Source organism: Chelon labrosus (genome assembly GCF_963514085.1).
Source record: "Chelon labrosus genome assembly, chromosome: 7".
Lineage (NCBI taxonomy): Eukaryota > Metazoa > Chordata > Actinopteri > Mugiliformes > Mugilidae > Chelon > Chelon labrosus.
In genome coordinates, this window is record NC_140343.1 from 16365411 (window position 1) to 16617276 (window position 251866).

General features: G+C 43.5%; 3 protein-coding genes across 3 annotated transcripts; 1 reads left to right on the forward strand and 2 right to left on the reverse strand.

The window, feature by feature from the left end:
• Positions 1 to 10274: 10274 nt before the first annotated feature.
• creb3l3a (cAMP responsive element binding protein 3-like 3a) lies at positions 10275 to 16624 on the reverse strand (the record flags this gene model as incomplete). Its single annotated transcript, XM_084547492.1, has 10 exons — positions 10275 to 11207; positions 11849 to 11942; positions 12384 to 12468; positions 12685 to 12753; positions 13931 to 14037; positions 14133 to 14243; positions 15024 to 15148; positions 15705 to 15942; positions 16113 to 16229; positions 16604 to 16624. The coding sequence occupies 10 exons, from the start codon at positions 16622 to 16624 to the stop codon at positions 10891 to 10893; spliced, it is 1284 nt and encodes a 427-aa protein (XP_084403618.1). The 3' UTR covers positions 10275 to 10890.
• An 18625-nt stretch (positions 16625 to 35249) lies between these two features.
• Positions 35250 to 204973, forward strand: celf5a (cugbp, Elav-like family member 5a). The gene is made up of 11 exons (XM_084548114.1): positions 35250 to 35629; positions 49834 to 49916; positions 129058 to 129106; positions 172470 to 172598; positions 174918 to 174997; positions 182817 to 182963; positions 191130 to 191295; positions 198494 to 198709; positions 200129 to 200218; positions 201271 to 201414; positions 204232 to 204973. Exons 1-11 carry the CDS (start codon positions 35272 to 35274, stop codon positions 204357 to 204359), a joined length of 1590 nt encoding a protein of 529 aa, XP_084404240.1. The 5' UTR covers positions 35250 to 35271; the 3' UTR covers positions 204360 to 204973.
• A 9776-nt stretch (positions 204974 to 214749) lies between these two features.
• On the reverse strand, positions 214750 to 221858 carry rgmd (RGM domain family, member D). The gene is made up of 3 exons (XM_084547719.1): positions 221592 to 221858; positions 218175 to 218686; positions 214750 to 216416 (listed from the first exon to the last, which is right to left on the reverse strand). The coding sequence occupies exons 1-3, from the start codon at positions 221683 to 221685 to the stop codon at positions 215712 to 215714; spliced, it is 1311 nt and encodes a 436-aa protein (XP_084403845.1). The 5' UTR covers positions 221686 to 221858; the 3' UTR covers positions 214750 to 215711.
• Positions 221859 to 251866: the final 30008 nt, after the last annotated feature.

The following is a 251866-nucleotide window of genomic DNA, read 5'->3' on the forward strand; positions in this document are numbered from 1 at the left end:
GTAAAAATATGATAGCTAAAACATGCCCTGTGGTAACAGTGATGCAATGAAAATAATAATAATAATAGTAATAATGAAAGACCACATGTGCAAATGTTCAAGGGACATGCATGCTGAATTTCATAAAAGTAATCAATGATGGAAGCACGGATCACTTGATTTGATCACAAGATTTCTCAGTCCAGTAGGGATCAGCTGATGTGGCAGAACCTTAGCAGCAAGAGCACAAATGTCTTTCTTGCACGGCACTACGAGCAGAAATGAGTCAAATAATAAAAAGTACAATTTAGGGCAAATGCCTCCACCAAGAGAATGTGAGTTGTTTTTTGTTTTTTTAAAACTAAAATTCGTGATTTTCTTGTTCGGTGTTGCAATTAAATGCAATAGTGAACAGTGAAGAACAAGTCAAATATTTATGTCAGTAAACTCTTTTGCTGATTTTTAGACATCTAAATAATTTAGTAATTGAAGAATGATTAAGTGCACTTTGGATCTAATGTTATGAGAAAAATATTCTGCTGTAAAAACCACATAAAAGTGAAAAGGAATTTCGTCCATGTGATATAGAGAGAAATGGAAAAGAAGAAGAAATGGAAGAGCAAATATACAAGGCAATGTACATATAAAAGCAGAACTGTATTTTTATACGTACTTAAACACGTCTAGAGCCGCCACCGGCCTGAATGACACAGCTTTTCTACTTATCATATGACTGATAATTCTGCAGTGACCTCCGTCGAACCGACCCATGGGAATATCGCTCGATGTTCGTTCATCTCGCGTTACAGAGTCATTAAGAAAATGAAAGGATGACTAGGTGGACGCTTTGACGTTGGACTTCTAAGTGTCTCCTTTAATGCATGAACAGTTTAGCTTGTTCCCCCCAGTGGATCAATAGATAATACATTGTACAGATGACATAAAAATCTCATGTTGTAGTGTGGGGCAGTTCACTGAGCTTGCCTCGGGCTAACTGTCAGGATCACCTTGAGAATGATTAGTATGCCAGGGTGGGAAAAGAACAGTTTCAGATTGTTATCCTCTGGGCTAATATTTGATGCAATTCTACTGTCAAACATTCATCTGTGACCCGGCGCTACAATACATTGCTTAAAGGACAATTTATATTCATGCTTTAAATAAATAAATAAAAGAATAATTTACTCCCTAATTCTCCCAAACTTTGTTCCTGTCCTCCATACGGAATACGCAAGTTTACTTTTATTCAGGTTCTTCAGAAATGCACAAAGCTACTTTAATAATTTAAACTCCATTTTAACCAGACGTACTTTTCAGTCTTGCTTTTGAAGTCTGCTGCTGTCTCTCCGTAGACATTACACTCATACTTTCAGCTGAAGAGACTAAAGGTAAACAGTGTGACACTATTTATAGAGGTTTTCTTTCAGTTTTCCTTTTGAGTGCAGTCATCAACACTGGGATGACGCAGTGCCTGGTCAATGAAACCTTCATCTGTTTGCACTGTGTGTGTGTGTGTGTGTGTGTTTGTGTATAGGTCTGTGTTGACTCTCCTTCTCCAGCACCCATCCAAAAGCGCCATTTGTTTTTAGATTGAATCTGGGCTGAGTGAAGTGAAGTGTTATCCGTTCTGTTTGCAGTGATTCATTTGCCCACTAGAAAACTAAAATCTTTAGTGGGTTCTTTAATGAACAAATAACCTCAGAATGGGTAATGAGACAAATAGAAGAATAAACCCACAGAGAAAGGTGCCTTGGACTTTAAAATAAATGAACATTTAATTTAGAAGATTGGGTCCATGCCAAGTAAAAGCAAAACAGCAGAAGAAAGAGATTTCTGCATGGATTTGCATTTCATTAAGTCCCCCACATCCTGTGAGACGCTGCAAATTTAACAAGATGCAGACAGGCTTCAAATGTCTTAGGGGTCCAGGGGTGTCAAACATACAGCCTGCGGGCCAAAACCGGCCCGCCAGATGATGTATTCTGGCCCGCGGTATGAATTTGCAAAGGGCAAAATGCAGATTACTGGTATTTGGGAAGGTTCATTAAGTATATGGAATGATGTATGTTCAACATGGTTCCTTGAACGCACAGGTGTCAGTCTGTTTGATTAGCCAATTAGTGATGTTCAAGTTAACCTACCGGGGTTCCTGGTGGGTGGGGCCGACAGGAAAGAGACGCAGCGAGAAAGAAAGTCACAACTAAAACTTGATTTAGTTGCGTGTCTGCCTGCACGTATTTGTTTGCTGGAGAGACTGGACGCTTAGTGTGAGCCTTTTCCGTCGGTAATTCTGCTTAATCGATGCTAAACCGTGACCACACTGCGGATTGTTGCTAGTTAGCTGCTCGTGCTAGCAGTATGAGAGAATATTTCTGGTCTGGCCTACTTGAGATCAAATTGGGCTGTATGCAGCAACTGAACTAAAATGAGTTTGACACCCCTGCCTTAGACATTTTGATGTAAATAAGCCTTCACCAACTCAATACTTTAATTTGTCAATGAGAATCCCATTTATATAATTTGGCTATATTGCATCTCAGTAAGGTGACTTAATCCAAAGCTTATTTTTAAAATGCTTCCTCCTCACATTGAGGAGTCTGCTCTGTTAACATTTTACAGTGCTTGTCCTACCTGCACTTCTGACATACTGATCACAGGCCAGAGTAATTGCACTGACTTCTCCACGTCGTCAGAACGTCTGTGCCTTCCTAGTTTATTATGATTTCTCTCTCTCTCTTTTTTTTTTTTTTTTCGGGCTTCTTTGAGCTTTACAATAATAATTTAGGCAAGAATCCATGCCTTGGTGCAAATGAGCTGTCAGAGGTTATATTATCTTTTTCAAACAAACGTGGAAACAGGAAAAAAAAAAAAATCAAAAAAAATCCAGCTCCTCACACAGTTTATGAGCGCAGTCATTTTAAGCGTGACTAATGAGAACTGGATGGATGAACGCAGAAACCGTTTGTCTGCAGCGGTCTGCCACATACTGTGAGATGCTGTAATAATTAAGCTGAGCACAACAGCCTCTAAATGCCGCTAATCTGCAGGGATTTTGTGAGTGTTACAAAGTGGATCTTTGCAGGCATGTAAAACGTGAAGATAACACAAAACCGCTGTGCCGTGCCTTCGGCTATTTCTTTCCATTAATTGCTTTTTATTCCAGGAACATGTTATTTCATTACAGGATAATCCAAGATAAGGGAAGGTTATCTCAATCAAATATAATCCGACCTAATGTACACTTACAGCATATTTTAAAATGCTTCCAACACCTCTCTTTTTCTCCCATCATTTAGTTCTTACTTCAGTTTAATTTTCTTTTTTATTTAATTAATACTAAACCAAATGAGTGCAAAGATATTAAATCTCTATTAATTTAATAGTTTCTGTACAGCTCTGCCAATGTCTTAAGCGTGCATTACCCTATTAAGTTGAATGAATTCATCGTGATTCTCAAATGAGTCACTCCATTTGACCAGTTGAACAGGTCAGCACTTTCAAATATCTTGGCCTCAACATGGACAATAAGCTTAACTTCAATGAACATGTCACCATCACACAGAAACGTGCACAACAGAGACTGTATGTAATACGAAAACTAAGATCACTGTCTGTTGCCCCCCAACTCCTTCTGCTACTCTACAAAAGCATCATCCAACCCCTTCTACTCTACTGTTCCCCCTGTTTCTTCACCATACTAACTGTTGCCAGTAAGAACAAACTCATTAAAATCTCACACTTAGCATCCAAGATAATACAGCTTCCCACCCCCAGCCTCACTGATGCAAACGACACAGCCACCACACGCCTTGCCCGCACCATAACAAGTAGCCCTGACCATCCCCTGAACTGGTTTTTCACCCTACTCCCATCTGGCCGCAGATACAGAGCCCTGGACTGGAAAAAAGCGCACTTTAAGAAGAGTTTTGTACCCTCAGCCACCCTCAGGGGGGGGGGGGGGGGGGGGATATGGTGTGTCATATTATATGTTATAATAATAATAATAATAATAATAATAATAATACATTTTATTTAAAAGCGCTTTTCAAGATACTCAAAGACACTTTACATAAAAAGGACATCAAATTATATGTTATATGTGATGTGTGATTTTTTTGTATGAGACTGTGATGTTAACATCAAATGCTGCTGTCTTTCTTTTATGGAATGAATTGATGTGTGAAGAAGAATATCCTTTATAGGACAATAAAGACTCTATCTATCTTGCCCTATAATGTATAATATAAATATTATATATTTGACAGTGTTGTGGAAACTCTTCAGCTTCCTTCTGTACGGAGATAGATTCTCTTGAGAAACACAGAGGCTAGATGCATTCACTTTCTTTTACGGTTTTATTGCAGGAAGAGGAGGTGAGAGATGGTGAGAGACTCAGAGCCTGTTGTGAGAATTACCAATACTCATTTAAACAGAGAAAGTGTACGGTTCAACAGGGCCATACGTGGAGTTGTTTTTTACTGGAGTTATTAGGTGTTAATCAAGTCCTCTTATCTATCCTGACAGCTATGGCACCTTCCAAGTGTACCCTTCTCTGCAGGTTCCCACAGAACTATACTTATCTGAAACAATAGTTTCTAACAGATTGTGTTTACCACACGTATAAGTAATGTGTATTAGAAGCACATTTTCTAGGAATTCGCCTTGATTAATTACATTTAACCTTCAAGTTTCCTCCATTATCACACAGTTTATGCCAGTGATAATTTCCTCTGCTGATGTGTGCCTTGGGTCAGGAGTCAGAGAAGCTGATATTTGGACAGCTTACAATGTAAGATGGAAATGAGTGGCGCTAAGAGACAGGAAAATGGATGGCAGGCAATATGAGCTCTACAGTAATGTGACTAGAAAGGTTAATCTAATTCATTATAAGAAAGGGAAGGATTTGCTGTATTTAACACAGTATCTTATCTTCGGTATAATGACGTTTCATATCAGGGATCAACGCTGCGACCACATCCTTGCATTTTGCCACAATCTTTTGTGACTATGCGGACACTTCAATATTATGTTAGGGTATTTGCTTTATGTGATAAGGATTGGCAAGCTATAAAACTTGGTTCATTTTGAGTGTATATTTATTGTAACGCTAGAGTGAAGACTAAGGTTTGGAAAGTCTTCAAAGCTTTAAAAGTCAGTTGTTGCTGTGTGTGTAGCAAGGAAGGTGGAACAAAAGTGCAAGACGTCAAATCAGGAGAGGCAGGATGGGAAACTGAAACTCAATTTAATGATTTCAAAGGTAAAGAACAGAAGACTCAGCGGAGGTTGCAGGTAACACCCAATCTATACAGGAACAGGGTGATCCAAGGTGAAAGCAAAACACAAGACAAAACAAAAGATACACACAGAATCGCAGACAACTTGACCAGGGACAAGGGAAAAGACAATATAAATATATATATATATATATATATACACATAATCACAGAGAAGGGCTGATGGGTTAACTGACTAGGCACATGTGAAACCAATAAGTGGAGGATCACGCAGGCAAAAGACACAAGGCAAGTCAGGTGAGCGTAATCATAGGCGCAGATAAAAAAAAGTACCAAAAAACAATTTCATGACAGTTGTACAACAAAAACAAGACGAGATAACATTATAAGTTGAACTTGGTGGTAAATTATGCTAGGGGCAATTTATGTCAAGGATTTTCAAGGTGAGGTAGGACCCAAATGCTGGACACTGACACTGCAATGAGGCAGGAGTAGGCAAAACCTAAATTTAATTACACAAAAGGAAACTGCTGAGATGACAGGAGTACCAAAAACAAAAATCAAAACTTTCAAAAAGACAAAAACGTAACATCACAAGACTAGAGATCGAAAAACACTGGGAACACAGAGAAACGGTAGAAAACAGTATGATGCGACAAAGGGAAAAGCAGGACTACATATACACACACAAGGGCAGAGGAGACACAGGTGAAAACAATCAGGGCGGGGCAGACAATTACACAGGTGGGAAATCAGAGGACAGGAAGGTGACGAGAAACAGGTGAAACCAATCAAGACGGAGAAGACAATCACGAAGGTGGGAAGGGACACAAGACAGGAAGCCAAGAACTTAACAAAATAAAACAGGAAACTGAAAAACATGAAACATGAACGAAACTCAAAACATGAACACAGGAATCAAAAAACCAGAACCATGACAATTTAGATATAGTAAGGGACTAGTTAAGCACAACAGCAGCTTGAAGAATAAAGTTGTTTATTGTACTGAGGACATACTTTGTTTGAATGTCAAAGTGTACGTTTGGTTACGCTGTGGTTCTGGTACAGTAATGACAGTAATGCTACTAACTGCATCATACTAAACTTTAAATAAAATGGCACATTTTAATTTCTATCTATTCTAAGTCTATGTATTAAACAAAGTATTTCTCAATAATATAGTTGAAATGGGTTAAAATGTAATTTTACTAAAGGTTGATTTAAGGCGCGCCACTTAATTTTCTGCTTGCGCTCCAAACATTTTCAGTAAAGGGCCACAGTGCTTCCGGTAAATTAAACAACAAAGTTAGTCTGGAGCCCTGCACATCCCACATTGCTTGATGTTAAAGATTAAAGTCAAGTACTGTGGGCTGGGAGCTTTATCAGCTGAACACATTTTGCAAATTGTGCCGCAGCAGAAAAGTACACGTCACTAATGATGAAGTCTGATTCTCGACAACCGTTCGTCTGATCTACCTACTCAAAACTCTGAAGGCATATCAGAGGGCGATCGGAGGAGGCGCGGTGTGGAATTCGTTTCGGAGGAGAAGTCCTAATTCTTTGGGTTTGCTCCAGCTCAGTGACCTCTCAGTGCTAACGTGCCTGTGATAGCGGGCATGGCGCATAAACCAAGGCTAAAGAAGAAAAACCTGAATACCTCTCACATGTCTCTCTCTTTTAATATCTATTAAACTCTGAGTTCTCAAGCCTTAATATGTGGTTAGTTGTTTCATTCCCCCCCCCCCCCCCCCTGCTCTCCCTGGAATTGGAAAAACAATTTTGCTAATAAGAAAGTTAGAAGGTGCACCGAAATCTTCCACCAGACACACTTATCTTATCTGGGTCAACATAGCACCTTGAAAGAAAAAAACCCATTTGCAGATTAAAAAAGAAGATGAGGAGTCTCTTTGATTGACACTCCGCCTTCCCAACACTCCCTCATGACTGACCAAACTCCGTGGGGGCTGACGCTGTAAAGCCATAGAGATCTGGTTAATCAAAGCGCTGAGTTAAAGCACTGATTACAGGCACTGATGGTCAAGAGACTTTCACCCTGATTAAAGACAAAGTACGACAGAGTGAAATAAAAGAGGGAGCTGGCACAGGTGGAAATCAAAGACACGGGGGACGAGTCTTGAGTTTATGCTGATACATGCTGTGTGTTTGCAGGCATTTAAAATTAGCTTATCACCTCTTATCACGGTGATCCAAAACTAAGGTATTACTAGGTAGTTTTAAAGAATGCAAAGCTCTCCTTTGCCGACAGCTGAAACTAATTAGAATGAAAATCAAAAAGTTTAGACAAGCCCAGAGCAAAGCCAGCCATAAAATGAATAAATTTTGCACGATTGGAAGAAAGAAAGCCTCTGCCCGCACGGATTAATAATAGATCGCAAATGTAAAAGATGAGAAAGCAACTCTTTGATGTTGGGGAATCTGATTCTATATATTTTTTTTAGTACTATCCGTAAAACCACAAATCTTCTAACAGTTAAAAATCAACAACTGTGATGACGAGTCCACTTAAGGCCTATGTCAGCTAACCATGCCTGAATGCAGAGGTGTCTTATAGGCGCTCTGAAATCTGATAGTCGAAGGCAGAAGGAAAAAATTGCTGTCAAAATAAAAGGCAAGACTTCAGACAGTCATTCAGATACATAGATAACAGTTACAATTTTATACAATCTGTCATCACAGGCTTTTATACTGTTGCTCTCCTTTACTCTGGTCCAGACTAAAATATCTCTAAAACTTTTTCATTGATTGTCTTGAAATTAATTTTCCCCTCACGTTGAATCTGGTCTGCAGAGATACATGCTGGTGATTTTCAGTTTCACAAAGTTAAACCTTTGTGCTTCATGTCACATTCTTAAAGTTTCACTTGAACCAGCTGTAGTTTCTCCAGATAACTGCCAGCTCACAGCAGATTTAGTTTGCCCCTGATTTCGAAAATATGTAAGCTGTGGAATGAACTTCAAGTAAGCAAATGTATGTTGAGGAGGCTGTACAATTCTCTTGCATTTGTAACATATGTTATTTAATATAACATATTTAATTTTTCCCCTCCGATAATCAAAATTAAGTTAAAGGACCAGTGTGTGGGATTAGTGCCATCTAGTGGTAATGTTGTAGATTGCAACCACTCCCTTTCCAAGTGTGTAAGAGAAGCTATTGTAGACAACATCTCAACATAAAAAATGTAAAGGCCTTCTCTAGAGTCAATGTTTGAACTGTCCGTTCAGCTACGGTAAAAACATAGCAGTGCAACGTTGTGGGCTCCGTGGAAAAGGAGCTGCTTCCTATGTAGAAATGAAGGTCTCATTCTAAGATAACAAAAATCTGATTCATGAGGTACGTTCAAATGGATTTCATGAGCTTGTGGTTACAACATGGGAACGTAAAATGCTTTGCATTCCTGTAAGTCGTGAAAACACTGCGACTAGCCATCTGTTGGTATCTATAAGCCAACGTGGTTAACAGTTTAGCAAGCTAACAGCTGGGTAATCTTACATACCGAAATGAAAATCGACATGCTTTTCGTCGAATAAATTATAAAATATGAAGAACATTCCTTACAATATATTGACCTACCATCTAAATCTGCTGTTTCTGGAAAACTCGTGAATTTGTACCTTTTGAAAATTTTCCACTTACGAGGTTATGAATACCACAAAAGGGGTTCTTGTGAACACAATTAACATGATCCCATTTGAATCCAGGAGTTACAGATGATTCCTCACTCGTGAAAATTTCATTTGCTGCTTTCAGATCCTCCCCCAAATCCTACACACTTTTTAATTTGCAGAACTTTTGTTTTTCCAAGAAAAAAAGATAATATATATATTTTTGTCATGATGCACCGATGTGTAAGAGATGTTGCCTTATTTATCTGCTTATTTTGGGATGAAAACTGTTTCAGTGTGAACCACATCAGCTTAGTTTGGACAGATAGCTGCTACAGTGGATCTTTTAAACCTTAAATTTAATCTCCAGTTCTCCCTTGAAGCTAAGTCGGTCGGTTGCAGAAAATGTCACCGTGAACGAGCCAGACCTAAATGTAAAATGAAATTTTAGCCCAAGTGCCAACAAGGTTAAGAACACTTTCATCCCATCATTGTGAAGACTGCAATGACGATCCAGATGGTGAGTCAGTGCTGTGGACACAAGCTACAGCCTGCCTTTACCAAGTAAATATATCAATTTGTCAATTGTTGAGTAATGTCTGACTCATGAGATAAGAGGTTATCTGTCTCACCTTTAGCCCACTTTCGTATCTCCTTCTCTATAAGCCATGTCTCCACCAAACCTACTGTATATACTCTTTGAGTGATGGCTTGTCTAGATCATCGACCGTATAGACACTGGATTTTTGCAGGCATTAGTGTCGAAGGGGATGTTGCACCGCACGCTTGTTGTCTTCACGTTTACTGCGCACTGTTTGTCCTCCCAGGTCAATTTGACCCAGGCTGTTTTAACTGGTTAGAATGTGTAAAATGATCACACCATTCTGTTACATATGTTTAGCCAACTTCATTACAAGTCATGTTTTAAAATGACTTGTAATTTTAAACTACTTTTACACCTGTATTTATGAAAATAAAGCTAATTTACACGGAATTATACGTAAGTTGTTTGGGACAACTACAGATTAGTATATGTCAAACATTAGCCAGGATACCCACCGGTCAAAATTCACTGATGCAGTTGTTTTCATAAATAAGAGAGCAAACAAATATAATTTGCAAAGTGCAGCATTTATTTTAAAAACTCTTGTTTTGACCTTCTTTATAAAATAATGAACACAGAAAAAGTGTGAGCGTGTGTGTGTGTGAGGGACAGCCCGTTGGCCCTGGGCTGTAATCCGTTTACAGCTGTACACACTGGTGACCTGTGTGTGTGTGTTCATTGTGCTGCAAAGCACAATAGTGTGACCCATTACACCACTAAGTATAACCGGGTCAAATTGGCCCAGGAAGACAACAGGTGCTATAACTTTTGATAAAACATTCATAATTTAACAAATATAGTCAGAATTACTTTGACTTGTGAAGAACACAGTAGGGGACCATCTATGTCATTTCCAGGCAATTATATGGAAGAAAACCAAAGTTATGACAGTTTACATATTTAAATCGGGTCAAATGGACCTGAAGACAACAGGAGGGTTAATTATTAATGCTTCATATAAAAAATAAATCCACGGCATTTCAAAACCCTGATCGTGTTTTGACATCTTTTATTTGAGGTACTTTGATCCATGAATGAATCTAAACAGTTGCAATCAGTTCTTCAGAGAAAACACACTTTCAAAATCCTTTTTAACATTTTAAAAATTATCCTTTTGGATCAAAATTGTACACCCCATTACAGCTCTATTTACACACACTTTATTTATTTTTTTGACAGTCTCAAACGCTAATTTACAGTGGCATTTAATCAAAGCCAGATGGCAAGGCGTACACGGTTCATGCTGACAGGCAATTTCAGTGTAAGATTCAAATCCATATATTGATATAAAACGGTATCACAAATAAGGCACACAGATGGCACACGTATTTAAAAGCAGGAATGATTAAAATGCTAATTTCCTGTCTGTAAACACTGGTCCCTGATAATTCCCTGCTGTACCATTAGGACGATTTGGGATATTTATGTGAGGCTAATTTTTACATTTCTCTTACATGTCATCGGCATGTGGTCGGAGCCTGTCAGAGCGATGGGGATTCAAGGTCACAGTGGCTATGTGACCAGTAATTGGGTCTACATGGTAATGACCGATTCTATCCTCCTCACTGCTGTTGAGAGACAGGGACTCCAAACTGGACTGTTCTTGGTTTACTCCCAACTTCCCCATCAGTGCGGTAATATCTTTCAGTCCTCCGTCGCCTGGGAAATGCTGGTGCAGAGGCTCCAATTCATCCTCGGTGGAGAATGGTGAGTCAATGACATGCAGCACACGGGAAGCCTGTAGGTTCTGCAGGGACCGTGACTGGACTGTGGATGAATAAGACACAGAGAAAAACGTAAATAAGGTCATAAAGCCTCTGTAGGTATATGTCAGCGCTTGTTATTGTGTTTTTCTGAGCTGGCACTGTGGAAGTGCGTCTCTGTCTGAGTTCAGCCATTAGTGAATTCCAACCAAAGTACAATGAAAACTTCTAAAAACTTCTAATAACACAGTCTTTAGCAGTCAGGGAGTGCAGTCAGTGCAGCATTGATTGGTTTTTCAAGGCTGTGAAACTACTTCTATGCTAATAAATTACACCTTGCTGCTGCACAAATGCAAATTTTGTCTCATAATTAAAAATGGACCCTTTGGGGGAGGGGGCATGCCAATAAATTTAACAATAAAGTGATAATTGACAGTAATTTATCAAAAGCTGTTGACGGAGCAATAGCTTAATAACCTTAATGATAATGCACGACCTTAGTTGTCTGTGCATTGACTCTAATCTTTAATGTTTTAAGTCGACTGTAAATCCTCAGACAGGCAGAACAGGCTGCGAGGCTCTGCAGCTCAAAACCTCTCCAGCAGCAGCAGCGGGTGATACTGGAGCTCTGCAGCTGTGACAGAGAGGTGCTGGATTAGCCGACAGCCGGCCGCGTAAGGCTATTTGGTGCTGAAGGTTACTCACTTCTGACTGGAGTGAAGTCTCCTTGGCTGACCTTGGTGTCAGAAAAGGGCCTGAGACTGGGGAACAGGATTAGGGAGAAGGACAGCAGAAGCACCTGAGAAAAAAAATGCAACACAGAAAAAGAGGGTTGGGTGAAATGATGGATGTTCTGAATGGCTAGTGCCATGAATGGAGCGTGTGAGTGAATGTGAGCCAGGCAATTTTGTGAATGGGTGCTGAGATGAGAGTTATTTTATTTTTTAAATTATTCTCCATTTTGACCCAGGCTTTCACTTTCCACTGCAGCGATAAAAGGCAAAAACAAAAAAAACTAAATCACTTCTCTTCAAATCGTGTACTGGTCTTTATCAGGATGTCTCCTTTTTGTGCCTATTGTGCTTCTTCTCTATTGTGTTCATCTAGCTTGACCTTTCTCAGTGGCTATTCCGGCTGAACACATTTGGCTTGTCATGAAGGTGATGTAATGTAGAGTCTTATGGTGTGTCTGTGGGTAGTTTGTTTATCTGCCTGGCACCAGTGCAGAGGTTGTCCATACCAGTACACATGTCCCAGTTTGGGCTGGCTTGTTAGATGTATTCATGACTAGCGCCTGCAGCCTGCGCAGCTGTTCAATTAGCGACCTGTGGAGAGCAATGGGAAAAGGGAAAGACAAAGAACAGAGAAAGACACAAATAATTGGATTAGCAGGGGTTTGAGGGAACAGAACGCGAGGCAAAATGCCAAAGGCAGCTTCTGAGTTGGAGACATCTCGTAATAAAAAGTACAAAAAGAGATTACATAGGAAGGGACGGTTGGAAATGGAAGTCCTGTTTTTTTTTTAAAAAAAAACCACTCACATGTTGAATTTCTCCAGCTGGGACACTTTTCTCTGCAGCTCTTGGTTATGTGCGTTGCAAGCAGCCATCCTGGTGGGTACAAATTGCAAAGGAGGAGCAGAAGAAGGTAAGATCCCTCAGAGATAATAACATAATAGTTTTGCTTCATATAAGTAAAGGATTATCTTATCTTATCTTATTATGAATGATTAAACCAAGTCAACACTATGTGCTCCCAAAGGGCTATAAAGCTGCCTCCGTCATTCAGAAAGTGGATTAGTTTAACACACATTTTCAATGCATTGCCTTTATTTGTCGTGTATGTTGATGTCGGTTGCATTTTTAAAAAAAACGCCAATGTCTCTTTCCAGAAATCATGACCCACTTAGTCAACATAAATACACAGACCATGTTCATGGTGAAGCTATTTTATGTGTACCCGCCAACCTCATCTTGTATTGCACTGAAATGTGTCCATCTACCCATGACAAGAGCTTTGTGCTCACGACGGCGTGACGGGAGGTAAACAACGTCTCCCTTGGCTGAGCTGCAACATTAGCTAACCCTGCGGTGTTTACTGAGTGAGCAGTATTGGTTATAGGTATCAACTTATTTCCTGCTCAGCCGTTATTATTTGAACCAGAGCATAAGCAACAGGTAAAAACAACAGGGAGCACCGAGACGGCAGAATTGGGCGCTACTGCCGCAGCTTACCAGCAATGACCGCCTCTCGTCATTGATCAGTAGTTGCAGGCTTCTCTCTGCACAATGATATGATTGTCTGTTAGGTAAACATAATGTAGTACCTATATAAACAAGGTTTGTGGATTTTCTTGACAAACAAGTCATGATTTCTAGTTTTACTATTACTTTTAAGTTTTCCAAATGTATTATTTTAGTTGCTTTGACCAGAATACTCCAATATCTCCCAAAATCTGCAACTCACATCAAAATAATTGAAATAAATAAAATGCACTACAGGCCACATCTTAACAGATTACATATTGTATATGAGGCAATCTTAAAATATTTTCTGACATTTAGTAAAACACGGAGACAGTTAACACGGTGGCACGCGGTGACATTTGTAGTTTACTGAAATGAACTGACCAAGGGCTGCCTTGAGGGTGCGGCAGGAAAATAATGAAGGAATTGCTCTGTGCTTTGGAAAACGATTTCCACCGATGGAATTTGTAATTAGCATGCGAAAAACGCCACAGAACCATCTTCATTTTCCTTGTTAGCCTCCTATAAATCCGACCCATACCTGCTCTCCAGCCCATCAATGTACTCCTTCTTCTTCTTCCGGCTCTCCTGGGCAGACTGCTTATTGCGAATCTTTCTGCGTATTTTCTTCAGGATCCTTTCTTCATACTGATTGACAGAGGATAGAACATTTGCATTTCGGAAAAGACTGAATGAATAAACAGATAGCTCCTTTTATCGTTTAGGTACTGATAGCAATTTACCTTAGTCAGAGGTAGCTGGCTGGGCAGAGTGACCCCCTCCTTTGCTAAGAGCTTCTTCTCATCTTCATTGAGAATCAGTTCTTGAATGGACTTTTGGGACGGCTGTGGGGGCTGGAAGCGAGATATGAATACTAATATATAAATCATCAACAGTGGTGTTTGATTAAATTCTTCTCTGCCCTCCTCCTCTGCCACCGCTCTTTCTCCCTACAGCCTTTCAGGAAGTAGTTAAATGAGTTCAGACTATCAGACCACCTTCATCACTCTTCATTTCATGGCTACCTCAGAGCAATTACTGCTAGCACTTAAGTTGCATTCTGCCACTCTCTCCTCCGTCTTATTAAAATGGGCTGAGAAGATGAGATCAATACCGGGGGTGAGATGAAATCCACTGTTCTACATCCTTTAGTTTCAGAAGCACTAGCTCTTATTTCTGAATGTGGTGATCTTGACCCGATGACAGAACTATGAGGGTAATTAAGACGTTGGTGCGAGAAAAATTTTCCACACATTCACGAGGCCACATCCAAAAAATCAAAAAGGAGGGAGCACAAGCTGAGGAGAATAACGTCAGCTTCCACAAAACACTAGCTCAAATCATCTGTGTATTCCTCCTCCCTGGTTCCCAAAACAAACCTGACTGGCTGCGTACTCAGCAAATCTCAAAAATGGGAAATTTAATTTGCAATTCCCTGCCCCTAGGTAAAATCCAGGATTTCAGGCAGTGTGTGCAACCACTTTTTTTTTGTTTTCACCACTCGACAACAAACTCTGTGCATGAGTCAGGCAGAAAAAGAAATGCTCACAAACACCCATGAGGCATTATCTTTCTCGCCCTCACCGCTACTTCCCACCATCCCCACCAACTCCGTCGCACCGAGACACACTTACTGGTTCTGGCGTGCCAGATAGTAGCAGGTCTTTGACAGTCAGCGGGAAGCCAGAGGACAGCTGTGGTCTATGTACATCACTGGGATATTGTGCAATCCTCGTTTTTCCCGTTGGGTCCCAGCCATCTGCACCCACACAGAGACACATGCACCCACACGACACATAAGGAGAACACGCAAACAAAGATGGATGAGACATGCTAGCGTCACGGTTTGGAGTCATTAATCCAGGCAGCAGTTAAAAATATGTTTAGGAAATGACATTTGGAGCCTGAAAATAGTGCATCTAGTCTTAACACATGCACTCCAATAATGTCCGTGTCTTCGATAACTGGAATACTCCCGTAACGGAAAATGTATGACAGCCTGCTTTATCTTCGGTGACAGTGAAATTTGTGTGCAGGGATGTAGCACAAGAAACTGTGTGACTGATTATTATATTGTCATCAAAATGAAATGGTGGTCATTAAAACTACTCATCTTGTGAAGAGAAATCTGGGTTTTAATTTTGGGATGCCAATAAATTAAGTAATATTACAAGCAAATGTGAATAGTTTTTGATTTTTGTACTCCTGTGTGACGCAACATTTGAAGACATTACTTAGGATATGTTGCAGTGCTATGTTTTATAATGGTCTTGCCTTGTGAAATATTTTTTTTGGTGTTGATATTTGTGACTTACTGAGGTCAGTTGGGGCTTCCAGGGCTGCCTTGGTTTGTGGCCTTGCACCAAAGCACTGAATGTCTCCAGCGGGGCTCTCAGGGCGCTGAGGACTGTCCATCTGGTCGGACGGGGGGTCCTCACTGATCCCACTGTCACTCGGAGATGGGGACCACAGTGGCGAGGCTGACAGGGATTCACTTCCACTCAGGAGGGCGTTGAGGAAGTCATTATCTGCCTGTTCGGCCGGCTGCGGCATCTGCTGGGTGAGAATCCTAAATGCTATCATTACTCTGTCTGGGTGAGATGAGGCTGTCTCTTAAAAACAAACAAAAACCTAGAGGGCACGACTGAAAAGAAATGTACAGTAGATAGAAAGCTTTCTGTAGCACATCGGAGCTGTATTAGAAATCCCGCAGTCTCACACACATTTGTGTCCTGTGTTGGCCAAGTGTGATGGTTGCCATGGTGTCCGGTTTCCATGTGACGCAGAATCCCGTCGTTTTGATCAAACAGCCAGTCGAGAAGCTCAATGCCATCGCAAACCTGAAATGAGATCATGACACGTAATGACAGCACTACAACACTCTGTGACCAGTATGAAAAGCTTTGCACCCTGCCACAGCTGGGGACCGCACTCCCACTACCAGTAATTCTCCGCGATCCTCCCCTGAACACATTGTACTGTACCATATGCTGCCTTGTTCTGAGCAGATATCACCCACTCACTTCCAACTTCCAAACAATAGCTACGTCCTTTCAGTGCTGTTATAAAAATACATTTGCGTACATATTGAAATCTAAGTTTTCATTTTACTTTCAAGCTTGAACTTCGGTCTACTGGACTTACTGTTTTTTTTCTGCCACAATAAACTATATCAGGTAAACTGAAATGCAATGACAGTGTTTAATCCTTTTACCTGATCTGGGTAAGGCTCCATAGTTTCCTTTCTTGGGCTGCACACCAAAGAAGTCCCCAAAATTTCTTAAATCCAGTCAAAATATCAGATTTACTGGAACAGCTTTGTCTCCCTTCCCAAAGGCTCTCCGCTGTATCTTTCAGCTCTTCTTCTCAGGTCCAAAGTTTAAACTCCAACACAGCACACCCAGCCGGCTGGCCTGCTTAGTCCTCATTGGCTGTAAGACATGCGGGCAATCTGAGTGGTAGCCAAGAGTACACGACTAACTCACTTCACAAGTGGCTCTATCTGGAGACTGAAGACACGAAGTCTCCAGACAGATGCGAAACATCAGACAGGTCAAAGTCTGTTGCTTTCTTTTGTCATATTTTTTTGATAGCGTATTGACACAGGGATAGTTCTGACCTTTGGCATATATTCATAACACAATGAAGATACAACGGCCAGGTTCTTTTTAAAATACTGGCTTTAACAATATTACAAAATAAGAGCGCATCCCAAACCATACCGTATATACTCAGTTTACAATTTACACATTGATGTTATGGTTGTGTTTCAAATCCGATTGGTTTGCCAAAAAAAAGTCACATTTCGTTCCCAGAGGAAGAAAATTGACATTTATTTTGTAGAAAGTAAGTGAAACATGTTAATAATGACAAAATTAGCACAAAATACTCAGTGTTTTTGTAATTTACTGAAATTGGATTGCATGATATGTAAGACAGATTTTTATTTTTAATTAATTTCCTGTTTATACCGTCTTACCATAGCGCACTGTAGCTTCTCAGGTTAGTCACAACAGTAATCATTAATCTCATTTACTTGCCTGAGGTCATTGCTTAATGGTTATTACCCTCCCAAGTCGGGAACTTCACCAGGAATACTACTTGTATTGTTTAGATCAGCAAGGCTGAGGCTGTATGAGGTAACCGTAAGAAGGCTTGGGACGGTATTTTGAACATTACGCCATTCAGGGTTCACGTGTACCAGTCTTTATCATGTGAAGTCGTGAAGCAATGCTTTTGCTTTTGCTTGTTTGCTTTTACATCATGTGATTCATGACAGCCACACGAACTAATTCCTTGCGATCATAGTAGTGAAAGGGGAAAACGCTGCTAGGTGTTTTCATAAGTTTTTTCTGTATTTATTCATTGTTACAGAAAGACGACGGAGGTCAAATTCTGAAAGAATAACTGTGCTATACTGTATGCGTATATTTAACTAACTTTTTTACATTTTACACCATAATATTATATAAAAAAAAAACACACATCATTGCTTGCATTGCTTAATGAATTAGACAGGTTGTAATATACCCCAGGCCTGAAACATGACTGCGCTGCAAAATTATGGATGAAAACATAATTACACAGAAACAAATTGCACACTCTCTTTATTAAGTTTATTATCTACATGATTTGTTTAAGGGTCCAATTATTGTTTCCACTAAAACCCTGAGTGTTTGTGTGATGGCCATCTTGGGGAGGCTTGCTCAAAGGTATTTTATATATATAGCGTCAATAACAATCCATTCGATATCCATATCCATGTTATCCATTATTCATTCATTCATCTTCTATACCCGCTTGGTCCTGTTAAGGGTCGCGGGGGTCTGCTGGAGCCTATCCCAGCTGTCATCGGGCAAGAGGCAGGGATACACCCTGGACAGGTCGTCAGTCCATCGCAGGGTGTTATCCATTATAAAAATCTTTTTTACAGACAGATGGAGAGTGCCATGAATTTTCATGTTGGATTCAAAGGAAAAAAGACAAAACAGAGCAGAAACAGGAGCAGTAATTGGAAGACAGGCTGTTTGATGTATTTCCATAAAAAGCACTTTAAATTGCAAAGCCTCTTATGACTGTGAAACTCTGTCCAGCAGTGTCACCGACACAAACGAGTTCTTGCAGGGAAAGCTTTGTTCCGTTCCATCGAAATCTCATGCTCACATCCCACGTGCCACTACGATGAAGAATGGGATCATTTTCTCAGTTAGGCTGCTTTTCAGCTGGAGATGGCAATGGTTTAAGGACTCACTATGTGGCGGAGGCACACATGGGAACAGAAAAAAAAGCTTCTGGTTCTCCTCTGTTTGATTTATTTACCAGAAAAACTAAACAGCGACATAGAAATATAAAATCCTTATAGAATCACATACAACAATGTAAGATAGATTTACAGTATCACCAGTAGACAGCCAGACACATCTATTGAGCATTTTATCTTTTTAAACTTAAGCACTTCAGCACAAAAACTATATAAATTAATTCTAACTGATACTCCCATTGTTCTCTCTAAGAAACATTAACAACACAAGTCCCCACTCATGATCTTTGTATCGGTTTTCCGCAGTTTTTGGCACAACTCCTCAACTTTTCCAATTTCCCTAAGTGAGTTCTGTGTCATCTGAGAATTCATGAACTGTGGAGGCGCCAGAGAGACCTGCTGTATTCATGTGACTCTTGATGGGCAAGTATTACAAGCATTAGCTTCAGCCTCACAAAGAGGGATGTTGTGACACTGCTAACATGTTGCTCTCTGATTGGCAACTCAGTGAAACTTTGCAAATCCAGAGCTAATGCACACAAGGGGAGGAAACAAGATGACGTCCACCTAGAAGACAGACATTCATTTTAAACATCCATACCTTACTCAACTCGTTCATTCATGAACTGAATGTCACTGGTTTGTCCCTTCAAATGGTAGATTGAATGTGATTCTTTGTAACGAGATAAAATCTACCAAGAAAAACAATTTAAATGAATACATTTCTTTTAATATGTGGATCCAATACATACTGAGGAATATGTAATAACCAGAAATCAGGCTAAGTAGGTTAGGATGCTAAAACCTACAATGCTAACTTACGTTACAGGAAAAGTGAGAATGGTGCAACGGTAACTTCATAAAGCTACCCAACTAGTACAACTACAAGAACAAGTTTTGGTGGCTTTACGGAATAAAACATTAGAAAAAAGAACTAGCGTGTTGTGGCCGATGTGCAAGCTGCTCTCTGGGGGGCACGGGTTGTCACAGGTTTATTTGAACTGGTGACTTGGACTGTTGGGGAAGGCTCCATGCTGCCAGAGTATGAAATAAACAACACTTGATCAACATAGAGGGAGCATGGCCCGCGATTGTCTCATAACTAATTTAGCAAAGAAACCTCAGCTGTCAAAACACAGCCGAGCCCGTGTAAGCGAATGCTGCACCAGATAGGATTTTATGATGCAAAGTGTGTGAAGACCCGAGACCACTGCGTCAGTGTTCTGAGATTTCATGGATTTCACCAACTGGCTGTCAGCTGACAGGACTAGTCTGTTGAGTTTTCATAAATGGAGCATTACGTAATCATTATTGCTCTGCTATCTGATGGAGGATGTTCCAAAGGGCAAAAAACTGTCTAATTACTATACAAGCTGATTTTGAAAACTTGAGCGTCACCAGTTCTGCAAAAAGAAATTTCCAGCACAAATACTAGAGTTAGTGTACTGTAGGAAACTGCTAAGTTTAAGTCTCATGGGCCCAGTTTCATGTTGTTTTCAGCATCCTCAGAGATATTGCCACCAGAGTGTAATGGTCTTACCTCTCACGTGTGTGTGTGTTGGTCTCCATCCTCCAGTGTTGCTAAACGTATAACCTCAGTCTCTGACAGATTTGTCGTTTTTGCAAAATGGAAAAATGTGGCTTTAATTGTAAATTCTGTTTATCACTACTCTAGCTGCAGGTGGTAATGGCAGAGCTTGGCAGCTGGTCCACCGTTTGGCGCAGAGTGCAATATCCCAGCAACAACCAGATGGGCTTCTATGAAAATGTAACCAGACATTCATGTTTCCCGTGATGATGGTGATTTCATAGCCTTTCCACTATTGCCATCATCTGTGGTTTTGGATGAGATGTTCTTTCTAACAAAGCTGCTAATGTGGCTATAGATTATATGTCTTGTGGAATGTTATAATGAATGCAAAACTGCAAAACTGCACTGTGACGAATACAACCATTTTTCTCAAGGTTATGATGATAACAAATATCAATGGACTTGTTCAAGTACAGTATTTTGCCATGCTGTAGCACAGGTAAACACAAGAACCACACTGGGAGTCTTTGGGGAATAAAAAAAAAAGAAAAGAAAACTAAAGTGTACAGTTAAATTACTTGGCTGAATGTGCTTTCTGGCTCTGGCTCTGGCACCGTCTAGCAGTTTTTGAACAGCAGTACGTGGCGAGGGGAAAACAAATAATATGCAAACAACATCAGTAAAATTCCAGTTAACATTTTCACAACCTTTGAATCCAAATTGCAGATTTTTATATGTAAATGTAAGTACACTCACATTTCGTTGCGTGAGTCTCTCTCATGTGGGTGTGAAGTGGCTGTCGAGTTAAGACTCATAAATGCCAAGAGCACAGGGTATCACTGTGCATATGGCTTCACCTGTGCCTCAGGAGACGTTGTCTTCAAACTATAAGGTCAGCAGCATGGCAGAAATGTGAGATATGAATCTGAAGGTGCCTGGAGGGATATATTCAGGTATTTGGCTAAATGTAACTACACCACCTGTTTTTATTAATAATGTACTGTATGTTAAACCATTTAATTTCCTGAGAGATGATGTTAAGTGCTTTCAGTTTTCAGTCTTGTGCAGTAATGAGACCTGCATGGTAAATAAAGTGCATAATGAATTCAATACAATTCAATTTTACTTGTTTAGCATCAGTAACAATACAAATTGCCTCAAGATGCTTTACAGAACTCAGTTGCACACAAATGTATTAACAGCAAGAGAGAAGAAACTAGAAGATATGTCCTCAGTGCATCATGGTAAATCCAACAGCAGCCTAGACGTGCAGCAGCATCACTAATAGATGAGTCAGGGTCACCGGAGCCAGCCCTAACTAAAAGCTTTATCAAAAGCGTATAGTTTTAAGCCAAACCTTAAAAGTAGACAGGGTGTCTGCCTTTTGAATCCAAGCTGGCTGCTGGATCCAAGCTAGAGGGACCTGGTAGCTGAAGACTCTAATTTTTGAAACTCTAGGAACCACAAGTAAGTGAAGTGATCTATTGGGATAATATGGTATAATGAGGTCTTTAAGATACAATGGAGCTCGGCCTTTAAGGACCTTGTATATAAGAAGGATGATTTTAAAGGGGGTCAATGAAGAGAAGCTAATATTGGAGTAATGTGATCTGTCTTGCTAATTCCCATCAATGCTCTTGCTGCAGCATTTTGAATCAGTTGAAAGCTTTTTAGAGAGCTATTTGGACAACGTAATAATAATGAATTACTGCAATTCAGCCTGAAAGAAACAAATCCATGAACTAGTTTTACGCCATCACTTTAAGACAAAATGTTCCTAATTTTGACAATATTGCGCAGGTGAAAGAAAGCAGTCCTGGTCACTTATTTTATATGCAAATTAAAGGACATGTCCTGGTCAAATATAACACCACGTTTTCTCACAGTAGTACAAGTTAGTATAATTAGTTAGTAGATCACCAAAGCCTTTATGTCTTTAAGGCATAGCTGGAGATTAACTATCATCACATAACTGATTAGCGACAGCTTTTCCTAGAATTTTAGAAATAAAGGGGAGGTTTAATAGCAGTCTTTAGCTGGTTAAAAAAACTGGGTCTAGACTATAGTTTTTAAGTAAAGGCTAGACTAAAGCACATATACTGACAATAAATAAGTTTTTCTGGTTTGATACAGAGATGTTAACAAATATAAACTGGATAGCACCAGTTATAGATCAGGTGATATGACATTTGGCAGAGCAATATTAATTCCCCATTTGAATGCTCCCACTTTCTCATGTCTCATATTCTGTAAATATAAAATCAGGGTCAGATGACAACAAATTCCTAATTGAAAATGTGAGGGAAAAATATGCTAATGAGATTTGTAAACTCTTCACATCAAATGCCAATCATTACAGTAAATGTCAGTCTGACAAAAACTGTCACACTGTTAGACCTCCCAGGTGACTAGCATAATCTGAAATAAACAGTTTTCCTATAAATAAATAAATAGCTGAAAAACTAAAATTATGGAAAATGTCCATCTATGATGTAACTGCTTCTCTGACAGCTTTGACATTTGGTGGAAGTGTTAACGTAAATTTGGTGCACACATAAATATTGTAATTAGTCTAGTGGCCTTTTCAAATAAAACCCTTTTACTTTTGTTCTTGTACATTGTAATGTTTCGCACAATTTTCACTGGTGCATGTTTTGATGTGCAACGTTCCCTGTTCCCAAGGTGCATCCCTGCATTATCACTGTACAACCATTTATTTTAATCATCAAGTATAACGTTGTACTGTATATCTTCATGGTTCCTTTTGAGCCGGGGGGTTAAATAACTGAGGAGATGTAAGCGGAAAGCAATTGTGTGGAACTAGAGACAACTGAGGGTGCTAATGTTGCATCTACCAAGCATACAAAACACCACTCAAGGTCTGACTCTGAGAGACAATTAGCATATCAGACCAACAGTGTGACAATAGGCTCATTTGCATTGACTCCCTCGTGTGACTGAAGGTCGCCATCAAGGCTGTATGAATAACTGATCTGAGCTCTGTGGGATGTCAGGTTTTTAGGGAGTCTAACACCACTGTGAACCTTTTCTAATATAGCAGCAAAAAACTAAACGTAAATACTACTGAAACAATGAGTTCCTATAACTTCAGTATTTGCCAATAGCACTGAATAGATTAGTCAGTCAATCAAAATGAGTTAAATTGCTGTTGAAGTACTGTAAAGTACATTTCTCTATTCTATATCATACATCTCAGTTTTATTCCCATATTACAATAAATGTAAAGCCTTCAGTGATGTTTAGCCACAAAAGCACTGTCCGAGTGTCATGGGAGCAGGCATGGCATACTGTGTAACTTGAAACTTACCATATAAGGTACGTTAAGTAGCAAAAACATGAGCAATATATTTTATTGATCTACTGTAGACCAAGTGTCCAATTCATTCCAACAAACAGCTATGTCAAGAAATCCACCATACATATCAACTCACTTAGGCTACTGAGATTGTGGCATTAAAAAAGTGTCAGCACATCAGAAACATTAGTGGTAGTAATGAACTGGGGCTGCTTCATAACAATGATTTGAGCGTGTTGTCTTTGTACCGACTAATTAAACTAACACACCACAAAACCTGTCACACTTAGCAGATCCATTAAGTTTCAGTTCACCACTGAGATGCATCAGCATGTGGCACAATAAAATAACATTTACTTGAGTGAAAACAGCTCCAGCACATTAATCAAATGGGAACAAATGATCTGAGATGTTGTTTTTTTAAATAATTTGCTTATTAAATTTCATTTCAAGCACAAAGCTGCAGTCAGGCTCCACCGACATGTCAGAAAAAATCATTCGGATTCCTCTGTTCTTTTAGTGCATAGAGGAAACTCTTACAACAGAATAAGTAGGATGCTTTCAACACAGTTACAGTACCTCAGGGCATGTTCTACCTTTGTCTGCATTTCCTCTGGGTGCGCAACTTGCCTCCCAAAGATATAAGAGATGCAAGTCAGGTGAATCTGAAGCACAAAATTATCCATGGGTGTGAGTATGTGTGTGTGAGTGGGACTGTTTGTGTTTGTCTAGCCTTGTTTAGCCAGTTTGTTATGGTGGATAATGCTGTCCACATGGGTAGAAGGCTGCCCCAGTGCAGTTGTGTCTGATTAGACACACAGCACGATATCACCGGAATACTGAATATATGATTATGCATACCAACAACATATACCACACAAGTTATGACCAGAAACCTGTGAGTAGCAGATAGTACGGCCTGATCTGAATAAACTTCATAATATAATAATAGCTGCCCTACAGGCATTTACCATTGTACATGCAATACTGCCCTCTGCCATACTCTGACGTTAGGAAACGATCTATGCCCTTTTCAGAAGGTCCAGAGGATCCTGGTAGGTGTGAGGAAGGTAGTAAGGAATTCAAATGGGATGCCCTCCTCTTTGTATTGCTTTGACCCATTCTGATGATGTGAAGGCTGAAGCAGCCCACACGTGTTGAATAAAAGAAGGCCTCTTACGGCAGAGTCTGTTGGATGAGCAGTACCTACAATACACTATCCAGGGTTCATCTCTATGAGACCTAGTATCTCAGGAAGGGTGGCTGACGATGGAGGGCTGGTTACTTGCCCACTGTCCTAGCTCACAGTGTTCTTCATCCATAAACTTTCTATTCAAATTTTGGTTCCTTGGCCGTCCAAGTTTAGATTACCAAATCACTTCAATAAACCAACTCCAGCTCTGCAGATGTTGGATATATAACTTTCATGCTCTGATAACCAGAGTTGCATCATTCTGTCTGCATGCACCACGACGTGTCAGCTACCTTACCTAAAGTGTAACACTTATTATGTTTTGACTTCAGTGCATGCCAGCTTGATAACTATGGGAAGCTCACGTTAGTGTCATTAACACAACCGGAGCCTCTCTCAAAGGCTAACCTAAGGCTAAATTATTAGCTGGCTCATTAGCTAGTTAACCACTTCAGCTACCAGGCAAGCTATGTTGGGCGCAGACACCCAGCAAATAAATTATAATTAAACCTCACTTAGCAAAATGACTGGAGCGCATATTTCTTAGTAATTGCAGCAAATGCAGCAAGCTATTCTTTGTATTTATACCAAAACCACAAACTTAGCTGAGAGGTTGTCATTAAGACTGGGCACCAAGTGTGTAACCAAAACCAAAGAAGTTCAGGCTCACAGAAACATTTTAGTAAACTTTTATTCCTTAACCACTGAATGACAAGAAATCCTGACAATGTTACAGTTCCATGAGTCTCTTGTTGCTTTTGTATTGTGGTTCACTAGATTGACATGCTCAGACAATCAGCAATCAGACAACTCCCTCATAAAATGCCACAATAGTTCCTTACTGCAACCCAGGCATTATTTATGGAAAATATGGCCTTGAATTTGATTTGAAATTTGATTGTTCACTTCACTGGCTTGCTTTGTTGAATCAGTTTTGGGGAACTCTCCTCACATGCATTCATATTTGGTTGGGGTTCACATTGTCTCCAGGAACTCATTTGGGTTGTTAAAGCTCAGTATCTATTCTTCTCCTCTCTCCCCTGCCAACATATCTTCAACCATTTGCAAGTGTTTATTTTTATTTTTTTTGAGGATCATGTTATTTGCACATAAAATAAATGTCCATCAGTTTCTTTGTTGTTTTTTTAGCAACTCATTTGACGAACCTTTCTTAATTAGTCGTTTAACTCATTTGATTGCACAAAGTATTTATTATTTAAGTATCATTATTTAGTAATATCCACAGGCACATTTTATTTAAGGATGATTTGCATTGCTTTCAACGATGATGATAAAACCTCCATAAAACACTGCATGATGTGAAAATAAATAAATAAAACGTAGCGGTGTGAACACAACTTTTTTCAGATGACAAAAGGTTATACATAATAACAGAACTGTGAAAATCACAAGGGATGTCTGACAAAATAACTTTCAATTCATATGGTAATTTTCTTCCCTTTTAGCAAGGACAAATGCATTTCACATTTCCAACAAAAAAAAAATAATAATTCACACCGCTCGCCACAGTTCGAGGGCACAAGGGCCAGACACTGGAGTTGCATTATTACAAGGAAACTGATTTGTTTTGAAATTAACTCAAAGTTTTGAATCGTTCACTTTCAGTGTTAATTTGCAATACAAGGCTGCGGTCATGTTAAAATTAAAATTGTATTTCTTATTTTGCAACATGTAAAGTTTACTAATTCTTAACCAGCATTAGCAGTAACACACTGCATGAATATCCCTCTGCAAGTCCCACTGGCCCCACAAAAAGTGTGCTACGCTATTCAATGTTAACAAACAACTGTGAGTAGCAATTTTCTTATGCTAATTTGGATTATGTGCTTTGTATTATATTTTAAAACCAATTAACTAAAAAGGTAAAATAGTACAATGATTTCATGTAAGTTTTTCTTATTTGCATTTGGGAACAGGGAACGTTGCACATCAAAGCAGGACTGTTGTTTTGAATGACCCACAAGTCGAAAAAAAATGGAAGCTTAACAAAGAAATAATAAAATAATATGTGTGTGAATCTGTGTGAATTAATTAGTCGACTTTACTGCTGTGCCATGACACTTCGACTGATCACGTGACAATAACAACATGGACCCCTCCAAGTAGACAGGTGAGGAGCCCAGCGGGTCGTTGCAGCAAACTAGCAGCGGCTCATCAAGTGTGTGGAAATACTTCACTGAAGATGAAACCCATTCTGCCGTGACATGCAGAATATGTGAGTCAGTCTTGAAATACAACAAATGTACTGCACACTCACCTGGAAAGGCATCCGCTAACGCTAGCAGAGGAACGGTCCAAATCCTCTGGACTTCAGTCAGTTCCCAACTTCACAACAACAACTTTAACGACGTGACAGAGAGAAAAGGCTGCGAATCAACAGTTTGTTGGTGAATTTCATTGTCAAAATAAAAAAATGTGTGTGAATCTGTATGAATTAACTAGTCGACTTTACTGCTGTGCCATGACGCTTAAGCTATTGACAGTGCCGATTTATAGCCTAAATATATGCAACGCACAGGATTGATAAGCTCATGTGTTCATATTCAGTTATGCCTCTAACTCACAGGTGTCAAACTGATCCGTGAAAGGGCCACTGTGGCTGCAGCTTTTCATTCCAACCATGCAGCAGCACACCTGACTTGGCTCAATCAATCAACTGAACTGCCTTCACGCAGTCATTTCAGGTGTCCTCTTGCTTGATTGGAACAAAAACTTGCCAGCCACACCCACTGCATGGGTGCTGCATGGTTGGAATGAAAACCTGCAGCCACAGCGGCCCTTTCACGGATCAGTTTGACACCCCTGCTCTAACTAATTCTATTAGTTGCCGTGGTTGTAGAGCGTGCTTTTTTTGTCCTTGATGTCAGTTAATGCACCATGCAAGAGGTGGAAGTTGACTGTGTTTTTGGTGCTGACGTGGGCTACAGCCTACAGTAGCCCGTGTTCAAGCTTCAGTAAACTTGCAGAAAAGCCTCCATAGTGTCACGGGGCAGAAGTGTGGGTTTTAGCATGATTTGAATTGTTTGTTTTATTGAATTTTAACATTGCATGCTTTTACTTGTGTTGTTTTAACCATTTTATTTATTATGTTTTTAATGCATGCGTGTGGTTTTTTACTAATTTCTGCCCGTGAACACATCACCGCACCTGGGAGGCTCCGCCCTCTCCCCGAACCACTGAACCAATCGGCAGCGGGGGAGAGTGGCGGAGGGATATAAAGAGAGCACGACCCGGAAAAGATGGCAGGAGGCATGATGGGAAAGAGACGCCAGAGGACTGGTGATAACATGTAGGAACAGGAGGAGAACGTGATGGACGGACGGACGGATGGACGGACGGACGGATGGACGGACGGACGGATGGACTGACTGGGGACTGAAAGAGGACACAGAGTCATCATGCGAGAAGAACGCCAGAGGGACGTCGTGGCGGCGTGAGGGGAGGAGAACGAGGAGGAGGCCGCGAACGAGGCGAAGGCAGCGGGTGTCCCAGCAGCGGTTGTGCCGGCCGCACGGATGAAGAGACCGCGGAGCGTTACTACATGAAGTTCTCGTAGCGGCAGGGCAGTGCGCCCTGCCTGGCGGGTAAGTTTCGCCCTATGGGCCGTCAGTAACGCTCTCGTGTGTGGTTGTGCGGCGGCACCGGAATCCGTGCGATGTGTGGACACCCGTACTGGCCATGTGCTTTTTTTTATCTTCCAGGTGTCAGCCGGGTAGCCCACTGCTAAGGGCCAGAAGAGGCGCCTGCGGCACCTGGAGCGGTGGAAGGCCTCATCTCCCCTCTGAGCCGCCTCGTCCCCGGTCTGGCGGCCATGATTGACTCTTTTTATTTTATTTTAGTAACGGACACTTTTTAATGTTTATTTGTATCTTTTTAACTTTTGGTTTTAAAACCTTTTTAAGGTTTTACTGTTAAGTTCTTTTAATAAACCTTTTGTTTTTAGTACACCGGCTCTCGTTGGTTTGCCGTCCTCTCTCTCCTCTGGTCGCTGTCAGCGTGCTCTCCCCCGATAAATCACCAGTACCTGTGCTTCCCCCCTTTCTCTTCAATAATAATAACCTTTTCTTCATTCATCATCATCCACTTCTCATCTCCCCCTCTTTCCCCTCGTGACAATAGCTTCCTTTGTGTGAGACGCTAGTATTCGGATAGATTTCATTGTTTCGTTACTTTCTACTGTGTTTTTATGTGTGACGTCATCGGCAAGCAGCTGACGTAGACTGACTTTTATTAGCCGTTCAACCCCTAGTGTGAATCAGAGGCTCACTGATCCTGGGGAGGGATACTCTTTTGTAACTGTTGCTCAGATTGCGAGACGTTATAACATTAAATGAAAATAATGAAATAATTTAAGAACTAGGACTGATAGCTCTGTGCGACCTCAGGAGGACAAACCTACTGTGATGTTCAATGTAGCGTTCAGTCATCATTAGTTTCTGCCTGAACGTGCTCGTCTGGCTAACCCGAGCACCGAGTGGAGTTCTGTCCCGTATTTGACAAATGTGTGGGAGTGTTTGAGACACTGCTCACCAAAGTATCCTTGAGGCTTCGCAGCTGTTCAGTGGCCCTTAAACAGCCTCATCTCAATTTGGCCAAACTCACCGGAGCCAAACACGCGTCACAACTGCAAATGCCACCAAATACTTTGACACCACTGTCCTTATGAGCCTTCCTACACATGTACTTAGTAGATGTTTCCCGTAACATCTGCTAGTTTTAGCATAATGTAAAAGTTGTTCAAAAGCCTCCTCTGCATGCGCTTTGCCAAAGCAGAGAGATAACCAGCCATCAAAGGAGGCCAAAAATCCCAGGCTAATTACTATGCCTTGATTATAGGCTGGCAGGTTTTTTTTTTGAGTAGGATGGCTATAGATATGGATTATTAGCAACAAATGTGACATTTAAGACACAGCTTTAGGGGAACTGGAAATAATTTATCATAGATTACTCATTATTTAGACACGGGTGTCCTTACATGACTAGTGGGATCAGAGGGGAAATCACTGTGAAGCATGGCCTCCACCCGGTGGATGGGAAATGTAAGTACAGACTCAGACTCAGACTTTCTGTTATGCTCAAGTGGTGAGTATAAAGCCTAGAATGCAATGTTCATGTAATCTATATAAGATAGAATCTAAAGATCAGTTGTAAACAAATCTTTATAGGGATTTGTAAAATGTTATTTACATTGCCTCGGATCTCCACTGTTATTTTTTCTGGTTATTCTCATATATCAACCGAGAGACATCGTCTCACTCTTCTGCGTCACCTGTTTCAGTAATGCAAAGATTTACTTGCTGCATTACAGTTCCTATGTTTTTCAGACATATATATATATATATATATTGTATGTATCATAAGACAGAAAGACAGATATCTCTCTATAGAGTCCAGCATCTGAACAACATGTTGTCTGTTGATATGAGGATTTTATTTTTCATGGCAATAAATGTATTAACACTAACACCTGCAGTCCGGACAGTTGTGAAATTGAAGTAGGCTTAGATGCTACTCAGATCACAGCAGTGACTCAGGTTAGACGGGACTGCTCTGCAGGCTGACTATTTTTTTTTGCAGTCACAGTGGGTGATGGCGTCGTTTAGAGGTGACTGATGAAAATTAATGTGTCAAAATTATTACCACTGATTGGCACCTCTCTTATCCTAATCTGAGTCAGGCTGAGCCCTGATACAGGTGAACATTGTCAGCTTTGCTCCCTCTGCAGAGAAAACCAGCCACCTCAGATGAAAGGAAGCCATGCACTGGATCGGGGGCCTGTTTAGAGATAGAATGAGCTTGAATCAAATCAGCCTGCCCAAAACCAACCACAATCAAATAACATCTAAAGTAGGCAGGGCCTATTAGAAAGAAAGATCTCAATCAGGAAGAATTTACACGGAGTGGCTACGTTTGGGTAAAATTGAATTAAGAGACAGTTTTTTTCCTAATTTAGACTGGCTGATTAAAATCTAATGTTTCCCTAAAAAAATATTTTTGTTTAGTTCTTAGAGGGTGAAGGAAGGTTGGTGTAATCATTGTTTAGCAAATAATTATTAAGACAGCTATTGCAGTTAGAGAAAGACCCTTCTCTTCCCTCTTTCTCCTAATGACTACACTCATGCTCTACTAACAGGATTTTATAATAGGAGACGTGCTCAAATGCGCGTACAGTTTGATTGTTGACAATCAGCTCTGTCTGCCGAGTATTTGCACAGAGTGAGAATGTAGAATTTAAAGAAGCAGCAATGATTTCAATGTGCAACTGCATTGCTATTTAACAAAGCACATTCCTTTAACGGCTGCAGCCAGCCTGCCATCAGAAAAGACATGGTGAAGTGTGTTTCCTCAGAGGGAAAGGCTTTGATCAATAAAGAGTTCTGTGCTACTTTTAGTCCGAGGACTTAGGTCTGGAATGGGAAGGCGCTGCACTCCGGCACTACAGTTCAGCCTGTTCTTATCACATCTCATCATCCTGTTAAGTCACTGGTCCATGAAACCTTCTCGAGTGTGATGTGCCATCATCGCATCACACCCTAATTTTCTCAAACAACACCTTACACTTGAACAAGCATGCTTTGCAATGCATAACCACAGCGCAATGGTGAATTAGGCACCAGGGGACACCTCGAACTCTTAGTGCTTATTAAACTACACTTTGAGAGCTTTGCCATGCCAGCCCAAGCACAGAAGAGTTTTCCCTTAATGGAGCACATTTAGTCATGTCAAGTTCCCAAGTCACTCTGTGATTTCAACTTGGAGCTAGATGGCATGCCCTTACATGTCCTTACATGCCGAATGTTGAATTTGGATAATTAGGTCCATGTCTGTCTGTCTTAACTGTTTGTCTATAAGAGTACACAGAATTCAAAATGACTCCCATAGATGTCTTTGTCTCCCTCTGGGCCCAACAGCCTCCCCAAGCTGAACAGATCAAGCCAGGCTGCTTCCTTCTCAAGGTCCAGACTGGTTAACAAGCAGCAAAATAAATGCCAGCAAGTTAAATTGTATGTAACTTTTTAGTTCGCACTAATAGTGTGACCTTTATTGATTTTTTGTCTCTGCCTTCGGCTTGGCGAAACACTAATGGCACTGGTCAATAAAAAACCATGAAGTGGAAGTTCTCAATACCCCTCCCCCTGAGCTGACCACATCCCTAAAAATAGCCACTCAACCTCCCTCGGAGGCCGCTGAGCCAGTGCCATGACAGCTCTCTGCTCTTATTCAATATGAGCTGCACCGCGTCCCTGTTTGTTTCCCCACCACAGATGTAAGCAGGCCAACATGCTGAGCCATCCACCAAACATATCTACTTCGACCCCTGTTCCTGCCAACTCCCATTCAGATGGCCGGCCACATTCAGTGAGTACCCTGCCTCTCCCAATCAATACATTTATAACACGATGAACGGAGCATAAAATAACACTTTGACTTGGGCGCGCAAATCGACAACAAACAGCAGTTTCAGCAACTATAACTTACATGGCGCTCTGGGACCCACTGCTTCAAAGAATTACATTCACATTTCAAAAGAACAAGTTTACAATAATAATAAAAAAAAGCCTTGTGTCTGTGCAACTACCTCCCACTGTTTCATTGACTGGTAATGTCAATGTGTACCCCTGCCTGCTCGTGTCTTTCCCCCTGCACTTATTGAACTTTGCAAAAAGAAATCTTATGAGCGGAGTTCAATAAAGCTGAAATTATCTCCACTTCCCTTCCAAAGAAAACAGACATCTCTTCTTCTCTTCAGCCAGTGTCTTATTATAAACTTTTCAACGCTAAACTTTCTTGACCAGTTTGTTTCTAGTACACACCAGGCCCTTTGGAAGTGAGGCTTCCCATGCTCTCTTTGTGCACTGCTGAATTCAGATCGGCAGAGGCAGCTGAAGGCAGTTTGTTCACACAGAGATGTAGATTCTGAAGAGTCTGAAGACAAAGTTTTTGTAGGGTACCCCTGTGGTGCCGTTCCTCCCCAGTAAGAGAAGCAGCAGCAGCAGCCGGCAGCGGGATTGATTCACCTTTCAGCCTTGAGCCTGCTGTCACAGACAGTATATCACTTCATTAAATCCAATGTTAAATGAGCTGTAATTAGAAATCTGTCCTTAAGTTGTGTTTTATTCAAAGTGTGGTTTGTGGTTAAGTTGGCTGTCAAACCGCACTGATGGGCGCTAGTCTTGTCGGCGCTCTTATTTCAGCGTTTTATTTTCATGAAGGATTTGGATCAGACTGCTGTTGACACAGTCTGCAAAGAGAAGGCCAATGATGCAAATAAACGCTCTCTTGGGGGATTAGCCTGTGCGCTATTTGACAAGTATTTACAGTAAGTCTCTTAATTGTGGTTAATGCTTGTGGGTCCCTCGACTCGATCTGATGACCGACAAACTTTTTTTTCTTTTTTTTTTCTTTTTTTTCACGGCAGCCATCTGAGAAGTGGATTTTGACTTGTCACTGCAGGGAAAGCATGGATGAGTCAACATCTGTTAATGATGGGTCAGCGTCACGATGAGCATGCGATCTATAACTGCCTCAGACTAAAATAGACGTGCATATTTTCAATGCTGACCCATTTTCAAAACTTCTTCTGTAACCGCTTGTTCCTGTGAAGGGTCGCAGGGTCTGCTGGAGCCTATCCCAGCTGTCATCGGACGAGAGGCGGGGTACACCCTGGACAGGTCGCCAGTCTATCGCAGGGCTATTTTCAATACTTTAAATCATAAAATACTACCATGGGCACTTTTTAAATATTAATTGTGTGCCCCAAACTTAAGAATGGACAGTTGATATCATATTACTGTTTTATTGTCTGTTGATCCAATAATCTTGGTAGCAGAGCTAAAATAATAATTTCAGAAGGCTCTAAATTCTAAATTGGCCGAAAGTGCAAATGGTGTAAATATCTCTCAGTGCTGGAGGGTGTACCCTGCCTCTCACCCACTGCCAATCCAGACTGGGAAATGCTCCAGCCTCCTACAGGATAACTGGTCATAGATAATGGGTGGATAAATTAGCTGATCTGAGATTGTCAAGAATTACAATATAAACTATTTATTTTGCTGAAAAGTGGATATTGAAGGATAGAAGCTGTTTTTTTTCCCCCACACTGCCTATACTCATTAAAACTGTACAGGTGCTGAAAGAGTTATTGATCTCTGTAATCAGTCCTCCTCTCAATACCAGCTGTCCAGTCACCCGCTTATTAGTGCAACCACATGGAGGGAAAAAAAACCCCACAGTGCTGGTTCTATGCAAAAACATGGTATGAAATTCAAAGCCTCATTTGAGATTCAGAAGACACAGGATCGGCCAAATGAAATGGATCTCTTCCAAACTGACTTTTCTGTCTGTCTGTCTTTTTTAGTGCAAATTTTTCCTCTCTGGGTTTTGCCTCATCATGTTTTCCTGCTGAGCTGTATTGGAGGCGCAGACACATGAAGAAGGGATTTCATATTAAAATGACTAAGACTGAAGACATCCAGCTGCTTTGGGTGGCTTACTGCTGAAGCCTGACTTTAGCTGGATTTTTCTTCTGTGAGTTTTTACACAGCGCTAATGTGCCATCTCTTCCACCTTGTAGCGTACTCAGAGGAAAAACAATTCACTGAAACCTACACCGTTATAGAAGACGTTTAGATTTATAGTTGTCATCCATTTATTTTTTACACCATTATGAGTCAAGAATTGATGAAATGCTTTGGGCTTGGCAGCAGAAGGAGTAACCATGAACATTTACTCAAGTATTGCACCAAAAATTCAGAGCAATTTAGAATTTTTAACATTTTGGAGGAGATATCGTACCAACTGACTTCATTTATCTAGTGTTTCTGCAGTTTTAAATGCACTGCCTCTGCAATCATTTTACAACACATTAGCATTTTAGTCTGCGAGTCAGATTCGTAATGTCCCAGAAATATAGTTAGCACTACCTACGCCCGCATCACATGCATACAAGTAGTTTTATTTAAATAAAGGGCCCTTATTTGTAATGAGCCTTTTCATGGAAGACATTCAGATATTTCACAGTGGGAAATGTGCAGGTGTAAATAATAAAATAAAATAATATATATATATATATATTCCTGTCATACCTTACTGGGACAGTTGAACAGAAAGTAGCCACCGCTGATGTAATTACAAACACATGCTCTTTTTCTATAATGCCACATCAAATCGTCTGCTGTGAAAAAACAAAGTAAATAGTCTGTATTGGCTCTTCCACAGCTATTATTACTATTATTATTTTTAAAGATAGATTGTCTGATCATATTTAGTTAATGGTTTGAAAAAAAGAAAAGAAAAATCCTCTTTATCTGAGATGCAGTTCTCCATAAACGCCACTGGGTGTCGCTCAAGAGCGTCTGATATCGCCTCTGTGCGCTTTTATTCCGCCCCCCTCCCAACACACCCCCATTCGCCCCCCCGCCCGCCCGCCTTACCGCGTGTGTGCGCGTGTGCGTGTGTTGTGTGTCGGATAGAAAGTCAGCCTGGTTTCCAGCTGAGTGCTTGCTCTCTCACAGTGTGTGTGTGCGTGTTGTCATTATTATCCACTCTGCTCCCAGCTCAGAATGGCCAGATTCACTCAGACTGAAACAAGAAGGCAGCACCATCCACAGCAGCCCCAGCCCGCTCACTCCAGCCTGGTTTTCACTGGACCGGGGGCACCACCGACCCAACAACCACTACTACTTATCCCACATCAGCACCAGTACTCTCAGCTCACATTCCCGAAACCCATGAACGGGTCAGAACCCATTTCAATTCATCCGGAGAGCGGCAACATGAAAGACCAAGATGCCATTAAGCTGTTTATCGGGCAGATACCGCGGAACTTGGAAGAAAAAGACCTGAAACCCCTGTTTGAACAGTTTGGGAAAATCCACGAACTGACAGTTCTCAAGGACCGATACACCGGCATGCACAAAGGTAACGTGTCGCCCCTCAAATGGCCGCGAGGCCCATATGAAGCTTAATAACTGCTTATTATTATCTGCACCTTTTGAACTGATTTGTACTGAAATGCGGGTATTTTCCACTTTTATTCTCACATTTTTTTTTTAATTTTTTTTTTTTAAATCACGGGTAAACCAGAAATTATCACTCTAAACATCTGACCAGTGTCACCATGTTTACCACTGCTTATATATTTTCATCTACCATTCATAAACGTTTGCTTGTTCCCCCCAATTAGCCAATTATTGCTTTGCGTAAAGAGCAAGTTCTGATGGTGCGTAAGGATTTTTCTTTTTCTATTTCCATAATCGAAATTCCATATTTAAGATAATTCCATATAGATAAAACGTCACATCTACTATCAGTAGCAACCAAGAATGATTCTTTATTTTATTGCAATAGAGGAGTGTTTTCTTAACGCGCTCCTAAGTGGGGCAGAGGCGCTCGGAAAGAATGCATTTTTAAAGAGCCCTTCGCTGCCAGTCCCATCTTTTTTGCGCGCGGGGTGAAGAGGGAGGGGGGGGGGGGGGGGGGGGGGGGGGCGGGAGTGGGCATCATTTATTCATCCATATGCTTTCTTTAACATCTCTCCATGTGCGAACGGAGTGGGCTGGGTGCAAGCCCGACACGGCGAAATCAGTTCAATACTACAGTGTCTCCAAAGGGCGCAAGAGCTGTCACAAGATGACGAACGTCGCCACGGAGAGTGGGCAGTGATGCTGCTGCGCTGCCTCTGCTGAAATGGAAGGCTGGGGGGGGGGGAAGCGGAGGGTGTAAATCCACTCGGCTCGCCGGGCCACCATATACACTGACAACTTCCATCTTCCATAATGAAGTTGGTTAGCAAGGATATACGGTGTGGAGATCAGCGCTTGGGTGGGAAAAACCATTTCAGAGAACGTGCCCCCCCTCCCTCCCCCTCCTCTCCGCTGATCCACGCAGTGTAGACGTCATCATCATGACCCATCAACACTTTTCACCCAACTTTATTTGTTTTTTTATTTTCTCAGTCGGGTTTCTACAAAACACTGAACTAAATGCAATCTGTGACATTTAGAGTTTCATGATAATGACTGTGGACGCTGGTGATGATTAGATTCACTGTTATCATTATTTAAACTCTAGGCAAAGGCAATATAGTGCAGGTATAACACGATGTTTATGTTATTTTATGTAATTTCTACTTCCCCCTTTGCATTCGTCATCTTGCAGCCCTTCAGAGCCAGCAGATGTTGATATGTGACGGCTAGTACAAGATATAATCCTTTTATTGCAGTGACATTTAGGAAAGACAAATGGCAGTCTGTGACGGTAATGTAAACACACTGCAACGCCTGTCACGTCTTGTATATGAAGTCGCCGTGTGAGAAGATGTGAAATTTGCTAATAATGCCACAAACCACTTTTCACCGAGTCTCTGTTTTGGTCACATAATGTTTGCAAAGGGGACATTTGCTGATTGCAGCTACAGTTTAAGATAGCTTCAGTCACCCAGACACGTCAAGAAGCTACTGCAGTCTGAAAGGAAGGATAGAGAGGAAGACTTTATTCTCGCCACAGCACTCAATTGGCATTCATCTCTATGTTTTTTTGTTTTTTTTTTCTTTCCCCCTCTGTGTGTGTGCATGCATACACTAAAGTGTCATTTCCCTGTGTTGCATAACAATTGCAGCATTTGTCTCCTGAGTGATTTTCACCACATCATGGTGTCCAGGAAAAACCTGTTTGAGCTCTTAGACATGTAACATAAACATGTTCCCATTATTTGAGCAATGATTTTTTTTTTTTTTTGTATATATAATTCAAGTGAGACAAATGGCACTGTTACAACAATTCAGTTAATACAGTGAATTAAATTTCTCAAATTTGGAAAGTTTCTTCACATTATCCTACTATCATAAGTTTGTTACATCATTCTTCTGCAAAGAGGTGGGAAAAAGAAGGAAAAAGCACTATTTTTTTTTTTTAAATCCATAATTGAGATGTACTGCTTTCTTTCAGTGTATGATCATCTCCTCTGTCCCCCTGTCAGTTTGAAATGCAAAAACTCAAAGAGATTCGCAACAAAGAGAAATTCCCTTTTAAAGTCTCTATGAAATACAGGGATTTTTTCTAATATCCACTCAATGTCAGTCACGGGTTACAATTTATTCCTTCTGATAAATAAATTTATAAAACAAATGCTAAGCATTAAACGCAGATTGATGGGCCATCTCTCAGATCTGGTAAAACTGACAAAAAAATTAATAAAAAAAAATTCAATCCAAATGTACTTCTCCAAGGGAATGTTTACCCTTTTCATTAACTTAACAAACAACTAATTAATTATAGATAAGCATAGTTCTGTCAAATTAAATGACTTGGATTGTAATGAAGCCTGGCTGCACAATTAACAAATCCGCAATCAAACTCTGATATGTCAGCGATCTCTGATGAGGTTATTTTATAGTTAATCATGTTATTAAGCAGACAAGGATTATGGCGTATGTGTCCTGATGGAGACACTGGGACAGCACCCTCAAAGAGACACATCCACACTGACACTGATGGAAAGAGGGATATATACAGCATACACACACTGTTTTCGCCATGCTAAGTCTTGTGCATTTGTAGTTATTGCACTTATTCTGTCATTTTGTTTTCCATTTCATCGGCGCAGTTCTCTTTGTGTTTATTATTTCCTCTTTTCTTATGCAACTGTTTTTTCCCCCCTTGGTAATCCATGAGGGAAAACATGGAATTAGTTTGTAAAGCGTGATAATAATGCATGGCCATAATAACTTGACTCAAGAGGATTAGTAAATGTGCATTGTCTGAAGCAGCAGTCTCTTGGGTGATCAGCTGGTTGCCTCCCTAAACAGTGGCTGCCTCTGCCAATTAAAAATTCAGTCTAGTCTGCCTCTTCAAATGATTAATTCTGCCCACGCTGTCGATGGCCTGCCAATTACTGTCGCCCAGTTGGTATTAATAGGTAGAGGATTTCCTGATGTTGAATTCATCGCAGACTGTGAAAACTTCTTCTCTTGGCTATAATTAGCGCCTCTTGCAGCACACGCTAAGCACATGCTTGGACATTTACATACGTGCATACACGCAGAACCATCACTCTTTTTTTTTTTTATGTGTGGTGGGTGCTCCACTTCTTCTTGTGTGTGTTCTCCAAGTTAACAGTAATAGCTTGAAAAAGGGGACGTAAATGTGAAAAAAACTCCAGTTTCCGTCAGATAATAGCCTGAAACTTAAATCAGAGAGACGGAGAATATGTGATTCAGCACAGCACAGACAGACAGAGAGACAGACAGACAGGCAGAGAAAACAATCCCTATTCTGCTCCAATCTGCAGGCCAAGGCAGCCCGGGTATCAATATTAAGCTTGTGTCGGATATCATTGAGTTAATGCATTTATAAATGGGGATATTGCCGTAGACTCCAGCCAAGCAGAAGCACATTAAATCACAGAATAATCTACTGAAATATTTATTCAAGTTTTTATTTTTTCCCCCCTCTGAGCCAGTCTGACGGATAGGGTTTCTCTGTGAGTTGTCCTCGCGCTGAAGAGGAGAGATGGAGGGAAACTGTAATAGTTGAGACGTAGCACATGCGCCTCATAATACCAAATTGATATGGTATGAGACTACGGTGTTCCTATATGAAGTGGTGGCTTAAAGGCAGTCACACTGATTAAACTAATTTCTGGTTTGTTAAAGCCTCTCCCGCTCATATTTGATATTAGGCAAGTGCGAGTACATCTACACATCTCCATATTGCGCATGCCTTATGGAACGTGTCAAAGATCACAGCAGTGCTGTAGGACAGCATCCCCCCTGAGGGAACAGATGGGAGAAATTCACTTACAGACCATAAACAGAGCTGTAGATGTAACATTGATAGCACATATACGCAACATGCTGAGGTAATATTACAAATTGAATAGGCATCAGTGCAATTTAGGACTTTTGATTACACCGCTGGTAATGAAATTAAACAATTTCATAAGGGTTTTAAGGAGAAATAAATTGCACTGCATCTGAGTGTGCGAGCGTCGAGTCACAGGAAAAACAGCTCTCAGTCTCCTAGCTGTTTTTGTGCAGTGATTCGATTTAACAAATCTAGAATAAAATCTTCTGTCAGGGCTAGTGAGCGAAGGCCACCGAGCCAAGCTAATGCCGTAACAACACTCGCTTCGCAATCTTTAAACGTCTGTAAATATTGTAATAAGCAACAGGGCTTTCCTCATAAAAGATGCAGCAGCTCAACTGGTACTGACAGGCGCTATGGGCCTTGACTTCAGGATGAGGAGTGCTGCTGCCTCGCTCGCTTCTGCTCTTTTCCGTTGGCTTCCCAAGGAGATTGTCAATCTTGGATGCCGACAAGGCCGCGCTCTGCTGGACATTAGTGTCCACACATGAGACTCACCTGACTTTTATTCTGTCTCCGCTTCTTTCTCCCTTGATCTCTGTCTAAGGGAGCTTTTCAGATGGATTGATTTCCCGCACCAATGCAACATTCATTATGGCTTCCAGTATATTATACTTTCAATACGTTGGAAGTGCTGCGATTCCATGACCTTTGTGGAATATGTTTGCTTTAATGGCCGTCTGGGGCAGGTGCAGACTTGGGAAGATGTACTGCGATGTCTAAGGGAAAACGTGGACTAACTTTATCGGAGAGACTCGTTTCTGTGCCTGTGTGTTTTGTTTACGTGAGTAAATAAAGCTCTTTGGTGCTTGGCTTTGCATTGGAGGTTTCTCTGACAGTGTGAATTTGGAGGCATGATGGTAAGAGCACGGGTTTTTGTTTTAAAAGACAGTTCAACAGCTTGTCATCTTTGCGTCTGAAAAGATTATTGGATGGCCACCTGTATTGGCTGTTTTTCAAGAAAGATGATACGATATGCATGATGCGATACGATACGATACGATACGATACGATATCATATGATACGATAAATAGTATTTCCAGTATTTTAAGGAGAACATTTTTGAGTTGAATTATTTTTGGTGTGTTGCAGGCCACATTTGTTTTCCAAAGGTCGATTCGGCATAAGCGTACCGCCTTCTTGTTCATGCTCAAAGGTCATAGCTATTTCCTTAGTCTAAATAGAGGGATAGAAGCCTGTCTGTTTTGTATGGGTAGCTTAGCAGAGAGAGCCATTGCCTACAGAGCAGAGTGTACTCTTATGGGGAGGGTTATAAAGACACAGAGGGAAAAAAAGAGGGAGCGAGGCAGGAGGGGGCTGGTGGATTCTGTTAGAATAGCATGAGCTCTTTAATGTTGTGTTTGAGCCTGGCTGGGCACAGATTCATTTTAGAAGGAAAATGAAATAACAAGGGAGAGGGGAGAGAGGAGATTTTAATGCAATGTTTTGTGATAATCCCTCTCCATTTTGGAATGGTTCAGGAGAACTCATGCGATAAAGCCTTGTACAAGCCTGGAAAATAATAAGTTATTTGTCTTGCCTTATAGTACTGTGCCCTTGGAGGGCTCGCTAACCCCCATGTTTTGGCCGAAAAACAATCACAGATTAGTCAAGCTGTCACATCTCTCTGATTGCCAAATGGTTGAGCCCTTGATGTTGGTGTGAATGAACAATGCATAAATGTCGCAAATGTATCTGTCTGCGGCTGCATGCAAAGGCAAAGCTTTGTTTAATATGACTTAGCACCGTCGCCCACTCCCTCTCTGTCATGCAGCCCAATGTGACGGGGGAGAGGAATGGGACAGGGACGATGGCACATGTATGCAGCGGGGCCCACGAGGCAAATGACAGACAGACAGACACATGGCACCGAACAATGGACGTATGGACAGATGGATAAGTGGAGGGGAAAAGATGAAGTGCTTGTCAGAGATGCACAAACAAATGGCAGCTTTTATCCCAGGGCAGCGGGGGAGTAGAGTGACGGTTCAGCTTGGGACATGGTGGATGTCTCTGACAGGCGTTGAGCCGTCTGGGCACCGGAGGGTGGGGTGGATGAAAGGTGGAAGAGGAGGAGCGGAGGCCAAGTTCGGCAGATAAAATAATCACCTGAAAGCTGTTGACATGAGAAAATCCCTCTGGTAACACTAGTAATACGCATCAAAATACTGCTGCTAGCGCTAATACTATGCTTTCTACCACTAGCTTTAGAGTCGATACTGTTGTATGACAAAAAAATAATAAATCTCTTATCAGTTTATGAGAAAATAAGTGACCAAAATATCACTAGTCTTATATAAATAAGGCTGCACTTTTCTACCTAAAATGGCAGCTATGAGTATAGTAAGCAGGGCATTGTTTTCTGCAGATATTTAGCAGTCCCCCAAAATGTGAGTGAGTCACATTTTAAATTGCAAAATGTCTACGAATGCTCAGGTCCGTGAGGGATGTGTGAAGATACATGCTGCTCAGCACGGTTATAAATAGAAATTCTGTGGTATTTCCGAAAATAGGTTAAGCTGCCATCGCTGCACTGCTGGCATGACATCACTGACTGCCTGCCAGCCTCCCCCAAAAGACGGCTCCCATACTGCGCCCAAAAAAACGGGGGGAGAGAACGAGGGAGAGACAGAGAGGAGCATCTGTGGGCGACTGCGGGGGCCATGTCCCCCTCATTTCCTGCCCCCTTTTCCCCCCGCCTCCCATCACAACCCCCCTTCCCTTCCATCACCCAGCCCCCACCCCCCCCCCAATTTCTTCCATCTATCTGTCTCACTGAAGGAGCGACGACGCTGCAGCCAAGAGTCTCCGTGCTTTATTGCCAGTGACACTAACTGGTCAGAGGCTTTGTACTGGAGATGTGTTGCATATTTTCTTTTTTCGGTCTTTGTTGTGATGCAAGCAAATACTTACTGCCAGATAATGCCGAGAAAGATGAAACATGGAATTTGTGTTTCTTTTTTTGATGATCAAATGCTAATTTGGGTGAATAAACAGGGTATATAGACTATATCAGTTCCAACATGGCACCCGATCTGTGGTTCACTGTTCAATAGTAGATCTGGCTTAATTAAAAAAGACTGTTCAAGTTAATTAATGGCTGATGGGTACTCATATCCATTTTATCTCTTATTTGGGATCAATTCAAAGAACTTTATTTCCTCTATCTATCTATCTATCTATCTATCTATCTATCTATCTGTCTGGCTGGTTATTAGCAGAGCCTTATTTCTGGAATCCTCTCGGCTGAATGTGGTTACTAGGAAATGTACGTCAATGCAATTAACACCCTGGTGCCTGCTTGTTAGTCACACCATTAATGTTAATTATTAGTCTTCTCCGGCTCCAGTGGTGACACGATTTAAATAAATAAAGAAAGAAAGAAAGCCACTAGGAAACGAAATAATATTTTTTGCCATGCAGCCTATTATCATAAATATGTGTTTGGAATGTAGCCTGTTACACACAGGGAATGCACGGTATTGAAAGGACAGCTATAAGAAGCAGGACTTTGTTTATAAAGGCATGTGTAATTAGTGTTGTTCTGTTGAGGCGTTGCGTGCGTATCAGTGTACCGACGAAGAACGCGCGCGTGTGTGTACGGTTCACCCGGGTGGTGTTTTTTTCTTTCCCTCGCATGTCTTTCTTCCTCATCCTCCTTTCAGTCAGTCCATCCAAGGAACCTCTGGGCCTTTGAAGCGATGTCTTTAAAGGTAACTTTCAATTTGTAAAATCAAAGTGACTGAGAACCTGATCCGTCTCTTACCCTGCTCTCGGTTTGCAGCTGCCAGTCATCTATGATTGTGGCTTTGCTATGATCAATCGATGTGTCCCAAAGGTTTATACGCCTTTCACCTTTTGAAAGAGGACCAGCGTTGTTAGGAGTGTCGCATGAATTTGTACAAGTCATATGCATTAAATGAAGACTTCGCATCAGGGTCGGTGTTAGGCGAAGTGAAACAAGTGAAAGGAATTTTATTATTTCCTTTCTTCTGATCTGGTTTGTTTATCCAACTGGATTTTATCGTACATGAAGAGAGGGCGATGCTGTTGTCTGACTTGTGCAACGGTGGAAGGCGGGGGCTAAGAGGAACTTATATTGATTTCTGTAAATCTCTTGGCCGGAGCAAGCTTGGCTCGGGGAGGGAAAGAGGGACGGCAAGCTGGAGAGATGGGGACTTGGCAGGTAAACTGTTGTTGCCCTCCCAGAAGTAACACAGCAGGAGGCAGTAAGTGTGAACCTACACATTATTTACAGCTCCGTGAAACTCCATCCATTAAGGGTGTCAATTAGCTTGCTCATCAGGGATGCAGGGCACTAGATTTATTTACAAACTGGACCATAAAGGAGGGATGAGGTATCCAATCGAAGCTTACTTTAAAGCTATAGAATGGAGGAAAATGACGAAGCGCTGGATCAGGAGTAACTAGGGGATAAGCGTGTCATGTCACTCTCTAAATCTGCTTCTGCTGCCAAATTATTTTAGGGATTTTTTTTAAGAAACTATTTGGACGTGGAGTCCCACTTGTGCCCTGAGAGGACCCTCAGAGCCACACGATAAACTGTGAATGTGAATGTGTCAAAGTCTATCTCCCTGCGTTGTTGTGATGTCTTCTTTGCCCCGTATTGATCCTGAAACATATACGCAGCTTTTCAGAAGGAATTTATTGCATTTCTCACACTCATTAGACATGGCACGCCACACCACAACACAACACATACATATAAATATATACGTGCTGTAAATACGCAGTCACGTTCACACACACACACACACACGCTCAGGCAGTCCTTTGGGACGTGTTGCCTATGGATCTGTTTGACTGCATCTTGGAGGCTAGTGTAGTCTATGTGAGTGAGTAGCAACAAATCAATGGCTGAGGTCTCCTACTCAGGGGTCAGAAAGGATACCAGGGAGGGTGAGGGGACTATTCCTTGCCTTCGTGATAGACGCCGATGCTCGTCAGTGCTTTGCAGAGTTCATCCTCCCCCAGCTCATTGCTCAAGGTGAAGGGATGATTGGAGGGGTAGTGAAAGGAGAAAAGAAGGAGGATTTGGAGCTGGATGCAGCCGAGATGAAGGGATGAAATGATTCATGTAGGAGTAATGGAAAACTGTAGCCAGATTCGAGATCAGGAGATGTTGACTGAGCACAGATGCTGGCGCTCTTTAAGGTGACTGTCTGACTTAATTAAGGTTTACAGGTTACGCTAGGCTACTGCTTATATTATACACCATCATTACGAGCCCATTAGGCCTGGGCAGGGAAAATATTGTTGTGAGGAAAATGACTGAGAGCATTTTAGAAAGTCTGTGCCAACTCCAACTGTTCATCTTTATTAAAATTCTCAGTCTGTTGTCCTTCACTTGAACAATAGCTTGATTGTGTAAGTGTGAGAGCAGATCAAGGATCTTTTTTCCCCCCCACAAAGATGAGAGAATGGTTATATGAGTTAAAAGGATTCTCTAGACCTGATTACCCCCCTCATGACCAATCTGTGTCTCTGAGGCCTCCTGCCTCCCTGACTGGCAATGACTCAGGTCATAATCACATTGTATCAGTGCTAGTGATGTGTGTTTCAGCTTCCGACCCCTCTGAAAGGCTGTCTGTTCCCCCGGAGCCCCACATGGCAGTAAATGAAGAAAGCAAGTAATCTACCCACAGTGATAGCATTTTCCAAAGAGTGCAAATGATGTGTGAGGGAGCAGGCGAGACCGGTGCCAGGACTGGCTCGGTTTCTGCTACCTTCACACTTTCTGGCCAAGCAAATGCCACAGTGAGAGCAAGTTCACACTTTTTCATTACACTGGGGCAGCTCTGCTCCTCAGGGGCAAGGAGATGGAGAAAAGGGAGCAAAGAGGGTATGAAACGCGGAGTGAAAAGAGAGGAGGTTTAAACCAGCCCAGTCTACTAGGAATTGCATTCATATTTGTTGATTCTGCAGTACGCAGTTTATGCCCAGTGCCAGTGTAGAAGTAGGACATTCATATTGAGCTCTTGCAGTTGACAAATTAATCTCTTCATGTTCCTGCTGGGGTTTATAGTATAAATGATCACCTTATTACCATCATTATTAACTGCTGGTAGTTGGTGTTATCTGAAAGAAAGTCTCCATCATGCTTAATGGACACTACAAAGCAGCAAAAACAAAGTGCCAAACTTTGGTTAAATTCTGTTGTATTGATGCCAAAATTTGCAAGCTCACAGACTGCGGGCTGCACAGGGTTTTTAAAAACAGAGTCTTTGAGAAATACCACATGGGTTTCTATACATAGCAAATACAACTAAATGATTTAACACTAGATGACCGGTTAAGCGACAGCAACGGATAATCCAGACTGCATAATTTTAAATTGTATTTGCTTTGCTTTTGATTGTACAGTAAATATCCAACTGTGCATTATTTAGTTTTAACTTTGACATGTATGTCAATAAAATGACTGAACTTGAAATTAGCCAATCAGATGACAGGTACACTAGTAAAAAATGAATGCGCTCTGATATAACCGTCTTGCAATAAATTCCTAAATTCCCCTACTTTTGTAATGTCCAGCTTATGTTAATACGGTGTAAGAAAGGTGGTTGAAGGATGTGAGAGTGGTGAATGCCTAGATCATGATGACGGTCTTCAGATGCACAGCAACCTTTAGTAAACATGGTGACGTTTTTGTTGTGGGCGGGGCTTATCTGGAGGCAAAACAATTCACAGGAATGGTTAGTTAACATATGGACAAGCATCTGACATTATAATCTGAATAATATATCTGAATACTGAATATGTAGGGTCACTGCCTTTCCAGGACCTCAAGTGTTAATAGTCCTGGATTGGCCGACCGGTACTCAGTAAGACATTGAAAGGAGGATCTGCCAGGATTACCTGCTGTGCAACAGTTGGACACTTGATAGAGAAACCAAGCGTGTACACTACAGAGAAAATGAGGACATATAAATCCTTAGATGCCTACAACTATGTCCTGAAAGGTCATGAACAAGACTTAACGTACAAATACTTAACAGATAAGTTTTGTGTTGTGCGACCTGAAGTTCTGCCTAGCTAGGGGCAAGGCTCGAAAACAAACATGCATCAGGCTTGGGTTGTTGTGAACCGAACCAACGGCTACGCCCTGACAGCTAACCGCACTAGCACCTAGCACGAGTGGGTAAGTAACCTATATCTCGTATTTGGCAGGCATAAAGCTGCGAAACGTTGTTAGCTGTGTTATGTTTAGCAACATGTGAGGTAGATAGCTATCAAGGTGTCAGCGCAGCTCATCATTCTAACGTTAGCTAACTTTGTAGTCGGAGCAAGCAAATGTTATTTTGTGACGGCACACACAATTCATTTTATCGCATTCAACCACAGGTTTCTACGACATTTTTGACTCAAGAGTGGCAGCTGGTATGCGATAAATGTTCATTTTGGAGCTTTTAACCGTTTGACATTCTCATAACGGTAGCCTCCAGCTAACCGCCGTGACGTAGCCGTGACGTAGGCCGTAAAAGGGTCTATTAGAATGCATTTATTGTGACTAGTGTACCTAATGAAGTGGCCGGTGAGTGTATGTCCAATAAAGCAGGGGAACTTTGTCTCAGGTTAATTATTTTATATGCTCATTTCGGTCATAATAAGTTGTGCTCGGAGTCTCAGTGTTTAGTTTTAGTAACTTTAGGTAAGACATTGACAGCTGCCTTTTTATACTGTGTAGTTACTTTAAATACTAGAACCTCAATATTCTTTACACTCCATGTGACAGAATGTGACTGTCTTCAGGCCACCGTAGGCTCACAGTGTAAAGAAAGCAGAGCAAGAAGTGGCTCACGTGTGGCTCACAGACCCGGTGGACACACACTGAGCAGGAACCCACTTCTTACTTACTCTCTTTCCCGTTCTCCCTCTGCCTCTCTCTCTCTCTCTCCCATGTAAGACTCTTTAATTACATGCAGATTCAACACTGCGTGGATGGAGAGACTCCATAGATTTCCCAGACACACACACACTTAAAAATATATCATTAGGAAACAGGAGCGCAGACACGTGGAGTCGGGGTTAGTGATGAGAGGGGAAGTTGGGGACGAAGAGGAGAAAGAAAGAAAAGGATGGCAAAGAGGAATGGCGTTTCCTCTCTGTGGAGCTGAAATCAATGTGTGAGATAAAGCTGTTTTAGGTTTCTGTCAGATGATGCAGAGGATCATCTCTTCACAGTGGGAAGGTTTCCCCCATTGCTGTGTCAGCAGGCTCTGATTACAGTGGCTTTTTGTTGTGTTTCAAACAATTTCATCATGCCCCCCCCCACCCCCCCACTCACACATTTGCACTTGGTATGCAGTGCAGCACTTGCAATTTGTACGTGTTTGGATTCCAATTATGGAGTTGTTAAAGCTTTTTTTGCCTGTGGCCTGCAAATTCTTATTAAGCCATACATTAAAGAGCAGAGAATCACATTTAAATGGAGTTCATGTTTCTCTTTTGTTTGCCAGTGTTGTGGTTGTTATTAATTTATTCTCAATGCCCTATGCATTACACATTAACAAACAAAATCGTGTTTGTGATTGTAATGCAAAATACTTGTTTCTTATTCAGAGATGGGGCCGGCATTTGTCAAGTAAACCAACAACAACAACAAGCCCAGAGAGAGCGAAAAAGAAAAAAAAAAAAACAACCACCGAAATGGAGCCATTCCCTCCGTTTGCCCTCGCCCGTTGAAGAAACAAACAAACCCTAAACAATGACATTCTACAGTCTTAGTATTTCATTAGAAGTTGACGCAGAAGAAATACTGTTAATTAGGTAGAGTGAGTGATTGAATGATTTACTTGGTGGTGGCCATTGGAAATCATTAGGTTAGGGGTGTTGGGACAAGAGGAGCTGAGGGGAGGGCTCCACCGTGACACCAGTGCTACAGTCAGCGACCTCAAAGGTCACGACCCGGGACACACTCCATCACCATCCGTCTGTCATGTACTGAAATGCATGGCAGTGCGCAAACAAGCTGTCTCAAACTAAAATCTTCATGAAATAAAAAAAAAAGCAACTGAATGCGATTACAATAATAGTGGCGTACCGTTTGCTGACACACGAGGCTTTGGGCTGCGAGGCAAAACTGGTTCCAATCAATAGATCGATGACTTACGTGACATTTTAACCCATCTCTTTGAAGCAGGTTACAGCAGAGGCATGGGTAAAGTGCAAGGCTCAGTGAAACGGCAAAAAAAGTGCTTTGTATTTGTTCCGAAGCACAAAAAACGTTGCGCTAAAGCGGGGATGGCAAAAAGGGATCTCATATGGAGCAAGAAAAATGGATGGTCCGTGTAAAGACGACTTAATACATCGCCACCCACTCAACACATTTATCTGTTGAAATGAGATCCAAAATGCAGTGGCTGCTAATAAACCATCTTCAGAGTGGCAGAAATATGACGCATGCTAACCCATGTAAACCTCATTAATAGAACACAAGGAAATCTATTTATTCAGATAGTCAGGGGGAAATGATTGCCTCGATACTTTCTTCTCTTCTCTTCTCTTCTCTTCTCTTCTCTTGTGTTGTGTGCAGTGATTTTGATAGATGTAGCGTGTATTTGTATGCTTCTCTTTGGTGGATGTTTGGGTGGATGTATGCGTGTGTGTGAACACACTGTATACCTGAAGTCTTGCAGTTAGGCAATGAAGCTACGGAGTTTTAACACTACATCCTGACCTCCCTTCTTCTCTGTCGGTATCTCCCTCCGTCCTCCATCTCAAAACGGATCTTGCCTCTTTTTTTTTTACCCCCTTCAATACTCTCCCGCAATCCTGTTTCTTTTGTCTCCGCTGCTGTCACAACCATTCAGGGTGAGGACACTGACCAGGCTGGAGCTTTGGACAAGACACGGCACTGGGGATGGGGAGGCCGGACAGGCCTGCCAATTCATCCAAATTATCCTCTGCTCATCTCCAATGATTTTTGTTGTTCTTGCGATTTCCTCTCTGCCCTCGTGCCCATGTAGCCCAGTGTCTTGTACGGTTGCCTGTTTTTATTAGCTCCATCTGTCTATTTTAAGAAATATTTGGGAGGCTTTTTTGTGAAATCGGAAAGCCACGAGACCTTCTGTACACTTTGGCTGTACAATGTGTGGTAATTGTCCAGTTGTTTTGCTTCATTAATGTCCAAGTTGTTAATATTTCTCTTAAATTGCCGTGGCATCATGTTAGTGTGACATTATGTGTGTTATTTCTGATCTTAATCAGGTCTGTATGTGCTGTACATCTATTGCAGGTTGTGCTTTCCTCACCTACTGCGCCCGAGAGTCGGCCATCAAGGCACAGAACGCCCTCCATGAACAGAAAACACTGCCAGGGGTGAGTGTCTGCCTCTCTCTCCTCCCTTCTCTCTTTTCTCTCTCTATAGTGGTCAGCCATGCCATCTGCACCCGGCTGCACACCAGCCGGCATTCTCCTTGTATAGTCCCAGAGATGAAAAACACTTTGGAGAGCAATTCAATCAATAGCTCAGCCTTTTGAAGGCCCGGTTTTAACTTTTCTGTGTGTCTGCTCTCAAGGGGGTATTGCCAGCATTGATCAGACCCACTCTGCCTCTTACTTTTGAAGCAACAGCATAGAATGGCATAGAAAACAGAAAGCTCGGCATTTCTGGAAAGTTGAACAGAAAAAAAAAAAAAAAAACGTCAAACGGAGTGTCGATTGTGATTGAATTAGCGAGGTAGCGTTCACATGTATTTCTATCTGTGTAACTGGTTTAGTGTTCATGCATGTGTGCGAGCGTGCGTTTGGCTCCGTGCGAAGCTGAATCTGCGCAAGATCCCGTTAGTGTTAAGACAAAGAGAGCGTGTGACGACTCCTCACAGAGGCAGTGCGGCTCAACATGGTCACATCAAGCCCGCACTGGGGAGAAACATCACTAAAGATTCCTTCTCCCCTCCAACCCAAACACCCTCCGTGATAGAAGACAAACAGCCTGTGAAAAACATCAGCCAAAAGGCACATGTTGGAGATTAAGCATGCACATACAACTCAAGCAATTCTGAACATTTCTCTGGTGGCTTCCTTGAAAAAACAAGTTGTTTCGTTTATCCTGCAAATTAGCCAAGCGTGAGGCTAGAGGGCTTTATTCTCCTCCTTTTTTTATTTTTTTTGCTCTGCATGTGAATAATACAGACGGGAAGGCAGAGAGAAGACACAAACTTACTCCCCGCAATGCCAGAGGATGTGTTCGTGAGGCGTTTTGACTGTGTTCAGCAATGTCGTAGAAAATGAAGGAGCGACTCTTTCTTGGTTTTTGTCTATGGTTTGGCTTTCCAGTAAGTTTCCTCCTCTCCCGTCGCACTTCATAGTCATTACTAACATCTCCCACTGCCAGCCTGGCGGGGCATCCATTAAGGTTGACCTACCACTGGGATTAAATAGTGGCTCAATGTATAAATGAGAGGGCACGAGGGATCAGACATATACACTGACAAGTCTGAGGCTCTCTCCTGCTCTCCGTTCCAGACTTGGCTTGTTCAAATCTCCATCTGGTCTTTGAAAGGTTTAACTACCATTTGAATGGAGTGCTATAAACACCATTACTATAAAATCATTGCTCATATTAATAAAAGAGATAACATTTTATGATTGCCAGTATGCACGGAATCAGCAGACACAGCCTTGCACGTTGTATTTTTTGCACACAAGCTCTGAAATGTTTTCTTCTGTTTGTGCAAAAGCACACACGCATTGAGTAACTGAGAAAGTTATGCCGTGTATCACTTCTGAGAAATACAAAGCTTTCCTTGTACCTTTCAGTCCTGCTTTAGCCCTCCTGCTGATTTCCCCTTTACCCCACCCAGTCCTGTCCACCCTGCATCCTCTCGTCTCCCCACACTCCCACAGCTCCACTGCCGCTGCTCTTCCTGAGACAGGGCGTGTCATAGAAATGTAACAGGCAGACGTTGATGGGTGTCAGGCCGAGGCTGCTCTCCTGTTCCCATCCCTTCAACTTCACTCACACACAAAGACCAGTGGCCCAATGAAACAAAGGCAGCGTGTGCTGTAATACTGCAGCTATACCACACGACTTTGGTTGCATGCCAGTGTCGCAAAGTTTTCTATAGAGCCTTTTGACATGCCAATGGAGCGACATCTGAGGAAGGATTTATAATCTCAGGATGGATAATATTAGCAATATTACACAAAACCAAAACACATGCTGCTCTGTGTTTGGGTGTTCACCTGCCTCCCATACCTTCTCCTGTCTTCTCCTCTCAAGCGTCCCTGCTCTTATGTCTTTTGCAATATCACCCTGTTGCTTCTCTGCTTGATGGTAAGTAGATATGCCAGTTGTTTGTTTGGAAAATCCTGCTTGATATGCAGTTTGCCGGGGGCTATGGTGTAATTAATGTAAACTAGGAACTCTCCAGAGATGGCTTATGAGTTATTAACGTCTACATTTTGTCATTAACTCCTGCATCTCTGCTCTCTTGCAGGGGGTTTTGACCCGAGTGGTTACTCACCCATTTATTTTAATTGTCTGAATCTGAATTCATGCCAATCCACCAAATTCCTGCCCAACTTTACAAATGACTAGAACGTTGCATTAAAGTTTTACTTTTCTGAGTCTCATGCACCGAATAAACAAGCGCTCCCATACACACACACACGGCAGCATAGACATGGACACCAGCACGCACACACTTAAATGTAATCAGATGGACTGTGTCATATATTCCAGTTAAGTCTCTGATTGGAGGGCCTGAGTTGGAACTTTGCGTCTGTTGAATCTCGCTCTGTTGCAACAGTAAACAACTTCACATTTTGACCCAATCATGGCTGATTTGGCATCGCCCGTGCTTGCTGGTGATAACAGTGTTTTAGTTCTCAGAAACAACCACTCGGGCAAAGCGTCTGAGCAGCTTGGCAGGAGACAAGTGCACTGAAACAAACTGTAGCGTTGACTCACGGTGGGCACTGCAGAAAGTGCATCTTTGTTGTCGTGGTACTGAACTCGTGATCTGATTTATTTCTTTGGCACTGAGTAGAACATTGAAATGCTCCAGCTTCTGTCTCCACTTCCAATTTGAGGTTTTTTGATTCCATTGTGTGTGTGTGTGTGTGTGTGTGTGTACATATTTATAATCCTATCTGTGCAAAACTAAAACTATAAAAGGGGGCAAGTACAGCATATTATCACATTTGTGACATTATTAATTGTATGCAGAAAAAGGGAAGTTTTAGTCATAGAATTACAGCATGCATTATTGTGCGTATTGTATGTCTATGCACACGCTATTGTCACACACACAGACGCGCACTCATTCCGGTATTATTAGGAAGAAGTGCTGTGTTCTTGGATGTTATTACCCATGTCCCCCTGTTACACATTAGCCGCTGAAAGGAACAATATGGCCTAATGGAAGTGTACTGGACTGGAATATAGATTCCTGCAGTGAAGTGTGATGGGAACCTCGGGGACACGAGTGCCTGACATAAGTTTGGCCAGAGAATAGGAGAAGCTCTGACAGTTTACCAGGTGTGTGCCGCTTGGCTCCATTAGTGTGTTTGTGTATGTGTGTTAAGCTGGCTTTGCATTGCAGCCAGCTCTATGTAGACACAGATAGCGATGTATAAAGGTGGGACGAAAAACATGTGCACATGGCAGCTTGCCGTGATCACAGGCCGCCCACGACAGGGAGCCTTGAATATATTATCTGCGTGCTGTTTCGTACTTGTTTGCTGCTGATGGAGATGCACCACTTTTTACGTTACATAACCACGCGAGTGCTTTTTGTGTATGCGACTGTGCGCCCCTGTGTTCGCTTTAAAGCCTAAATATCAATCTTTTCCTCAGACCTAATAAAATATAAAGGTCCCCCGATGACCTGGACACTAAAATCTTTTCTTTAAGATCCCTTTATGTCAGTTAAGGCCCTCAGTGGCTCTTTCTCCAGTAGTTGGTGAGTGTGCTTGTGAGTGTCACAGCTCTCTACACAAGTCCGCAGGAGATTTACTCCACCCGGCTTAGCATCATGACAAAATCCTGCATCCTTCACACTATCCACCCACCATCCCCCTGCCTCTCTCTCTCTCTCTCTCTCTCAATCCCCCACCTCCCCCCACGCTCTCCTCAAACTCTCTGTCCTCTCACTGCCACTCCTCAAATCCAGCAGATCCAAGAAATAATCTCAGTCGCCGCGGCAAGTCTATTTGCTGTAGCACAGAAAAACACGCCGTCCTCCCTCGTTTTTTTTTAATGCTAGCATTGTGTACAACAGTGATTGTCTTGGAGAGGCATTGGTGGAAACGTGTTTGCTGCATGCATTTACTCCTAGTATTAGTACAGCTCGACCTGGGGGGAGTGTAAGCGCCTGGCAGTGATTCAGGAGGCAGGTTTATGGAAATAGCACCCGCATTAAAAACCCAATGAGAGCAGAGAGAAGATTATGCTCCGGCACACACATGTGGGCTCCTGCAATGTCAACACTCTAAGTAGATACCCTCCCTCTCAATTGCCTCCATCTCCCTCGGTCTCCATTTGTGTCTCTCCTGCTCCTCTCGCTGTTGCGTTCTGCCCTTTGCTGCGTACATGCCTGCACTGTCTTCTGAGAGCAGGCGGGTGCCCGTATCTTTCTATATATGTGAATTTGTGAGCTTGCATTCATTTGTATATGTAATCATGTGTGTGTGTCATTGCTGAGGAGCAGAGCAAGGATGTGTTGCGGAGAGTGGTCGAGCTTGTGCGGTGGAAATAAAGCTAGTGTTCAACGGAGCCATCCCTCGACAGGCCGTAAACCGCCTAGCGGTCCTACGTCGGGCTTCGTGCGTACACACAAACGCAGTCACCTATACCTCTGAGTGCCATCCACCTGTTTATTATCTCCAGCCAAGCTTCCTTGTGTGCTAGCCTGGCTGCTGCAAAGGCTGAATAATTCAATGCTACACTCCGTGAAGGTTGGTGGTGTATGAATGTAGTGTACTGTGTGTGTGTGTGTGTGTGTTTGTCTGTGCATGTGCGTTGACTGGGCAGGGGTGGGGGCCGGAGCAGAGCGGACCGGTCAGCATGAAGCCAATCGGTGCTGGCAGGATCGGAGGCCTTGTAGTCAGGGAGAGGGGACTCGTTTGAATTTAGCCTTTGGGTAACAGGAATGTGTTTGTATGTATGCATGGTCAAGGTCTTCTTACTTTTTTTTCAGCTGTGTGCTTTGAATATACAGTATGTTGTGTATATTTTGGAGAACACATGTATGTTGAAATTAGAACAATTAGGATTTTGTGAATATTGGAATGTCATTGAACTTATTTTCCAAGTCCAACCACAGACAACGACAAAATAGAAGTGGTAGCATAAAATATCTGCTGGGGTCTGTTGTGCATGAGCTACCGAAACTTTTGTTTGTGATATGTGCTGCACAGTAATTTTACAGTAATATTACTACACTGTCAGGGCCAGTATGTAAGTGCAACCAAACTACACCGATCGGGCATAACATTATGACCACCTTCCTAATATTGTGTAGGTCTCCCTTGTGACTCCAAAACAGTGGCTCATCAGAGACTGGACATGGTCCTTCTGAGGGTGTCCTGTCCTGTGGTGTCTGGCAACAGAATGTTGTTAGTGGGGGCCTTTGGGTCCTATGGGTTGAGGGGAGGGGCCTCTGTGGATCAGGCTTGTTCTAGTGCCCCACAGATCAGTGTGCACTGTTTGGGACTGTTTAGTCAGTTTGGGATCTAGGGAATTTGGAAGCCAGGTCGACACCTTGTGCTGTTTTTCATGTTTTTCGAGTTGTTCCTAAACCGTTTTTGTGTGTGTGTCAGGCTGCATCCTGCTGGGGATGGCTGCTGCCATCAAGGAGTGTCATTGCTATGGGGTGGGGGTGCCTGGTCTGGTCTAGGTGGGTGGTACATGTCTAAGTAACATCCACAGGAATGCCAGGTCCAAAGGTTTCCCAGCAGAACAATGAAGATGGTCAATGTTATTCACTTCTCCTGTCAGTGGTTTTAATGCTGTGGCTGATCGGTGTGTGTGTGTCTGGTGTAATAGCATATTGGTGTAATGTACAGCAAAGAGCTGTTGGTCTAAAATGCTCCTAAGGGAACTGAATCCCCACATCCTTGAAACATGCACACGCGCGCGCACACACACAACGCTTCAGCGTACACCCTTATAGAGGTGTGCTAGAGATACACACACAGGCTAAGAGTCACAGTGTTTCTTTCTTCCTCCTTCTCTCTCTCTCCTTTCTTTCCCATTGTTGCTCCTCTGTGCCCTTAAACACACACGTGCGCTCACACGCGCACACCTCTCCTTTGTTCGACTCGGTTTTCTGTGTGGTAGATTAGCCACATATTTAGAGAATCCTTCCTCTCCTCAGGGGATTGGCTTCCGAAGGCATTTTCAAAAAAAGAGCAAGATGTGCACTCTGCACCTGCCTTTGGAGAATAAACAACACCCAGTGAAACACTGAAAATGTGTTTCATCATGAAATTCCATTTCATTTTGGTTGCAGCGTTTATGTACAGAACTCATATGTGATGGCCTCCGTTAGGTTGCAATAAAGTCTTGTCATAAACCTATAAAACCGCCGCATATTTGTTGCATTTATTTGTGTGAAAATGATGCCCAAGAGTGACTGTGATATAATTGTAAACTGACAGAACAGCTAAGCATTACAATTGTCGTCATTGCGTTTCGAAAGTTCATGAACTTGCTTTGAGTTACACATGACCGTATTCTGACCCTGCCTTTGACGTTAGCGCTGATGACTTTACAATGCCCCCTCTCCCACTGCTTCGGGTATATCTCGCTAACCGGCTCTTCGGGGGAGTCGTTGCTTATAAAAACCAAAATAATCCACTGCACACCCCGTCCATTAAGCCACTTCACATTGAGAAGTGTGCTATTTCTTTTTTCGAAGGTACAGGTTAGCAAAAAAGCTGAATTATTAATGTTTTTGATATTTTTAGCCTGTTTAACCTATTTCTGGTTGTGGCTGGAGACTGCTCGCCCGCCTGTCTGTGAGATGCAATCATGTGGCACAGCTGTGATCTGGGTTATAGAGCTGGGTTTTGTGTGTAATGGGGGAAACGGTGTATGTTTACGGGAGGGTTTGAACTTGACTTTAAATGTCACCGCTTGTACTAACGTGCTGGTTTGGTCCATTTTAATGCAGTGTAGTTCGGATGATCTATTGTCAGTTTGGCACGGTGAAGCATCACCTGTACCGCTGGGGCCGAAACCAGATGAGTCTGGTTTTATTCCAGGCCGGCGGGCATGGCTGTGCGGAGTCGTGCAAAGAGGCAAGGCCCAGATACTGAGTGACAATCCATCTGTGGGTCCCTCTACAAGCTTGTACAGGTGTGCCACTGCCCGCAGACACGGAGAAAAAAAAGTGGAAAACGAGCGCAGGGCGTGCACACGCGGATGATAAACTATGGCCCTGAATAGCGGGGGTGGGTGTGTGTGTGTGTGTGTCTCTGTGCGGGTGTGTGCCCTTGCGTGTATGTTGAAAAAGAGAAAGCGAGAAAAGATTCGCGTACAAAATCGTGATATCCAAATAGACAAGAAGGGAGTTTAGGAGGAAAAGGCAAGTGTGGCTGAGAACATGTCACATTACTCAATAATGAAGGACACACTTAAAACGCATCACTCGATGTGGCTAATCGGAGTTGACATCTCACTGGCTGGACCGTGTGCCTTTGGGAGAGAGAGGGGGATGAGTAAGGAGTGTGTGAGAGATTAGAGGGGGATGAAGTGACAGAATAGCTGAAATATTGAGAAAAGAGGAGAGGAGGGAGAAGGAGGCACGGGGTCATGTTGACAGCTCGAAGTCATACCGTCAGAGTTAAAACATTCATTCGCCTGTGCGCGCCTGCGTGTGTGTGTGTGTGTGTGTGTGTGTGTACCATAAATTACGACGCACACATGTCTGCGCTTCAATGAAATGGCAAACATTCATGTGATGGAACCAGAGGGAGCTCATTTGTAAGGCAAATCTAGCTTTGGTGTAGTGTCCACAGAGAGGGTAAGGGGGCTGAACAGCACGACAGCCAGCGTTTGTCAGCAAAAATCAGGACTAATGAAATACAGTACACATGGCTGGAGGGCAAGAAGAGGCGTGTGACTGACAGGAGGTATGAGTGGAAGCAGCCCGTGGCAGCCCTCCATCATGGCTATGAACACATCAGCCAGCCAAACTGATTTGTTTTAAGCACCCCCCCCCCTCCACCCTTTCGCGTCCCCAGATGAGGGCAGCAGCACGAGGCATAGGGTAGAGGAGGGGAGCAGCGTGTGTGCGAGGGTCCCCAGGGGTAATGACACGGAATACAAGTGTATGGGGAGTGCTAGTGATGGGTCTGCTCATGTGGAAGTGTATTTGCATTGCAGAGGAGGGCTGTCAGCAGAGCTCGCTCAGGGAGCCAGTGTCAGGGTGAGCGTTGCTGGTGAAGGCTTCTGTCGTCTGCCCCGCAGAATACCCAGACAGTGGATTTAGCTGAGCTAGCATCGGGCGAGATCAAGCACGTCGGCACATTGTACATTTCTTTCGGTTGGGATTCTGCAAGCGTTCGTGGAGTTTTTTTTTTTTTTTTTCTTCTTCTCCACTTTCATCAAACTTAGATTTGACCCTTCTTTTAAGTGCTTCTGTTTTGTCCGTCACCTCAGCCTTAAAGCCTTTCATATAGAAAATAACAATAAGCTAGATGGCTGCAGAATAGCTGGGAATATAAATTATATAGTTTTGTGCCAACAGCTATAGTCTGTGGCTTCTAAACTATTTCAGTCCCGGCTGCAATAAGAGGCAGCTTTTAATAATTCAGGGTAAAACAGTATACTTGATGTCTTCTAGGCAGCAAGCTCACATTTAGGTGAAACACTAAATTCTCCTCTGCCCCTCACTCCAACCCTAAAACCATAGCAGGGCTGTATCAGATACCCGCAAAGGGCTTGTAGGAACACACACATCACTGGGTTGTTGTTGTTGTTTGCAGAGTTTGTTGGCTCAGTAAAGATCTTTGCATTTGTGTGTGAGAGGAAGTGAGTTTGTGTACGTCTTTCTGCTCTTGTCAGGGCATGTAGTTCCCCGCACAGCAGTGGCACACATGCACGAGGCATGTGTTAGAGGTATGCAGTTTAGGGTCATGCTACTCTGCAGGTTTAGCCAGTGTGCATCCTTTAATGTGCTTTCTGCAAGTTGTCAGAGAGGAGAGAGCTCTGTGAAGCCAGGAAGGGGGTAGAAAAGAGAAAATTGAATAAAAAAAAAAAAAAAAGATGTGTGTGAGAAAGTGAAAAAGAGAGGGAGAGAGGAGAAGAAGAAGAAGTAGAGATGGGTCAAAGAGAAGACAGGGAGACTGTGAAATGAGAGGCAGGTGGAAAGATATTTGAATCAGTGAGTTGTAAAGATTACGGAATGAAATGGAGGGCGTGAGATAGAGTGAAATGGAGAGAGGGAGGTATTGATGGAGGGCCTCCCTGCCTGATCAGGACTCCTGGTTTTAACCTATATTGCATCAATCAGGAAAAAGGCAGCACAGCTGTGTTCCTTCTTTTGTTGAATCCCATGGTGAAGTCCAAAGGCATCCCAGAGGCAATCATTAGGTTGACAGTGTGGGGCTCAAAGGCTGAATACGTGCTACCTCTCAAATTTCCATAATATAATATGAGGTTGTAAGAAAAAAAAATAAAAAATTGGAAAAGCAGGCAGGAGAATAAAGGCGAACAAAAGACTTAAGTGCCAAAGCAATCACGCAGCACTGAACCCTGTATACCCCGTGGATAATCCATGTGATGGCCCGCTCTTTGCTCTGTTTTCTCAGTATATTTATATATGATATTGACAGGACCCATCAAACTCTTATAGCAGTTCTGGCAGCGAAATGCTGACTACAAGCGGTGCACGTTTTTCATGTGCCTCTGTGCTGTCACTGTGTATAGAATTCATTACAAAGCACGTTCACTCACAAGTTATTGTCGCAATTTAGGTAGCTGTCTTATATCACCACCAAAGCCTTCAGTTGCTGGTATACTGGTTACGTAAATAGAAGAAGCAACATGACATAGAGTTAGATGTAATAATTTTCCAGTGATGTTAATTCATTTTCAACCAAGCACAACCAATAAAGTGTGAGAACTTCCTACTTGGTGACAAGTTTGATTCTGAAGTACGCACCTTGGAGGACATAAAGTATGCTGCTCTTCTGGAACTGGAAACAGCAGCATACTTTATGACACAAGCGAAATGCATTCTGGGATATCTGGCTGTACAAAGTCCGCACAAGCTACCTCCCCATGCATCCAAGTGCACATCTGGGTACTGGGACTGTATTGGGGTATTAGGATCTTCTTCTTCTTCTTCTTCTGCGCTGCTGCCACCAACTGCTTGTGCCATTTTTAGGAATCCACATTAAAAAGGCTTGGGAAAAATGTTCTTAAACAGTCTATTAAATGGAAAATATGTTTGTTGTAACATTTTTAATTAGCTGAACATATATTTTTGTGGTTGTAGTTTTTTTTTTTTTTCCCATTAGCGAAACTGGAGCAGAACTGGAGTAGGTATTGAAATGTTGACTGATTTGGATCCAGGGCGAAAATGTGCAATTTTAAAACAGAACAGCTGCCAACTGTATTTGTAATGTGAGGAAATGGGTAATTCATTTTCTGATTTAGTTAGCTTTAATAAGAGAGTGCCAGGCTCTCTTATTACCTACTGGGAAATAATAACCTCTTCAGTTTGATTGTTTGATTGTGCACAGCTGCTGCAGGTGACGGAGCTTGGTTCGTATATAATATATCTGTGGAGAGGCTTCATCTTGAATTTTATAGGAAAATGATCTTGAGCTTGGCCTGCTTGTGGAATTTATTCAGCCTCATTGTATGCTGTGGTTTTGTGAAAGTATACACAATGTCCTTCTCAACCTGCTTGTACATTTGAATGGTCTTAGAAGATGAACGTGAGACAGGCAGGCGTGGGGACGTGTCGGTGTGTGTCTCTCTGAGGCGTGAATGCCGTCTGTCATCATCGTCACACAGCATCAGTAATGGCATATGATCGCAGTGGCAGCTTAGGTGGACGGACACGATGTTTAAGTGAGCGCACACGCACGGAAACACTTGCAACATAAATGCGGACCGGAGCACAGCCCATTAGGCGCTGGGGCAGAGGACGCGGCCGCACATTTATTTACAGGCTTTAGTTTTAACCCGTTTTCCCCCCGATTCATTATTTATGAATCTATCAATCTGTATGACGCTACAGCCGCATATAGAGTGTGACTGGCTGCTTTCCTGCCTATTACCGCATCTGCCAGGTTCTACGGCTCTGTCTGCCTATCTGGCCTTACAAGGCCTCTTCTTTGTCTGTCAAAATATGTCTGCTATGCAACCCCTCTCCTCTTTCTCACTCTCTTCCTCCTCTTTTTCTGCCTTTCACCCCTTTCTCATCGCACATCTCTGTCGGACTAGTTCCTTTTATTATTTCATCATTTAGCCCGTCCCTAAAACATTTTAAATTATGATGATGACTTGCAAATTTATCTCAGATTAATTTGATGGGTTCAGCTTGTGCCCACTCGCCTCATGGGCGTGCTTTCACTGCAGTGTTATTAATATATTCCTGAAAGTCTGCTCTCCAGTGCCTCGCTTTCAAGCCTAGGAGAGGGCAGAGCTGTTGTCCAGCCCACATCTTTGTCCAGGCTTTTTTTATTTTTTATTTTTTTCCCTCTTCTTTTTCTGCTGAGCATCCCTGTCTTTGTATTCACAAATATTTGTGGAGCGGTCTTCCCGCTGCTAAGGGCGCAGGCTTGGGGTAGATAATGTTAAAATAATGAAGGTTTTGAAAATACACAAAAGCTTTGGATGTTTCATAAAGTGGCAAAAGCATTCAGTGTGTTAGGCCTCAAGGACACACAGCGTGTTTCTGTGAAAAATGCTGCATATAAACAAAACCATAATTGTGACCATTTAAAGCTCTGTAGGGAACGGTTAAGTAACTTTACACAGGATGAATAGGAAGTCATCAGTGGAGCAGTGGAAATCTGTCATGTCCTCTGACACATCTAAAAGCACTTAGTCCGCTGAATGACCGGGATCTGATAATGCCAGATTTATTGTAGTGTCCGTACACAGTGCGAGCCCTGTGGGTATAGGCTGGTCAGCTATAGTTGCACTGTCTGAGTATATTTCAGTTTGTGGCGAAGAGGAGAAAATGAAAGCCTTTTCTTTCTCTCTCTTTCAGCCTCCTTCACTCTTTCTCTCACATGCACACACACTCCCTCTCGCACTTTCTCTGTCAAGACTGCTATCTTTTGCAGCCCAACCCCCCCCCCCCCCCCCCCCTTGTATAGAGGGTGCTTGATAGTGGCCTGGCTACAGCTCACAGAAATAGGACATGCAGTAATAAAGGCAGACGAGATGGCAGGTTATCTACAGATCAACAAGGAGTGCAACTAAAAAGAAGAAAAAGAAATTGCAAATATCTACAAATCTAGGCCCTACCCTATCAAAACACAGGATCACTGAGCTGTAAATCCAGGCTTATTTTTTCCTGCAAACCAAACAGGCAGAAAGAGCTATTTCCTCTACCAATAAACAAGAACATATTGCCTTTGAATGAATGAAATGTGTTTGACGGCTGGATTTGGCTCTGCCAGTCAGATCCATTGGTATCTGGGTGTGTTAAAGGTGGATGCTGGCAGAGCCATTCAGCGTTTGTTTGAAATTAGGGAATAAGGAGTATTTTGAAGCGAAGGAACCACAGCAGAATGGCATATCTATTGTTTTTCTCTTTTTATTTATTATTTCTTTAGAGTGTCAACAAACAGAGCTTGTAAGACAAATCCTTTCTAATAGGAAGCCTCTGGGGCCGCAGAGGAGCATGGTCGATACACAGGGACACAGAGGGCTTTGAAGATGGCCTATCTCGCTGCCTCTGACCAAATGAAAAGGCAAGAGAGGGCCCCACGGGAACAGGGCCGGGCTAAGTTTCTATTAACACTATCTACATAACACCTAAGATGTCCCTGTGTTTGATGTGGCAGTGTCCAGATTAACTCACATTAGACAGAACAGCGAAGTTCGCTGGGCTGCATCCTCTCTTATTGCCTGGAAGAAACTAACCAACAAGGACATTCAAAAACAACAACTCAAACCCCTCAGTAGAGATACATTAATAGTTTTCATGTATTCCACATTTTGTCAAATCATTTTGGTGGTCGTCCTGAAGATTCGCTTTTACACAAAATGACGATTGGGCATTGTCGATGCAGTCTTAAGGACACACACAACACATAGCGAGTGATGCACACAGTCGTCATCACCGAAGGCGCAAGCTGTTCCCTAAGATTTAAAACCACGCAAACATTTAAATATGCCCCCTCCGGTGATTTCAAATTGTGCGTTTTTCTATAGTCGGCAGGCATTATTCACAAGCCACCGTTTAGAGCTATCACACTGTTGTGAAACAAATTATGTGCTACGTGTGTGTGTTTGACATTCTGAGTGTCAGTGTTTGGTTTAACTAATGGATTTCTTCTGACAGAGAAGTGGATGGGATCTCTTGGTGTCACCATGTGAATTGCAAACGCAGTGAACAAAATGGATGTCCTTGTGCTTTTTAAATGTCTGTTATTCTCTTGCCGTGGCCTCCGCGACGGACGGACGCAGGTTAATAGGAGCTTTTTAGGTTCGTGAGAATGTTGTTGCGACGTCCTGTTCTGACATAATGGAGGCAAAAATCATTCAGATCGAAAAGGCTCACTGAGATAAGCACGCGAATGGATGCTTGTTGTTGGATTGAACTGATCACTTTTAATGGCCATTCTTCTTTCGTTTCATTAAATCGTTGTAGACGAGTCTAAAAGAATTACTGTGGATTTTAGATTTTTAAATTAAACTACGATTAGTTGATTATTTCATTCATGTGTATGCCTTGTAATTAAGTTTTGCTTATTTAGATATGGTCGAGTAAAATGTAGTAATTAAGTGATTTATATATTTAGTGAGCAAACCTTAAAAGTGAAGTGAGCATGCTTTAACTTCATACACAGTGCAGGGAAGAGGACAGAAACTACATTCAAAGAACATTTTATGTGAAATCGGCACCAGGTCAACGTAGGTAGCTAGCAGGTAGGTAGGTTGTTTCTGAATATCTAGGAGAGGTTATCAAAGTTCTGTGGTTTTGGACTGTATGAATTGCTGCCGTATGGTTTTTGTCGATGAAGATAGTTTTTTGACTCAGAGTCTGGGCACTGTCAAGCAGCTGACTGAATTTTGGATGCCTCCCTGATTGTACTGTGTGATGGATGAGAATCTAAACATCTAAAGTACGTAAGTCTTTCCCGCAGCTCTGTAACCTACAGCAGTATTGAATATATGTATATATTATTGTAAAGTCCTATGAAGTACGCAATTCATCTTTTTAAGGGTTTTACATTTATTTAACAGACATTGACATAAACTGCACACTAAAGGAAGTTTAAAGGGGAATTACCGTTTTTTTACAACCCGGACCTTATTTCTGGCGTAAAATACGACCGTTTACTCACCCATATAACTTTGGCGTCATTTGGAGTCGTTCGGACGATATTTAGATCCAGTGGAGCGTCGCGTATATCCATATAGTGGGAGTGATTGGGGCACCGAAACGCAGCCTCTAAATAACGCATTATCTGCCGCAAAACTCGTTCATTTCACCAATTTTTTGTTATGATACGCTAGTGCTATTCCCCGTTTAGTCCGGAGTTACCTTTTGTCTATTCGTGGACGTGTTTGTTGTTCTTTGGCCAGCTGTTCCTCTCTCTGCCTCCGCATCCTCCTTTCAAGGAGCTCCTGATCCATATACTCTGGCTCAAATCGGTAAGGACGTCCATCATAAACAAAGTCGTCGTCCACAACCTCAGAATCGAAAAATATTCAGCCATGTAGCAAAAAAATAGCAGTAGCAAATTACAGGTAAACAAGTCGACCGTTGCGGGTGCGTGTGGCGCTAAGAGATGACATCATCCAGGTCAGAGGTTAGTAGGTCAATCTACAGACCACAGATGATGATAACAGGTAACTCCGGACTCAACAGGGAATAGCACTAGCGTATCATAACAAAATATTGGTGAAATGAACGAGTTTCCCGTCAGATAATGCGTTATTTAGAGGCTGCGTTTTGGTGCCCCATTCACTCCCACTATATGGATATACGCGGTGCTCCACTGGATCTACTAAATATCGTCCAAACAACTCCAAATGACACCAAAGTTATATGGGTGAGTAAACGATCGTATTTTATGCCAGAAATAAGGTCCAGGTTGTAAAAAACGGTAATTCCTCTTTAACCACATAGCACGTGCTTGTGTTGTTAAATTCATACATATTCAAACATACTGTATATGTGTGGCTTGTGTTTTGGGGGATTTGTGTGCCTTGTGTCTCTGCAGAGTAAATCCTTAAGGCCACTGGGTCCTCTGATTGAGCATCATTAGCCCCGACAGAGTCAAATTAGCATCAAAGCCACAAATAAAATGCCCCTGTTTGACTGTTGACGATAGTGTGAGGGTTATTTAGGACTGCCCTGGGTTCTATGATGACTGTGGTTTAACTCTGCCGTTGAGTAACTGTGGAAATGGCTTCTCCCCTTGAGCCAAAAGTGGCTCTAATGCATTGCCTCTTCCCTTTGATGTTGACTATAAATATGAATGGACTGGGGGTTGTGGTTATTATTGTAAAGAAATCTTTTTTTGGAGTTGTTTGTGAATGTTTACGGAGAGGAGCGCTGACAGCAGGGGAACACGGGGCACCAAGAGATTTAAGTGCACAGAAATACAGATTACAGTGTAAATCTATTAGAGAATTAATGACATAATTCATAGCAGCTCATTGTTCAGTCATTCATTGTTCCTCTCAAAACATTGTGATGAGATACATGCATCCTGCTAAAGTAGGCTACGTGTTGTGGGAATGTGTGCACGGTTCAGAGTGAGGAAAAATTATGAGAGGCACGGCTGTCTTAATTTTGCAGAGCCGTGTTGAAGTAAAGCATCGCATCTTGAGCTCTCACCAGCCCACACGCTCCCACGTCAAGCCCGTATATTTAGCAAGTGTGGGGAGGGGGGGCTTTTTTTTTCTTTTTCTCCGTCGTCTTCTTCTTCTCCATGTGCTGTGGTGCGAGAGGTGCGCTGGGGTTCTGAAATGTTTGTCTTTGTTCTCCTGGCAGAGTTTTCTGCATGTGGGCGTTCACAGTTTCTAGAAGCACCTCGGGAATGCGTTTCAACAGATGGAGGTTTTAACTGGAGCGTCGGCTTCCAAAAATCGAGGCTATAGGCTTTTGTAGCCTCCTGTTTTAATTTGTTTGCATGTTTGTTTGTTTGCTTATGCGTTGTTTTCCAGCAGGATAATCACAGGGTGTGCAGACAATATTGGAGCTGCGATTATGTTGTCGTGTAGCTATAGGTTTAAAGTGCTTATCAAATGTCTGTGGCGTCTGACACAGTGTGGTATGTTTGGTGCTGTCGCGGCCAATCAGGGATGGCAGTTTTAATAGCTTAAAGTGTATGGCACAAACAATGAATCCCACTTAACCGTAATGCAACTTTGGAAAATTCACTGTAAGATTGAAGGAGTGAGCTCTGCCGCCTGTGGTGCTGTCCGTGGTGCTGAAATGGCTACTAGCACAAGCATCATGTCTCCTCAGTGTAAACTTGCCATCTTTTCTCCAATTACAATTATGAATACATAATTTTTTGTATGACGTGAATTGTAGTAGGTGCAGAGAGTGGGAGTAAAGAGAAAGACAACGTGGAGTAGCAGCAGAGTGGTCCTCAATTTACTACACGTGACCTGAATGAAGCGTGTGCGGTGCGAGCTGTAGACCGCTTGCTGTGAAAAATGCACATTAAAGAAAATACTTTTTGCAAGGCAAAACAATTCTTGCCACCTCAGGGCAAAGCGGCAGCGTGTTATGACACCCATCTAGCAGACTGCTTTCCGTCTTTTGTCTAAAACACATTCCTTATTCGATTTGACAGCCTCAGAAAAGAGTAATTGCTTTTCTGACCTGTAATTTTAGCTCAGCCTTTGTGTAAACCAAAATGCATACCTTTTGATTTATGTCGTTTGTCATGCTGCCGAACTCCTGTGAATTACCTGAAGCCACGTGGGCCTGGGTCGAACGTCGTTCCGCTCTCCCCGAGCTGTTGACGGATTAAACATTTTTAGCCCACATTGTGTTTTTCCTGTTTAGCTGTGCTAATTAATGTGTGTTATAACTGTGGGTTCATTATATTGCCCTTCTATGAACCGTAAATCACAGCGGATATGCCATTGTCTGTCCTCACGCTTGATGGAAAGGACCCACCTGAATGCACATTCCTTTCCTCTATTTATTTTCTTTGTCTCTCTCTAGCTCTCAATCTTTCCTCGCTGTTTTTTTTCTCTCGCTCCGTGTCTTCTTCTCTTCGCAACTCTTTTCTACACATTTCCATCCCTGTGTCTCAAAGCCATTTTTCTCCTCTCTCAGCGGTGGTGGCACTCCTCTCGGGACCGCTGGTGCTAGAGCGCCGCAGGGTTCCCTGGAGCCAAAACGTAGCCTACAAACACTCTGTCTAAGACCAGACAGGACTCCTTTATATTAGTCCTCCTTAAATAAAGTACAGTCACCCAGTATCTGGATTCTGTATCAATGGCCTGTTGTTAATGTAGGCCATGCTAGCAGTCTGTAATATAGCAACAGCCTTATAAAGCGGAGTCAGAACTGACATGCCCCTCCTAATATAGTGTCTACTCCGTCTTTAATGTTCAGCGCTTCGTGTGCACTGTGTAAAATGTGTAGCCCAGACAGTTTAGAAGCAAACAAATAGGTCACTGTTATGGTAATGTGCTATAAATAGTTGTGTGTGTGTGTCGGTGTGCACGCAGGCCAGTGTGTTGCTGTGTGTCTGTGTGTGTGTGTTTCAGGGATGTTCTGTCTAATTTTAGGCTCTCGGGAGAAGAGAGCAGTGAGGAGATCAGAAGAGTGAAGGAGGACTGAGCCCCAGCTTCACCAGCTAATGGTTTAGTGTTTTTAATAACTTGCTTGGGAGGTATCTTCTGCTGTGATATATCTCTTCAGCAGCTGATAGCCCTTCCATACATTACCCCAGTGTGAGAGCATTATAAACAGCTGAATACAGGGTTGGCTTTCCAATAAACCGATATTATTAAAACGTCCGTGTCCAATAAATAAAAAGGGATTTAATCTGCTGCACCGTCTTGCTTAGGCTTTATTTCAAGTGGGAATGATAGCACAGATTTAGTGGGAATAAAGTAGATCCTGACATGAATGAATACGGACAGGAAGGGTAATTTATTAATGCACTTTTCCCATCCTATTCTCCATCAGACTGGCTTGCCCTTTGTGCTCAATTTTTAAGAGAGGCTCATTAAAATCTAGAGCTGAATAAATAGCGCAGATAGAGGAAAAAAAATGCATCCACTGGATATAAAATAACTGTTTTGGTTTCCAATTAAGCTTACGCTTTATAATTAGCCAGTCAGGTCCCATGCCTTTGAATGAGTCGAGCTTTTTCTCTTGTCATTCGCCTCCTGTACCCTTTTTTTTCCCCTCGAACCGCTAGACTGCATGGGAAATTAAATCACTTTTTGCCCACTCGTTCACGTGGAAAGTCCCTGTACCCCGTGTCTTTGTTCTAATGATGAAGAGAGACAGCTCTGTCCTTTACATTCTTGCCTGATTCCTGACAAACTGACCTCGAGCCCTCCACAGCCAGTTGCTACATGCACAGTCCGTGCGGTCACTACCTTCAGTAAGTTCAGATTCCTCTAATGCCACTAAGGAATGACTCTGATATGGATTCAGACTGAGGAGGCAATGCATAACGCTGACACTGGTGATATACTGTAAGATGATTCAACGCGCAGTAATACAAAATCTTAAGATTCAATTGATTTTATTACTTATCTTATTAATATTCTGCCTTGTCAGCATCACGCACTGCTTTGCTTGAGCGTTTTGATACTCGCTAAGCATTGCTCTAAGCCTTATCATCTCATATAGTGTCAGTGCTCATTCAGGGCTCCACGCGGCTCAGTCGCAATTCAAAAGTAAAGCCGAGGCCGTGAGCAGACTCGCTCGCCGTGGAAAACCATCGCTCTCGTGACCCAGCAGAGACAAACAGCACACACGGTGGTCATATTTTACGCTCCTTTGATATACCTGCTAAGCTGCCTTGAGAAGAAAGAGCAGATTGTTTGTTTTGCCGAGGCCTCCTTCATTTCGCACGGGGAGAAAGAGACTATTAATATTGTCTTGCCATACGTCTTATATACTGATAATGCAGGCACTGCTTGTAGATGAAAAGAAATAGTGCATTACAGTCACCCTGGCAGATGACACATGAAGCTCTCACTGTGGGCCTGCTTTGAATTGCCTTGATGCTATAGGGGAAGCAGAGGCATGAAAGAAAGAGAGAGAGAGAGAGAGAGAGAGAGAGAGAGAGAGAGAGACAGAGGACGAGTCATGGCCAGGAGGGCAGGCAGTGTGGTAAGACAGGAAGAATTAGGTGTTATTAAAGGACCAATTAGGAAGGAAAAACAAATGAAAGGAATTCAAGAAGGGGAAGAATAATTTAGTGGAGAAAACAAGAATGCCATGAAGTAGATACGGGAGACTCGTATAATTACTTTTATCTGATAAGGCTTGTCAGCGTCTTCTAAAGACAGTTGAGTCAAATATAGCGAAGTGTCACTCTTATTGATCATAATAGTAAATGCAAAATTGTGCTGTTATACCAAGATTGTTTGCAAACACTTTCCAACGATAGTAGTTGAAGTAAATAAGTACCCTCATTTGAATTTGAATTTTTTAGACCTGTGAGCCAAATAATTGCAGCTATTAAATATTGAATTGCAGCCGCTTGCATGTGCGACAGACTTCCAGAAGAGGTTCTGCTTGAAAGAATAGAGCCTCTGAATAATTTCATTTCTTGTCCAAACCTGTACATTCCTCTTTCTTTCACAGCAATACCGTTTATTAGTGTGATGTTATGATGTTCCCTTTCATGAAATACAATTGAATTAGTTCCTTCTTTTTGTAAACATTGTAGTTCCTTATGTGTATATGAAGAAAATGAAAGACATACACCATACTGTGTAGGTCTCCCTTGTGCCTCCAAAACAGTTGTAACTCATCATAGAATGGACATGGGCCTTCTGAGGGTGTCCTGTGGTGTCTGGCAACAGGATGTTGTTATGGGTTGAGGGAAGGGGCCTCTGGGGATCATCCCACAGATGCTTGATCAGTTTGGGATCTAGCGAATTTGGAGGCCAGGTCAACAGTTGTTCCTAAAGAATTTTAGTGTGTGTGTCTGCATCAGGCTGCATCCTGCTGGGGATGGCTGCTGCCATCAAGGAGGGTCATTGCTATAGGGTGGGGGTGACTGGTCTGGTCTAGGTGGGTGGTACATGTCTAAGTAACATCCACATGAATGCCAAGTCCAAAGTTTTCCCAGCAGAACATTGGATTGACACAAGATGGTCAATGTTAGTTACTTCTCCTGTTGGTGGTCATAATGTTATGCCTTTGATTTATTTGAACACAAATAATAAAAAAAGATACTGTGGTTATAAGTGACTTTTGTTTTGGTACAATACCATATAGTGAAATACAGTCCTAAAAACAAATTACGCCAAATGTGTGGATAGCCATGTCTGACACACGTCTGAATGTGCTAGACTCAGGGTAGTTATGTAAATAAGTGTGTGGAAATACTCAAGATCAATGTCTATCCCCGTTTCACAGCCTTAAAATATGTTGCAAGTTATCATTGTCCTCCATTTTTGTTCTGAGTCGCTGCCGGCTCGCTCTGATTTCACTCTCCAGCTGTCTCTCTCGGGCTCTCTGTGGGCATGTGACCCAGCAGCAGACTTGTGGGAACTGTAGTGATGCTGTCAAGCTGAAAGCCTCCCCGGAGCCCCAGAGGAAACAACAGAAGGAAACATTAGAACAACCCCCAAATGTCGACACAAACCAGTGTATTTGTCAGGCTGACCTGGATGTACTTAAAACAGCACTCAGTCTTACCATAGAAAACTGTCACCACACAACATATTGCTTTTTGAGAGATAGGAAAGCAGATGGCTTTGACATTGTTAAGTGCACTTCCCCTCTTCAGATTTGTGCCTGTATGTGCTCACGTATCTGCTGGAAGACCCTTGTCAAGGCTAGACATCATTAAGAACAGCTCGCAACAACAAACAAGTCTGCTGTTTAAAGGGAAGGGGAGGTGCTACTTGAATTTAAAGTGGGACTAGGAGTCGGTCTCAATCATAAAGCGCCAGAGTGCATCTAAGCACACAAATGCACACGGGCGTGCGCGTGCACTCTTGTGCATAGACCTGCTCATATGCACTCAATCAACCTTTCATTTCTGTTACAAACCTAAAGTAAGAGCAGAAAACACAAAGAGTGCAGCGGGGACAATTTCCCTCGGATGCCCCCTGCAGTTCTTTACCATTTCCCTTTCTACCCTCATTCGCCCTGCACCCACCCATACTCCCACCCCCTACCCCCGTTCTCACTTTTGCCTCAGTGGCAAACCAAGGTTTATTTCCCTGGTGGAAATATTGGACTGTCAGTCAGATCAATTGCCAGTGTCCAGGGCACTTCATGGTTCCTCTAATTATAATCCTGTGCAGCTGGCGCGAGCCCACGTAGCTGTGGGGCAACCATTGTAATAGAGGCATCACTGGGCTATAGATGGATGGAGCGAAGCGTCGGCCAAAGCCTTGCAGTCATTGCTCGCGTTGGTGGAGAGGCTTTACTCCAGCAGTCAGAGCAGGGGCCAGGGTGTCTTATCTGGCTCCTCCATGCGGCTCGCTGTATGCTGGGGGAGAGCATTACCAATTCTGTACCCCTCTCTCTCTCTCTCTCTCTCTCTCTCTTCCTCCCCCCTGCGCCTCTGCTCACTCTTCACTTCCTTATGAGAAGTCTAGGCATTTTGCCATGTTCGTGTGTAGGCACCGAGGTGCTGTCTTCTCAGCAATACTGCATCCTGGATGGCACCAAATTATGGCTTCTGTTTCTTTGTAGAGTATTTAGAGTGTGTTTATGAGAGTGAAACTTTGGATTATAGAATGCAGAATAGTTTGTCAATAGCAGTTTACATTGTCCTGATAAATATTCTGGAGTTTGTACCCACGGCGCTAAGTTGTGCGTCGGTATATATGCTTCTTCTCCCTCCAAACATTGCTCATGTCCTAGTCTAACGTCCTCACCGCAAGAAGTGTGAATACTATGTAAAAATGCCCCCCGCCCCTCCACACACACACCCACCTTACTGGCATTGTGCGATTCCCATCTCAACATGCTGAAAGAGGTGTGAGAGAGGAGAGCATGCGAGCGAGGGAGGGAGGGGTGAAAAAGACAGAAAGGAAAGAAAGGGGAGAAGGGGTGAGTGTGACAAGGAATGGAGAAAGAGGGGAGATGAACAAGAGCGAACGAAAATGAGTGCAGACAGCAAGTGGGTGGGGGCGGACGGCGAGGGAGTGAAGCAAAGGGACGTGGTGGAGGGAGGGAGAAAGAGACAATTGTAATACAAAATGACACTAAAACGAGAAAGTGTGCGAAAGGAACACTGGCGTTCAAGTGTACAGCGGATGGGAACAACTGAGACGGAGAGATATGAGACAAAGAACAACAAAGGAGAGAAATGAGGGATACCAGGAGCAAAGCGGCATCTGAAATACACCAGCTAACCGAGTTACATAAGCAGATGCCGCTGCTGGGGAGACAAGGAAGGCTTTCTGTCGCCAGAGGAGGAAAAAGGAGAACGGAGAGAGGGGAGATAAACAAGACATAAAAACTGACATCGAAATATTAAAAAGGGGGCGTAAAGAAATGTAGAGGAGAAAAAAAAAAACAGGAGAGTGTCAAGGTTGCGAGGTGGTCTGGAGGGACGGACTGAAAATCCCTGCGCGGCTCGCGAAAGAGTAAAGACGGAGGTAGATGTTTACTTCTTGTCTGGAAAAAAAAAGTAGAGCAACTATTAGGACACGAACAGAGAACCCCCTAAATGGAAGAGGGATTAAATGTCTTAGAAGTAAAATCGGGAATGCGTGCGCACATGATTTGTGCACCGCATGTAGATGTTACGCCTCGCGTGAAAGCGTGTTCCAGACCACTCAGGACATGCTACTCAATCCTCCTTATTAATAATTTAGATGTCTTGTAATGCTGTAAATCGGTAAATGCGCGTGCACGGGCGTGTGTTTACATACGTGCGCAAAACTGTACCTACTGTATATGCGGGGAGGGGTGTGTGTGTGCGTCTTTTTGGCCTCAAACATACATTTGCGCTGCTGCTGCTGCTGGTTGGGGAGGGGGGGTATTTAAGCTGCATGGTCTGGCAAACCAAATAGACCATGAAAAGGAAAAATAACAAAATCTGACCCCCCCTCGTCTCCCCTCCATTCCCCACTCCCCAATTCCCAGCGGATCACAGACTGCAGCTCCAGCCCTCTCTTCACTTCATTCCTTTGTGTTTCAAACCACTGACTCCCTTTGCTTCCCTTTATCTTTTATTTCGTTTCATATATTTTCGGGGGATTCTAGCCGTGGTAATGTTTTCCTTCACTGCCTTCACCGGCCGCCATCCTCCCCTCCTTCTTTCCGTCCCCCCGCTCTCCCTCGCCCGTCCTCGCGCCCCCCTCCGTCTTGACTCCCGGTCTGTCAGAGGTGTGACAGGTGTGTCACGGCTCTCTCCATCACTCTCTCAACTTCTTGACCTTTGTCTTAGAAATTACTCCGCTCACAGTTCTCCCCTTGCCAGCTGGGATTGACAAGATTGCCCGGCAACAAAAGCTCCGGCTGATGCGCTGTGACCATGCCACCCTGTCGACTTCCAGTCAGCTGCCCCTATATCGCAACCTGCCACCGAGATGAGATCGGGCTGCTGGTGTGCGCGCGCGTGGGCAAGTTTATATTTATATGTGTGGACGTGTGCACCCAAATATCCTTTGACACGTCTCTGTATTGGTCGTCTACGCGGATGAGGCAGGGAGGGGTTGAAAGCGAAAAGTAAAAGATCTCAAGATGCGCCACAAACAAAATAAGATGATAAAGCAAAACAAAGCAAAAGTGAGAAAAGCTTGGAGACAAGTGTGAAAGAGAAGGGGGGAGTGTGTGTCAGGAAAGATGCCTATAGAATTCTCAACCATTGTTTCTCCCAGTGTGAGCGGTGTATAATCACTCAGCCTTACCACAGTAATGACACCATCTGGGCTCGGGGAAGACGGCAGCTTCTCTCCAGCTGAAAAATGGATCGCATAGATCCGGGGCGATTAGAGCGTCAGCTGTACGGGACCTCGTCTCAGAATGAATCCTAGCTGCTAATAACTCCTGTAGTTACTGGTGGGGAGTCTGTGTCTTCAACCGGTAACAAAGTATTTTTGTTTATTTGTTTCTCTGTTGACACGGTTTTTTTGTGTGGTTGAGGAGTGAGCGCTTCATTTGTGTTTGTATATGGTGTAGCTGTCTGAGGCGTGATTACCACATACAGATATTTCCATTTAAGCCAGCAGCCGAGGCCTCTTTAGTCTGATTGGACATTGTTCACCTTAATCCATCCACCTTTTCATTTGCCAACAGCAATCTCAGTTTAAGCCTACGCGCATTGTTGCAGAAAATGGCTTCTAGTCCGACAATCAAACAAATAAAGGTCTGTGATGTTACTTCAGGCCGGCAGACTTTGAGCATTTATGGTGTCTGTATTACAGCATCCATTTTAGTTTTTGAAATGACACATCTCATTTATATTATTTTTTTTTTTGTGTGTGTGTGAAGATGGTGCCGAAAAAGGAGGGGGAAAGAAAAAAAAAACATGACAATGATGGCTTGCAATGACCTGTTGCCATGGCAACACTTCTCTATTGATCTAGCCAGCCCTCATCTCCTTTTACATTCGCCTTCACTCTCACTTCGCTCTCACTTTCTCCCCCTCAATCAGTCTCTCTTTAGTTACTCTCTCCTCCATCCCGGGCCTCACTTGCTTTCCGTCTGTCTGCCGTCTTCCGTCTTGGAGATTGATGCCTCGCGCCTATGCTAACCTTCACCTGGTTCGAGCATACGTTCTGCTCTTCTGCAGCAATCTGTCAGATTAAAACCGCAGCTACCTGCCTCATCCATAAACACATTTATTCAGAATTTAAATCCTAACCCCAGGCGATGATTCAGTAAATACTTTGAAGTGCGACTGCATAACGTGATTGCATTATTAAATGTTCTCATGCCCAAATATAGACAAACTGCAGGCTAGGAACAAAAATGTACTTCATGCTCATTTCAGCTCATTTTCATTCATTCCGTAATCTGTGCTGCATTTGCCCCCTGACATGCCGCTGATAACGTGCCGTACACATTTTTTTTTTTCCCCTTTTGTCTGTAGAACAGCGCTTGCGTCAACTTTCACACCGAGAGCGATGAAATTAATAGGCTGTTTAAAGTTTGCAACCCTTCAACGTCTTCCAAGTCTTCTACCATATCGTTAGTAAGCTACATGTCACGATTGAAAGTAAAATAAGGGCCTATATGTTTTCCTTTTTCATTTATACTTACATGTACGGTGCAATGACAATAAAGGAATCTTAATCTTATCTGTAATGTGACATGATATACCTGTTTATTGTTGTCTCATGTTAGGTTAATTCAGAAGTTAACAATCACATGCACAGTGAAATCGATTTAATTCGTAGTTGAAGCACGCACATTTACGCCGACTTCTGCAATAAGCCGAATTACGATCATGTTGGCGGCGGATCCGTACGTCGTTATTACTACACATCTGAGAGCACAGTGTTTCTTCAAGGCCAGTTTAATTGTGTTTTGTATTTCTTTTGCACAAATTAACCTTAAAATTCAAATCCATCTGTGTGCCCCGGGCTCCTCCCTCACTCGAATATTTATCAGTGTGTGTTTATTTAATTTTCCTATTCAAATTTATTTATTTATTTATTTTAAATTTCGCTCAGATTAATTATTTTACCAAACAATGAGAGCAGAATTGCTCCATGTTCTCCCTGGCGAATACAGTAGCAAAGTGACACACATACTGTATATGCACATGAGCATTTCCCACACGTCTTTGTGATCGTCACAGACATACACAGTCATGCAGTACACGCAGCACTTACACTGCCACCCTATGCGGTTTCCTCATCCCTTTCTCTTTGACGGGACCATGACTAATGCTGGGAAAATGGCAGGGAATATTCTGAGCTTCGAGGAGACAATTTTTATGGTCCAAGGAAGAATACATTTTAAAGTGGAAACTGCGCGGGCTGCTCGCGGACCTCCTACACAGTAGTTGTATCGCACGTGCGTGCGCGCGCGTGCGCATGTGTTGCGTGGGTGCATGGCTATGTGCTGCTCTAGCCCCCTAGTAGGTGGCTGATACATCATATTAGGATTCTTAATGGACAACATGTCATCACTGCAGCCGAATACAGCTGATCTTTACTCTCAACCCACTGAAATAAAATGACATACTGCACTAAATTCTGGTGTTATTTGCCCTGGGCCCTGTCAGCAGTAGTAACATTAGCATTAACAGACATCAAATGAGTGAAGAAACAGGAGAAGTCAAACAATCAAGGGGACAGATAAGCTGAATGAAGGTGAATATCAAAGCTATTTTCCAAACAGTCGGGTGTTAACAGCCAATATAGTTTGCACAGCTGACTCCCTTGTTCGAGTCTGACCATGGTACACTTGCTACAGTTGTGTGGACACAGATTTCTTGTTGTTTTCACTACATCTTTGGAGGCTTATTGTTTTACAGCCAAATAATGCGGGCGTTTCTTGCTCCCGGAGCAGTGTTGCCACGCTCCCAGATCTCAGCAGTTATTTTCCTTGTTATCACTGAAAATAGAAATGATGGCCCAGCTGGTGAAAATAAAACCTACATAGGAATAAATTGGAGTTTATCTCTACAGAGGTGCAAAGCTGTAAAATGTCTGTAGGTTTATCTTATATCAGCCCTATCATTCACTTTTTGAGTCATTCTTGACACCTTGCTGCTGAGTTCGTTTTAGGTCCGACTTCATCCCGTCCGTAGTCCTGTGTCTCAATTTCTAGTCCCATATCTGTCTGTCTGCCTCTCTCTTCCCCTTCCTGTCGGCCCTCCTTTTCTTACCTGTGTGATTCCCTTCGACTCTAACAGCCTGTCTGCCTGTTTCGCTCTCCCCTGCCTGCCTGCGCTACTGCCTTACTCTGTGGCTGCCTTCACAGTATGACAGCCCACTAATGAAAGCAAGATAAGCATGCCAAGCAAACTGTTCATTTAAAAAAATAAAAATAAAAAAAATGTAAAAATCCCCTCACACGTTAAAAAAAAATAAAAAAAAAATAAATACATGCCGCACCCCCTTCAACCCCCTTATCATTGCTGTATTCCTCCCTCCTCTGCCTGTCCCTACCTAGCCGGAGCAAATTTGATTGGGTCCGGATAGGGAGAGAATGGCAGCAGATAAGGCGCACGAAACTGTCGCCAAACGGGGCCTGATGCAGCCGTGGATAAGGGCCGAGACGCAATTATGCCGGCAGAATTCTCATATTAAACCCCAAACACCGGTGTAACGCCGCTCCCACCTCCATCGCCGTTCCTCCACCCCTCAGCTCTCCATCCATCCATTCCCACCTCACTGTGAATGACGAGTGTCTAATCTCTGCGGGTACAGATCTCTCTCTCAGGTCTTAACATGGCTGTAATCACTCCCCTCATCCCCCTTCTCTCCCCCACCCTCCCCAGTCAGATGGACTGTGGCTGATAACAGCACCGCTGAAAAAAAAGAAAAAAACATTTTTTTTTTTTTCCCCCCTCCACGGAATAAGCCAACAGTCCTGTCAGCTTGGAGATAGTTACAGCTGTTTTCTTCTTTCTCCCTTAATGCGTTTCACACTTACTCTGAGCATCTTTGAGGCTGTAATGGGGGGGATACATGTCACAGTTAACAGCCATGATTTCGTTTCTTCTGTTTCCCAGCTCACCGAACGTATAGAGTGTGGCGCCACATGCCCATTTTTCTCCCATTATATTATAATGACCTTCTGCCTTATTCCTTAGAAAAGGCAGAAAGTACGGAATACTATGGAAATGCAGGACAGTCGTTCTCCCGCAGTCACTTAGTCACGACCCGTTCAGGAGGCAGTTACTAGGGCTGGAACATTTTCCGCTAATGACAGAGGGGCATTCCCCTTTCCCAAAGCTCTCTGTCAAGGAAAATGGACTCTAATTATAATGGTGACTAGTCCTGACAGACAATAGAAAGGCCTGCCATTATCACAAACACGGTGATAAAATTGTTATATTTTGTTTTTGCTTGTGTAGTTGTCAAAGAATCTTTGAATAAACAACATTTATGAAGAAAAATTCCAATCCTCAAATTGCTAATTAATTATACAGTTATACTTCTGTTTCACCATAACCAAACAAAGCTGGACTAGCATTCCGATGACACTGATGACATGATTATGCAGGAAGAAGATGTCTTTGGTTGCTGGGATTGCATCAGCGTGAATAGGGCTGATGATGGGGTGTATAGGAGGCGCGTAGGGGGCTGTAGTTTGGACGAATTGCGGGGTGGTGGTGGTGGCTGCGGCGAGCGGGCGGGCAGGCGGGCGGGCTGGCCATCATGCAGTATTCTGCTGTTTCCTGTCCTCCAGCTGTGAGGGCCGCGGCTGCCACAGCACTATTAGGGGGTCCGGGTCACCGCCTGCCGAGTGCTCCATTGTCAGCTGCCCGCTTAACAGACAGAGCCGGGAGAGAGAGGTCCAACCTCTATTGTGGCACGGTTGCAAAACAGCAGAGGAGACAAAAAAAACATCTGATGACTGTATAATTACACAGTGAATGCAGTCCCTCCCCCCCACCAGCATTTTCCCTTTTTTTTTCTATTCATTCCTTTTCTTCCCCCCTGTCTCTTTCTTTTTTTCTGGTAGAGTGTCTGCTAATTAAGCGCTTCCATTAGGCAGCCCGTAATTGGTTTGAAAAGTAATGACAAGGAAGTTTATTTACAAGGTAATTAGAATAAAGGCAGGCTTTGTTCTGATAATAATCATTTACAACTGCAGTAAAGGAGAGAAAAAGAGCCAGAATCTCTCTTGTTTGACAGACAGCCCACTGTGTGTAGTTATCATTGCTTTATCCTATCTGTAAACACTCTGCACTTTGCACATGGGCGGACTTTATTCTTTTCGCTGCTGTTTTGTTCTGTGTGCACATACATGCCTTTCTTCGATAAATGGATGAGATTGAGTTAAATCAAAGAAGACATGCTGGGCAGCTTCCTTCATCTCTTCCCTCCCCGCCATCATTATGCTAAATGTACAGATCTGGTCCGTCAGCCGAAAGCGAGATTCTCTGCTTAGTTGGTGTGATGGCTTGAAAGGAAGAGTCAGACATTGCGTTATTCCAATAATGTGCAATTTTCCTCTCGCAGCGAAATGGTAGGTGGATTCAACAGAGATGGCATGTTTAGAGAGGGAGGGTTGACACAGAAAGAGTGCGAGAGTGATACAGAGGGAGGGAGGGAGGGGGGGGACTGCCCATACACTTGGACATCTCTGCCCTTCACTTTCCAGGCAACAGATGGAAACAGTGTATTAAGGCACCCAGGGGCAACCCTGGGCACCCTGGCATAGCCGAGGCATGGCCAGGTTCAGGGGGAGCAGGTGGGCATCTGTTCCATGCCCTTAATCGCTTGCCGCACCCGCCATCCCTGTGGTGAGCTTGGCTTTTTGTAAAAGTGTGTGTGTGTGTGTCTGTGTGTGTTTGAATGTGTGGATGGGAGTATTTATATCTGTGTACAGTCTTGGTGTGTCACCTCTCTGCTGCCTTCAGTCGGGGGCAAGGAGGATTTACTCGCCGGTTGCAGATTAGGGGCAGCAATGCAGGAGGCTCACTGGTTACCTCTTTTTCTTCACACGCAACGAAGTTAAAAACATCTTTAACCCCAACCGAAGGAACATGTAAGACTGTGCCAGGCAGCGTCAACAAAATCAGGAATCAGGAAGATCTTCTACTTATCTACTATACTGTTGAAAATGGTGCTAGGATAAAGACATCAGTATGGAAAATAAATGCAGACTATGGACTGCATTTAATTTTAATCTCTTTGTTGGCGCAGCAGACAAGACATGAAAGGGATCCCAAACATCTAACGGGTTTGCACATGTTGCAGAATTAATGTGGCCTTTGCGTCTTACTGCTGTTCCTTCTTAGCTAAACGACTGCAGACAGCTACAGCTACGTCAAAGCACAAATGATTATTTGGCTCCTCCCGTTGTCACCTCCGTTTCCGTAGCTTTTAAATAGCGAGTCGGTCCGCACAGCACACATAAACAGCCTTCCATAAATATGATTGGCAGTCGTGTTTCAAAGCCAGGCTAAGTCCATTAAACTATTGATCTCCCTGCCTCGGCTTTGGCCCTGTGCTGGCTATGAATACCTCTTTACTTTGCCCTGGCCCTGGGCTCTAGCTCAGTTTCATGCTGCCTGTCCGTCTGCCCATCCACCCACCCATTCTTACAGCAGGACAATAACTTCTCAGACATCTCTCAACGTGAAGCTGGAGCATAGAGGAGAAACAAAGAGGGGCAGCATGCTCACCGCACAACAAAGATGCTGACAGCTGGTTACTGCTAAATAGGTAGCTGCAGTTCTGATTCAGCTGGAATATATTGTCTTTCACTGAATCAGAATGATGATTGTTTATTACCTCTAGTCAAGACTACTATTCATGCTTATAATAATGCTGTCTTGAAGGATTTCATGTTGTTGTTGTTGTGTAAGTCCCTTGCTGTCCATCTATCTCTGTCTCTCCCTCTAGTTTGTGCCTCGTTCCTTACCATCGTTTTGTACACTATATTCCTCTTCTGCCTTCTGGCTATATATCAGTCCAAAATGATCTGTATGAAAAAGGTATATTACTAGCTCTCCCTGCCCGAGCAACACACTTTATTGCTGTCAAACCAAGCTTGAGATTTGGTAGGAATCGGGAGCAAAGGGGGAGGAGGGGCGAGGGAGGGTGACGAGAGAGATGAGGGGGAAGAGAGAGGGAGAGATGATGGCTCAGGCTCGACTGGAGAGTTAGCTGTTGTTCCACTTGAGTTTTACTTTACTGAGCAAATCATTTGGTTGACTGGCATGGTACCCCCATCGCCACCACCACCACACACACACACACACCCCTTCTTTTTCTCATCTACTGTCCCACTCTGCCCTCTGCCGCTGTCTTCCAGATTGGGGAGAAAAGGGTTTGTGTGTGCGTGGGTTCGGGTGGTGCGTGCGAGTACATACACTGCTGATCACGAGCAGGGTTATAAGCGACGAGGACTCACCACAGCTCTCGGATCATGGAGCTGTGTGGTTGCAAATGATGCAAATGTGTGGCCTCGCTCCAGCAGCACCATCCAAATGAAGTGCGGTTTGTGAGTGGAAATTGTCCTATTTTACTGTCAACGAGGAGCTTATGAAATTTTAAAGTTGTTCCCAATAAGTTTTATTCTCTCTCCTTTTAGCTCACAGACCACACACACACACTCTGCACACACAGAAATGTGCACTACGAGTCTAGAGTTTATTGTCTTTGCCCCTAGGTGAGCTCTGTGAGCTACTTCACAGCACTGCCTGACATATTGTGGACTGAGGAATGAAGTCCTACTTAGAAAAGCGAGACCACGTCCCGATCTTGTTCCTCGTCCAAACGCATAAGCGCCCTTAACTACACAAAAGGCACACAAACAAATACGAGAGAGCGCACGCACACACGCGCAGACACGCCGTGGCTTAGCTCTGAGGAGTAACGAAGCAAACAATGAGTTTCCCCAGTGCATTGTGGCTCGGCTGCCCTGCTTTAAATGTGAGCCGAGTCATCAGCACTTAAACGCTTGATTGATGGCACAGAAGTGAGGATGATTGTGGGATATGCCAGCTCCAAATGACAAGCAATTACTCATTTTGTGTAATGAAAACCTTAACACCAATCATTGAAGCTTTACACCGTGCTAACGCTTTATGTAATATTATATGTTCCCTTCACCCGCCCCCACTCCCACCCCCGCTGCCATCCCTCGGGTGCCGCGGCAGACATTTACTAAATAACATAATTTGTAATGGCTGAAGTGATGGCACAACAGGCCTGCTAAGTGAGTGAGCAGAGGCAAGTGTTTTATGGCTGAGGGTTGTTTTTTTTTATTAACGCAGATCTATGGAGGAGAGTCCTGGCAGGTCTACTTACAGCCGCAGACATCAGTGCCATTAGGCCTTCTGATTACCATTCTAAATATTTGCACCGCTGTAGCCTAACACAATCATTGGGGCCAGCAAGGTGTTGCTATGGCAACCGAGGCTTAATTATGATTTTATATGTGCGGGCGTGTTTGTATGTCAGCGTGTCCTCGTCTTCGGTCCGTACCGTGCCAGTTCGTGCGTGTGCGCGAGCGTGCACGCGAGCGGGCGTGTTCTCGTCGGCGGCTCTGCGGCGCGAGATAGTGGAAGCGGCTGTCCTCCTTTCTCTCCTCTCCCTTTGCTCTGCCAAAACTACAATTACCCCTGCACTCCTCTCCTCCACGAAATCACTGTAATTATCTGTAGCCTGCATGGGCACACTGGCTGGCAACAGGTGCCATGTGAATGCTAATCCCCTCCCCCTGGCCACATGCTATTCTTCTGCCTGGCCTCTGACAAACCAACTGTCACGGGCAGACGGAAAGACACTCGAAAGCTGCACAGTCCTTTTTGGAGCCGCATGCATGTGGACAGTAATTAGCGTGCCCGTGGATGTAAAGTTGTGGGATGTCAAGTGTAGTTAAAATGTCGAGCCATTGTGGAGCGTGTAACGTTTGGTTGCGTGTGTGTGCGGGAATCACGTCACGGCTGCCCATCCTTCTTGATCGTAAAGCGTGTGCGTCAGCCTGGTCCGCATGCACAGATGCAAAAGTGCAGAAACACACATAGACTTGACATCAATCCATGGCATTAAATGAAGTGTGAAAAACAGGTCAGAGAGGACTTCCTGTCTTTATAAACAGCCTAAATGCCATCCAGATGTTCCATGCCTCTCCTGTCCCCGCGAAATCTGCTCACGTCAGCTCTAAATGGCAAAATATAGCCTCTTTAAAGTGATATACACTAACTGAGGCAAGGACATCAGTATGTACTACCTCGGCTGCTGCACAGTGACTATATGCCGGAGTAAAAATGTCAGCTCCTTTACTTGTATTTATAGTGCGTTTCACTGTCTTTGCTTGAGGGCCATCCCAATGAAAATGAGCAATATCTCTTTATTTCTACTTTTGCCCGGCCGTCTGTGCCAAGGATCAACTTGGCAACGTGCTTTTTATAGACCTCAACTGACATGACAGGGATACACAAGAGGATACGGACTGGTCCGCTCGCTGTTATGCAAGTATGGATTGAAGAAGGTGAGCGCAAGATGGGAAGACGACTGAGAATAACCTGGAAAGCCCCAGGCGTCGATACTACGCGGCCGATATAGTATGCATGCAGATTCAAGGCAATTCAAGAGCACGCAGACAAGACGGTAGTACACAGAGTCACTGTGGTGTAGCCTGAAGTTGCGGATCAGGTGTCCCTTGTCTCCAATGCGGTTGAGTGTATCCTGGCCATTTGAGACAGAGTGTCCCGTCTGGCTCCTCTCTCGCTCTGCCTGGCATGTGAAATTACTGCTTGGTAATGCCAGGACGGAGCATATTGAACGTAAACCATTTTGCTGGCGCGCAGTACATTAAGAGGAACAACACAACTGGTGGGGACAGATCGGATCGATAAATGAATAAATGATGGCGGCTCTTAACTTTCGAGGAACCCCCCCCCCCCCCCCCCCCCCCGAATACTCGCGGTCCAGCATGCTGCTCCGCGGGCCGCTCCTCTCTAATGGTCGTTAGGCACGCCGGCTTGACCTTTCCATCTCGCCAAAGAAGCAGAAATATGCATGACAACTGGTTGTCGTCTGCCTTTTCTTTCCGCCTCCTCTGCCCTGTTAACTCACCCATTATTCTGGACCCGATGCGTTTGACATGGGGGCCGCGTTCAATGTTTAATGCTGTTTGTTTTATATTCCTGCCTCATTTCCTTAAATAAAAATTTATGATGACATTCTCTACCTTCCATTAAATATTCATAAATGTCATTACTAATAACTTTCATAGATCATCTAAATTGATCCTTCTGTCTTCTTTTATCTACGCTGCCCAGCATGGATCCATTTGCGCGCGGGGGGGGGAGAGAGACGAGCTCTTTATACGTCGGGTTACGTATGGAAGAGAAAGAACAGATGTATTTGCGCGCGTGTGTACTCGTGCATTCGACAGTGTGCGCGTTTGTTATGAATCTATTCCATATTTGGTTTTCCAGAAGTATAATGCAGAATTTTAGCTCCGCTTCATGCATCACTGATAATCTATATTTACTTCACACCACTGACAAGTCATCAATTCATTTCCTTCCAACAAGGCAGCGGAGAGCTTCATTCCATGCTTCCCCTTGCTGCGGTTCAATCAAATTAAACATGAATTCAGAATTTTAATGCATGATTTTCCTAATTGGGGAAGTTTTCAGATATTAATCAAGCTAATTCACCGTGAGTGAATATTTACCTTATGTGGTAATAGCTGTATATCCAGGCGTGAATCCTCATCTAGCTTGGCCATAATGGATTCCTCTGTCTCTGGGCATTGTGTTCCCTATGAAAATTTCAAATTTCCCATTAATTATTCACAGGCTCATTTCGCTTACATGACATATGCATTTTGCTACATCTAAACCATATGGATAATTTTGCCACAAGATAACAGAAGTCACGAACCCTTGTTCACGATCACTCTCATCCTCCTTTCTTTCCCTTCTTCCTTGGTTTCCTCCTTATCTTTCTCTTTCTCGTCCTTTATTGCATTGGGACCTGTTAGCTTATTAAATTGAATTCATTTCCTTGGCATCTTTATACGTGTAATTTTGGAATCAAAGACTTTGATTTGACAGATCACAGCGTGGTTTCTTTTCTGTTTTCACTCATGCGTTCAACTCCTAATACACCGCAGATGAAGAGCTGCTAGGACGTAGCTCTTCTAATCTAAAGTCTGCCTGTGTAGACCAACTATTACTTTTTGTAATTCTTATGGTTTTTATCTTTGTATTTGTCAAAAAATAAAAATAAAACAAAAACAAGACACAAACAATAGACAAAGACGTTTTTTTTTAAAAGTGAAATGCAAGGGCTTGAGTGAGCCTTATTGAAATGACAAGAATTTGTTGTATTGTTCTCCTTGTCTGTTCCCCTGGATTTGCTGGTTGTCTGTTTTAATGATAGGTCTGAGCCTCGGAGTGTCCTTCTGTCTCCTGTCCGCCACCCTGACACAGAGATGAAAGATGAAATGGAGATTGTGACTGATGCAATTACGTAGCCGCTGATTGAAGGAGAGGCCAAATTATCACCGCCCTGATTGGGCTTTGTCTGGACTGAGAGCATGCCACGCTCTGATTAAAGTGTCACTGAAATGCGTGTGGGTGTGTGTGTGTGTGTCTGCGTCTGCATGGCGTGTGTGTGTGTGTTGGACAGTAGAAAGGCATGAGATGGAAGAAAGGAAAAGGGGTACTTTGTCATCTTTGACCTTCCCACTTGAGGATCCTCCTTAACAAGAACAGAATCAATGCACAGTCTACTCAGTCTGATTGAGAACGTGTATATATGGCCTCCATAAATATTTATATTTATATATAACTCAGATATTCTTATTTAGCCGCGTTTTTTCATTTTTTTCATTCTCATTCATCGAATTTTGAACGAGCTGTTCAATGAATTTCTGCTGCACCATCTATTTTGAACCACTGGAGGCCTCCTTTCTGTTTACCCGGTGCCTCTTTCTTCCTTCTTGTCTCGCAATATAACTCCATGTTCTTTCCGTACATTTCTCTCACTGTGTTTGTGAATGTTTTATTTTCTCATGGATCCTTTTCTCTCTTCCCTTAGCCCCCTTTGCCTCTCCCTCCCTCTCTCTCTCTCTGCCCTGTCTCTCATCTCCTGCTTCGCTCTTGCGTCAGTCTTTTTCAAACAGCTTGTGTTCAGCCTAACCCCAACTTCAAACATACATTTAAAAGAACCGAAACTATCTCATGTTAGAAAAAAAAAGCCCCTGAGTCTTATTTGCCCAGCGCTGCCACTCTCTCTCTCTCTCTCTCTCTCGTTTCAGCCCTCCGTCCGTCCCTCCCCATCCAAAATGTTGTTTGTTTATCATCATTGGAGCATTCTTGCTCCAGGTTGTTGCATCAGAATTAGCGCAAGACGTGTTCGTGTGTGTGCGCATGTCTGATTTCACAGGGAGTTGGTTCATCCCTGTGGCTAATCCCAGGAGCCAGCTGTTGGCTGTAAACTATTGCAGCCTCACAGCATGGCGACATGGAGGTAACACACATATTAGAACTCACCCCGCCCTGTTTCTGCATAGGACCAACTTGAAAGGCTTTACTCTCTCAGCAGGAGCTTGAGCCATCCATCCATACATACATACTGTATATCCTTCTATCCTTTCTTCCATCTCCCCCTCCCACTTTCTTCTTGCTCCTTTTGTGGACTATAATACAAGGTCTTTGAATAATTACACACAGAATTCCTCCAGAGCGGCTGAATGGGAAGCCAGGGCTCATTGAAATTTAACCCCTTCGCGGCGCAGCGGTTTATACCTCCTCAACGCAACGCTTCTGATAGGCGAAGCTGTGATCATCTCGTGTGCACATCTCCCCGTGTCTGTTTGCCTTGCTGTTTAAAACCAAGCCTGATGTAATCTGTGGGAAAAACAGCTTTCCAGTGACAGAGTATCTGGCTGGAGATCCCCAGGCTTTATCTGTAAAGGGAATCTGTCAGCTAAGAGCTATCTGAGTGACAAGGTCTGAAAAAAAAGAGGATGATCCTTACTTAAGAGTTTAGGCAGATCAGAGGTGAGGTTTCTCCGTGGCTGGCTGTTACTTCAAAAAATGCATAATTTCTACATTTTTATACACCTTTTTTGGTGAAGCAGAGCTTTTTTTTACCCAGTTTCTTCTACTGCTTTCTTATGCAATGTTTACCGAGGTGTTGAAAACGCTGACTATTACACCGGATCCGGTTGTCAAAGATATATTATGAGTATAGTTACAGAGACTTCTTTGTTTACACAGTATAAGATGAATCAAGCGGAGAAAGCGAACACAGGAAGTTATACATAATAAGTGCGTCTGCCTCTTTTTATAACGCCAACAAGCAGCAAACAAACTGAACCAAAACACTGTATTCCTAAAACTCGACTTTGTGTGGAGGCATTTCAAAAACTTTACATAGAAGTAACACTCGCCCACTAAACACTCCAAACTAAGATCACGAGGAACAGCTATATACGGCAGAGGGCTACTGTAGCGTCAGTAGTCGAGCTGCACTTCTCAACATCTCACCTGCCAAGTGTAGGTTGCTTTGGAGTTGGGTCCTGGGATTTGGCTTCGCCCCGGCTCCCACTGATGTATGTACGTATGAAGAATGTTGGTGGATGGAGCCGAGCTCACAGCTTGAGCCTTGTTAATGCAGATGGCTGCTTCTGCTGGCGTATGGCTAAGGTTTATGTGCAAAGCCAATGAATATTTATGTGTTTAAAGCATATTTGTGGTGGGAGGCCCCTGTGGATACGAGAACAAGGCTTTGACTCAGAGCCTTAGTGAGTGTCAGGGGGTTGTAAGGGGCACTGGAGTGTGGCTTAGGGGGATGGCAATTCCTACTCACCTGGCTTTATGGTTTAACATGTATTTGTCTATATTACTGGGACCTGATGTACAATACATGTTAGACTTTCAGTATTATTTATATTGTAGTAACGAATATATAGAGGTATAGGAAGAAAGTAATACCTCAAGTCACAGTATTGTTACTAGAACATATTGTCACATATTAATAAAGGTACAATTCAGCTAAAAAGTCACCCTTGCAAACACGTATACCCATAGTTAAACTACAAAAACATGTCTTTTGAGGTTTTAGTTCATGTTGTAGAGAAGGTTAAATAACTGTTTAGGATCTTATAATAAATATGTCACATTGCACTCAAGGGTTTTTAATCACTTAAGGTGGTGAAGCCACAGAGGAAACGGTGAATTGATTTTCAGGGTGGAGTTTACAGACTTTGATTGCAACAGTGTAATAATGGAGTGTACTCAGCTCCCTTAGTACTTCTGTACTGAGAATATACTGTATACAGTACAAGGCCGCCACTAATCAAATTCTCTCTCTTTCTCTCCCCCATGCCATCGCCTCTGGTGCATCTCCAACATCAGGTAAGAAATTGTTTTATCATTCCACCAATCAATAGTAATATGGCCCATAGCTAGCTGCACACCAACACCATCTGCACTCAGAGATTTAGATGTGTGCAAATCGCAGCGGCGATATTTTACAACAGACACCAACAATATTATCAGAGCCCGGCTGGAGAGGCACAGTAAATCCACCTCTCGTTCTTTGTTTGGATCTTTTATCAAGACTGATACTTCCCGTGTAATGAAAGCTATTTGGCATGAGCTGTCGCTGTGTGGTGTTCCGGGAGGGAACTAAAGGGGCTCTGGCTCACGGAGGAAACAGCTCAGTACCTGGACTCAGGCTGCTATACTGCTGCTGCAGTTGTGTGGTGCGTATCCTTGGTCCCCAGCACTCGTGTGACAGCTCCCCCCCAGTTTATGACAAATGGTGGGGCACAGAGTGGGCTAACAGGGAGGTAATGCCTCTTGGTTCATTAGTAGGCCGGGTCACTGCGGGCTCAGGACCAGAGCCGATGGACAGATACACATTGTGTTTTACATATGGACAAACAAACGCACATAATGTCACCCATCCAACATGTGTACCTGTTATATCCTTTCTAAGATCAAGTCATGAAGGTTTTCCCGAATAATTCTTGACTTTCGGTCCATGACCTTTGCCCAAGGAACTGAGGTATCCAAAAAAACGTTTAAAAAAGGCAACTGGACTTGTAGAGGAGCTGAGGTCTTTCTGGTGATTAGCTGGCCTCACAGAGGTGATTATATTTTACAATGTTTGTTCTTTACTGACAGTTAGGAACAGTGTAACACTCCTTACAGCTCATTCTTGCCATCAGGAGGTAAATTCAAGTTCATCTGCATGCTTTCTGTTATTCATTTGCTCAGTTGCAGTCCCCCAACCTAAACTGTGTCCTTTTTATCATAGTCACACATGCTTTCTCTCTTTCTCTCTCTCTCTCTCTCCATCCTTACTAAGGACTCTCAGAGGGCCACAGCCCAAACTGCTGGCCCTGTCTGTCTATTAATAAATGGCATTAACCACCTGGCCCTTCAGGGACTATTCATTTTAAAGATGAACTACCTTAAAGTACAACACAATGCCATCTCATTTTTACTGCTTCCTCATTACTGCTCAGGGCAGCTCAAGACTCATCACTGACCCTCCTTCTCAGCCCCTTCATCCCACCACGTCCTTATCTTTTCATCCTGATTTAACCACTGCTGTCCATGAGCAAGAGAGCGACCCGAGGATCCTTAGCTAAATCAATAGCAGAACAAGAAAAATGATTATGATCACAATGGTAAGAAAGTTGCCTTTTCTCTGCATGGATTTCTAATTTTGCTAAACTCCCATCAACTCAGTGGCTTGGCCTTTGAATCGTCGGTCCCAATTCCCAGCTCTGTAAATGCACTCACAGCGATTGTGATGATAAATCTCGGCACTCATGTTAAATGTTTTATACTTCTATAATTACCATAATAATCAAGTTTGTTGTAGAGTGGCGTGCTATGCAGTACCATGGGCGTTTCATTCGCCGCAATTACTGTTATAAACGCGCCGCGGTGACTGTGAATCTGCACAATAAGCTGCCCAGGCCAATTTACTGTGATCCATGACAATGTGGTACACTGCTGGCCTGCTAAATCATTTACAGCATAACATATAGAGCCGGTTCTTGGCTTTAATTACTCTCACTCTAAATAAGCTCCAATATCTCGGAGCAGTGCTTGCTAACTCCACAGTGGACAGCTAATATCATTCATTCATTCATTCATCTTCCGTAACCGATTGTCCTGTGAAGGGTTGCGGGGGGCTTTACCATATCCCAGCTGTTATCGGGCGAGAGGCGGGGTACATCCTGGACAAGTCGCCACTCTATCGCGGGGCTAACACAGAGAGACAGACAACCATTCACACGAGCACACGTAGGGCCAATTTAGAATCACCAATTAACCCAAGGAGCATGTCTTTGGACGGTGGGAGGAAGCCAGTGTACCCGGAGAGAACCCACGCAGACACAGGGAGAACATGGAGACTCCACACATAAAAGACCCCAGATACCTTCCTGCTGTGAGGCGTCAGTGCTAACCACCACGCCACTGTGCCGCCACCAGCTAATATCAGGATCAAAGAAATTACTACAGTTAAAAGGGCGAAAAAAAAAAAAAAGAAACCAGCATTTGATTGGCTCCTCTTTCTCATTTACGGTACAGTATCTATAAAGGGATTGTCTCCCCATTACTTTTTTTTTGGTTTTGTTTTTGGAGAAGATGAATTAGATCGCTTGGAATTGTTGCGCACGCGTCTTCCCTTGTGTCTGAATGTCAAAATATTTGTTCCGGGTTTGTTTTAGAACCCTGGGAAACGGGTGAAGGGAAGGTTTGAAGTTGTAGAGGAACAGCCTCATTATACTCACCAAGCCAAGCAGTTATTCTGTATGAAGTGGAGATAAAAGCAAGAGAAAAGCTGAGAGCGAGAGGAAATAAAGAACATGGGAAGAAAGAATGTGGAGGAAAAAAAGAGGAAGCTTGAAGGAAGAGAAGTGTGGAAAGAAAGGGAGGCTGGATCAAACGGATAAGGGGGAGGAAGGAAGGATGGAAATAAAGTACCATGTGTTTCTAAAAAAAAAAAAGCAAAATACAAAGAGATCAAATTATAGCAAGAGATAGTGACTCCAGCGGTATGACTGGTTTATCAGCTGGGCTTAATGTTTTAAAGTCTATGTCTCTCACTCTTTCTCTCTGAAGTCCTAAAGACAATTTCAAATTACCCCGTGCTGATAATTGTGCCCAATGTTAATTAAAAGCTGAATGCTTCAGCCCTTATTGTGTGCTTATGTTTGAAGCATCAGACCCATTTTCTTTATTCTTTTCTTTCTCATTTAATAAGCCCCCCAACACATTAGCATACACAGTTCATATAATGCATATACTCACAAATAGCAAGATGGGGGCACTGATTTTATTTTTTCATATAATATATTTGGGGATGGGATATCAGTGTGGACAGTGTTTGTACTGTCAACTGACTTCGTCGACTCATATGGGTTGGCAAGACAATGAGAGAACTTCATTACGATTTCCTCCTACGCATATGAATAAGGTACTTCCTTTGTATTCCATCACATTTTCTGTCTCTGCGTACTGTATATGTCTGTGTACCTGCATTTATTGCCGGTAAAGGACTGCCTTTCTCACACCTCTGGCTTCCAATCATTGCCCAGAGTTCAGCACAGTGCCGGAGCTGCCTAACGCGCCTTTGAAGACGAGTTCAGATGCAGCAGCGTATACATGTTTCAAGCTCACTCACGTGAATGCCCCCGCCTGAAACACCCACACGCTCATGCCTCCGCGCCGCAATTCATGCAAAGCAAAGCATAAAGAGCGTGGAGACACTAATTCACAAGCTCGGTAGCATGTGGATAGACACACGCGGAAACACACTTGCGGGCGTTCCCCAAGTCGCTGGGGTTCAATCTAGACACAGCCCCGACATTCTTCAAAGACTAGGCTCCACGGGCTCTGTTTCATTCTTGTCTTGTCTGCCTGTTCTTGGAGACAGATGCACTGTATGGTTCTGTTGAACCACTGAGTCGAACTGAATCACTCTGTTGTTGTACTGAGATGTGTCAATCACAAAAATTCAATAAGCCACCTGGCACGCGTTTTGGTTATGGTCACTATTTATGGAAGTTATCACGTTATATGACTGATGATATGCCACAAAAATGTTATGCTGTTTTATTTATGCATTTCAGACATTCGCCTTAGAAGAAAGCAACTGTAACATAGGCTCCATTTGCATAGGCGCAACCAAACGCCAACAAAGGATGTCATTTTTGAAAGTTTTGCTGCCCACTTTGTGTGGCATAAGCTTTGAGATACAGAACATGATCCCAAACTATGAAAAAGACCCCAACATATAGTATGAAGACCACTCATACCACACACACACAGGCGGTATCCCATGTTGTGTTACCTAGTTTCAACCACATGAAATGAATCATGAGTCAAACAGGAAATCAAAGTTCTGCTGCAACGTTATAATGGTATGTGTTCACACATAAGACTATGTAATTGTGGCCGCCAGAAAACCATCATTGATGATTTCCACCAGATAAGAAGGGATCATTTGACACCTCCGAAAGCTTTTCCGACACACTGCTATAGCCTCCCGTCTTGACATTCTATCATGTTTGCATCCTCCCACATTGAATTGAAATGGCATCCAGTTGTCTCTCATATCGTCCACATGCATGGTGTGAAGGTTCCTCATACTGAGTGTGTGTGTGTGTGTGTGTGATGAGGGGGTTTGTACCAACCCCTGGGATCTGGTCTGTGATGAAACATTCAAGAGGAGTTGCCAGAGGAGTGTATTCAACACAAGGCTGTAAAATGAAGCTCTGGAAAAGCAATCTCCACTCACAGAGACCTATTGCTTTCATTACCACTGAAGCTCTGTGCATCAAAGGCTATATTTTACCAAGATAAATGTTACGTCGTGATTCCTCGACGGTGGGAGGGTCTAAATGGTCATTTGCATACCTTATGCATGCAAGCTGCGTGCACAAAGCGCTGGAAGAAAATATTACTGTGTTCTTTGTATTTCGTTCTTAGCCCATCATGCATTATAAAGCAGGGAGCTCGTACAGTATGCTCATCCCACACATATCAAATGAAGATAAATAGATTGCATTAATTGTACAGTATCTGTGCTAAAGCCACTGATTAATGCCACAGCTTGCTGATTCAGACCCTGCCGTGATTTATGAGCACTTTTACAGCTGATAATTTTCAGCATGCACATTGTTCATTGTGAGGCGCTCCGCACAGAAATAATGTGTTTGTGCAGTCGCTGCTGCGCACACACCGAACGCACGGGGAGAGACGAACAGAGATTGAAGGCCGAGCATGTGTGTTTTTTAGAAGTGAGTGAGGGGGCATTCAGCATTTGTTTAGCTAATCATGCAAATGAGTGACATAAAGCAAGCCAGAGGCGAGAGCACAGCAGAGTACTGTGCAGAGAAAACCCCACTGAGTAAAGAGTCTCACCCTTGGTGAACAGACAAATCCACCCAACCCAGGTCCCCAACATAACATTTCAGCAATTAAACATTGACTGATGTTGTGACTGATCAAGGTTACTGGGCCAAGGTGAGACCCAATGAACAGTGTCACATTGCTTTATGGTTCCTGTCCCATAGGTGCCCCCTCTTTATGGAGCCAACAGTGCACTAATGCACTTAGTACATTGAAACTCTCCTCAACAGAAAAAGGTCAACATTGTTTTGCCTTTAAACGGCGAGTGCTTAGGTTTTTTTTTTTGTTTTTTTTTTGTGGCAAGTGACATCTTGTGGTCATGGAGCAAGTGTAGCTGTCCTCTGTGTTGTTTTTGAAAAACAAATATAGCCATGTTCAGCTGTACAATGACAGAAAAACAACTCTTGTTTATGCCACTGCCATTGGGAGGAGAAGGGGTTGGATAGAAAGCTATATAAAGCAAAATTTAAAACATCCTATACATTATTTATGTTGGTCAGATATCAGTGGTTTTGAGCTGACGGGGCATTGATCTATAGAGTTAATAATTAAAAAGATCTTGCATCTTTTTTTTTCGCATTTCACTAACAAACGATGGAAAGTCTGTTTGTTCTTTGTGTTTGAAGTAATTTAAGTGAGCAATCGTCGTATTTTTGGGTCCTCTCCTGCTCGGTGACTGCAGGGGATGTGCTATATGATATGTTCTATGACTGATGTCACAGCTCTGTTTTAATTCATATCAATTTCAACACTTCAGGCTCGTGGGCGACAGATCAGAAAGGGTTCATATGACTGGCACGTTCTGGCACTGACAAATGACCTACTTTGGCGTTAAGGTAGTAGAGTACAAAGAGTTACAAAGTGGGAAGAGCTATTTCGGTTGCCCCCGGCTCTGCAAGTAAAAGACCCATTCATTTTCTCTGCAGACGGTGACAGTGAAAGGAAATTGATAATTTAGAGAGGTGGAAAAATACAGGAAACATTAGCTCCTCCCACTCTGTACTCTATTAGACCAAGGCAGAGAAAACTGTATTTGCATGGTGAGGTAGAGGAGTGATCTACACTCTGAGTGTTGGTACACGTTTGTGTATTTGAAGGTGAACATACAATACACACATCTGTCTGCCCGTTTTGGAGCATGTGTGTCTCTGTGATCTGTCGTCTGCCAGACACACACAGCCGATCCCAGAGGAGAAATGCAGGTTAATCAGACGTGTTGCTCCGAATTAGGGTTTCACAACCTGTCACCACCACCGGTCTCACTGCTTTCCTCGGCCTGCCGTCCTCCATTCCGTGCCTCGTGGAGACCAAGTTGCTCAGCAGTAATGGAGATAACTGCCATGTAATAGACTTTTTTGTCGTATCCACTGGTGTCAAAGCGGCGTGGGTTCCCTGTGACATGGCTATTGATTCCTGATTGGGCCGGTTCACTAGAGAGGTTAGAGAGATGGGGAGCGAGATGGAAGGCCAGCCCCAGGGCTAATGGGCCGAGAGGGGAAGGGCTGAAGGGTAGGGCCAGGCCAGGATGGAGTTCTTCAATAACAGTCCCTTGGAGCTATGCAGTCCTTTAGGTAAATGACTCATTTCATTAAAATGATTTATTGGAGACCCCTTCCTCTGTCCGCATGTCATTGCCACACTTTTTAGAAGTCTATTGCTCTCTCTTGTCCACTCCCATGCTGTTTTATTTCTCCTGTTCCCCCTCCCACGGTACTTCCATCTTTCTCTCCTCTCCATCAAGCCTATCAGAAAGAAGGTCATAACTCAGGTCAGGTCTATAAAAGCATCAGAATTGCAGCATGCATGGCCCTTGCATTATAGGGTCAGCCTGGACTTCATTACCACAATTAGACTTAGGTGCTGGTGGCCGGTTTAATGGGTGGCTGCTCAGCCCGTGCTCAGCCCATTTGCTGGCGTGTATTTCTTTTTACCGCCGAATGATTGGAAACCACAAAATCCTGCAAGCCTCCATTAGACAACCACTCTGTTAGTGCTGCCATGTTCACTGCCAAAAACTTGCACCAAAGAGTGATTGCAGTGGAGTACACAGGAGCCAAACTGGTATGTAAAAGCACGTCGGGAAAGAGAAACTAGCTGAAAATTGCAGTCAGCGTTTTTTATTTTGTTTTTTGTTTATGGGTGTGCGGAGGTGGAATTTGGGTTTGGCGAAAGTTTCCGAAACAATTGCCTTGACTGAAAAAATAACCGCAGCTAAGCCTAATCTAATACTGTATGTGAAGGCCTGTCAGAGGAATAGTGGTTCAGAGGGGGGAATTTTGTGCATGTGAAAGGCCACTGGGGGATTAGAGTGAAAGGCCAGACAGGGAGAGTGGGAGCACAACATAATAAAGGCAGTGCAGCTGTTCAAAAGGGGGGGGGGGGGGGGGGGGCAAGAAGGGAAGACAAAACAGAAGGGAGGAGAGATGGGAGCCAGAGAAAGTGACAGAGAGGTTGCGGGAAGACTAGGGGCTGTATTTTTAGGAATTAAAGATTTATTGAGTGGTGAAAGAGTAGAAGTGAAGAGAGAGAGAGAGAGCGAGTGTGTGGACTCGAGAGAATGGACATGGGTGCTCATTTTTAAAGGCCCAAGTGGAAGTCACGTTTGTCCTTGTCATTTTAATTTGCGATTGGGCCGCGCGTCTCGGCCCAAACGACGGGGAGAGAACGAGCTCACAAACACATCCCCCTACGCGGAGTTAAATATGTTCGCGAGGTTTCTCGTACCTGGTCTGAGCTCCGCGAACGAGTAGGCAGGGGCGGTTGACCTCCATGCCGCTAGGATCCCTCATTAATTCATGGAGCAGTGAGCCCGGGTGCTTTCAGTGCACCAGGTGTGGCCTTGAACGATGCCTGTTAAAAAAAAGACCTCATTTCCATTCTGGGGACTTTAAGCACTTAGGCTTGTTGTGCCCAGGAGGGCAGTATGGTCGCGTATGGAGTAATGCAAGCAAATCAGTGTGTGAACCGAGCCGCTTTAACTCACACTGCTTAAAACTGATCGGGAGCGTAGGAACTCTGGCCTCGCTCTGTCGCTGTGGTCTTTGTTGCCGACTAGCTTGGTGACTTTTAGAACTGATTTGTTGCACTCGTCAGGGCAGTCTGGCACAAAGAGCAGCCCGCTACTGACCCCCCTCTTTAAAATGGTAGCATTAATATGCACCAGCAGTATTTCCCCTATCCTCTTTAGCACCTAATCAGACTTTATTCAGATTTGCACAGCTGTACTTCATGTATTATGCAGCATTAATTGCTACTTCAGTAGTCATTAATAAAGAGTTGGCTGGCCTCTGAATAAGCGATGATGCAGGATGAAGATGATGTGTGTGAGAGACTGAGGGCAGGGAACATCAATTCATGCCCTTCAAATGGTTATTTATTTCCTTATCACGCGCCGTATTATGATGTCAACAAGGACAATGGCGTCAGATATAGTATAGCAGTGGCAGCTTCACAGAGCTGACTTTCACTTTAAAAAGTTTTCCGAGATTTGTAGGGGGCCCTGAGTGCCCTCTGTTGAAAATTCTATTGAAATATTTGTTTGCACGGCTCAGTGGCATTTAATCTCCTGTTGTTCATCAGTTTCCGCTTGATTTATTTCTTCACCTTCGCCTATTTATTGAATTTAATTACACCTCAAATCCCAATGCAAACCTGCTGCTGTTAAGGGCTGAGCGGGGCGGGCAAAGGAGGAGGAAAGGGAAAGAGGGATGGGGAGCGGTGTGGAGAATAAACCATGACTCAGACAAATCAACCAAATAACACCCTTTTCTTTCAAAAGCCGTACACTACGTGGCCTCTATTTATTTAAGCTCGCATGTAGGCTAAGACACAAATGGACACAAACACACACACAGTGGAGGTGAGTAAATCAGCCCGAGAACGGTCCAGTAAGACACTCATCCTCTAAAATCCTGGCAAATGATCTGCAGTCTGTCTGGGGCCTCACCGACCACATAAAATATCGGCCAGTTAATTAGGCAGTAATTGTGCAATGTGCTCTCCTTTTTATGTTCCATGCATTGGGCCATAAAGAGGCCAGAGCGAGGAAGGCTGGGAGAGAGGGATGCTGAGGCGTGTGCTGTAGCATCAGTCCTATTCAGGGCTACAGTATGGCCAGAGGTCACATATATTTCTTTTTTGAAGGAGAGTAGAAGGAGCCCAGCCCTTATGGTGTATTTCTTTCTCTGAAAGAAGCTACTACTACTTAAGAGGCTAGACATCTACTCTCACTGCTGCATCAGTCTAATAATATAAGTCATAGTTTACTGTGTTGTGTCATCTGTCTCTCTAATAAATGAAATAATCTCTATGTGTCTCTATATGTGTGTGCATCACTTTTCTCGACAATCATACGTCCAATCTGCTTCAGACTTGCCCAGCTCATTTCCAAGAAGTGCACCATCAGGTTTGAGGTCATTTGGACGAGCGGTCCTCAGTTTTTAAAAACACAGTTTTATCCTCAGCCGGCCTTGGGTGCACATGGGCAGAACCTAAATGGGTGGAGCCCTTGTTGCTATGCAGCAGCTTCCAAAGCAACTTTATGAAGTCTTGTGATCATTGCCGTCTTCAGATGATTACGACATCTCTAACTACTATTAGATGTTAGCGGTAGCATCGGCCGTACGTCATGAGGACACAGTTGGGAAAAGAAAATTGCAATACATTCACTTTCCATCCACCTGTGCTGTTTCTGAAAACGGCACCTTACATGTCGCAACTCGCGAACTTTCCACTTTCAATGTTGTGAATACCACAAGAGGCACCGTTTCGTACGGTCTCTTGTCGCAAAGGCGGTAAACGCAACCCCATTGGAAGGCATCCCATGTCACAAACCTCTAAACGGCAAGCGACTACAACGCTGTCGCACATCGCAGACATCAGAGTCTATCCACCGACTAATGCTAACATGCCTGCAGGTACTGCACTAGTACTATCATATTTACATCCAACGTCATGAATTTGTAAGTCAAGGAAGGTTCAAGGATTTCTTTTTTCCGTGAGCTGTTTGAACTGCCATACACCTAAGTCTGAAAACTTTTATTTTCAAAATCTATAAAGAAATAAAATACCCTGTAGTGATACCAAGCACAGACAGAGAATTGAAGATTGAGGTATCACGCTGAGCGGGTCGTGTTCACCTCCAAACCTTCACTCTGCCTGACTTTGTGCTTGTAGAAGCACAAAACTTCCAGACAAGATCCTTTGTACATATTTGCTGAATACAGCAGAGAGCAACGCTGAGACACTACAGCGGGGACTACAGCTGAGCAGACTGCTGGATTAATTGTGATCTCTCCGCCGGTGAATGAATAAATGTGGACAAAATCATCACGTTAACGTATTAGAGAGGGGACACACTTTGTATTTTCCATCTGGAATGCAAATGTTTGATGGGCGTGCGCGTGCTTGTTAGACGCTGCTGCTAAACCGGAGCGACCGTAGACGGAGCATGCGCGCTCTATGCTCACATGACATCTCACTCACTCACACACTATTTATGCGCCTATGCATCCTGAGGTTAGTTTTATGTGTTTCGTCTGTGAGTGTGTGTGTGTGTGTGTTGGTGTGTGTGAGCCGGAGGGCTTAGTGTGTATGTGTGAGTCAGTGCTGCGTGCTGCCGCGCTGCAGGGCCAGCAGCGAGCAAGCGAGACAGAGATGTGACAGTGATGGCTCCTTAGCCCCGGGCCACAGCTGGGAGGCCCGAGACACACCCACGCCACTGACCTTCACTGTCACCACTGCAGCAAACACACACACGCTCGCAAACACGTACACACCGCCGGGCTGCGCGCTTGACACGGGGTCCGTGTTCGCGCAGCCGTAGCGTCGCGTATGCATGTATCCAGCCCAAAATACATGTGGTGGACACATGTACACACGCGCGCACACAAACACGCACGCACATTCAGCTCGTTTTCCACCTACACTGTGTGCTCTTTCCTCCTCTGTTTTTTTCCCCTCTCTCTCTCTCTCTCTCTCTCAGTGAGTCAGAGCTTATCAGGCAGGGCACAATGATTCACCATCAGTGTGAGTAAGCTTCCTTCTGCATCCAGCTCCGTCTCTCAAACTAACTCCATATACTCATATTTCATTATCATCCGCGCTCTCCTCACTCACCCCCAACCATTTCATCTGACACGCCCACGCTCGCGGCCTTTCTTCTTTTTGCGTAGGTCACTCCTTCACACTTTTAACTAGATATTTCTCTCGACCATTGTTCCTCTTACATTCATAGCGTTACAAATGACGCCCGCAGCTGTAACTAAAGTGAGGACGAGGACGATGATGATGATGAGGAGGATTTCTGAGTCAAGGATGCTATACTTAGGTCTACACAAGGTTATAATGACTCTCCTTGGCCTCCTGGCTTCTCTATAAATATTTATGCCCGGGGTGGTGAGCCTACAGGACGTCATGTTCTGTGCTTGGTTCTTCTGTCAAATCAGTTGTCAGACTGAAGCATGATGTGCATAAGTATGCATCGGGCAGATGGGGGAAATTATAAATTTATCTCGGACAGCTTCACCCGTGCACTTTTGAACCCGCGCGCTTCTAAACCTCAGAAGCCTCACAGGTCTACCTTCTCTTTATCATTATTTCTCATAATGGCATCCATCGTATACCCGTCGTTTTCGTACGTTTTCCTCATTTGCGTGAGCCAGCGTAGCAGAAACATCGATCAGAGGGAGCGTTATTCACGCTGTGGAACCTTGATGTGAGCTTTACGCACGTGAAAATTGATCACGCTGCGATTAGCATTAAAATTCAGTCGATGTGTTTAATACTGCATCAAGCCACATCGCACCCGATAGTCAACAGATGTTTTGTTGACTACTCCAAGGTGCAGCAGTGCATCCTTCACAGCAGAGAATCCTCGTGTTGTTGTGTTTTAGTGGCACAGTATACTAAGAAGCATGCTAACAAGTGCTTTTTTTTTTTATGGTTAGTTAGTCTATTATGCACTTCAGGGAAATATCTTTGATGGTACACAAAAGAACAGAGGTGGATCAGCGATAATGGGGCACAGGAGAGAGGAGAGCAGGTTTTAATGGGGCAGAAAGGAGGAGATTTGTTTGTTTGTGTATCTTAACCACAGCAGTGGCATCGGTCCTCCTACGCGTTCCGTGATCCGCCCGTAACAAAACCGAACACGCCGACGTGTGTTTGCAGATGCTGCGGCATGTGTGCATACATGTGGGATGCTGCGATGAGGCATCTGTTTTAATAAGAGGTGAACTTGAGTGGCCTGTGAGTCCTTGAAGCTCGTTTTTTTTTTTAAATAAGAAAAAATACTGTGAAGTAATTGCGCTTCTTTGGCCTAACACGCTTGTTAGAGAGCGTTTCCATACAGCCTTTTTTTTTTTTTTTCCTGGCAGAAAATTGCTGCCTCTTGCTGACCTATGCTGTGATGGTTTCATCCCAGCGCTTCATCATTATTGTTGCTAAACCATTTCGTGTGTGTGTGCCTGTGTCAGGCTGCGTCCTGCTGGGGATGGCTGCTGTTGCGCCTGATCGGTGTGTGTCTGTGCTTGCGTATATGTGTTTGCGCCTTTGTGTGCCGTGACACACGCTCGCCGTACCGCTGAGCAAGGCATCCGTCATCCACGTTTATGCTACACGTTATGTTCAGCATTAGGGTGTAAATGTGGCTTGGGCTCGTGCGTGGATGCACGCGCGTCGCATGGGTTTTTGGACTGTGTGCACACAAGCTACATGCGGCTGTCGGCACACTACAGCGCTGTACATCATGTCCGTGCAGCACCTTTAGATCTTTCTATGACGTCTGATTTACACGAGCTGTCAAGGGCCCTGTGGGGTTGTCTTTTCTTCCTGGAATAACCTACACCTCTCCTGAACAAAAGCACTTAAACAGAGACCTAAGGGTGGCGTTGCGTCACGTGTGTGTGTGTCGTGTGCGCTGTGCTGGCACGGTGAAGGTGGAGCTCGGGCCGCGGAGTTCCTGCGACACTCGTGATTTACGCACACCCCAAGCCGATGCTGAAGGAATTAGATAATTAGCTACTGAAATATATGTGTGTGTGTGAGAGAGACATGTTTATTTATGTGCGTGTGTGTGTGCGCGCGCATGTGCGGTGGCGGGCGCGGTTTGTACACATAACTTAAAACGAATGCACGTGTCCAGCGCCGCTGTTGCGGCCGCTAGCGAGCTGAAAAGGCGAGTTCTACTCCACTTTTACTCTGGTGGATTAGGGGCACGCCGTGTTTGGAGTAAAGCTTCAGCCATTCACAGAGCGCTGAGCAATGAGGGTGGGGGTGAGCTTGTTGTTTGTGTATCCTTGCTGTAAGGATAATGATGTGATGAATGGAGAGAGAGGGAGCGAGTGGGAGAAAAGAGAGAGAGATTTCAAGGCTAATGCCTGGGGGGATGTCAGACAAACCTGTATATGTGTAATAACCACAGAGGTTAAAATGCTACACCGACACTAGAGATGGCTGCCAAATATTTTGACATCCACTCTACCTCCTCCGCACAGCTGCTGCTGAGGTTGAGGAAGAGAGGGGTGATTTACAGCGGAGAGAGAGAGAGATGGATTAATGTGAGTGAGAGGAGGGAGAGACTGGAATCTGAACGAGTGTGGGCAACGGAGGTGTTGATGTACAGTCGGTGAGAGGGATAGGGTGAGAAAGAAAAAAAGGAAGCTGCCTATTTGCCTGCCTGCGATGCCCGCCTGTCTGTTTCCCTTGATTTCTTTCTCCCAGCGCTCTGCGCCCGAGGATGCGTCCGTAGCGCTATTTGTTTCAAGGTTGTTCTAAATGTGACTGATGTGCACAGCCAACGCGCTGTTTGCTTTGCTTTCCTTCGCCACGGCTGCGTGCAAAAAAAGACTGTCGTACCGCATTAAATGTGGCAGACATATATGCGGCGCAGATGATGCAGATGGACGTTGCAGGCAGAGCTATCTCCGGCGTAACGTCACACAGGGGTGACTGTTTAATGGCACATTCGCATATTCTCATCCTTGCGAGCTGTTGAATGCTGCTGCTGCCGCCGCCGCCGCTGCTGCTGCTGCGAAACTCAGTTACGGGCTGCAAGATAGGTCACTTGATGCACAGTGTTTATTACAAATTGAAATAGGAGGGAAATTACTTTGCGGCAGATAGGGCGCTTTGTTTGGGTGTGTATGTGCGTGTGAGATGCCTCCATAACCCCCCCAGGGGCTGTATATATAGATTGTGTCTCTCATCTTCTTTTTTTTTTTTCTTTTTTTTTTACTCTGGTGTGTATGGATAAATAACTCCTGTTCCCTTTAGATTAGCCGTGACCTTTCCACCCCTCATATATGCACCTAGCAGGCCCTTACAACTCTTATCCCATGATTGCATTGTGAATCCTTCACAATAACAAATGTCAGCTTCATTGATTGGCCATCTTCGCCCAAAATAACAGACATCTAAAATGAGCGGAGGGGAGGAGGGGGGAGGGGGGGGCTGTCGCGCTGAGGCCGCGGGGTCCCCGGGCTGTGCTGAGAACGTACGTCGTGAGAGATTGCAGAGAAAATAGAAAACCTTACTCATTAACTTCAAGTCCACAGCCCCGAGATTTCATGGATTAATCAATGCTAACCTACTTTATCAAAGACACTTATCTTCCACATACAGAAATCTATGCATGTCCCTGGCCAAGAGGTCGATAGCAGGAAATATTTCACATTGCCCACCCTTTTTTTTTTTTTTTTATCACTAATTCCCCTTCTCTCTCTCTCTCCCCTCTCTCTCTCTCTCTCTCTCTCTGTCTTCTTCTGTCACTACGTCTGCGTCTCTTCTTTTGCCTAAATGTCCTTGGGATTGGAGCGTGTGCGCAGAAGGGAGACCCATATCAGATAACTTATTGGTTCATTTTGCCCATCTCTTTCCAATAATGTGTAACATTACCAGTGTTATTAGATAGGAGATTAATGGTGCTTGGCCCTACTCCTCCTCCTCCTCTTCAGGATGGGACGTAGAGGAGAAAAGATGAAGGAGAGCGAGAAAAGGGGGAGGGAGAGGTGAACGTGGAAGGAGAGGGGGAGGGGGGGTGGGCTGAGAACGAGCGAATCCTCCGTGGCTCTGGAGGCCTTAATGTCTGACTTAGCCCCGTAGTTAGGGGGTCATTTCGCGGAGCTGACAGACAGACAGCAGGGCCCTGAACTTCTGTATCTCTTCTCGCTTTGCCCCTCCATCCCCATCCCTCCTTCCCCCTCCGTTCTCCTCCCTCCCGTCGTATCTACCTCTCCATCTACCGTTCAGCAGGCTTTGATCTCCCTCCTTTACATCAATCAATGCAGATAGCAGGGAGAAGAGAAAGAGAGGGGAGAAGGATGACTTGTCTTCCAGTGCTTCAGGTGCTGTCTCTGCCATGTCAGTCTGATGCTCTGTTTATTCATGCACTTATTTATGTATTTATTAGGCAGCACAGGAGGGGATTCGGTGCCTCCCCCCTGCTCCCTCTGAGGCCCGAACAGTCAGCAGGCAGGGGGCTGTCAAGTTATTTGTTTTTACCACGGTCATAATGCCGTAAACACTGCTGATGTTAACCAAACTGTGGAGAGATGCCTCCTTATCTCTACTCCGTGGATTTTCCTTCTCGCCTCTCGCTCCGTATTTCAGCTCTCTTTATATTTGCTCACTTTATTTCTTTCCTCTTCCTCTTCCTCCCTCCTCCCCCCTTTTTCTCCCCCTGCTCTGCTCTCTGCTCCCACTCTCTGTTGTATGGGGTAATAACTTGCTCATTATTGGATGTAAAAAATATCTACTAAGAGATTATGCCAGATATAAAAAGCTCACAGGTGATGGGAGTCAGAACCCCTCTGCATCCGTAATGAGGCCTGGGGATTGCAAAGCCGGCTCTGCAGAGACCGGGCATCTTCCAGTAGACCCTGCACCGAGGCCTAACTCAGCTTAGCGGGAGGCAACTCGGCCCAGCTCAGTCCAGCGCCGCTCGAATCAGTTGAGCACTGCCAAACTCCGCCCCATTCTCTCCCTCTCAGATGCTGAAAAGCTGGTTCATGCTTTTGTCTCCTCCAGACTGGACTACTGTAACGCACTTCTCATCGGGATTCCTAGCAAGAGTCTGCAGAGGCTTCAGTACATCCAAAACTCTGCAGCTAGGATCCTGATGAGAGTGCGGAAACATGAGCACATTACCCCCATTCTCCACTCACTCCACTGGCTTCCCGTCTCCACCAGGATTGAGTACAAAGTTTCCCTCCTCACTCACCAATGCATCCATGGACACGCACCCCCCTATCTCAAAGAAATCATCAATCCACAAAACACAACACGCTCCCTCCGCTCCACTCAATCAAACCTCCTCCACATACCCAGAACCAGACGGAGGACCATGGGAGATAGGGCCTTCTGTGCTGCTGCCCCACGTCTGTGGAATGCCCTCCCTGACACCTTGAGGGCACCACAATCCACTGACTGTTTTAAAAAAGGTCTTAAGACATTTCTTTTTAGCAAAGCTTTTGGTCCCCTTTAGATGTTTTTTCTTTTTTAAAACCTTTTCTTCTTCTTTTTAACCTGTAGCACTTTGAGATATTTGATGTAAAGTGCTTTATAAATAAAATTTATTATTATTATTATTATTATTATTGACCTTGGTCCGTGTAATTAATGTATTTACTGCAAGCTCATCTCCTCTGGTCTGCCAGTTATCAGGGATTGTGAGTTTTTGTTGCACCCCTGGTTTCCCCCTCATCTGCTCACCTCTGCTGGAGATTGAGCTCTATGCTTCTTCTGGAGCTCTGTCAACCGAACGCAATCCACCAGTCTGAAGAAAAAACTAGCACGGGACCAGCTGTCTGTGGGTAAGCTCTAATTTCTGCGGTCTCGAATCTCGCCCGCTAGAGCCAAATGCGAACGATGTGACAGTCGGATCGGAATTTGAAGAGCGTGACATCCGAACTGTGACGACATCTGCGGTCCCAAAACGTGACCCTAAAATACTGGGCTGCTCGTCGAAATCACTTCAAACTTGACGTTCCCTCAGGTCCCACGCGATACTTATGCTTTGATGTTATGTGACGCTTTGATGTCGAGTAACACTGGGAAACCCTATTCCGGGTTTTAGCTTCAAGATGTGGGCTATTATTGTTTCAATTCCATTAGGCTTACTTTATTTGCTGAAATCTCTAGTCAGTATTCAGTACGCAGCTTCATTAAGCATTTAATAAGCTATTGCTGAAGGTTGGATAAATGTACATGTAACGTTTACTAGACCACATATCAACCCGTGGCTGATGGTTCATTTAATATTTCAAAAGAGGCTTCGGACCTTTAATACAGAAACAAAAAGCTTAACGTGTGACAAGATACGATAGGAGTACATTTTGAAAGACGTGTGCTACATGCACGAGGCAGCGGAATCCCCCCAAGTTGCAAGTACGATAACGTCAACTGGTGGAAGGCTGAAATGGATAAGTGGAAAAAAAAAGGAGGAAGAGTGGGAGGAGGAGAGGAGACAAGGAACATCTTTGCCCACCACAGGAACAGCGAAGGGCAAATGTTTGAATCATTTAAAACTCCAGAGACGGGGATCTCTTACAGTGGCCAATAGCAATAGGGTCTGTCTGTCGGAACACATGGCACACCTTGGGCCATCGCTTCTCCCTGTTACTCCTCTCTCTCTCCGTTCCTAACACTTAATTGAGCATGGACTGTACAAGAGGGGGAAAAAAAAAAAGAAAAGGTGGCAAAGTGGAGTAAAGAAAATGTATGGTGTAAAAGTAGCATTTAAATTGCCGGCTTGCGTTGCGGTATGTTAAAAAGCCCACACCAGCAAAGTCGTTCCACACACACAGACTGAGATTTGTCCTTTTTTTAGGCGTCCGACAGCCTTTATTTGGTGTTTGTTACCCTCTTTGACCTGTGGGGACTATTAAATGTCACTCCACTTTAAGTGTGGAAGCAAGACAACTTCACCTAACTTCAGAACACTGTTAAAGGTCAGGCATTGCTGTGGTGACAACTACCGCTTCCAACACACACACACATGCACGCACACAGTGCAGGAAAAACAACCAAGCAGGTACAAACTCAAACTAACATTTAGCTCTCACACGACCCCCTCCCTCTCTCTCTCTCTCTCTCTTTCTCTGCGTTTTGTTTTCTCTCCTTCCTGTGCAGTGCACCTATATTTTTTTTTTTGTGTCTTTCTGAAGTTTTCCTCTGTTTTCTCTGATGTGAGATTGGCTAAAGGTGGGAGGGGACGTTTGTTTCTTAAAAGGTTTCACTTGGGATCTCACATATCGACTGTGATGTTTTTATTAAAGGAGCTTGTTTTGTTGCGAGAGAAGCAGCCCCCGGAACAGGAGGCATTCACAGGACACACCGTCACAGCCGCACTCGCTCTCAACCTGATGAGAATTAATGCACTGTCTAGTATTCAATGAGCGTGTGTACCTGCGCATGTTTGTGTGTGTGTGTGTGCTAATAGATATCTTTGATGCGTGGACACTTGTCTGTATGTATTATGTGATTTCCTGTATTTGGGGTTGTGTGTGTTCGGTGAAACACCTACTTTTCAGTCACAGCACGGCAATTTATTACAATTTGTTTGCCTGGCCCTGAAGTCTTCATTACGCAGTCACAAAGCACACAGAGGCAGGGCTGCAAGGTCGCCACGCGGCAGGCCAAATGGAGATGCGACCCTCAATTTAGCAACTCTTGGGGGAACACCGGCGGCACGCATCAACACGCCGACGCGCGCGTGGACGTACGGGCGCGTACCGCAACGCTTTCCGGCCTAATTTGTGTGCCTGCCTTTCCCGATCAGCTCGCAGTTTCCACCTATAGACAGAAAAGCCGTGGGAATGGCGCGCAAAGCTAAATCAAAATGCCGAGCGACGGTAAGATCTCCCAAACAATTGTGCATTTCACAAAAGATAAATGATGAAGAATGAGTTTTCCAATTGATCTGTCTGTCACTGGAAGCCGCGCTGGCGGCGGAATGATGCTTCAATTTGGAGAAAATGAACGTGATTTCGTATTCCTCCATGCTTATCATTATAACTATTCATGCTAAGGATATCATTTCTGAGTGTATTTGATCACTTCACTACAAACAGTCCTCCCAGACGCCTTTGTTGTATCTTCCTTTGCCCATTAAGCTGTTCATTAAAGAACGGCCTTGTGTGGGCCTACAGGGTGTGTGTGTGTGTCTACAGTACGTGTGTGTGTGCTTGCAAGCGCTTGTGTGTGCGAGTGGAATTGTGTATGTACATTGGTATGCGTGTGTGTGTGTGTGTGTGTACAGCGTCACACTTACTGTATGTTTGCATACTCGCCCCATTATCCACGCTTTGTGGCACCGTGAGTGGGGATGCAGATTTGCTTCTGTCAAGGTTAATAAATGAAGAAATCAAGGTGAGTGTGTCTCAATCCAGACATGAGGACACTGTGAGGGGGGGGGGGGGGGATCAGACACCCAGCTGGTACCTCTGAAATTTTAATTAGGCCCTCTCTTTATTTCCCCTCCACAGCCAGACATTGTGGTTGAGCGTTCAGACAACCAGTGGAACTTCTTTCTCCCCCACTATAACCTAAGCCAGTGATAGGATACTGGGGAGCTGTGACTTTGAGTTTAAAGGGGGCGTGCTTTATCCCTCACTCCACCCATCCCCCCCCCCCCCCCCCCCCCCCCGATCAGTCCCTGTCCTCTTTGAAGCTCACATGGTTTATTGTTTTAATAGTTCCACTGTGCGGCGTCATTATGGAGCGTGTAACTGACTACCGAATTCATGGATTCGCACGTAAAAGTGTACACTTCAGCATCACCCGTTAAAAGTGGCAATGTAGGCGACGGGACAAGGGGAGAATTTCCCTGATGTATGTCACTCGATGAGACACTTCGGTCGCGCGACGCCTTCACAAAAGAAACGACTCCTTGGTTTGTGTTTGTTGTTTGTTGGTGTAGGAGCCACTGATGCTCCATCCTAACATTAACTTTCCAGCTTCACACATTCTGAAACGCTTTAACGTCACTTTGTGTGATAAAAGTGACACCCAAGAATGGCCTCGGAAAAAATAAATTATTAAATAAACTTCTGGACTTCTCGGAGGCTCTTGAAGCACAACTGCTTCGCCCGTAGTCCAGTTATGGAGGCAGACAGAGCACATATTGTGTGCTATAATTGCACCGTGGACCATGACAATATGTATTTTCCAAAATTCCCATAGAATTGCCCATTTCAGATGCTAACAGCTTGTCTAGATGTGCGCGTTTTTTTTCCCAGACAAATCAATTTTATGAGCCACTGTTCCAGTATGATGTGATTTTATTGCCTTGGCAGCTGGGAAGAGATTGGAGAGCAGAGTGAATGTGGCACAGAGGAAACTATAATAATGTTAATGCAGCGTTTGTGTGTATGTTTGTGAGCGTGTGTCTGTCCATAACACTCTTGGCGGTGTTTACGGATATTTTCACGAGCTGCAGAATGGTAATTTATGAGTTGGTCCACCACGGTGAGAAAATGGTACACCCTCCTAATAGTCGCCCTGAAAACTCTTTCGGTCTAAATCACAGACGTCGCACAAACGCACGTGCGCGCGCGCACACACACACACACAGGTGTTACAACACAGATCTGGCACAGACAGATAACATTTTTGAAATTTGTCTTTGAAACATCTTCTATGGGATTATCCTCACACTTTGAACAGATCTTGGTTCAGACCGTTAAGATCTCGAACTTGAAAGGGACACAAAGTAGTGGAAGAAGTAAGTTTATTAAAAAAGGTATTTCGTTTTCACAACAGAGACGTAAAACTCAGCCTCTCCACTCTCTATCTTTGCCGTACTCCATATGTATATAACAGATGGAGCTATTTGAACGCATGAATTATTTACTCAACGTTAATCCAAAACAGTTGAGTCCAGAGAACCAAATTAGATTTTCCCACATATCTGAGCTTTCAAGACGGCCCATAAATAAAAGACGCGCTCCAGATGAAAGATAACTTAAGGATTTTGATAATGAAATCAAAGCATCATCAAAGGCGTCTTGTTCATGAATTACTTATGACAAATAAACACGACTCACAGGCAGCGCAAACTATAACAGCAATGCAGCAATATACTACACATAAAAGCTCTCTTTAAGGCATCCAGGACTGTCAGTTAAAGAGTGAATAAGTAATGTTCAAGGTGTGGGCATGGGGGGTGGGGGGGTCTTTATTCATGAATGGTGAGCTACAGTCGAAAGAAACTTAGCTCCTGTTTTCTCATGTAGGCAAAAGAGAGCAATAGCACCGTCCCACATCTGTCATGTGAGAAAGGTGAGAATTATTCCCCACGTTCAAAACAAATCGCCTTGCATCTCGCGGCTCTCTATTTGGAAACAGAGTTGTCTCTGTATTATTTCTGAGCGTCAGTGGGAAGGTATTCTCCGTGCTTTCATTCTTGAGGTACTGACACAAAAACCTGCAGATATCCTCTGATGAAAGCCGGGAACTTTCCTCCGTCTGAACGCGACCGTATTTGCGCTGAAGAACGTTCCGGCGTGACGTTGACTCTGTCGCCAGTTGTCCAATTATTTTTTAAAAATAGATAAAAACCACACGCTCACAGTGGAATATAGGAGAATGAACAGATTTATGTCCCATTTCAACTTCCTGCTTTTGCAGCTTAAACTGTGACCTTACTGCTAACTGTATTTACTTAAATCTAAGTGTTTGTTAACCTTTTAATATGAAGAACATGTGGGGGGATGGTTTCTCCTCTTTGTGGTATTATCACATAATCCAATTTAAGGTAGAGGAAATTACACTGGAATTGCCTCAGGGGTTGCTAATACATTGCCATGTTGCTGTTTATAACATCTTTATTATTTATTTATTTTGATAGATTATTCCTTTAGTAGGAAAAAAAAAAAAGATTTAAGATTTACCTGCCAAGTGTTTTCAGCTGCTCTCTGTATATTAATCTCATTAGGAGAGTTCTACAGGAAGTGGGCAAGGCACACTCCATTATTTATGGAAGTGTAATTATCTATGGTGTCACAAGCAGGCAGGAATTTACAGGACCCCGGTTCTGCATCAGCACAATGGCTAGCTAGGTAATGAAGCAAACACACCTTCAGGCCCGACAATAGACTATCTGATCTGCTCCACTGTTTCCACTGTTGATTTTTGCTACACTAGTCTACTCCACTGCAGTATCTCAGCACTTGTACGGGTAGCAGATAAGGACTTGACAGTAATCATTTATGAAATGGATATGTGTATCGTGTGCGACATGTTATAGTTAAGATACAAAAATGAGAATTCGTGGAGATTTCTCATGGTTTTCGGAATAAAATGAATGATGAGCATCTTGACAATGATTTATAAGTCACTAAACTGTCAAGCAAAGCTTTCACACTTCAAATGTGACAATTGTTTTTCAATCTTTTTTTATTATTATTATAAAAAAATAGTAAACAGGATATCTTTGTGTTTTGGTTGATGTAACCTTGGGTTTCCGGTAGATCATGCTGAATGTGGCATCTTAAATCAAATGAATCAAATAATGACAATAAATTAGTGGATAATGAAAAAGTCTTTTCTTCCGCTGATTGCTGAATAAGACAATTTGCAAATGAAATTATTGTTAATTGATTTGCTTATTGCCACCTCGCAATTTTCAGTTGATGTTCGGGAAAGAACATGGTTTTCCATTAAGCATTCGTACATTATGGCACAACGACTGATGAGCATTCATATTATGTACTGGGAATGATGTACTTGTAAAATCATAAGCAAAAGCTGTCATTCTGTGTTTACAAAGTGTTTCCAGTTACACTATTGCTGTTGGATTTAAACACGCAACAGTTTTTTTTTTGCATCTGGTAATGAACTGTGTTTAAAAAAAGGTGAATTGTTGACAAGGAGGAACGAGAATAGTTAAGAACTCTTAGTGTATATGTGGATTCTTGTGAAAGCTCAGCATGCAGAAAGACAGGGAAATAAAGAGACAAATAAAGAGTGGGACAGAGAGGAGTAACTACATAGAGGTAAAAGAAGGTAGAAGAAGAGGCAGGAATCCGGCAGGCTGGCGAGCTTTCTCTCGCCGGTCCAACATTTGACTGTGTGTACAGACTTAGCAGCTTCCACAGCAGCTGCTGCAGCAACGATCCGGTCATTTACATATAAATGAAAGTTGCCGATCACACGCTGCTGACCCCATTTATTTCAGCGGACAGACAGACGGGCAGGCAAGGCAAGCGCCGGCGAGTTGCCGAATTACTCCAAATTACCGCATTTCCATCTCCGCATCGGGCTTGTCAGGCCTGCAACCATCGTCCCAGCAGTATTTTTTATTTTTTTACTTCCCCTCCTACTCCTCCTCCTCCTCCTCCTCCTCCTCCTCCGTACAGCCACCACCACCAGGTCTGGAGTGACTCTAATTGGCAGTGGTGAATTTAAAGGACCTGTCAGTGGCTGAGGCTGTCACCACCCAGGACAGCGCAGCAAAGAAACAACATAGCCAGTGTATCACAGCAATGAGCGGTATAGCACAGGAACAACACAGTAAGGTTAGCTTAGCACACAACGCTCTGTCACATATGTGCTCTGTCATAATCGGGCACACGTCTAGGTTGGAAGTATCACATCGTGTTCGTCTGTCGCCTCCTTCTTTTCATTATTAGGACAAAACTGTGCACATGTGTAATTATTTCCTTTACTTTCTATTCTGTCACTTTTCTAACCCCCAGTTTCTGTTCTTTCTTATATCATCTCACATTTCCACTCTCTTCCCATATTACATCCTCATGAATAGGTCGCGTGAGCATCTGGATTTGAATCCTGAACCATATGCCCTGCTGGCATCGTCATCTCACTCCATCGTTACACATGCGGCCGCTCGCATGTTTGCACGCACACACGCTCTAGCCCTAAGTACCGTAGTACTCTCGGTCTCGAGGTTTTTCCAAGACAGATTAATGCTACGGGCTCGCATGATCTTAAAGAGACAGCTGTGTCCTTTTCCAGGTGGCAACCCCCCTCGCACACGCATACGCTGGGTATCTCCACACAAACGACAGCGCCTATCTTCTTCCGCTCTGAAAAAGAGAGTGATGAACCCTCCTGGAGGAAGGCGGCAAAGCTAGTGCTTGTAGTGGCATTATTTAGCTGGTAAAGCAGCCTCTCTTCCTCCTTATTTGTCTCTTTCCTGTCTCATTCTTGGCTAACCAAGCACGCACCCTTATTAGTTCATTAAAAGCGGCCTGCCACCGCTGCCTGACTTTGGTATAAGCAAGGGAAAGGGAAAGAAAAGAGGAAAAGAAAAGGGATGAGAGTCAAAACACCGCACTCTAATTACTCAAGATTGATGCATCCAGTGAACATCCTGGTAATCAGTGTTGTTTTTATTTGTTTAATGGTAGGACAGGGATCACAGGCAGGCTGACCCTCTGTGATCATTAACGGAATTAATGCAGGCAGAAGCACACGCAACTCCTCTCTGCCTGTCTGGTCTGGAAACAAGTGTCAGTGCGTTGGTTTGTGGACGCACGCGTGTCTGTGTGAGTGTGTATTTGGGTGCGGGGCGGTCGACTAAGTTTATTTTTGAATTTGTTTAAATAATTGAGGGATGAAATTAGCTAACCCTCCACATCCATCTGGCTTCACATGCTAGTGAGATGGCGGATATTACTCTGTATGGGATCACCCCATTGCGGAGCTCCTGCGCTCGTTGTGTGCACTATGTGACTGTGCTCGTTATGGGTTAGAAAGGTATGTACATGCTCATGGTAATCATGATGCATTAGCATAACCAGAAAATAATACGTATAATTCAGACAGTGTGCTGTTTCTGTTAAGTTAGAGAAGGTCTGTATTGACCTCCCCCGGCCCACATCTTGACACAATGATTTCTAGATCAGAATAATAATAATCTGCCTCACAGCAAGAAGGCTGTGTGGAGTTTGCATGTTCTCCCTGTGTCTGCGTGCGTTCTCTCCGGGTACTCTGGCTTCCTCCTACCGTCCAAAGACATGCGCCTTAGGTTAACTGGTGATTCTAAATTGGCCGTAGTGTGAATATGAATGTGAATGGTTGTCTGTCTCTCTGTGTTAGCCCTGCGATAGACTGGAGACCTGTCCAGGGTGTACTTAATCGCAGCTGGGATAGGCTCCAGCCCCCCGCAACCCTCCAGAAGACAAGCGTTGACAGAAAATGAATGAATAAATGAATGAATGAATGAAATATATCAATCTTTGGTACAGTGTTACTAATGGTGTAAACTTGCTTGCAACTAGCTCAACTAGCTAACTGTGTGCTGCAGCAGTAGCAGTGTAGGGATTTTATGTTGGAAGAAGCAAGCAAGGACACTTAAACTGCCCGAAGCAGTCACTAAACCTAGATCTTTGATAGTTCTTTGATTTCATTATCAAAATCTTATCTGGGTCAGAAACTAATTTATAAGTACAAATTAAAAATAGAGATTTTTGAAGTCTAAAATTGTCAAGAAACCATTTTTAAGGCCACACTGGGATAAGATATGGCTGTTTTTAACCATTACTGTGCATAAATGTTTGGTTGCCGACGTATGCTAATACTGATGGATCTGTGATAAGCTTTTACTGGCCCAGCTGATTTATCTATTAGTTAGACTCCATTGTTGTCATGCCCAGTATCTGCTGAGGCTGCAGCATGTAGTCAGTTTTTCATCTTAATAGTGTGCAAGTGTGGCGATATCCTAATTGTCCATCTGTATTTATCCTGCACACATTCACATCGTATCTGCTGCACAGCGAGACTGCAGTGGCGTATGGGTTTTGGAGAAATCGTGGAAAAATGCGGGCCAGAGTGTAATGGATGCAACCACTCGAAAAGATGATCCTCTAATTTCATGGTAATTAATTAACATACAGTAGCTGTTTAGTGTGGCTCTCTAAGCTGCCCCCGGGGGCTGACATGCTATGTAACTGGCAAATGTCATGACTCCCACTGACAGGAGGAAGAGCGTGAGCCTAGACGGGTCAATGAGCAATTAAAGTCGGTAGAGAAAATGGACTGAGTGTTAACTGTTTATGCTGTTTGTTCGTCTAACGGATGCCAACGCGACGGAAGACGTGATATTGAGCTTCAGCCCCAGTGCATGGTTTCTAAAATTCGTGTCTTAAGCTGCAAAAGTTTCAGTGTGGGTGTTGGGGGAGTAAATCCAGTAAGAGACAAGCCGTAGAAGAGGCTCTAAAATCCTACGCTATATATGCTGGGTATGTGTGACACACAGCAGAACACCGAGAGAGGAAAGTGGGAGTAAAATATGCAAAGGTCTAAGTCCTCTCTTCATCTTCATCAGTAGCTCTTAAGACCCTCTCAGACATGTTTCCTCTGGTGACCAAGATTCCCCCCGCACTCATCGCTCACTCATACAACTGTGTGTGTATATAGGTGTTTATAGTGGCTTAACAGCCGCCGCCGTCTGTCTGTAAGTGGAACACATGAAATGATTTGTGCTATGAATCATGGGTTTCACTGCGCTGCACTGCGGTGGGATGTCTGGGATGTTAATGAAGGCCTAAAATTGCCACTGTAGCTTTGAACTGAGAGGGAGCAGTAGAGAATTTAAAAAATGCAAGAGGAGAGAGAAGGCAAGAGCTTGAGTCTCGTTTAAGAGGGGAGGATGAGACTGTAAGGGACCGAAGACTTTGAAGCAAGGTTAAGGAAGTTAAAGAAAGTTGCATAGCTCTTCCTTTTGTGCAGCACTGTATAATGAATTTGCACTTGCAAACTAACGTGGGTGATGTTCTTCTTAGTGAACACACTATAATCTGACTTCAGACGCAACATCCGCAAAACTAGCAAATTTACCACATACCCGTCTGTACGCCCCGAGACAGCCACATGCACACTCGTGGCAGAGGACTGGGAAACATGGATACCTCGAAGGCATTTTAAACTACAGCTGTCCTACTGTCCTACCTCAGGCTAACCTCCAGCAGCCCCGGCAATGTAGTGTCAGCAATGACATTGGGATTCTATTAGCAGGTTGTGCGAGGCGTTGGCCCCCTGCCCTGTGGTGAGACCTACCATTGATCTGTCATGGGAGATGGCTGCTCCCCACTCCTCACTCCCATAGGGCTCAATTTGAACCTTTCCAAAAAACCGGGACTGAACCGTCTGCTTGAAATCTACCTGGGGAGCGGAGGGAGATAGAAGAGCAGAGAGCTCAAGGTCAGGCGTGACATCGGTGCGCAGATAAAGACCACTGGGTATGGTCGACACCAACCATAATGGCCAGTGAAAAGTGAGGTTATTTGTTATCGATTCCCAATGAGGGAAATCACCAGGTCTATATAATGCTGTTTATGGCTGGGCGAGGGCCAGATACGTGTGTGTGTGTGTGTGTGTGTGTGTACCAGGCGGTCGATGCTCGGCTCAGAGAATCTTCTGAAGGGCAGAGAAAAGAAATGAAAGTCTCTCTCTCTTTCGCCGGCTGTCTCCGTCCTTCTATTTTCGATGAGTGCATAGTGATCTGTTTTCCCAGCCAGCCTCATTTGTATTTTTACCGAATTACCCCGGATGCGCAACCTGAACCCACTTAAGCATGTCACTTAGCGTTTGTTGAAGTTAGCCAAGACACGGCCCTCATCAGGTTTCAATGAGGGAGGCTGTGGCTAAGTGGCCACTTGTCATGTTTATTTATTTCATTTTTCCAGATTCCCACATGATGCCTATGTTTGCCGTCCAAACTGTTTAGAAAGAAACGCAGGACCGGAGGGAGAGCCTTGTGATGGATGTATAAGCACCACAGAGTATCATCTCATTACTTTTATATTTAAACTTGAACTTTTCTAAAAGGAGGTAGCTGTTTTAGGCTGCTAGAATAGAGCGTGATCCCTTTAAGTGTAGATTGAGGTTAAATACGCAGGAGCGGAGGTATTTGAATAATCCTGAATAAAATGTGTTTACATATAGTCATGCAGTCTTTTAATCCTTTTTGACTTACACAGTGTGAAGCGGTGCTAAGGAGCACAGGGGTGTATGTGAATTAACAGTATGAAAGTACAAACAGAACAGAATATTGAAATTGCCCCCACGGGCGATTCTCGGCTGTGCAGTGGCAGTGAGACACTTCCTGGTGCTGCTCCATTTTATATGTATGAAAATCTCTCACGGATCCATGATATACATTATAGATGAGGGCTCCCGTTCTGCGCTCCAGTCACTGGAGCAGAATTTTCCATGATATGCACCCCGCCGACACCACCCCTACTGCCGCCCACTCCTCTCCCTCTCCTTCCCTCATCCCTCTCTCCATTCATTTCTCCATCCATATGCCCTCCCACTGGAGCGTTGTTTCATCCCTCACCGGCTCCCTTTCATCCCTCTCCAGCCCTTTGGTCTCTTTATCATTTCATCCTTTCATAAGTGAAACCTTACATCTTTACTTCCACTCATTTGCCCTTCCTTCTTTCGCTTACCCCAACCCCTCCCCCACGCCACGGAACGAGCGAGCGAGCGAGTGAGGAACATGTGACCAGAGAGGTGGGAGCCTGCTGGGCCTCCCCCTGCAGTGCCACCATACGTTGATTTGTCTCCTCCGGTTCCATATTGATTTTGTTTTAAACAAGGGGAAAATACAAGAAGAATGAGGTGCCGGAGGTGACATGAAATAAAAAAAAAAAGGGATTGGGGCGGGGGAGGAAGGAGAAAAGAGGAAAAGTGCTTCTATGTATCAAGCCAGTTGGGTCCCAGGTGGTTCCAGGGCATTATCAGGAGGTTAGTGTACGGAGGGTGAACTCAAAAAGAAGAGAGCGGAAGGAGAGCGATGGAGCGGAGACGGAGCGAGAGTATGAGACCCTTTTATTTAAAAATCTCCTTTTTAATGCCGCCCTTTACTTTGTGCTTGCTAAATGAGTTCTGCGGAAGGCTATGTGGCAAATGCGTCTCATTCTACGTCATGGTACAGTTCCTGCCTTAAAATGATTCTCTGCTTAGTTCAATTTAAGTTGTGTGCAGAATAATCGATCCCCCCATTAATTCTACTTAGCTGAGCTTCACAGTACAAGCCTGGGCTTGACTGGTCCACCAAGGCCAGCGCTGCTGAATGGCTGACCTTTACACGGCTCGGACTGCCATTGATTTTCAGCAGGACTTATTTCATGAACTGGGGGTTGGGACAGGGCACCCAGATGAAGATGAACTATGAGGCAAAATCACTTTCTTTGGCTCTTTCCATTTTCTGCGCACTATTCTCTCCTACTTCTCTCTTTCTCTCTGTCCTCTTTAGTTTGGTATAAGTACTCTACACCATATTGGCTGAGGTCTGCGTGTGGTATCGTCTAAAAGCAAATAAAGTGTCCCCTGTGTGACCCTTGAGCTAAGAGCCCCCCCATGTCCTGTTAGTGAAGTCTCTCTGTGTGTGCTGTATGCTCATGTGTTATTGCACGCGCTTCTGTCCACGCTTGAGTGTATGTAGGTTACAACCAAGTCCCATGGTATTTGCAGTTATAGGAAATAATGCAAAGCAGGGAGTGTGAACTTGCCATTAGAGCTCCCAGGACTGTCCTCAGAGCCAAAGAATGGAGAAAAACAATCCTGACCTCGTGGAACGACAAACACAACATCCCCCTCACGACTGCAGGGAGAAGAGAATAGAATGAGAAGCTGCAACTCCAGTCCCATGTGTAGCTTCAGTAGGATTTAAGGTCCTTTGTTGGGCAATGCCATATCTTGCGTCCTAACGGTAGGGCGAATACGCCCAGATGAACGTCATCGAAATGAAAAAATGAATGAATAATAAAAGCCAAGACAACAGGGGGCAGAAGTGTAGGAGGTTGGTAAGTGTGATTTAGCTAGAGTTCATGCAGAGTGCACCAAATGTCTCCCCCCCTTTTTCACTCCCTCCCTCTCCCTGCCTCTTTCCCATCTTAGCCTGCCCTAGCTGTATATCAGTGACTGTTGACTGTAAAAAACATATTTAAATTTAATACCCACTCATGAATACATGCATGCATACAAATGTCCCTGGATGGTGGGAGGCATTAAGAGCAAGTGAGGTCACGGACTGTAAAAGAGTGCTGCTGTAAAAACGGAGGAGGACACATTATGAAGTTAGCGCGGGGGTGGCGGACAGGACGGGTGTGTCGCATTTCGACTGCACCTCAAGCTGGCACATCATAAGTGGATAAGAAAAGATGTCTCACTGTAGGTTAGCTCGGGAGCTCACTTCTGTTACACTTCAGTAGAGGTCTTGTGGAGCTGAGGCTGAATTACAGATACACTTAGATGGCATCTGACCACCGAGAACAGTCAGAACTACGCAAGAGGATGACGTCAACGTGAACGTAACCCAGAGAACACTGGCAGCTGACGGTATGCCTCCAGTTTGTACCTCTTATGCTCTGTTTCCTACAGGCTAGTAGCCAGGCATGCCCCGTTTTGTTCATTTTGAGAATGTGGGCGAAGTTGGATTGATTGGGTGAACTAGTTAATGTCGACAGACCTGTGTAATGTAAATGATCTCTATTGTGCAATGGTGGATTTTTGCCCTTTATATTATTATTGTTTGATTTACTCTTATCTTGCAATGTTGTGGTGTATTTACCACATCCAGCCATAAGAAATAACTGCTAACACTTCCTGTTAACGGTGCACCCACGGCTTGATGGACGATCTTACTGATCACTCTTCATTATTAACACTGTTTAACAAATTTGATGATTTTAAGGCAAATACATGACTTGAAGTGAATTATTTTGTTTCTAAAGAATATAGAATGTGGACATATTGATCTGCTGAAGTCCCGTTTAATCACAGAAATATCATGTGGGCTTGTGTTGACTCTGTTTATCAGCTTCACGGGCTTACGGAGCACCAGAGGTCAAAGAGAAAAAGCGATATATGCGCCCTATGACCTGCGATGAAGAGTTATTAACCGCATGTTCATGAGGCTTTCTTGTGTATCCTTTAGCTGTTTAGAGCTTTGGTTGTGTATGCCGTGTAAAATTAATTAGATGAAACATGCACATAAACTTTAATGTTAGCATAGAAGCAATGTAGGGATACGAATGGTGGATGGTTCTGAAGACAAACAAAATCCGGAATAACTTGCATCCGGACGATGCCAAGTATCAAATATGACTCTATGTCAAAATAGCTGTGAACCATTTTAGAAGTTGATGTCAAAACCTGCAGAAATGAATGGAAAAAAGTCTGAGTCTGAGTTAGTGCGCTGTAGAAAAACAAGAGTGGGGACGGTGCCAGTGGTGTGTGTTGTCTGGCCTTAGAATAAACATAATCTACTTAGCACTCAGACAGTTGTTAGAGTCTAGTCGAGTTTTTGTGTGTTTATCTGTGTGTTGGGACCGTGACAAACTGCTACTTATGGCCTCTGAAGAACAGAGGCTCTGGGTGCTATAAGACACAATTCCCTCCTTGTCTGTCCCAAACAGAGGTGTAAGAGCCCCCTGCAGCACCTGACTCTCCTTACCTTCAAACTTTTCCATATTTGCCTTCTTTCTGAAACCCGACAAACTTTGTTTTTTTTTTTTTTATTCCACAGTTACAACAGTGCCCCAAACCACGTTCAGTCACCCACTCCAAACCTTACCAGTGAAATAAACCACACAAGACCTTGGGAGGCAGTGAGGAGTGGGAGTTGGCAAAGACACTTCCAATGTGTTTTCCGCTCCGGTGCTTCTTGTTCTCACTTCGTCAGAGTGTGTTTGCTGTAGATTTGGAGAATTGGCGAGAGGTCAGGCCGGTGTGCTGCCTGTCTGGCCCTCAGGTTCTGTGCAGTTCAAGGTTGAACCTAACACAGTGAGAGGGTTTTTTTTTTTTTTTTTTTGTATTTATTTAGCAAACGAGTTCCCTGTGTTGCAGCATCAGACTTGAGAGGGGGAGGAGATGAGAGCGTCTAGAAAGCGGGCCTGTCCCTTTCGTGTGATGCTGAATGCACTTATAGACAAGCTAGGGATTTTCTCTAAGTGTCAGCATGAAACATAAGCAGGCTTTACAGCCAAGGGCTGGAGTGGTGGGAGAGTGATGAAACCGGGAGAAGTTGCAGGTGACAGAATGCTGTGTGTGTGTGTGTGTGTGTGTGTGGGTGTGTGTGTGTGTCAGACATGGGGTATTGATATGCTGGGAATGAAGCTTGGAGCAGATGGACAGAGCAGGCTGGTCCTATGTCGATCCTGTGAGTTCTGGCTCCTTCTCACAATCCCCCCTTTGATGGACACACAAAGACAAACATACACATGCACAGGGCAACTGCGCCGAGTCCACGTTTTGCCAACTTGATTATAGTCCTATAGGATAACAAATGGACAACCATCCTATCAATAATAACCAGTGTGTCATACTGATCCTTAGCTATGCCAGATGTGGCTGGAGGAAGCCATCCAGTGACGCACCAGAGTAGACAGCAGCATTTTAGCCACAGCACCTAAAATAATCCAGCAAAAGGAAGAAGCTGAGCTGACGGCAACAAATTATTATTTTTGTAATTAGCTTAGGGAGGAATAGTTGTACTCCACATTTCTCTACTCTACATTGATGTAGGCTTGTCTCTCTTTCAGCTTCCATTTTTCTCTCTGTCTCTCTGTTCCTGGCACCCCCGTGCACCTTTCTCCACACCAAAGCCAACACGCTTGGCTGCGTCCCTATCTTGCTCCGTCCCTCCATCTATCTCCATCCTCCTCCTCTGCTGGTCCTCTGTCCTTCCGTGAGGGGTGGCACAGGGAGTGAAGGGAAAAAATGCAAGTGCTGGTGAATTTCTAATAGGCAATCATAGTGCTCAGGAAAAAGATTCCTACTGGAGGTCCAGGGACCATTAAAGAAACGTCAACTCGGCATAGGTATGCCAAGACTTATGAGTCAGTGGGCAGGCAACACTTCTTGGCTCCAAATGGTCAGGGCAGCAGGCCGTAATCTGTCACAATCCTGGAGTTGCTGTGACAGCAGCAGGAGCATTCTGGGCTCAACACAGAGGGTAAAGGAAACATGCGGCTAAGGGTGTGTGTGTGTGTGTTTGTGTATCTGTGTGAGTCCATGTATGAATCTGGATGAGTGGGGAAGAGTGCATGTAAGGCTGCACAAAAAAGTGGACTATTTACCACTCTCTGAATCTCTCACGGCTTAATTTAAATCATGTTGGTGTGTTTGGTAAATTGATTCCATTAGGCAAGTTGTCAGCTGCAGCGCACCCTTTTAATGTATTTGTAAGTACAACAAGGAGTCACTCAGTGAATGAATCAACTAACCGTTGTGCTTGCAACGTTTCTTTCGAGTTTAATCAAAACTGGGTTTTATATTGTACCACCCGGCAATTTTCTGCAGTGTTGATAATCAATTCAGTCCCAGTTTAACTTGGTTAAAGAAGACAACTCAAATTGAGCGGGAGAGTTTGCCAACGTAACTTCATATCCTATAAAAAAGTCAAGGGGGTTTTTCGGACAGCATGGACTGCATTGAAGGGCTTGCAGTCTAGGTGTGAGGTCTGTTTTCTCCGTCGTATCTGGCAAGGAAACAACAATAATCCACTTTACATGATATTAATGATATCTGACAATGATCTGATAATGATAAAACCTAACATGCCTCTTGATGTTTTGGCCCTCTCAATGCTCTTCACCTTCTCAAGCGCTACGTGCACCAGAATTTCCAGTATTCCTTGTTGAGCGGCACGGAGAAATACGTGTCTAGTTAGAATGCAATAATTTATTATTTAGAATTATTTTATTTATTGTTATTGAGGTACATATCAGAGTTAATATCTTTGTGGATTTTATTTAGCCCCAAGTGCGTGTGCAAGAACTGCACTCATCACTGCACATCAATAAGTTGAATCCCACTGATGGTCAGGAAGGACGTTATCTTCAAAGCGATTATCAAAGCAGTAGTCAGATAGGAAACATGGCGTCGGAGCATGGGGGCACCTCTGAGCATTAAAGCCTCACACAACTCAGAATGTGTAACTCCGTCACGGAACATATCCTCTGTCATTTCGTTGCCTCCCGCTCACCGCGGACCGCCAGCTCGGCCGCACGCTGGGTTTGGCGTGATGCTGCCCTTCTGAAGCCACCGGGTCGGGCCCGTCGTCATGATCCTTATCTTTCTACGGACAGTTCCTCAAAATGAACTGAAGAGCGTAAACCGCATGAAACAGCGAGCGGAATAAGAAAGAGAGCGAGAGAGACAGCGCCTGTGTGTGGGAGAGATGTGAGCCCACCAAAAGCTTAAGCCTCCAGTGTGCTGTGCAGATAAGATTCATTAGATAGGTCGGTAAATGCAAGAGAGAGGCAAAGCGAGGCGCGCACGCACACACACCCACACACACACACACACACACTGAGAGATGGAGCTTGCTGCTGCTCCAGCATTTGTTGACACAGATTTACAATGAGTCTCCCACTGCTTCACGCATTACTGTAACACGCCATGTCAATAGCTCTCTGGGCTTGAAAAGCAGCCATGCCAAAGATGTCTGGGAGTGATGCCCTTCCCCTGATAACCAAAGCGTGGCTCATAAGTCAGGAAGTGGAGGCGAAGGAGGGGTAGGAGGCAGATATTTTTTTTTCTTTTTTGTTTCTCTTATTAATAAATCCCCTCCCACTTTTTTCTCTCTGTATCTCTTCAACTCTTGAATCTTTTCATTCGTTTTTTTCTCTTCTGTCACTTCTCTTAAGATCTCTTTCCTCCCCCCTTTCCTTCCATCGCTCTCTTACTTTTCTTCCCTTCTGTTTCTCTTTATCTCTTGGACGCCCCGCTACAGGCTCAGTAGGACAGGATTTGGGCATTAGCGCAATCCCCCTATCTACTCCCCCTCATGATTGCACACTGTTTCTATCGCCCACATACGCTAGTCCACTGCACAAGTCTTGTAGGACTCAGAGTCTCTTAGACAAATACCGGAAGAGAGCTTATACTCCTCAAGACGGGAAGGCATAATCAACTAGACGGACAGAGAGCGAGAGCTAGTGCCTGTTTCGGAGGGTCCGGATTGTCGCAAGCAACCTCAGAGGTGGACGGTGAGGTTTTCAGATGTGATTTTGAGCTAATCAGATTCTACACAGAAGCAATAAAGAGTCGGATGAGGACCAGCACGCTCGCGCGGCGCAACCGCGTCTGCTGAGTCATGGTGCGCCACAAATGAGATGGTTTTGATGTGTGACATTCACCTTCATGAAATCTTGATGAGAGCCGAGTTCTGCTGTCTGTGTAATGAGGGCTGTAGCAGTCAGACAGCTGGCCCGACCGCTTCAGCTAGTGTAGCCGCGATAATAGAGAGGGCTGGAAAGGCTTTTGGAAAGCGTTCGGTAGATGGACTTCAGGCTGTTTCTGGGAGGCAGTTAGTGTTTTGGGGAAAGAGATAAACAGGAACTTGGATGGCATCAGACAACAGAAGGTCTAATGGTCTTAATCAGAGATGTTGTAGTGGTGCTAGAAGTAATGGTACTACAGATCGCACATGTTTGTGTGTTAGCGGTGGCTTCATTGCTAATTGGTGTATTACAACAAGCAGCCCATGTAACAGATGGATATCAACAGTTTTGTTCCAGAAAGGGCTATTTAGCTTTTGTAAAAAAAAAAAAAAAAGAAAAAAAAAAAAAAAAGGAAAAAGTAACACTTGCTTTTACAAATTAACTACACAGCAAAACCAAACAGCACTTTTCACTTCAAATGACAAAACTCTTCACGCTGAGCTCTAGAAAGTAATAATCAAGTTTATTCTCTCTGCTCAAATCCGTACAGCATTATAGAGTGGGCATATTTTTTCATACTTGCAGATCTGATACCGGGGTAGCTGAGGTCTGCAGGTGTCTGTCCGTCCATGTCGGTGCCTCAAGCTCTAAATCCTGTTGCTCCTGATAGGAATCCCAAAGCTTATAGCGGCTGCCATCTCCCCAGCACTGACTGATGCCTTCTTATCAGGACCACCACAGTGCTGCCGCCAGCACATTTCCACATATGAGTAAATTATAAATCACTCGCACTAACATTCTCCCACATGCATTCAAGCACATATATGAAGCGAGTCATACACAGGCGGTATATGGCAACTCCCGCCTGAGTATGTCGGTCAAACTTCAGTGAAAAGTGCAGTAATTACTCAGATGTGCACATGCCCTCTCACACAAACATAAACATGTTAATAATTAATAAAACGGTTCTTTTATCTTTGAGTCAGTGCATTTCAGGATATGCTATTGGAAAAGGGAAATAAAGTATTGTTAGGGAGTCATGCTGATTATAGCCAGTTGATTTTTTTTGATGACGAAGATTTGATTTTCAATATCTCAACCCTTAATTAACAAAAAGGTCACCTAGGATCTGTTGTATGTATTTCTTTACACTTTAGAAAGCAATTAATTCAAACAAAACCCTGAGAATTTTCCTTGTCTTGAATATCCAGCAGATGATATCTCAAGTAAAGAGACGACTCGACTCTTTTGTACGCGAGGGAACAGCTTATGTTTTTTGCGTAGTGTACTTCCAGGCTGTGAATGAGGCGTGATTACTATATTGGTGTGTTATTAGCTGAATAAAAATGCGCCTGTGACCCTAAAACGCCATCACATATTCATGAAAAAGTGGCGTGATGTTTCTTCATATCCAGCTAATTTACAATATTAAGAAATGGTTCATTACCAAGCCTGAGTAAACCTTTTAAAAGTGATCCGCATTTGTAATTTTATTGTTAATGAAAAAAATGATTGTGATTGCGACGAGGCACTTCATAACTGCAGATCATTACTCTGAGCCCACCCCTCCCCCCCTCCCGGTGTCTCTCCGCTCTACTCCGTCTCCTTCCTACTGTATACAGTACAGATTTATTAGCTGAAGCTGGGGCCCCTGGACAGTCACCACTCAGCACTCCCTCAGATCAATAATTGGAAATATTAATTATATCAGCAGAGACGGCCCAGTCAGAAGGGGGCTGTTTATGCTCCTGTTACTGAGCAGTGCAGCAATATGAGCTTTGATGGCCCACTAATGCGTATTAATGATCCCAGGACAAACATTACTCTATATTAAACCTGAATGAAAGCCAGAAGACATCACACATATTGTATGGCTATTAGAGCTATTTTATTGCAGCACTGTAAGTAAGTGCTGTGGCACAGCTGTTTTTAAAGAACTTCTACTGAGGAATGAGATTCTTAAAAATAGGACAAGATTTGCTGCAGTTTTAATTCTATTTACTGCATTTTCCTGAAGTGAAGCTTTACCCTTCTGAGTACGATGAAAGTTAAAGAAGTTGGGGACTTGGAATTGCACCAGATTTTTGGGAGCAGTATTATTGCCTTGCCTCTGGTCCTCTCTGGGGTTTCAGCATGTATAGTCCGGGGCTCTGTACTGTTCATTCCCGCTAAACTCTACTAGTCATGAAGTCATTATTGTCGCAGATAGTGCCAACAGTAGACTGTAAATCCTCCACATAACTAACAGACCAAGTCCCCACTACACTTCCTTGACTTTGTCGCTGTAATTTGAAATCAGACAGTGGAATGCCTTTTGTGGCTGGAGTCCAGAGCCTTTGGTGCTCTTTGTAGCTTAGGATATAAAAATACTTTAAATAGAATGAGCTCCCTAGACGGGACTTTGCCAGGATACTGAAGTATAATCCAGTCAGTGTGATCAAGTCAGTAAAAAAAAAAGCAGTTCTAGATTGCACGCACACCCAAATCTGCCTCTGTGTAACATGTTGGTCGAAGACTGATCCACTTTGTGTGGATCACTGCTTTAAGTAAAGGAACAGCCAGCCTTCAGTCTTGAAGATGATGAAGAGAGACAAACCAGCTGGCTATGTGCGCATATTCCTTGCGCATTGCACACTACATTACATACCGAAGGCCCCGGAGTTTCTATCTGACCCTCCATTTAAAGCAGAAGCTTGCTAGTGCTGAAAGCTTTAATTCAACTGACTCAAGGCTTAACTGGGCAAATGAGGCGGCTCAATAAAAGCATATGGAAGTATAGATATGTTAAGGCTCTAAGAGCGGCACAGCTTGAGTGGCAAAGATCAGGGCTAGGGAAAACAAAACGCCGCTGGAGAAGACGAATCTGGAATAGTAGCTAATTTGAAGACTTTAAGAGAATTCAAAAGCTCCTCATGCAAAGCTGTGAATGCATCATAAGTCAGCGCAGACTTCACAAAAACATCTTTCCATTGCACGACCTCGCATTTTTCATTTTTATTTCCCTTTGCTATTTCGCTTCAGTTCCACGTGTTATTTCTTTTCACATGCACGTTTGTGAAACACAGAAATCAATAGAATAATGGAGTGTAATGGCCTTCTGGAAGAGACAAAAACATCCAACATCATATAACACTAATTAAATGTTCGACAGAGGTGTCTACAGTATGTTGTACGGATCCTGCAATGCTACATTATCAGTATTAATATTATTAAAAATAACCAATAACGGAGACAAATCATTTGCACGCCGCTGAATATCACATCTGGATTGGCAAAGGCTAGAAAGTCGCGCCTGTTTTAGCTAAAACCTTTGGAATAAATCCAAACATTTAAATCCTCAGTTAGATACATATGTCAAGGAAATGGAACATTAAGGCAACCAAAATAAAGTTTCTATACAATTTATAATGGACGTCTCGCAATATATAAACAGTACATTTTAGCAGAGGTTGCCACAGAGTTGTGTTGTAAATATCCAGCGTTTGTAGAGTGCAGGTGTTTCTGTTTGAAAGTGAAAGGGAGGAAGGCGCCACTCAGCAGACATGCAATCTTATCTAAGAGTTGCAGGCATCGTCGTCCTTCTCGCCGGTTTCCTCTTTTTATGAACTCTCTTTCTTACCTCTTTCTCCATCTGCTGTTGTCTTTTTCTACAATCTCTCCGTGTCCTCCCTCTCCATCCCTCCCCACCCACTCAACTGCTCCCCAACAGTTAAATGAAAAACAATGCAATTACAACATATTTGTAGGGTTCTTTGTTGGTGTGTCAAGAAGCTACGACCTCCAGACAGCGTACCCGAGTTCATGAATGGTTTCCTTGGCAACGCTAGTACATTTAATTCAAAGCGTCCCTGTCTGTGCATGTGCGGGCATGCACACAATACCAGTGTACAATGTGCACTTAATTTCCGTTGCAATTACAGGATTTTCATTATGTGCAAAAGGGAAATTTAACAAACTGAGAGCCTTCAGCGGTGACGGTTCGGGACCATAATGCATTGCTCTCGGGCAAATAAATAGACCATTAAGCTGGCATGTTGGAAGCTGAACAGTAACTAGCTTTAGCGGGAGCTGCCTCCCACACACAGGCACCCTGCAGAGACAGCTGAGATCATAGCATGGTGGAGGAGCCACAGCCGCGGATTTGGCCTCCTCCACCGCGCATTTGAACAAAAATCAACTGGCAGGATCGAGGCGTCTTTTGTCCGTTTGACATGTCAAAGGCAAATCCAAAGATTTCCAGTGTTGCTGCGAAGGAACCGAAGGTTGTAAAGTTATCTGTGAATTTGTCTCGCGGATGTTTTTCCCCCTCCTATTCGGAGGTTTTTCTGTCTCTGAGGTTGCTTTGAACACGCGATAGTTGATTCTGTAATCTATCCGTGCATGGTGTGGAGCGGTGTGCCCTGTGGCTTTGCATTAGCATACTGTAGGGTTACCTCGCTCATGTTGTACAAGGACAAGAAAGCACTTGTAGACGGGAAGGGAGAAGGAGGGAGAGCAACCCAAGAAACAAGGAGCTAAAACCTCAGCCTTCCCAAGCATAACATCCTCCCTGTTTTCCTACAAAGTCTTAGCCGGTGCTAGTTATTATTTACGATGGGTAAATTTATGGAATAATTTCAGCGAGGGAAGGTTACTCAGTTCCTCAAGGTGAAAATGGATACGTTTAGCACTTAATGAATCGGACCTAGGCCTCTCCCCCATATATCAGCATGTTATTAAGACATTTTAAAATCCCATTATGGTGTTTCTCCTTGAACATGTCATGCTTTTATTGGACTGCCCTGTCTTTAAATCTGACCTTTTCAGCCATGCTCTGGAACTGAAAAAAATAAAAATAAATAAATAAATAAATAAAACACAACACTAGGACGAGGGATCAAAATATACATATGTAGCTAAAAAAAATAAATATCAGAGCTGGGTGATTTTCGGTGAATTGACTGGAATGTCCAAAAATGGCAAATGGTTCCAAGCTTTAAAAAGATGTTTAAATGGGTTGCTCCAAATGGGTTTCCATAAAAGGATGAGTGCGGTAAGAGGTTGCTTTTATGTTCCAGTAATCGCATGTCAAATTTGGTCCACAATTTTATAAAAATGTGGCCACTTTTTATTGCTGTATCCGTCTGAGTCATGGAGGTGGTTTCTGGTATCAGGTCTATGAATCGAGATCATCTTGTGAGCTTTATTTTCTGCTACGTATACTTATTATATGCGTGCACAGGTGGGTGTAGAAGCAGTTTGTGAGTAGCAGAGATGTATAATCAATTTAAAAAAAAAAAAAAACAGCTGCAGCCCTAACCAACATATTGCAAATCAGAGCTACATCTTTCAAACTTTTCCTCCAAACAAATCGGGGCCCGAGTCTGCTAAAATTGTTCAGCTCGAACAACAATAATGGAAAAAAGAAGGAGGCAAAATTGGGGAAGGAGGAGAGCGTGACACAAAGACTGTGATGACAGAGGCATCTAATCCAGGCAATGCCATTCTTATCAGGGTCCAGTGGATTAGAGTGAGCCTCCTAACCAGAGAATCCTTCCCAGCCAGACACTCTCCACAGCCCAAGGGCCCGGATCAATAGGCCTGCATTGATCTCTCCTCCTGTGGCTAGATTCACTTTTATTAGGACTGCCTTGGCCTCTCTCACTTAGACACGCATATGCAGCCCTTCAACCTCTCCATGCTGCTGCCTAAAAAAAAGATGAAAAAACCTCAAATGCTAATGGAAGCACACGCACACACACATCCTGTTTTATGTGTGAACAAGAGCTCAGGTTGTTTTGTTTACACTGAATACCAGGCACCAGAAACACTACAGTGTCAAGTCAACCTAGCTGCATGATGGTGTTTTGGTTTTCCTCTCCACTCGAGCCACTTTGATCAGTATCGCGGCACGGCCATTAGTATGGGAGAGAGGGCTTCGGCACCTCTGGTTTGTGTCCTCTTGTTGTAGCAGCGACAGCCCCAGTCGCCGGCGCTAACCTCCCTGTTGCTCTTTCTCTTCTCTCCTCCAGATGACTCGCCCCATCCAGGTGAAACCGGCCGACAGCGAGAGTCGTGGAGGTAGTTGTCTTCTTTTCTTCATCATTTATTCATGTCCCTCTTCTCCTCCGCCTCATCTGGGCTAATTCTTTTCATCCCTCCCCTCTGATTTCATCTGTTCCAAATGCTCTCAATGCAATATTTCTTCGGCTGACGCCCCTTTTTCCTGCCCTATCCCGAACCCTGTTCACTCTTGTGCTGTTGCAATGACACCAACAAAGGAGAACATTAGATCATTTCAAACGTAGTTGGACAAGGACAAGGATGTCATCTTGATTTGGCTGCATGTCTCTCAGCTTGAGGCGGTTTGTAAAATTCCCCCATGTATGCTGTAGTTTCGCCTTTGTTACTGATTCAAATCCACGGGGTTTGTGAAGTAGTCTTGGCCTCCCTGTGCTTACATACTGGCTGTAATTGACTGGAGAACATGCCGTTGAAGGGATGTAAGGCTGAGCTTTCCTACTGCCTATTTAATTTCCTATTTCCTGTTCCAAATACATTATTGCTGCACTGTAAATTAGATGATTAGGCTCAGTACACAGCCCTGCAAAGGCCCTGTTAAAGCCCACACTGCTTGATCTGAAGAGTAAATGGTACAGAGGCAGAGAAAAGGGAGCAGGAGCATGTACGGCTTGCCAAACAATCAATAAATTTGCAGGGTTCTTGCCAAGATCCTCATTACTTGGCCTTAATTCTGTCTTCTTTGATCTCTTCTGTTTTTGGAGGCTTTCATTTACTCACGGCCTATCTGCATATATGTTAATGGGATGAGGAAGCATCCTTCAAGTCAGCAGCAGAGACAATGAACCTTGCTGTTATTTTTTATTTTATTTTTTTTGGTGTGCGTCTCGTGTGTCACCCTGTAACAAAGCAAGTGCCTTTTTGTTATTTAAAAAAGGGGATGCTGTTTTTAGTCTTTTTCATCCTGGAGCAAGGAGAGGCAAACTGAGGCAGAGGAAATGCAGAAGTGATGCCAAACGCATACAGCTGCTGGTGCTGCACATCTGAGGCTTTACCTAAAAAACCTCTGTCTGTTTTGGGTGAATTAGGATGGCTGGCCATTTGGCCGTCTATCAGAGGCGCACAATCTTCAAAGGACAGCATAACCCCTTGATATGAATGGAGGAAAGTCTGAGGAAGATCACTGTCTCTCCCCTATGTTTTCTTTCTGTCTTTCTTTCTGTCTTTTTCTTTCTTGCTTTCTTTAGTTCTACTTCTCCCTCCTCCCGTCTCTAAACCATTCATTCAGAGCTGTAGGGAAGTGGTGAGACAAGCAAAGGGGTCTTGTGCTGTCAAGATTGATGTCCCGTATAGCTGCATTGATTTTGCCATTGTGGTGCTGTGTGTCCACATTAACAATGACACTCAGCTGTCTCTTTACTTGGTTGTGAGTGGCTGCTTTTAGAGCTCCCAGGGCACTCTGGTCAGTATGGGGTCCTCTTATTGGCCAGCCGCGGGGACCCCACTGAGGAACAAATGAGTGTTGGAACAGACCTGAGAGTTGCACATCATCTTAAATGAACAGGTCAGAGTGTCGCCACAGGGGCAATCAAACACAAGCGTGACTTTAATGGCTTAGGAGGCAGAAGTGAAACAGTGAAGGGAAATGCATTTAAGTGTCATTTCAAAATCTCCTGCTCTCTTTCTGCTTCTGCTTCTAATCTGCTTGATAACATCATTTCGATTTTCATTTCTGGTTGGGTCTGTAGCGGTTCTTGCTGTTGTCGATGCTCCTCTATGGCCTACCAGATTCAGCATCTTCTTATTTCTCCTGTAATTATAGCTATATTCAACCACCAAAACTACCTAGATTTCATTTTAATGTTTTGATGCCTGCCAGTGCCAGAATCCAGATCAGTAGGTTTAGGACTGGTGTGCAGGAGCTGGAAGAGCGGATGCAAAAAAATATTAATTATCCTCTCAGTGCAGTGGAAGGAGGGACACCGGGGACAGGCTAAGTCTGGCCTGCTCTCTCAGGGGCCACGCTGCTAGTCATAGGGGGCATATATTCCTCAGTGCACACGGTCACACTACAACACACAGTCACACTAATTAGTCCCTTAATCTCATTATGGGGAGGACAGTTCAGATCACCTGCACCAGGTTGCTGTCCGTTAGGGAAAGACCTGTTACTGTAGTTTTATGCCTGCTGGACCACGTCTCATCCAGGAGGATCTCTCTGAAGTTATTAAGACCAGACAGGTCCATGCAAGGCCAGCGCACTTACCTGGTTATTGTTGCAGTAAAAACCGTCACGGTCTGCTAACTGGTAGGCAGTAGAACATATTCTTATAATTCGACTAAATATTTGATGACTCTTGGGCATCTGATCAAAACTGAGCAGTTCTCTAATGGTGTTGAACACGAAGAACAAACTGGTAGAAATGAAGGTACGTTCAGACACTCGATAGCTTCACAGATTCCATACGAAGAAACAAGCTTGACTATAGAAATTAGAAGGGAAATATACGGTAGAGTAAATCCATCCAAACACTCAGTCAGCCCCCGCTGCCGCCTAACAAAGACACACTGTGAAATGAATATTAATGGCCAATCACCTACCTAATCTAGCAGAACAGCAGCCGTTACACATTGAGCCACCAGCACTGTGAATGTCTCCGTCACTGATGACGCGCTCCATTCTCCGATGTTTCGTTTAAAGAGGCACAGCGAGGAGGCAGGAGGGACCTGTCTCTCTCATTTTCTTCCCACCGGTCTCTGATATGAAATAGATTGATTTTCCATCACACATGGCACTGATGACTGGCACTGACTGCTGCTGATATTTCATTTTTGAAGGGCTGTTCAGAGCCTCCTTAGAGAACTTGGCGTCCTTACACGGGATAAATCTGCTTTAACCACTTTGATTTCATCCTAACCCTTTCACCAGCAACCCCGCACTTACCATTCTGCTTTTAATATCCTCCACATTTTGCATCTTTCCTTTTCCAGCTCACCCCAAAGTGTGCCTCCTGCTCGGAGGCTAAATGGTTTTTCTGTGCAAGTGCTGCATTTTTATGTTCCTTCGTGGCTCTTCTCATTTCCCAGCTTAACCCATTGTTAAAGTTTTTAGCTCGGAGATTGTCCGGAAAGCAGAGAGAGAGAGAGAGAGGAGCAGGCTAGCTGTCAGCTGGGGCTCTGTTGGTGTTGCAGCACGCCTGCCTGGCACAGCTAGAGCTACAGCCCACTGAGGAGGCCTGGATTAGAAACAGGCTCTGGCATTTTCGAGGCAGGCCTGCCGCCCACGCACACACCCACACAGAGAAGACAAACAGGCAAACACATACATACCCATACGGCTCTGACACACGCGCCTTTTCTCTTTCTTTCTCTCTCTCTCTCACGCGAACACGCTCAGTGGGAATTTGGACGTTACATGATAACAGGAACACGTGTGCACACAAAGGGACGCGCCCCTTATAGGTTACATTCCACGCAGACACACACGGCGTACACATATGCCAAATGCCGTGGGTCGGTTTTCTTTTCGTGAGCTGCGTTTCGTGTTGTGGGCCGAGCAGCAGCAGCAGCGTTGCACCGTGTTTGTATGTTTACGCCAAGTGAAGGACAATGAAAAGGTTTGCTCCAGACCACTGAGATGTGACGGAACAAAGGCAGAGAGTACAAGAGGCAATAAGTTAAATGGAGAGTGAGGACAAAAAAAAAAGCGAGTGAAAGATTGGGAATTTAGATTGAGAGAGCAGGGATACACGCGGCGCTACTGTTCTGTGCTCAGTTTTTGATGATGAATTTATCTAGCGTAAAAGACAACAGAGTGGTCCATGTATTAAACATCAGTGGTGCTCTCCTTTTCTTTCTTTCTTTTTTTTTTTTTTACCAGAGAGACGAGCTCCCCATGTCAGAGCAGCTCAGTAATGAACCAAGCAGGAAGGCCTCTAAGCTCTACTGATCCCTGTTAGAAAAGTGGGTAGGAATGAAGGAGAGAGGGGTAGTTAGAGAGAGAGAGAGAGAGAGAGAGAGAGAGGAGTGAAGGGAGAAAAGACAAATGACAAGAGTGGAGATGTGAAAGAAGGGAATTTGTTCTGAGACGCTGGAACTGGGAACGAGTAAAAGAAAGAACAAGCGCAACATAAACAGAGAAAAGTGTGGATAAACCAGCGAGAAGGAGGGGCGGCGGGGGCAAAGCAACAAAAAAAAAAAAGAAAAGCTGAACAGTATATCTTCTCCCTTTGGAGAGAGGAAAACTATAGATTACTGGTTCCAATGTGCTTGGCTGGGCATAAATGGAGAGATCTTGAAAATGTAGGGAGCATGTTCAGAGGTTGTGGGGATCAGGGCAAGCTAATCCAATAGCAGGGCCAGCTCTGGGTCACACGTTCAGAGCTCGCACTCCTTGTCCAAATCCCCTCTGGTGCTCTTACACAAACAATACTGATACACAGGAGGCCTTTACTCGCCAAGAGTTCAGTCACTGCACGGAAAACTCCACTGAGCTGGCCCGGGATGTTCAGGTCACTCCGCCTGTAAGCCCCTGCATTTACCCTCACGTCAGCACGAACTGGTCAGTTCTGAAGAACCGTGTGTGAATAAGATTTAAGGATGACGGACAGACAAGAGGAGAGAGAGAGAGCAGGAGAGCGGCAGACAAACAGGATGAGGGAGAGATGATGAAATCATCTCTACTGGGATGCGATTTGCTCCTGAGGGTCAGATTGTGCTGAGGCTGTGTGAGTTATGCAGAGTCAGTGGAAGAAGTAGATCCCAACAATTCGCTAATACACCGGCTACGCGGAGATCAATTAGCCTTATCTAACAAACTACTGATGATAATACCAATGCAAAAACTTGCTGACGATGCAAAGAAGAAGAAGAAGAAGTGTGTGCAGAGTGATGATGTAATGATTTTAGCTAGTTGAAAGATGCGGTATTTCTGCAAACACAGTGTCTCATACTCTTTTTTTTTTTTTTTTTGCAAGCAACTTTTGTGGCACACTCACTCAGCACATACACAGATGGAAGCAGCGGCAGCTTACAGAATGTAGACAAAATAGCAGGAATGCATTTTCAATACAGCAACATCAGGATGTGAACACCGAACGGCTCACAAAGATCAAAGGTAGCACCTCCTGTGTGGCTGTTTGAATGTACAAATGTTTCAGTTATTTCTCCTACCCTTTGCTCCTGCCTATAAATATGTACGCATGCATAAATTCAGCTAAACACACATTCACCCTTACTATTTTTCTTTTTTTTTTGTAATAAAAAAACCCCGCGCATCCCTTCCTCTCTTGCTCGTTGCGGCGGTATCGTAGCGTGGGCGGATCAGCAAAGGTTACTGTTGAACACAGAAAGGAAAGGTCAGAAATCATGTTTAGTTTTCCTGGGGCCGGGAGGTAATTCCAGCCAGCAGATTGTGTTCAGACGAGCAAGCAGGCAGGGCAGGCCAGTGGTGGAGATGCTCATGCAGAAGGAAGCGAGGCGGGGATGGGGACAAGGTTATCCAGTCAGCCACTGCCTCTCAGCCCCTTCGCTGTCACCCTTAATAACACCCTCTCCCTTATCACAGCAACAATCACCTTGAGAAACAAACTTGTCTTCTTTGAGAGAGGGATGGAGATGGGGGAGAGACGTATCGTATGCATCTGGTATGCCATTTTCATTACAGCAACTCCACCTCTTTGGGGACAGACAGACTGCAGATCAATTTAGTGCTCAATTCTCCACACTTTATAATTCGTTCTCCCTCTTTTCTCTCTCTTGGCCCCCCCCTCCCCCCTTGTTCACCTGCCCTTTATCTCTGTAGCCTTTAACTGCACCAGTATGTGTGAATGTGCATTGGTTCAGTGTCCTTATTTATTTGAGCCACAGATGCTGTAATTTATGCCTCGGCGCGACTGATTGATACAAGATACTGTGACGCGAACTAATGATTATCACCACTGTCGACTACTTATCTTGATATTAGATTAATCAAAAGATGATACACATACAACAACAGTGTTTACAATCCGTTATGTGAGTTGTCTGGAAAATATGACACTAAATGTATTCATTTAAGAAACTGAACACACTGAGATGATGATGATGGTCATATGAAATGCATTACTTCTAACTAACTACTAGTTAGTTTATCAAACTCAACCTGCTTTGGTGCCTATTACATAGGTCTTAGGTCTTTGCAGGTGCTTAAGGAATTTGCACACTTCACTATACACTGATCAAGCATAACATTATGACCACCTTCCTAATATTGTGTAGGTCTCCCTTGTGCCTCCAAAACAGGCACTCATCAGAGAATGGACATGGGCCTTATGAGGGTGTCCTGTGGTGTTAGTGGGGGCCTTTTGGTCTTATGGGTTGAGGGGAGGGGCCTCTGTGGATCATCCCGCAGATACTTGATCAGTTTGGGATCTAGTGAATTTGGAGGCCAGGTCAACACCTTGTGCTGTTTTTGTGTGCGTGTCTGCGTCCTGCTGGGGATGGCTGCTGCCATCAAGGAGTATCATTGCTATGGGGTCGGGGTGCCTGGTCTGGTCTAGGTGGGTGGCACAAATAACGTCCACACGAACGCCAGGTCCAAAAGTTTCCCAGCAGAACACTGCGTTGTCACAAGACGGTCAATGTTATTCACTTCTCCCGTCAGTGGTTTAAATATTGCGACTGATCGAAAATGTCTTCTATTTTCGGTGCAAGGTGGGTTAACAAGGCTTGCAGCGCGAACCTACTTACATACACAGTTGCATGGAGACGGCTAAGAACGCTGACCTTTTTCAGGTTTGCCTTGTTTAGTGTGAAGTTCTGTGAACTTTTTCATTTTAATGGCCATTTTATTTCCATTCTCTCAAAACAGTCTGGGGAGGAAAGTGGCTTCTGTGGCAGCTTGTTTTGCCGCAGATCATTATTTTACTGTTTGTTTGTTTTTTCATTTAACCCTTAACTCGGCTATAACCTTAGGATTCCTACAGATTTTAAATTCAGATTCGAATCTAACAATGTTGTGTCAAAATGTAGTAAGTACGAACCTGTGCAACAAATGTCCTTATTAGCGGTGAACTGTGACCTGCTGAGGTGAGATCCCCTGGTATATGTACCCACATAGTCAGATAACAGCAATGCCAAGGCCAAACCTGAGGCTGATAAACTATTGTGTAGATTTGTGTGTGTGTGTGTGTGTGTGTGTCTGGGTAAGTGTGTGAAAGCTCTCTCTGGACTTGGTGCTCTGTGATTGCAGTGGAGCTGGAGGAGGCCCAGCAAGGGCTCTGATTGGAGGACAGCGTCTTTGCAACCTTTGCCAAATCACTGCAATCACCCGTTTGCTTCTTCTCTCTGCTTTAATGACACCACTTCATAAGGAACCGGGCTCATCAAGCAACCCACACACAGACGCACACACACACACCTGCACACACACACACACAGCGAGGTCAGGCTCAGCAGATCGGGCGGGGCACAGCGGGCCTCAGAACAGGGAGAGGTGGTCCACTAGCAGATGGGAGGAGATTAAAGCAGACTGGGAGGCATGCACACAGGCAAATTCACACACACACACACACACACACACATATATAGAAATGTAACACTCATACATCAGTTAGACAAGCTCCACTGTTGACTTTGGATTTGGTTAGCCGTGACTGGCTTCATTAAATTACTGATGCCTGCATTCAAGTTAACAACTGATTGCGCCTATAGCTGAAGATTAGTGAGATATTTTTAAAATGGTTTGATCATTTTTTTCAAGCCAGCAGTAGGTTTCAGACTTTTCCCTCCTCTCTCCACTGCCTGGCTGCTTCCCAGGCCTGAATTCTCTGTCCCAATTTTGCAAGACCTTTGCTCCCTCCACTCCATGTGGGAGGAAAATGTCCTGTTTGTTCAGTGAGAGAGGCCAAAGACTATTAGGAGCTTCAGTGTGAAGAAAAACTGACAAGACCCGAAACAATGTTTGGCCCATTTGAACAATAGCTGTACCTTTGGACTCATAAATACGTTTTCACTCATTGTATGACAATGACCTTGGATCTCCCGTGACTGCGGACATGAAAAGAGTAGGAGTTAGAAGGAAAACAACAAAGAAGACAAAGACGTGGAGAGGCACAAAAAGTGATGACAAAGAAAGAGACATGAAACACGAAAACAAGAACATTTTCTACCCCAGGACATGGACTGAAAGAGAAAGCCTTTCCATCCAGCATTAAGTCAAAATATATGCGGCCCTGTCACTCTAATTGCACATCACTGCGGTTTCGCTTTGAAGATGTTGAAAAATTGAATATAACAACATGCCATTTCCAGATGAATGAAAATGTCAGCTCGTGCATTTGAATATTTTTTAATTTAAACTCAAAACTCTACACATTAGGCGCATGCATGATGACAGTAATGGATTTTGGAGGACGTCTAGTTCTCTGCCGGTGAGAAGCAGGTGCAGCCGCAGAAAGTCGGAGAGGCAAGAAACAAAGTTACCGGGAAAACAATCAGCTGTAAAATCAGATCTGTATTCATTACAGTACCTGTAACTCCACTCACTCCAGATGTCTGTCCCTTCAATCACTCCTTTCCTCTATCTCTCCATCTCAGTATATTAACTCCATTAGCCTCTCATATCACCCTCTGTCTCTCTCGCTGTCAGTCTCTTCACTTAAATCACTGCACCAGGCTAGCACTGGACTGGAAAGGACACCTGCTCCAACCAAATGTTTCAGGCACAGATATGGAAGCGGTGGATTAAAGAGAGATTAGTGCTGCTGCAGGTAAAATAAATAAATAAATATATAGTATTTAGCGGAATATTCAATCTGCATGAAATTCGCCAGTGTTTTGTTATGCCTATATTGTCTGCGACTTAAGCTGCGGCAGCTATTAAAGCAATGACAACAGACAAGGGCACGGGACGTAGAGATAAGGAGGAATAGCCCGGGATGACGTGCTTGTGATGCACCATTAGGGAATGCCAACGTTGGTTCAGTGGGCACCGTAAAGAGGCTTTTAAATTAGGCCCAGCCGCGTCTCACCTGCCTTTTCCCGTCTCACCTGCTGAAACGACAAATACTGCTGTGAGCGTGCGCGCACTGTGTCGCACGGTCCCATGATTACCCGCCCGCCCACACTCTATCCGCCCTCTTTCCACCCATCTGCCAGTCAAAACGAGTGCAGAGGTAATGGAGAGAGAAGCAGTCATTCTGGAGCTGTAAAACTGCAGCAGCCAAAAAAGATGATTGGGGTAACCTTTGCTTTGGTGCATGAAGGAAGAAGGTGTTTTAACATCATTCACAAGTATTAACGTGTGTGTGTGTGTGTGTGTGGATTTCTGACTGCTCTGTTATTACGGCTGCCATCTGACTTACAATTGCTGATGTGGTCATGCTCTGACTGCCCTTGCCTTGCCTTGCCTTGCCGTGGTTCTCATGGTAACTCGCAAAAACCTCCTATATGCTCCTCTTCTCTCGGTGGATCCCTTAGATCTTACGCTGATATTTGTACCAGGTTTGAACCATCCCCAAATGTGTGCTTTATTCCCCCCTTCTTTTCTATATTTCTTCTTCTTCTCTCTTGACTTTTCCCCTGGCTCCGGCTCTCTGATGAGTCTATCAGGTGAACTGGCATTGTCGAGGATGACTGGCGAATGGGGCTCTGTGCAAAGATGTTCTTAAGCATTGCTCCAGACACTTCAGTTCTTAGGAGCCAGTGCCCAGGTCCAAAAACAGGCTAACCTGATTGCCTATTTTCAATAAACTCCCTGCAAGCCGAGGTAGCACTGGGGAATAAGTGGAGAGACGGACGAGCCTTAATATGAGTGCTGTACCTTTGACTGCGGAAACTCTGACCTGACACTCGAACCAATTTTACAGGACATGGACTTCAAAGAGCACTTTCACAGTGGAATGAAATGTTGGGCGAGATCTGAGGGCCGAGCTGTCTTTTCATTCCACATTAGCTACTGAGTTGGACTTAGACTAATGAGGGAGGAGGGGGAACGGTGTGGCGATAAGGAAGAGATCCCCATCTGGAACAGATGTTATTTGCCGTAGAATGACAACAGCTGATAGAGATCCGCAGATATGTGTCTCTTTTTTTTCCCCGTTGTTTTCATTATTACATCGCACATCCTCAACCGCACATGCTCAGCATCCCCTACAGCAATAAACTTGTCACAAAACCCAAAACATGACACATCATTGCTTGAAATATAAATAAGCCCATTCGTTACCTATTGATTTTTCTACCATTAGGGAAGGGAATGGCTTGGCTGTTGTTGATGTGGAAGATATTGCGAGTCAATATTGTGCTACTCTTAAAAGCCACAGGAGACGTTCAAGAGATTCGGTTGGGGCTGAGAAAAGAGGCCAGTCTACAACTTTAATATTAAGAAAATGTCTGGACTAGTTCAGGGACATCTGCCTGGCATTAATGTTATCAGGGAATCGGGGAGCAGCACAGGCACAATGTGCTTTAGGGAAAGGTACAGCCCTGGACAGCTGCCTGCCCGGACTGCTGGCACACATCAACCTAATATGCTAGACTGGAAGCCGAGACTGATTCCTGAATGTTAAAGTGAATCCTTGAAGCACTTTCTGTGACCACCTTACTTTGACTGTTGGAGGATGGAGGATGGGGATGGGGGGGGGGATTTTGCGATGCGATTTGGCATTCTGATCTGGAAGGGTTTCTTAATCTATGGCAGCTCAATTTGACATGACAGCAGGGGAAGCAGCCAATGACAGGAGGAACATGTTAAATCTGGGTGTAAGACAGGACGACAGCATCTTTGCATCTTTCGGGTGCATGGTGGGAGTGATGACGGCTAGCGTAGCCATGGTATTTAGAGATGCTCTCTTTCCCAGGTCAAGGTGGGCCTGGAGGGTTGTAGTGCTGAGGGATGCCGAAGTTCCCGGCTAGCTGGCTGTCAGCCCCTTCGGATAGTTGCCTCACCGTTTCCTACTACCCACCTTCCTCCGTCCCGCCTGCCTCCTGTTATTTTAGGAATCTATTCTCGGCTTGCCAGCATGTACAATATGAATTATTTATGTAGGGAAAAGGGATCCCTGCAAGACAGCGACACAGGAGTTTTTTTTTTTGGTACCATTTGATTTCATCAAAGTAAACAAAGAGACCCTGCTATTAAACCAGCAGTATTGCAGGACAGTATTGCTTTATTATCATCTACCTAGCTTAATCAAACCAATGATTTTTGATTTCATCATTATCTTTACAGTTCAAGTACAAACATCTTTTGTCTAAATGAATGAATCAGTGAACTGAAAAGCGTAGCTCCCTGCTTTAGAGCTACATTTGCCATATGCTCTATAAGATTGAATTTAACCTTCTTGTAGTCACACCTTCTATTATAATGTGTGTATGTGTGCGAGAAAGTGATTGGATTTATGTATGATTCTGCTTGGAACTCTAATATGCCCTTTCTGTCTTTATTGCACTTGATGGGGGCAAATTGCCCATTTCCATTCTTATCACACGTGGCCACAAACAGAACAGGAAAAGATGAAAACAATCAAACAGTGTGAAATGAATGTGACCTACAACTGCAGACAAGTAATGTACAGAGGAAACAAAGGGCTCTGTCAAGCTCCCGCACTATCTCAACAGTGTGTCTGTGAAATCCTCGTGTGTGCGCGCGTCAGGCTGCCTTGCCTTCTATCTGGATGACATTAATGAAAGGTGAAAAAGAGAATAATCAAAGATCACAATATTTTACCCTTGATACAGATGCATATTCGCGGCTGCTGGCAGGAGAGATCTCCTCGGCGTTCAGCTCGGCTCTGATCTGACATTAGGATTCAATGCAACATTTCGCTCTCCAGCTCACTCGTCTCGCTTTCCCTGTCATTCCCTCGGTGCCTCACGCTCCCCCCGCCGAGCTCTGTCCACTCAGCCTGCCTGGCTGGCTGCAGCTAAAGGGCAAATGTAGCTCAGGGGAAGTGCGTTACTTCCACCACAAGGTCCCGGTGCCCACCATGTGACCTGGACCTACCAACGTCTTCCTCTTGCTCTTCTCATCCTCCTCTTTGCCTGTTCTCCACAACACGTCCCTTTATTTCTATCCACCTCCGTGACCTCATCTGGACAGACTGATGGAAGGAACCTCTGAGAGCAAATGGCTTCTCCGCCAAACACAGCTCAGTTCAAGAGTTCACCCATTTCATAGAATAACACTGTTGACAATGCAAAGTACCGGTACTGCCTTTTTTCTGTCTCTCAGAATAAGTTGAATTATGCAACTGAGAGCATTTATAGTGACACAGAACAAAGGAAGGATGAAGGAGGTCAAAGGAAGAACAGCTACCACTATTTATTCTTGTATTTTTGTGAAGATAAAATACAATTTGGTTTATAAAAGTGGTTTATGTAGTGAAGCACGGTAGAACATCCGGATTATAATACCCAGATTATTATTACTTGCGACTGATTTATATTGTTTCATACATGTGTTTTGGTTTGTTATACTGGAATAATTGTGAATGGATGCCTCAGCCGAACAGGTTAGGCTGTTACGTGCAGACAGCAGAAGGTGTCTCTTGGAATATGTTTGCGCTAGGACTGTGTGTTGCTCTGGTCGCTCGGTGTGCATTTGTGTGTTTCTGCGTGAGGCTCGGTGGCACCTTTCAGAGTGGGGTGAGACCATGTGGTCTTCAATGACTGCTTTGGAGGGAGGCAGGAGGGCCCAGCTGGTTCGGGGAGAAGAGCTTTCTAACCAGCCAAGGCAGTCTTGCAGCCTGCCAACTAACCTGACACACACACACACACACACACACACGGAAACAAACATGAGCACATTGTGCATGGTTAGAGGAAGATTTTACACAGGAAATGCTGAGAATCGCACACTACCCTCCGTGCAATTAAAAAAGATTTATTTTACCGCCAGTGTGGTTTGGCCATGATGTCTGCAAGGTACAGTTTGTCAGCGCGTCTCAGCCGAGCTTGAGCGTGGATGTAAACATAACACGCAAAGGAGTGTGAAGAACACATTCGGGCCTCCTGTTCACGCGAGGACAGGGCTGTGCGCACCCACGGAGCTCGCCGAAATTCAATCATTTCGGCTGACCTGCAGCCAGGATTTGGTGAAAATAGCCGCCTACCTCCAACGAAATTGTCCAATATCCTTGAATGCAACGGGCAGGAAAAAAAAAATAAAAATCTTTATTGGTTGGCAGCCAGGTGCTGGCCCTGCAAATTATACATGACCACAGGTCCTATTGATTCTCTCTTGTTTTTCTCTGTCTGATAACACATTGTTAGAGGAAAGCTGGTTCAGTGGACTCTCACAAATTGTTTTGTAAACACAGAGGGAAAAGGACAGTCTAGAAGCTGTCACGTGTTATAAAATGAATTTCCCCACACCTGTGATTCCATATTTCTCCCTTGATGCGATGTGTAGGGTTACCGTGGTTTAGATGTGCCACACAAAGACACACGCATCCTTAGCATTAAATGAAAGGACTTAATTAGATGTAAGTTTTGCATGTTCTGTGGCAGAGCAAGGCCCTTTCCATTTATTTTATCGTATTTACCCGCAGCTGCTCCGAAACACTTGCAAGAACGGTGATGCTGATTGCTGCTTCAACAGCTTTGACAGAGAACAATGAATGCTAAAACAATACATATTTTAAATTCATTTCTCCTCGGTTGCACCGCCTTTATTTATTCTGACCTCCATCCCACCGCACGGCCCACTGGTTCTCTAGTGAAATCTGAAGTGTATCTCTAAATGGTGTGCAAGCGCTGCAAGACTCGCACAAATTAGCTGTGTTAAAGTATATGTATACTGTCGATGGAGGCAAGGCTCACTGGAGGCACTGTGCTGCTTATCTGAACAGTAGGAACGTGGACAGAATGATTAGTTAGTCTAACCACAGGCGTCCACCCCCTCTAGCCTGGCCGTTTTCACTACATTTCTATAAAGCAGTTACTCTCTTTGCAAATAGTCTAAAGGGTAAGCTTAACCAGGGGCTATGTGTGAGTGGATGGAAGACAGAAACAAGAGCTCTAAAAGGAATTTGTCATTTTAAACAAATTGCTTTGGAGAGAATCAAACTGAGCTTTTTTCCCCATTTAGTCTGAACTGTCAGAATGGACTGGGGAAAAAAAAAAAAAAAACCCTGACCTGAAGTGTTACTGCCTACCTGTAAAACCTGTAAACCTGTGAGAGGACCTAACAGCGTGCGGTCCCCAGTTTCTCCATTAGAGAGCTAGCTTGGCATTCGGAGGGAGTAATTGGCTGGATAGGGTTTCGGCAGGCTTAGCCACCCTGCTGGCACAACAAGCCTGTCTGTCCCCATCCCTGAGTTGCAGCTCTGCTTGGCAGCAGCGTAGACAGCTCAGCTACTGCCATGTTCCCTTCAAAGCCTGTGGAGAAGCTAGGGATGGCAGCAGCTGTTGTCCCAGGGGAGCTGAAGGAATTCAGGGCCTCTGGTCATTAGTGGGAACCAGTGTGCTGGTAAAAAAACCTAAGTCTTAGACAGCTGAGAGACCTCTATCAACCCTCATGCCTTCATTCCCCCCATCTATACATTAAACCCTCCGAGCCTGCCAAGAAGGATCATGTATTCCTGACCCCCTCGCTTTGCACAAAAGATTAAGTCTCCATGAAATAAAATGCGAGCTAAGAAAGGCTGTACTTTTTTGAAAATTACAGTTTTAATTCGCATTTTTTTATTATTTTGGAAATAGTGTAATGCTAGGGAGGTGTTTTAATCTAATTACTAATAAAACATAATCAGAAATCAACTCCATAATCAGTTGTTGCGTGACTGGTATAACACACAAATGATAATAAGTGTCGAGCTGGCATAAACTGTTGTTTTTTAAAAAAATATGTGGTTATTCCACCAATACCACCTCCTTTCTCTCTATCCAGAGCTTTGTCTTCCATCTAGTCTGAAAAAATAGAAAAAAAACTTGCCGTTAGCCAGTTCCCGTTGCTATAAAACATCACCTCTTTTAACCTTGATATTAACAAATGGAATGCAGCTTGGCAGATGCTGGCGTGTCGCTCTATTCTTTCCCCTTTTGTACATATGATTTGATACAATTTGTTTTCAGAGCAAGTGCGATCTCGGTGCAGCCAAAGTCGATATCGTGCAGATGTTTCCCGTCCGCCGTGTTTTAGAGTCAGATAAGATACGGACATGTTTGCTGAATGGATCCCTTGTAAAGAAACAAACATTGGTAGAAATGTGAATACAGTGCTGGCTGTCAGATAAGCTGACTTGAGGCTTGTGAAAATGTGTACATCCAGCGTTGGATTCTAAATAAGATATTTGCATTATCCTTCCTAGTTTTCTGGTGATCCTTTTTTGTGTGTGCAGTTCTGAGCATGTTGTGATGCCATCTGACTTAGGAGTCGCTGACATTTGGCGTGCGCTGCATAAGTCTCTGCTGAGCAGAGCGGAGCCGGTGTGCCCGTGTCTGTATCATACAGTATGTGAACATCTGGAGGAGCCTAGGCACCGCGGAGGTCTGGACTGCTGTCAGCACCCATCATTGTTGTTCCTGGTTTTTATTATTGCTTTATATCTGACTGGGAAAAAAAAAACATGAGCGATACACACTTATTCATCTCAGTTTCCAGATTAGGCAGAGAGTAGACTGACTGGTGAATACTCAGGACGTGGAAGGATTTATTGGAGATGAAACAGCACACCTACATCCAGCTTTCACAGAGGTCAGCTTGACTTCACGTCAGACACAATACTGACAAATGATGAGTCAAGCAAACAAATTGATGGACAGTGGCCAAGTGGATTATGCTGCTAGAGTGGTTTTTAAAAAATATCGTATTTTTTCTACTGTGTGTCATTATAACAGGGACTGGAATCGTACTTCATTGCACAAGTCCGGAGGTTCAAGAGTGCACACTGCTAGACCAGTCCAAAAGTGGGGTCATGATTAATGTCAAAGAGCATCTTTATCCTAATCATCACATTGCACTTGAGAATTGTTTATTCAGGCACAGTCTTTTCTGTTTTGTCAAAAATGTACAAGTAAACAAAGGAATCGTGGGAATGCAGTGATCTATGTGGGTGATGTTTAATGTATGTAATTTAACGGACAGGGCATAAGTGCAGTGTTCCTGTAGCATTAACACCAGGCCTCGTGTGATAAACTACTCCATGCAACTGTGCACACATGCCCAAGAGAGAATATTTGCTTTTTTTTTTTTTTTTTTTAATCCCTCCCTGCATTTTTCTCTGCTGGCTTTGCATGCATTGTTAAATGGGACTGATGGAAGCACCCTGGTCATTACTCACCGCATTGCCTGGCTAATTTCTGTGCTCTTACAAGTACAAAGATGTCAAGCAGGAGCAGCAGGCTTACCTTGGCTTCCCTCGAGACCATTAATCCTTTGGCTGGTGTCGTCCCTGCCTGCACCGGCTCACCTGGTTCACGGCGCTGCCAGCAAACTGCTGTTCCTAGCCGTTTTCCCCTCCTGGTTAAAGTGTTTTGGTTCCGAGTCGGCTCCCGTCATCAACAAAATCCGATCGCAGACAAAGAGCTGAATAACTTTTTAGGCGTGTGGACTCGCTCCTTAGATGTACATTTAAATAATCTTTGGAAGACTGTTGTCGTTGCGTGCGTGTGTGTGTGTGTGTGTGGAGAAGTTGTGGAGCATGGAGGATAAAAGCTACAAACTAGTAAAGATGAAAGAGAGTAAAACTTTAGCAAAGACCTGTCACCGCGACCTTCATACGATCCAGTTTTTGAATGACAAGCAAACCTTAAAAAGCGGCACTGAAGCATCTCTTCATTACTGCGGAGTGGTTTGAGGAAACACTTTTTCTTTTTCTTTTTTTCAAAGAGATACCCCACCAAGAATCCAATTATATTATGCATGTGATCTGGGAGAGATAAGTCGTGTTTTTAATAGCAATAAGAGAAAATGTCTCCCCCATCCCCGATTTAAAAAATAATTAAAAGATCACAGATTAAGGATCGGATAAGTTTGACTCATGACGCCATTTTGGGCGTACAGCCACTGAAAAGCACCTCTTTGAGTGAGCACAGTCCTACTGTTAATAACACCATGAACAACACCATACAACGAACGTTTCTTATGCTTCATTATCAGGATTTTTTGACAGACCTGTTGTATGTTGTGGTGTCTGTAAAAAAAAACTGCATACTTGGATTTATCTACATTTCATATACTGACATAATGTTACATGATGGTCCAACCGATTGATAACTTGATTGCTACAGGCCTTGGCAATCAAGCAAAGTCCTGTTTTATTTCATTGGTTCAGGTCTATTCAACCGCTGTATGAAAGGAGGTTCATCTTTGCAGCCGCCTTGATTAGCTGCTCCTCCAGTGACCACTCTTATTTTAATATTTTAATCTTTTCCAGAATGAGCTGGCTTTTTTTTATTTTTATTTTTTTGCATTAAAGTTGTTTAGAAAGCTATTACACAACGTATTTGCCATAATGTTAAACCGTGGTGTTTGTCATGATGACACTGCAGTGACACTAAAAATGCATTATGGCATTTTGGGTTATAATAAGACACTAAAGGGTCATAATGGCATGCAGGGATTGTGCATGTTTTAACTTTTAGTGCAGTGATACCATACAAAATATCCAAAATCTGAAGAATTCATTTTAGTCATTTTTTCTAATGTTTCCATGTCATGCAGAGAAAAAAAAAAAGTCATTACGTGCAAACCTAATATTAGGTTTATGATTAACATTGCTGTGTGCTGCTATGTTTCTATCATCTGTTTTTTTCTTTATTTGTATTTAATGTCTTCCTCTAAGTTCCCAAATCCTTTACTTAGCAATTTCTCCATCCATTTTGGGATGGAAGCACATCTTCATTCAGCAGTGAATCAGGCATGGTAGAGGGGGTAAAAGGCAAATGAGGAAGCTGGACTGTAGATTACCTTTGCAATTTCAAGAGAGAATTCAGCTTATAATGATCCAGGATGTTCCCGGGAAAGGTCAGCTGAAATTGCAACAAGCGTAATTAGTAGCTTATCAATAATGCATCCAAGGGTTCAGTGGGTGTGCAGACTCTGTCTGCGTGTGTGTGTTTGTGTGTGTGAGGGAGCATATGAGCGTGGCTTCGCTGGTGTGTGAGCTTGTGCGTGTACACACCTGTGTGTACCCAGGGATGGCCAACGAGAGTTCCTCTCCTGACATTCATTAACATAAAAAACACCTATTTGCTACTCAGGGGAGCTGCTATCAGCATTAACATGCAGATCCCCACTAGCAAACCATACACTGCCCTGCAACTGTGTGGACACAACTGGTGGCAGTACTGATGGAAAACTTCAAGAGACACATCGATCACTAAGTCAATTACCATTGATCACGGTGTCAAAATTAGGGGCCATAAGGGGGGAAGAATGTGAAATAAGGGTATATTTTGCATGAAACGTGCAGAAAATATTGGAGTATTATGCAGAATTACTATCAGCTTTCACGCAATCACCAGCTAATTATCTAGTAGTGGAATACATTCCCTCAAGCACCGTCCAAGTCCAGGCACACTCTGTATCATTGGCTACCGTAGAATGTCAAGTCCTCTCTTAGAAGAACTACATTATACTTTTTCTGACTTGTAAAACTTCCAGGAGAAAGTACAACTTATAGCTGAGGTGGAGCATTGATATGCTGTATGACTCACACAAGGGACTGGTCATAAATGTTTTTATTTTTATACAAGCAGTATTATAATTTTTACTTTGAAGTCCTCATATAGCAAATCCCTAAGGTTGGGTTATGTCCTATACACATATATGTATATACATGTAGTAAATAAACTCATTTAAAAGCTATCACTGATTTCATTTCATTTGATTGCATCAGAGGCACGATTAAAAAAAAAAAAAAAAAAGGCGTTCATCATGCTTGTTTAACTTCTTGATCAACACTATTTCCATTTTCTTCCGTCATGTTGCACATGCACACATGGGCTGATAATGTAGCTGGTAACTTCTGAGCCGAGCGCATCATTGGATGATTTCAGCCAGAGCGTAACTGAAATATTAAACTAGAAAAAAGGAAACTTGAGTATCTTGCATTATTCATTAGGAATGTTCTTAGTCAGACCCGGGCTCACTGATAAGGAGATCAAGATTGAGGTAGATATTACCTCGCCCACAAAACCCTTTACTTACATCCTTCTCTTCCTCCCACAGGTGAAGTAAGCTCTTAAGATCATTGCGCGGCATTGTGTGTGAAGGAAGAGACAAACATGACGGGCATGTCAGCAGTGGGTAACAGAGGGGAGGGAGGGAGCTTGAGTGGACCTCTGGGAGTTTGTTTATGCACATGTGCATATGTGAGTGTTTGCAGAATTGTTGTGTGTGTGATGTAATGATCCCAGGTTCCTTGGCTCCTGCCTGTTGATAAGTTGCTGCAGAACACGTGAACAGGGGGAACGGGAAGCGAGCGAGATGAATGTGATTGGATTGCCGGCCGAGTGCAGCCTCTCCCATCTGTCTCAGAGTCTGCCATCCCATCTCACAGGCGGCGGGAGGTAATTGGGTTCATTGTTCTCACCACAGGATCCCCCGGATTGAAAGCTTCATTATCTGGATAACCATGAATGTAAATGAACCACACGTATGCAGTAGGGTAATGGGAAAGAATAGATCATTGCTTGCTACAACACACAGCACATCTCCGAACACATACAATGCCCATGCGTTAATTTGGGCGATCACATTTAGAAATACCTGCACATGTGGAAACATGTTGACAGTCCCAAAAAATGGAAAGTGGTTGCACATCTGAAACGTCCCAAGAAAATAGAGGAAAATTACTCAAAAGTTTGCAGTCTTTTTATCTCTCTCTCTCTTTTTACTTCATACATACATCTATTTGTTTTTTTATTAGATGTAAAACCTCTTTTGGAAGTAGAGCTGTGTTGTTAGATTGCCTTTCAAAAGCCTTGCTGTGCTTGTCTGTGTCTTTCGGCAAATAAATGTCTTCGTACAAAACAAGAGAACAGTTGTGACCAGCGACTTACATGGCCTCTACAATCTTGAAGCCAAGAGCTAAAATTTCATAGATCCAGCTAACGCAGCTGTGTGGCAACGCTGCGATGAGCTAATAACCACAGTTTAGTTTTTTTGTTTTTTTCTGTAAGAATATTTGCATGGGTGGATGGCAGGCAAGCCTCACGCTGATGGAGCTACCGTGAACAGCGAGGCGAGGCCCGAAGAACAACAATGAGCCGTTTGTGCTTTGAATTATTCATGCAAAACCGATGTATAACAGTAACCAAGGCTCGTCTTTCTCTCTAATTAGGCAGAGTTTGTGGGCGAATGTTAGGTTTAGCCTTCAGACTGTTGTGTCACAGTTGATGACAGCGTGCTCCCAGCTTCCAGCTCCCAGCTCCACTGGCCTCCAGTCTTTCGCTGGCAGCACACAGCGAAGGGGTTAAAGCGTCCGCCTTCTGAAAATAAACAAGAGCTCACAGTCGAGCCTAACCACTCTCAGATCTCCTGGCAAATCCATCAATTAGTTGCAGATGTGATCTGCATTTGAAATTAGTGCAATTTAAGCACGTTGGGAAAACAGCCTAAGCCGGTCTCTGATGGGTGCTTCAGATTTCAATTTGCTTCCCATGAGGGACCTGGGATCTGGTCAGACCTGGGATGGTAGACTAGAGAGAGCTGCGCTAATATCTTTAAATGAATGATCACCTCATCCCTCTAGATTCATGCACTAAAATTTGAATTCAGACGGATAAACAAGCCTTGCATATTGCATCGACCGTATCTGCAGAGTGGTGCAAAATGATTGTACGAGAGGGTCCGTACTTCCGAACGAGATCTGATGTGTTGTGGGTCATTGTACAGATTATTGCTGGATGCAGGAGACGAGGGGAGTGCGGAGCAAAGTGCCGTCCTCGCTGACTGTGCCATGCTGTGCCTTTGAGTCTGTTGTAGGGCCCTGTCAGATTGTGTTTACTTTTCTGAAGGACGTTTCACCTCTGGAAGCCTGGGAATGAATGGAGAACTCATTTCTCCAACAGAGTCTAGTCAATCACTCCACATTTATTCTCCTCCCTTGCAGTGACCTCTCCCCAGCCAGGCGAACAATGGCACCCTCGAAAACTGCAGATGAGTATTACTCAAAGCAAGGTCTTATACTCCACGCACATCAATACGACTAAATAAACAGAAATCAGGGAAGTCAGCGAAAGACATTACTTTGCACAGAGGCAAGCGTTTTCCTTTGTTAGCGCACAATAGCTGCTGTATGTTTCACCGAGAGCCGTGTGTGAGGTATGCATCTGTTTATGCATCAGCACATTACGTGGAGCAGACGAGGGCTGCTTCATCTGAAAGAGGTTTGAAGCTTAGTATGGCTGCATAGTTAATGTCATGACTTGGGTCTGGCAGATGGCAGAAACAGTTAGGGATCTCATTAGATCAACCAAGCATCTATGCCCCGTTGCAAAACCTTTCATTAAAGTTCCATTGCTGGAATGCCACTATCTCACAATATTGGTCAAAGTCAAGAGAGTGTAGAGCAAAGTGTTGAAATTTTGCATATGTGTGTCGAGCCAAGAGATTTAAAATGTATGTGTCTAATCGGGGGAGACAGAAAACAGTGTATGCGCGCTGCGGAGAAGTGTATATAACTGGGGTATATCTATGTGTTTTCATTTGTCTGCGCATAGCGCTTGTGTGGGCGTGATGAGTGATACATCCTTGCTGAGCATAGCAAACAGGATTGTAATGGTCACAGAGCACATTTTGTACCATTTGCCTTTTAATTAACTGGAATTTGTTCAGCACAAATGCACTGCGAGCGTGGGAATCTAAAAAATCTTCCAGTGCAGATTATTGACAGTTGGTGAAGGAGGCGGGTTTTTTTTTTATTTTTTTATATATTTTATTTTTCCACAGGAAGGGTTCAAAATGCCCGCATTTTAACTGCGATTTTATTTGTATTATCTTTAATGACACAGAAGCTAAATGGACCATAGAGGGAACTGATTAGCAGCACCCTGCAGCTTGGCAGCCCCGAGTCAATATGGATGTTTTATAGGTTTATAAAGGACATTTGAAATGAATTTTCATATATGGTTTAAGGCGTGGGGCTAATCACAGCAAGAAGTCATTTTATGAGTGATGCTACTCACTCGGAGGCATCAGAAACGCCGGCTGACGGCAGTCATTACAAAGAAAAAGAGCATCACCGCGGAAGGGGCGATCTCAGACAAAGCAATAGACACGACAGACTGAAACAACTCTCTTTAAAAGGCACATTTCTACTACAAAGTGGAGATACCATTATCTTTAATGCTGATTGATGCTATTTGAAAGAGATACAGAAGGGAGAGTTTCTGACGTTCAGTTCTTGCCCTCTTTTTCTGTTCTTGCCAGTGATCTTACTGTTTCTCTCTCTCACTCACACACACATCAGCTGAATCCCACCAGTTTGCTGGAATACTCTCTCAGTTTTAAGCGGGGATAGAGACTGCATGTACTAAAATGCACATGACCTTATGGAGTTTAATCACTGGATTGAAGAAAAAATCCATGCTATGACCAGAAACTGAATGAAGTAAAAAAAAAAATAATTAAAAACCGTCTTTGCACAATCACTGCTCCCGTCCTTAACTATCAGAATAAAAGCATCAGAACCACACACTGCATGCAGAACTGCCTCTACAGGAGAAACTGGACTGTTTTCTTACCGGTGTCCATGTCTGTGCCGCTGGACTCTTTTCTTTTAGTACTTTTTTCCTCCGAGTCTGAACTCATGTTCACTTATTTTTTAAGCTTGCTGCGGCGCCAGTGCAGCTGCGCAAACAAACATGAGCTGAACGCTGAACGATGTGATTGGCAGCGAGAGAGCAGCCAGCCAGCAGCCAGGTATGAGCTGATCGGGCGTGAGGAGGCATCAGTTTCTGGTGATGTGTGGGTGTTTCATGTAAATCAGAAGAAAGTTTGTTTTGTTTTGGGTGCACGGAAATGCCAAAACTGTCATGTATTGGCCTTTTTTTAAAAGTATCGACCATGCATTGTATAGGCCCTAAAAGTATCGTATAAATACACTGCAGTGCAAGGCCAGTGGGGACGCAGGCGGACGTAACTATAGGCAGTATAAAAGCCACCCGTGGTAAAATTGTTCCTTTGAAATTGTTTGTTGTGTCTTCAAGATGGAGATGAACGCTGGATAAAAAAAAGGCAGAATGCTTAATACTTGTGGCGCATCACGGGGTGGCACCATCAAATGCACAACTACAAGTTTGATCTTTCAAAGGCGAGAAGCAGAACATACTCTGGGTGCCTTTGCCCGGGCCGACTTGGATTGAGTTTAGCTGTTGTCAACACCTTAGGAAAGCAATCTGCAGAACTATTATGCACACTGATTTTTCCCATCTTACTTCTGATAGGGGAGCGTGAAGGCCCGTGCCCACAGCTCTCTGGTAGATGGTGCTTTGCTGGGGTCTGTGCAACAGAAAACCAAGCTATTTACAGTGAATGCAGCGGCCTCAGAAGTATCTCCTAGCCTCGGGGTGCAAAATACTTGAAAATAAGCTCCTGGTCTCTTTGATGTGTGCGTGTGCACCAAATCTAAAGGCATTTCAAGCAGTGCTGCCTTTGAGCCAAGGACATGTCTAAATTGTCTCTTGGAGCTGGAGATGGGTGAGGTGGGGAAGAGGGTTAAGTAAAAATCAAGAAATGTAATATTTTTTCTGATGCTTGCATTACCATAATGTACACTTCACACGCTTGCTGACAGGCGTAATCCCAGTGGTGTTTTTTAAGATGGCTGTCAAGGATATCTGGAGCACCAGAGGTTTATTGTTCATCCACTGATGAGTGAAGACAATAGTCTTGGGAGGCTCCTCTGATGAGAAGATGAGTTTTTATATAGGGGAGACGCAACATCTCCGAGCAGCTCTCGTCCCCGTTTAACAGCTCTAATATGATGAAAGAAAACAGTTCTGGAGCAAATTAAGTGAGTGGTGTATAACATGATGCATCTACTCAGCTTTTTCATTTCGGATTGCTGTTCTGCATGACAATCTGTTGTTTCGTGTTTGCTCAACAGTTATTTGTGAGAGCAGATAAGGCATCTAACAGCACAAACACCGATTACATGTCTCAGGGCTTTTAAAATCACTGACCAAAGCAGCAAAGCACACTCAAGCGCGGAACGGTGAGACATAAAAACGTGCCCGCGAGATTTATCAAACTCAGAAGAATGACATCATGACGTCACAGCTAAAGTTATGGATGTAAACATGAAAAAGGAAGAAGAAGAAAAATGATGGAGGACTTATTCACAGGAACAGACGTCAAGCAGGGCTTAATAGCCACTCTGCATGGTTCCCGGTTAAGCTGCGGCTGGTAAAGAAGTGAAAACGTGATGGCATACTGTAAAAAAAGGCTTCCCACAATTTCATCCAGACCGTAGACTTGGTAGCACACATGCAGCACACTGCAGAGAATCCCAGGAGGTCTGAATGGCGCACAACATCTGAAAAGACCTCAATTTTGAAATAGGATGGTTACTAAACTGCTGTAACTGAGGCTTTTCAGGGGTTCCTTGTGCCTCAAAAAAAAAAAAAAAAAGAGGAGATGAAAAATAACATTTCACAATCTCTGGACCTTGAAAGCTTTCCTTTGCTCCAAGACGAAGAGGAAAAGAAAATTTTCAGACTTTCACGCTTCAACAGTTATTTGGCCTTTTTTTTTTCTGGCCAGTCACTCACCTTCCTCCGTTTTCTCTCAGACACAAGCAAAGGTCCCTCTCTCTTAGCTGCAAAGAGAAGTGCTGGTTCAAAGGCACATTTGAAGGCAAGTTTAGAAGAACAATATTTCATATTACAACAAGAGCCTTGTAGCACGGGATGAAAAAACTAAACAATCTAGACCTTGGTAGATTTACACCGTCAGGTCAGAGTTCGCACATAACAGCGGGGCAACTGTCTTTTATCTATGGTCAACTTAAATCAGGTACAAGGTACTCCATAAAATCTTTTCAAACCACCAGCCATATCATCTCTGCTCTTCACATTTGATCTAAACGCTCATGTGTTTCACATATTTTTGGTGTCTGCTTGTTGCTGCACTTGTGGCCACCGAGCTTCACTGACAGGTGCTCCTGTTTACACGGCCTGTGGGGTGTATGTTCTGTACAGTGTGTGTGCTGCACGGCTGCAGCTAACAACTGTTCATCGATCCACAAAGCGTCAAAGAACGGTGAAAAGTAGACGTAACAGTTTCCTACAAGCCAAAGTGATGCCCTCTAGTTCCTTTCTCTATCTGATTAAACAAAGCAAAACTCAATATTACCAAAATAGTTGTGCATTCACTTCCTAACATTCACTGACTAATCAGCTGTTTTTGCTCTAGCATGTAGCGCCCTATCGTCAAAGTCTTAATTCTGTGTCAAAGAAAACTTAACCTATTTTCTTGCGTTTTATTCATTTTTTTGTGCACTTTTCTTGACGCAATGCAACGAGGTCACAGATCACGAATCTATATCCAACCAGATCATTTGTTTGTCACGTGAGTTGTTTTTTTTCCCCCCACGTGAGACATGATTTCCCACATTCACTGTCTCTATATAAATAGACTGTAAAACTACAATAGTAGTGTTGCTGGAGACCTGCTCTCACGTTCAAGGTAGCAGATGTGATGTGATCGTTCTCCGAGGACGAGGCCTCCATCACCAGCTGCCATGGAGACAGCAGTTTCTCTCTCTTGTTTCCCTATTATCCCCACGCCTTTGATGCCTATAGAGCAACGCTGGGGCTGTAATAGTTCTGGGCTGGATTTCTTGTCTAAGCCTCGTGCCTTCAATGGAGGCACCTGAATTAATCCCAGGCAACACCTCTGATTAAGGATTTAATCTAGACCTGGAAAAGGTGCACGCACCACCATCCTACAGGCCACATTGTTGTGTTGACAGCACCATTGATGGATGTGTTCTGCCTTAGGCAAAGGGAAGGAGATCTCTCACTTTGCTCCTCTTTTCACTCGGGGTGTGACAGCAAATTAAAGGAAATCGCAGTCTGTTATCATTATTGACATTTGTGCAAATTTCCTGTGTTGCAGCGTTCGCCTGAGTCATTTGTTTTGTTCTACATCCACGGAGCATATGTATATTCGTGTGCCTAGTTTTTGTCGCCTTTCCTTCTAGAAAAACGGTTTAAAATCTGCACCACGGGGCATCAATACAGGGCAGAGGTGGAGGGAAAAAGCTGAGATAAACTAAGGCCACTTCTGTAAGACTTGAAAACTTTGCAGTACATACATCTGGGTCACTGCCTTTTTCTGCAGACTGCAAATGTGCCAGTATTTTACTCCTGAGTGATCTTCCAAGACAAAGATGGTTTCACTAGAAAAAAAAAAAAAAAAAGGAGGAGGCTGTTGCCATCCCTCAGTTCAAAATGTTTTACTCCCGGCTGCATTGATTTCTCTTGCAACTGCAGGTCAGCGAGAGGAAATTGAATTGGAAATTGTAGAAACACTCTATTATTTCATTTTCTGCCATTTGTAATTTTTTTTTCCTGTCCCCCTCCCTCTCCCTCTCCCTCTTCCTCCCTCCCCTGCACATTTTCAGAAGCCAGCTCTGAAACTAATGGGAGGAGCAGTTACTGTGAAGACAGTTAAATGACTGCTCTGACTTTGTCTTCTCTAATAACACTGTCCTCCAATCCGAAAGGTTACATTCACCCCTGTGGTTTTAGACCACATTGGTTTACATTTATGAAAGCCCTTCCTCTGCTATCTGCTCTCCCCCTGTGCACGCACGGTAGGCTCTGCTTTTACAAGAACACTGGGTCAAACTTTGTTGCGTTGCTTGCTGCGATATTTTATCTCAATGGAAGGGGCGAAGTATTAAAGTGAGGCGAATCACGGTGGTTTGAAGGGGAGACAGGGTCGACGTGAAACTGTATCTCCTGTGTTCTGTTAATTTCACACAAGCTTTGATTTCTAACTGGGCCGTTTTGCGGCGGTGAAAATCTTGCTCCTCGCCATCACTCCAGTGAATCAAACCCATGTAGCATACCTTAAGATCCATTTTCATTTCCCTTTAATGGCTCCAAGGGAAGCGTGTGCATTGAAGTGACTGGGGAAACACATTTAACACAATTTCTCTCTCTGGAACTCAAAAAAAAAAAAGTAGTACGGAAATAGAAAGGTAAAAAGCTCCATTAGAAATCAATCAAAAAGACCACACAAGAAGAATTTTACTCCTTGTTGTGTGTGCAATTATGAAAATCAGTGCTCGTTAAATATTATTCAGAACAGTCTGAGATGTTTGTCTTTAGATAAATAAATGTTCCATGCAGCATTTCTGTGTGCACTTTCACTGCACGTAATAATAAAACTGATTGACTTCAACAGTTTTTGGGTCTTGGTATTGTGCACGATAGCTTGCACTTGACCAGAAAGGAGCTCGTAACAGCAGTTCTCCTCGAAACACAAAGCCTACGGAGGGCACACTCAGTAAAACAACACTTTTTTTTTCTGAAAATGCTACACAAGCTAGCATGCCCTCCAGGTGTAGTGAGTTGACTGGCAGAGAGTCCGCAATTCCGGGCACGCTCCTGCGTAAGGCAGAGAGAGCTGATCATACAATGCACAGCAGCTGTTCCAATCAAACTACCCTGGCACTGCTCCCTGAACCAATCTGCCCCACCTCTCCCCCCTGCAGCTGAGGAAAAACCACCCCGTGCAACCACAGAACTTGTTAGTGTTATTAGCAACACCTGCGCTTTTCAGTGAAAACTTTTGCAGAGAGGTTTTACCACTGCGTTTAAAAGTGTGGAAACTTTTTTTGCACCATGGTTTACTGCTTTGTGTATAAGCGCAAGACCAAGCACTGCTGAGGATCAAGTCAGACAGCACAAAACAGTCATTATTATTCCCTCCTTTGAAACTTTTTCACTTGTTTTGTAAGAATGAGATAATATTTGCCAAGGTGCACGTCATTTCACACAAAACTGTATGGTACTCTTTTCCACAAACAGTTCTTTTAACTTGTAATAGGCCATGGTGACAGCCCAGACCATGCGCCATGTGCAGACCGTAACGCTGGATGTCCTGACGCAGACCACAAGAGCTTTGATTGGTCCGCTTAGTAGTAGCATATTTCTGCTTTAGTATTTCCAGCTGCTTCTCTAGCTCCGCAATTTTTGAAATTATTGTTTTGGATCAATAAAGATGGAACACAACGAGGAAAGGTTAACTGAGGAGGTTTGGAGATACAAACATTTGTATGAGTAGTCTTTGGCGAAATTTCGGTGAAAGTTTCACTCGCCATTGTTGAAAGTGAAGCAGGAAGTAGAAACAAAAATGGCAAAAAAAGACACAGCGCCGACTAGCGCTCGGGTGGCGTTGTTTCAGAACGAGCCAGACTGACGAGCTCACAAGTAGAGGCATGAACTCTGCTTAATTCGTGGCAGAATTTATCAAAAAGTTAACTTATGTCTCGCCATTTACTACCATTCATACATTTTCCAAAATAACATGGGTTTATCAGTGTGTGTTCTAGTCTGTAGTTGTGCTTTCTTTTGGATTTTGAATCGTCATCTCTCAAATTCAAAGTATGCACCTGACCAAGTATGGGCCCAATCTCCAGTTGTGTGCTTGCCCTGCTCGTTTTATTGAGAATGCACCGGGAGATGACGTGTGTGGACTTGGAAGAGGCAGGTATCCCAGGGTGCATTTTGCGGTTGTCATGAAGTGTGACGCTGATCTAAATATGCAAATGACCGTCCTCCACAGTCTGTGCTTCAGAGTCAAACTTATGAAGTCTGAAGTTTGCGTACTGGCAATAGGTCCCCTATGGTGTCACAAAAAGGGGTAGGGCTTTACCTCTCCACTGCTCACCTATGGCAGGACGAAGAGCTACTGCTGAAAGCAAAATCAGCACAACTTCAAACTCAGCACTCAGTCAGATTATTCTTATTAATATTATTTTTAACCTTGCTTCTGACAGACATTTTGAACTTACTCATATCATTAAGTTTGTCCTTCCCAGAGGAACTGTATTTTCCCTAAAAATGTTTTTCTAGAAACAAGCAGGTTTGAAAAGCCCATTTTTGTTCAATAAGAGCGTGTTTACAATGTATCTTAGATAAAATTGGCACATTGTCTCTCACGCTCCCCCATGGGCTGCTGGATTAACCAGAAAAGCACTTTATAAATTAATTATGGGCAACAGAGAAACGCTTGTTCAGTGCTGAATAAACTAAAAATAATAGTTTGTGGACTCAGACATTTACCTCACAGTAGAGCTAAAAAAAAAAAGTAAATGAAATCATGTGATAAACACTGGAAACATGTTAATAAATACACAGGAGAATGTCTCTTTTACATATTACAAGTAACTTTAAATGCAAAAGAAAGAATTATGACTGCTGTCAAAACATGTGAGGGCTCTACCTACAGTATCTATTAACTGTCTTCCTCTGACAGGGTTTTGACCAGGGTTTCTGTGTTTGGCCGTTCATATGATGGTGAGCTGTACCCGGTATCGTAGCAACAGTAACTATGGGAATAGAAACCCGTGGAGAGGCCAATCCGATGGCCTCCACTTGGCCTCGTTGTGTAAAAGGCTCACACATTGATTCTTCTAATTCACAACATCTACTGTATAACCACCTCTGCCGCACACAGCCTCCACCTCCGCAAACAAACACAACAATATCCAATGGCTTTAATTCTTTCATTTGCTTTCAGCCCATACCCAACTATTTATAGGGTGACAACACAGATTTCAGAACAGAATTAGCTTGTTCCCTCTTCCGTCACTTTTCAGACTCCCCTCTATTACTACCTGTCTTTCTCCTTTCCTTTGTCTTTTCCTCTGAGTATGTATTCAAAGTCGGCTCCTGTCCTCGTGGGACAGACTCTCCAGGGATCCTTAATTGACAAGTGTGTACAATAACTAATCAGCGGCAAAGCAACCGCCCCTTCAAATGATGAATTAACTAAACCAATTTCAGATAATCCTTAAATATACTGGGTCACACTTACAGCGGCAATTGATTTTTTTTTAAATGCAGACACCCCTCGTCTCTGACTTCATACAGTCATTTCACTAAAGCCCCCCCTCCAGTAAAGGTAGTTGATGAACTGCTTATTGAGCACAGATTAAAACCATATTCTAACACAACATGAGCGTGGACTGTCATAAACCAACATCCAGCACGTACCACAAACAACATGGTGCTGCCTTGAGCATGCCTTAAGTTATGAGCATGCATATTCAGCTCAAGCTATAATGAACTGATTTAAAAAACTCAACTCAAGTTCATGTCTTATAAGAGTTTTTCCTCGTTCAATTGTTTTATTGAGTCTGTATCTAACGTTTTTTTCTTTCAACTTTATTGACAACATTGAATTCATTCTTTGTTTGTCCTTTCAAACACTTGTTTGTTTTGCTACTTCCATATTTGTGTCCCTCCTAGAAACCAGTTAAGTAACCCGATATTTACCACATTTTGGGCGAGAAACAATCAGAGAAAAACGATCCGATCAAACGTTGACAGTAAAATTTAATTCCAGTCAGGCCAGTCTGTCCTAACTAATGTGGCTACATGGGGTATATTTGTTCTGATTTGTCTGTTGTTCCAATTATTAGGTGAATACTAGCGTTCAGTGTTTACTGACACATTCTCGTGTGATTGAAATCCGTAAAGGTGCTGTTGGACAAGATGGCTTGTGGTCTTAAAATAAATTGAGCTGTTCCGCAGGTGTCTAATTGCCTGTGTTTCTCTATCCTTACATCACCTCTACAGTGTGATTAAGGAGTCTCGTTGAAGGTTGTCTGGGAGAATGGAGCAGAATAGTGCTTCTTTGATTATAGCCAGCACCAGAGTCTGGATTGACAGCCTACAGCTTTAACAATCAACTAAAGTGAAAACGTGTAGCAGGAGTACTGTGAAGGTTTATCACATGTTGCTTTGCCTTAAAGCGACATCTTTTTTGACTCCACCGTCTCGCTTTTTTCTTACTTCCCTTGTGGCGGCTTTAGATCTGAAAATCGTTAAAACGCTCAACTTTACAGCAGATATAAACATGTTTACAGCCTGCTGCATAAAACCGTTTCAGTCTCTAGCTAATTTCCTCATTCGTGGCAATGTATGCATGAGGAGTGACATTATTTACAACTCTTCTGTTGGTTAATATTAAGGTTTAAAGTTATGCATAATTTAAGGCGTTTCCACTTTGACTGACAGATGGACGCTAGCTGTTAGCCTCGGCGTTACCCTCCCGCTTCAATCCCGCTCACTCTCCACCTATTTGCCCCTTTTTGAATTAACGGGGAGCGAGGAGGCCCAGCCAGGATGGCAACGGCTGGTGTCAATCACGTTAAGCTTCAAAACCGTCCTCCGGGCGGGTGGGTGATGTCTCAGAGGCCTCCTGAATTTTCTATACGGTCAGTGAGGGTAACTACCTTCTGGGATTTTTCACTGAGAACAAGGGCTTTTTTTCTGTTTGCCTTTTCACCACCAATAGGAATGCCAAAGTAGCATAACAGGGTATTTCACCTAGATCTGAAAAGCCCTATTCGCACAGGACTAGTTTTACCTGGGGACCTCTGGTAACTAGTAATAATTGCAGAGGTCGTCTGTGATCTTGATCCCATGCAAATCGGCCCTGTCCATAATTCGTAAAGTAAAAATGACACCGCAAATTACCCAGCCTGTTTCTGCTAACACAGATGTCCTGTGATAATACTGTTCCAGTGTGAATCGACATCTCTGTGACTTAATAGTGTGTTTTTATTTTTTTAAGACATTTGTTTGATTCACGGCTTTTGGCTTCCTCTTTTCACTTAAGAAATATGAAGGCTGTTATAAATCAATCAAGGATTGGACAACCATTTGGGTGCAAAGTCAAGATGTCGTTGCATAGCATGCAGACCCATTTTCTAAAACAATTAAGCTCAAAACCAGAATCAGAACAATGAAATTGCGAAAAATGATGAGATGGATGACGTGCATAGCAGCATATTTTTAAGTGTTTTGTCTAGTGGACCGTTAATGTGTTCATCACATCGGTAAGTGTGGAGCTGACTTAAATACTCCTAGGTAGTTGGTAAATTCTCCCCAGGATCAATTCGGTCTCATCACATTATTTTTTTATTATTAATCAAAATTTGGAAAGTACCTAAAGCTGTTTAAAAGTATAGATGTATACAAGCTATAATATTATCTCTGAAGTGGAAACAGAAAGTAGTGGGACCATCTTAACCTGCCACAAAGTCAGTATATTTGAGTAAAACATGGAGTAGTTTGTTGATCGTGTGCGAATGCGCCACACGAGTCACAGATGTAGTGGGGTAGTTTCTAAATCACATGATGTCCCCAGGTAAAGTTCAGTGCATATAGGCTGGATATGTATTCTTTAACATCTTCTCATACGGTCACTTGTGGTTCGTTTTGTACCGAGGAAGTAAAGTGGACACACAAAAAAGGGGGTACTTTCGCAAACTGCAAGAACGAACTGTGAAAAACGTTCCTGCAGTCTGAAAGCACCAAGGATTTTTGCATGTATGAGTGCGTGTGCACGGTATTTTTTATTTATTTATTTTTTTAAAGCTTGTATCTGTCATCTGTTTAGAGGTGTGTGGTCAGTCAGCGAAGCAGCGCTGTCAGTAAAGGCAACTGGACAAAGAGTGCAAAGATCCACAGGAGCATCCTAGCAGACAGCTGTGTACAGGGAGCCACTGTCCCCCTCTCCCCTCCATGCATTTTTCATCACACACTCCCTTTTTTTACACTATTTAGCTTTTCCCTCCCCTCTAAACTTCCATGTTGTGCGTGCTGACATGGCATTTCTCAGCCTTGCACACAAAGCCCTCTGGTGCTCGGTGTGCTGGAGTTGGAGCGCGCCTGTGCTTGTGTGCCAGCATGTGTGTGTATGTGTGTGCCATGTGCCCATTCGTACATGGAGTATATATGAGTATTAGTGACGATATGCTCCCTCACTCTCCCCTGTCTTCACCCTTCTCACACACTCGCAGTGTATGTGATCACATAATCCTATAGGCAAGAGAGAAATAGAGGGAGAGAGCTCTTGCAGAGAGTCCGTCTAGTCCGTTGGCAGCACCCGAACTGCAAAATAGTCGAGACTCCCTGCACGGAAAGGATCATCTTAAATTATTCTGAGCTGAAATTCAAATTTCTTTTTGTTTTGGCCCTAAGCAACGGGCAAAACTGCCTGAGTGAGATCAGTAAAGGTCAGGGGGAATTAAAATGCTTACTGTAAGGTTTGTCAGTGAGAGAGAGTGAGCTAAGAAGAGATAGGGCTGGAGGAAAAGGCCATCTGTCTGATAGTTTACTCTAAGCTGGTGAAAGAAAAAAGTCCATCTTTTTGCGGCCTAATGCTATTAGATACTAGCTTGACAGGTCTAAATTTCCGCACTACCTCATATCTATCATATCCAAGATGCATGGAAACACTCGGCGCACGCAATCAAAAGTGAGTTAGCCTTAAAGTTCACCGGTTCTATAACCATGGAGCGATACGTTTCTGTGCAGCCCAGGGCACAAAATGATCCGCTATGACAATAAACAAATCCAATAAATCTGATGCGTGAGGTAAAGCGGCGACTCAAAAATGCAGCTGACATCTGATGAATAATGCCACCCTCCCTCTTGATGATTTGTTCAATACATGGACGTTTATTTCATTAGATATCAAGCAAAATGTCGTGGAAATGAAAACAAATGGGCTGTCAGGACGACTGGATGCCGAGGAGGGAGACGAAGGGAGCCGGCCGTTCCTCCCGCGAATGTGTGGAAAACGTAGAAGGTTGTGTGGTCAATCGCACACACACACACACACAAAATGCAAAACGAGCCTTACCGTCTCACGCACAATACAATTTTTGCTTACCGCAGTATTCATATTAGGTAAATTGGTTGTTGATGGCAGTGTTTTCTCGCAACGGTTTGCACCACCAAATTGAAATGCATTTATCCGAGCAGGGCAGAGGAAATAAAAATGGAAGAGGAAAAGCAAGCACGTGTTGTCAAAGGCAGCAAATTATATATCTCTACAGTGAATTATTCTTACAAATGTGCTGCAAAAGAACAGCCTGCTCCCAGGACATGCGACGCTGCTTCTTCCTGTAGCATTAGCCGTAATGATGATGGCAGCGCATTTTGTTTTTCCTTTGTGATATCGCTGCTGCTGGCAAACATTTTCCTCTTATGTTGATAACAAAAGACACCATTGGCAGTACGTGTTTTTCATATTGTCGTATTTTTTTTTATGTCGGGACCTACGTGATGTTCCTGCATCGATAGCAGTGATGGTGAAAAATATCTTCAGTCACCGTGCACACTTCTTTTCCTCCCAGATGTGATGTATAGGATATGTTGTGGGAAGCTTTGCAGCAGTTCATTAGCGTAGTAATGCAGGGCTCCGCAAAAATATTTCAGCGTGGTTATTCAGACAAGTGGGGATAAAAAATGAGAATGGAGAGCATGGGAGTCTCACACACACACATGCTTGCCTCGGGCCCACAAATCACTATGACTGTCCCGGATTATGAAATGCTCTTAGTACAATCACATACTGTAAAAAGGTGCTGATTGACCTTCTAGCCTAATTAAAGTGCACCATCACCGGCGGAGAGCAGATAAGACAGCGTGGCTGTCAGTGTGACTGACAGGGTTAGGCTCTCCCCCTGCAGTCACATCTGCACTACAGAGGCCATGCGTGCAAAAAGCACACGGCAACAAAGGGAGGAACAGCTCCAAGTTTAGCATCACGCCTCCTATGAAGCATCAGCTCCAACTAATAATATGGAAAATGAGTTAATATAAAAGTGCACTACACACATGCTTTGGGGCTTATGTATTTATTTATGTGTTTGCAACTTTACATCATGCATCACCCCCGCCTCCCCTCCCCATCTCATAACTGTTAACACAGCAGTTTATTTATTTTTTTTTCAAAGTAAAGGATTGCACTGCATTAAGCTGGGGTGTATGCAATCTGAAGCTCCTGCTTGGTGTCATGTATGTCTAGAGCATATTTGAATCCACTTTCGCCGAGGTCCCCGTAGGTCTAGTCAGGTGAGTGCTTGAGTGCACCCTATATTCCCCCCTACAGCTCTCGCACTCCTGGCTGGGGGACAGCTGACATGCAGGGTGGCCTGTAAGCCTCTTTTGTCCATGTGCAGCAGAGTCATCTGCCAGCTCAGTTGCTCTTGCAGACAAAGCTTCAGAAAGATAGCCCATATTCTGGTACATCCTCCCTCTCTCTCCTGAGCTGGAGTTGGGCATGGCCCCTCGCGCTCTATCTCCTAAGCTGCCGCCTGTTCATTTCCCTCTCTATCGCACACGTGCAAGCTTTTTCGCATCATCTCTGTCATCATTTCTTTTTTGCCTTATTTGCTATATCCAAACCTTTACGTTTTCTGTTTTGCTATCCACGGTTTTGAGAGGTGGTGCTGTAAACCTTTGGTATTATCTCACACTTTCCTTCTGTGTTTGCTTTTGTCTGGCTGTCAAACCTCACACTTTATCAAACAGAGGTTTTTATACCTGCATGGGTTTGTGTTTGTGTTAAACATTGCAGCTGTCCAGGGATGTGGAGGTGAGAGGACGCTGATGTAGGACAGTGCGTGGGGCTCAGATTGGCGCATTGTGAAATTACGTTTTCTTTTTCACTCGTGCTGTGGTCCATTTTGTCCGTTGATGTGAGAAAAAGGTAATTACTTGAGAACAGCCATGAAGGCCTAACGAGTTACCATGAAGGTAACTCCTTCTGGATGATCACGAGGTAATATGCGAGAAAGAGGAGCGATGCGGGGGCAGAGGGGGAGCACCAGAAAGAGAGGATGGAATAAACTGTGAGCGTTTGTGTGTACAGTGTAGAATCTCTACTGTAAGAAAGAGGAAGGAAACTGAGAGGAACTGTGTGTAGGGGATGGGAGGTGGGGGTTGGTTGAGAGGGTTGGCCAAGAGGGTGTGTCCAACGTTACCCTCATGAATCAGTGTCAGTGGAGCGATGAGAAAATAATTAAGAAACAGGCTAGTGCTGTGTTAAATACTGCCAAAGGTAAAAAGGCCCGTCCTACTGTATAGAAACACAATCTGGACGGGGAAAGAAGAACGGCAATAAACGGGATAGGGGGAAATGTGGAAGAGAAAATCCATAACATAAAGGATGCCAAAATGCCCTTCAGATGGCATTATGAAGGCAGACAATATAAATAGCGCCACCGTATTGTAAATGTTTATATACAGTAGCTACGTATACACGTTGCACAGCAGTTTCAGGATTTATGAGCGCAGCCGTAATGCACTGAAGTCGACACAAAGCTGTGAGTAATATTTCACATTTGTTATCATATTGAGTGTAAATTTGCTGAGACGTATATGGCAGAGATAAAATATTTTAAGCAATTTCTCCTTCTATTCTCCTCCCTTCAGCCGCTCCGTTCTGAGGAGGGAGTATAAGCTGTCAGCCCGGCGATGAGCTGACTGTAACTGTACAGAAAGCGCCAGCGCACAAAACACACATGCTCGCCCACAGTTACACACCTCAGAGGTTTTAGATGGAGCATTTAGAAGAGAGGGAACCGAGTCAGAGGCCTGTAATTGTATGTTCAAGGCTTCCAGCGGGGGCCAAGATGCAGCTGAAATCCCCCAGCAAGCAGCGCCGAACAGAGCAGCCATTAGATCGCTCTGATGCATAAAATCCGTGGAGATCTTTGGAGAATATTGAGTGACACACCGGCGGTCCTGCGTGTGCTGCATGTGCATTTCGCGTGTTTACATGTGCGCGAAAAAACACAGGTGTGCGTGTGTGGCCCGGCCGCGTACAGATGTGTGGATGAGTCTTTCAGGTGTCATATATAATATCCATCATCGTTTCCGCCGGCGGCACAAAATGAATTCATGATCACTGGCCTCCAAAGCCCCACTGGGATGGAATCGACTCGTTCGGCGTGCGTGGAGGACATGCGGATGGTTGGAATGCAGAAGCTCTCTTCCTGTGAGGCTGCTGCTCGGTAGCGCTGCAGTTTGATCTTAAGCTCTTTGGCCTGATTAACACGCTATAGGGCTTGTGATGCAATGGTTACCAACCACAACCTCCCACTCACTGCAGTGATATTCGTCTGTAGAACGTGCCTTGCCTCTTCGTACCATACATTTAATTGTATACAGCACAGCATCAACTGTACTCTACGCATTCTGTGTGGATACAGTTGCTTGTGCTTAAAGACTATTAAAGACTATCATTTGCATACTTCGTGTGTAGCTTCCTGCGTTCTTGCAGTGTGTATGTTACGCACGCAAGAGCAATGCCGTGTTAGTATGTTTATGCATATTTACATGCATGTGGAAGCGGTGAGCTGGAATCTGTCCCAGAGGGAAGGTTACCGTTTGCTTCATGCATGTGGTGCTGCACGCGACATTTTAACTGATTACTTTTTATGGGTTGCAGCTAAGCTACCAATGAGCAGCTTTGACACTAAAATGATGAAACTATGACATGACATGAAGGCAGTGTCACCGTAAGAACTGCTGCTGTTATAAGGAATGATTTTCAGACAGAGTATATGGATAATATTGGCAACCTGGACAAGCATCACAATGACATATAAAATACATTTAACATCATATATATATATATATATATATATACATTGTCAGTCAGTTCTGTTTTTCATTCATTATTCAGCCGTATATGTTTCATTAGATGCGTTGGAATTGCTTATCAGGGAGCACCGAATTTGATTTCCTTTTGTTGAGAACTACAGTATTGTTTTCTTTTTCAGTGCTGTTTCCAAGCAACATCTCCGAACTCGTGAGGGAAACAGCGCTAATAAGCTGCCTCATTAGGGCGGGTGCAGGGTAGGCCTCACGGTTTGTGCTGTCAACTCAGTGGGTTAGCATGCAAACTTCAAAAGACAGCTGCGGATACCGCGCACACACGCAGGAGCGCTAATTTACTTTTCGAAATTGGTAAACAAACTATTCTATCAACCCGCGTTTCTTTGCCGGTTGAAGGTTGTGCCGGCGAAAAACCCGCGAGCTGGCTTCTGTCTGAAGCGGCTCCAGCGTTATGACAAAATATGTGGCCATTCTTTCTCTGGTGATAATGCAGCACATAAAAGGCTCATTATTCAGGAGTTAATTTGGCTGGGTTTTCTCACCCTAAGGCTGTGCCAAACCTCAGGCTCCCTCTCTTGCTGGTCTCTGCCACTTCCAGCGCTGATCCTTGCTTTGCCCTCAGCACACCTATCACACCACAGCACGGCACACATCCTATATGCTGTACGTGTACACTTGCACGCCCGCATCCATACACAAGATCTCATTAATTCAAACACAACTCTAATTTAGATCCCTATATGTAATAAATTGGATTAAATTCCACTGGCTAAGCACTGTGATCTCCCAGGGTTAATTAATTTCATACCATTCTGTCTGTGTTTTTTATGCTTGAACACATGCTGACACTGTTATTGTGTGGCATCCTGCTCGTTGGAGAAGTATAATAGGCTCGTGAAGGAGGGAGAGGAAGCCACAATGTTTGGTATTCCCCCTACAAAGTGATTTTGATTCTTTCTTCTTTTCTTTCCTTTGACGAGGAAGTATGCTGCAGTAGCTAGCTCTAATACGGTGGATCCTTCCCCTCCGCAGCCTCTCTCAAGCTCTTATCTCCCCTTCCAAATGAGAAAACCTGGATGGCTTCTCCAGGCCCCTGTTTCTGCCTGGATGCTATCTCATTTGGTTTTAATATATTTATCCATTCATTATTGTTCCCTTTTATCAGCCGGCTAATATTGTTCATAATTTGTCCTTATCTGCAAGCCTGACAGTCAAATTTACACTCTGGCTCGGCAGACAGATGGAGAAATGACCCTCTTCCAACCCCCCCCCGTTCCCCGACTCCTCTCCCCCCCTTCATTCATCTCCTCCTCTCCAAACTCCACTGAAACATGACTGACAGCCTGCTGTATAAGTAGTTGTCATAGCAACCTCCCCATCCTTCTGACAAGTACTTTTTCTCTATAGCACACGCTCTCCTTCTGTCACAATTTCTCTCTCGCTCTCTCCATCCCGGCTCCCTCGCTGTTGCAACAATTGAGAAATAGACAGACAGAGAAGGGAAATTTGAAAACCAGAGAGAACCCAAAGCTGCTGGTGTGCCTTCCTTCCACCCTTCACCCCCATCCCCACCCCTCCCCTTCTCAGTTTCCTTCCCTTTCCTCATCCTCCCCACCACTGACAATGATTTACCAACTCCAGTGGTGTGCCGCTTTCATCCATCCTGGCTTATCAAGGACTGCAGGACTGTATGCACAGCAACTTACAGTTTGGGCACATCGTTCTCACTCTCCCACACATTCCCTCTCTCCATCCCTCCTCCCCTCATTCGCTCATTCTTTCTCTACATCTCTGCTTCCCTCTATTCTTTCTTTTTCTCTCGTAGCTCCAAAAAATCTGTCCCATTGCTATTCAATAAGTCTCAGTTCACTGTCAAAATCACCAGCAGCCTACAGTGTGATCATGGGTCATTCTGTAATGATTCTCCAGTATGCTGGACTGTGCTGCATGAACAGGAGATCCTTCATGCTTCCAGTGTACTGTGGTGTTGTTTGTCATGCGCGTCCTGCAATGGTCGGACTACAGCATGAAGAAGTGAGATATGAAATATTATCATTTTAATTTGCTTTAGCGCATTGGCTCCCATAAGTTCACACAGGTCCAGCACGCTTATATTGAACAGCTTATATTGATTACAAAGGCTTCAAATGGACCCAGAAATCTTCAATATGTATAACCAGGCAGCGCACTGCCAATTCATTACTCTGGAGTTTAATTTCCGATGCATTTATTCCAAACAAGCATCTGTTTAGTATCTCAGAGTAAATTAAACATGATGGGTGGGTGAATTTCCGGACACCAGTGGCGCGTCACAATGAAGTTGCATACAGTGCTCTGCCACAGTGAGCTGTAAATGCATCCTAATACCAGCATGCAGCGCCGTTTTCACTGAAGACCCGCTGCTGCTTATTGGACCCCCGAATTGTTTAGGTGATGATAATTCATCTTAACTACTACGGAGCGTAATGTTCACGTTGACTGCGCTGTGTCAGGTTGCAAGCAGCCAAAGAAAACACATGATTTATTGTCTCGTTTTGTGTTAATCTGAACGGTAGGAGCCATTTACCGCAGGTGAAAAGCTGTAACGGAAAGATGAGGCACCTGTTTTTGAAGGCAGGAAAAGAGAAGACAGTCGCCCCAAACAGCATTTGTTGCTAATTGTGTTTTAACCTTTCCGCACAGCAGAATGTTTCTTGGCCGCGTGTGACTGACCGCTCAATAAAAACATTATCCAGTCACAAACATTCTTCATGTTGAGAAGAATGCTGGCTTAATGGTCCAGTTCAAAGCGGCATCCTTTGAGAAAGGCCTTGCATTTTACCCAGCGAAAATCAAAAAGTGATGGATGAGTGCTCCTGACTGAATGCAGCCGACCATGGTCTAGCAAGTCCAGGTTTTTGTCAAAGGTTGCTACCCAGTAAATTTATGTTATGATAAAGATCCAGATTTTGAAATCAGTGCAAATAAACGCACACCGACCACAGACCTAAGACTTTGGAAGCTGGACACATACTCATAAAATATGTGTCCAGCTTTGCAATGGACTGGAATAGAGGAAACAAGATTATATGTGTGTTGCAGCTTGTCATGCAGCAGTGGACGCTAAGCCAGCAATTAGCGGGAGCTGCAGTTGCTGCTAGCAGCAGCTTATCAATTAGCCGCAGCATAACGTAAAACAGATAAATGAACAAAGCCTGGGGCGCTGAGAGGATTGTGCAGCTGCAGTTAGTGGGTGGAAGCTAGCAACAATAGTGGTTAGCTGTACTAACGAAGGTCAAGGTGTTGTCACTGAAAAAAGTCAATATGCTCTTACAAGATAGTTAACAGTGGGGCATGCACTCACGTGTATCCTGTGTGTGTGGTCATGGTGGGAGAGCTGTCATCTCTAATCCTCTGTACCAGGCTATCCTAGTTTCTCCATGTAATTTTTTTCCTCCCTGCCTTTGTCCCTTTTTCGCACCCCTTTCCCCTCCTCCTCTGTCAGAAATGTGTAAATGACTGTAGGTGCTTTGCACTCTGTTTGCGTGTGTTTGCACACTGCCTGTGCTGCAGTGTTGTAGATAAATGAGATAATGTTTCTATTGGCGATGAACACAAGACCTGAATTCCCAATGGAGCGTTTTAGTTGAGAGCAGCCAGAGCAGAATCCTAGACGGTGGAACAGATCTCCTAGATGATCTGTTTTCATGCGTTGTTAGCTTGTTTTCAAAGCGCATTTACGTCACTGAGCGTGTACTCCATCTCTCTCTCTCAGTCACAGATGAAGAACTTCTACTAAATGCTGTAAAAATAAAAAATAAATGATATCGTGTCACACCTTCTTTACTCTGCAGTCACCACCTGCATGTGTTTCAGATTAGCGAGAAAGAGAGACTGAACACGACTCCGGAGTGTGTAGCTCACTGTGAACCAATATTACACATGGTTTGTGATATATAGTGGCTAATGATTCTTCTACACTTCCTATAAATATTGTTTCTGTTCAGCTGGAGGTAACTTCCCAGTCATCCATCTTTGAACTGAAGGATGAACGCAAGAGTCTTATTTGAAGACATGCCACATGTAAGCTGTGTAAAGCGTGATCGTCTGAGTGCAGCTCACATGAAACTGATCATCAAGGTCATGCATTAATTCAGTACTTGTCAGACCAGCTTTAGCTACTTGAAGAGTGAAGTTACAGTCAGAGTGGGGACAAGAGGAAACCAAACGTCGGCTGCTGTCGAACGTGTGCTTTCCGCGTGCGCCTCTCCACCGTACGAGATGCGGTCTGGCGGCATTCAGGGAAATTTGTGCAGCCGAGCCCAACCCCCCACCCTTGACTCATCTCTCCGATCCAACCTCAGAATTTATATTCCCCCTCCAGCGAAAGGAAGGACCATCTTGGCCTTTCATTTTCCAGTTCAGGGCTTTCCTTTTTTTGCAGATAAATGCTCTCCAATCCACCCTGACAGATGTCACATTGCATCACTTCCATTTTGATACATAGCCTCTGATCCTGCCACTTGCAATAAGGACCCAGCACCAGGGACGCCCCTCCCTAGACAACGCTCTGACACGGGTGATTATTTTAAAGGTGCATCATTGGTTGTGCTGAGTGCTGAAACCCTAGCTGGGTGCCGTGTCCACATGCATTCTCTGCCGTGCCACACTGTAGGAAGGTGGGTATCGGCTCGTGTCTGGGTCAGGGCACGACAACAACACAACACACTCGGCAAGTCGTCGCAGGTCACCCTGACACGGGGCAATACCTCTGGCAGAGATTTATGCTGCTCTCAACGTCTTCGCAGCGGCGGCCGCTACCCCTGTCTCTCACTCAGTCTCCCTGCTGCGACTTCACAGGTCAGAGTTGCAGAAACAATCTGTATAAAGGGAAGGTTTTAGTGCTCATGCTACCAGCAGAGACACGCTGCACTGTGGCATTAATCATACAAGGCCAGAGTACATCAGTAAACACAATGTGTCAGGTCAAGGTAAAGATCAGATCCCACAGCATTTAACAGGACTCAATAGCATACAGGGTATCTATTGAAAAGTCAGCGTTATTCATGGCATGTCTCCCAGCCTTCGTTGCTCACTGGAGAGACACGCCATTGTTCACTGAAGAGCACGCTGAAATATTTCTCTGGCTACACAAAAAACACTGGATCAGCAGCAATTAGTAGAGTAAGAGAGAGATAAAGAGAGGAAAAGAGGGAGGGAGGCAGTTGAGAAAGAATGAGGGGCAAAAATGTAGAATCAGCGCGAGAAAAAGGAAAGCAGAGGGACGAGATAGATGAATAAAGGGAGAGTTGAGGGAGTAAGTTAAAGAAAGAACAGAGTTTGGAGCCAGTACAGCGCGGTGTGTAGGAGGTTGGAGCCGCCTGGAGCCCCTGGTGCTTTTAAAGGACCAAAGACTCGCTCATTGTCTTGGGTCTCTGTGCCTTTGTGTGTGTGCATTTGAGAAACCTCTTCATTAGTCTACCATTTCTATCCTTTCTTCTTTCCAGCCAATGACCACTCACTTCCATCCAGCAGCTACAGTATATGTGCCCATATGGGACTAAACCCACTTATCCTGGAGATTTAAAATGATCAGTCCTGGAAAAGAGATAATATAATATGACTCCAGCCCAGCTAGCACTAAATAAACTAGACAGTTCCTCTACTGTGCCAAGGATCTGTGAACGTGTAACTGTGTTTGTTTCTGTGAAAAAAAAAAAAAAAAAAAAAAAGAGTCCTTTTTAAATTGCTGTTCCACCAACAGCTACGATGTTTCACGGATGTATTTTACTGGTTTCATAATTGTGGTCAAAGTTATGATTATAACCCTTTGTGTCTCTTATTTTTGTTCCAGAAGACAGGAAGTTGTTTGTCGGGATGCTGAACAAACAACAGACCGAGGAGGACGTGTACCGCCTCTTCGAACCCTACGGAGTCATCGAGGAGTGCACGGTCCTAAGAGGTCCCGACGGAAACAGCAAAGGTAGGAGCGCGGTGCAGCTGACAGCCTTATTTGAGTCCCTGACAGAGAAGTGACAGCGTGAGTGAGCGTCGATATGCATCATTACAAATATCTGAACGCGGTTTGATGTGCGAAACGGCTTCCAGCGGTGACAAAGAAGTTCACACTGTTGTATCAAATACTGTCTGACTGATGTCTGACATTATCTGGTAGGAGCTAGGAGAGACGCTGAGTAGATAGTTAGTTGGTCTGACTTTGTCCCTTTGCTTCGGCTTGTAGTGTTATTGTCATGTTTGGGACACCGAACGCTCAAAGTGTGATATCATATTCTAATAAAATAATGGATATGATGTAGATAAGGAGGTGATCAGAATACATTCCTCCACTTACGCTACATTTACACAAACCAGTACAGCCCATGTTATCAATAGCTGTGTGATCAAATACAGCAGTGAATTTAAAAAGTGCATGTAAGTTTGAAAAAGCTATTACGCTACCATAATAACTATTCCTCACTGTCTTTACTGTTTTGCGGTGTTACTCTAAAGCATTTTCTTCCTTTGGATCCTGGCCTCCACTGTAACTGGGGTGCCGTGACGGTGATATCGTGCAGGCCTTTTTGAGAAAGCCAAAACTTTTTGGAGACATCAATTTCCTCTGACATGCCGCAAAGAGCAAAGGGACTAGTTGTTTTTCATGTTTCTAAAGCCTATTCCCCGGTCAGCGCTTATGGAAATTGTTGTGGAATTATATCTGAGGGGTTTTGAAGACAGAGCATTCTGACTCGGCAGTGGTTCGGAGGATGGAGAGAGGAAAGATGGATGTCAAAACAATTCAAGTGTCCCCACTGTGAGGATGAGGAGGACAGCGGAAGGAAGTTGCATTCCACTTTAATGGCTGTGCAATATTTGTGCTCTATCTTAGTCATCTGTCTGAGCTGAAACACTCAAAGCTTTATACTGGGTTTGTTTAATATATTTATTATATTGTTGTATTAAATTTTATCTATTTAGCCAACCTCATAAAATATCACTCACTGAAAACAGATCTGTTTTGAATTTAGAAACCACTAAAAACCCTATTTGCACAGAATTACTGTAAATGTTTCATGCTTTGCAGCTGTTCCGCAGTTTCAGTTTCATATTAACAAACATATTTGGTTTAATTAAAAAAAAAAAAAATATGGGCACAGGCAACGCATGGCTTGCAGATTATATTCAGTTAAAGGCATAATTATAGTGGTGTGTAGTTTGTACTGCTGCACCAAAGTCCTTGTTCAGGTCATCGTGAGCTCTTTTCCATCCATATCTCAGTAGGGGGCAATAGTTTGACAGTTGAATGGGCATCTTGATCGGCTGGTGTCCACAGGGGTAAGCCCATTAAGAGAGGAAGAATGGCGGGGCAGCCGGGTCAAGCAGGATAGATGATAAGAAGAATAACATATGAAAGATTAAATAATGGAGAAAAAAAGAGACTTGAAATGAAATGAAATTAGGTGAAATAGGGTGTAATTATAAGAGGAAATGGTGGGTCGGCGAATAGTGCTGCTGCCTCTTTGCAACTTACCCGGATTCAGTTTCTGTGTAAAGAGTTAGAAGTCGTCTTTGTTCCCTTTGTGGCCTTGTCAGTTTTGATACACTAACTCCAGAGACATGAAAGAGTAATGGACTGGGTACACATGTATCTCTGAGAGTATCTGTTCATTTATTATGTAACAGAAGTTCATGCATCCCAGTGGTCAAGGAGGACACCTGGATAAATAAATGTAGTGTAATATTTTAATATTTGGAGTGAGCATTCAGACATAGAGACCAGCGAATATGATTACAGACGTCTTTAATAGCGTTTGTGAAAAAGCAGTCAAACTTGTCGTGACATAATCTAGTCATTATAGCAAAGAGCTCTGCGGTTTCAGACAGCCTTTTTCATGTCCACAAATATTGATCAGAGCATCCTGTTCAGGGAACAATAGTCCTCAAATGGTCTCCTATGTGAGTTTGGCCAGTTTAGCTAGTGTTTAATATGCACAGACAGGCATGTGGTGCTAAATAGCATGCTTTTCTGCTTCATCAGTGCAATGTTTAGCCCGCAGCTTCTGCCTGCTTGTCTGCCTGCCTAATGCCTGGAGTGGGGCAGCCCACTGTGCAACGAGAGCCTCTCACTGCACAGCGATTTCAGCGGTGTCAGATATAATTCAACATTTTTAATTAATATACAGTGGGCTTTTAAATGCTCGCTTGATTGACTATAGATGATCCAGTTGAACTACTGTATATTGACATGTACCATATGTGTGTGTGTGTGTGTGCGTGTCTGGCATGCATCTGTTCTCTCTTCCAGGTTGCGCCTTCGTTAAGTTCTCCACACATACTGAGGCTCAGTCTGCAATCAGCGCCCTCCACGGCAGCCAGACCATGCCAGTGAGTACAGCTCTCTCCTTCAAATACAAAAGCACACACCACAACATACACGCACACACACACCACGGCGCATTCACAGCACGTACACACAGTCTCCATCTCACAATAGTTAAGTGCTATCTGCCTCTCTCGGTTTGGAACTGTAAACTATTAGTTTCGAACTTACCCGAAGGAACCAAAGGGACTTATAGAAAGTGCGACCGTCCTCATAAATATCGCGGCTTTAAAAACAGATACGACCAGAAATAGCTTTTTGCCTGCCTCTTTAATTAACATGGTAAAAAAAAAAAAAAAAAAAAATCCTAATCTTATTTCCAGATAAAACTGTTTAGAGTGATAATTGAATTTTGGGTGAGTCATCAATCAGTAGTTCTGCCTGCATAATCAGTGAATATAACTCCAGTGTGAGATTACATTTGCTCGTTATGTAAGCACACAGTGTCCTCTGAATTCTCTCTGCATTAGATTTACTATGAGCACAAAAAGCTGTTCTGCTTATTTGTATGTGTTCCATGCTTATAGGTGCGGTCTCTGTATACCTGATTGTGTCAAAATAAAGACTCCTCATACTCTGCTCTCCAAACCTGAATGGAGTTATTCTCTGTGACATTCGGCGAGCAGAGAGTCACGTCTTGTATTATACAGTAGCCTGAAGTATACTCTGCTTTTATCCTCGTTTTTTTATTTTTTTTTTTGGTTTGGGAACTCTCGTCTCAGAGAGGCAGAGACCCTGAACTCTCGCCCACTCTCTCTCACAGGTGTTGTGTTTCACTGTATGATTTCATTATTAATGGTTGCCAATGTGTGGCTCAAGAGAGGAAAGCAGCAAGAACTACTTAAAGCCAGTGGTGCCATTTTGGCGCAACCTCTGAGTCAATCTAAGTGCAAATGACTGCAGGTCATGAGGAGAGACTCTGGATGTCCATTCTCCATAGATACCCTCTCACTGTGTTGCTCCATCCCTCTATCTCTGCTAGCTCTCTGCCCTGGCTCGTCTCTCTTTGGCAGCCTCTCGGGATATTAGGCAATAGACTTGTTTACTCCACCTTTCACCACATTGGCTGCTGAATTATTCATCTAACTATAAGCAGGGTGCCGAAGGGTGGGGAGGAAGAGTCGGAGAGAGAGAGAGAGTGTGAGAGACAGAGAGAGAGATGGGGGCAGAGGGAGAATGAGTGAATGGACAGGATTTATACCTCCTGCTCTGGTAAATTGATTATAGAAATCTGATCAGCATCTCATATCCTGTGGCTGCTGGAGGAGAGGGCACAGTGTGCCTGCCTTGCAGAGATTAGCGGAGCACCGGTGGACTATTATGCCTCAGCAGGACAGTGCTATTCAGAGCAAAGTGTCCATCAGTGTAGTGGAGATCCTGGAAAGAACCATGGAGCATACATCCTGTGTGTCCAGTGGAGCTCATCTTTGATTGTATTTGAGTCACACTTGAAAATAAGTCACGTAAAAAACATATCAGTTGAAGAATACATACATTTTTCAGTGGGGTTGGATTCAATTTTATACCTGAAGAAGGAAAAGAACGAAGTAGAAACCATGGACAGCTAACCTGTAGACGATAAAAGCAGTTGTCTTGTTTCTAAATCTCTAACATAATAAAAATGTTCTGACGAAAAAAGACAAACTGAACCAACAGATCTATGGTCTGTGCGATTATTTGCTGCCAAGCCAAGGCTATGGCTGACGGACAGAGTCAAACAGATGACAATAAATAAAGCCAAGCGAGTAGCAGCGGCGACTGAGGTGTTGAAATGCACCAAATATTAACAAGAGCGGTTTGATAGATCTGCTGCCAGCACCCCAAAGCACGAACGCGTGCTTCTTAGTTTACATGAGAGTGCACTCACATGTACGTGAATACGTGTGTGCATACATAAACATCTACAAACAGCACTTTGTGTTTGGCACGCATGAGCTCTCACACTCGTTCGGTATTGCCCCACTCACTGTTTCACTGTCACATGCTCACGCAGGCACGGAGTAGGGTCAAAGGCTCCCTGACTGATCTTATTTTCCAGCTCGGAGGACTTGAGCGGAATACATTTGTGTTATTCATGTAGAGTGGGACTGGGCATTTTGTATGTATTCTATCAGTGAGTTAGAAAGGAAAGAAAAAATGCGGGAAAAGGTGCACGGGAATGTTGCTCAGTGTCTGTATGGATAGTTCACGTAGGCTTTAGAGGTTGCACGGCTTCAAATTTTTTAATGTCGACTATTATGTAATGAAAGTGGAGTCTATTAATAGTTTAATAGACTCCACAGCGTGTTGTAAGATGGGATAGTGGAGCTGGGTTAAAAAATAAATAAAAAAAATCTCTGAATCCTTCACAGCTAGTACAATGACAATGAAATTCACCAGCAAATTGTTGCAGGACGTTTGGTGAAATTGAGAATTGTTGTTGAGAGGATTTGGACCGTTCCTCTGCTCGTGTTAGCAGACGCCTTTTCTGATGACTGTCCATTGCAGTAGTTCATTAATTGTATATCACAGCTAACTTGCTTGCACGGTAGTATGGTCTTCATCTTTAGTGAAGTATTTCCACGCACTTGATGAACCGCTGCTAGTTGGCTGCAACGATCCACTGGGCTCCTCACCTGTCTCCTCGGAGGCGTCCATGTTGTTATTGTCACGTGATCAGACATGATGCTTAGAGCGTCATAGTTCAAGTTTAAGAATCTCACTGTATCAGAAGGTCACATAAAAGACCTTTGCTGGATCCCCGTCACATCCTATCCGATCACATTTTAAGACACACTCCACCATCGTGTCTTTGCCACCACTAGCTATCATGTTCGCGCGCACACACACACACGCTCACACTGCTACAGTTCAGCATACGAGCGGCTCAATTAAACATTTAAAAACTAGAGCTGTCGAGCAAATTGCTGGGATTCAGCGGGGCCATGTAGGAAGTAAGTCCCAGTACAGAATTACACGGAGACAAGGGAGGGGTGTGGGTCAGGTCCGTAGAGCCGTGCTGAGTTTTTTCACTCGCTGAGTTTGAGGCAGTTTCAGCTGACACAGGAACTGAGATAGAGCGGGATGATGGAAGGATAAGCACACAACAAAGGAAAGCAAATGAGGTAAAGCTTGCTTAGAAGAGAGAGCCGGGTGATTGTGAGTGACGAGAAGAATAAAAGAAGGCTAAAAATCAAAATGAGATTCGCCAGCAGCCAAATCTCTATTACTTCAGACAGTGAACACACACATGTAAGCGCCAGGAGTCCCAGGATGTGATCCTTAGTAAGGTTTCAATGTGAAGATCACGTTTTTGTTATTTTCCTTAAATAATAAGAAAGGCAGGCAGCACAGGGGCATATAAAAACTGAGGGATGATAGATCTGTGTTGCTGCTCATTAAATAATGTTCTGCCTTCATATCTATGAGTTAGGTCAGTAGTATATACCCAGGAAATTTACATTCTAATAAGCTAACAGATTAGAGTCATCCATTATTTTAGTAGCCAACCACAAAGCGGATGTGTATTTATGTTTCTGGGTTGGTATGATGCACAGTAATGCTGTATTAGGACAATATTCACAGAATACCACCATGCAAATTAAGACATGAATTAAGTATATGTTGCATATGTTGAGGAGAAACAAGCTTCTTCAGATGCAGTAAAAGCTGCAGCATTTATTTTATTTACAGCCATGAAAGATTTCTGTTCATCGTAAAACATCCTGCAGCTTCTCATTAAATAAATGTAAGTAAATTTAAGTTTAATTAACTTTATGTTAGTTCTTTTTAAAAAGATTGAAAATATATTTTTCAGTTACAATAATTGTGTGTTTGATACATGCTAATTTAAGCTTCTTTATATAATAATAATGAAAGTGGTTCTAACCATTTAACCAAGTTTAACTTTGTAAGTTGAGGGGTTTAAGAGTGTTATATGAATGCTGAAACAACACTGATCAGAAAGACAGCAAATCTTAATAAATGTTTTGCTTCAGGGCAGTCAAGAGTCTTGGGACATCTAGGGTCCGTTGCTCTCTTTGTTATTGAAATGTGGGGCATCCTCATGAAGAACTTCCAATTGCTTTCAGAAAAAGGGTTATGGATGCCTGTGAGGCTTGCAAGGGACTTCAAAGATCTCCAAATTGTTTGAAATCAGTCAAAATAATCTTCAAGTGGTGTCAATTTCAAATAAGTGAAATTGTATCCAGGGCGGCAAGCTCCAGTAAATTCAGCTGCCAAAAGAAATCCAAAAACAAAAAAATAAATGTACACTAGCGAAACTGTGGATGTCAATGTGGCATGATCTACAATCAGAACAAAACTGCACACATTTGATCTGCATGGGAGGCGTTACAGGAGAACCAAAACAGGCAAAACTACAGTTTTCTGATGAACGTATAGACAAAGACCTATATGGAATACATTATACCAAGGGCTTGTGGTATAATGTGCTCTGGACAGATGAATCAAAGCTAAAGTTGTTTGGCCACACTAACAGTGCACATGTTTGGTGCAGACCAAAGACAGCTTTACTTGAGAAGAACCTCATAGCAGCTGTGAAGCATGACCATGGAAATGTTATGGTTTGGAGTTGCCTCGCCGCCTCTGGGACCGGATAGCTCGCAGTCATTGATTCAAGCATGAATTCTGCATCATATCAAAGAGTGCTTGAAGATAATGTAAGGCCATCTGTCTGGAAGTTAAGACTGAACTGGAAGTGGACCTTTCAAGAGGATAATAATCCTGAACACACTAGCAAATCCACCACCGAATGGCTAGAAAATAAGAAATGGAGAAATGGTCTGGTAAAACCCCAGAATTGAATCCCATTGAAATGTCATGGGCAGATTTGAAACAGTGAACTCGCTGACATTTTCTGCTGAAAGAATTTTGCTCAAAGAGTGAAAAAAAAATGTCAGACACAGAAAACGACACCTTGAAGGAGTTATTTTTGCTAATACTAGCTTTTTCATAAAAAACAAAAAAACATCTTCTCTTTGTATTTTTGTTGGGAAAAAAAACTTTGAAAAAGCTTGTTTTTCTTGTGGTGTTGAAAAGTCTTTCACCTACAATATATGTGTACTATAGAGGATGGCAGGCTTGTTCAAATACATGAGCAGAGCCAAACATTTCCATGGGAAGTTAGTTTTCACATACAGAAAACAGAACCAGTCCTCCTTCTAACTTTTCTGCACTATTTCAAAAAAGGCATATGTTTTAACTTTAAAACAAAAAGCAAAATATATACTGTAAAGCTAGGTGTGAAGCTTTATCTCCCTTATCCACATGAGAGTGTGCGGCTTGGACAGGCACCAACACAACCCTCCTTGGCAACGAGTAGGAACCGTAAAGAGGCGGACTTTTCTTTTGGTTCTAAATCTCTGTAGCGCCTTTTTATCCTCCCTGTTTAACTCCCCTTCCTTCAGTGGCTCTCCAGGCAGCCGGGAGCCGCCCGGCAGGGGGATTCTGCTCACACTTGGCAGCTTAAAAATTTAATGAGACTTTCACTTCACACTTCATCCTCTTCTCTTTATAGCAATGGAGATTCTGCTTGCTGATATCCTGACAGGCCTAAATGGGAAAACCTCTGAGATAAACAAATGTGGCGTCGGATGCTTAGCCGACAAGCCGCAAGATTTAGGTGTCCTGAGGAGAACCAGTGGGAGGGCAATCTCAGTGTATAGACCTTGGGAAAAAGAGTGGGACATACATGCAAGAGTATGAAAGAAAACGGCACAAAGCTCTTATATAACCAGACAGGTCAATTCGCAATAAACCTTGTTTCTATTACTCACGCAGGAACGCTCCAGTCTAGTTCTAGTTGGAAGAGAGGCTGACTGCAAAAGTTCCAGCTTAATCTTCTCAGATTACAAATCTCTGTCTTAGTTAGAGAGGGCATGGGAGGCCTTTAATAGCTTCTTTTTTACTATGAGAGGGAGTAAAATATTCAGCAAGTGCTTGCTCATCTCCTCTGTATTCTGGTTCTGCACAGCCCTCTCCAACGCTAAACCTCATAATAACTTTAATGATGCACATAGTAAAAGGTGGATACACACAACAGACAAAGCCTAAACCTGCAAATGTGGTAACATCGAAGTGACTTAGGTTTGTGAGGTGTTTCTTCCACCTCTTGTTTCTGTTGTGGTCCTTTGCAGAAAAATACATAGCTCTCAATGCACAGGGAAAGTGTTGTTCCAGTGTGCCACAATGGCACATACAGTAGGCGGCAAAAACAATCAGTCACTCAACCGACCAGAGCACAGGTGTCAGCAAGGTTGACAGTCAAGACAATTAGTCTGTGGGCCTATTAGCCAGCTAGCCTTGCAGTCAGTCAATCACTCAACTAACTAGACAATCAGTCGTTTAGTCAGACAGCCAACTAACCAACTGGCCATTCACCCACGCAGTCTTTCAAGCCTGTGATTCAACCAGCGAGAAAGCCTGGAGGAGAAGGCGAGAAGGCTAGAGGGAATATTGAGAAAAGTGGGGAGAAAGGGAAAGGAGGAGCATAAAATCCATATGCTACACTTGAAAGGTCCAATGCCTGTCGTTGAACATCTTTTGCTGTCTGTTGATATCTTTGTTAGCTGGAGACATCAGTGAGGAAAAACACGCAGAAAATAAAATAAAAACTTTCATGAACCACCCAGCAATCTGTTTTTATGGACGTCATTTTGTAATGTATTCCCGTGATCAAACACAGCTCCTCATATTTCACCCAGATCCAAACTTAGAAATACCCTTTTTAGCACCGTATCAAATCCCGAACCTTCAATCCAGGCACTTCACCACTCACCTCTGTTATTGACAACGCTGCATCAATTTCAGGGGGCCTCTTATTGTGACTGACACACAACCTTTCTACCCTGTCAGATCAGAGTAATATTTCGGCCTTTTATGTGGATCGATTGGCCAGTTTGGGGGCACAGAGGGGAGGAAAGGCGGAGCACGCTAAAGGTCAACTGTAGCACTAAATCATTTGAAGATTCTTAATGAAGGGTGTGTGGCAGAAACACCTGCTGGTTTCATTACTGGCTTGCAAAAAGAGGTTACAGTGTTGGTAAAGCCGTGGATAGCCAGAGCCACGGAGAGGGAGCGGAGGCTGAAAAGGAACGAGGACAGAATGAGAGAAATTGCCCTAAAAAAAGATTTAGTTTGAAGAACACTTTCATCAAGGTCAACAGGAACCACTGCCCATCATGGTTCTTATTTTAAATTACCGTGCATTGCAGATATTTTAACCTTAACCGTGGAAAGCAGTTTTGAGGTTACATATTTGTACTGTACAAGAGGGGAAAAGCTGGGAGAAAATAAAATCTATTTATGTTATACTGAGTGAAGCTGCTTTGCCCCCAGGGATTTTGTATATATATATTACACTGATTGAAATAACGAAGCCTTTTTGTGGCACATCTGCCCACAGAGCTGTTCACGCAATAAGCAGAGTATTTTTATTCCTCGCATACCTCTGTTACTTTCATGTTTATGCATGCCAGCCAGCCGCAAAATAAGGAGGAACGACTCCATGCAATAATACAAATGTGCATTGATGTTGCGTCTAGAATGCTGCTCCCACCGCTAGACGAAAATTGGAAAAAACACAAAAGCAATCTCTGACATGCAATTAGAGGAGCTCGCTAGGTATTGATGTTAACAGCGGTTGTTTCTGCTAATGAACATGGCACGCTAAGAAATTTGAAATAATAACCCAATAACAGTTTTAATGCATTTGTATTGGACGTTTAAAGCTTTTGTTCCCGGCTGTCTCTGAATGTGTCGCTGATCTTAATGATGATTTCTGTTTTTTTGCGTTTGTTGGTGTTGTTCCCTCTACCTCCACAGGGTGCTTCCTCCAGCTTGGTGGTCAAGTTCGCCGACACGGACAAGGAGCGCACCATCAGACGTATGCAGCAGATGGTTGGGCAGTTTGGCATTTTTAACCCAGCCATCGCCCTTCCCTTCAGCACCTACAGCTCTTACGCACATGCGGTGAGTTGGAAATGGCATATGTAGCATGTGCAGTATATGTGTAGATATCCAAATGGGTTATTACCTAACCTGGGTAATAGACACAAATTTAATTGCAAATGATATATCTATTATTGTTCTATTGAATGACCACTTGAGTGTGAAAGTTGTTGCTGAGAGGGATGAAAACGCTGCAGTAGCCATCAAGGTTTTAATGTTTTCCTTTACCCCTATATGGCGTTGTCTTCAGCCACAGTAAGCAGCATTAGTCCCGAAGTACATTGATTGACCAGGGACTGGTCTACTAATGACTACATTTAGCTGTTTAAGATAGAGATATTTTCCTCAGGATGTGGTTTACAGCAAACCAGTGGCCAAAAACTCTCAACCTGGACCTTATTTCTGGCATAAAATACGATCGTTTACTCACCCATATTGTGTCATGTGTAGTCAATCAGGAGATATTTAGATCTGCGTATATCCTTATAATGGGAGTGACTGGGGCACCAAAACGCAGCCTCTAAATATGGCATTATCTGCCGCGAAACTCGTTCATTTCACCAATAATTTGTTATGATACGCTAGTGTTATTCCCCGTTGAGTCCGCAGTTACCTGTTATCATCATCTAGGGTCTGTAGATTGACCTGCAGACCCCAGGTGAAGTCTTCTGACCTGGATGATTTCATCTCTGAGCGCCGCGCGCACCTGCAACGTCAGCTTGTTTACCTGTAATTTGCTACTGCTGTTTTTTTGCAACATGGCTGAATATTTTTCCGAATCTGAGGTTGTGGACGAACCATAGCAAATTAACAAAATTGGTGATATGAACGAGTTTCGCGGCAGATAATGCCTTATATAGAGACTGCGTTTCGGTGCCCCAGTCACTCCCACTATATGGAAATATGCAGATCTAAATATCTCCCGATTGACTAGAAATGACACAGAAGTTATATGGGTGAGTAAACGATCGTGTTTTATGCCAGAAATGAGGTCCAGGTTGTAAAAAACAGTAGTTCCCCTCTGAACTCTACTGTTTTTGATAACAGACATTGGGCTAACATGTTCGAATTAACTGTATAAACCTAAAAGGAGGCATTACTACGTAAGTAATATGTTTGCAGGTGGTTTCTGCTGCCGTCAACTGGCACAAAAAATGAGTTAATCCAGTGGCACATCCATGAATTTACTCCACCAACCGTGGCAATAGGAAGATAAGGGCTGTTGCCGTTCAGTTTAAAGCCAGTATCTGGTGAATTTAGTGGCTTTGTAGTAGCTACCACACCTTCTTCCTGTTTATCTCATCCAAGCATAATGAGATTAAGAACTGCTCCAAACAAAGAGGCTGAACTCCTTTTCACCTGGATTATATCAGTTTCTCTTTCTCCACATGTATCTACAAAAACTCCAAAATCGGAATACTTGAATTTTGTTGCCCCGATGTTTCCAAATCTTTCACTTTCGGTGTGTAACTGAGCCAGGAGAATTCAAGTCATACATGGGACAAACTATTTATTTATTTTGCCTTGGCTCTCAATTGCTTCCAATAAATGTATGGATAGTTTAGGATCTGACTCGCTGAAATCTGCTTTTTACTAAAAGCTTTTCGAGTCATTTAATTTCACACCGAGCACTTTTATCTCCGCTTTTCCCTATTTTTTATTTTTTTTTTTCTGGCGCAGGTGAAAATCAGCTTGGCAAACTATCATTACCGCCATCGCCAACACTTTGAACTGTTCTCCTCTTAAACAGTGCCGCCATTCCATTACACCCAGGCTTTCGCTGCTCTCTGCACGTAGGCACATGCACATTTAGTTAGCTTGTACCCTCCAACCCCTTCATCAGCTTCTCTCTGCCCTCCTACCAACGCCCACCTACCCCCTTAGGCCATGGCACCATACGCACACACACCCACACACACACACACAGACTCTTGGCTCTTTGATGAGTTCAGACAGCCTATGCAGCCCCTCTTCACTCTATCACACTGCTTCTCTAGCCTTCCCCTCTCCCTCCCACTGTCCCTCCCTCTGGGCCCATGAGATGCTTCAGGGGCCACAGAATATTCCACGGGCAACTTATCTGCACACAAACTTTCTTCTTCCCCGCTGAGCCAGAGCACACACATGCACACGTACAGTATACACACTACCTACTTGAAAAGCTTCCCATCCAGCCTTGAGATAAAAATAAAGAAACAGGACAAAACAACACATAAATACACATTAACGTCTGCACAGAATTTATTTACAGAGAAGCAGGAACACAAATGCATCTTTTCCTGTACTTATTTGGATGTAAGAGTTATACATTTCTGCTTTTTTTTTTTTTTTTTTTTTAAATGCCAGGATTAATTGTTGGTGTTAGCCAGGTCTTGAGGGCTTATCCATTTCCCTCATTTTCATATCACAGCCATGGGACCTACTGTGAAATGTGCAAATTGACCATCCCAGAGTAATTGCAAGGCCATCTCTTGTGCTCTCTCCAGTAAAACTCCCACCTTCATTACCATTCATGAAATGCAGCCCTTTCCCAGGAAATGTGGAGAAATGCAAATGTTTAAGGGTGGTGGAGGCAGTGGCGGTCTGCAGGGAGACCATTGTGCCCCGCTCAGGTTGGCCATGACTCTTATTTACTGTGGCAGAGACCCGTGTCGGCTCATACAGACGCACACAAGAGTGTACACACTCACGTACACTGCACGGCAAATGCTCTTTCTCCCTCTCTCTCTCCCCCCTCTCTCTCTCTCTCTCTCTCATATACGCACATAAGAGCAGGATGATGCTAGGAAATTGAGTTCCGAGTGAAAGTAACAAGGGCACAGGAGATACTTCAGCATTAGAGAGAATCAATTACCATTAAATCTAAAGGAGAAATTGCATGTATGTGGTTTCTCGACACAAAGATTATACGGCATGAATGTTGTTAGTGAAGGTGAAATTCTCCTTGTTTTAGTATTATGAATCAGAGGCTATGGACGCCATGCACCTGCATATAATGAATTCACCAAAATAAAGAAAGTTGGTGGAGAAACTTCGAAAGAAGGCAACCTTGGAGATAAACTCACCTCAACTTTTGATAAAACTAATGAGAGCACGAGAGGCAGCAGAGGCATTTCGGCGATACTCTTCTTGTTTTTATATCTCACTTAAGACTTTTTTAATGGATCTAAATACTGGTTTGGTCCGCTAGGTGCGTAATAATGTGGAATAAAGTGAAATATTAGTTATCTTTAGCGTGGCTGTCCAGCTTGTGCAGCAGCTATGATTACATTAGAGTCACTGGTGCTGGCTACACACACACGTGGCGTGCAGTCTTGATTCCTCATGCAGCCACCAGGAATGTGCTGAATGATACGATGAATGTTTCTTCGCTGCAAGATAAACTACACGCATTCCCCCAAGACGAAAAAACTGCAATGACAGAAAAAGGACTTTATCTCCAAAGACACACTACATGTTCGCCTACTCTCCATATACACCGGCCAAGAGAAGAGGAGGTGGGCACGGTATAGAATACAGACGTGGGGAGAGATGGTGTGTATGTATATATATATATATATATATATATATATATATATATATATAGCTATAACCAGCGAATACAGTAAATGGTAAATTCAAAGAGCTACCTCTCCACTACAGCAGTGGATAGGATTATAGAGTTGAGCTGACAGCCAGTAAATTGGATTTTAGTCAAACCAGGAGAGGGAGGGGGCTCTGAACACAAATTGGAGGGGTACAACACTGACAACATATGCCAAAAATGAGAAATGTGCCATTTTTACGATAGACACAGACACTGGTGTGCTCTCGGGAGACATCCTATTTGCAGAAAGGTGATTTCATAAAACACAAGGCAAAGGAAAGCGAGAGACCGCGATTCCATGTTTCAGTCCGGTGTTAGTGGTGAGTGATAATAGTTCTACCATGAATCGCTGAATACAAGTAATAAAACCAGCTTTTATTACCCTTTGTGTTTTCCCTTCGAGGCACAAACATCCTATTTGTACACAGTTAGATTTGATTTCGAGTCACTTTTCTCCCCTCGTCCTCTGAAGTGGTGCCAGCCATTTTAGCTTGTGTCTTTAGCTGGAGGACTGTGTCATAGTACATGAGAGAAGTTTTGGATTTGGAGGCACCTCCAGCACCGCGCTCTCCCTGAAAGATGCATAAGACCGAGTGTGAGATGGATAAACGAAAGGAGAGAAAATGGTTTAACTTGCCGCTAATAGTGACAGTGTGTGGGTGGATGAGAGGGAGGATGATGGCTGTAAACTCACATTAGGAAACATCTCCCCCTGTTGGAAGGACATTCCAACAGAGTCTTTTGCAGAGCAGCACACATGAGAAGTGATGGTAACAGATTACTGCATCATTTGACTTCACTGTAAACTGCCCACACACACACACACACACCAGCATGTGTGTGACCTGATTTTGTTTTATTACACTTGCGAGGACTTTCTTTTGACAGCTGCTGCATATGTCTTGACGCACACACACTAATGCACACACATAACAAAGTGCATCAGAGATGAAAAAACCTATTAAAATCCTCCGGTGGAAATATCGCCAGCTAGCATGGTGGTAACAAATGAGGCCCTTGAGCTTCACTCGTCGGTCTTCAGTCTTTTAGTTCACCTCATTGACCCACTGTCTCCCTCTCTCTCTCATTTTTTCAACCTCTTTCACCCCCTCTCTCTCTTCCTCTGCCTCTCTTTGTCTCTCTCTCTGCCCCGTCTCCCTCCGTCGCCGGCTGGTTGGGCTGTGAGGGGTCACATGTGACAGTGCTGAGAGTCAGCGAGTCACAGAGCAGCGCTACAGAGATAATTGCCATGTGATAAAAAGGTGATTGCCTGCTGGCATCAGGGGAGAGTAATGCCATCAGGTTGCAATAAAAAAGCAGATGTCTGACACTAAATGAATGCTGCTAGAGCCCGGGCAACTTTCCTTTTTCCTTTTCATCTCATACACTCCTCTTTTGTCCCCCTTGTTTCTGTCGCCTTTTCTTCCCTCTTCCAAGAAGAAAGAAAAAAATATGAAGAAAAGGTTGTGCCTGTGATGAAGAGGACTCGGTTGTGCTCATTCTCCGCCAGAGACATTTTCCTATCTTCTAGGTAGTGCATAAATAAAGGAAGGGGAATGGCTTTTGAATATAATGCCTTTGAAAATTTGAAAAGGAAAGGAGGTGAGAAGAAAAGAATATACATACAAAAAGTAAAATGGAATGACTTTGAATATCTCTGTCAACATAACCACTACTGCTTTCTGCTCTTTAGTTTATTTTTTTATATCAAAGCCAGTTGTCATTAACCGCTGCATTTCAACATAATTACATGCTTGAGTTTCCAATTTGCCGGATTTTAATTTGGAATGAAGCGTCAGTGACTGCCAGAGTTGTTATCCATGACAATCTGATGAATGTATTGCATTATCTAAGAGATAGGATAGTATTCTGGACATGCTAGTATTTACCACCACTCCATTATTACTTCATCCAGGCCTGCAGTTTGTATAAGGTCAACAACGAAGAGGCTGCAAGCTTATTAGAATCAGCCCAGAGAGTCCCTATCCTCTCTGAAAGCAGCAAGTATGTAGAATAGACAAAAAAACAATGAGTGGTGTGACAGTGTATTTATTCTCTAATTCCAGCCCAGCCCAGAACCTTCATCCACCCTATTCACATCCTAATAGGGGGGCAGTCACAGCATTGCCAAAGCAAGGGAGCCCCAGAACCTCTAGACCCCTTTGTTTGTTTCTCTGCCATTGCTTTTGTTTAGTTTCTTGTTCCGTTTCTGTCTCTTTCAGCTATGCCTCCTTAAAGGCTCAATTCATCTTATTTGGAAAGGAATGGATGATCCTCATTTGTCACGTTGATAAAATTATGCAAATGACAAAAGGCGTTAATAGATAGCAGTGGCAAGTCATGTGGCTAATGAATGAGGCGCCGGCGCTCGGTATTCTGCAGCAGGACAGCCGCTTTCAGGTTACCTGACAGGGCCACTGAGGGAAAATAATTGGCTTTTCCGTTGCAGGGTCCCCATGCAAATACAAGCAGAGTGGCATTCCATACCTCTACTGTCTCACAGTGTCGCCATTAGCATTAGTGCCAGTGGCAGAGGAGTTTGATTTCTGCTTATACGAGTCAGTTTCAGGCCACGGCCATCAGCAGCTCCCCTGACACATGCAATCTATGCAGTATTAAACAGATGTGGAGAAAGGGGCAAGAGGTCGGTCCAACTGTGTTTGTATTCGTATACCTACCTACATAGCCCCCAAAAGAGTATTGATTCCCTAGATAAACCCACCGCTTCACAAGCTGCAAAAGCCATTGTACAACGATGGATTTTCCTCTGAATTAGGCATGCAGCATGTGGTTTGCACAGGGAGAATTTAAACCGAGTGCGGAAGCTCGAATAGTCTCGATCACTCTTCATGCATGTTGTGCAGACGTGTGTGGGTGGGTGTGTGTGTGTGTGTGTGTGTGTGTGTGTGTGTGTGTGTGTGTGTGTGTGTGTGTGTGTGTGTGTGTGTGTGTGTGTGTGTGTGTGTGTGTGCGTGTGTGTGTGTGTGTGTGTGCGAGCGCAGTTCGGGGCAGCGGTGCATGTGAGCATGTCCTATGCATATGAATAAATACTCTGTGGGCTGCATTTGATGGAAAATAGTTTCAGCTCCTCCTCTCACTTCTCACTGCAGAAATGCAGAGTGAATGAAAGACTATTGATTTTATCTCTTTGTGGGGTTGTCCAGAGGGTGAAAATCGACTGCCATTTAACGACTAACATACTGTATTACTAACATGGTCTGGAACCTGAGTTACTGTCTGTGCCTGCTTTAAAAACATTGTTCCAATGACTCAGAGTCGGTATTTAGTGGTATCCGGTGTTGCGCATGAAAAATATGAACGCGTTCTATGAACTGTGAGCGCAGACGTGGGTTTCGGTCAATCTGGAGGGAAATGACGACGTTCAACCCCGTTCAGGAAAAGAAAACAGAAAAAAAAAACGACGTGCAATTTACGGCATACAGCGTGGCTGTGGCAGCTGAAAGAGAAGACGTCTCCGGCACCGCAGAAGAAATTGATCCAAACAAACATTTGAAGGAGTTATTTGAAAAAAGTGCAGTACAGACTCTGTACAATTTTCTGCAAATTGTGCCCACCGGGTCTGAAAAAACAAGTCCGGCTGTCCACCACGTCACTGTTGAATTTGAAGCGACACATGGAGTTGAAAAAAAAAAAATGAACATGTCTTAAAAAAAGTATGAACATGAACTAGTTCACTTTAAAAACTGAACTTTGAACTGGTTCTTGTTTAGTGTGAACTTGCACGACACTGGTGGTATCTCCAAATAATGTGCCGTTCTGTTTAATGAAGAATACTTTGTTTGTCAAAAATACATCTTTAAAACAACTTTTCAGTTGCAAAGACTGTGGCCACTTAACGTTGTTACAACTCCCAATATATTCTGTTTGCGAAATGCCTTCTATTTTGGTAAAAAAAAAATTTAAAAAAAAAGTAGCCCAGGGAGAGGCCTGCTGGTTTCCGAATGAATTATAAAACAAAGCAAATTTTAACTCTGAATCAGTGTCGGGCTGCGAGCACCAATCATCACAAATACATCAGAAAAGTCAGAGATAAGTCCAGGGAAAAACAGACGAGAGTGGGAGACGTCTGTGGCATTTCTATACAGCCAAAGAGTATTGTGGAGTTTGACAATTGCAGGGAAGAAGCAGTGCAACTCTGAAAACTTGTTCCCCGAGCGCAGAGATAATGTGCACATGTCAATGCCTTGATTTGTATGAGCCCAACAGACAGCTATTAAATCGTTTCTGCAGCTGGTGACAGGCTTCCTGCTGGGAGGACAGACAGATTCACTAAACATAGGTTGACAGGCTTCTTTTTTCTTCTCTTTCTTTTATTCCGCTCTACTTTCTCCGTACTTCCCATGCACTATCCATCCATCAACCTCAACATACATTCCTCCCTCTGTTCTACCCTTGCTGTGTTTCGCTCTTTCTCCCCTTCCACTGTCTTTGTCTGACTCTTTCGCAACTTACTATATTTTTCCATTACCATCTGTCCTCCCCTCACCTCTCTCGCTCCCGCTTCTCCCTCCTGCTCTCTCTCGCACGCCCCATCTGACCATCCTCTCCTCCACCCATCTCACCGTGTCCCTCTTCTTTAGCTCATGCAGCAGCAGGCAGCCATCATGGCAGCAAGCCACGGAGGTTACCTTACGCCTAGCGTGGCTTTCCCCGCCACACAGATCCACCAGATGGGGGCGCTCAACATCAACAGCCTCCCACCCACTCCCATGACCCCGGTGTCGGGTGAGTTTCATCAAGCCCTGGGTGAGCACTTCAGTTTCATTCCCTTTCCTGTTGTGTGAGCTTGTGAATTTGTACCATGCCAGTGATATCGACTGTTATTTTAATGTCAGCATGCATATCTGTGTGGACGTCTTTATATGTGCGCGCGAGCGTGTGTGTGTGTGAAAAATCACAATGAAAGACTGGTGCCGCATCATGGCCAAAAGAAGGAGAGCTCGGTAATCCAAAATTATTCCTCTGGAGGAAAAGAGAGGGGAAAGATGAAAAATACATTCAGCAGGATTTGCATGTTTATGTTGTTTGTGAATGCTGGAAATATTTGGGGTTACTGGCAGCAGAATAAGGAATATCAATAAGTAAGTTTACAGATAAGGCGCTAATTTCCCCGTAGTATTGTGACCTTGTGCTTTGAAGCACTTGCGCATGATCTGCATGCAGTTGGTTTTGTTTTCCATAACAAACACCACCTATGCAGATACATTACAGAGGAAAGGGAAGGACTTTGAAATACATACCCACTGCATAACATTTGCTTATTCAGCAGTGCTTCTTTTTTTTTTTTTTTTTTTTTTTCTTGAGACAGAGGAAACTTCAAGCTTCTCCACTCAACAAAAGAACAAATATAAATAATACAGTATCCCGGCCTTTGTTGTGGCTCGTTCACCTACTTTGTCAACACTGCAGTATTGAGTTTTAAAGGTGATGTCTTTGGTAACTTTAAACCAATCAGCAGGAGAGAAAGCGGCGTCACAGGCGCAACAAGGCCTCTTTTAGATTTTCTTCATGGCGATCATGAAAATCCCGTTTTGCAAGCTGGCTGCACTTTGTCAAATTCTTGCTGAACTGTACTTTTTGTGGGGAGAATAGTCTCTCACAATAACTTGGTTGCTCATCACAGTTCGCAATAGCCAGTTCAGTTCAACTACACAGACAGTTAGCGGACCAGGTGTACAAATAATATAAGAGAGTCTCCAGCAGAAGCTGAACCGCGTGAGTGAACGTGCTGTATGTCTTCGCAATATCGTTTTCAACATCGGGCAATATATCTAGAGAGGAGCCCCATTTGTCAAATATTCACACTGATGTTTTCAGTGCAAAGTGTGCACTTTTGGCCGTGTATAATCAATCTGAGACAGTGATTAAGAGTGGAGCTCAGTCTTGCTGAGAAGCTCTTATTTTGATGGGTATACCACTGACAGTATTGCAATTCAGATCTTTGTGTTCAGCGTGCATACCTGTATTTTGCAACACAATAGTGCTGATGAAAGGCCGTGCAACCGTACTGCAAGGAACTCAGTGTGTGTGTGTGCATGCGTGTGTGTGTGTGCATGCGTGTGTGCGTATATGAGTCGGGGAGTGTCTTTGTGTGAGAATGCCTTGTCCTTCAGTGTCATTGAACTGTATTCTCTTGAAAGCGAAATCGGCGACTGTCTCCAGAGGAAATATTGCTAATACTGCTCTCAATAGATCTGTAAACGGCAAAGAATTGACTTCTGTTTCGCAAAACTGAGGTTTCACATCAATGCCAGGAGCCAACATCTTTAGGCGTATAATAAATCTGCTTATGATGGTGATATAGGAAGCTAGAGAGAGGAGACGCCGTCTTTCAGTCTGTGAATCAGATGCGTGTGAAGCGGTGCCTTTTACGCTGTCTACTTTAGGACATGTCTCTATGTAAGTTTCTGTTGTCTGATTACCTTTTAGTGTTGAATGTGATATATTATTAATCCTGCAGAGAAAGCATGGTTTTCATGAAGTCTCAAGGACTATCATAAATAAGAAATGTTTTATTTCCCATTTCCCTCATTCATTAATCTGAGTGTGGCTGCCAGCAGCTGCAGGAGTGGTAGTCTCGCTTGCTGCTTTGGTATACACAGCTATTTCTCTCTTCTTCTTTCACACTTGTGTCTATGACTTATTTAGAGTTCATTGAAGGAATACATAACGTTACTGGCAAGGCTGTCTGTATAAGTAGGCCAAGAGGCTCTGACACTACTGAGAGACTGTAAGATGTCTGCCACGAGTCAGTGGAATAATTCATTGTAATATCAGAATCTGTTTTAGGGCCTGGGAGCAGAGTGCCTCTCTGATTCGACAGAGGTTTAATTTATGCATTAAGTTGTCTCATCAACCAAATTAGAGCTCAAAACAAATCTATAAATTCTGACATTTGGCAGCTTTACAAAAGTATAAAAGGCATAAAGGTTAACGTCCCATTTCCTTCCAAAATGAAAGCTATTACCTATTGATAGCCACGCTACCAGCTTTTCTGGATTACACACGCTGCACTGCATTAACATAAAGCTCCAATAATGGTTAAAGAGATGAAATACCTGTCTGATCTTGGGGCGAATGTGTGACATTAGTCTTTTATTTAAACGATCAGCGTACCCTTTGCAACATAAAAAATCTTGTTTGACAGCAGGCCAAAGCACAAAGAGGCTCAGAGGTTAAGGGTGTTACTCTGAAAACAATGAGACATCCATTTGATCAACAGATGCGGAGCATTTAAGCTTGATGGTGCATAAGCCGTTTGCCAGATGGTTCAGCTGATTAGAGCATGTATCCTTACAATGATGCATGATGATGCTTTTTGAAAATAATGCTCACCAGGTGCCGCTCCCCGAGTTCTGCAGGAGAAATAAAAGTTAAACAAAACAAGGACGAGAGAGGGAAAATCGGAGTAACAGGAAGAGAGGAAGAGGGGGAGAAAAAGAGGGAGGGAATGGAGAGAGATGTGAATCCCGCTGGGTATATGTGGCGAGGAACACGCAGTGTCAAGGATCCTTTGTTAGGATGTGAGAAGTGTGTAATCAAAGTCCCTCTAATGTTCTGTTGCACGGTGCCGCTCTACACTGAAGATGTACATGCACAAGTGCATATTACACAAAATATACTGCAGATGCTCCACAGCCAGAGACAACCAGCCGGGCTGGATGTGCCACAACATCCCTGCTGGATGCAAACACGGTTACGCCACTGATGCAGAACACTGTCATGGTGACAAACACCAGGAAACTAATGAGCTGTTTGACATAGTGATCTTTCTTAATACCACCTCTCCTCCATGGCTTGTGCTACATGTTATACAGACATGTGATTTTCAAGGACTAATCCTAATGCAAACAAAAGCTAATTGATAGATGAGGTTAAAAAAAAAACAACAACATTTGGAACAAATTATGAACAAACCTTTACGATACACTAATAGTCACGTCCAAGTCATTTGGATGACTATAGTCAGATCATAGCTAGGTGATACAGCTGAGAGAGGAACACCCATGTCTTAACTGATGATATGACCTCCAGCTTTGATGAAACTGTAAAGATACATTCCCCGAAGTTGCTTTTACAACTTTTAGATTGAATTCATTTTCAAGGGCAAATGTATTAATCTGGAAGCATGTTCAATGGCTCAAGCTGCCATTGTTTCTCGCGTAACAAAAGTCCCGTCTTTCATTTTAAACCACGCCTTTTGCATTAGTATCACGACAAAACTCAAGAGTGGAAAAGAATAAAGGTATCCCCTGCCCCAGCTCTTGCCTGGACCAGATCTAATTTACATGAGCGAAACGGAGGTTTGCATGAGCAACGGAGCTGCACAAGCTGCCCAGCTGGTCTGCTCTGGGATCTGAAAGTCAGGCACATTGCTATGGTCATTGCATTGCATGCATATTAGCCTCAGAAGTAGAGCAGAAAGTTGCTGTATTTAGTACTAATGGATTGATGGATCAACTTTCAAATAGTCTCAAAATCTGCTGAACATAAATCACCAAAGTCGCAAGCAATTATCGTTCATATGAAATTGCGTTAATTAAGTTAAAATCTTATCTGGCCTCTCGCTTGGTGCGCTGCAATCCAACGGGAACTAGATTGCGTAGTCTGGAACGGTTTGTGTACATTGCCCCTAAAGGCTTGGAGACCAGACGCTGTTATCTGTCCAACACAATACTTTTCGAGCCTATTTCATATTTCAGTAGCAGTTTGGAGGAAGCTTTTGTCTGAGAAACTGTTATTGGGGCTAGACGGAGAGAGTCGTATCTAATCTGGAAATATATTAGACAAGTGGTGCGGTGCTCCTCATATGGTGGTGGGATCGTTACAATTGTTAGGCCTTTTTTCTGGATTTATAGACTCAACTCATCAATGTTTGGACCTTCGTTAGCTGTTTGTTGTTTCTCCAAGGATATTGGACGTTGAACTGCAGCTCAAGATTGATGGAAATGTTTTCCACAAGCACATTGTGGACTTTTATTTAATTTTACTTGGCTTACGTACAGAGTTGTGTCGTCAGCATACAGACGCGTTCTCTTGAACATGAACATGAATTTTGTTGTCTCTCCATCTGTATCTGTGATAGACACACCACCAACGTGCCCATTTGGATGCTGTGAATTCTCCAGGCCATAAACCTGCTTTTATTCACCCATGGACTCATTGGACACAGTATTAGCAATCCTTGCACTACCGTTAGGGCAGGCTGAAGTTTTTTTTTTAATGTCCAGTCCAACTGATGCAGACATTTGCGTTCTCACATTCAGCTCCTCGGATTGATGACCAGAAAAGCTCAGAGCTTCAGCGTATGTGTAATAAAACCGCTCTACTCACATTTTTCTTTGTGTGTCAACTGGCCTTTGAAATAGCTGGCCTTCCCATAGTCACATTTGTTATTCACACCGGACAGACGTTTTCTCTGGTGTCACATTTTAAATCAGTTAGATGAAAACATCTGTTTTGAGTGCCTATTACTTGCTCCAGCAAAAGACAGTCCTTGCGCTGTGAATGACTCTCTCCACTCTCCAGTACGGGTAGAGCATTTATAATTAGCATAATAAATACTACTGTCGCATGTGAAGACTGCTTTCGTGAGACAATCATTGCAAGGAGCATATCGACAGCTTCCCTAAGAAGAAGCCTGCAAGAATGCGAATGTAATTTTGCTTCCATAACGTAGACAAATAGTACGTATGAAACGTACACATACATAATGCGAAGCAGGGCAGGCTTCTTTAGTGCAGTAATAAACAGCGGAGAATTGAGGGTTAAGAGCGGGCTGTGCAGAATATGTAATCCGTTGTCCCGTAGCTTTGTATTCGCCCGTGCAAGAGTGGGGAACAACATGTCATTATTACAGTCCGATACACGCTGCACATCCTGACAGCCACATGTATATCGTCATTCCTGCGTGCGCATCATAAACAGGCTATGAATACAATTTCCCACAATGCAGGAACTATATGTTCACTGAAGTATAAAATGAAAATGTCTTATTGTTTTCTAGTAGAAAATATTTCTCCATTTCAACTGAGGAGAACGTTCTCTGGGTGTGCTCATGATGAATATTGGGCCGTTGTGACAGAAGGGATAAAGATGATGACTAGGCTACATAAATGGCTTTCCCATGTAATCATTGTTTTAGTGGGCATGGCCTTATGGTCCTCTCCTTATGTCATAACCCCATTCTGTGTCTCAATGCATGAGTAACCCACATACCATTGTGTTTATTTTTCTTTACCATTCAGTTTACTGTATCGGTGTGGTTGTTATTACGCTTATGATTCTTATGCTATCCAGTGCTGGATAAATTCTCCAATCATAACCTGACTGGACCCAGCCTTGGCTGCTGACCCTGGAACCTAACCATGTAAGGAGTCCACGCTACCACCTACCACACACCTACTCCCGCCATCCCTACGCTTACCCTACTCGCTACAACCGTTACACATACATAGATGGGCGCTCCCACAGCACGCCTAAGCCTTGGAAAATGAATTTGCCTGATGATGGAGAGGGTGCATTATCTGGTGGTACAGTAGAGTGCGTGTGGCCTGAGCAGACTAGCTGTCTCTAGCCCTCAGAATAGGAGCGGCAGTCTCCTGGGCCCTGGTAGGAGAATGGGCTGAAGCTGCAGTCTAATTCATCACGGCGCCGCAGGAAACAAGCAATCGTGGGGAGGCTTCATAAAAAAAAAAGAAATAAATAAAAAAAGGAAAACAGCGCAAAAGACACAACAGCTCTCATTGGACCGGGGCAATTCCCCCGGTCATTGCAGTTGCCTACCGGACTGTCAGGATCCTTGTGGTTTAAATGCTGAGACAGGGAGAGAAGAGGAAAGGAGAGGAGGAATCATTGGTAGAGAAAAGGAAAACCTTATATGTAATATATGATACAAGTGGTTGGAGGTTTCAGCGTGTGATGAACTGCATATTTACTACTGCATTAGCATAAATCTCATCGTATATTGGATGTGTTTTTTTTTGTTTTTTTTACACTATCGGAACTGACACTCAGAGCAGAGGCTTCCTTATTGAGGTACCAGATTGTGAGGATATGGTATGCTGAAGGGTTTCCGTGACAACCTGGGCTTTCTGTCTAATCAGGGTGAGGGTTTCCAGATTGAGAGGTCCTCAGGGGAGCTGTACTTCAACAAGCATGGATGCTTTGCCACGGAGAAGCCCTTTCAGAGAGACCTTCACAAAGTGGCATTCTGCTCAGAATGGGTACTTTGACGTCCCCTGCATAATTGGAAGCACTTTCTAAAGGAGGGTCCTTAAAATGCATCGAATGAAAGAGAAAAGGGAGCATCCAATTTCCATTCCACTCATAAACCTTTCTGCAGCTGCCTTTCCGGCATGTACATCATATGTTATGACCCATCCATTTGTCAAACTGCCAACTGTTGTTCTTTTGTCTTTTTTGTTTTATGGTGTATAAAAGTAAGAGACGTCTTTGTGTTTTTGCTACCTGCTCATTCAAGCAGATCTCCCTCTGTAATCTGCGTCTATCTAGTCCAGATCTTTTTCCTTTTTCTTTTTCCTTTTTTTTCCCCCCAGAAGTTGCATAGTGGTTTCATCATCTTGAGCAGTAGGAGCCAGCAGGGTATCGCACAAACACTACAGACAGGCTCATTTTTCACAGGTTGACTTCCCAGCTATCCTGCAGGATGTGTCACGACAAACGGCGGATATGTGACAGACTCACGTCGCACTCGTGTCCTTGCATTAGAGAGAGAATGCGGTGTAGCTTGTGGTCGCGGGCTTTGTGTGTTTAATGTGTATGTGTGTGTCTGCGTGCCACGTTTTTTCGTACACAATAAAAAAAAAAAAAGCACCTCTATGTGTACGTCTGTGTTGATAGATCATGACCGGTTTGTAGTATCATGTATCTCCATGCAGATGGAGTGCTAATGACCCAGTAACAGTGAACGTGCTTTTCCCAGCAGGCCTCAGCTCTCCACCAGCCAACATCACCACCTCCGCCGTGCCCAGCATCGTCACGCCCATCGTCAACGGATTCACCGGCATCCCTCATCAGCCCAACGGACACCCTGCCGTGGAGACTGTGTACACCAACGGCCTGCCGCCCTACTCCACCCAGAGCCCCACCGCTGCTGACACCCTCCAGCAAGCCTTCACTGGTGTACAGCAATACACAGGTACGACAGGAACGCTGCGTTTACTATTCTGTATTCCATTTGTTTTGTAAATGTTGAATGAGCAGCAGCTATGAGACAATTAGCCTACTGCAGGGCATTTCCTGTATGAGTGAGTTTCTTTGTCTTCAGATATAGTAGGACAGCGACTTAGAACCTAGCATCAAAAATCCTTTGATTACACGTGTTAGTCCTGTGCGTTCAACCTTAAAGGGGAACTACTGTTTTTCACAACCTGGACCTTATTTCTAGCATAAAATACAACCGTTTACTCACCCATATAACTTTTGTGTCACTTCTACTCGTTTAGGAAACAATTAGATCGGCGTATATCCATTTAGCAGGAGTGACAGGGCACCGAGACGCAGCCTCTAGATAACACATTATCTGCCGCGAAACTCGTTCATTTCGCCAATATTTTGTTATGATACGCTAGTGCTATTCCCCGCTGAGTCTGGAGTTACTTGTTATCATTATCCGGGGTCTGTAGATTGACCTACAGACCCCGGATGATGTCTTGATGTCTTCTGACCTGGACGATGTCATCTCTGAGTGGTGCGCGCACCCGCGGCGGTTGGCTTGTTTACCTGTAATTTGCTATTGCTATGGTTCGTCCACAACCTCGGAATCGGGAAAATATTCAGCCATGTTGCAAAAAAACAGTAATTATTCTTCAAATACAAATTATTTCCTAAACGAGTGCAAATGACACAAAAGTTATATGGGTGAGTAAACAATCATATTTTATGCTAGAAATAAGGTCCAGGTTGTAAAAAACAATAGTTCCCCTTTAAGCATCCTTAAAGGGGAACTCCGGCGCAAAATGAACCTGGGGTTAATAACACATGTGTACCGAGTTCGACCGTTCTCTGGTATTTGTTTTCATGCATTTGTTTTGTTAGTCAAATGTGACCAGTTTTCTTGCAAACCGCTATTTAGCGTATAACGCTAGCCTTCGGGGCACACCTACACATAAAAAGAAATCGCTATTTCTATACCACTAACAACGCTCACAATATCACCACACTTACACGGTAGCATAACTAGGGTCTCTACATGTAAACCGAAGCATTGAGAACTTTGCAAGTATACAGGCAGTTTATTAAAAAAGGAACACAGTACCGTTCGCGTCCGGCTCGCATATCCGGGCGGGCGCCATCTTGGGGAAACTGAACTCTCTTTCCTATGCTCTCAGTGCTTTCTTCCGGCAACAGACAGTTCAGTTTCCCCAAGATGGCGCCCGCCTGGATATGCGAGCCCGACGCAAACGGTACTGTGTTCCTTTTTTAATAAACTACCTGTATACTTGCAAAGTTCTCAATGCTTCGGAGTTCCCCTTTAACAGCACCCTCCGTGGATTTTAACCCTCCTCTCTCTTGCACCCCCCCCCCCTCTGTCTCTCTCTCTCTTCCCTGTCCGCAGCGATCTACCCAGCCACCACGCTGACTCCCATTGGCCAAACACTGCCCCAGCCACCCCAGGTCATCCAGCAGCAGCAGCAGCAGAGAGAAGGTGAGGGTGAGAGAACATTATTACTTTTGCACTTCACACTTCTCATCTGCTGTAATGGATATAAAAGGGGAGATGAGCGTCAGAAGCCAATATTGCTTTTACACTGCACACACCTCATCCTGCGGAATACCTATATAAAATATGTGAGGGTGAGAGAAGAATATTACTTCGGCGCCGTGCACATCTCATTCTGTGTAATGGATAAATAGAGTGGAACAGTGTTACTGAATGCAGTTCACATCTCATCTTAGGTAATAGACACATAAAGCATGAGGATGATAGAACTGTACTGTAGTGTACGTATTGAAAATAGGTTGTGCATTATCATCACAGCCCCATGTTTCTTTTTTTTCAGAGGTGATAATTAAAGCTTATGTAATGAAATCCCTAGCTGTGAGAACAGTCGTGCTGCAACCTAGATGGACAAATGTGGAAAGCGTGGTTGCAAGAAAATTGGGCCAGCTCGTTTGAAGATATTCAAAGTGACTTGCAATGTGATGATTTTCGCTCTCTCTCCTAATACATTTTTTAAAATGACAATGAATATAGGCTGCACTGAAGCTGTATAATTGCAGTGGAAGCATTTTTTTTATTATTATTATTTTTTCTATGCGAGAGATGAATTTGTCAGACAGGAAGTGTGGAAATATGAAGAAAGCCACATGTGAAGCACTTTTTTTCTGTTTCTACTCGTTCTGATATACAAATGTAACTGTGCCATATTTTAACATATATTGGGGATCAATATTAAGCATCCAGAAATGCAGAGGTACAGAGAGTAAAATCCATATTTAACCACAGTTTATTCTATAGACCCTCAAAGCCAACATCGAGCGGGGAATCAAATGCATTGTCAACACAGTCTCAGAAAGTCAAGGCAAAACCTTCCAGTCAATTTCTGTGTGTTTAAGATCATCAATATTTTAATACTGATATTGCCCAAGACACTTCTTTGCACACACTGCATGCTCAAGTCCACATGTAAGACGACACACGTGAAAGCAACAAACTCACAGCTGTTTTTCTCGCTCTGCTCCTCTCATTGGATCCAGGTCCGGAGGGTTGTAACCTCTTCATCTACCACCTGCCACAGGAGTTTGGAGACAACGAACTCATGCAGATGTTTTTGCCCTTCGGTACCGTCATCTCTTCTAAGGTCTTCATGGACCGGGCAACCAATCAGAGCAAGTGCTTTGGTGAGTTATTAACTGACACAGTTAGCTAAGAAGACCAAGACACAGAGCTGTAATTTCATTTTATTTTTAGTGTAACAGGTTGCAGATAACTGGTGAACTCCTTGAGAATATATATATATGAAAGTTATATACTTATTACATCAATGACTTTTTGATTATGTTTCTAACAAGTGTTGTAAACTGGCTGACTGGACTGAAAAGACCTAAGAACATTAATGTAAACCAAGCGGTGTAACCCTCACAACACAGAGATTACTCTCTGACTTTTTACTTCATTTGACTTCTTTTGACTTTACTTGTGGCTCAGGTTGCTCATAGGGCAGTGTGCATTGATTTTTAGACTAGAGATGGTGAAAAAAAAATCAGAAAGCCAATTGAAAACAAGGCTTAAAATGTGAGAGCACACTCCTAAATGAATGGAGCCTGCCTAAAAGTGAGTGAGATAGCTTGTTGTAAACCACCCCATCCTTGAAGGTGCTGCACTCAGATCAGCTTTTCTGGACCAGGTTGTCTGGAAATAACAAAAAATAATAATAATAAAAAAATTTAAAAAAAACAGGCAAAAATCAATTTTCAATGCAAATATATAAATATGTTTAAAGTACCAGAACATTTTTTTTTCTTTTGCTGTGTGAGTTCTGATATATATATTTATATATATTTATATAATTTTAACAGACATTTGTGGGTGTTGTGTAAAAACTCACAGCTTAGGCGTGAAGTTTCATAGTGAAAGATGATTTTATGCAGCTATTATTTTTAACCCGCTTAGCAAACAACAAATGTGTTGTATGCGTGCGTGTGTGTGTGTGTGCGTGTAAAACATTTATTATCTCAAATGCTGGTGCCTCTTATGACATTTGACAGCACAAAGACGCAGAGGATTGAATGATCTGACGGACTGACCTGAATTTGCATCTTGATGACTGCTGTGTTTTGGCATCGGCGCTGCAAAATAAAAAAACGCTGAGTACATTGTAGCCAAACTAGCCATGATGCAGTCGATCAGTGCCCATGTCCTTGTTTCTATTTGGCAGCTGCGTGACCTGGAAACCTTGAGGTGCTGTATCAGCATCCGCACCGCCTTTCCGTATCCCCGATATCTGTCAATACTTACACACCTCCACGCCTCCTGTCCCATTTAGCTCCGTCAGCCTGCACACACACACACACACCAACCAGCCCCGGGGCTTATAAAAACTTTGAGGAGGCAGGCAGTGATGGTGGGGGGGGGGGGGGGGGGGGGGGGGGGGCGAAGGCAAAGGACAATTATGGATCAGCATTTGTTTTCACTTCAGGGAACCACAGAACCCTTGGCAAAATTGATCACCAGGCCTGTCTCCCTTGGGAGACTTAATAACATATAAATTCATGAAGAAGAGCTATTTGCAGTATTGACGTACACACTGTGCATTTACAACATAATGTTAGGCCTGGGGAAGGAGAGAGCGCACCGGTGTAATTAATCTAGAAAGGAGAAAGAGGGGATAAACTTAGATTGATGAGGCGCAAAAGACAAGGAAAGGGAGAGACAGAGGGAGAGCACACGTGTAATCTGTGACAGGACTTAGAGGAAGGCTTAGAGCTCTAAGCCTGCTTCTCCTCTCCTTCTCATCTCTCTGCTCCCAGCCCAAATGTGTTAACCTGATGGTGGGTTAGGAGGTCACCTCCTTTCCCTGCCTCTATACTTTCCTCAGAGTTCCACTGAGCCCTCGCTCCTCGCCGTCCGGCTTTCGCCCTAATGGGCCGAACCACAGGCGAGCAGGCCGGGCAGACTCTCTCCCAGGTGGCTGTGGACGTGGAGATGCTCCCGCTGCTTTTCACGGGTCATCAACTGTTCCTAATGACGCCACAGACACAGGGGAGTGCATCAAGCGGAGACACACTCCGCTGCAGTTTCTGGTCACTGAATTCGCAAGGCTTTATATTTGCACATGACGGAAACAGGATGTTCGGTATTGGTTTGAGGAGGAGTTTATTGGGGGGAAATCGAGGGGTTTCTGTGTGCGTGGCTCCTTTTTGTCTCCTAGAGATGAACTGTGTGTGCTCTTGTTTTGATCAGACTATCTTCTGCTGTGACTTGTGCTCATTCATTTGTTTTCTTTTCTTTTTTTTGCATTTTTCAGAGATGTCAGGATACTAAAATGATATTACAAAGCTATAATGAGTTCATATTCACTGGGACATTGACAATAAATCATTAGATTTGGTTAGTACCAGCGGTTAAATGTGTTACCTTTGCTAATATTTGCTAATATCTACATTGTGCCCGTGCCCATGATACTATTTTCCTTTAATACTTAACTAGTATGGGACATTTGTCATTCCTCTTATCCTGCAAAACTCTGGACGTATAAAGCTTTGCTACATGACTCTCTGATGAACCAAAAAGCTGCTTGTCATTATATCTTGAGTCGACCAGGAGGCGACATGAGCGGAGTACCGTCCCCGACTTGTTTCACTCAGTGTCCAACCAAGTCTGTTAGATGTTAAAAAAAAGAAATCCAGTTCTAACACTCTGCTTTATGTTGTGAACATTTGTTTTTACTTTAAAAAGCAGCCTCCGTCACACTCACTGTGTAGGTGTGAAGTGCTTCCTGCCTCAACAACGCCATCTAGACTTCTTCAAGGGCTAAGCAGGTCATGATGACTGAGCTGAGAGTGAACCCTTTGTTCACATGTTTAACATTTTTTTTCTGTTTTCTGGCTGCCAGAGGTGTAATTTGGAACAAACACCATCTCCAGGTTATTTATTTAGCTTATTGAAGCACTCCCACGTTCCCCGCTTTCATGGAGCCTCTTTTGTTTTCCTCGCAGGTTTCGTGAGCTTCGACAACCCCGCTAGCGCACAGGCAGCTATTCAAGCCATGAATGGCTTTCAGATCGGGATGAAGAGGTTGAAAGTCCAGCTAAAGAGACCGAAGGATGCCAGCCGCCCTTACTGACACAGCCTACCTTCAGTATTCATTGCAGCAGCACAGGTGAGCTTAAAAAAGGGCTGCCACTGGCTCAACGCTCAGATCCGCAGCAGTGTTTCGGTGCGAGCTCAGGATTTAACCCCGGTTCAGATGGCATCGGTTGATTTTGGATGGCCTGAATTTAAGAGCTTTTTGTTCTTTTATCGATTCATGAGCTAGACAAATGCAAGGCCGTTAAGGTTGTAGTATCTGCACAAATGTGGAGACTATAAGGGGTTGATTTCATATGCAGCACAGCAGGCGTATTAATTATGAGAAAATCTGTCATCATTGTGATTGACAAAGATTGATTGGTGTGCCAGCGTGGGTTAGCTCTCTCCAGACCATTACGCTGATGTAATAGAGCCATATTGGGCTATCCAAAGTTGAAAGAAATGGATCTTTGGATTGACAGTTTAATGAGGAGTGAGATTTCAAATTGCCCTTTTTTTTTTCTCTTCTATCTTCCAGGTTTTAGAGGACACGTGAAGATATCTCGGAGGAGTTAAACTTTTTTTTCTTTGAAAGCGAAATATGTTTAAAAAAAAAAAAAAACAACGCGTAAGGAATTTTTGAAGACATATCAGCATTTACTTATGAAGATATACAGTAAGTTACGGCAGAAAAAGGAGATGCGAAATAGGAGGAGGAGGAGGAGGAGGAGGAGGAAGCGCTTCACCGGGGGACGTAACAGTCGCAGATGGCACAGTGCAAGAAAGACGAGAAGAAAAAACAACTCAAAAAAGATGTGATGAAACTGAACAACAGAACTTTTTTTCTTGTTGAGACTTGAATTGTTAATTAAGCAACAAACTAACAAACAAAAAAGCAGCAACAACAGATAGATTTCTATATACATATTATATACACATATATATATATAAGGAAAGAGGCGCTTGTGGCTTTTACTGTACTGGACAAATGAGGGTTAAAACTTGAAGATCAAAAAAAAAAAAAACAACAACAGTGGAAAAAAAGAAGCTATTCTACATGTCCACTGACAGACTTACTTTCTCTTTCCCTCTTTCTCTTATTCTCTCACCGTCTTTCTCAGCAAGCGCAGAACTATGACTCTTGGAGGTCACTGAGGTTTCCATTAGCAACAGTAGAACTGCAAATCTTTCACCCCTACGGGACCAAAGGACCAAACATTTTTATTGTTCTGAACAGTAATATATAGTATTGATGATACTAATACTACAAACTACTAATAATAATATTACAAGTTAAACTTAAGAAGAAATACTAGCTTCAGGTTGAAAAAAAAAAAAAAGAGCAAAGGGTTTTTGGTTTCTTTTTCCTTTTACATTTATAGCTACCGGGTTTTAAACTATTAAAACAAAATGGAAAAATGTAGAAAAAAAAAAAATAAAGCTATACTATTTTAGTGGCGTAGAATATATGGGTTAGACACTGTTTGGGGGCATGTTCAGATGTGTTCTTTTGCCACTCATCGCTTCATCTGCATTGTTTCATCTCGGAAGCGTTTACCTGTCGGTGTCGTTGTGTCGGAAGTAGGAGGAAACCGCCCCGTAGTGCCAAAAGTGACACGATAACGCCTCCTCAAAGCGAACGCCGTGGAGCCACGCTGTGTTTGGCCGAGTAATGCTGCCCTCTCCTCTTGACAGCTCGTTCCAGTTCCGTAATTGATCGACCTTGCGAATCATTCCATGTAATCATTAAAGCCTTGATAGTACAGATAATCTGACCATAAAGCACTGTGGTAAAAGTGCCACCCGGCTGAGGTGGATACGCAGCAGTAAAACAGCACCGCATCTGTAACTGCTTAATAAAATATACAAATGAGCCTGACAGACGTTGTAAAAATTTCCATCGGCGGGGTCACGGTGGTCCCCGCCGGGTCGTGCCCTCTCCCACTGCCAGGCTCCTCCAGCTGCTCTCGGCAGGCGAGTGCAGCTCTCCCTTCTTCCTCCTCCTCTTCCTCCCCCATCCCCTCTCCCTACTCTTCCTTTCCTCACCTCCAAGTGCCAGCGTATCTCTCTCTTAATAGGGACCATCAGTTCACGGGAGCCCCCAAAGCTAACCCACAACATAATTAGGATAATGATAATATTGATCAGATGGGGAGCAGCACTGCAGGGCAAGAGATGCACAATCAATTACACATTGGCATTTTGAATGAACTGACCGAGTGACAGAGTTCATTTTTTTTTTCTGTGTGGTGGGTTCACGGGAGTCTTTTTCTATCTTACTGTCAGCAACAGATTCCAAAATCTGAGGAAGGCAGCAGTCCTCTGGGACACTTTGAAGGTACTTAAATCTACATCATTATGGTAAATAAACTCTGTCGTTGGCTGCAGCAAGATCTGTATATAGTGTTTAGAGTAGATCGTTCCAAGTTCTTCAGTGAAGAGCAGCTGTATATAGTTTTTTTTCCGAAGGGTATAATAGCACAGTAAGAGCTTGTACACAGAGAGAAGCAGCCTGGCATTACCAGCCTTAGGAGGTCAAATTAAGAGCAAAATGATCCATCAATTAGACAGCAGCAGGCCTGTAAGTGTAGCTGCTACAGCTGCTGCTGCTGCTTTCACAGGACGACAGCTTACCATTAGCGCCGGTCACACATGGCTCCTATACGGCTTGGTCACGACACATCATGCCGTAAGAGATCGTGTGAATTAGCTAAACGACTGTCACATCCACGGTGATGTTTTATCATGAAGACACACGCATCCGAGATGAAACCTCTTCTTTTTTTTTATGATTTCCTTGCTTTTACTGCACCACGTGTTTTTTTCATTTCACTCTCTCATTTGTTCAGATAACTTTCTTCATGCTGTTTAGTTATTTTTTCTAATGACATTCATTGACTCACTCTCTGAAGCATCTTGCCCCTCAGGATTCTGCGAGACCTCAGCGCTCTGATCATCGCTCTAAACTTTAGCCACATCAGTGCTTTAGACATCGAATCACGGCGATTTTATTTGTGTGACTGCTGACTGATCAGTACCACGGAAGGGGGGGGGGGGTGCGTGATTCTTTCTCAGCAGGCCTCAGTGTCACCCCCCCGTTCAGCGTATGTTGTTCTGTTGCGAGCACAATTTAGATGCTGTAAGAAGAAAAGTTCAAAAATGCCTTTTCTCATCATGAATTGCCAAATTATGCAAAGCATATCCACTGCATTTCCTCATCCGACTCCAACGTGTGCCAGATTTCCTTAAAGACTTCTTATAAAACTCTTATGAATATGTTGATTTTCAGGAAGTGTTTAGCAGAATGAAATACTGATTTAGTGATACAGAAGGACGCTGTAGGAGGAGGGCCACTTCAGGCTGTAATTATATACAACGCAGTTTGCCAGGGAAAGGTTAGATTTCTTATATATTCGCCAGCAGACAGCTTCTTTCCCGTGGCGAGTTACTGTTAGTTTCCTTTCTGCTGTCAGGGCCAAGCAGCTTTAGGAAGCTGTGATATATGTCGTCTTTTCCCCGGGCCATACAGGGCCTTAGAAACCCAATCAGAAAAAATAAAAATCTTTTCTTATGGGATTTCTACTGGGGGAGTTTTTTTAAATTATTAAAATCAAATTAAATTTGGCCTTCACAACAGCTTGGGTTATGCAAATTAAAGATGCCAGCTGTGGCTGAAATGTAATGAGTTTGAAAAGACGTCGAGTTCATTTCATTCTCCCAAGAAGAAAAAAAGAAAACGAGAGAAATTTGACTGAACGCAGTTAAGACGGCGAAGGTCTGAGGTCGGAGGCCGTTGTGATTGAGTACATATCTACTACATGATTCAGAAAAAGGGTGATGAGATGGCCGGAGACAAAAAGATAAATAAATACATGAGTAGATGAATAAAAAAAAAAAAAAAGAAAAGAAAGAAAGAAAATGGCAGTAATGATCCCAGTAGAGGTATAATCAAGGTGCATGTGGTTGAGCTAAAGTTTTACATTGGTTTCACTTTTGCATTCATCTTTATTTCTTCATTTACTTGTTTTTGTTAAATACTGTTACTTGTCATGCTACCATGGTGCCCTTTTAATCTCTGAGCATGCTCAACGGGGGCTGGGAGGGTTAAAGATTATGGTACTACTCGTATTAACAATATGATTCTTAAACTATGGGTTGAATGCTAAGGATAGTAGCTTATTATAAATATGAAATCTGTATATTATGGAAAAATCAGCACAGGACCTTTCTTTACATATACGTTGGGGGCTTTGAAATGGGAGGAGGGGGGGTTGCGGGGGAGGTGGGGAGGGTTTTTTCGCTTTATAAAGATGTTAACTTTCTGGTTTCTCAGCACAAAGCATACAAAAACATAGGAACAGCAGTACGGAGTCTGGGAGTAGACTTTACTGACACACAGGACGCAAAAAGAGGAATCTCAGTACTATTCTTTAAACCTGGTGGAGACAATGCTGTTTACAGGTAGTATTGTTTTTCTTTCTTTTTTTGTTTTTTTTTAAAGGAGAGCGCCACCTGTTTTTGTGGCAGCGTCAGTACAGCATGGATTAACTGACAGGGAAAGCAGTATCTTTTTATATATAAAAAAACAAAATGAAGAAAAAAAAAAAAACAACAACTATGTGTTCTGTATTAGCCTGAGAAACCAAACATTTTTTCCCCTGTTGAAATTTCTTAATACTTGCTGCTTAGATTACTTCATATTAATGACTGATGATTTAATAATTTTATAATTATCGGGTCAAGTATGTAACTTGATGTTTATTTATTTACCTATTTTATTTATCTATTTATTTATTTATTTATTATTTATTTATTTATTTAGCTTTTTTTTTTTTTTTTCATTTATGGTTATGGTAAGATAAAGATATGTATCAAAAAGAAATGCTTATTGGGGCTTTTCTCTCTTTCTCTCCTTTTTTTCCAATTTTACAATAAAAATTCAAACTGGGATGTTTTGTTTCTCACCGTCGTGTCGTGCCGAGCGGGGTGCCGAACCGCAGAGCGAAGAGAGGGGGAGTCGTTGCGCAAGGAATGGCCCCCTCCCCTCGGCGGCCCCGGGACCGTGAAAGTTCCCGGTGAAAAGCAGCCGCGGAAACCTCTTCCAGCTCGCCACCTCACAGCCTGCTGCTGACACCTCATTCATGTTAAGTGATGAAGCTGTGATAATTGTGCAATAGCCCTTTAAAAAAGGTTACAGCTTCACATCCTTTTTAATATTTTACTTTTCATTTTTTATTTTTTTGTGGGGGTGAGACATGAGGCAATTTTCTGCAGCTCGACTGTGGTGGCTCATCAGGAAAAGCTTTAGCGGCTAAAACGCAGCCGTTTAATACTCATATGCAGTATATGGGATGATTTTGATTATCTGTCAGCGCCGAGACTGAAGGCCTTTACAAGTAAAGCGCGTCACCTGATGCTGCTCTGCTGCAGCAGGGTGCAGGGAGACAACTGGAACGTGTGACAGGATGTGTAAGAGGGGAGCAGAAAACAAAAATAAAATTGCCCGTAAACAGACATTTCTCAGTCGGGAGGTGTCACGGGGAAGGCTGCCAGAGAGCGATGAGGGAACAAACAACATTACCATTCTGACAAGCGGGGAGCAATAAGTTGATATAAGGAAGGCGCTGAGTATCAGTCAACTTTGCAAAACCGCTGCAACGCTTTGATGCCGGGAGCTAAATCTGACGCAACATCTGTTGACAGTTGAATTGCCTCTCCGCATCCATCTTGTAATCATCATCTTCATACATCAGTGTAACAAAAGCAGCAGCAGCAGCAGCAGCAGCACAGCTGAGGCACTGAGCTCACATTTTGAAGAGCAGCGACAGATATAAGGGGGAGGTGGAGGGGGAAAAAAAAGGGAGGTGCAAAAAAAAAAAAAAAAAAAAAAAGTAGAGGCACTGGCTCATGAAATAAATTGTCCCAATTACAATAAAGTGTGGCTCTTGGTCAGCGTGCACGGCAGGCAGTTCATCTTTATTACAATCAGTTAATGAAAATCAATCCCCCTCCTGATAAACTCTTATCTCCACGGCCTTTGCGCACCCCTCGTGTCGGGAGATAATAAATTAGGGTAATATTGCCTTTGATGAGGGAGTGAATTGCAAATTATTGTAACTTTCCAAGATTTATGATGCAGATGCTTAATTTCCGAGCTGGCTTTTTTTTTTCCAGGCGTCAGGGTGCCCGGGGGGCCATTTGTTAAAAGTTTGGTGACACAGGCTCGTTAATAAAAATACACACTGAGACAATCAGGTGCTCTCAGCTGTTCTCTACTGTTACAGTAGCAGAGAGGAACTGCAGCGCTCCTAGGATTTCCATTGACGAGATATTTTATCTATAACAATATATGAAGAGGCAGAAACCCTTGGGATGCAACGTGTTTACCAAAGTAGGACTGCCAATCACAGAGCCACCCCCCTCCCTCGTCCCCACCCCGCCCCTCCACCATCTCTATCACACAAGCCAGGAGTGTATGATTTGATATGTAGGTCAATACTCATTCTGCAGTGAGCCAGTGGGTGAGATATGTGTAGTTGCTCGCTGTCACTCTGATTATTGAGGAGACACAGACAGATTGAGTTGGTCAGGTATGAGAGAGCCTGCCGTATGAGATAGCTGTATAATCGCTGCCACTAGAACCCCAGAAACCACACACGCACACACACACTAACACACACACTAACACACACACAACACAGGCCCGGAGAAATGAGTAACTTCTCGCTCTTTGTTCTGCAGCAGTGACCCATGTAACAGGGTGCAATGTATGTGTATGTTGGACGTCTCCCCGCTCGGTGCAACAATCAGACTGTGAGTGCATCATTAAGCAAAACGCTCCGGCAACAGAAGGTTAGGGTTACGAGTCATCAGGAGCTGCAGGAATGATGCAAGGTGATCGTTTCAGGAGCAAACACAATCTCGCGAGTGCAGCCGAACGCGGTTCGCGGCGACGGCTGGCCAACACCTTATGCATCATTTAGCGTCAATAAATCAAGAGTCTGAGCTGCTAGTGAGATGTTCTCCACGCTTGCTACAGTCGGTATTCATCCTCAGCATTATCTGTCATTAATAGTGTTTTATTTCTTGGTAAAACTAAACCAAGTGCACTTGAATCTAAGGCCTTCAGTCTCCTTATATATATATACATTCACATCATAATAAATACATTTTAACTTAATGCTCTTGTTAAAAAGCTCTCCTCATCAAGGCCACCTCATTCTCTTGTATGTCTGAGGAACATCTTGCATTAAGACAGCCATCAATCTATCCATTATCAATCAAGAAGAGGACTCACACACCACTATCTATTTATCTTGCCAAGTGCTCTATTAATATCAAATTAATTTCCCCATTGAGGGTATCAATCACTCAAGCAGTTTTTTTCTCAACTCATTAGCTCGGTAATTGTCCTTGTTTACAAGGGAAAGTCAAGAAAGGATGGCTCAAAGCTGGCGGACAGGCGATCCTTAACAGGGGTGAGCAGTTTCCTGCAAACCTTACGTCCGACATCCTCTAACACCTGGATGGGAATCGGTGAAGAGGACGGTTTTAGAGGAAGATTCTGCATATTCCTCCCTCTCTCTGCGATTCGGCGTAGAAAAAGGAAGATTCCGAGTTTCAGATGTTCGCAAGTTGTCGGGAAGCTCAGCACCTCTCAGCAGGCTGAGAAGGCGCTCTCATGTGGGGGTATTATATGAAGCATCCTGACTGGCGGTGCTGACAGTTGGCTGCAGCTCAACAGATGACATGGATCACGGCCGCGCTCAGAGAGTGTTGGGTTTGTGTAGAGCGATAATGAAATCACATTCTAGTGTCATTGCTGTGGGGTGGGGGTGCCTGGTCAGGTCTAGGTGGGTGGTACATGTCTAAGTAACATCCACATGAATGTCAGGTCCAAAAGTTTCCCAGCAGAACATTGTGTTGTCACTAGATGGTCAGTGTTATTTACTTCTCCTGTCAGTGGTTTTAATGTTGTGGCTGATCGGTGTATACTTGTGTATAGTACTTTTTCTGCAGGAATCTGTCCCCTATAACGGATTCAATTAGTAAAGATAATGATTTGCTCGTTAATATTAATGCGTCACTGCGTTAGCAGCAGTTTCGTGCTGCAGTGTTGGAGCTAGTTTTCACTGCTTTAAATGTATTAACTGTCCAGTGCTTTCCAACCTGGAGGTCGTTCTCCCACATGACAAATGAGCTGATGGGAGCTGAAACAATTACTTCATTAAGTGATCCTAACAAAAATTATCTACTATAGATTTGTAAGGAAATAATGGTTAAGCTCGTTTTTTTGCACTAGCTTCATAATTGTCACGATTCAGTGCTTTTCTTGTGCGATAATAAACTCATCACTTTTAGGTTTTGGCCTTTTGCAGGGACAAAACATGTTTCTTTGGTTTAGAGTAGAGATAAAGAAAGACATTTTCCACATACGTAATACACTAAATGATTATTGTCAAGAAGATAATCTGCAAGGACACCAAAAGAAAAACTGAAAAAAGCATGAGAACCAAAGGTTTAAGGTGTCAAGATGCTTTCATTTTTCAAATGTAAATATAGTACGTTTAACTCTGAAATGTAAAAAAAAAAGTACAAGATGCAATTGATGGTGGTCAGCCACAACATTAAAACCACTGACAGGAGAAGTAAATAACATTGACCATCTTGTGACAATACAATGTTCTGCTGGGAAACTTTTGGACCTGGCATTCATGTGGATGTTACTTAGACATGTACCACCCACCTAGATCAGACCAGGCACCCCCACCCCATACCAATGACGGTCCTTGATGGCAACAGCCATCCCCAGCAGGATGCAGCCTGACACAGGCACACACACAAAAACGGTTTAGGAACAACTCAAAAAAATGGAAAGGTGTTGACCTGGCCTCCAAATTCACTAGATCCCAAACTGATCAAGTATCTTTGGGAAGATCCACAGAGGACCCTCCCCTCAACCCATAGGACCCAAAGGTCTCCACTAACAACATTCTGTTGCCAGACACCACAGGACACCCTCAGAAGGCCCATGTCCATTCTCTGAAGAGTCACAACAGTTTTGGAGGCACAAGGGAGACTACGCAGTATTAGGAAGGTGGTCATAATGTTATGCTTGATCGGTGTGAGTTGGTGCATGCGTGCGCAGATTAACTCTTTGGGTGATTAAGCAGAAAGCGCTTGAGACTTTTGTGTTATTTCCGTTTTGGGTGATGTCTGTCGAAGCAAGTGGACCTTGGCCTTGGTTCAGTCGTCTGCTACCTCTTGTCTCAAGGACTTAACACACAAGGAGTTCCATGAGGACGTGGCATTAGCTGGGAGAAGAAGTGAGCTACCGAATTCAGGAAGAATGAGCTCAGTGGTTCCCATTATGGCAATGATGATGAAGTCATTGCTTCTGGAGGTTCTGCATGCTGACATCAAGGAAGGGATCTGCATGACTGCTGGACTAAATTTGTGAATGAAAGACTAACTGTGCAAAGTTTTACCCATGAAAAGGAAAAGCCTGTTAGAATTGTGTCTAAGTACAACCCTCACTCCTGTCTCTAACTTCCTCCTACAAAAATGAAGCTATGAAGCCTCCTAACACGGACCTGATCCAGGCCATCTTCAATGTGCTTCACGAGCGAAAGCGTAAAAAAAATGACGCCACGTTTCATCGCCCGTCTCCCACATCACGGGGCACACCGCCGCGTTGTCTTTATTTGAAGAAATGGGACACGGGGAGATTAAGTATGACTGCATATGTGTGATGAAACATGCTGTCGCTGGGAGTAATATTAAGGATCAGATTACCTTTAACTCAATTCAAGATATAAATTACATCCAAGTCTGCTGATTATAGAGCATGAATTCTTAATGTCTTCATAAGGAGTGTGCCCGCGCTCTCTTAATTGCATTTTTAATGGCAATAAAAACTGATCACAGCCCCCTCGCTCTAATCGTAGCACTCATTGTTCAAGCATAGTGCAAACATCATCAACGTGTGCTGCTGTTGTTGTTGTTGTCGACTTCAACCTGGTTCTAACCGCAGACTAAATCCTGTTTGGAGCCATGCAGAGCTCTGGCAGACAAAAGCAAAGCCAGCAGCCAGCTCAGCACTCAGAGGTAACATTTACACTGGGGACTGAGAACATACTGTGGAACCCTACAGCTACACAGCCAGCTTGTCACAACCGTCTTTATACCGAGAGCTGTCAGGCCCAATGGACTGAGGACACCACCAGGACACAACTGGTACTGCAGGCACCTGGTTGGAAAACGCTGCTGGGAGCCGTGTAGATGTTTGCTTCTAATTTTATGAGCCGTCAAGATCCGGAAACAGAAAACGTGTCTCCATATTACCTCAACATTTAGTTAGCTCAACAGAAACACCCTCAAAATTATCCATTTTCGATCAAAGATACCAAACAGGAGTGAAAACAAAAGCAGCAGATTCTCGTCTGGAGTGTCCAACACTTTAATACAGAAAATTACAGATACAGCACAACAACATATTAGTTTACTTTTCTTAAAATGACTTAAAATAACCTACTAAACACGACAAATGTAAAACATATTACAGTTAAAACGTCTATACACAGGCAAATGTACACAATATAAAACACATATATACACTCTTTTAATATATTATTATATAAAGATTTGTGTGGGTTTTCCTTTTTTTTTTTTTTTTTTTTAACCTTTAAAAAACGGGAAGCCGAACAGCTTGAAGAGGGAGTGTTTCACAGAGAAAGAGAACTGTTGAATATCACACGTTATGGATAGGTAGTTTTTACATACAGTTGTTGGATCCTGTGTATTTAGCATGCCAATTTCTGAAACAACCGGTGAAAGAGATAACGAAATAACATTTAAAATACACAAAATTTGCTGTTAAAACCATAAGTGCTATTGATATTACTGGATTATACAGGATCTAGAAGCCGCACTGCTCTGCATTAAAAAAAAAACAATAACAAAATACAGATTACATATAGCATGGAGTGATACTCAGCTTCGTACTTGGTGGAGTGTTTGGAGGTTGTGCACTTTCTTACTAAAAATTAAATATTTACAATAACTCTTTCTGCTCAACTGCCTGTAGGTCAGCTCCGATCACTTTTTAAAGACTCTAGCAAACCAATTCATAGTGACATGTGAAACAACATCATGTACTGGATCTTTTGTGTATTTACGGTTTTCTTCAAATGTATGTAAAGGGGGGAAATTGTCATCTTTGATGAGAGTGAAATCCTTCAAAGGACCAAAAATAAAAACCTCACAACATTCACAAAAAAAAAAAAAAAAAAAAGCATATAGTCGCGCTCTAGTCACTCTTTCCTCAAGCTGGTAATGCTTCCGTGGTGTTCCGTTTGTGTCCATGTTCCTCCTCTGTTTAAAAATCATTTATATTTATTTATTTTTTTCACAAAAGCAGCAGAACGAGGAGGAGGAGGAGGAGTGAGAGCGGGGAGCTGTTGGCTGCTGTTGCTGCCAGCGTCTGTGACACTCCTCGGTTGTAAATGTGAGGAGTCCTTGGGGAGTTCTGCTTCAGTTTACTGGGTGGTAGCGCCTTTAAATCCTCCAGAGCGCCATAGGCTGCCATGGAGAACTCGGGGTCTCCGGTGGTCAGCAAGTCAAACACACAGGACTGAAAGTACACGTCCTCCACTTGCAGAGTCTCCCTACACTTGGCCGTGGCCCGCTCCACCGTGTAGATCTGGTGAGGAGGCCGCAGAGGACCCAGCTCCGTGTTGGAGCCTTGCAGGCGGGGCTGCTGGCTCTGACGGCCCAGCGTGTGCTCTTTTATGAGCTCGTTGCGCGGGCAGCCGTGCAGGCACAGCTGCAGACCGCCATTGTCCTCGGAAAAGTCCAGGGTGTCTTCCGGCATGCGGATGGCGAAGGTCAGGTAGCTGCCCACGCGCCGGATGATGATGGAGGTGCCGATGTAGCGGGCCTGTATCTTCACCTGCCGACCCACTCCAGAGCCGCCTCGCTCTGCGATGCTCAGGCTGCCGCTCTCGCCGCCGCTGCGAGTCCCATCCTGAAAGGCTAGGGGCAGATCTTCAGTGGTGGCCTGGTACACCTTCTGATCTGTACAGCCGTGGTAGGACTTGAAGATCACAGTGATCTGAAATGGAAACAAAAATAAAAACGTTTTTAGTAAGTTAAATATATTTAAAATGTTGGAATTTGCATAAATAAACGTACTATAAACTTATAGTTAAATTATATCAGTACTGAGATACACTATAAAATAATAGTCAGAGCTGCTGAATAAGTAATACCACTTGAAGCCACAAGGAGGCAGCAAGAAACCAAATATTTTGAAGGCTGTGCAGGATGTTGAGCCTCATTGCTACTTGTTTTTTACCTTACTTTTATCCAATATAATCTTTAGCCAATTAATTCATCAAGTCAATGAATTCAAAACATAATTATACAATTAGTTCATATAAGAGAGAACAGACAATAAGAGGTTACTGCTAACACAAACAACCACAATATGACTTCACCATCACTTAAAATTTCCAACCTATAACTAATAATTGATGCTAAATCTCCATTTGTTATTAAATGCTGCATCAAACAGCATTTCTGATGCATCAAAAATCTTCCCTTGTACTCTACGGGCTCGTGTTCGCTCAGTCAGTGACTGTGATTTGTATTCCAGCTGAGCTTTAAAAAAAATCGGGCCTAACCTATGTTTCTTCAAAGTATCCTGACAAAGCGGTGGCTGTGGTTACGTTTACACTTACAGGCTATACTGTACTTGATGGATGATTTCCTGTCTTAAGTCTGGCAGTTGAAAACAACTCCAAAAGCAGGATGGGGGCGTGCGGGTGCTGGCACAGATATACAGCCATACTGCAGGTCTGCATCAGGCTGCACAGCCAAGACACACTTTGAGAGTTTGTTCTGAGACCCCTGATGCAATTGTACAGGGTTTGTTTTCACACGGGAGACTGAGTTGGTAAGTTTAGGAAAGTATGTGCATTTTCCTGGCAGTGATAAACTAGTTGTTTACTGAAAAAACAACATACAACATCATAGACCATAGCTACAATCTGTATATGACGTGCTTTATGTGCACTGATGCAACTTTCAGTGCAAAAGATAAATGGGAGAAAATATAGGCTTTAACAATTAAAATAAAAAATTGGCCTTAAAAAGCAGCCTACTTATAATTAGGAGAAGAAAAAAAGAACTTGCTGCTGGCCAATTATTCCTTTATTTTTCCAAATGATTCCATATTTACACAAAAAGCGGCCAGTTAATTATTTGACCAGAGGGGTGAAAAAACATTCCAGATCGTGGCGGTGGAGGAAAATGTTTGAGTGAGCGTTAATCACTACCATATGACCACCCATGTGTTAAAGGTAGAGCGCTCAAGCATGTCTGTGATTCAACACCACTGGAGGACTCCCCTCCTCTCCGTCTCCGTCTCTGTCTCTCTCTCTCTCCCTCTCTCTCTCTCCTTTTCCCCCTCATAGATCTGAAGGAGCTCCAAGACACGAGGAATGCTGGAGACTCGAGAGGCACCGTGGAATGGCGATTAACTTCACATGTTTGATACTTTATGGCAATGCTTCATCTCGCAAAGTAGCACTCGAAGAAGTGCAGCGTTAGCTTCACACATATATATTCATTTCTAATGGGGATATATGGTTATTGTCATTTTATTGCACTATAGACACTTTGAATCTGAGGTTGTAGGTAGTTTTTGTCTAATTGTGCTCTAACTAATCTTAAACAACAACTAATCGTAAAATAAAGTACGTTAACTACCAACTTACAGACAAAAGCAAAATGAAATGGGGCCAATTCTCTGTTTTAAGAGGTAAGAAGCTAAAAAGTTCAGGTGTTGCTGCTCTAAACTCATCCTTACCTTGCTGGTTGCCGTGGCGCTGGACCCGAGGACAACAGGCACATTGGTCACCTGCACCGACAGGAAGCGGTTATCAATCAGAGGCCACGCCCCCTCCACTTTGCAGGTCTGAAACTCGTCTCGGAACGTCCGTAGGTGCGGGTCGCCGAATAATCCACAGTGGGCGTATTTCTTCTGCTGACCGGACGAGCCCGACACGAGGACCCGATTCTCGTAGTTGCAGAGCTCCGACACGGCCGGCCGAGAGGTGCTGGGGACCTTGGCGGAGGAGGTGGGCCCGTCGCTGGAGCAGTTGTGCTGCGAGAATAACTCCTTAATGCGAAACACTGCCGAGTGGTAGACCAGGTCGCCCCTACAGCTGCGCGCCTGCCGCCGGGTGCACAGGGCATAGGCCCGTAGGGCGATGCAGTAGTCCACATCCATCGCCACGTCCTCCTGCAGACCGCTGGAGGGTGAGGTAGAAGACACATACTCCGCATTACAGCGCTGGATTCGACACTGCTGGCAGTGAGCTGAAACACAAAATAGATCAACGTCAAAAATTGGACTCAAGTAGTTTGATGCAATTAGATTTTTCTACTACTTTTCATCAGTAACCTCCTTCACTGCAAAAAGTATGCATAATAGAAAAAAAAACAATAAATAAAAACTCCTGATAAGAAACTTAACATCCATCTGACATTCAGAGATACATTACCTCAGCTCAGAGCATGAGGCAGCGGAGTTAGAACTTTTCCACTATCAAGTTTAGCTCAACCAGGAGAGCTATTAAAACCCAAATGCGTGAGCTCACGAGGCCCTGATCCCACACTGAGCTCCAGAGTCAGTCAAAACTTATTTCCCCCAACTAGCACACACGCAGAAAAAGCATGTAGCCTTACTGCAAGCGGAAACCAACCTGTGTTCGTTTGCCTGAGGGTACTGAATGTGGTTTGGACGTTGTTGAGCTAACTGAAATCCATTAAGCTGCACTACATGTACAGGGGACTGCTAAGTTCAAGAGTAGCACCACAAAAAGTCACGCCTGTTCAACAACTCAGGGTCCAACCTGAAAGCTGCAAGGAGGTGGGAGCAGCGAGGCACAGCGTGAGATATTTGTGGTGCAAGTTTAAATTCTGGGCTTCCGGTTCAGTTATGACTCACAAGTGGGATATTTATTATCAAGGAAAACACAGAACTCCAACTACTACTGTGAGAGGTAAAAAGTTTAGATATTCATCATTTCAGTTTCGCTGTTACTTTAGGGCGAGGTGCGCTATTGCTGACTGGGGTATTAACTGCTGCTGTATGGTGGATATATTTCCATTTCAGATCAGGATCAGCTGCAACGCATACATCACTTTTACTGCGAGACTTGGATCCGTTGCAACAGACTGCTCTCCTATTGCAACAGAATAATCTTCTGTTTACGCCAAAGCTCCATCTAATCTCCCAACAGCCCGGACAAAGACGACAAGATAAGCGTGGAGATTTCACACGGGCGCGCAGGCATATTTTTGCACCGTTCCTTCCCTTTCACACAAGTCTGACACAGCGAGGGAGCAAAGAGAAGATGATTAATGCGTCTCACAGCCGCTGCACTTCCAACACAAGCCCTGGTAAATCTGAGATGGAGTGCGAGGGGTCAGGTTAGACGCATCCCTCCTCTGAATTCCAACGGGCCTACACCCGTCTCGCAGCGAGGTCACCCAAGTCTGCTGGCGACTGACACTTTGTGACAATCACTGCCTGAAAAGCCATCAACAACCATGCGTCTCCCTAAAGGCCCTTTATGTTGCAACACTCAACGACAAGTGTGAGGAACATGTGGGAAAATGACCACACAAACAGTATTAAGAGTATTATAGATTAGTAGATCTGGAATAAATACTGAGACAAAGGAAATGTATTGTGCCTAGTGTGAAAGATGCAGCCTAAGAAGAGTTAAATAACTACATCAACAGAGGTAGCGTCTTACTAGACTCACTGAAGGTATAAAAACACATCTGAAAGAACATAAAATACTGATAAAAATGTGCAAATTAACCCCTCAAACTAAAAACTGATCTATTCAGATGAATTATTTAAACATAAAACACAATGTACGTATATTTCAACCATAACACAACGTGTTAAAAAAAAAAAAATCAAGCCCGAGGAGCGAATCTTGTTACAAAAACAACCTGAGATCTAAGATTTAGATATGATGGATGACAAATAAAATTCCTGAGATCATGAAGTGAGTAAGAGCTCAGTTTTATCTTTTGCCGTGTATATAATTCATATTAGTGAGTCTACAGAGTCATAATCATTTTAACATGCGATTATTTAGCAAATAAAGTAAAACTTTATACACATCAAAATGAATGAATCTGTATATTTTTTTGTGTAGCTACTGAAAATGGCTGACTTGTGCATTTAAAACATACATGTATGTGGACATACTGTTAGTATAGGAGTAGTTTTTATTATTCCACAAGAGCTGCAACTAAACTGTAGATAACAAATCTGGATAAATCATGTGATAAACCCCCTAACAAAACGGTAATAAACTAGATAAAAGTATGTCTGAGGGTTTATTGAAGTTTCTGATCCCAGTCTGGGACAGAGGACACGTTCAGAGGCCAAAGAGTTGGACCCCCATGCATGTTAGCTAACAAAGTTAATAAATGAAGCATGAATAGGTGAAATACCACCGTCCTCCTAGCTTGACCAACACCTAAACCAGCTGGGACGGGGTTAAAAAGTTACAACTACGTGTTAAACGCTAAAAACGACACTTTGCTGATAGATTAAAAGGTATTTTCTGGTTTAAAAAAACAAAAAAAACAAAGCTCCGTGGTTTTCTTCTTGTGTTGACTGCGGGTGCCTGGACGCCTGTTGCTAGCGAGCTATGCTAACTACAAGCTAGCCCCGTTAACTTCACTTAACTAGGTTTAAATTCAACTCAGCTAACGCGTGTATGTGGTCGAAAGGTGGCAAAGGCTTTGTGGTTTGAGGGGAATTAATTCGTGTCGCGGTGTGGAGTCGGGGAAGTGGGAAATTTTGGTCATAAAGGGGTCCGTGAAGTGAGTTAACTCGTGCTGCTCGGCTAGCAGCGATGCAAGTGTTTCAGGCTGGGAGGCTGGGACACCGCAATTACTTTGTCCCCGCAGCGATACTTTTTAAACAACGGCAGCTTCTCTCTCCTTCGTTTTACACCCAAAAACTGTTCAAACTCAGAAAAGTTGTTTGCAAAAAGGGATCCCCCTCTCCTAAAAAAAAAAAAAGCTGCAACGAGTTTAATTTCTACAGCAACAGCAAGGGAAAAGTTTACTTTCCAATCTCCTCCTCCATTCCGGGGAGTGCGGGACACAGCTTTGCATGCAGGAGAAAGAGTGGGGGAGCACGGATTGGGGATATTAAAAAAAGAAAAAAAAAAGAAAAGGCACCACTTACCTGGTCGAAACAGCAGCGAAAGTAAAACCATCGTCAACGTTACACAGTCCCAGAGCTGCCGCTTAGCCGTGATTTGAGGTCCGCTTCTCCCCATACCAATCCATTCAGTTAGAATGGAGTTCCTCGACTGCTTCTCATCGACGCTGCGGCTGCGGGAAATCAGACAAAAATTCGTCTTCCTTCCCAAACGCTGTCATTCAAAAAGGGGCCCCTGTCTTCAGGGCGGCTCTACGAGGGAGGGGTCTAAAAGTGTAGACGGGGCCCAGGAGGTGATCGCTGGCCAATGAACGACTAATTATTCGCTAACCACTTGATATTCACATGTAGCGGCAATTACTGCGGGTATGGGGTGGAGGTGGAGGTGGTGGTGGTGGTGGTGGAGGGGGGGACAGTGGAAAAGTGCATTCAGCAGCAGTGGGGCGGTGTGAAATTATAATTGCTCCGATTATGATGGAAGAATCACAAGGTGTTGTGGCTCTAACAGTAGCTCAGCTGCCTATTATCTGCACGTACGCCTCCTGTTTATGCTGAGGCCACACTTTTTGAGCATTTTTTATTTTTTTGTCTATTCAGAAGTGACAAATAATAGGCTACAAATTTCCTCATGCAGAATTAAACATGCAACAGACTCTTTGCACTACAATAGCAGCGAGGGGCAAATGTCCTGCCTTAGCTACCCCCCAACCCCCACCAACACCTCTTTCCTTTTTAGGACAAATGTTAGTGTGTTTTCAGCGTCAGGCAGGATTTGATCACCTGTTGTTTTCTCACTCCAGACTTAGAGCTTAAATAAAGGGATCTGATTGACAGCTGTGAGTGCAAAATGACAGCTTATATCCTTTGTTTATCCAATATGTTAAATAAAGAACTCTTATTTTGAAGTTAGGACCAGAGCAACATATGTTGTGGAGTTTTTTTTTCATCCTCCCGTTAGACTGCTGCTATTATTTTTCTGGCTATATTAAAAACATGAACATTGTGCCTTTTTTTTTTTTTTAAATGTCCCCTTCCAAAAATTCAGAGAAAATACTTTTCTCTCAGCAGAATCTCGGTGTGCTATTAATTTTTCCATTACATTTTCTGCTAGCAACTTGTCTGTTACTCTTTTCCCTTTGTGGCCAACTTTCCATCTCCCTCACTCCTTCAACGACACTCTGTCTTTCATTTGCGCAGCTGCTGTGTGAGGCTGAACCATCTGCAAAGGCACACAGACTCACCAGCCATTTTTTTTTTCTTTCTTTTCTTTCCACACTCTGGTGGTTTTTGTGCCATGCTGCGAATGAAGAATTTTAACGCACCAACCAATTACGGAATAAAACACTGGTATTGAGCAAATCAAGGGAGTTTGTGTGTTGTTGTTTTTTTTGTTGTTTTTTTAGTGAATACACTGAAAGTTAAAGCTTTGTTTCTGGGGCCGGCTGGGACGTTCAGGTTGTAGCTGTGGGTCTCCCTCCTGACTTTATGAGAGAGAAGTGAACCCAGACAGTTATTGGATCACTGGTTTTTCTATGCACATGCGGGCTCTTCCAGCCGTACAATTGTGTGATTTAGGTGGCCTGTCAGTCCTGTGAAAAGGTCTTCACAGGCTTATGTTGGTGTGGAGCTGACATACTGTATACCTATATTTATATATATATATAGCAGAGGGGGGAATGAAGACAGCTCAACCCAAGTGGAACGTCTGGATTGTTCTGAGCTGCCAGAAGGGCCTCTGTCACACTGGATCCACTGTGCCAAGTTTATCCCCCCTGAGGGATCTACCTTGCTTTGTTTATACAGCTAATTTTGGAGTCTTGGTTGGTTGATCTACTTTATGGCGGTGCCTTATGGTGGCAGGTTGCTCTTCATATTCCCACTGACAGCTTGGGCACAGAGCAGTGACGCAGAGTGGGAACGAGGTCTGTGAATGTGGTGTGGATTATATCGTAGCCGGTCAAAATGAGGTTCCTCTTACCTGTTACAAAGCGCATCCTCAGAGGCAAGAGGTGACATTTCCTGGGGGAGAAAACACACACAGTTTACCTCACGCTATAACAGCTGAGGATGTAAAGCAGTTTTTGCAGGAGTGACAATGCATGTTGCGTGTGTGTTGCATAAAAAGTAGACCACAAAGATTGGAGCTTTGCTCAATAAGCTGCTGTCTACTGAATGATCTGAGGCTCCACACTGCGGGCCCGATGACCACTGAAGCAAACAGTTAATTGATCCAGGTGGACGGTAAGGATGAATTCAGCACATGAAAGAAACCCGGAGACCGCCTGTCAGGCTTGATGGGTGGAGAAAGACCTCTTTCTTCCTGTCTGTCCTTCTGAGCGTATTGCATTGCAGGACCCAGCACATATGTACACCAACTCTGAAACAAGTTTGAGAAAGTGAGGGAGAGGCCAGACGACGAGCAAGTATATCGGGTAAAAAAACAAGGCTGTTGTATTTCTCCTGCTCACAGTAGGTCATTTGTTCTGGTGCAGGAGTAAAAAAAAAAAAAAATCTAAAAGTGCAAATGATATGGCCTGCAGAAAGGTTTTAGTTAAAAAAAATAGAAGAAGACGTTCACATTGGAGAAGACAGTTAAAAGTAATGCTGTATTGTAAACACACAGCGCATATTAGTGACAGAAAATGCAGAGAGCGAAGGGAAAGAGTGAGAAAGAAAGAATGGGAGAATAGGGGGAAGGGGGAGAAAAAGATCGAGCAAGGGATTGGGTTTCCTCTGACAGTGTGTCTGGGCAGCTCCACATGTTCCTCATTAAGGTCCTCACACTGTGGGACCAGCTCCACACCAGGATGCTTGTTTTTGTTATTAGGCCCAACGTGCTGTGGTCTGGTGGAAGCCCGAAAACAGGGCCAGTTCAGGACCATCTGCTCAGCTTGCTGTCCTCAAACCAAAGAATAAATGACTGTACTGACCTCACATAGCTGCAGCCCAGTATGGTAAATACCTACTACATTAAACTGGATATTCACATCCATTATTTTATGCATAAACATGAACTGCGCTTTGTTTTTTTTTTTTAACCTGCGATGCCACTTAATTGCGCAACCCGGAACCATCTGTTCTCTCTGGGTTTTAAGAGACGCTGTTAAACAATTTCTCTTTTTCCGGAAATGTAATGTTTACGAAATAATAAAAACTACAGCTGCAGGAAATTGATCACGTTTCACGCTTCTGATTTTTGTTTAATTTCATGCCCTTCTAGATTTGTCAACCGAGACATGTATCATGTTTCTTCCAGAGGCAGATAACATCAGAGATTGGAATCAGAAGTAGCACGCGCCCTCTGTAGCCTTTGCTAGCACCACGCGGCTGCGATATAAGAGACACACTTATTGAATTTTAAACAGGAACCAGAGCAAATTGACTGTTTTCTTTTTTGCTGAGGGCCCCCGTCTGAAATGAAGTGGCTTATAGCGCAGCTGAGACAAAGAATGAGAGAGAGAGAGAGAGAGAGATGCAGAAAGTGAGTGTGTCTGGTTCAGGCCTCTCGCTGTGAGAGAGGATCTGTTATCTCTGCGCAGATAAGGGAAACTGTGGTGTGAGTGTATATGGGGCAGAGCTGATAGTATCTCCACTCAAGGATCCCACTTACGGCGCCCTGATTGATAGCTGACAGCTCACACAGGGGGGCCTTTTGGAGTGTTTTTGTAGGTACCCCTCTGTAGGTATCCATGCAGGCATCTGTTTACTGTGCTCCTTTGGATCTTTGCATTGAGTAAACAGGGATTATCACACGTGCATGCCATCTGTTTAGAGACCCTGCTAGCCAGGGTCCTCCGCCACATGTGTGTGAAAGCAAAAGACAGATAGATTCTATTAGGCCATTTGAAAACTTAAAACTATTTCTCTAACTTATTGTAATTTTTCTCTTTGTTGCTTTGTTCTCCACAACACAGAGCCAAGCTCCGCTTCTCTTCCTTCCTCCTTTCTCACAATGTTGACACAGCATCAAGCCCCATGCTCATGAATAGACAGTCAACTGACAGGTAACCCTAGCTCTGGGGTCACAGGGTCATCCCAGCCTGATGAGGGATGATGGGTAAAATAAATGGAGAGAAGCACACGGAGGGACCTCTGATGTCCTCAGCCTAAAGGGAGAGAGTTCAGGGTCATTTGACCTCTGACCTAAGCCCGGCCTGTATGTTTGTGTGTGTGTGCTTGTTTGTGAGGTGTAACCTAAACCCCAATCTTAAACTCTCCAACAGTTTTCAGCATTATTTTGTCACATTAAAAAACATTCAAAACACGAGAAACAAAAATAGTTAACTGTACAATTCCACTGAGCGGCTCTGTGAAGCCTTTTCCAGAGCACAGCTCTGTTTGAACATGCCTCGCCTTTCCCTTTTCATGACAGCACTCTCCCACTTCTAGCTCCCCAAGACATGGTGCATTTTTAAACAGGCAACAAATTGCTCTGTAATGGCCTATGACAACTCAATTTGCTCCCAGAAATCAAATGCTCACAAGTCTCTGCACACACCAACTGGAGACGATATTTTTTCTGCTTTTAGTTCCTGTGTCGGTATTAAATAACGTTTGAGCAAAGCACAAAAATATTTTTTTAGATTTTTAAGGTTGGTCAAGATTTTTATCACTGGTCAAGTCTGCAGTCAACTGGAAGACCTTTAGATTCTTACTGCATTTTATACTATCTCCTGCTCTTTTGTTAGGATTTGTCACTTTTTGTTCTTAATATATAAGTGTATGTCTTGATAGGTCACATAAAGTATGTTTTGCTCAGGTACTGAAATTCCTTTTCAAGTCTTTGGCCATATATATGGAGTATTTTTAAATCTGGTTAAGGTTTTTCCACCATGTGCTTTCAAGTCTTTGGCCACTGCAACTGGAGCTTAAACTGCATTGGTGCTAAAGCCCTCTGCAACAGTTGGAATTGTTTCTGCTCTGGCCCTCAGACAGACAACTGCCAGGGGTAAAGGAATAGACAATACGTGATAAATGTAGTCATTCTGATCTGCTAAATCTTTTAGCCAAGACACAGTTAGGGGACTTTTTTCCTTTAGCTGCTTTAAGGCACTGGCAGGTGGAGGAACACGGCAAGGGAGAACAAGTTTGATTGACTCATTGCCGCATACTTTCAACACACTTCTGTGAGGTGGGGAAAAGTTTACGTGAAGTGCTGGGACATTGATACGGCGGTTTCTCTCCTGTTTGCCTTTCAGCAGATGTTTCTGGCATTCACATTTAGTGTATAGAGGAGCCAGCCCTTATATGGTTACGTGGGATCATGCATATGGAAGACACGACCCAAAATCACCTGCTACGCTTGTGTTTGGAAGATCCTGTCAACACTCTGTTAGGCTCCAAAAGGTATTAGTTTCACTGCTGCAACATTTTGAATAATTCAAAGCCAGTCCAAACGGTGTTTCTGATATCATTAATTCATCACGCTTAGCATTTTCAGGTATGTGTGAATCTGAGGAAGTCATGCCAGAGAGGAGAGAAAATAGAAACTTACCTTGGATTAGTGTGCTTGTGGTGTATGCTGTGTTATGAACAGGAGTTTGAATCGGCAGACGCCTTTAACCCTCGTTCCCCCTACAACTTCAGCTGGCCAACTAAGAACTTGGGCAGCTACAGGGACAGATAGCCATTGGAATCAAAGCACATGACAACAGCTGTCTGTTTCAAGAATCGGCACTTTGATTAGAGCTGGATGGTAGCGAGCGATGTGGCCTAATTCCTACATATCTGGGTAGGGCACTTCTGAGAAGATTTAAAAAAAGGTGAAAGCACTGAATGGAAAATAGATTGAAGCACAATCACATGCTGGTGAACATGCACACTGATATTACACTTATAATAGCTATATTCAGAGATATTCATAGGCTTGGAACCATGTGTCAGACTTGGAAAGCTTCCCGTATTCTCCAAAGTCCATCAAAGACACAGACAGAAGGATATGAGTGCAGCCGACCGTAGGCCCCAGTGTAAGATGAGCATGTGTGCAACGTGAATGAGACTTCTGTCTCTCGATGTGGATCCTCATCTGCTTCTGCAATATCTATCTCTCTCTTTTTTACACAAATCCTTAATGTGTTATAGACTTATTTTTGATGTTCAAACTTCCAAGACAGTGCTGTTTATGCTTGGTAACAATCACCAAAACATTACGAAGCCGCAGCTTTACCTACGTCCAACTCTTTCATGTGGCATCGCTGCTAAAACATGATATGAGCAGAATTCGCAAACAAGAGGGATCATGCCCTGTAATGTGTGTTTGGTTATCGGCTGGCTGCTGCAAACAGGCCGAGGAGATGTGAATGTGATTAACCTTGCCAGACTGACTCAGCGTGCTTGCTTGGGGATATAAGCATGCGTTCCTGGTGATTTATAGATGTGGAGTAGTCAGCCACAAGGCCTCGGGCTGAGGCAGACAGAGGGAGCGAGCAAAACAACAGTACTTAATTCAAGTCTGACAAATATTCTGCAGGAAATCCATACAGACTGCTCCATCAAATCTTTCAGACCCCCTGGTTCTTCCCCAGTTGTAAATCGCAACTTGTAAACTCACAAATTCCACATTAACAAAGCTGAAAGAAGAAGAAAACATTGTCTGCTTTAGTTTGCTTTATGTAGTAATATACCATGCCTGTTTTTCCTTCGCTCAGACGGCATCGAAAACGCATCTTTGCAAGTTTCCTGGGAAATACGCATTGGAACAGATGTGAAGTTCCAATAAAAATGATCCCGCCTGCATTTTTCAAAGTTGTGAAATAGCAAAATACCTCATAGTCTTCATATGATTCTTCCTGAGTTGTTCTTTCCGCCCTCCCAGACTCTGCCCGATCTTTTTAGGCAGGCAGCTGTTCATGCAGACAGCTGCGTCGGCCATTCACTGTAGCTGAGAAGCAATTAAAAAAATCAAGCCAATGTTGTGTTTTAGTTGATCCGTTGCTATTTCTACATGTAATCCCCACTCTCATGCCTCCCATCTCTTTCATGTACACGCACAAGCCCTTTCTCAAGCATTACACACACACATGCTCATGCGCAGCCTCATCAAGAGTTTCAGTGACCAATGATGTGAGCTGGAATGGAGATTCGTTTCTTTTTTTCTTTATTTTTTTTCTAAAGACAAAAGCCCCAAATTGCATTGACATGGCAACGTTGGATTTGAGGCATTATTGAGGCCAGAGCCGAGAGGAGCCATGTAATCTCCAAGACTTATTGGTCCACGGATTTTTTCCATATCTTCTTCAGTGGAGGTATGCGGCCACACAAAGTCCGACTGGCGTCACGGTGGCATTCAGCGGAGGGTTAATTTGAGCCGAAGCCACGGCTTGCGCCACCAGCACCGATGCATTCTTATATGTCCGCGCACTCGTACATACACGCACATTCATACAAGAGCTTGCTTGTCCAGTTGCGCCTCTCTCTTCCAAGCATGCACATGCTGCCCATGCCTCCAGTTGTTCCCTCCTCTCACGGCACACAGCAGGTGTGAGGTGAGGCCTGGGTGGGGTGATCTGCAATCCTCAGAACAGCTTTTCTATTGTTTGTGCGTGCTCTGGCTCCTAAAATAGCGCAGTCATTTAAGGAATATGATTTAATTAGATGTGGCATGTGCGACTCGTCCGTACTCTCATGGTTGTAATTTCTCAGTTTCACTTTTACGGCATTTTTGTAAACAGAATAATTCCTCCCCTCCCACATTTCTGTGCTCGTCGGACCAACATGGTGCCAAACTGGCTTGAGTGAAAGCCTCTCGGTCAGCTGCAGCGAGGAAGATATTTCGGGTGGATGAGGACGAGCTCTTTCTGCATAAAAGGCAACAAATGAAATGCATCTTCGAGCTGCCACAGAGGCAGAAGATGGTGTGGTGAGAGGATGATTAAACGTGGAATGTGGGATGCAGAAAGTACAACAAATTACACAAGCACGCGATAATTTCCTGCATCATTGAATTTAATGCTGATCTGTGACATACGCAGTGTACTAAGTTTTGCTGATATGCAATGGGAAATACTGAGATGGCAAATATTTATTACTTTTCATACTCTATAGACAAGTAAACATCACTTTCTGAGCCCGGTTTCAGCATCCACTCCTATAAGCGTAATGTGCCAAGATTATAGGTATCAAACATTTGGCTGAAATAGTTGCAATCTCTCTTTTTATCATCAGCCAAACTAATGATGTCCCAGCATGAGGTAGACTGAGGGTGAGGCAGCCCCCCTTCCTTATTTTGTCTTTACTGTCAATGAAATAGAAATAGAACAGAAAGTTAGCCCCCCTGTTTGTTTGTCCTTTGCCTTCGCTGTATCTCTGTGCATTGTTCTTCAGATGCCACCACTTGGTCAGCGAAGAGCTGAGTCTCTCAAGCCAAACAGATGACCCTCATGATTTATTTGCCATGGCTGGTGCACAGACAGACCATTATGTGCGCTGAATGGCAGCCTTTTACCAGCTGTGGACTCCACACATCGTGAATAGTTTTAAAAAAGCACAGATCCCATATACTGGGAAAACGGGAAGCATGGATCATATGGTATGGTGATTTCTGACTTCCTCTGGAGTCTTGTCTAATGATTGCTTGGGATAAAGGGGCCATCATCTTTCCTGCGCACCGTACCCCCCACACCCCTCGAGCCCCACACCCACCATCTCTCTCCATACCCAAGAACTTCCTGTCTGCCACATGTGCTCAGCAGCATCCAGACATCTGTGCACTTTCTTCTCTCAGAGGTTGAGTGAGAAATCTGTCAATCACCGTGTTGCAGGCCTGTATGAGTTCGACTTATTTTAAATATTTAGAAATATTTCTGTCAAGTGTATTGCAACTAAATATTACATAGCTTGGGGCGGTGTATCAAATCATGCTGCACTTCCCTCTCTCCATGCTTGAAATTTCCCCCCCTCTACCCACTCCCCGTCACCCTCGCCTTTCTCCTACTCTTCGCCTCTCGTCTCCTCGTCCTCCTCTTCTTCCTCCTGCTCCAGACAGGAGCATTACGGAGTAATAGCAGGCAGCTAGGAACGCTTTTGTAATTGCCTAGGCTCATGTGCTGTGGAAAGCCAGGGCAGGGGCCAGCGGCATCAAAGCCTGACTGATCATTCCTCAGCCTCCCATCGCTGAAGGGAGGGGGAGGAGGGGAGGGGGGGGCAGAGGAAGAGGAGGGGGTAGGAACACAAATACAGATGGACAAACAAACCAGGGGAAGTCAAAACTGAAGCAGATGTGGCGATAGCAGCTAGATGGACAGATAGATGGACGCGCAGGAACAGAAGAACCTTTTGCACAGCGGCTTCGCCTCTCACCGTCCTCCGCTCCAACACCTGTTAATATTTAACTAACAATGGGGGTGGCACCAGCAGTAGGGATGAAAAAAAAAAACACAAGAAAAGAAAAAAAAAAAAAAAAGTGATGCTGAGGTGACATCATGGATTATTAAGGTGGGGGTGGGTCTAATAAGGGCCCGGTCGGTAGAAAGGGCAGGAAACTGAGGCAGAAGCAATTTGAGACGCTGAGGCCTCTGTCTGCAGCTGTGCGCTCAGTTTTCCTCTCCCAGTCACACAGCTGCAGGACTGACAATGCTGCAAGTATTTACCCATGACCTCTCCTCTACTTCACAATCTAATGCATTTGACACATATGTTACAAAGCGGCAGACGTAAGAATTGTGAAGCAGTCAACTTTTTTTGATTTTGTTTTATCCAATTTTTATTTTTTAGAGAGGGGGGAACAAAAAGAGAAAAAAAGTTTTCCAGCTAATATTTCTTTACAGTGACATGATAAAAAATAAATAAATAAATAAATAAAGACAACGGTGTGTAAGATTTTGTCAAAAGCTTTTTCAGTTAGGCTTGTTTCTCAGAGCACTTTGAGTCAGTGGAGCAGCTTGCTTCTTATTCATGTCATGTGTTTTTCCGTGGAGACCCTCTTACATGAGCTGCGCTGAAGTTGGAAACACCCAGTCATCCCTGCAGATGTTGTCCAGAGTGCAGATTAGTAAAGACAACAGTAAAACAATTGAGGTGAAGATTTATTGGAAGCTCTTTGGTGATGCCGCTGCTGCTGCTGCTGCTGCAAAAAAAAATAAAAATACAAAAAGATCTCTGCCGATTGGGATTCTCCTTTGAACTGCTAATCATTATGTGTGTGTGGGTGGGTGTGTGGTGGTGTGTGTGCTGCATTGTGCCAAACACAGATAATTCATCTCTGCAGTTTTATTATTGGCTGTCTTTAAAGTTGCCAGATTGTGCGCAGCTTTCCCCTTTGAAAATGAGCGCCGCTTGCAGCATCACAGCGCTGCATTCATCTTTGCAGACGCCTCAATTACAACCCAGTGATACTCTTAAAGTCAGAGAGGTGCTCAGGAATGCTCCGGCGGGACGACTGCCAAGCATCACTACACAAGGACCGTCGGCTCCCAGTGCCCCACAGAGAGAGCGCGGTGGGGTGGAGGCGAGGAGGGTGGTGGTGTTCATCAGGATGTTTGCAGGCAAACCAGAAGAGAGGAGGAGGCGGAGAAGAGTGGGGATAATATGTGGCACCACTCTGAGAGCTGAGCCCTCCGCCACGGCACTTTTGTTGCCAGATCACAACCAGATGTACCAAGTGTGTCCAAACAGGAATGACTGTGTGAAGGCAATTTTCAGCAATTTGTCAGATTTTAGAGCAGGACCCCGCCCGCCCGCCCCTCCCCCCCCTCCACTCTCCCTTCCATGTCTCCTGAAAGACAAATACAAACCTCGGAGGAGCACAAAAATCATTCCAAACAGGCTCCCACGAATGCTCACGAATGCACACTTTGCCTCCAGCGCAGTTGTGGTGAGAGATATACAGTGTAGCGTCTGAACACGGAGGGGCAAGACAAGGCCTGCAGTATTGACAAATAACCACCCACCTAACTTTCATGCATCAGCATTACTGAATCTCCCGATCAAACTGTGCGGCACATTTATTTACTGTTTGCTTGCAGAGTCAAAATCCCATCCAACATTCACACACCCTAAATCCATCACCTCAGCCCGGTCTGGAGAACCAAAACAAAGCGTGAGATAGATAGACAAAAAAAAAGGCTGTTAATCTTTCTCCCGACACCTCATAAATTACAAATTCATTCTCAAGGTTATGGTTTGGATCTTCCCTCCGTTCTCACTTCTTCATGCATTTTCTACCTTGCACAGGCCCCTCTCACAGGAAATTGAGCTCAGTGTCTTGTGCAATGTGTCAGCCCAAAGGACACGGGGGTGGGTGGGGTGTCAGTGTTGGGCAGCCAGGTACAAAGATGATCCTCGCTCTCCTCCACTCCTTCCATATCCATCTGAACGACCTGCTCAAGCAGCTCAGTCCCAGACCCTCACCCCTCCTCGTCACCAGAACAGTCTGAAGTAATCTTTTTTGTCATTGCATTTGAGCAGGGAATACGCTGATGGTGTAGCTTGATGCGGCTCAGACCGTCAGACTCAAATGCCTAGCTGCAAGCAGACAAGCAAACCAGGAGCATCAGGCTGATTCTGTTTAGTGCAGAGACACATGACACTCTGGTGTTCCAATACGCAAACGCGTGGAGGTGGTTCGGCGCTGCAACACATGTGAATTCTTAGTTGCTTTGTTATGGAATAAAGTGTGCTGTCTGAGAGATTTTTTTTTTTTTATGTCTAATTCCCACCCACCTAGTCGTATTTCTCTCCCTTTCCTTGAGTCACACGTTTGGAAGGCAACAAGCCTGCGTCCTGGGACCAATGAAAGGGACAATTGTGGGAGGGTTTGCATAACGTTTCTGTCAGTCATGTGTCTTGTTGCTCCCTAAGAGAGCTCAGATTCACCACTAATGCCTGTTTTAATTTGTTGCCTCATTGCTCTGGAATCCAGGATAAATTGACGGCGTTGTTCGTCTTGCTTACAAAATGGGTCGATTTGCCTGGGAATGTAGCGAGCGTTCAGCATATTTACGCAAGGTTGTTGTTAAGGCTTACATAACAGAGGGAATTCTGCTAATGGTTAAGGAAACAGGAATGTCAAATTAAACCGCTCCAAGTTTCAGCGTAATTGCATTTGCAATATACTGCGTGTGCTACGCTCGCCAATTGGAAATATGTCTCCATGTAATAAAATCAGAGTAGAAATTTACTGTTTATGTACCACACCAATGAAAAGCAAGTAGAATTCGGCGTATAAGGGTTTTTGGAACTGTGATCAAAATTGCCCCGAAGGAGAGACATGTCTGCGGTGAAGTCTGTCATAACCCAAAAATCGAGTCAATTCCAGCCGGTAAAACTGTAAAGTTGTGGGCTTTCCCCCCTCTGGGTGTGTGCGTCTAGCGTTACAGCTGAAAGATGGACAGCAGCATTGGAGTTTCCTCGCAGGAATCTGTGTGGGTGTGAGAATGGCTGCACGGAGTATGGTACGCTTTTTCTTACCCCTTTTCTTGTTCAAGTTCAAGTGTCTGTCTAGGAGTGCGGTTGTGCAAGACTTGCAGATGACCCAACGTATGTGTGGTGTTTGCATATGTTTGCATGTTTATACCATCGTGTCACAAGGGAGTCGTCTTTTTTTTTTTTTTTTTCTTCCTTTGGTTTTGAGCGACAGGCAGGCTTTGTGCGGGCATGTGTGGAGGCCAGATGTGGAGAGAATATTTAGAATAATAGCCTGGTGTAAGGGTGTTTGTGTGTACAGTATGCATCATTTGACTTAGCGGTGGATTACGCTTTTGCAGGGAATTTTTGTCTGACTGTTTGGCTTCATGTGAGCACGGCGTATGTGCGCAAACACGTTTTCTTGTTTTATAATGCTATGCTACGTTAACGCGACGCGTGAGTTGCAAAACGGCCAAGCTGGGCCGGCTCTGTTGTGCATTACATTAAATATACCGTACACTCTTTTTTTCACAGATCACAGTGAATAGCATTGGGAACTGGCTAAATGAGTGGAATAATAGAATTTGGGAAGAGAGAATGGAAGTGGATCTGGTGAAACAAACACATATGACTGGCTGACGCTTCACTGTGGTAACTGGAGCGCTTGGAAAAAGTTCAGGCCGGCTCATCCAGCAGCAAAGGTCAATCATCAGTTTGGGCCTTTGCATCACACGGCTGCCAAAGCCTTGTGGCCAGTTGCTTTTTCGCCACTGGCCTGGACACACAAGTCACTTATGCGCTCTCATGCACTCACACATGGTTTTATCCAGGCGCCTTCCTTTGTCAATTATGTTGGCATGCACTGCACACACTTCCAGGGCATACAGACAATTTGATGGCATGCGTGTGTGATGTTTGGGGAATGCGGATTAGTGCAGGCTATGTGTGTTTGTGTATACAGAGCCATAGCAGCTGCTGGACACCACCTGTGACTGAGCTCTCCCTCAGGCCTGTTGTGGCTCCAAATAGTCCCTCTGGGCTCACAGGGGCTGAAGCCGCCGATGTTGGAGGCGGTGAGCCATCCCAGACTGGATGGATCCACACACACTGTCTAATAAACCGTTCCGTTTTTGTCCTCTAATGCAAATGAAACTCATTACTAAGTAATCAGAGGAGTATTTATTCTCCTCTTTTTTCCAATCTTCCCCTCTGTTTTCGCAGGTTTGTTTCTCCCTCGGCAGGCTGGCTGACAGATGTCCATCAGCTCCCTCGTTTGCTCCGACCCCGACACAGCTCCGGGCCCCACAGTGAGACAAGAAACTGGCAATAACTGCTCCATGAAACACAGCCCATAAATGGACGCACAGATTTCTGGCAGCCAGGATCTTTATGATGTTTTTTTTCAAAAGCCACTCCCCCCCCCCCCCAAATTTGTAAACCCTAATTATGAGGATCTCAGTAATAAACTCAGTTACCATAATCCTTCTATCAGCAGTCAGAAAATGTTTATTGTCACAGTTGGTTCCATACAATTTGTAATTACTCTCCTCTCAAAGAGCTGCGGTATATTTAGTTTTCAAACTACACATCGTGAATAGGGATTCTCTCAACATGAATACATCTATTAATGACAATTTTCTACCCCTGATCTCGACAATCCACGGCTCAGTTGTCATTCCTTATCTCCCTAACTCAATTTCTGGCCGGGTGGCAGATAGTTACAGCCCATAACTTTTAGGTTTGAAGAGAAGAGAGGAGAAGAGAAGAGAAGTTAGAATGTTAAACTGAACAGCAAACACTGAAGTACAATCTTGTTTGTCTGCCTTATCTGTGTGTTTTCCCCAACAATAGCTTGTGCCATCTCCGTTTGGTAAACAGATAAGAATAAGAGCACAGTGATAAACAATTTAATTAGATACTAAATATTAGCTTATGTTAGTAAGTCATTAATGAACCTTTCTCTTTTTCTTCACCCCGCTTTCTTTTCTAATCCCTGCATGTTTCACTAACTAGTAGCATGGCATTACAGATTCCCATTTTACATCAGCGTTTGTCATTTTTCCAAGGCTGAAATGGCAGACAGGTTTGAGAGTGTGTGTGTTAGTAATTTGGAAACTCAGTCGCGAGGGTTACCGGTGTCATATCCCACAATGCACCGCCGAATTCCTTTAACATGTGGTGAGTCAGGAAAGGGGTGGTTGACCTATGCCTTCCCATGAGCCCCTTGGGAACAGCTTTGTGAGCTCGCTCGAGAAATCTGGGATCACTGCACAAACTGCTGTGCTAGTTGTGACTGGAATAGTAATCACCTTATTCTTCTTCTTCCCCTCCACAACCGAACGCTCACCGGTCCTTCTTCTTTTCTCTTTTACCCTTCTTTCACCACCACACAATGTCTTGTTTGTGCCTCATTTTTTTTTTCTTTCCCATGTCTGTTTTAGTCTTCTTAGTATTCCGCACAACGCTAACTCTGCACATGCAACCCATTATGGTAGAGAGAACGGGGAGAAAGTACAGGAAACCGAGGGTGAAACGTGTTGCACTACTTAGCCCTGTTTCCTGCATGGACACAGTTTTACTTTCTGTGGCTTCCCAGATGCAACATTTTGTTTTAGAACCCTACACGTAGGTTTGACTCTTTCCACAGCACAATTTCAAATGTGTTATTCAGGAATTTCACTTAGCTACACATTAAAGACACTTAGGAAATTTTCTGCCTTATATAAAAGTCCTCATAGGCAATTCTTAACACTTGGCAGCCATCTTGGAGCGCTCCCAGACAAGTTGTTGCAGGCTAACAGAACAGGCCTCTATCTAAATGAATAGGAAGGAACCAAAATCTTCAGTGATCACAGGGACAGAAAACCGGCAAATTTGTCAAATCTGATTAAAAATACTTAAAAACCTTGATGACTTTTTGTCACCAAATGTCACAAGCTACACTATACTATGCTTGCCCCAGGTTTCACGAATTCAAACACAAGCCGCGGCTCAGTCCGTGAGTGCCATGACGTGACCGATGTCTCTCGATAATTCCACTTGAACAAATGCCATGCTAAATTAAGTTACGGGCACAGTAAGCCAAGAAAAATTTACACTTACTGCCCGAAGTCTGTCACCTGCTTCTGCCATCGTGCAGTTGAAACTGTCGACAATGCAGTTATGTTTGTGTGTGCGCGCTATCTACCTACACTTTCCACAGTTTAGGTGTACCTCTGCACTTAGTAACAACACCTTCAAAGGTGGGTTTATTGTGTACAAGAGAAGAGACCATATGAAGAGCATCCTCTTCTATTATTCGCAACCTTGTAAGTGGAAATTTCTGGAAAGGGTGAAGTCCACAAATTGTGACATGTTGCTAAGTTAATGTATTGTAATTTAGTTTTATTTGTAGTTTTACAATGTGTCGAGGAAAATGCTGATATACTCTTCATCCCTTAATCATACTTTTTAGGGGTTGTACAGACTAGTCAACTAAACCTTTTACGTACTTCACTGATACTTTAAGTATCTAGTCTGCTAGAAACTAGTCACTGATCATGTGACAATAACAACATTGACACCTCCAAGAAGACAGGTGAGGAGCCCAGTGGGTTGTCGCAGCAAACCAACAGCGGTTCATCAAGAGTGTGGAAATACTTCACTTAAGAAGAAGCCCATTCCACCATGGCATGCAGAATATGTAAGTCGGTCCTGAAATAAAACAAAAGTACAAGTGCAATGCACACACATCTGAAAAGGCATCCGCTAAAGCTAGCAGAGGAACAGTCCAAATCCTCTCAACAGCAGCCAAATAACGATTTCACCAAACGCCCTGTGGTAACAGAGAGAAGGAGGCTGCAAATAAACAATTTGCTGGTGAATTTCATTGTCAAAGATATTAGACCTTTAGCTGCGGTACACAGAAAAGGTTTCCACACTATTCTATCTTAAAAACACACCATGGTACTATTAAATGCTATTGATGGTGCTGAGTTCCAGCCCATTTTTATACAGGCTATACATATGTATGTAGCGCATGAGCTATGTCTTCTCAGCATATGTATTCAGGTCAAGAATATAGATTTTATTGCTGCAAAGCATTACTTTCAACTGTGTTTTTATTAGTAACGTCATCAGTGACTTTCATCCGATAACAGTCGACTTCAAAAAATCAGAACCCGTGCAAACCCTAATACCAGTGGATTTCCTCAATTAAGTTACCTATGTAGCCTCTAGACACCAATAGTTGCCTACCAGCTGTGTTCTCACAACTTCCGATCGATGTTACCGTGCCAAGCAGTTTGTGTGCACGACTTCCTATGTTGTAAACACAAACTTGCAAGTTCCAACTGATGGCACCGTAAGTCAAGATATGTCAGTGATGAGCATGTAAGCTGGCCAACGTTAGCATGAAGTTGAAACTAGTGCTGTGCCTGGATACATTAATGGAACTGCTAGCATGGCTGCTAACTCTTTGTTGTAACATTAATACTTCGTAAAGGGTCTTTGTAGTTCTTTGCCCACTTCAAATATCAATATTCTTTAATCAAAAGCTGAAAATGTCCATTGTAATTCTGGTACCACTATCCTGCCTCCATGGATGCACTGTCTAAACAGTTCCCACAGAAACTCAAGCTATAAACAGAAAACCCAAATCATGTTTCTTTGTACTTACAATAGAGTTTAGTCCCACAAATCCATACCAAAAAAAGTATTAAATCATCAAGACATTACAGGCAGGAGTTTTGTTTCAGGTGCATTAATCAAGACCACTGGATCCCTAATTAGCCGAAACCCTTCTATCAAAGAGAACTGGTCACAGATTCAAAGGTCTCAGAGATGTCATTGAGGCCTTGGGGCGTAAGAAGGCTAGAGAAGGGGCTTTGGGTCAGGGTCATGAGAGGCATGTGCCCCAGTGGCTTTATTGTGGCAGTGAAAAGGGGCTGTGTTTTGAGGCATCGGCTCATCTCTTGCTTGATGGTGGTTGTGGTGGGGGAACCGTCGCGGGGAATGGAACTAGTGAGGACCAGAGATGGGAGAATGGGAAGTGGACAGCTGTGCAGGGGTGAATAGGAGGTCCCTTTGTGACCTGCCAACAAAAATCTGTGACCAATTATCTGTGTCTGTCTCTAAAGGGGGAATTCTTGAACACTTTGGGTGGATGTACAGGGAGGATGCTTACAGGGTAGTTGTGTGTGCGTGAGAGAGAAAGAACGGGGGTTAGAGGGGTGGAAAGTAAGGCTAGTTTCAAAACTAGTTTCTTTTTAGAGAAATTGTAGTGAACATACAGTCTTTTAATGTGTTTTACATGCTAATGAAAAAATAGGAACACAATAGTCAGGAAAAATATGTTGTATTAAATGCACTGCATGCAGTCAAAATTTTGCTTCTCCTATATATGTGTCTATTTTAAGCACAGGAAAATAACCATTTGTCCCGCAATTGCTGAAATAGGCTTGCCTGTGTCTCACCCCCCGTCCCACAGAGTGAGCTTCCTATTTGTGCGGTTAGATTTCCAGCTATGTGAAAAGTGTGTCCTACAGAGAGCAGGGGAAAGTGGTTGAGAGAAGGGAAGTCGGGCCCATGGATGGCTTGTAAGCCATGTGTTAGACATTAAAGGGCTAATTACAGTTTTAAAAGCCCTGTGTTTACCGCTGAGAAAAGCCTTGTTAGGTATATTTTACTGTCTCCCCTGAAATTATTCATCCCTGACAAGCTCAATTGACATTATCATAATTGCAAATGTGATTGCTGCTTAATCACCTCAACCGCTGTTTCACCGCTTTAAGTGTCTGCAGCGGATGTTAATAAAGCTCGACTGTTCCTCCCTGACCATTCGTCAGAAAACAGGATGCGGGATAGTTGTCTTCTTGTAATGACACACTTAGAGGGAAAAACTAGGGGTAACTTCACGGAGGTGTCTGTATTGGCGCCATTCATCATATCATGTTGAGAAATAATAAATGAATCAACACAGGTAGTAAATAAGCGGCAGGCTCTCTTGTTGTTCTCTTTTGGAGTTAAATCTGAAATAGCGCTGCGGCGTGTTTGCAGGAAGAGGGTAAAGGCATGTTGTGAACTCTGCCCCAGCCGGGGTGTGTTATTGCATAGGTATAGAATAACTCTGCTGCCGCTGACCCCGTGGCCACCTCTCCCCTCCAGTCCCACATAGTTGCCAATAGCGATGACTCCAGTTGATCTTCACCTGTCAAAGCAAAGCTCTGACTAAAGACTTGCAGCTTGAGGAGGGGAAAGCAAAACAAGAAGAGAAAAAGAACAAACAAGCCAACCAGTGGCTTGACATTTCACATGTGATTTTTTTCCCCCTTAAAATAGTTTTACATATGTTTAGAAATAGTCTGTTTTATCAAAATCTATTCAAGTATTACCTTACACAATTCCAGCCTTGTTAAAGTTATCATCAAGTTTGTCAATCATGTTGACTCTTCCTGCTTTGATTTTGACCGAAGATCAAGCAACCCTTTTGTCTGTTTGTATCTGTTTTGGGGTTCAAAAATGATTGCCACTGCAATGAAGCACAAGTTTCCAGCAAGATGTGTCATTGTGGCTGTAAAGAGCTTTGACTACCAGTAGGTAGAAAAGCACTATGTAAATGCACAACCAGAAGTGCTATTGTGGCTTCAATCACTCCCTTGCAAAACGAAAAACTCCGCTCCTAGCAATGCATTCTAAGCTTTATAATTTTTTTTACAGAATATAATTGCATCAAATGTTTATTACTAAAAATGCAGACGGCAGAGAGAATTCAAAAGTTCTATGAAATTTTATGGAAATCTTCAGGATGAGAACTGTTATCATGCGAATTAACCAGAGGACTTCAACAAACCGAAAGAAGAGAAATGTGACAAGTCCTAATCAATCAATCAGCAGGCAGCAGGAGGTTGGCATTGTTTTGCATTTCTTCAGTTTGTTTCTTCCTGGGATTTTTCTTCTCCTGACAGGAGGTGCCGCGAGCATACCAGCAGTTGAAAGAGGAGCCACATTCTTTCAGCACCGATTCCTCCATCCCTCCTTTGTTCAAAGTTTGTGTTTGTTCGAGGGGCTTTCCTCACCTTGAACTCCTTTTCGTAGATAAGTAGACTTAACCAACTTCAGACGCGGCGAGGTTCAGTAACTGCCGGCTCGCTGGCTGATTTTTGGCACCAAAATGTAACACTTGAGATTTGATCTAATTATCAGAGAAAGTCTTCCTGTTACAGAGTTCCAGATGAGTGGCAGGAGTCACTTGTTTCGATCCGTTTACGCCATGTGGTCACATTCTGCTGTCATAATGTCAGGCCAGTGTTCGCATGTGGGCCACTTTATTGGCTTTTCAAAATTACCCGTGTCATGTGGTTTCTGTCAGAGTGAAAGTACGATGAAAACTTTCCATGTTTATGGGAGGAACAATTCTCAGGGAACTTTGATTGAAGTTGTCTGAGTTAAAGAGAGAAGCCTCCTAGTTAAAAGCCACTAAATCCTTGGTTCTGCTTGACTAGCGTACAACCCCCCGAACGCTTGGAAAGATGGGAGTCAAACATTCCAGGCAGCACAGCCTCCTTGGCAATCTTTTTAGAATTAAAAGACAAATTTGGCTCCGGATCCTTTCCCTGGGAGTTCTATTTGTCTTGCAATCAGGGTTAAGAAAATAACCTTGTGTCTTCACCCCTCACTGTGGGCCGGGGTCATGGAGGAGAGGGGGCTGGGCTGGGAGGAGGTGCATTCCTCCACAGGTCATTGTTACAGTAAAAAGCAACATGGGGATAGACACAATGGAGTTGTAGGATGAAGAGACTCTCTTCTCCTCTGTGTTCACAGTGAGAAATCTGCAGAATTACTTTTTTCTTCTATGAAGCCGTGGGGGTGAATGTGGAAATTGAGGCTACCTGTTGCATGAAGCAGCTTAGGCATTATGCATGCTGCCGGCCTGCCCCCCTCAGGGGAAGGAGAGTGCAGGCTGCTGATGGAGAATTGGCCGTGGAGCCTAAAAACACATCTGGTACATGTTGTGTGGACTTTTACTTTTTTTTTTTTTTTTTTTTGAAAGTGCAGATGGTCTTGAATTCCTTTTAAAATCTCTCCCTTCCACATAAAAATTAGACTTAAAATGGAACCCGGGGAAAATTTTGAGCTTCCCTTTAGGGATTTAATGTCGCTGGTTCAGTGTCTGAGTTGTTTCTGAGCACTTAGAACCTGCGGAGACGTGACCACAGCAGCTGAGCTCCTACACCAAAATCAAAACCTGTGAAAGTAACAGAGCCACATTGACCAGTTGTTCTCTGAAGAGGTTATGTAATGACACCCAAACAGGTGATGTATGAGTGGGCAGGAACTGCGAGCTGTGGCCTGGCTTTTGTTGACATTGGCCATATTCTCCAGCACCAGTCAGCAGGAACAGAGTACAGGCCTCTCGTCCCCTTCTTCAGCCTTTCACATGCTCTGTAGCTGCTCCACACATTTTAGCTCTACGTTGTTTACCTCCACTCACACGTCTAATGTGAAAGACTTGAAACAAACAACTGTGAAGACATATGGTAATTAAGACATATGATAGATATTTTTTGACAAGAAGCAGAGAAGAGTCTAGGATAAACAAACACACACATCGTGTCCATAAGCCACGCAGCACATGGACCTTTTCTGGCAGCGGCCAGTGTATGTTGACTCACTGAGATGCACCTTGCCAGCTATTCATACCTTCCTCCCACTCTCATTTTATTTCTCCAGCAAGCCTGTCAGACAGCCAGCTAACCAGGCCTTTTAGCCAGCCAACAAACCAGATGGGAAATTTAAGACTAGAACAAGATCTTTAACATCCATCCCAACACTGCAGAGAATAATAGATTGACTTCTTTTATGTGACTCCAAATAGAGGAATGTTCTCTCTCTCTTGAACAACGTCACAAATGATGTCAGTTGTTGTGTTGTTTTAGCTAGTGGGCCATGAAGCACACACCCGTGAGCGGAGGACTACTGGAAAGACGGTGTGGCATTCTCTAACACTGGAGGCGCACTATCCACAGTACTCATGAGGAGTGGCCAACAATTTCATCTCTGAATCTCCAGGTCCTTTGAGGCAATACCACAGATAGTACCAAACTGTCTTTGATGGAGTCCTTGTACCTTGTCCTAGGTAAAGTATCTCAGTCAATCCGAGAGAGGAAAGGGAACGTCTTCAATAAAGATGTCATCTTCAGTGCCACATCAGTTACTTCTTCTAGGCGACATCCACTCTAATATGTTTTCTAATATGCATTACTTCAGGAAACAATGATGAGAACGCCCACATTTGCTTCTTGATTTATCATTCACCATGTGACCATATTCAGCTGAAAACAAAGAAACTGAGTAGCACAGGTTATTTCCAGATGGATAATAAACTATCAGCCTGGCTAACCTTGTTGTCTATGTTATAAGCTGTTGAGCAGTTCCATCAGTGGTATCAGCCAAATGGAGTCTGAGTTTTCAAACAGCTGCATGACCATTTTATGTGTTTTCAAGAGTCCTGTAACTTAGCTAAAAGGCTTACATCGACGGAGATGGGTTCCGTTTTAAAATGCTGTTTTTAAAAATTACATATCGTCTATAACCCATTCTGCTGTAGATGTTTTAACATTAACATGAACACAGTTTATATTATGATGTTAATCATCCAGTTCTCAATGCTTTACGTATTATTGTATATAATGTACAGTAACTTTACAGCTTATTGCCACAAACGTCTCAACAAAACAGTACGAGTGGCTATTTAAATGCACAGTCCAGTTGATCTAAATCATTTGAGTACAACTGACATCATGCTTGAAATGTCACTAACAGTCACTGATGGCAGGTACAGTAGGTCAAAGCTGAACCAGGAAGTCAGTCTGTAAACAGTGATGTTTACTGCTGATAGTTTGGGTAATAATTTTACCATTGGCCCTTGCTTTCTCTAAATACTGTAAATTGTATACCTCTAACCCTGACCTGCACATGGGTGAACACTAAACACATCACAAGTGCAGCATCTTCTCTAAATTATTTTTGTTAAAAAATATATATATAATTCTTCTATACTGTACAAGGTCATTAAAACTTGTGTTCAAACTGAAGTCAACGCATATAAAGTAAAACAACTAATTCTAATTTACTGTGTTGGTTTTTGACCCACCTCTGCAACTAAATCATGGACAAAGCGCGGCACTGCTTCCGAGTGGACTGACTGTCTCAGGACGTCTGCTCCAGAGGTGAGGGCCGTGACAACGATGGTCGTGCCACTGAGAGTTTTGTGAATCTGTTCCCCTGGAGAACCGTCAAAGAGCAAAGATGGGCTCATCCCCACTGCTCTGGACCCAGACTCAAGCCCCTGTCTGGAATGCAATCTGCCTGCCATCTGCAGGCCTCCATGGCTCTGTTTGATATTCAAACAAACACCTGTCAAAAGTCCATGTCTCATCTCACACACTCGCTCTTGGAAACTGGCAAAAGTCTCAACTTCTTCCTTGCACCAAAACAGGGGGGAAGAGGGGCAAATGTGGATTTTTATTCTGACCATCTGTGCGTGTGTTAAATATAGATTTTTATGGAGGCCTCAAAGGACTAGTTCTACTTTCCACTAAAATGTCAAAGAATAATAGGCCATTCAAGGTGTTTGCACAATAAATTATTTCACATTCAGGTTTTTTTTCTTCTTATTATTATTCTTAACATCAGCTGGTATTGCTGATTAAACTGTATGTGTGCAGTCGTGAATGATGCCAAGACCTTCGGAGCACGTTCTGATGGAGGAATAGCCTTTGTACAAAGTCTGTCCATGTCCCTTTACTCCTCCTACTCCCTGCTGTTTTCCACATCTCTCCGGCTCTCTTTCTCCCCCTCACTCGTATTGAGATGAAGGCTCTGCTCTAGGATGACGGGTGCCGCTTGGCCACAGTCCAGGCCACACATCTGCCTGACTGCTGTTCCTCTTTTTCTTTCACCCCCCCAACAGACCCCAACAGTATTGGTTCAGTTGTCAGCCCATTTCAGGGTCTGTCTCAAGGTCTGCAGATGTGTTTCTCAGAGCAGCAATGATGGACTCTTGCAGAGATCTCTAGTGTGAGTGACTAATGGCGCGGAGACATCTCTGAAGGCATTGAAGAATGGATTTATCCAGTGTCATTTATCACGCGGCCTGTCAGTGCCAATATAAACGCCTGATGGAAAGCACACATTCACCTTTGAGTGGAACTGAATCCATTTCTCTTCAGAAAAAAAGAAAGAAAAAAAAGAAAATCTGTTGTGAATTACAAAATAAAATATGTATGTAACATTTGAGAGAGTACAGTTTGTACTTCTTTTTAATATTGCATAAAAAGCACACTAAATTCTGAGAAAGATCCTACAAGTCTGAATTCTTATTTTGGACAAAGACCTACAGATATTCTAAGAAGAACACCAAGGGTTTCAAGGGCACCTGGTATTCCCATGTCAGTGACTGTGGCCTTTACAGACCATCTGGGGAGCCTGTATAACTTTAAGTCCCATAATCTTTTCTCTTAAAAGGACTTTATGGCATGCTTTTTGAATCTGCCATCTCTAAGTTCCAGAAAGCACCAATCTCTGGTGTGTCATTTACTACGAGGATAGCCTTGAATTAACCACTGGCACATTTAAGTTTATCACAAAAACAATGACACATAAAACAACGTCTACAATTCATGCGCATGGAGCCAAGAAGGAGAGCTTTTCGGCTATTTGGATTCACCTGTGTCTGTCAGTGAGCTGAGAAATTTGCGCACGAGCAGACAGGAGCTGCATGTTCTCTGCACTCGATCGCAGAACGATGGGATCAGAGATAAGGTATGTATGAAGCTGTGGGAAGAAACCTGAAGCCATAGCGAAGCTTTCTGTGAGAGGAATCACAAAACGGTACAAGGCTAAATCAAAGAACACTGAAGCAGAAAGAAGCACTGCATTTTTGGGACAATAACCCAAGCGCCGAGTTTTATGTAAAGATGTTTTAACTGGCGAGAGGGAGGGAGACAGGGCGAGAGGGAGAGAAAGGTAAAAAGGAACAAGGAACTGACAATTAGGGACAACTAATCACCAAGTGTGTAGCCAAGCGCATCCCCCCACGCTGGTGCCAGCGCTTGCACTGTGCTTGAACCTGTGCTGAATGCCAACGGCAGATAATTATAAACCCGCAGGGCAGGCCTCCTCTGTGCAGAGGGAGGAATGGAGCCTCAGCCAAGCCTGAACTCCTGACCTTCTTCACACACCAAGCGTCTGTTGTGGGCTTCGGGAGGTGCAAGATGGGTCATAGCAAGCCGTGAGGCAACTAGGGGGAGAATGAGAGAGAGCGAGGCAAAGGGGTGGTTGCCGGCCGAGGGGGTGAGTGGGTAGAAGAAAGGGGGGTGAGTAAGGGGAGCGTACGGTGGGGGATGGAGGGATTGGAGGGAGGAGGTGCTCAGTGGAGGGTCACTTTTTTGTTGGCATTCTTTGGTGAGAGCTTCTGACCAATCACGGCTTGATGAACCAGGGTGAAAGCCACAGAAAGAGAAATCCCTTTTGTTATGCATGTTTGGTTATCTCCTCTCTCTTTATCAGCATTCATTAGGTGGGGAAATGTAGTCTGTTCAACTCCTTTGTATACAATGAAAAGCCTTTGTTTGAGCTGGATCATCTTTTAAAGTTTCTTTAATTTAGCATCCCATTGTCACACATTATCAGCGGGTAATTATTTAAATCAGTAATCCCAAATAGTTTTAAAGTGCTAATCTATCTTATTAACGCCCTATCATACAAGACTTTGAGTTTTTTGTTTCATTACATAGCCGAGCTAAAATAGCAGATTGTGATATAACAGCTCACCTGAAGTTTGAAAGTATTTTATATTTGTGTCTAGATTTAGCCGCTGCATCCTCAGCTCATCACTATTAAGATCTTTTAACTTTCCCAACCTTTCTGGTATGTCCTTCGGTGGCCATGTGGAACCAACAGTTGAGAGATTTCTTAGTAGATCTTCTTGTTTCACATTTCTCCTTCCAGCTCTCCTGGGACCTCTCATTGACTACCAAACAGATGAACTTCTGTTTGTCAGTTGATCATGTGTGGTTTTGTGGGCTGGCTTTTATATGAATGTGGGTCAAATGAATAAAATTAACTGCGATTGCTGCTAACTTGGCAATTTGAAAATGTCTGGTGTGATGTCCCGTGTCGAAGCATGCATGATGATTTTAGTGACGTTTTCTCATATGCACCGAATTAAGTAGGTATCAAATACTATCCACTGTGGAAAACTAATTATTTATATATTGTCACTGATGCTGAAATCTAGATTAGAGTTAAAAAATAATAATGTGGCCGTGCATGCAATTTATTTGTGTGTTTTATTTGTTCTTCAGGTCATGGCATGTTTTGTACATAAAAATCCTATTGTTAAATTATTTCCATTTACTCTTCATCCAAGCTCTGATGTTAATTTTCCCGTCTTCTCCGTGGAGTCAGAAATGTCGGCAGACCACCTTGGCTCATCTGGCCTCCTGCTCTCATCATGAAGATCTCTCTCGCTTTGCACTTTGCCAATTTCCCATGATTGAATGTAATTGGGACCAGATAAACCCCCTCTCTCTCCTCAGCAGTCTTTGATCACTTCTGACCTGGCTCCAGCTCAACTCTGACACACTGGCAACCATTTCTTGGGTGGTTTGTGATTGCTCACAGACAGACAGGGAGATATATTAAGTATTGATGTGCGAACCTTAAAAATATCCAGTGAATATTGCAATTTCATTCTCTGGGGTTGTTAGATTTTTGGGCAACAAACTATCTCGCTGGAATACATGCGCATGAGTAGTAGGGTGGTGTGAGTTATTTGTGCGGAGTTGTTTATGTGCGTGCATTTCGTGAGTGATTGTCTAGAGGGAATAGAACAAGATGTGCACAAAGATTTCCCAAATTTGATTCAGGAGATTTGTAAATCCTGTGCAAATTACTGTTGCCTCTTTCTTTTCTCCCCGCCGTACTCCTCTTTGAAACTCGTCTTCTGAGGCAATCACTCCCAGATGGAGAATATTAGATGTAATCACTTCCATTTGCCGGCTCTTTTACTCTCACTGCGAGGTGACACGCTGTCTCCTTCTGACATCTCCTCACAATGGACAATTACAAAGCACTCATCAATCACTTTCCACGAAGAACTTTGGCACGCGAAATCTGGTAGAAATCATCTAGTTTGATAACCTACAGAGGTCCACAAATCTGCTTATGAGAATGAGGGGGTTCATATTCTCTCCTTTGTGTGCGAGCGCCCCTATCAGAGCCATTCTGCGTGGCGTTTCAAAACTGTCAAGTGCACTCAGTATAAATTCCATAAGCCCTTTACTTAGAGTGTCAAGCATATACATACTGGAAGAGCTGCTTTTGATCTGCTATTTCATACAAACACTGTGTCAAGGGTATTGGCTCAGCTTTAAAGATAGCCATGTGCCTTACAGCTATTCGGCTGTCGGGAATCTGTCTCTCACTCTGCCATATGGAAAAGATAAAAATCACAGATGAGGGTGACTGACGTGTTAGTGGTTTCCACTTCTCTACCTTCATACATTATAGCTTTTTTTCCCCCCTTGTCTCCTTGCATGTCAAACCCTCTTCTTCTATTCTAATTTCAAGTTCGTTCCTCTTCTCCCTGCTCCTCTTCCGCTCCTCCGCAACTACCAGCCCCTGCCATCCACCCTCACCTCCTACCATCCCACACTCTCTCTCTCTCTCTCTCTCTCTCTCTCTCTCTCTCTCTCTCCCTATCTTTCATTCTCCGAGACAGACAATAAAGCAAGCTTTTCCATGGCTGACCTGCAATTCACCCCTACCTCCACACCATCCCAAACCACAGACAGCGAGGGTGAGTTACAGTCCGGGATCCAATATGGTGCAGAACGGTTGTGTATCCTTGTCCAGAATGTGGGTCCCACAGGGTTTTCTCTGTTCTGCTCAGCGCTGATAGGGTCAGTCAGACTCCAGACATGCACAAGCACTAATGTGGGGGGAGAGAAGAATGTAAAAATGAAGGAAAGAGGAAATATAGTTTCACTGTGCAATTCCGCACACGCCAAAGTTACTCCTCTCACATGCATGCGTTCCTGAGACAGAACCAGAGCAACGTTTGACGTTCATAAAATTCTAGACACGTACTACTTTCTGCGTTTCTCACGACCCTCATTTGACACAGCCACATCACTGACCTTTGGATCTGTCATTTGGCGAGCAGAAATTATAGTTCATGTGAATCAGATGTTAAAGAGAGGAGACTGAGTTCCCCTTTGTTGCCTTGCAGTTTGGTGGAGAGGAGGAGCACCTGTTTCCAAATAAATCTTCAGATAAAAGTGATATACTGTAGCCCGATCATATGTCTGGAAATGTGGAAATCTGATTCCTTGCACATGTATTCTGTTTTTTTTTTACTCCCACTTGAATTCTTCATCTATCGCCTCGAGTTATACGTTTTGAATTTTGAACTCCCCTTATCTTGGTATATCGAAGAATTCTGGATTTAAAGTAAGAGAGCAGAGTCACATGTTTCTCCAGCCGCCTTCATCCCAGAAAGGCTGCAGAGCATTTTGACCCCCAGGTCCCAGGGTTGAGGTAGAGGCCCAGCCAGCTCTCACTGGTGGAACCATGAACCGTGTCAGGTCATGTCAGCTCTCTGCTCAGCTCCTCTTACTTGAATGTAAATAAAGTCAGTCTGGCTTGGTTCCACATCAGCAGTAGCAAGCGCTCACCAGCTCCTTTGTCAGGGCTAACTGATTACATTATAACAGGAAGGTCTTTATTTAAAATCTCTTGTTCTTCTTTTGATAAAAAATAAGATCTATTAATATCTGTCAGAGGCTTTTAGATCATTTCAACTTTTAAAAAATATACCTGTTTGCTTTCTGGTGGAGAGGTACAGGAAGAGACTGGTGTCACTCATGACTGCGCTGTGCAATATGTAGCAAAGTCAGGAGCCATCACACTTAGCTTAGCACAAATACAAGAAACAACTAAAACTAGCACGGTCAACTTGACTTAATAAATACTGGAAACAGGTGAAAACACCTTGCATGTTCCAATTTAATTAACCATACTAGAAACAGGTGAACGCAGCTAGGATGGTCTGACTTAGCTTAGCATAAAGACTAGAGACAAGTGAAAACATGGTCAACTTAGCATAAATACTGGAAACAGGAAAAAACAGCTAGCAGGGCCCAATTTAACTAACCATAAATACTAGAAACCGGTAAACGCAGCTCGGATGGTCTGACTTCGCTTAGTGACAAGAGACAAGTGAAAACGGCTAGCATGGTCAACTTAGCATAAATACTGGAAACAGGTGAAAACAGCTAGCACAGTCCAGTTTAAGTAACCATAACTACTAGAAACAGGTGAACACAGCTTGGATGGTCTGACTTAGCTTAGCATAATAATTCAAAACAAGTGAAAACAGCAAGTAAAGCTCAACTTAGCTTAGAATAAAGACTGAAATAGCTAAGGCCAGACTTTGCACACATGTTTAAAATCATACCAGTGTCTGTGAAGCTCACTGACTGAATTCAAATGAAAAGATTTTTTTTAGTGTTTCCCCTTCTAACAGGGTGATAGGTGTAACCCTTAATTGAAAATAGAATTCAGCTGATCCTCTCATCCAGTTATCTGCTAGAAAGAGAAAAATAACAAATAAATGAATAAATAAAAAAATCCCACACAATGTCAAATTATTCCCTAAAATGCAAATTACATATTGGCACCCTATTAATTTGTGACCTTTAAAAGACCCTTGAGACCTTTCTCAAGGAAAATAAAATCCAATTCAAGCTTTTTTCCATTCCCAAGAATAACCCATTTGAACTGGGGACCTTATCCCAAAGTAAAGAAAGAGGAGAGTATGGACCGGGTCCCCAGAGGTCATAAATTGTCGAGGCAGACCTAGTTTAGGCAAGGAATTGAATGCAAGCAGAAGCTCCCTTTAAAGAGTCTAGTGGTCTCTGTTTCTCCCAGAGTTTAACCCTCTCACCTCTTCTCACTGGCCGCTCCTTTATTCAGTAGGCTGATTTATTGGAGTTCACAAGGGAGAAAAACAAGCATAGCATGGCCATCAGCCTTGCCTGTGATAAATGACCTGCACTGCTATCTTCATCTCATGTGGGACCAACAGTTCCAGTGGGTGACTGTGTGGGTGTCAACTTGGTCCATGCTTGTGTTTTATTTATTTTTTATTTTATTTTATTATTTTAAATATATTGATATGGAAGAAACTGCAAACCAAGCCTTAATGGAGAAGTTATAAATATATTTTTCAGTGGTAGATAACTTTACACTAATAGAAGAAACCAAAAGCATTAGTGATAAAAGATATTTTGATACACAATTTTTTCTGTCTTCTTGCTACTAATTTATAGTTATTTCTCTTGTCCTTTTAGTGCCCCCCTCCCTGTCCGTGGTCCTGCCCCTGGCTGTCCCAATGCAACACAGCCCCTCTTCTCCCCAATGAAATTCTTTGAAAGTCATTTTATATCACCCTTTGACTGTGCATTGAACTGTAAAACCACCCAATTGGAAACAAAATAAAAGGATAGGAGAGGGAGAGAAGGGGGGATGGGGCAAGGAGGAGAATTATAATTCTTTGCAGGCCTTTGGTATTAACCCAAACACCAGAGCTGTCAGCAGTTCAGAGAGGGAGGTGCGAGGGGCAAACATTCAGTGTTAATTGGCACTTTGTAAGCTCTGAGCCTTCCTTTTGTGAGGGAAGTGGAAGAGAGAGTGAGTGAGCAAAAAGGGGAGGAGGGCAAGGGGGTGGTCAGCAGAGAAGAAGGGGGTTATGGGTGAGGGAGAGAGAGAGGAACGGAAGAGAAAGAGAGAGAGAGAGAGAGAGAGAGAGAGAGCTTGTTCTTGTAGGTTTGTTGGGCCTTGTTGAGGGTGTTTACGGTTCACTTCTTATCCTTTGTTAATTGGGCATTCTCTCCCCCAATGAAAAAAAGAAG

Excerpts from the sequence above, each read along its gene's own strand:
- celf5a (XM_084548114.1), top strand. The coding sequence starts at position 35,272 with ATGGCCAGATTCACTCAGACTGAAACAAGAAGGCAGCACCATCCACAG. Across the intron at positions 35,630-49,833 it reads ATACACCGGCATGCACAAAG|GTTGTGCTTTCCTCACCTAC; the intron begins GTAACGTGTCGC and ends CATCTATTGCAG. Across the intron at positions 182,964-191,129 it reads ACAGCTCTTACGCACATGCG|CTCATGCAGCAGCAGGCAGC; the intron begins GTGAGTTGGAAA and ends CCTCTTCTTTAG.
- rgmd (XM_084547719.1), bottom strand. The coding sequence starts at position 221,685 with ATGGGGAGAAGCGGACCTCAAATCACGGCTAAGCGGCAGCTCTGGGAC. Across the intron at positions 218,687-221,591 it reads TTCGCTGCTGTTTCGACCAG|CTCACTGCCAGCAGTGTCGA; the intron begins GTAAGTGGTGCC and ends TTTGTGTTTCAG. Across the intron at positions 216,417-218,174 it reads GCGCCACGGCAACCAGCAAG|ATCACTGTGATCTTCAAGTC; the intron begins GTAAGGATGAGT and ends TTTCCATTTCAG.